Source organism: Diuraphis noxia, unplaced genomic scaffold (assembly GCF_037042655.1).
Source record: "Diuraphis noxia isolate RWA-SAM2 unplaced genomic scaffold, SU_Dnox_SAM2 contig0004, whole genome shotgun sequence".
NCBI lineage: Eukaryota > Metazoa > Arthropoda > Insecta > Hemiptera > Aphididae > Diuraphis > Diuraphis noxia.
The window spans coordinates 37,955,140-38,243,497 of record NW_028301714.1 but is presented as its reverse complement, the minus strand read 5'-3'; the positions used below and the strand labels follow the sequence as shown (position 1 = coordinate 38,243,497).

Here is a 288,358-nt window from a genome sequence, read left to right as displayed (position 1 = left end):
TATGATACACAGGAAAGTTCTGTGATATATATATATATATACAAGTACAGCTATCGAGAGATAATAATATTATTACCTAATAACGATAATAATACCCGACATCATTATATACGTATTATTCGATAAGTAGGTAATATTTATCTAAAGTGTGCCGTGACTTATAATAACTAATAATAATGTGCCGCGATGGGAAAAAGTTTGGGAACCGCTGCTCTATATAGTGGACATCCGTGGGTGGTTAAAAATGTCTATTATGGGGAGTTTTTCACTATTGAGAAAACCTGTGAGAAATTACTAAATTCCGCTATAGGGAGACGCTATAAAGAATTGGTTTTACATTTACATAATATTGTCGTATATTGTAGACAGTCGTCAAAATAATATTGTTATATATGTGATTTGAATTGTAAATTATTAATATAGGTTAGTGAAGCTAGATTTGGTGTAATGTGTGAAGCTAAGCTGCCATAAATATTTCCAATATAACGCCGCCAGACACACAGGCGCGGGCAGTCCCGTTTTCGTTGAGTGATTCGGCAAGAACGTAGGTACGACGGATGTACGTGTGAAACTACGACCATAGTACGGTCTAGGAAATCTAGATTTACTAAGTGTTTTATTTATATTTGTTTTAATTTAATAAAAGTGTTTCCAAACTGAAACCCCGAGTTGAATGTTATTATTTCAATTCGTCTTCGTTCGTATCTTTATATCGGAACAGTGTTCAGACACATAGACCTATAGTCAATGAAGTTTATTTTAAATTAAATAGCGCTACGGTCGTGAGCTCTAATAGTCATTTTCAATTTTAGGAACCGGATGTGAAATCAAAAAACGCACACCATCATACCTCAATAAGTTACAAGTGCTAATCTAAATTTATTTTAGAGAGAGTCACTAGCTTAGAACGTACGAAAGTGAGGCGAGTTGGTTCACCGCGTATTAGCTAATACAGGTGATACCACAATACTCGTATACATAGGTACTAGTGAATAGTGATATTACATACATTGAATTTGGTGAGTATTAATTTATCGTTTATTATATACACACTCTTTATGTATTTAAAAGTATGTATAATGTTTATTGTTTATGTACATTTAAAAATATCCGTAATCTCTTTTTGTGTAAATTTTTTTTGCTCTTTGCAATGATATACTGTACTTGTATTGTGTCCATTTATGAGAGATAGTTCTTAATATTGGTACCAGTTTTAGTGTCCACGTCCTCTATTAGGAGAGTCCACTATACAGAGGTTGTAACTCATATTATATGCATACATTTTCGCCGTTGAATTTAAAAGTGTCCACTATTGGGGAAGGTTCACTATTAAAAGGGTATGGTGCATATTATTATAATACCCTATAGTCTATACTATGCAAGAATAAAATTACCCATTAGGATATGTCGACGGGTTGACGTAAACAAAACAATGAATTTTTTCGTTTTTATAATTTTTAATATATAATTTAAATGTAATAAGCAAAAAGTACGTAGGTACTTTTAATTATCGCTCAAAGACTATATAACAAAATATCAGTAAATCTTATTGTTTTTGACGATGCACATGAGTTGTGTCCTAGTCTATAAAATTTATTTCTGTTCACAATAATAGAAGTTTCTAGTTAAATTTTTAGTCTTTATGGCAACCAATAATGTAAAGCAATTTTAACTTATGGTTAAATATGCATGTATTATATCAACATATACATTTTATATAAACTAATATTATATCGAAAAGTAAAATAACATATTACTCATTAATTATTACCTAGACAGCGTGTAACAGAAATATGAATCTCTCATATAGGTTTTTAATCGTATTTGCATTTGATAAACATTCAAAACCAATAATATTTGTTGTTTTGTTTGTTTACTAATATGTTATTGATGGAGATATCCGCTGAACAAGAACCTTAAAACTGATTACAATATTAATAATCAATAATCTAGAAAAGGTGTGTACATCAAAGCAAACAAAAAAAAAAATGTTATTTATAGAGAGTAAAAAAAAATCAACACTTTATGAATGACTATAAAATACAATGTAAAAATATCAAATTAAAAATAAATTTCAATACAGTACACTTTAATTGGCTTAATGAATTAACATCATTATTAAAGATTATTTTTGTTCACATTTTTAAAATTATTGAGAATTTTTTATTCATTGAATAATTCATAGTAATAGAGGTAAATTAAGCATTACTACTAATTTTTAACCAATCACTATATGGTTATGTCAATATGTTATTATTAATAATATTTTTATCGAATTGAATAGTTAAGAAAAACTTTTTTTCTCTTGAATCATTAAATAAACTTACTTTTATAAGTGAATATACTATATGTTCAAAACTTTCAAGTCACGTGATATAAATTTATTGTTAAAAATTTGCCATCGAATCGTTTGTCTCCTTGCTGCATTAACACAATTATCTGTGAGATCACACGTGTGTATTATGTATATAATACGTATATATATATTTTAATAATTTAATATATATGTATATGTACATTATGTGTCACAGTTCCTCTTTATCCGGACGGAATAATTTGGGCTCGATTTCAACGCGATTCCGGTATATAGTGGTAATAATAATTAGTGCTTGGCGATCATTAAATTCTGAACAGTAAATTAAGACCGTCTTGTCGTGCTGTAAATTAGTCCAAGTGGTAGTTTTATATATATATAATATACGTGGTTTTGTGTTCCTTCCTCGCGTCCGTTCAGACCCTAAAACAGTGGCGCGTGTGCGGTGGACGGGCGTGTTTTAGTGGGGTGAGAAGACGAGAGGTTGGGTTTGGCAAAATCGAAGTGACTAATGCTTAAGTTTCTGCCTCTCTTGCAGCAACGACATCGTGGCACAGTGGCAGAGGAGAAAAAACTAATGTACCGAGATAAGGGTCTTATAAATATATGATGGTGGCCGGACGGTTGGAGAGGGGAATTGGTTTTTAGGGTGGGAAACGCAAAATGGGACTTTCATTATTTCACTCACAACCGGTGGCGAAGAAGTAATGGTTGAGATGGTAACAGAGGGAAAGAGAATGGGCACAGCTAGCCTTGAGTGAGAAATAATATCGTCAAATCCTGCGAGGAAGTTAACAACAATTGGGGTGGTCTAACTTTTTTCCTTTTTAAAAAAAAAAAACTTTTTCTTTTTTCCCTATCCCTGCTGTACACAGACGCAGCTTATTCTTAAAATAATAAAATAGGATGGGAAAAACAGCCCAAGAGGCGCGAGAATCGAACGCACCCAGGGACTTTTGTCGATAATTTATCGGGTAACGGCCGTTGGAAATGGAGAAAGAAACAATATCCTCGGCGAGTTGGCGGAGGTGAATTATTGTTGACAAGTGTCGAGCCGTTATCTTCTCTCTCTCTCCATCTTTCTCTCTCTTTTTACACTCTCTCCGTCGCTCTCTAAGGCTATTTTTCCTCCCCTATAAGCCCTCCATTTCCCTTATCACCTGAGCAAATAGGTCGTTTTTAAACAAAATTAAGAATCTCCAGTATGGTGCAGTATGGTGCACGTGTTTTTATGCAGTTTTATATGTATGATATAAATAAATAAATGATTTTTTACAAACAAAAGGTCAAACCAAACAACACAAATAAAATCTAATCTTTTTAAAAATATCCGGTTTTTTATTATTAAACTGTATTGACTGAATTGTTATTTAAATTTTAATAGGTAGCAAATAATTAATATTTTCAAGAAAACCAAATTTTTTAGTGTCAGTTCATAAAATGTTTACAAATAGACAATTTTATAATAATAATAATATTTATTATAATTTATTAAATTGCATGAATAATATTAGGCATCATTATAATTTATAAGGTAGATATTACAATTTACAATGTACTGTAATAACTAATATACTTTATTTATTTATTTTTTTTAAGAAACTTGGTGAGAACCATTAGTTTTGGCAATTACAACAAGCTCAACAATTATACAACAATAGCAATTATCTAACAACTATAAAATAAAATTATAGCCAAAAATAAAACAAAGATAGAGTATTAAATAGCATAACATACAATAAATTGATAGTTTGAACATATAATGACATTAAGGTCTATGTATAAGATATGAATGTACAGCGTATAAGATAATTAATATTTAAAAGACAGGTAATAATGGACAGATAGTAAGCAAAGAAGTATAACGTGATTAACACGATTTGTTATATTTCAATTGTTGATAATTGAGACTTATTTAGCAGTTAAGTAAGGAAAGAGAGGAGGGGTTTTATGATATTTGAAATATCGGAGTTGAAGAAGAATAATAAAGTTTCAATACTTGAAGGAAGCTTAGAATAATTTTGACCAGAAAAGGTGGCTTGAGCATAAGATTGCTGATTGTTGGCAAAAGAGGTTTTGGTAGTATTGTTTTTTGGTATAGGAGTAGGTATGGGAGATCTCGCTTAATTGGAGGAGAAACACGTTTAAGTTTTTTGTAATCGGGGGAATCTTTGTAGTTAGCAGTGTGGCTGCCATTGCATAGGGGATATCTGGCTGGAGAGTCGCGTGGATTGGTACAAGAACTTGAGACGTAGTTTTCTTCACATTTTACACAACGTGGATTATGATAACAATATTTTCGAGTATTACCGTAAGACTGGCATGTACAGCACTATGGAAGGCTTTTTGGTGGACGTGAGTTTTAAACAATAATTTTTGAGTTGAGAAGAAACTCAATCTTGAATACATCCGAATTTTTGGTAACTTTTTGGATATCAACAAAGAAAAGTGGCAAGGACGTTTTGTCCGAAAATCCCTTAATGTTGTGTATGTTGGTGACCTGGTGGCAAAATTCTGAAAAACCAGCGATGATGTCTTCGAGTGAAATCAATTACTCTGACAATTCTACTGATAATCAAATCTATTACTGATTACTTATATGCAATAAGCATACAATTCAAATATAAATAGATAATTATTTTGATCAATATTATGTTAAGTAATATAATATGTAACACATACAACTTTAAACAATTTAGTGAATTTATATTTACTAAACATCAATTCTTGCCAAGTTAAGTTAATTTATCATGTTAATAGCATGAAGTTTGATGGCATTATTATAAATTATAATATATAATAAGTCGAATTTTGTTCAAGATTTCAAAACATTCGTCCACGGATGATGTTCTATATTTCCTGTATTCGTATGAGTGTAAGTATAGTTTGCAGTATCATGTAAAAATATCAAATTCAATAATAAGAAGTTGGGTATTTTTGTTTGTTATTTTCAGAATAATAGGTAATTTGATACTCATAAGCTCCGATAGTAACAAATTTATAAATATCATAATAAATTGGAAATTTTTCACCTACATTTGGACTAAAGACTACTCTACTTAGTCTACTTGTTTACAGGTTATATTTTTTTATTTGATACCGGTGAATCAAAATTTGAGTTTTTATTAGATTTTAAATTATGAATTAATAAAAAAGGCATCAAATGTATAAGTAGGGCTATTAGACATAAGATTATAGTAATACAACTTTAGTATAATCATTATATATTGAAATATTATCGTAACGTGTTTTCTAATTGGCTTGAGGTTTCTTTATTTTTGTTCAAGTTCGGTAAACTTAAATAGATAGAACAAATAATTTTTAAAATTCGTCAGATTCTATGGATTTTAAAGTTTTAGCGTAGCCCTTACATCAGCTTTATGGGTTGATAATCATTTTATCATAAACTAATAATTTTTTCAAAAAGTATTTACGTTTTTGAAAATTTACATTTTACATGGTTTCAAATTTTTACGTATTTATAGTTAAGACTAGTGGAGTGGATTAGTACGTGGTTATACCACAAAATATTGTCCACTACTCAGCTGATCTAAGCTTTAAATATTAATATATCTCAATCTGATTATTATGAATAAAAATATTCTGCTTTAAAATATTACGTTAAAACTAAATATTCTTATTCAAAAAATTTAAAAAGTAAAATAAAATTATAAGAATAATAAATATTTAAAAAATAAGTTTTTGAAAAAACATCGTCTTATAATAACTTGAAACTACGTAAAACAAATTTTTTTTTTTTTTTAAATATCTAATATAATAATATTCATATTAATTAAAATTTCATATTATAAATAAAATAATTGTTAATGATATAATTACTGATATAATTACGTGTTGTTATACATAGTTTCCAACTCTTTTAGATTATCTAAAATGGGTATCATTCTTTAATTTTTTATTCCTAAAACGGCTTAAAGTTTAAACACAATACAAATTATAGCATTACATAAATATGTCGACGTATCTATTATTAAAAAATATAAAAATATATTTTGAATAAACGGTGATACGAATATGCGCGTAAATTATACTTTACTTTAAACTGTAGAATCTGACTTAGATACTAAGTTTTATTAGATCCTACAATATAAGCTTTGGAAAAAATTTAGCTGAATACCTGTAACGGTATGCACATATATATTATTCTCACTACACTTCGTGCTTTAAATATATCAATCAACCAAGATGAAATCAAAAAGTTTGTTTACAAACAGGTGAATCGACTATGGGGTTTCACACGAATGCAACAGTATAACCAACTCCTAATTTAACTTTCTACTTTTAGACAGCTCACAAGAAATCAGCTGGTGTCTCGAACGTTTGAAACCTAGTATGTCTTAGTTTAAGTGACTTTGGATAGAAGTGATAGATTATATCATTGGAAATAGAACACAGAACATGACACATGTGACATGTCCATGAATATAAAAGTATATTATTAAAGTATTTTTTATAATTAATCATAGTTAATACACGCCTTATGTATTATATTTATATATAAAGATTACAGGTATTAAAAATAAAGATATAGTATAGTAAAAAATAAAAAGTACCTACTTTAATATATATATTTAATGTAAATTATATTATAGAATAAAGAATAAAACGTTAGTATGACTAGGTTAAGGTTAAGATATGTACACGTTTTTTTTTAAAGAGAAAATTTTTAAAAGACTATGCTTGAAAACTGCACAAATGCCACATCACACAAAACCTTTGTAGCTGGTTAACTTAGTTGGTCAAAAAAGATTCTTTGATTCAAATATTTATTTTGAATTGAAAGAAAAAATATTTATTCGGTTGTTAAAAACAATATTTAAAAAAGCGGGTAAGTGGATGTCGCTCTGCTGTACATTAGGTGGTGGGGTGGTCTTCTAACTAGGGTAGGTTAGATTTGAATGCAATGATAGGTATCATTGTATACGAAAAACGATTCTGAACGGAGATGATTTGTCAGTCTAGGATATATTATATTTAAATATTGTCATATATTCTATTTTGAAACAAATATTTTATTTTTCAATTAGGAGGCATTTTGCATAAGGCATGGTTAATCAATTTTTCCAAAAACATTGCATGTAGTCATCATAATTCATAATACCTTATATTATCATAGATATACAATATACATATACCTGATTTCATAAAAATTTAAAACTCAAACACTCAAAACATTTTTCCGATAATGACGCTTCGAGTTTTCTCTATAGCTACTTGAAGAAAAACTTATGGAAAACTTAGTGTTGTATTTTTAATCCTTAGTTATGAACACAAAATTTTTTATGATTTTTCAACTTCAAAATAATTTGCAAATATTCATGGTTTTGACAAATTTTTGTCAATATTTGAACTTCAAATGCTAATAAAAAAGAATTGTGCCATTGTAATCTTATATTTTTTTAATCATTATAAGAATAACTTATGATAAACTTTGTATTAAATTTGCAAGTATTTTGATAGGGCCAAACAAATTTTATCGACACTTCAAAAAAAAATGTCAGAAAGATTGAAAATTTCAGTTGTCTATAAATATCTCAAAATATTTTGAAAATTAAATCATGTAAATAAAATGCCAATCTAAATAATTAGTAAAATTTTCAAGTATCTACGACTTACACTTTTTGAATAATAACAAATGTTTAAAATCGTTTGAGGATAAATCGTTATCGTTACACTATTTCGTAAAAATTTAAAATTCAAACGCACCTAACATTTTTCGTATAATGATGCTTCGAGTTTTCTCTATAGCTACTTGAAGGAATACTTATGGAAAACTAAGTGTTGTATTTTTAATCCTTAGTTATAAACACAAAAAATGTTATGAATTTATGATTTTTCAACTATAAAATGACTTGCAAATTTTCGTGTTTACGACAGATTTCGTAAAAATTTGAACTATAAACGCTTATAAAAAAAAAATTGTGACTAATGATTTTTAAGTTTTTTTAGCTACAATAAGAACAACTCATAAGAAACCTTGTATTAAATTTTCAAGTTGTTTTGGTCATCTAAAATTTTTTTACCGGCACTTCAAAAAAAAAAATAAAAAAAAAAATTCTCATAAAAATCGAAAATTTCAGTGGTCTATAAATATCTCAAAAATGTCAAAACATTTTGAAAATTAAAATGTATAGATAACACTAACATAAACATTTAGTAAAAATTTCAAGTATTTACATTGATAGTTTTTAAATTACAACCATATAAAAAAATTGATTTGGTCGAAAACTGGTTATGTGTACTTCAAATTTTGACTAATTACGTAAAAATTACGGCAATGTTCAAATTATCTTAGATAGAAATTCATAAAAGTTTTTCTTTTTAATTCTAAGATTTGAAAATTTAATACAAGGCTCCTAACATATTTTTACAATAGAAGTTGAAAAATAAAAGAAATACATAGTCACAATTTTTTTTTATAAGCATTAAAAGTTTGAGTTTTGACAACATATTATGTAAAAATCACGAAAATTCACAAATTGTTTTAAACTAGAAATTCATAAAAAATTTTCCTTTTATATCTAAGATTTGAAAATTTAATACATGGCTCCTATCATATTTTTACAAAAGCAGTTGAAAAATAAAAGAAATGCTTAGTCACAATTTTTTTTACAAGCATTCAAAGTTTGAATTTTAGACAACATACGTAAAAATCACGAAAATTCATAAATTATTTTATGCTAGAAATTCATTAAAAATTTTCTTTTTATACCTTAGAATTTAAAATTTTATATAAGGCTCCTAACATATTTTTACAATAGCAGGTGAAAAATAAAAGAAATATATTAGCACAATTTTTTTTACAAGCATTCAAAGTTTGAATTTTGACAACATATGTAAAAATCACGAAAATTCGCAAATTATTTTAAACTAGAAATTTATAAAAAAATTTCTTCTTAAATCTAAGATTTGAAAATTTTTAATAATCTATAATATATTCTAGACAGATAAACCATCTTCAATCAGAATCGTTTATCGTATACAATGATATAATATCATTGGATTCAAATTTAATTCCATCCATTACAGTAACCCACTTGTAACCTACTGTACAACAGAGCGACATCCACGACTTACCCGCCTTTTTTTTTTCTCGATTTTTTTTTAAAACTGTTGGAAAATGTTATAACTTTTGACCTCTATAATGCACCAAGGATATTTACTTTTACATCGGAAACCACCCCCAAAGTTTGAAATTGAAGCATTATTTTGACTAGTTATGTTGTACACAGACACACACAAAAAAAAAACACATCTTTGTAAAATCAATACATTCATCACTTCATTCAGAATCTAAAATTAAGGAAAGATATTTTTATTTATCAAATTATAAATAATGGACATTTCTTAAAAAACAATGTAATACCTTCCTAGACCTTAGGGTTAGGTACTTTAGTTAGAGTCTACGGACTATAAAATACAGAGAAAATCCTTATGTCTCCATAGGCTATTCAACCACTGACTACAACATGTAATAAAATGTATACGTTAGTCGTTAGACTTGACAAAAAAGGGCTGAGCCATGAATTTTATCAATAAATTATAAATGAACCAACTAAATTTTCTATTAATTTTACGAATTACGGAAGTAAAATGTCAGATATAATACATAGAGAATAAAACGGAAGATAAAATCAAATGTATTTTACGATTTTTCTAGAATTTCGTAACCCCTAACAGTCAATAAAATAGTTGCCGCTATAATATTATAGTCGTATAATACTGAAATATTTTATTACGATTCGCATACATACAGGGTGTCCTTATACCCACCTACCCGTCAACTAGACACTAGCCACTTATCAATGTAATAAGTACTCCCCAGCTCACCTCTCCTGTGTGTACTTTAAACCACACAAAACCAAATATTTTTGAATACTATTAACAATTGAAATTAGTATTATGACTTTTAAAATAACCATTTGCATAAACTAATTCTGTTTGAATTGGCCACCTTAAGAAACGTGAAAATAACAGTTTTAATTTTTTTTCATTACTATTATTTCTTAAAAAAAAAAAAATTATGAATTCGAATGATTGCGGATCTCAATCATAAATTTTCCAATAATGTTATAAAAGATTAAATAGATAAAATATGTAAAACCAGAATAATTTGCTCATCCTGTAAATATATAATAATATTTTTTATTGTATTATGTTTTTATCTTTCATTGTAAAAATCTGAACGTCATTCAATTAAAAACGTTTGTAACAAGAAGAAAAAGTATAAGATGAAGAACTTGCCTCACGTATGATGTATATACGTAAAGGTATTTATTATTTTTATTATTATTTATGTTCCTATTACGTGTATATAGTACGAATTCCAATAAATACGGTTTTCAATTAAAAATAATATAATTTATAATAAAATTATTATTTTCGCGCAAACAGTCAGGACTCGTGTTTATAAAGTTTATGGTCGCATAATAATAGTAATAATAGTACAAATGACCTCTGACAATGGGGCCGAAGTCGTTCTGAGTCACTTATATACTATACATGGTACAATTAAAAGTTTTAAGGGCCGGTGGTTTTCGCGTACAGAATAAAATAAAATAAAAACTACAGAATAAATTTAATACAAGTAAACGGGGTCAGACACGACTCAAAAACTACCCTTACCGTATAGTTAGTAGTTACGTTGTTATTATATGTATATGGAATACTATAATGTATGTGAACTGGCCGCCGGCCGTCGCTTATGTAAACGCCTCTTTCGCGTGCCTGTGGTAAATGCGAAATTTCGAGGATCACCCCACCACCCATCGCGAAAGCTAAACGTTACTGTGAACGGTACGGGACTGATATTTCATTTTATTTTTGTTTGATCATGCTATTTTTATTCGAAACAAATACCTAAGCATTTTTAGCTTTTATTCCGTTTTTGAAATGGCCGAAACGATGTGGAAAATAATAATTTAAAAACAATTTAAATTATTAACAAACTAGTTTGTTTGTATCATTATAATATACCGAAAACGATTTTCATCGATTTAAAACTTTCTTGCAGATCATCTACCACATTTTATAATATAAATCAATCTTCAAGTAATTTTACGTAGTGAGTGAAATTATTTACAGTTATGAGTTCATAATTATAATGTAGGTATAATATAGTATAATACTCTGTCTATATATAGATATTATAATCACTGATTTTTTAGTGGACGATTATTTAATATGGTTTATTATTCAGTAAATTAAATGTCAAACTGTAAGATTTAAAAAGAAAAACGGATTACATTTATGTTTTGACGTTTTTAATTTATCAAATCACAAAGTACAGTTATAGGTACCTGTATTATTATACCGAAAATACTCCAAAGATTATAATATTATAAACATAAATAAAAACTAATCAGTATAAGTATCAAGACGTCTTCTGAAGGTTGGTTTAACGGCGATGGTAAATTCAGAATTAACAAAGATTAATTGCAGATTATAATATAACTATATAGGTACCAAAATTATCAAAACTCAACTGAACATAATATAATGGCGACACGTCAAAACTAGTTAAAAACAAATTACCGGGAATTAAATTTCGCGTAATAGTAGGTATCAATAAATAATACGACATTCATAAAGAACAATAATTTTGAACTGATTAAAAATAAGTGAATTTGTTTTGCGGGATGTGTGTCAGTGTTTCCCTCTATTTCCGAATAATATTACCAAGGTTGCAAATGTTGCAATTAACATATCAATATACTATTATTATAAAAAACCTGCATTTTTCTGTACCAATTAATTACATTTTTTTTTTAATGTTTTAATACAACTATACATTGTTTTTTCTTTCTATGTTATAAGCCTATATAGTATAAATTGTATTATTGTGTTTTTATAATAATTGTCGAGCTTTCATAGTTACCGACTAAAAGCTAATAATAATTAAATAAAAATTATTAAATATATGAATAAATAAAATATTTATCACAACCCTTGCATAACTTGAAATTCTTCAAAACTTAAATAATATTCTGAAAAACATATATTTAGATACTCCCGAGCCCAACAAATTAATTAAATTAACACAACAAACAATATTATTTATTTGTGGAATTTCGTTTTGAAACAAATTACATCAAAGCAAAATCGAAATACGCAAAATACTTTTTATTAAGCTAATAAAATAAAATAAGTTAAATCAAAAGAGATGTATTAGTACTATAAAACGAAAATTAAAGGTATGTATCCAAAAGTGTTTACACAAAAACCGCTTACTGCTTTGGATAACGATTAAAAGAATGCCCCGAGGTTTTTATACGCAATCTGTAATATTATTTAATATTATATTTCAATAAAAATTTCATTTTATTATAATCGTCAATAAATTAGACATGTTTATTATTTTAATATATAAATATGTATATATATTTATAGTTATTTTACTTGATTTCTAGCTACAATGCCTATAATATTTGATTATCCTATATCTTATATATACTGATAGGGAAGCTCACATCATTTTACTCCCCTCCCCATCATTGCCAATAATGATCAACGTTTTAACAGAATCAATATCTTCTATATTATGACTTTCTTTAAATGTTTAAAACTACATTGCCTTATAGGCGGATAATTATGATTTGATACTTGTGTTTCTTGATTTATTCGATGACATTATCGGCAATACAAAAATATAGGGTGTCTCACAGAGATTTGACATTCTGACAAATGAAATAACTTTTTTTCTAATCAATATTTTTAAAAATGTCTTTTAAATATAATTCATAGACACTTGCGCTACATTTTTAGAATACATTTTTTATTTTTATTTTTGTAATACTGAAAATAAAAAACTTAAAAATTGATAAAAAATGTTTTCGAAATATTCAATATAGCCAATTTGTAAATCTGATTTTTAGAAAAATGTATATGGTAAAAACACTTATTTAAGTCAAATGGCTGATTTTTACAATTTTTTTAAATATCAATATTTGCGTTAAGTAAATTACGATCTAGTTTGTGTTAGAAACCTTGTAATTTCAAATAATAATAAAGTTTTTTTTAGAATATTTTATAAGAACATTTTTAAATAAGTGCATGTTAAAATCTAATTATTTTTTTATTATATTTATTTTAATAATATGTGATGTATAAACTATAAATTACTATAATTTACATAACGAAAATATTGATATTTAAAAAAATTGTAAAACATCAGCCTTTTGACTTAAATAAGTATTTTTACCATATAAATTTTTCTGAAAATTAAATTTACAAATTAGGTATATTGAATATTTTGAAAAAAAAATTTATCAATTTTTAAGTTTTTTATTTTTAGTATTAAAAAATAAAAAATGTACTCTAAAAATGTAGCGCAAGTGTCTATGGATTATATTTAAAAGAAATTTTTAAAAAATATTGATTAGAACAAAAGTTATTTCATTTGTCAGAATGTCAGATCTCTTTGGGACACCCTGTATTATGTTCTTAGTTTGATAAGGATTATTTATCAGAACATATCAGTTAATGTGCTCTATAAAACAGATAGCATTTTTACTAGCAATATTTGCATTAGCAAAAGTATTTGGTATAAGTTTGCCACAAGAGACAAGACAAACATCTCAAAAAGAAAAATATAGATCTGATTGATGAGAACGCGCATAGTGTTAGACATATTATTGAAAATATAAGAAAAAATTCAGTTAGTGAATTTAAAACTAATTTGATGAAGTTAAAACTGAATATGATGCATTAAATATTGAAATTTCTTTGCAAATTTTATTGTATATTCACAACTGAACCCTCTTCTTGAATAGCTCAATCGAACAATTAACCTAACGTAAACTCTGAAAAACTTAGTTTAATTTATACTTAACCCCCTCCATTTACATAATCCTGGTTACATTTTTCTACACAATTATTCCTATTTTTGCATTAAGCCTGGTATATATGTTTCGTTGTCGTTTCAATTCAAGGAAGCAAACCTTCTACAGACTTATTCAATATTTTTTCGGCTGATATATCTACTCGGAACAACTAACAATATCTTAAAAAAATTTTTTATTGAACTTTAATTACATCAACAACAAAGGTTATTAGTTATTTGGTTATTTAGGAACCAACAATATTGTACAAGTGACACTTATATATTTTGTGCCAATAAATTATCCACAAGAAACATGTAGCTCACAAATCACGACGAATTCTTTTAAATTTAATTGACAACAGAGTCATTCAAGTGGCGTATTAAACTAAATTTAGACAAATGTAAGTATGCCGTTCATGCTATACAAAGGTCCGACGCCCTGTCTCTTAATTTTCAAAGAATTCCAATTCCAATGTCTTCGGAAGTCAAATATCTTGTCATCATACACTTGAATATACGATTAAAGACTGACCAAATTCTCAGTAGTCGATTTATTTCAGCCAATTTTAAATTAAAACTCCCAATCCACACCAAACCCATTATGTAGAAATATCTTTTGAGATTTGGGTAATGTGATCCATTTACTGATCAAATGTTATCACTTTTTAAGGGTTCCAGCAGTCAATCTCTATAGTCTATATATGATTATTGATAACCATTGCATATAGGTATGTACTAAACTCAATACTGACTTTAAAATCAAATCAGTCAATACTTAATATTAGTCACCAAATATAATATCACAAATTTCATCAGATACCACGGATTAAGATATTACATCTTAGTCCATGTCAAGTACACAACAAGCAAATCCTACCCATTGACTAAAAATAAAATATTACAGATTCCTACTAAATTAGAATAATAAATATTTTACCAATATATGATATCACGTAACCATGAAAAAACCCAATATGTTTCTACCACCTGATGGATGTGAAAGATATCTTTCATATCTTCGTTATTAATAGGTTAGTTGTATTATAAAAACATTCATTTTTATTATATATCGTATTTCCGCGAAAAAAGAGTGCACTGTATAATTAAATTAGCCGTATTACTCAGTACTCTAAAAATATTTTTGAATTCTATTTCTGGTACATGAAACTAGACTATTGGATCATAAATCTACTTAAAACAGAATTTGTAAATTGTTATAGGGTACTGATTACTGATTAATGTCGGTAACTGGGTATACCTTACTAAACTGGGATTATTAAAAATAATCTTATTTCCTTATTTTGCTAAAGCATAGATTGTAAATATTATTTTATCATATAAAACAAAATCATTGTCCCGATCAAAAGTTCTGATTAGAATAACTTATTTATCACACACCTCTTAGTCATAAAACGTGTCATACACTTGTATTATATTCTAAGGTGCAACAGAAAAACTTGACAAATGAAACAACTTTTGTTCTAATCAATATTTTAAAATTGTTTTTATTATTTTTATATAATGTGTGACCTTTAGGTTACATGTACATTGTACAGTGTATATCATTTTTAATTTTTAATTCTTATACTGGGAATAACAAATAAATAAATAGTATTAAAATAAAAATAGCCAATCTGTAAATCTAATTTTTAAACAAATTTAATGTTGATGATAAAAATGTTTTTAAGTCAAATTGTCTATTTTTTACAATTTTTTTAAATACCTATATTTTATTGGAGTAAATTAATTTGATACGTAATATATATATTTACATATTTTTAAATGGAGTACTTCTCTAATTATTTCTTATTCATAAGATTTTCATGATTGTATTTTCCTCATATTTTTAACTAGTATCAATTTTTCATTTTTATATGCCAGGCTTTTGTTATACTCTGTATAGCTAGGTTAATAAGTTAACTAAAATAAAAATAAAGAATTCATGTGATATTCAATTTATTTCAAATGCATGTAGAGAGTGGTTCTGTAATCGACATTGTTTTCATTGAACTGATATGGTCGTAATTTCCGTAAGATTAAGGTTATACGGCTTAATTTTCTATTCTTCGAAACTAATATGGATGGTTTAACTGAAAAATATATTCTCTCTCAAATCATATTTTATAACAATAAATGTAATAAAAATTAAAAACAAAGCTTTCATAAAATAAAAATTGTAAATATATTTCCTAAGCATCAATTAAATACTTAAAAAATCCATTCTTTCATATAATTTTAAAGTTAAATTAAGTTGTGGGGAAAACATAATTATAAATATAATAAGCTAATGCTTATAATATTATGAGCATTAAAGTGTAATGTTGAAATAACAACATTGTCTGTAGGTAGACAAAATATTTTTGGAATGTCCCATAGATATTATTTTAATATTAAACTAATTATAATTTGATGTCAAATTAATGTTTAAAATTATGTTAATGAAAATTCAACATTAAAATAACATAATTTTGTTAAATGGGCTGTAAACCAATCAATCCACAAAAACTTCAACATTTTTTTGGTGACTAATAAGTTATTAATATTATAAGTTATTAGTAATAAGTAATAACAGTTCTACTGTACGTATGTATAATAGACCTGCTTATAAAAAACTCTGATATATAAGACAATACATTTTTGTAGAAAATATTGTAAAAAAGTGTATATCCAAACTATATTATGATATTGTGTTTCTATAATAACTCTATTGAATTATGTTTTTGCTACTTCAGATGTTATATAATGCCGTTATTGCAGAAAAAAATATATTTATCATTTATATCATATTGGAGCCTTTTTTCGAATCATTTCGTATATAAATAATGGTCTGAGATGTTACTTTTTAGTGGAATGACAAACCATCGATTGTGTGACTTTTAGATTGAAAATAAAGGTAATTTATCCAAGTTTATTATAAGTGTAGATTTCAAATTTACAATCAATAACGTCTGTTGTAGTGTTTAATTGGAATAAATATCAGAAGTACAACACAAAACTGTCTGAAGTTTATTGTCTACGTTTCAGCAGGAGTACCTACCTTTGTTGTGATGTTAAATTACCATTTATTACCATGTTACCACGTTACTTTATTAAAATATTATCGTATTGTGCGTATAATTACAATTAAAATATATATTTATTTATTTATTTAGTATGGGTACGTACGCTATTTGATTTTTAAAAATCAGTTTAAAAGTACACGTATCCTTTTTCTCGAGCCTTTAATGCTTCTTAATTGAATTCGGACCGAGTTTCAACTTAAGAAACGTTGGATTTCTGGTTTAATCTATGACAGCCAGATACCTATTTATATATATAAATATAATATATACTGTTTGTGGTTAAAAACTTTTATTTACTATAACGCACGTTCAAAGTTTTAAAAGAGAATATTGTTTTTTAAATCACATTATAAGTAATATAATACCATACAGCCGATAAAGATAATGATTTATAGTTGTTATATTATGGTCATATTATCAACTCATAATGGAGGTAATTTACGTTACGAGGTTAAGCGATCTACAAGTGAGGTATTATGTATATTTGATTTATTTCGATTACACACAAATATAGTTCAGATTCATTAAATGACTAATCCAAAGTAAAATACGTTTTATAAAATCGTAAGCAATATAATATGGAATTTTTTAGATCATAACTTACTGATACCAAAACATTTAATGAAAGATAGGCATTTTTATTAAAGTATACTTAACGTAAGATATTTAATATATTTTTAAATTTTTATTATATCAATTCTATTGTAATATACAGACATAGTATTATTGCTACAGTTATACTGCAGATTAAAATGAATATATATTTTATAAATAGTACAATATTATGCAACTAAATAAAATCTGGTATTTTCTTTTTCTCTTATTTATATGATTTTATTTGAATTCACTGTTTTAATGAATACACACGTGAACATTAATCAGTTTATTACAGAATACCAAATTAATTTGCGAAACAATAATAAGAGTATTTAAAAAAATATATTCTATAATGAATATTATTTGATAATTGATTTAATAAATACGTGCCACATATAAATGCACAAAAAAAACACGATTAACGTTTATCGTTCATTGATGTAGAAACTTAAACGCTGTTAATAACATGATGAATGCGTTATGACGGGTATGAACATCGAACAGTATTAATAATACAATTTCGAAGTTTCATTAATAACAATATAGATGGACAATGTATATAATTTAAAATAAATTGATTTGGATTCCGAGCGATAGAAGGTAGGTACATGTATATAATTTATATGTATGTATGTGACGGTGGTGTCAAGTTGACGAAGTTGTCAACTCTTATTCATTGGGTTTGAAATGTGTTGTGGCTTTTTATGGGGGATCGTGGGTACGTCCATAAATACTTTTTCGCATGAAATATGTGCTCAAGATTACGTCATGATGTGGCATCTATTTATATTATTTATACATTTATCTAAACTACTACTTAATCTGTAGTATTCGCGTAAAGAGGTTATTTAATTTAAGTATCACACATTCCGACCAAGTATAAAAAACGAGAACATAAAAAACTGCTACCATCTAATTTGATTGTAATCATCTTTAGACTTAGGTTCGAGGAAAAACATTTCATTACGATCGATTTTAAATTCCATAAAAATTAATTAATTTTATGAATTATTTGTAATTATAACGTATATTATTATAGTGATCGATAACTATTTATTTGACACCAAGGTGTGTAAGGTTTTGGTTCTAAGATTTCGAGAGAAGTTTTACACAATAATATTATATTATAATATTATTTTCGGTATGCTCTTTCACTCTCCCTCTGTGTCTCTCATAATGCATATCCGTACACTCACATGTGCAGCATGTGCTATACGTGATGTGATATTATTGCGGTATACTGTATAATTATATTATATTATACTGTTCCGCTGCAGCTCTATTGCCAATTGTTACCATTATTTATAGATTATAGGCCAAACACGCGCTGCATGGTAGTGCTAATAATATTATTATTAAACGAATATTCAAAACAAGATTATGTAATGGACTGATGCAGCAGTATTTGCGCAATATACGAAATAAAATAATTTCAAACAATAATGCATGTGAGAATTAATATTCATATGTGTGCACGCATACACACACACACACACACGAAAACACCAATAAACAAATACATGGTGGTTCTGGGAATGTGTGCCTTAAACCATTGACAGTATAGTAGGGTACAGTGGGGGCGGCAGATCGGCTAGTAGAGGAGGGTAGTCCTGTTGCTCGGTAATTACTATTGCTCTCACACATACTACACAGTACACACGTAATATATTATATACATACACATTATATATTATAATATATAAATTGGCTGTATGGCCGTGTTACAGAGAGTGAGCGTTGAAATGAGATAAATAGAGACACTTTGCAGTTTTGTGCGTGTGTGTATGTGAAGCACCGCTTTTTGATGGATTAATGGAATCCACGAGAGCCGGCGTATATCATATTCAGTTAAAGCTACCACCGTTAGACCAGTGCGCTCGCTATACTCATATATGTGCGCGAGCGTGCAAGTGTGTGAGTGTATACGCATCATGTATATTATACATACAATATATAGGTACGGATAATGTCAGTATGTGTGCCATATCATAATTCATATTCGGACATTGAGAGGAGCCCACTTAGCGCGGTGTGGAGTAGAAATTTTTATTTTCGAAAATTTAATAAATCGGACGAGAGTGGATCGCTCGCTCTGCTGTAGGGTTGGTCCCGCAGTGGCGACAGCGGTGTGCAAAAAGGATAATAACCATGACGTTTGTCGGTAATTAATAAATCTTTTTTTCCACGACCCCGTTCCCTCTTAACAGCCACTCACACACGCACACACGCACACACGCACACACGCGCGCGCGCACACACACACACACACAAGCGCGTGCGCTATCCCACAGTATATGCTTTTCGCATACATGATAGCGTGCACTAGAATGGTAATTGGTATACGCGTATCAGTTGATCAGAGACAACCAAGAGAGGACACGCTTTTGTGTGCAAACGACGACCGAATGTATAGTTATATTTTATTAGCAAAATCTTTTTGACCATTATAATTATGTAAAATTTTAACATACAAAATACACGTTTGTACCCTTCGATGAATATGTTCGACTATTATAGAATGTCATCCCCTATATTATCTTGGTTATCAATTTATCATCACCATCGTAATCGTATTAATGAATAATATTATATTCGATCCTGGGTATGTAAACATACGTATATAGATTAAGGACACGCGTTTGCAGTTTAACAATAAAATTATCATAATAAAATATATTATTAGTATTCATTATTAGACATTACAATTATAAAGGTACCAATAATGTCGTGGCCAAGGTTTATTAGTGAGTTGTTCGTGAAAACAATATTATTGTGCTTATAAATTTCATTTAATTCTACGTAATTTCGATTAACTGAATGTCATTTAAATAGAACTTAAAAGTCTTAAGTTTTTTCGAAAGTCTACATTTTTTTTATTTATTTCACTTACATCCATCTATAATTTTTTATCAGAAAATTGTATTACGTTAATATTTTTCTTTGTAATATTTTAAATGTTCTGATATAAAGTCATAATAATAATTATTAAACAACTATAATTATAGGTTAAAGTGTTTTTTTCGTAATTAAACATTTCTGCTTTACTTTATTCAATCAATTAAAAAAACAAAATTTCAAAGAAAACATAAAATATATACTCTATTTAAGTGAATAAAACGATTTTAAAATTCATCATGCCGTTATAAATAGTAGGTATAGTAACAAAAAATTGAATTATAATTTCACAATTTTTTAAATTTTAATTAGAAGTATATTGTTTTTATTCCATTTATTGCAATTCTAAGTTTTGAATTTTCAGAGCGTATATACTTTTTAAACTACGAATCAATATTTATTATCATATTTTATTATTTTTCTTATGGAACAAATTATGTAATATTATAATACTATTTCTACTCGAGAATTTAAAATATGATGTTGAATTATTTAACCATTTATAGCTTGTAGATATCATTGAACATTTGAATAACATGACATTTAAATAAGTTTTGTTAGAAATTTCAAAACTTTAGAAAAAGTTCGTAATTTTTCTGCTTCAATATTATTTTATGCTATGGTTTGTCGTATACTATAACTATATGAGTTGAAATAAAAGTACACCAATGTAATAAACATGCAGTATATCATTTAAATGTTTAAAATTTTTTTGTAAGTTTGAAAATTATTACGAAAAAGTGTGTGATTATAATATTATTGATTGATTTATGAATTGATGTAAAATTAATTGATCTATTTACTATGTACGTAATACATTATTCGAATATCTTTAAGTCACATAAACACGTTATTGGATTATTTACAAAAGTATAGAGTAATAACAATAATGTAATAACTAATAATAGGCGTATGGTTTATAGTGACATGGAAAACTTTAGCTAGGGCTGAGTTGAAACTTAAAGGACTGTGAAAATATATATGTGGTTGCGGTGATGGCATATTATTTTATCGTGTTTGTACAAATAAAATTAATGATGAAATATTGGAATGTAAAACATTGCTGCTTAGAAACTATCAGACCTACCAACATAGTGAGCAAGAATAAATATGCATAATATGACATGGCGAATGCCAAATATAATATTTCATTAAAATTGAATATTGGCACAATCATGTGATCCATAATATTCGCGACAGTAGGTTTATATACACACTATATACTCAGTTAAATCGGTAGTAAATATAATAATTGTACTGTTATTTTTTCATAAAATATAAACCATAGTATTTTATATGCGTTATGGTCTACATCTAATGCATGGAATCGATTTTTATGAATGGCACAACACTCGTCAATTAGTAAGGAATTAAATTAACTACAAAAAATGACAAAAATAAATTATATTATACAAATGATGTACGCGTGTATCGTGTTTCGTGGAATACATCGGAACGCTTACAATAAACACCGTCAGTAATAAACAAAAATTGCTGTCACAGTTTCTATTAATAATAATAACACTGCTAATGGATACAGACATTTGTCATAAAAAGGTCATTGAAACCTGAGTTATTTCAACAAATGTTATTTTTTCTGTGCGTGAGTCTACAAGGTGAACCATTTTGAAGGTAAATGCTTGTGAAATTCTTATTCCGAGGCGATGTACATGAATAGAACGTAGAAAATGTTTTTTGTCATATAAAGGAATATAGACGGTATAAAGGAAAATTAAAAATATTTATAAGAAAAATAATTTTACTGATAAACTGTTATTGTTGTTATTTTTATACCAAAAAATTATTTGTATACTATTTTTTTTTTTAAGAATAGCCTCAAAATTAAAGTTACGTATTGCGTTCCGAAAATCTGGATACGATATTCTTAATAAGTAATACGAAATTGGTTTCTAATAAAAATTACTTATCATTTATATAACTGATCGAATTGCAGATTCTTACAAATACAAATACAAATTGGTAAAATTATAATAATATGATATTTTATTAGGTTTCACAATATCTGGGAAAGTTTATACGAGTAAACACATGTAATATATTATTATATATACATATTTTTGAAAAGGAAAAGTTCAAAAGTTAACTAGTGAAAATTTTAAAAATTTGAATGACTGTCGAATCTCGAACTTCCAATTAGTCAAAAATAATAATATGTATTGTAAATTCGAACCACATTAATTATTTTTAAATTATTTTTTTAAATCAACCGACTTCCTAAAATATCATATTGTTCATATTATTAGTTATTAATCTTTTATTTTTATTAGTACTGACAACAATATAGTATATACATATATAGCATACAAGTATAATGTATTATGCATATTGACTGACTAAAAACACCTCTAATCATATATACGTAACATTTATTCTAGATAATCCCAAGTCAGTGTAAAATGAAAAGGGAATTGTTGTTGGTTGAATATATCATGATGAATATCGATAAGTTAATTATACGTAGTTGTATGATCATTATGAAAGCTTATCGAAATCAATTCTTATGTTATCAATAGAAAACTTAGGAACCAACTAGTTATCGTTCATTAATATATAGGTATTATAGGTTGATTGTATATAGGTAAGTGCCTACGTACTATATATTCACCTTTTTTCAAAAACACAAACAAGGCGCTTCGAAAAGAACAGTCATGTATTATAATATGCATTACAATAATGCAAAATAATATGAAGGGTTTTGTTAAGTACGTAAACAAAATTTATTAATCTTGTAACTGTTATTATATGATTAATATGTTACCAACATCTGCAGCATGTTGTGATCGGAGATTAATAACGATTAATATTAATTGAAATCAATGATGTGTTTTGGGCACGAGGAATAATCTATTTAACCAGTATTAATGGATCAATAATTGTAGGGGGGGGGGGTCAGTGAATTTCTAAAACCGTTTCTCCACTTTAATTTAGATAATTTATACATTTATATGTAGACTATCTTGTAGTGCTTACACAGCTGAGAAACGCGTTAATAAGCATGGAAACTAACACAAAAATAACGCAATTTAATATTTATAATGAATTCATAACAAAGATTTCACATAGGTATATTGAAAATCCGTGAACATCAGTATAAGTTGATATCTGATAACTAAAAAATTGTTGAATCTTCGAGTATACTGAACATATATTTTTGAAACATATGTTTAAGTCAAATTTTAACGGTCGTCTATCAGTTGCGCTTATAAACAATTTTATTTTCCGATCAATATGTAAATTGCACTTACCTATTAGTCCTACCTTAAATGTATTAAAAATGATGTTTTTATCCTATTTAATTGATGAATTAGATATTTTACACTTATGAATTGAAAACGTAGTGATGATTATCTGGTTTCTGTATCTGTTATTGTTATCTTGAAACTAAATAATTATAACCTACTTGGTTGATTATCGATAGACATAATAAACATTAATTGTTTACATAATTTAAATTTAAATTACCAACGGCTTTTAATTACTCAGCGTAATTGGTATATTTGGGTCTATTGAATCTGAAAATAACCAAATTCCACTGGTTAATTCTTAATATTTCAAGCGTAATATTTGGTTCATGCAAATTGATTTTAAGTGCGATATTGGTGAACTGCCTTTTAAATGTTTCATGAACCCAATTTTACCACATGGAAAATTTAAAAAAATACTGGGATGTAGCTTTGCTGAATTGAGGACAAAATATCCTGTACTGAAATATACTATTATATATACTAGGTAAAATATCCAAGTGAAAAAAAATCTGACTGCCCGATTAAAAAATGAATATTTAATTTAATAGAAATGAAATTGTTTTATTTATTCGATACATAAATGTTCATTCTTTAAATCAAATTAAAAAAAATATTTAATGATATGTTGTTAACTAAGTTTCATAAGTTGATGATTGTGACGTGATGTGCGCCACACCTGCTGAAACGCTCTAAGTGTACGTAATAACCGGTGCTGCTAGCTCCCGGATGGATAACCACCCTGGTTTTCAGCAACAAAGCCTTGTCACATATACAACACGTGCTCCAAACCAACCGTACACCTTTTAACGAACAGTAAATGACATAATAGTTGCCGAGATTGTGATTAATAAAAAAAAAAAAGCGGGTAAGTCGTGAATGTCTCTCTGCTGTACAGTATAGGTTATAAGTGAGTTATTGTAATGGATGGAATTAAATTTGAATCCAATGATATTATTATTATATCAAATCTTAGATTTAAAAAGAAATTTCTTATAGATTTCTAGTATAAAATAATTTGCGAATTTTTGTAATTTTTACGTATGTTGTCAAAATTAAAACTTTGAATGCTTATAAAAAAAAATTGTGACTATATTTTTCAACTACTATTGTAAAAATATTTTAGGAGTCTTGTATTAAATTTTCAAGTTATTCTACCCAATAAATACATTTTTATCGATGTTTATAGAAAAAAAACTAAGAAAGTTGAAAAATTAAAATGTCAGTAAACAGCTCAAAATATAATGAAAATTTTATCAAATATAGAAAATAATTATATAAACATTGAGTGAAAATTTCAAGTATCTGCGGTCAATTGTTTTAGAGTTACACCAAAATAAGAAAATTACTAAATGAAAAATCTATTGAAAATCCAATGTTGTAAAATTTAAATTTCAACCGATCATAAAAATCTAATTTGAATTTGCGATGGACGTTTTTTTTTTGTGATAAAGATTGACAAACTTGTAAGGAATCTCGTAGTAAATTTTCAAATCTTAGATTTAAAAAGAAAATTTTTTATGTATTTCTAGCTTAAAATGATTCCCCAATTTTTGTGATTTTACGTATTTTGTCAAAATTCCAACTTTGAATGTTTATAAAAAAAAAAAATTGTGTCTATGAATTCCATTATTTTTCAACTGCTATTGTAACAATTTGTTAGGAGCTTTTTTCAATTTTTCAATTTTTCAATTATTTTACCCAACAAATACATTTTTATCGATGTTAATTAAAAAAAAATTAATAATGATCGAATATTTCATATACCTATGAATAGTTCAACTTAAGTCAAACATTTTTGAAAATTGCATGGTGTATATAATATACTTATATAAACATTCGGTTAAAATTTCATGTATCTATAGTCATCTGTTTTAAAGTTATATCAAAAACCAAAATCGATTTTGTCGTAAATTGATTGGGCGTAAAATTCCCTGTTTTTCCCATAATTTTTAGTTTGTTTATCCCGATTATTTAGAAAAACATTGAGAATTTTTTACTTTTGACCAATTTTGTTAAAGTTGGTACTTAAAAAACCTATTAAGACTAAACAACAATATCGTGCAAATTTAGTTGTATGTACTATAGGGGAGAAATTGTTTTTAAAAAAAAGAAGCATCGTTGAATACCCATGCTCATTCAATAAACATTTTTAATATGTGTATTGCTACAAAGCGAGTAAGACTAGTTTTATGTATAGGTATTATTATACCTACTGTAGTAGAAGTACGCGAATACAATACAAAAATTGAACATTCTTGTCTCTATATGCATAAAATTAATGGTCTTAAATTATAATTTATAATATAATGGGTACATAGTCGTTATAGACGGTGTTCCATATTATAAAACATATTTTATAGGTAGGAAAGCGAGTGCACGCGATCGTGTGTATGTAAAGTTTGACGCGAAGAAAAAAAAAGACGAGAAAGAAAAACTTTTTGATAAACAAGTCGAGAAGAAAGTCTTTCCTTTTTTTTTATATTTTGTGCTCGACTACAAATCTTTAAACGTTTAAATGCAAATTTGCGGCTTCGGCGATGATGGGCTACCACCGAACGCAAGCAGTGTGGAAGGAATACTATTCAAAATACGTGTAATAATAATAATAATGACGATAAACCTTGCAGTGAAAATTATCCCCTTCTGTGTGGGGTGTGCAACGGTGTCGGTAGGTCCAATTGTGAATCAGTTCACGAAATTTCGGGGGTTTAGTCGTATATCCAGTCATCCGGTGTGAATGTGTGTGTGTGTGTGTAGGGGGTGGAAGAGTTTGACAATATTTGAATGTTGCTATCAGGCAGTCCGGGGATAAAAGAATAAAAAGAAGGAGAGGAAAAAAACGTGCTCGGATCTTGATAAAAAGTTGGCACCGGTTTTCTTCGCGGACGTCACGTTTACACAACACATTTCCACCTATATATATATATATATATATGTATATTGTATATACATATATAAGAGTAGGTATTTTCTCACTCTCTACCCATGCCACACGTCCTACCATTGGAGGATAAAATATAAACATAAAATAAAACGCCAGGATTATTTTATTTATTTTTTTTGCGTCCCTTTTCGTATACCTTTTGGCAGAGGGAGAGGATCATATTAAACCATTTTCGCACACCCCGGGAAATCGCGCCTCCGTTTAAATTGATCACTTAGTTTTTTTTCGTACCTTCTGGTTCGTATTTTTTCCACTCGTACATACATATGTCATTGCCATGGTAACAATCTATTAGGATGAAATTACTGTACTACACAACAGTCTTAGTGGCCCTGACAAGTGTAAAACACGAAGATTTTGTTTTGTTTGAGCGCAATGTCAACTGAAAACATATTTGAAACCCTATGGTCTGTATTACAATATTCAACATAAGCTCCTCCAGGATTCAGGATTTTACAAATTAATTTTACATTATAATATTATATGGAATTGGAAATTTATATTATTGCAATTATTAATTCATGAATAACTACTCGTATATTATTAGGTATTGAATATATTTATAATATTAAAACAAAATAAAAATATAACAACTCCCAATGTCCACGCGCTGCTGATGATTATTTCTTTCAATAAGCCGTGATACTCTTTTATATGCACTTCAGCACTTCAGCTTACTATAATTATTATATTATTGTATATTGTATTTTGAGATTTAAAATAAATTATTTAAAATTTTTTATCACCTATACATGAGCTAAAATATTAATACCGTAATGATGATGTGATTACGCCATTATTAAATACATTAACATAAAATGAGATGCGAGTGTGGTTGTGGCTTAATCAATCAATTTTACGAAAAAAAAGAAATTGTTTTTAGAAACACCACAACACTTTGGAGAATTGATATTCAAATTTTATATTTTTTTTATAATGTATTATAACAATGTACATGTTTTTTTAAAAAAAATTGTTAGTTTTCACTGGTGGAAGTAATACACGTGAAAACGCGTCAACAAACAGTCAGGGTAGCGATCGGATTCGTCCACAACAAATATGCTTTGTTTAGAATTGTTTTTGGTACCTATATTATGTAATAATTGTAAATCAAAAACATTGAAATATTTACTACACATTTATTATTAAATGAAAAATAAAAAGAATTATTAATTGAAATAAGTTTATTAAAACAGATTACATTGATTCGTCAAAATATATGTGTTGAAAACTTGAAAACATAAGTTACATAATATGAATAAAATATAATTCAAAAATTGATTTTTGATTATTGCCATTTTAAAATACAATATAATATAATATATTGTATATCATGGAATGTTTCTGTGCGTAATATTATTAACTAAGGCAAAAATGTATCATAACAACTGAAGTTTCGTTGTTATTCTGTTGCATCGTATAGATGTCGACAGTGATTTTCAAACTTTTTAAATCGTTGACCTTTCAAATAAGACGTTCAGTTGTTTCGTGGCATCTAAAAATATTTATGTAAATGTACAACTTGACACGGTTTTTATAATATCGTGTGTAGGCGACTCAAAAACAATAATTAGTTGGATATCTCAAAGGCATCGGTATTGATGACGTTTACGTCATTGGGTACCTACATAGAATATTCGCGATTTAAAGGATGTCCCAACAGTTTGCCGCATATAACAGCAACAGCCAACAGGTGGTTAGACCCCACATTATAATGCAATCAGTGCACGCCGCGCTCACATTTCTCACACTATAATAATATTCTAGTTGAATTATAATGTATTATGTGTATTATGTAGATTCAAAAAACATTAATTTTCCAAGGAATGTTTATGTACTTCGCCTACGTGCAATATCGGGTTTTATCGGATTTTCCACGTGCGTATTACGTACACGACGAATAAAGCGAAATCAATCAAAATGTACCTACAATAAATGTAGCCAAAAGTTGTTTACATCCGTTTAACACGCGATTCATCACTGGTAATTTATTACATTTAAACGTTTCTATACAATTTGCATAAATATATTAATATTTATTACCTACTTATTTATAATATACGTTTTGTACTTGCAATATTATCTACAAATAATTAAAATATTATACGGACAACAATTATATGTTATTGAATATACGCATGTTGCTCTTTACTAGGATAAAAACTAATTTTGCATTTATAGGAGTATGTTCAACTACCTATTACAAATAAAATTATAGTATATTTTATTATATACCATTTCATTTTAACATTTTAACATCGTATTATTATAGTGTATTATCATTATATTGATAAAGTGGTCTATATTTGTCTATAATTATGGCTAGAAATTAAGTCGAATATCTGAAGAAGGATAAAATTAACAAAAAATTGTTTGTAACCTTATAGGCTAAAGATTATGAAGTTAATAGTTATATCCAAATGTACTTTAAGTTTTAATTCCTAAAATGGCATTTAACTATAGTGAACTAGTTTTAAACAGATTCTAAAAATATTAAAATAATGAAAATTTTAATATTAAATTGGACTGTTAATAATATTAATTATACAGCTTTAAAGGAAGGGAGCTAATTTTTTTTCGAAATCATAATAATTATTGTTTATAAAAAAATTGTGAAATCATACCAGACAAAAATATTAAACAATTTATTGTACTTGCAAAATATCTGCTTAGATTCTAATAAATAACAACGATAAGTTTTCTTAAGTCGTTGAATAAGCAGAATAGCATTATACAATTATATAGGTGCATAATGATTAATGGCTCAAAAACAAAACACTTTTTTCATTTTCCTTCTTTACTCTAGACTTATAGACATAGTGGGATGACAGCATAAATACAAATCTTTCGTAAGAAGGGTGCACGATATTATAATATAAATAATATAATATTGTACATAAAAAAAATATTTAAACAGAAATGAATTATTTTTATGATATAACGTAAAAATGTTTATCTCATATACTCATTCGACTAACCCAACTCTCCGTTTTTTATTATTTCACATTTGTTATTAAAAAAAATATATATAAATAAACGTATATTTATATAAATCAGTAATATATAGCACGGTATACCTATATAAATATTTTAGTTAGAAAAAAAAAACAAAAGTTAAGTGATGATTAACTATATTAATGTTCAGTATACCAAGTGTTTGCGCCTTAATGGCAATTCTATATTATATTGTATTAATAATTGTTTGCTACTTACATTATTATCTGTAGCTGTCAATTTTTGTTCTTATCACATACCGCTGGCAGTACCGCAGCCTGCGGTCGACGATGGTGACAGGTGTCATGTGCTGACCACCCATTGTATGTGTGATAAATTCTATTATTCAGTGGTCTTGTCACCCAATCTTATACTTTTCTTATATTTATAGTATTGGCGACACTGACATTCTTCGTGTTAAAATTCTCTTTCGTAAAAATCGCCGTTTTTTCTCTGGTCTCTGTTCTTTTTCTGACTTAGCACAGTCATGGTCTCTTCAAAAGGCCTTCTTCTTGTCTTGTTCCTGTTAAAAACCACGTTTTCCTTTAACTTTTTAGCTTCTGTTTATATTGCTCAGTCGTTCTTGTTATTGTCATCTACTCGATTCTTCCGTTCTCACATTTTATGCAATTTCAGGCGTCTTGTTTTATATTTGGTTCTACGTTGTCTACGTTGTGATATGCTCGAGTAGTCGCACGTGTGCGGGTTGTAATACCTTATGTTTATTATTTACGTCATCCGCTACTCGACATATTACCAGTGAGTTTTGTGTATTTATTTATGGCCGACGGGCCTTATTATTATTATTACTATAAGATTAGATTTTATATGAAAATGTTATACTGTTGTTGAATAATTATTTTGTTATACTGCTTGTTAATAATTTATATTATATCGAAATAAAGATTAAATTGTTATCAAGGCACAAGACGTGTTGTCAATAATATAATACAGTTCCTACACGGATAGCGGCATTTTGTGTTGCCTATCCATTAGGCCGTGAAGGCATTTTTCTATTAATATTTTAGAAGGCTGAAAGTGGGCCAACACCTAGAGCTGCGTAAATAATTTTCCTTCACAGAATATTTGAATATTTAAATGTCATAATAATAAATAATAATATATCATGGCTTAAATGCTTTTATTGATAATCATAATGGGCTGACCGATAAATATTTCCGAACAATTCATTTTAAATGCCCTATGTAATGCAATGTAAGTACATTATTTAAATCAAAATAGTTTTATGGGTATTAGACTGTCAACATACAGCTAGAAAAACGTTTCTTAATAAAGCTATATCTAGTATCATTAATTCACTTACTTCCTGTTGAGATTAAACTTTAAGGCGCCTACCCGTCAACACATTTATCATTCCTTTTCCCTATACTGACTAGAAAAATACCTAAATGATTATCTTGTACATTGTTTGATGCATATCGACAATGAGGACCCAATACCTTTGGTTTTGAACAATTCTTAAATAATTACGTTAACTATACTCGTATACATATGGTATTTTTACTTGAAAGTTGAATTACATACCTAATTGTTTTGAGTAAATATCTGTTTTCTATGTATAAATACATAAGGTCTATTGTTTTAAATGTTTTAAAAAATTTCTTCTCGGGTAAAATTATGCACCATTTTCTCCCATATTTTTAGGGGTTATTATTTTGACGTAAAATCGTTATTAGATGTTATATGATTGAACAGCGGAGTTTATAGATCAGTCAACAATATTAAAGCAAATTAAGTTAAGCCACAGATCCCCTTAGCGTCTACACGTGCAGATACACTATTATTGAATTCGACAAAGAGTTAGGACACAAACGAATAACGATAATATTATTTTGTCAGGTTTATACTTTGACGGTTGCAAGAATGAGTAAGGAACACAAGGCACGAAAACACTGTGGGCGTCGTGATAGTATGCGGGTATAATATTGCTATTTTATGTTGTCTGTATACAGAGTGATTCACCGAAATGATACTCACTCTTGTCACGCTAGACATGTTATATCGTTATGATACTTTAAATTTTCAGGCTGTACAAACATTTTTTTTCAAAAACACAAATATCCGCTTGAAAAATGAGTGTAGCCAAACGAATGTATCATTCCGTATCACGGTGTCGTAACGTGTGTTTGAATATAATAATGTTTTTGGTGGTCATTGTGTACCTAACATATGTTCGAGCACGATGACCTTGAAGCTAACCTAAGAGCAGCTGCAACTCACCGTTGTCCGCTGTGTGTTTGCCAATGTAAATATTATTGTTGTTATTACGACGCAGTATTATAGTAAATATTATATTCGTATGTTGTGCGGACCGCGTCGGGACGAAACGCAATAATAATAATTAAAAAACGTGACCTAATAACCATTTTTGTTTCTTCAGTCTTCGAACTTTTTCATTCAGAATACAAACAATATTTTTAATAACATAATATTATTGTACTAATAAAATAATATCGTCGATTTTCCAAAATGAACTCTGGACCGTTAGTTCGCTGTAAGTAAAACAAAAAATACATTTATTTCACACACTTTATTTTAATTTATATATTGTTCAGGTATAATATGCAAGTTGAGTATATAACGATTTCCTGCAACCAAAGCAGAGAGAGACGTGTGTAGTGTAATATTAATGTCGTATTAAGAAAACGTTTTGGCGGTATTAGCCTACAATTAAATACAAACGACACAATAATATTATGTTAATGCGTAATAACATTATAATGATATTAATCGCTCTAAAATAAAAAAAATAAAAACTATAAACTATGAATTTTTCCTACCTCGAAACCCGATTAATATATTGCATTGCGAACGTAGGATAAAATAGAGGGAACGTGAAATATTATGATTATTTATTCATTCGAATTATAAGCTTACTAGTAAAGTATATAATATTATGGGTATATAGATATCTACTATTATTCGATGCAACTGCAGCACTCATTCATATGAAGTGATAATATTCCGACGTTTTGTTTATTTTTCTCTCATGGACGAATCGACAATCGATTACCTCTTGATTAAATCGCAGTATTTGTTTTCTTTTTTTTTTTATTGTTTTGTGCTAATGGCAGGAAAACTGTTTTTTTTTTTTAAAATTATTTATTCTTTATGTATATAGGTGCACTCAATTTAAATGGTGATTTGAAAAGTTACTTATTCATTATTCATATACGTTGTAAAAAATGAATTTCAAACAACGTTTTATACATTTGATAAAAATCTATTAGGTCTATTAAAAAAAAAAAAAAACAACACAGATAAATTGAAATATATTACACAATATAATTTAAGTTGCAATAATATATCTATAGATTTATTATAATTATATTATTATATTATTATACGTGACGCCATGGAAGCAGTATTCCATTATTTAGATAATACGCATAAATTATTTATTGTATATTTGGATATTACTTAACGTATATATGTTACCGTAAATGCCCGATCACTAGGTAAACCTAGGTTTTACTAGTTAATACTAGGTTTTACTATTTGTACTCAGTAAATGCTGACATTCTTAATTTTATTTGGACTTTTACTAAACACGTTGTGAACATCCTAGGATATACAAATTGACTTAGTAAAAGCTGATCAATACACGACACATAATATTTAAGCGATAAGCTGTATAAAAATTATAGTTATATATTATTAAAACAAACTACTGACAGTTATTTAAATTGTTAAACAAAATAAAAATGCATTTAAAAACAGAATAATTATTTATTTATTCATACAAATTAGTAAAATTGGTGGGTTGTTAAAAATAATTATTTAAATTTTTATTTATTTGCACATGTTTTACTATTATGGAATTTTAAATGCACTTTTTTTTTGTATAAAAATTTAAATAACTGTCAGTAGTTTGTTGTAATAATATTATATAATTATAATTTGTATGCAGCTTATCGCTTAAATGTTATGTGTCGTGTATTGATCAGCTTTTACTAAGTCAATTTGTATATCCTAGGATGTAGGTACACAACGTGTTTAGTAAAAATCCGAATAAAATTAAGAATGTCAGCATTTACTGAGTACAAACAGTAAAACCTAGCATTAATTAGTAAAACCTAGTGATCGGGCATTTACGGTAACTTATATACCTACGTAAATTATGTATATAACATTCTTATTTACAATTTAAATTAAAATATTTTATAACTGTTCACACTAAAGCTAAAATAGTAGTAATTATAATAAGCGAGTGACTGGTTATTTGGGAAAAACATATAATATAACAGATAATAATTTGTTTTTTTTCTTCAAAGTGTGATTGACATTATTTTTACATAGGTAGGTGGTATTATAATTTCGATGTTTAGCAACTGCATATTTCAGTTTGATTGTTGGGCAAGACGCGCGTTATGTATTGGTTAATATTACGATTGCCTCCTTTCAAATAACGCGTAATATTATATTATGTCGATAAATTAAAAAAACCACATGTATAGAATCGAAAAGATACGATTAGGACTTAGAACATAAATGGCTATACTTGCCATAAAATGCAGTTTGAATTTTTTAGTAGAAACTATGGAAGCGACTGGCATCTTCTCTATAAATGCATAAGTTGAGGGTACCTTACAGTTATTGAATGTACGCGTACGTAAAGCAAGTAGAATGTTATAGGTCAACATTTCGATAATTTAAAAAAACCGATTTTTTTTTTTTGCTCCTTCCTGTAGTAAAATATATTTTTCTTCTCTAACAGACGCCATGATAACCGGCGACGTGCTGGAGACGACTATCGGAATGACCGGTTTGACGATTGCAGCTGTTGCTACAGGCTGGGGCTTGCCATCGGTCGCCATCACTTCGGCCGCCGTCACCGTATACAAAGTAGTCAAGTTAATAAGGCGGATACAGAGAAGATTGCGGTGACAACTGTCATGACAATATTACGTACACTTTATTATCATAATATACAGTCAGGTACATAGATGCAGGACGATTCGTTTGAAGCTTCTACTCAGTCATCTCGTTATGTAGTTGATTTTTGGAGAAAAACGAATTACAAGTTTTTGTATGATTCAAATCTCTGAAAACCTCAAAATCTGGATAGATAACGCATAAAACATTTGAAACCGTCTTAGATGAATTAATAAGAGTATACCATACCTTAAAATATCTCCTCCCATCGCCAACCTGTTGTTACCTGCATACTTTAAATGTTTTTGAATAATTTAATTGTCATGACGAGTAACACATAAAATAAAATACAAATTATATTTTATAGTAATTATAATTATAATACAAATATAAAACTGGACTAAAATTAGTTATTTTGAAATTAGTAATTAAAACTATTTAGTAGTATACAATGTTAGAGGAGTCATAAACATATATCAATGATTTAAACGTGTCTGTGCGTTTGTAAATATAATTTATACATAATATGTGTGTGATAACATAGTATATTATTGTATTTATATAATTTAGTGCTACTAAAAATGAAATGTAAATTTGTGTGTATATATTAAGCTAAAATAAAAAATGTTATACATTATTTTTCTTATATATATTTTATGCATATATTAAATATACATATATGATATTATGTAAATCGTTAAGTGCTATTATACAGCAACGATTTCATGTCTATTTAGTTACATATAATATAATGACGATCTTCTGTATATGTATAATATAGATACTGCATAAGTTGTTGTAGTTATTTTGTTATAGGCTTAAAATGTATGATATGAAATATATTCGTCGTGATTTGTGATTTCTATGAAATCAAAAAACGATATATATATGCGTGTTTAGATCATTAAAATATATACCTAGATATAGGTATATAATATATAGTATGTTATTATGATATCGTATATATGCAGTAGAATTATAGCGGGGTGCATGTTCGTGTCACGTGATATTACATACAGAGTAATATTCAACGAGCATGTTTACCCGTCTTATCCTTAATGTATGCATTTATTTAAATTCTGAGTTTTGGAATTCAAGTTTATACGGAGACCAAACTATCGGATATTTATTAAACTTTTTTATGCTGTATGTCAATAATATGGAAAGTCGTGTGACAAAACAAACTTTTTTTCAAATGAAAACTTTTTACTGTAAATTTTTTATTGTAAACCAATGATTCATTTTTTAAAAGTTCAATGTATTACTAAATAGAGATTGAACGAGTTGTTTCCTAGTTATTGAACTTTATTTACAAGGATTAATTATCCTTAAGATGAAAATCGAAATTATCTGTTTAAACATATTATAGACTAAATATTACAAAATTTTTATTATACTTTATGCAAAATAATTTCTCCCTTGTACTGTCAAATGTATCACGACGGTCTAATATTCTTAGTAATTTATTCAAATTTATAAAAAAATGAAGTGTGTATCGTTATTCATCCCACAAATGCCATGACAAAAAAAATCAGTATTTAAATAGATGCACGATCAAAGCACAAAATGGGGGTGAGCATGTTTTGGTAAATGAATCACCTTACAGTATACATATACCGACGTCGCCACACGCGTACAACACGTCATGCGTGCATAAAAAAAAAAAACAATTTATCATTGACTAAAAAGTCACGAACTCAGGCGATTACTTACCTATGTATAATGCGGAGCATTCCAACAACGACATACTCGTATTGTTTTGTTTGATATTGCATATTATAATATTATGATGAACACAAACAGCGATCGTCGGAGAAACGTACTTGTCTATTTTTGCTAATATATAGCTGCCGTATAAAATATTATATTATAATATACATACACTGTGCGGTTGATGACAAAATCGATACTCACGCGACAAAAATTAATGTGTGAAGATGTGAAAATTATGTTATATTATTATTATATCAATACAATACATATTATGCAAATCGTTTACGCAATCTTACAAATGTGTAGAGGCTAAATAATTCATTAACAAACATTAGCTTTATTTATCGACTTCATCTCTATTAAAATTAATTTATCTTTTTTTTTCTGCAGTTGAAATATTTTACCGAAACACAATTATTAAAATTATAAATTTATTTTATTTTAAACTTCATAATATTCTTGACATGTTCTTGATGTCAAGTGAAAAAAAAACTTACTGTAGACAGATTCAAAAAATGCGGCCGATCTAAATCCAATATTGTTAAGAATTAAATCGGATATTAATACCTATTGATTTTTTTGTTTTTATATTAAAAATATCTCATAAGTTTATAAAGCAAATGTTAATTGCTAGATTTGTTTAAAAAAAAAATTTCTTAAAATTTGTTTGGTATAATATATCAGTTGGTAATAAAACATTATTGTAGGAATATAATCTGTAATCAATGGCCACCGATGGGGAATATTCAATTTTTGTGACTCGTCTGCTAAACGAATTCACTAAGTCTAATGAGAGAGATTCTATAATATTGGTTCTATACTATAAAGGGTGGAAAGAATATTTTTTGAAAATAAATCAGTAGGTTTTGAATTTATAGAAAACAAACATAGAAAAATGTATTTTTATATATAGATAGGTATATTACCAACGCAACCACCGTGTTAATTCACTGAATTACAAACGCCAAAATTAAATGTCTGTTTAGTTTGGGCGCGCATAAAAAGTTTTTAAAAAATTGACTACAGGAAACTGTATTGCAGCTAAAAAATATTCCGGTTTAAACACATATTGTTGGATTCATATTTGTATTGAATCATATTATATTTGGAATCGAAATCCGATTGACATATATTATGTCGGAAACGAATTTGCTTGGAAAAGTAATTGTATGGAAAATATTCTGTTAGAATAATAACACGTTGTTGGAACTGTACCATCCTGGACAATATGTTGTTGGAATCCGTATTCGTTCAGAAATTTATTTTCATTTCAATATTTCATTGGAAATGAATATTTTTTCAGCTGTAGGTTACCTACTATATACGGTTCTGTAAAACACTTTTCCGATCAAATACGTTTGTGAGCCCACACTGCTAATAAACCCAAATCCAATTTAATTTTTACAAACGGCATTACCTCCAAACGCATAAGTTTTCGAGTAAATATTTTTACGTCAAAATATCGACCAAATCAATATAGTTCTAGACAGGGTCACTGGGATCAAAATTTTCTGAAAAATCGGTTAGAACCGCGGTTTTTTCATTATTGAACACTGTAACTGGAATAGACACCAAAAGTCTCAAAACATTGGTTAAAAAATAATCGTAACTGAAACCCAAGATTTTTAAAAATCAGTTTACAAAACCAAAACCGAAACTATAGAATTGAAAAACCGTTCTTGAAAATCAATTAAAGTTTAAAACTAATATCGGTTTCTTCGAATTTTATTAAGTAAATCATATTATTTATGATTCTAGTTAAAACGAGTATTTTCATACGAAGAAAATGATACAATGTTTGAATTTATTAATAAAAATCCCGATGGTATTAGGATACTAGGTATTACAAAATAAAAATTGGTAATACGAATATTGTTCTATTTATATTTTATATTACTATACTATACTTACTGATTCAAAATTAAAATACAAAAATCACAATTATTGTTATCTTGTTCACCCCTATGCACTGTATTGCATCTATTACTAAGTAATAGTTTATGAGTTATGATAGAAAAAGTATTTAAAATTAAATTTTGTGTTTGTATAATATGTCCAAAAGGGGTGAAGACGGATGAATTTAAACTCCTAAATTCCTACATTTCATGAGATCATTACAAGGAATAGCTATAATGAACATTTTAAGTTTCAATTTCGCATTTATTTAGTTACAAATTTTAGATTCTGAGTGGAGCGAGGAATGTATTGATTTTACAATGATGTGGGTTTTTTTTTTTGTGTCTATCATCATGTTTTGGTACAGTAAAAGTACTTCGATTTTCGACATCAGTAGGTACCATATTAGATCAGAAAGTGAATCTAGTTGGTACTTTGGGGGGTCAAAAGTAAAATATTCTCAATATTTTTCTAAATAATCAGGATAAGCGTTCGACCGTGTCTGGCACACCGGATTACTCTTTAAGCTAAAAATGTCCCTCCCGGCTCCACTCTACTTGTTGACCAAATCATATCTACAAAACCACTCATTTATCGTCCGTCAAGGAGACTACCTCTCATATCAATTCCAAATCGAAGCAGGAGTACCCCAAGGAAGTGATTTATCACCAGACCACTACAATATTTACACAGCTGACATTGCCAACTCCGAAAATACCCTGATAGCTACTTACGCTGACGACACGGCAATCCTCTCATCCCATTCCAATTCCACAATAGCATACCAAAACCTCCAAATTCATCTTGAAAATATTTCAAAATGGTCTACCAAATGGAGAATAAAAATCAATACAGACAAGTCCTTTCACATTCCTTTTACTTTAAGAAAAGCTGTTCTTCCTACAATCTATTTTTAAAACAATCCAATCGAAACCACAACTCAAACCAAATATTTAGGTATAATCTTAGACCAGAGTCTATAACTTGGGGCTCACATCTCAAAACTAAAAGAAAGACTCTTAAACACCAGACTTTATCATTTACGACCTATCCTCAAGTCCAAACTCTCTATTGAAAACCAATTACTAATATACAAATCAATGCTAAAACCTATCTGGGCCTACGGCATCCAAATATGGGGATGTGCCAAGCCTTCCCAAATACGGACTATACAAGCATTCCAGTCTATTTCCCTTCGCCTAATAACCTCTGCGCCACGGTACGTCTCAAACCTCTCACTACATAAAGATCTTAAAATCGAACAGTCTCCAAAACAGTTAAAAACTATTACCAATATTTACATATCAAAACAGCTAACCACACAAATCCATTGATTTCTAACTTGGCCAATGCATTTTTGCCTAATAACCTCTCACGTTGACTAAAAAGACACTGGTATCGTGATATCCCAAGTACCGACCTACACTAATTAAAAAAAAATAAAAACTCCCTCCCCCAAGTTAAAGGGTATCCACACTGGCGAGCTTTCTTCCTCACGTCACTCACGTTATGTTATTTATTATTTATCAAATTTACTTATTGTATGTACAAATATTACAGATTGTAAATATTATATTTTATCTAATAAAAAGAATAAATAAATAAATAATCGCGATACAAAAACTAAAAATTAAGGGAAAACGGAAAATTTTACACACAATCAATTTTTGACAAAATCGATTTTGGTTTTTGACGTAACTTTAAAACAATTAATGAAATATTCACCTAATGTTTACATAAGTATATTCTATCCACCATACAATTTTCAAATTTATCTATCATTAATTTTGACTTAAGTTGAACTAATTATAGGAATATGCTAATTTTGATGATTATTAGTTTTTTTTTAAAAATTAATATCGATAAAAATTTATTTGTTTGGTAGAAAATATTGAAAATTTAATACAAGGCTCCTAACATATTGTTATAATAGCAGTTGAAAAATAAAAGAAATACATAGTCACAATTTTTTACTAGCATTAAGAGTTTCAATTTTGACAAAATACGTAAACAATTTTTTTTCAAATCTACGATTTTGAAATTTAATACTAGATTCATTACAAGTTTGTCAATGTTTATCTTAAAAAAAATATCCACCAAACAGTCAAATTAAGTTTTTATGAGCGTTTGAAATCTCTAAAACAAATAACCGAAGATACTTGAAATTTTCACTAGCCTATATAAACAAGGCATTTTCTATATTTTATAACATTTTCAAAATATTTTGATTTGTTTTGAGCTGTTTACTGACATTTTAATTTTTCAACTTTTTTAGTTTTTTTTTTCCCTATAAATATCGATAAAAATTTATTTGTTGGGTAGATCTTGATAATTTTTTTCAAAACACCTAACAAATTGTTACTATAGTAGTTGAAAAATATTAAAAATACATATAATCATTTAAAGTTTAAATTTTGACTAAATACGTAAAAATTACGGAAATGTTCAAATTATCTAAGATAGAAATTCATAAAATTTGTTTTTTAAATCTAAGATTTTAAAATATAATTCGAGATTTCTTATAAGTTTGTCTACCTTTATCAAAAAAAAAAAAAAATGTCCACCGGAAAGTCAAATATTTTAATAAGTATTAATAATTATAAGTAAAAGTAATAATAATTTATAATATATCCTAGACACATAAATCGATAAACCGTCTACGCTCAGAATCGTTTTTCGTATACAATGATATAGTATCATTGAATTCAAATTTAATTCCATCCATTACAGTAACCCACGTCTTGTGACCTACTGTACAGCAGAGCGATATCCACTTTCCCGCTTTTTTTTACGAAAATCAGACAAAAGACATAATGTCACAAATAAAGAAGATACTTCATAATATAATGGCACTTATATTACCTATGTAAATATATTTCCATTTCCTACTGCAGTGTTCTAACCATTACAACACGTCATATACTAAAATAATGATATTATATTGTATTTATAATGTTATTATTTATTGCCTATTGAGTATTGCTAATAAATACGACAAATGTTATAAAAAATAAAAAAATAAAAATTGAAAATTTCTAACAATTTCTTGGCCTAATATAATAGTATACTCTTAATAGTTAATAGATAATAAAAATTAGATTATAAGTTATTTGATGCAGGAAAATAATATCAAAATTTGAAAAACTAATCTTAAAACCTAAACTAAAACTAGGATATGTAGAAAACCGTTTTCTAAAACCGAAACCGTAACTGTTAAAATTTAAAATTGTTTTGATCCCTGGTTCTAGATAATACAGCTCAGAAAAATATTTTCCGGAATTTCACGTTTCAATAACCAACTTTTTCTAACAAAATAAAGCCATCTTTAAATATTATAATTTATAACAATAAAAAATGTTAATAATTAAAATATTAATTCAGTTAAAAATTAATAAGAGTTATTATAATAATGTTCGTGTTAATCTTTTTTCCTCGTTAAATTAACTAGGTATGTTTACGAGTTGCGTTACAGATTACGTTAAATTGTACTAATCTGTTCAACAAATTAATCGAGTATGACTCAAGAGGTCAGAAGCAACTATAGAAATGTTTTAATTCAAAAACTGGATAAATTTGAAGAAAAAAACGTAGTTATGATTACCGTGTCAAATATATGTGTTATTTTTTAGTTAAAATGCGTTTTTGTTTTACAGCTGTAAATTTTATTGTAAAACGAAACATCGTTATTTTTAGATTTCTCGCTAAAGTTATACACTTTAAAACTTACGTAAGAGGCGATAAGATGTATTTTTATGCACATATTATTATAAACTTTTTAGTTTTAAATCTATTAGAGACTTGATCAATATCCATACATGTAGGTATATTATATAATACCGTTATACGTGTATGTCTAGATCGTTACTAGGATGCTTAAATTATCATAATATAAATGTGTCACGTATTCATGAAATTTAAATTTCGAAAATATTTATCGATTGGAAATATATTATAATGTATAATGATTTTTACTATGTAACGCATATAACTCAGAGAAAAAAAATAATACCATCTTAATATCATGAGGTATTTTTTTAACGGGGTGGATTATAAAAATAAAACATTAATGGGTATACCGATTAAACTTTCCATAAATAAAAAGTAATTTGAAATCTTAAATTAATTTGTTTTAATTAAAAAGCTATCCCTACTGTATTGTATACTTACCGTAGTAAAAAAGCCTTTTTGAATTTCAATAGGTATGCAATGAATTTCCTAAAATAAAAAACCGTTGGCAAAATGATCGAACTCAAGTTCTTTATTCACTGTTTACCGGTAGAGGTGTCAGCTTTCGAATCGATAACGAGCCGCACAGTAAACAACTTGATACTTTCGTTTATAATTGGTACCGCATTCAGACTGTAAAAATAAAAACATTAAAATATTATCATTTGACTAATGCACCGATAATCCTTCTGCTGATTTTTATCCCCCAGTCGTTTGACGTATAATGGTTTATAAAAAACTATTGGAATCATTAGCACTTAATGTCATATAAGAAGCAACTGTTAATCTTGGTGATAGTTATTGTTATTGGGTACATACGGAAATGATGTACATAATAATATTACTCATTAGTTATTACTTTATTAGGTATACATATATAATAGTATGTGCGGGTGTTGGAGCGAGATCCGGTTTTCACAATCGTCTAAATTATATACGACCCCGGAAATAGCACACATGCATATACATATAAAATATATTGTTTATATATATATATATATATATATGAATACCACTATATAATATGCAGTCGTCTCATATATTCGTACCTATACATAATACATAAGTATATACAAATAGTTTGCTGGCCTGGCAGTAATTGTTTGTTCCGTGACATTTTACCGGCGGAGGTTAAACTTTACTAGTGAATATTTATTTCGGTACTTAAATATTTGTCTCTATGTGAGTTCAAAGTTAAATGCTCTAAAAATGTACCAAATATGTATGTAGATGTAATATGCACTTAAAAATTCCAGAAAATGCACATTTATTCATTATTCTTGAATTTAGATGTTCTTAAATTGAAAACTTTAGTAAGAAGTACGTTTCTAAATAATTAATAATAGAATTGCGATTTATGCAGGGAATTTTATAAATAATTTGTTCAATAACCTTTTAATTAAAATGTATTAACGTATTAACATTCACTATAGCATTACAATAAGGATCCAGAGGATAGCAAAATTACTAAGCTGGAGATGTTCGATCATGTTATGTAATCAAATCTTGCGTCCGTTATTATTATACATAGTCCCTATATATGAGGATATACATAGATGACTTAAAGCGATATTCTAGTTTTAAACAGATTATACTCTAATTGTGCTTTCGGTATCGCACAAGGGACGTATATACTGAGGTGTGTGTACAGTAATTGGAATCGTCGGTAGTTGGAAGGGGGGGGGAGGTCGTAGTTATGACAAATCACTAATTGTTATACATATATTATATAATGAGCAAGTTTTTCAGCGGAATTAGATTCAAAGCGGCTTTATAATTACACTGAAGCAGTGAAACTACCGCATGGTAACGTATGGCATATGCCGTGTTTATATAACTTTTCGATGGACTGGCATACAAAATGACAAAAAGACAGACAGGAATACGGACGGGCAGGTGACAATACGCATGCGCGTGCAAAAAGTTTTCAGTGGCGCGCGACTGAAACTTGAGAGACTTAACCACAAGCTTGTTTCATCCGTATAATAATATAACATTACGTATTTATGTAGGTAGTGTATTTAATTGCACGCACACACACACATAGTATTTTCGTATATATACAAATTACGGTACAGGCGATACGTTAATTAAACTATCGGATTTAAATTATTTTATTTATATAGTACAGTGAAAACTCTTTATAACGAAACTCGTTACAACGAAAAACTCTATATTACGTAAAAAACATTAAGTTAACTTATAATGGTAGGTTTGATTTAAACCTATTAATTACTATCTATTACGAAAACTCTCAATAACGAAAGAAATTACTTAATTACATGGTCCCTTCAAATTCGTTATAGAGAGTTTTCACTGTACATTATATTATATATATATTGTCACGCGTACGTTACAGATTCGTACCTATTCGTATAAAATTGTACAAACACACACACATATTATATATATAATTTACACAAAAGTATCTATAGGTTGTAGAAATATCCATTAATTAGAGGGATTAATTGCACGTGATTTATGCTGACTAATCTGATACGTAAAATATGTTTTAAGTTTAACAGTGGTTTAGAGCGGGATTTTGGATTGGATTGACGGGGGCGGGGTCAATACAAAATACTCGACTGTAAACAAGTAATTATTCGTATGTTTATGTTTAGTTTTAATCTTTAGTATACATCGTATATAATAATTTATTGGTCTGCAAGAGACAAATAAAGTTTAGAATTAATAATGCGTGTAATAGATAGGTAGGCTTAAAAATTCAAATAAAATAAAATATAAATTGAAAAAGATAGGTTCAAAACTACATTTAAATTTACTTTGTATTGTTTAATAGACGTATAATTTTATGAATGGGATTATTCTATAATGGTGTGGCCATGAGCAGTTAGTTGGGTAGATATGCGAATAGCTGATAATTTTAGCGTTGTAGAAATAAGGGAAACCGTAAGAGATCAGACGCATCTTGAAATTATTAAAATGGGAGGAAATGAAGTAGTTGGAAGAAGTCGGAATATACTTCAAGGCGTTGCAGCGCGCTATGAGGAAAGAGTAGTCATTTCGAGAGCACTATAGATAAGAGAAAATATTATGATAATTGTAATGAATGATGAGGAGCTTTGTCTTAAAAATAAATGTGGTGTAGGATTATAATTTATTTTTTAAGCTCTAATCATAATTGATCATTTGCAAGATATGGTGTGAAAGGCAACTATAGAAATAGTGAACTAGCAGAGTCAAAAGTGTTGGTATTTCGCGTAATCAAACCTAATACCTTTCTACCTACCTATTTTACCAGAGCTTTACACATTATATACAGTAAAAATGATGTTTAGGTCAAATTTGGGGATGGAGGGGAGTGAAGTGGATTCCAACATCGTTCCGTTCAAGTAAACTATCGTTTATGAAGTAATACTATATTTCAAAGAGCTTCAACTCCTGGCAAAATACATAGCTGTATTTTTCTGTGTTAAGAGTTAATCAGATAGCATTATGTTATCTGTTCTCAAAATAATAAAGAATTTAAGAGTTTTTTTTATTAACTTTTAAGTTGCAATTTAAAATTGAAACGATGTCTCCCGCTCGTTTACCCCTTCTACAACCTGACTATATTACTGATGTATAGGTACTTTTTTTTTATGTTATGTTACGAAAGCGTGATTTTTTTAATGATTTAACGATTAAACTGAGTGTTTAACATAGGAAGGAAACAAATTTAAATAAATTATATCATTTATTATGTGCCTATTTAAGAAATTGAATGCAAAAAAATAAATAGTTTTTCTATTCAAAAGTTATATAAAAAAAAAAAAAAAAAAAATGTACTTTTATAACGCACATCGCGTACATACTCAATAAGGATATGGTACGTTATATTTACGGCCAAAACGACCAAGACGTCATACCACCCATATGGAAATATATTATATTATGCGTGGTCGCGTGGATGAAGGAGGGTTACATTGTAATATTGATATACACGACACCCGATCGACAGGTCTCTGCCACTCTGTGGGTGGAATGACTTTTGGGATACTAAATAAATGTTGTGATATAGAAACAGCCGAGCAACGAGCAGCTTTTACGTGCTCAAACCGTCGTTGGTACGGAAAGGCCGTTTTCAAATCGGACTAAACGCAAATAAAATATATCTGGTCTAGATTTCGACTGCCGCGCAATTTCTTTTCTCCTCCACCACCACCGCAGCGCCGCCACAAAACGTTTGACTGTTAAAACCTGCAGCGGGGACACTATAACAATAATATATCGCACAGTGAATCGCGTGTGTGCGAGAAATATACACACACGCGCGGAAAAGACGGTTAAAAGAAAAGTGGCAATCTAAAGCGTATAGGTACCACGGATATATACATAACTATACGGGTGTATAACCTATACAACGAGTGCGGGACGTATAATAATATGTTCTCGAGGGTGCGGGATAGGGGTGGCGCGCACGTGTAAATTCGGTGCGAATAAATAAAGATTTCGACAAGGTTTTAAGTCAGCTAGTGTATACATGGAAGGGAGGGGGGTGGGTGACACGGCGGTGCGACGGGTCGGTCGATCGGCGGGAGACCATCGTCGCATGTAAGTTGTCTGGAAGGAGAAGACGACCCCGCACACCCTGAAGCACCCACCACAACCACCACCAGTGCTGTATCGTTTTCAGGGGCCGCCTCGATCCAACGGTAAATCCCGCTGACGTATATACAAAAGTGAGGACGATAACTCAAGATAAACTGGTTGACATTTTATTGAGCGCTCTCTACTCACCCCCTCCATAACACACACACACACAATGCAGTTCCCCACATTGAAGCTACACGACACCGTCTGAACCACCCCCACGAAACAGTATGTAGCCTATAGTAATATATATATATATATTATTGCCTAGTTCACGAAGGCAAGGAGAAAAAACGAAATAAAAATCTGAAACAGTTGAAAGGTTTTTTCGTGTACGCATATATTTATATGTGTTTATTATATTATGTATATATAATACGTAAGGTCTGCGTATATAAATCCATATCAGCCATTCTATTTTGACTTTTTTACGTATATAATATTTGGTTCACAGATATCGAAAGACTTCGGCGTTTTGTATGTTATATGTGCAGCTAGTGAGTAAATATGACAATATATTAACATGATTATAGTTCGTCTATCTTGTATTTTCACAAACGAATTGCGACAATTTAAGATAGGTTTCATTAGGGACGTCAATGCGTCATATGGAGTAAAGTCATGCAACAGCGGAAACCCAAAGGGGGAGAGCTAATGAGCTTTACCCCTCCCCCCCCATTGGCCGTGTGAAATCCAAAACTTTTCAACATTAAATTAATTAAGACAAAATTAAACTAATTAATCAATAAATTAGTCATTATCATTTTTTTCTATTGTAGAACTAGATTTCTTAAAATATTAGTAATAAAAAATATTATACTTGTCTAGAGTCTAGTAGTGATTTTCTGAAGAAAATTATATTTTTTTCGTAAATTTATCGTTCTTCGTACCAGTTCGTTGGGTAGCATAACTATTAATTTGATACTCTAGTAAAAATGGTAGAGTAGCAGTTGTTACATCTCGCTACCCCGTAATGACGCATATGGGTATCACCATACAATTATAAATATTATTTTATGTGTGGCGTATTTTATTGTACTTAGCACGGCGATTGCTTGTTATATGAAGTCGAATTATTGTCCTGCTTTTTTATTATGTAAAATGATTAGATTACGTGGGTTTGGGTATCATAACAATATAAGCCTCCACCACCAAGCCGGGCTGATCGTACCTCGATTTCAGGTAGGAAATCTAAATTTGAAACAGACCAGTAATTGAAAATCAAATCCAAAAATTATTTGAATAATTTTTGTTATGTGTTTAAAAAAAAACGGCTATACAGTTATTACAGTATGAGTTGTTTATTCATATTATATGTATATAAGACATATGGATGTGCGTCTTTTCAGAATTTCTTTAAAAAATGTCAGTCGTATTATGCAATAACGAGTGTGATATATTGTTTTATAAAAATGTAAACGTTTTAATAACAATTAACCGGTAGTGTTAAAAACAAAAAATTAAAAAAATATCATTCGGAAAAATTGATATATTAAGCACTATTTAATTGTGTCCTACTCCTACATTACTTGACTTACAGTGCAGAAAACATTTATATTTTAGTTTATATATAGTAATTTATTACGTGTTTTGAAACAACAATATAATATTATGTTGTCATCATCAACGATAAGGCCTAAACACGAACTAAAACGTCTTGGCATTTAAGTAGTAAGTGTAGGTAATTGATTTATTACTATTAGAATAAGAAGTTACATAGTTAATTACACGGGCACAAATAGAGAAAGGCTTAGAGGGTATTAGCACACACTATTATAAAATTAGCACCTTCAAATAATGTTCGTTGTTATGTATCAAAAACATTTTCTCACAAAAAAAAAACTAAAATGAGAAAATGCATAGCTTAAGCACCCTTAGGGTTTTAATTAAAATTGCGCCTATGGTTAATAATTACGTTGTAAAATATCTTATTTAAATATAAATTTATTAAACTAATCATATTTTTAATATTTTTGTGGTTTCATTGAAAATCTGTACTGTAATTAAATATAATATTTGTATCCTATACTTTAGGTATTAGGTGAACATGAAATAAATGTAAAAGTTTATATTTTGTTTATTCAGATTTTAGATAATTATAAGTCTGTACTAGTATCCATTGATATAGTAATAAGTACACAACATTTAAGTTGGTAATTGGTATTAAAATTAAAACAAACTTTCGAGGTAATATTCATATTTTAATATGTAAACATCGTTTGATGTATACATTAGCGTACGGGTGGGTGTCAACTGTCCGAAAATCATATGTTCGAAAGTCATGTGTTCGAAAATGTGAGTTCGAAAGTTCATGTCATCAAAAAATTGTGTCTTCGAAAAGCCATGTGTTCGATAAGTCATGTGTTTGAAAGGTAATTTGTTCGAATAGTTATGTTTCAATTGTAATACAATATTATATATTATTATTAAAGTAAAATAAATGTTAGTATGAAAATAAAAATAAATATTTATGAAGTTAAACTATGTGCAATGCCTTTTAAAAATGCCAGCTTTTACTATCGTCATCATAAATTCTAGGTAATAATATAATTAAAATTTATTATTACAAATGTATAAAATAAATGTTAGTATGAAAATAAAAATAAATATTTATAAAGTTAAATTATATGCAATGCCTTTTAAAAATTCTAACTTGTCTAACTTGTCGTCATCGTAAATTCTTTGTTGAATACATTTAAGACAAGCATTTCGTACATCGACGTTCTTTTTTGCTCTTTTTGAAGTCCGTCCTTGTATAAGCTGTTCAACTGTTGATTCTGTTTCGTTTTGCACTTTTTGTATTAACTTAATGAAAATAGACCTGAAGCATAATTTAAAGAATCATCATAATTTTATTAATATATTTCTAAGCTATTAATTGTTACAACTTACCTGGATTAGGAGAAACTAGTCTATTTATTTTCCCATGCCATGATTCTGCAACGTTTGTGGTTCTTGGCAAACCAAGATTTAGACGGTCAGCTACTGACCACATTTCTGGAGGAAACATTCCCAAAACATACGTTTCCTCAAAATATTGTGATAATTGTTGTTCTGCTTCGGTTTTAAACAAAGGTTTCAATAATGTCCACCCATCTACAATCTTTAAACAATACTCATTTGTAATGTAAATTACAATTCAAAATTACAAAATAATAATTGCATACTAACCATATTAGCTGGTAAAAATGCCAAGGCAGGTATTTGCTTTGCTAATAAATTAAATTCTGGATCGTTAGAATACATTGAAGAGAGACCAAGACTTTGAAGTTTTTTATATTGTTAAACTTATCGATTGCTTATCGATTGCTCATATAATATGAAAAACCTATTTTTTGTTATCGGACCACGTTCTAGATCCAATTAGTTATACAATTTAATAATATATAATATTTTATTACAATTGAAAAATAACTATTCGAACAAATTACCTTTCAATCACATGACTTATCGAACACATGACTTTTCGAAGATACAATTTTTCGATGACATGAACTTTCGAACACATGACCGTCGAACAGGCAACCGGCACCCATTGGCGTACCTAGCGTAATACATTTATATAAGGGGTCCATATAGTCTATTATACGCTTGCTATAGGTACCTACATAAAATATATTCTAAAAAACAATAGAAAAAAAATGACGGTATGAGAGAGGGAATTAGCCCCGTTACACTCCATCTTAAATTATACGCCTATGGATGTTTGATGTATATATAAGATGCAAGCATTAAAATAGGTACATTTAAAATAGGCTATAAAATGTAAATAACTCACACCTAAAAAATGTTTGAATGAAATGAAATAAGTTTAATAGGAAATCAATTAAGTGATTTTGTTTGACTAGAATATACTTATAGGTAATTTTGAAAATTGAAAATTAATTTACGAAATTTAAAATAAATATTTAAAATGCTGGGTTTAAAACCATGCAATTTTCATTGAAACATTCTTGCACACACTAACATTGAGTAAAACAAATTAAATTTTAAAATATTTAATTATACGTTTAAAGCAAATAAACAATACGAAACGAAACATTTTCTATAATTGTAACTGGCACTATAAGCACTCACCTCTTCACCGCGGAGATATTAAGTCGCTATATCAATTTATTTTTAAACTGTGTCAAAGTTAAGGCATGCCAAGCACACTGTTGATAACATTAAAAAAAAAATATATATATATTATACATCACGTCATCTTACAAATACATTCTAACGAATGCCTTTAAACGTTTGCTTTCATGAATAGGTAGATACCTACCTAGGTATGATGGATAAATATTATATACGATATTATAACATTGTGTTTTGAACATTATAACCAACTCAAGATTTAATAATGTAATATTGTGAATAAATTATAAAATATTTTTTTGCGTTACGCAACGATAATGTACAATATACCAACATTGTAAAAATATTGTTACAAAAATGAGTTAATTCTATGCTTATATTGTAAAAATGTAAATGATAACTTTTGCTCTATTGTAAAAACAAAATATATAGTATAGCGAGGTATCCTAACCTAATTTCATATATGTGGCCTATATTCTGCGAATTTCTAAATCAATCTCTTGAAAATTGAATTACAAAATATTCGCTTTATGAATTTATTCATAACAAAAATTGTGAATCTATACACATAATCAAGTGTACTTCTGATTTTGTTTTTATTTTTTTTCACGGAATGTTTTTGTATTTTATAGTTCAACAACAATATTTTTACGTAATATCTAACTATTGTAACTAAATACATGATTTTTATAATTATCTGGATAAATATATATTATAATCTATAGGATGGTACTTGTATATTAACAACAGTTGTCAGTTACACGTGTTAATACTAAGCAGTAATAGTTATGCAATAATCAATAACTTTTTCATTAAATGTTAAACTATTTATATGTTACATGTAAATAAGAAGTTGACGACAAAACATGTAATTATAAAATTATAAATTTAGAAAAAAAACTAAGAGATTGACTTTTATCGGACTTGGTTAATCGAGATCTAAAAAAAAAAAAAGTGGGTCAGCATTTCGGAGGTTGATGTTTGTCTATCATCCCTTCGGTTATCGGACAGAATAGTGTAATTTTACTGTGTTCGATATGAATGCAAATTATTGTATTCGATAAAAAACGATTCTGAGCGGACGAGGGAATCTTTTTTATTTAATTTTATTCGTTTCTATGGTGATAACCAAATTGTTATAAGAACAGCTTGAGAACGATTTATATAAATAGGTAATTTATATTATTATAATTATAATTTATAACAGGAAATATCATAAAAATTAAAAAAAATATAAAATAAAAGAAAAAGCTCAAAAGTCGCTTAAATGTTTTAAAAATTTTACCATGTCTAGTTAAGACTAATATAAGTAAAAAATCCAAATTTAAGTTGTTACGAATGTTTTTAATCGAATTAAAACAAAAAACTCCCAAAATTAAAATGTCTATAAATAGCTTAAAAATGGCTAAAATTTTCCGAACTTTAAACCGTAAGGAACAAAATCTAAAATAAAACAAAAAAGATCTCTTGTCATTTTTCGTGAGTACCTACCGTTTCGAAAATTGAAAAATGAACTCTTTAAGTACCAGCTCAAGAATATTACCTTTCAGAAAAGATGCTACACTTTATACTTTTAAGCAAGTTTAGAAGGAGAAGAAGTGTTTACAAAATAAAAAAGAAAAATGAAAATAAAAAGAAAAGAAATAAACATCATTGTAAACCCTATACATTCCTCGCTCCACTCAAAATCTAAAAATACTTACTAATTATTTCGTTATAAAATATAATATGATAAAAAGACGTAAACTCGTAAAATGTGACAAATACTGCGATAAATATTAACTATAAATAATGCAAAAAATCTCAACAATTTGGAAAATTAAACAAAAATATAATTTAAAATATCGCTCCCTGGTACATTAGTGGGACTAGGCAACAAAAATAATTTCTAGCTTACTTTGCCATATATACCTAATTTCTTGGCGTTTTATATGCAAATCCTAATGATTCAGACTCAACTCCGAGATAGTCAATACCCTGATATCGTAAGCATACATTTTCCTACTTAAACCTCTAAAATTGCAATGCACACGTGTACATATGTGATATGTACACAGCGTATAATATGGGATGTACATTTGATAATACAATAATTTCAATGGGTATACCTATGTAAAAACGAGTAGGTACCTATTGCATTATAGGTAAAACGATTCTCGGGTTTGTTGTTGGCAATTTGTAAGGTCTTTTTTTGAAAAGTTATATTTAAGTTATATTTAAGTCGGTATATTTTACCCTTCACAAAATTGTCACGACACACTAAGTCTCGATGATGTGAAACAATCAGTTGCACTACAGGTATAATAATATAGAGTACAGTCTTTATCTTAATTTGTTGCTGACTGCCAATAAACATACGTTTACAACAACTATAAATAGAATATTTAGTTGAGCCATTTGAGCGTATCGTTTTCAATTCGCAAAAGTTTTTAGAAATCATAACGCCCTACGATACTCGTTCAAAGTTAAACATGAATCGTTCGATGTTTTCGGTCACTTTAAGATTTAATTAAAAAATTAATAGTGCATTCATCGCTTGTGTCACACCGAAATAACTTACGGTATGTATACAAGCAACCATATCGTATTTAATGTTATTATTTTTGAATGTCTAACACAATACACAAAACATTTTTTTATTTACCTAAAAAAAATTGTCATCTGTGACCCACTATCGTGTGCCTCGGCAATATGCGTCATAAACGCAATCCCGGAACACGTCTATGCGGCTTTTCCGCTTTAACGATCAACAGATATCATGATAAAATATCATAGTGTACCGAAATTTAAATTTACTCGTTGAGTTTAGTCAAACAATCATAATATTATTGTTCCAATGCGGTTTATACATAGAGCGCACAGCTGCTACCATAACTAGTCTATCCCGTATCACCGTCACAACAATATTATGAACAGCGTACTATATCTATATTATAATGACAAAATATGTGTATTTAACGTTGCACGTTAATCGAATTAGTTTATATTCATGCGCATCAGTAAAAATGAATTTGCGTTTAATAATCAACCGTATTTATCAGTTAAATAAGGAATAGTTCAAAATTCTAAACGGTGTTCTTCCGAATATTTAATAGAACATTATTCATTTTCAAACAACATATTTCAATGTGCAAAGATATACTATATTATATCTCTAACCGGTGAATAAATCTATTACATTATTATAACCAAGTAATTATTATTCTTTATTTGTCACACAATATTACCTATACAGTAAAACCTCTCTATAACGGACCATCTATTGAACGGAATTCTCCTTATAACGGAAAATGTCAATAGACCCGGTGCAAATGATATGTGAAATTTCTATCTCTCTATGACGGAAAACTCTTTATCACGGAAAAATGTTTTGTCCCATGCGATTCCGTTATAGAGAGGTTTTACTACTGTATCAGTATAATCTAAAGACGTCGATGCCAGGAGTCATTATTTTTTTCGTGAATTTTGACTCCGTTAATTTCTATCTCAAATAATTTTTAATCCATTATAATATACTATCGTATAAAACATATTATGCAACTTATAAATTTCAATTTATTGGTGTTAAAAGTCTTATAGGTATTTTTGATATTGCATTGTTATTATATTCCTTGTGTAGTGTAAATTATACTGTTATACCTAATCTATACATGTTTTTTATGATTGATTTAAATTTTACCAATTAATATTCTTGATGAATTATAATATTCACTGCACCTTATTTACGTGATTTTGCATTATTTCGAGTATTATTATTTATCATACATTTTTTGTGTCTGAACAATAACTTTATAAAAACGTGATTTTACTGCTTGTTTACTGATTTAATTTGTCCGATTAATAAAAAGGTATAAATAAATATAGATTAATTTAAACATCAAATATTAAAATATTAAAATGCAAATATTAGAAATCATTGATAGCTTTGGAGTGAATTATAGGCATTACAATTTAATGTCATTGCTTTTTAATGATTAAATATTATAAAATTTACTTTTAAACAATTAAAACTTAATAAAGTAACAGATATGAATTATTAATTAAAAAATAATCACAATCTTCCCATTTGCCCGAACTTTATAAATACTTAAAGTTATAGTTGAAATAAGTCTTAAATTATTATACTGGTTAATGGTTATTGATATGTAATGGTTTTTAAATTATCAACATTCATGAAAAATGTTTTTTTTTTTAATATCGCTAAAAATGAATAAAAAAGAGTATGCTACAATAAGACTTTCTCGAAATATTAATGCTCTGTCAATATTCAAAGATATGAAGTTAATTTATTAAAGAATAATGATACATTGGATGTTTATTCATATACCTATATATAAATTTAATTGTTGATTAAAATATAATTATAGTATATCAATACATACTAACGTAAATTTATATTTTTTATAAGTCTCTTATAAACATAAAAACTTAATTATTCAAGTGATGTAAATGGGATATTTACATAGGTTAATGAAGAAAAAAATGTAAGAGATTGAGAACCCCCAACCTAAAAAAAAAATTCTAATTGTGTCCATGCCTTCTAAACCTCTAACAACATAGGCATCACATGGAATACAAAGATCACGAATTATAAAAGTATGATCGTAGTTTACAATAAAATATAATGATAATTGATAAAAATATTATTACTACATTGCTGTCGCAGAATCGATAAAATATAAGAATGCTGCAGCAGGACGCAACATTTAATTCTTATCACAGCGAAACAGTCGAGATAATATAATTTTACCGCTAGTAACATAACTTTTCGTGTCTTTAATACTAACCGTGGGCTTTAGCATGATAATATTATATGATACAAACATTTTTTTATTTTTTATTTTTTTATCCTATAGACCACTAATATAACAATTTAAAATATTCGAATTGACTGGATTCGGATCTCGTGTACCCCTATTTTTTCGACCCCATAAATATGATATTGATTGGATACCAAACCGGGATACGAGTTTCTCAACCCATACTATACCGGTCGTGTTTTCATCTTTAGTTGGACGTTCACGTATGGATGATTTTAAATTTTTCTGATAGTACCATTTTAATACTTATGTAAATTCCACAGGTCAACTTTTTTACCTGTGAAAAACATATCAACTCTATTGTTACTACTTTTGACCTAACAGGTATAAACATTCACTTCACCGATATTATTTTTTGATTAATCTTATTTTTAAATTTTAAATTGAAACAAGACATTGTTATAATGACATACATTTTCTTTACAATTTAAGACTAACATGAATAAATTATGCACAACGCTTTCAATGAAATATTGAAAAATATTACTCTTATTCCTAAAATATTTGATTCTTTTGATTATTCCAATATAGATTATGATACACATCTGTATATATTCTGATAAATATTAAAAATTAGCATTTTACTAAGTTTTTGAATTATACTTAATCATGATGGCTGTAAAATAAAGTTTCATCAATTCATTTTTTATGTATATACAGAGTGATTCAATAAGTATAAATATCTCCATTTTCTTCTTTAATAATGCGTTTTTTCAAATATTAAAAGACCATATTTTCAAATTCTTGAGATTCTACTTAAAGAATGTCCTGAAGAGATACAATATGTTGCTTTAAAATTATAGAATCCATAATGACGGAAAATCCTAAATTAATATTTATACTCGTATACACGACTACACAAGATAGTCACATTTCACAAAATAACTTCGTCCTTATATTAAATGTATACAGTGATTTTCTAAAACAAAATTTAAATACGTACTTCTTAAATCATATCATATTACAATACTCTAGACACATTATTTTTGTACTGCAGTCGAATCAATAATAATTACTTAATAGTTTCCTAAATTTTCGAAATAGGTATAACGTTTGGGTAAATGGGTTTGGTTTCTAAGTCATTAATCATATTATGAATACAAGATTAGCACAAAACTGGATAATCATTAACTTAACATAATTGTTACATTTTAGTATAATTTATCATAAAATTATTATTAGGTAATATAATTAATAGTCATCAATAGTTATCGCAGTTAGCTATTGCATGTTTTCACGACTTTGTGCCTATTACGGCACAACCTGAAAATTGCGATTATTTCTAGTCTGTTTGTTGAGTTTGGCATTTTGATGGTCTAAAAATTATTACGAATGTATAAGTTATACCTACCTAACTCTTAGGTATTCTTTAAATTGTATATTTAAGTAAGACTGCTACTTTATTTATTCAGCAATTGTAAAATAATATTATTTCTAGACATACTAAGAGTATCTATTAAATTTCCAGTTCTTATGAACAATATAATTTAATTTAAAAGTTTAAAGTAACTTGGTGTCTACACAACTGTATTGTTAAATTTAAAATATATAAATTTTTACTAAAAATATAGACAAAGCTTATCATGTATTATACCTACGTAAGTTGACATCAGAAATATATTTTTTTAAATACCTAATAATTAATGAATATAACATAATCTTGCACCATTTTCACCAATAATGAATTACGTACTAAAGAAAACAAATAATTCAGCTTGGTTATTATTTCATTATATGAAGGTGACAACAAAATAATTGGTTCAATAATAATTGTATTATTAGTTTTGAGTTTAAAATGTTTTGTTTATATTGTTTTCTATATCGTATACGTTTAGTATTAATGTTCACATTATGTTGTATTTAAAGCAATGACATAATATTTATGAATTTTATAACATTTTTTCAGTACGTGAAATAATGGTTCTAAGAATTTATTAAAATAGTTAGAAATTCGGTATGATATTGAATAAAAATAAAATCTTAAAAGCGATTTTCATTTTCGGTTATTCAACATAACTTTTGTACATAGTAATCTATAAATAAAAATAATGAATTGAGAAGTCGATGGTGGTAACAAAAAAAAAAAATGCATTAACCAATAAATTACTAGAATTTGAAGTTATTTCAAACGCTTATTTATTTGTCCATAGATAATAGTTAGGTTAATTGATATATTTTACTTTTATCTACACATGATATAATAATGCAATATATTAACTATCATAAATACTACGCAACGCAGTGCAATAATAGAATATCAATACAAATTACAAATATTTAACAGTAAAGTCGGGTCCACACGATGATAGTTACTCTCGCAAGAGTCACTATCGTGATAGTAGCTCTCAACTATCATGCATATATGATAGTGTGAGAGCATCACGATAGCGACTCTTGCGAGAGTAACTATCATCGTGTGGACCCGGCTTTATAATAATTAGAATAATAATAGTAATAATAAAAAGCATGCAGAATCGTTTTTCGCAAGTAACGTCACGGTATGTACGACACTAACACTCACTTACTGCATATCGTACTCGTATTATTAGTTTTATTGTACGTTGATGCGTGTATAGCCACACACGATGAGCGACATGAATCTAAATTAAACTTTTTTTTTTATTAAAAATGCAATAACCATGATTATAAGTTATAACGTTTTTGAAAATTGTTTTTGTTTTAGTTTTTAGCTTTACGGTACAAATGCGTGTATCTACCTATACCATATTTTATTATGCTACAAAAGTTGAAATGAGTCAATACGTACAACTGTTTCAAGAAAATTTGTACAAAATATGTTATGTTCCATTATAGTCCGAAATTATAAATATAGTCTGTCGATACTATATATGAGATACACTATAAACTTGTACAAATAATAATTATAAATAAATATAGCGTACTGTACTCTGCGCTACATATAAATCATGTTAGATAACATAAATTTAAAAAAAAACCATACAATTTAATAAATAAATAATTTTAATTATTCAGCTTAATGGTGAATGATTTACTCGACTGAGTGAGTTGTTCATGCCTGCATGTGTGGTGGATGTTACTCAATTCACAACTACACAACTATCATAGTTATCCAAACATCCTTTGATGATCGCCTCGTCGTGCTTACCGCAGTCGGACCACAGTGCTTTAGAATCTTACCAAATTTCGCTGATTAATAATGTCTTTGCGACAACTTCCCATTGGTATGCCTCGGTTTACGATTTTCACAGTGATGACTGACGATAATGAGGTTCTTTAAGCCTTGGAAACCTAAAAACATTATTTTGATTTGCCAAGCACTTCTATTTACTAGTTTTCTTATCGTGAGTTTGGTATAGGTAAAACGTAATTTCAATTATATAAAGAAAACATGAATATATTTTTTTAAATTTGAATTTAAAACTGTGGCCATTGATTACGTTTTTGTCTCTTACAAAATAATTTTGTAGTCCATTGGAAAAAATTGCGGCTTCAACTCCACGAACAAGTTATTTTTACTGGGTTTCAATAGTTTTACAGTATTTGACATTTGCATATTATTTTCTTAAAAGCTACAAACCATGTGTCACTCTGTTATCACTTTCGGCAGTATATGTGTTATGTTTTCTACAATGCTACAACCCTTACACCCACTGCTCAAAACATTCATGCAACTCAAAATTACCGTATGATAATTGCTCGTATCTATATCAAGTTACGTAACTTGGAGTGTTTAAGTGTGTGATTGGGGGTTGGTTAGGGGAACTCATGATTACATCCCTCGTCAATCCACTGTTATGTGATTATATGACATTATTTTTAAATTACTATTATCCATTACATTCTAACACCCTCAAGTTCTTTTGTGGTGTATTTGAAGACGACCGTTTGTGAGGGCAATATCGTTCTGCTCTAATTTCACTACGTGCCGTAACTTATAAATTATATAATGCGTTTTGGCCTTGTGAAATGTCAGCGTCGTCATTTATGGATATTGTGGAATAAATTATACATTTTTTTTTTTACCTTTAATATTATGGTTTTCTTATGTTATACAGCTCTGCAGAATCGAATCTTACACTGTATTTGTTCCAAAACGCTTGTAAAATGATTTGGCTGTGAGTGTTTCTAATATTATATATCTATTTTTCATAGAACGTCCATGAACCCACGAAAGACAGATGTAGCGTAAGACCGTTTTCGCCGTCCTATTGTTTAGTGTTTACACAATTCCCACCTGAGATGGTTGGACTCGAGAAACCTGCTACAATATTCCTTTCTAATCTCGTAAGCACCAAGCTTTTAACGACACTCCAGGGTGCACCATTTCTCCCTTTTAGTAATCAAATTTCTCTACTCTACGCAATTTATGCACAATAATAATAATATGTCCTTCTCGTTATTCAGACCGTCGACTCTCTATATTATTTCGAAATATAGTCTTAAAGAAAAGCCGTGCACTTTACAGGCTTCGATTACAAGAAAAACACAATAATAGTTTTATTTTTACGTTGTGTTATCAGAATTTTCAATTGTTTTACACGTATGGGGGAGGGGTTGTAAAATAATTTGTTTTTGTCTAGTACTTAAATTCAGTGGCTCAAAAAAATAGTGTTTCGAAGATGACGTCAGAAATAGGTATTTTTGTGACAATAGAATGATACTATGATTAAAAAATTGATTTTTGAAGGTAGTTGCGACTTGCAAGGCTACTCAGAAGTAACGTTTTGGAAGTCGGAATATTGAAAGTGGACTCAAAGATAGAACAGAGAGCGAATAGTAGATCTATATATAAACAATCATACACATGATTCGGCATTAGTAAATTGTATCTTATTTTAGTTTAATTATGAATAATAAGCCCACTGAAAAGTTTAGGCTCCTAGCCGTGCGTGCAAGTGTGTACGTGTGTGTATATTATATACCTTGTCATTGATATCAGTTGGGTAGAAAATGTACATAGGACAGGAGCTTATATACAGCTAGGTATTAAATCTGCCAACTGAATATATATTAAACAGGATAGAGACACGCTGCATATTATAATATATACAATAAAGACGTTTTGGATACTTGATCTTTATAATCCTCCTGACCTTCATATATTTCTACTTTGATTTATGCAGGTATTATAAGTACATGCACTCGCGCAATATCATATACAATAAAAATAGGATACTATAAGTGCGTAACGGGTATGTTTTGACTCAAATGCAATAATAAATGGTGAGTTGTAATATTGTGAGCATTGCTGCTTAATTTTATCATAGGTTTCGCAGTTTTATGCGATTTTCACTAAAATGACCGATTCAAGAAATCCTGAAAAATTAACCTCTGTAAATACTACGCATATATCAAACTTCCAATCTACATATCACATAGGTTACCCGTGTAAAACTTTTTGACCTTTTTCACTGTCCCAAAAATCGTTTTAGGTAAACATATACAAAATAAAGCAAACATCACTGGAAAACGTATAAGCTATAGTTCAGATTTCAGAATACCTGAAACAAAGCATATACCTCTGGACATGGTTAATTTAATAGATAATATCCAAAAAAAAAACATAGTATAAATCGTCGTATTATAATCAGTGGAATTAAGAAGTACTAATATAAAATGGTGATATTGAACCATCAAAAATTATATTTTGGAGGAGAGTTAAGTAAAACTACGTAGTTTATATGGAGTAAAATTATTAATAATTTTAAATTACACTTATATTACACGTCGTTAACACATTGTTTGTTATAATATTATAATATTGTTTTTTAACGGGTTACGAACAGAATGATGTACAATAATATAGCTATAGATTGTCATATAATAATACGATAATACATTATACGAATATACGATTACCAAAATTAATTAAGAGTGCCGCTATACGCACCGATATCATTGTTTGTTCATGTGCTGTGAATAGTGACGTATATGTAGGTATGTATAAGTGTATACTATGAGCAACTGTATTGTACAACTTAAATTCATTCGCTCAATCTATTCTGTGATGTATTTTAGTCAAGAGATGATTTAAATTTTAAACCAAGACCTTTTCTCTCTTGGGTCGCTGTAAATTGCAGCCCATTTTTCAATTTTTATGTAAATTGCGGCCCGGGCATATTTTGCACATACGTAGATTGTGGCCTGGCTATATTTTATACATACGCAATTGCGGCCTGGGTATAGTTTTTATTACCTACCCAAATATTTTGTATCAATAATATTAAAATCAATATTTTCCTTCTCATTTTTCAGACTTAGGGCTATCAATATATCAATATTGGTATGATTAAAAATATTGGTTTTGCTGTTTTTTTTTTTTGTTTTTAATTAAAAAATATATTATTAGCAATTAGCAATAATATGTCAGTAAAAATGTGTTATTAAATAAGGTCTTCGATCAAATGCACACTGACTGCTAGTAATATATTTTATTAGTGAACATATTATTATTATCTAAATCGGTCGTTCAAAGATTAATACTTATCTTTAAATTGTATAACCGACCGAAAATCGGAATATTCCAAGCCGCAATTTACGTACATTTCAAATATACCCGGGACGCAATTTATGTATATCTTAAAAGTACGTGGCCTGCAATTTACGTAGTATATAACTATGACCTTTTTTGGGGGACGCAATTTACCGACTCCGTCTCTCTTGAACCCCTCTTGGATCCACTACTGATTTGATCTCTATTCTTTTTGACGTGCAAAAGCGCATCGTGGGAATACAGGTATTATTAACGAAAATCTCTCACACGAACACGAACGCAAGACAAAATAAATAATAATTATTCACAAATTCGTTAGTATGAATCGACCACCCTAAATAATTGGTAGAAAATATTAACTAAAGACAGTAAAATATCGCTATTGAACGATAATTTATTACCAAATGGATGGTGATTTACGACACTGCAATATTAACGAACATGGATCGCAGTAAATTTGCTGCGATAATATTATTATATATGAAACAAGTGAAAACAAAACGAATACGACTATTTGAATCTATATAGTTGTGTATATGATTATTTGAGTGGATACAAAATAAATTATAATAAGTAATTAACATATCGTGAAGACAACACCTCTTATCATTGGAGTGTAAAGTGTGTAACTTTGCCTAAAATTAAAATTTGATCAATTGTAATATATGAGTTGTGAATATATCGAAAAACACTTTATTAATAGCTTACTAGCTTCTTTAACACACTGTTTGAACAAGGTATAAATGTATGAAATTGTATTACTTTTTTCAATATTTTAAATAGTTTTAATCAATTGTAACTTTTTCATACAAATTGTATGAATTATTTTAGATTCTGAGCGTGGAAAGATAACTGTAGTGATATTACACTAATGTGTGACTTTTATTTTTTCGTCAAAACTCTTAAGATTTTTTTTTTCCCGGTAGAAAAAAATATTCCAATCACAATGTTAATCACAAAAGCTGATCTATTAGGTGTTTTTGAGAGAATACAATTACAAATTGTCAGTACTATTTTAAATAATTGAGCATAATTCATGGTTTTGTTTAAATCAAAAGGTAAACCAAAAAAACATTTCACTTAGAATCATTTTACATCGTCGTTGAATTATAATTTAACTAATTTATAGCATTTCCTACTCAATTATGATGTAAATTTGACTTCTAACAGAGTGTGATTACTTACCTACTTACTTAGGTACTCTTTTTTTTATTTCAAAATATTTCGTTTTCCAAATATTGCATATGTTCTGCGAACTTCACGCCTTCGGTATAGTGAAACTTAAAAATCTCATCATTGATAATAATAACGAATATAGTTACCTGTAAACAGCAAAATTACCGACGCAAGGTACCTGAATTAGTGGTGGGCTTATCTGGATTTCAAAAATCTGAATTATTCGGATTTTTCAAAGCCTAAAGTCAAATAAAAAGCAAATCTATAAATCAGAATTTGATTCAAATCCAGATTTCGATATCCTGATATTAGGATAATTCAGATATTTGGATTTCATGTCCATTCCTAATCTAAATTGCATATAGCAAGAGAGGTTGTGCATAAACATAATGTAATATTCATTCATAGTTGATAATAACGATAAATGATAATAAGCGCATTGTTGTGCGAACAAGTGTAAGTGTTATAGGGCATCCAGTCGTTTCAGCTAATGACATTTCGGCAAAATGATGTTTGGTGAACGTCAATTTCACGAAAACGCATTCATTTTATTATTTAAACATTTATATTTGATTATTAGTTCCATATTAGAAAAGTAAAACTCTATAATCATATTAAAACAAAAATTATCCCAAACTTCACAGATAACCGAAAATAAATATCAAAAAACTTCTCACATTATCATTGGTACAATTTTTCATTAAATCGATATTGTAACTTCAACATTAACACTCATTCGAGTAGTTTTCACGACCGTTGAATTTATACATGATATTAAAATAATGTAGGCTGTTTTTAATGATCGGAGTGAGTACAATTCGAATATCACCTATTTTGAACCCGAATGCAATACAAAATTATTCATGATATTTAATGTGTAATCAACGTTTTCCAATAAAATCGTTGGAAAATATATAAATGTTGGTAGTTAATATTTTAGCACGTCTCGGATGTCGAATGATCATTATTTATTAAGGCGTGTTGACGGCCAGGTCTTGGCATCACGGTTATATTTTCTGTTTAAATAAACTCAACGTCATCATTTCACCACGTGTTGCGTGGTCTTGCACATTATATTATACAGTTTGTCAAATATAAAATCATAGATTCACTTGCCGAGAAACAGTGAATAACGTGTTCGACGTGATTTAATATTATACGAGTTTTTCTGGGGAGTCCGACCACGATCGTTTTTTTTTTTTTTTTGTTTTGGCGTTTTCCGTTCGGAATAAAATATTATATAGACGTGATACGTGAACCACACACACTCGATGTTGATTTTTCCACAAAAGGATACCTCGATACTGTTATTATCATGATAGACCATGTGAGGAGGTGGCTGTCATTATAATATTATGTAATGTATATTATCCGAGCATGAGCCGCAAAATCGGTGGCGACACACACGTTCAGCTGCTGTTATAGTATCGTAATAATATCATTATGTACACTTGTGATTTCCTGGTCAACCGTTATCGTCATTTGGCACGCGAAAAACTATATGACGTATAACAGGGTTTATTCGGACCAGAACTGTCGAGGTATTATAGTATAATATAACGGTTGAAATTGAAATTAAACTTTTCGATTTTAGTTTAAATTTTGATTATCGATATTAGTTGTTTGATGATTTAAATTTTAAACGACAAGTTGATTTTAAAGTTTTATAATTTTTAATTGGTTTCAAATGCATAATTTTTACTAAAAATATTACTTTTACATTTCTACGATTTTGATTTCTGTCTACTAGAAACCGTTATTCGTTTGTCGTTTGCGCATATTTCATATAATTTAATAATATACACGTCATTAAAGCAAGACTGTGAAACATGAATAAGAAAACGAAATATAACTTACAGCTACAACTTATGACCAACCAATGAAAAATATTACAGACTGTTGACTATAATATTGTTAAATTAAAAATTTAACTTATTTTTGAAATTAAAAAATGATTTGTACGTAAAAAATATGTACCTATTATTATTTTTATATAAAATATCAGTTTGTATAATCGTTGAATACTTATCATTAAAAAAGTTGCAATTTTAATGACTTTTATTTTTCATTTTTTAGATGATTTTTCACTGTTTTTTTAATATTAAAAATCTATTTCGAAATTTCTAACTTTCAAAGATTAAACAATATCCAATAAGCCTTGAGGGGCGAGGTGAATAAAAATCCAAATTGGGTAACCGTGGAGGGAGCGAAAAGGTGTTCTATCCCTACATTATTAATGGAGGAGACTTTTATATGGTTATGAATTTAAAATTGTATACGTATAAGTTATATGAACTATGTAGAATCCCCATGTAGAAGAATGACAATCTAACAATTGCCAAACTTTAACAGATATCTATTATTTACGTGAAACAATCATACATATTATTATCGTGTCATCTAGGGTACGTACATCAATATAATAGCGTGTAGTCTAAAACAATTATTAAGTAACACAATATCGTTTTGAATATATAATTCAGTTTTCATACGACATTCACACAAATACCATCGGTTGTCCTCCCATGTGGTCAACCTACAATATGTATAGCAGTCTACAGACATTTTCGTCAACTGTAAAATATTGGTTACCGATGTATTAAGAAACTGTAGATCAATAATATAAATTTCCCGATATTTTAATATTTGAAATAAATGATAAAACTGTATACTATAGTGGGTGTGTGATTAACAACGATATAGTTATATTCCAGAGATATAGTGAATACTTCTAATATATTTTTGGTAATCCGCATTCCAAATGAGTGCATCGTCGCCATGAAGAAAACAGGATGATTGAAGTATATGGTGCACCCCTGGGTATAATTTATTTTGAGGTACGCTATTGCAGAACTTTGACATGTCTGTGCTTCAGTTCACTTAGTTGTCCACCGGCAGTGATGGTAGATATGAGATTGCTCTTCAAGAAGTAATATTTATTTAACAATTATTATGTGTTTGAAAATAATATTCATGAGTTACATTAGTTATATAGAAAGACATACGATATAAACATACCGTTATCACACACTTATAAATCGAAATGACACACACACACACACACATACATAGTACATATATACATAAATGGCATTAAATACACTTATTACATACATACATTTATATATAGCCAAGGAAAGATTTCGCTCGAACTATAATAATATCATATTATATATTATGATACATACCATATACGTGTTTCGTGTATATTCGGTTCAGCGCTCCGACTTAACCTCGTGTATACACACACACACACACACACATACCTATATATGTATAACGTAGACTCGTCGCCGGGTGCGCCAAACGACCCGTGGCCGTTTTTTATATATTTTTTTGTTTTTTAGGTACTATTATTATTTTTATTTTATTTTTATTCACCGTATATATACCATACGATTATATTACGATATATAATATGATATATTATAGTGTCGTTGCACTATTATATAATTTAAGTCTCTCTCATTCTCCTAACTCATTCAGTCATTCTCGTTCTCTGTCTCACATGGTGTAAGGTTTATATATATTATATAAATATAGTTGCAGACGACGACGTCTCTTCGAAAAACGCCGTTTAGATAAGACACGTGCGCGCGCGTACGAAATCGTTTATTTCACGTCTCTATGTAATATACGGTTTATTATAGAGATGGGATTTTCAACTCAATAACATGAGTCAGTTCACTTGACTCAGTTCACTCAAATGAGTTGACTCGGGGAGTCAACTCAGTGAGTCAACTCCCAATTTCCATTGACTCCTATTAACTCCAAGTTATCAGTTCATTAAATTAAACAACTCTCGTATGACAATTCGTTTAAGAGTTACTTCAGAGTATATTAGATTATCTATCACTAAATATATGAACTATTGATTTATAAAAATGTATGAAGACCTTATTCAATATTAGTTTTAATTTACTAAATTGTTTCTGCCATTTAATGCAATACAATAATATGTCATATACTTGTGTATTTACTAATATTAAAATATTATACAATGAGGAATTAATTTGAACTTTTATTTTATATACAAATTTAATTTAAAATGTTATATGTGCCTCATGAGTTCTTAAGAGGACGCTACACACGCATGTGTTGTCTCCGTCTTACACGCGTACTACATCGCAAATTTTCGTTCTCTAGATTCAATAGTGTGCTGTTAGTTTTGATATTAGAGTGAATTGACCCATTATCAAACATTTTGGTAAGAACATTATCTGTGTTCTCATGTTGGGTTTTACAATATTTTAATTTTTAAATGAGTTATGAGCATGTTAAGTGTGAATATTTGAAAATTAAAATAACTCATTTAAAAATTAAAATATCGTAAAAAACCAACATGAGAACACAGATAATGTTATTACCTAAAAGTTTTATAATGGGCCAATTCATCATACGCGTTACTAACATACCTTACGTAACGTATATGGTTACATATTAGAATAATATTATTGTGTAGTGTGTACTATCATCTTAATATATTAATTTATTATGTAGACATGTAGTATGTGTAGATTGTGGTGAAGGCGAATTGTCAGAGTTAGATGAATCAGTACTGAGTCAGTAAATCTAAATCCGTAGTATCACCCCATAATTCATGAATTGATAAGTGATAACACAAATTCACGAGTTGTAGTGAATCAGTGGTAACACTAAGTTATTGAGTCACTGAACTAAAGCAAACTGATTCAATTCGTTCAGTTCACTTAAAAGAGTCAACTCTTTGAATCAACTCACTCACGAACTACCCATCCCTAGTTTATTATATGTGGGCATGTGGCACGCACATATTCATATCGTTTTGTATTATATAAAGGCCATTGATATTGAGATAATATATACGCAGGTATACATATTATTATATTGCACACCGGCCCTTAGTCGCACATAATTCATACCATGGATCTCGGTCAGCAAATATATAAATATATAGATCGCGATAATATTATGGTTTTATTTTCATCCAACTCCATACCTATGTATAGAATATATGACATATGTGGTAGACAAAGAAAAAGTATGAAGAAGAGTGCAGACGTCCCATATTGAACGGGAACACAGGATCACACTGGATTATTAGAAAAGTGCCTTACGAGAATAATTAAAAAGCCGTTATCACGGTTTATAATATTATTATACTTATCATAATAACTAATGTCCTAAAATTATTTTTACAATCTTTACAGTGTACCTACTTAACTATAAAATAGCACAAAGTGGATTAACATCATAGCTCTGATGTTATAAAGTCGTTTGTATAGATCCATTGATAAACCATTGTATACAATGAAAAAACGATTCTAAACAAAGACGCTAATAAACTTTTCGGTAATCAAGGTTATCAAATAATTATTGTTTTAAAAGTATTTAGAATTTTTAATTTTTCCTCTTAAAATTACCAATAGTATCCAATTTGCTACACACCTCCATCGAAGGTATAATCAGAGCATTTTTTCTACTAAGAAAAAGTCTCTTCAGACACAAATCACTATAAAACAATACGTTTATTATTCCTCTCACAATCTAATAACAATGAATTTTATGACCCTAACTAGCTATATTACCTTGCGGTATCTCTAAAAATAAATCTTTGGCATTGTCGTAAAAATTATTTTATTATTATTAGAGTCTATTAACTACAATCTCACACATATAACCTTTTACGTTGATTTTGGTTGTTTTATTTTGTATTTATTAAATTCAGTTAATGTGGACACATTCACTTTGAAATAACTTAACTAATAAAATATTTAATAGAAGGAAACACTCTTGGATCTTTAGGTATAATCAATAATGTAATGTTAAGCTGAATCTATATATATATATATAGGTAGGTAACTAATTAACTAATTTTGTACAAATTAATTTTTTTGTTGAAGGTTTAATCTGTGTTGTTTGCATAAAATATTGCTAGATCTCATGATACGCCTAACCGTAAATCGTCAATCGTCATTGTTGATAAAATCTATTATATATTACAATTATATAATATTATTAGTGGACTCGACAGATGTTGTCCTGCATGATATTTCAAGTGATTAAGAATTAAGATATTAAACAAAGTATGAAATGAAAGACAAATAATATAATAATTGCATTATTCTTTATTTTTAAATAACATCAATTTTTCTAAAAAAAATTCGTTATAATCAATATAGACAATTCAGGTCTTTCGCCGCAACCACCACTTCTTTCCATCTTTAGTCACATACACACATACAGTATAATTATATATGTTACGGTAAATAATGTTAGATGGAAATAATTAACGTTATTCGCTTGTTATTAACGTTATTTAACAAATACACAGGTAGTTATCGTTATAGATCAGTTATGCAAGTGGATCTCAAATACTAAAATTTGAAAAATGATGTACCTAGGTATTTTTTAAAATAGGAAAAATGCATCATTATTTTTTATTTGTTTTTACAAATTGTATTCTCATGACATTTACTATTACATAATTTTTCAGCCCCACGGCAGGCACAATGGTTATTATTACAACCAGTCTTGCAACGCTGGTACCCTTGAGGGCAGTCTGTATATCGATAATCATTTTAAAATGATAGGTAAATGGTAAATACGATGACAGTTGTACACATACTAAGATAATAATCTATATAAATTTTCGATAGGTATGATATTTTCAAATGTAACCTCCACGGCTCCACCGATGTTTTAATATGTATAGTAATTGTATACTATATAAATCCAATGTCCACCTTATCTGTTGCCGATTAAGTTTTATTGATTTACCCAATTAGTGCCACAATTAGTTTAGCGATTGCTTTATCATTGCTCGTTGGCCATTATTTTATAATCAAATCAGAATTTCCCAGATTATTAACGTTATTCACTAAAAAATAACGATAATTCTTAAATCGTAGGGAATTAATGTAAATAATCTTCGAATAACATCATTTACCGTAACACATATAATATATACATAAAGATTATGTTTTTTAGCTAAATATTGTGAAAAATCGTTGTAACTTATATATTTTTTTTAGAATCATATGTTTTACTATCGCGGTACTTATAGTATTTTAAAGATCCATTCTGTCAGAAAAGATGATCGACAACGACAGTCTCTTGTCTTTTTGATAATACAATGCGTTTGTGTGCATTGCATAGGTATAATAAAATGTAGTACCACAGCAGTTATGGTTGCTGCAGTGTACGACCAAATCCGAGATAGTGGTGTAAGTGTGAGGGAGGGGTATAAAACCGACTTTATTATTAATTTTACGTTCAAGCCACCGGAACAATCGCTGACACAGCCTCCCCGGACCCAGCCGACCGCATAACGCTGTCGATATAATATGTGTGTCGGTGGTGAAATAAACGGAAGTGTATATGCGCTCGCGTGTGTGTGTTTGCGTAATATATAGTGTGGTTAGGATGGTAACAATTTAGTGGTAATCGCGGTCCACCGGGGTGCGCGGTGGTGGACTAGCACGCGACGACGAGTATTATATGGGTTAGGTATTATTACGACAACAACAATCTGGACGAGAGAATATAATAATATTATTATATAAATGTATAATACGCGCAATCGAGCGTGTGTGTACCTATAATACATACGAGTATCATAGTGAGTATATTATACATTATATTATTTGAAGAGTTATAGAGAGGAGGAAAACGGTGGCAGTTTAAACGGTTCGCGTGTTTTAATAGATCCCGTCCAGCAAAACCGATTTACTCACCGGAAAATTGTTTTTTATTTTAAAATTTTTTTTATTTTTGCCATCTCTTCATTTTTCCGCTATCCACCCGTAACTCGATAGAAATTCGGTTTTTGTATTTCCCATAGCACGTGTATCGAAGGTACTTTGTTGTATAATATTATTATAGGTAGGTTGGTAGGTAGTATCAATAATAATAATAATAATAATAATCGTACTCCGTATACGTCAGTCATAAAATATAATTTGTGTCATTGACAATAATTTTTATAGAAGTACAACACTAAAAATCATAACTAATGTTCATACTATTGAAAAAATCTAATTTTTTTTTTCGTATTAAGTTTTTGGTCTCTTACATTTTTATCGATTGGTCCACTTATCATTAATTAAAACTAATCAACATATATACGTAGAATAAAATGGCGATAAGTATTCAAATTCATCTCATTTTTAAAAATATTATTGTTATACTTTAACTTTGCATAAAAATGTTTTTCATTTTTTATTCAAAATGTGTATTCTTCTTAATAGGTCACTACAGTTAAAGTGCACGGAATATGTATAATATAATTATATACCTGTACGGTGTGTATTATATTATATATATATATATAAGCATATACCCCATTGTCCACAATAAACAATAAGTGGAAACATTGGAGAAATATCGAAAGAAAGAATAAAACTACACCAAGCCGATGACCGTTGAGTATAGTGTACTCGATGACAATAATATTATAATGTTTATTGTGTATACATAGCAGTATACTATATTATTATGACTTATTGTGTGGAATAAAGTCGTAATTTGTTATTGACGTAACCTCTGCCAATTTTCGCAGAAAAAGTCACTTTTTCCCCATCGATTGTATTAATATAATATAGGAACTCTCTATATAAGCAGCTTTTGAGTATGTAGGTACATACTAAACGTATATTATCATGCACCGATATCAATACTTATTTTTATTAGTAGCTTGTCGTTCGTTATAAAACACAGTGATTTACGTACCAATTAAAATTATTATCAATATTCATAATATTAATATGCTTCATACAAATATTTTTTACGTGGCTTGGCGTGATTTTATCCTAACAGGTTAGGTATTGTAATAACTAATAAATGAATATTTTAAAACTATTTTATAAGAAATATAACCAAACAAACATTAAATTTTTATCTGATCTAAGATCTAACTAATTTGAATATTGATAGCAAAACAAAACATGTGCCTGTTACCTGAATGATGATATTAAGAATATTATTAGTAACCTTTTTTTTCTAAAAATTACAATTAAAAATAACATAAACATGTAGTTATGATGTTAATATAATTATTTAAAATAATGATGATGTACATCATTCAAAAAATTACTGTGACGATAAATTTAATTAAAATACATCTCCTCATATAAAATTATATAGAAAAATAGTTTGGTATTCAAGCATATTTCAAAATATACACATCTACTGTTAAATATTTTATACTTGCGCTCGCTCGTTTACACATTAACCGTGAAACCTGCCACAAGTCAAAAAATAAATGACATTGATTTTTAGAATATTAAAGTTTGTATTCTACGTGTTTATTATTTAATTATTTGGAAATTGTAATTATTATAATAATCTACTGTAATACCTGTATATTAAACTATTTTTATAAATTTAATCCACGAAAGTATGTATAGAAATCGTATGTAGCTTAAAATGTAAACACATTTTAATGTTTTTAAGCTCAAGAAAAACTTGTATCTGTAATAAATGATAAACTTAATTAAACGTTTGAGTAATTACAAGTTTATTAACATAAATAATTAGTTCTGTTTCACATATTATTTGTATAGGATTGTTTTTTAAAAGCTAAACGCTTTTTTTTTTTTGTCAAAAAGCATTAATGGTTTTGCCGTTTTGGAAATATTTTTCACACAAAAAAAATATTTCTGTAATATTACACATAACAGATACTTTAAAATTTCCAGCAGTAGATATAAATTACCACGGAATAATAATCATACTAATATTATATAACTTCTTTAGTAGAGATGTAACTTTAATTCCCCTTTAGTGTCCACAATGCATAATATGTATAACTGGTATAAGTATATCTTAATATTTATGTAAATATTTTAAAATTAATTGTTTAGAATCATGATTATTCATCGTTAAACATTGTATTGAGTATTATACGTACGAACAAACACTATTTATTTTATTTAAAAAAGAAAGTATGGAGAATGATTGTTGATTTTTTTAAATTTATTATATATGGTACATTTTTTCAAATAGTTATATACAGCACTTAACACGTATTATTAAAAATAAATAAATGTATAGCTTTAATAAGTTTAATTTATTCCAATTATTTCAATTAAAACTATTAGTAAACCTAACCTTGATTAACTTTGGAGGATCGAAGCTACTAAAGTAGTTAATACAATTCGATGATTTGACTATCAAACATTTCAAGGGAAAAGTTCAAAAAACACTACTTGAATCGATTGAAAAATATATAAATGTTTCCATTTAAAAATAAATATAGTTGATTTCGCTGTTGGCACAACTTCTAGCTTAAAAATTAAAATATTTTTATAAAAAAGACTCATGTATATATTTTTTTTATTATTATTGCATATCATCAGTGCTTATATGAATTTAACAAATAAAAACATGCATACAACAATAATACATTAAGATCTTATAAACTGTATAAAAAGATACACATGTATGTACACGATCCACTCTGTATACATATTGCATGACATTCGGGAAAAAAGTATTTTTCGCATGTGTCACGCAGCTGCTGACTTTGTAAATTATTATAATAAATTATATTAATATAATATTATGTTAGCTTATGCCAGAAATCACATGAGTCTCACTCATGAAACGTATTCACTTGGTATAGTCAGGTACCTCGTACCTAATACCTATACACCGCCAAAGGATCTTTTTTTGTTTGACAGTGCAGATTTTCTAAAAACACTATAAATTATAATATATTTTACATTTACACCTATAATAGTTATGAAATATGCCATACATACAATGCAGGTGAATTCTAATTAAATTGAGTAATAAACCTATGACAAACTTTTAATAACGAGGGAAACATAATAATATGTTTGACTGTATAATACACATATTACTATACAGTGTGTGATCGCGATTGAAAGCAACACTATTATTTCAGCCGGTTAACCTTTCATATATTTTGGGTTTTATTACTGATACCTATAAAAAAGTATACTTTTTAAAATTCAAACGTTTAACCTCTTTTTTTGAACAACATGACCAATAAAACAAACATTTTTTAATTGCATCCTCCCATCGCATGACTTCAAATTTTAAATACAAAATTAAGTTTATTTATTTTAATTTCCATGAATAAGGAAGTGGATTATTTTCAAGTAATATATTTCGAAAATATCAAACAGAAAAAAATATAAGAAAAACTCATTGTAATTTATATTATAGTAATTTATTTGGCTTTAAGCTATGCTTATTTGACTTAAAATTTAGGCATGGTTGTTTATATCATTATACATTATAATTTTCATGATAACATTTAAATGTTTATAACGTATTCAATGTGTCAGGTAATCAATTACATACCTATAGATTGTTTCGTACCTTGCCAAATGTCCTAGAATAGATGTGTCGGAGCAGTAAAGACGCCTAAAAAAACTCCAATATCTTTTCGTGGTAGAAAATGAATCTAACTAGTACTTATGATACTTATGGTAATTTAATGTAATAGATTTTCAGTACTTTTCTTAATAAAGGGTCAGACAAAATATAAATATGGAAAACGGGAATTTTTACTCAAAAATAGTTTTTGATAAAATCGAATTTCTTATTTTATTTTAATTAAAAATGAACAACCCAGAATACTTAAAATATTCACTGAATGTTTTAATAATAATTATCTGTATACGGTATACTTTGATAAATATTGAATTATAAGAATTGGTAAAGGCAATAATATATCAATAAATTTTAATTTTTGAACATCTCATTGTTTTTAAAATATATAATAATATACATGAGATTGTTAAGGTGACTTGGTGAGGCGCGGTCGTACGCTCAATCTGCGGAAACGCACTGAGCGTACGTACCGGCCGCAGTTGCTAGCTCCCGGTAGGTGACCACCCGGGATTTTTAGCAACATAATATCCTTGCCACACATACACAAACGCGTTTTACAACCCTACCCACTTAAAAACCTACAAAAAAATATACAAAAATACCGTACCACCCCACACCCAATGTCCTATGTTGCCGCGGATACCCCTTAAAAAGAAAGATTTTTAAGTTTTCTAAGACTTAAGAATAATATTTTTGAATTAAAACAAATATTTAAAATCGTTAATTTATGATTTATAATTATCTAGTTTCGTTTAAATTTAAACTTCCAATGTTTATATATAAAAAAAAAACCATATACATAATATAATGTATATAAATATTATTATATTATATTAATTTTTTTTTAATTTTTACCAAACAAACATATTTTTATCGACATTAAAAAAAAATAAAAACTAAAAAATATCAAAAAAATCAATTGTTTATAAGCATATTTACTAAAATCATTTCAACACTAATGGTACAATAGATTGACAGATGTTTTTTGGTCACATTCATTTTTTGTATGAAATGATTTATCGTTAAATTAAAATCCACTCATACATTACACTATTACAGTGGCTTACTCAATGATGATTTACACTCGATACTTATTATACAGTAAAGATTAAAAAGAAAGATACAAAAGTTCCTATTTTTACCCTTACATTTGTTTTCTGACGTAGTTAAATGGGTGGGGATTGGATGCTGATATGAATTGTATATAATTATCGTTACAATGGGGTATAGAATTATAAAAGTGATATAAAATAGTTAGCTGCAGAAATACAGACCAATAATGGTCTGAGCATCGTATTTTTCTGAAAAAGAAACATAATATAGTTTATCAATGTTGACTTATAAGTTTTTTCAATTTTTTTCTACCGAAAACCCATTATTTATAACTGACGCAAGTCTGAACAGTTATATCGTGTTCAAACTTTGTTTCAGTATGAAGAAAACAACACAAATGTTAAAATATGTTGTTTTGTTTAACAAAAGTTTTTTTATCATCTTGACATTGCCGCCGGAGAAACAACCAAAACTGAAGAAAATATAATGTTATTTTTTTGCACATAAAACATTTATCTGGTATTTCAATCGCGAGCTATGTATCTAGTTTTTCGTAAATTGACGATTAATTGTATTTGTAGGTAAACGATATTTATGAATGAAAAGTTTGTAGATTTAAAATTTTTTTTTTATTCTAGTAACATACCTTTTTATGAAGGAATTCTAAGAATTCACGAAGATTTATTTTATACCATCGACCATCCAATAATAGCATTCGATATTATTTTTAATACAGAAATATTATCGGTTGAATACACTTTTGGAAAAACTAGATATACAACAAAAACGTTTCAAATAAGTTATTATAAAATTCAACCAATGAACATCCTGAGGTTTCAGACAAGTGAAAGTAGTATATGCTGAATCGTAAAAAAAAAAAAAAAACAAACAATATCAAATAAATAAATAAAAAATATTCTATTCATGTGAATTTGTTCACTCTAATGGAAAAGTTGCGTTACTGATTCATTGCATTTTTGCAAAGACATCGAAATAATTGATCTGGTAGATTTTATGAAGGACAAAATTACTATTGGTTTGAGACTGAAAGGCTCATACAATTTTTTCAATTTATAAATTGTGACGTAACGATTTCGGTGTGGATTACTGCGTAATTTATTATTATTATTTTTATTGGTTGAAATATTCAATGTTTCTGGGTACATGCAATGACAACAGTGTAAAAATAGATTAAAGAAAATCTTATCAAAAAAATCAAAAAAATCTGAAAAACTCACTCTGCTGTCTATGTTTTAAATGTATCTTGTTAGTGAGTAAAATCTATTTTATGTAAATAATGTTCAGTTCATCCTAATTTTTTATTTTTTTTATTGATTGTTTTGAAAAGTACTGTAATTTTTAACATCCCCCTTCCTTCTCCCCCCAAAAAAGGTATTCAACTAAATCCAATTATTTAACAGAAACTAACTTCAAAGTGGAAGATTTTTTTATTATTTCAAAAGGTAAAGACAGCTAAAAAAAAACAGTAATTTTAAAATCAATGCGTTCATCACTTCATCCATAATCTTAATTACCTACTATATTTGTACCGCATTTATTATCCATTATGTACACATATCCGTATGCTAAAAAAGATTCGTATCGTTTTATTATCTTCTTCAAATATCGCGACAAGCAATCTCTAGAAAAATTGCTTTAAATCGTATCCAAAAACTATTTCAAACAAAAGTATATTTTATTACTTAAATGGTTATCGAAAAACGATTTTAGTTTTTTTCAAAATAGACGTGTCTACAAAATATGTAATTTCTCCTAGTTTTTATAAAAAAAAAAAAAAAAAACATAAAAACACTGATAGATACAAAACATGTTCAGTGTGATAAAGAAACGGATGTGAACTTTCAGTAGTTTCAAGTAAACCTTATCGATACTTGTTCGGATAATCACTTAGGAAGTACAAAAAAAAAGTTTTCCCAAACAATAAAAATACGTATTAAAGCTTTCACGCTCCATAAAAAAAATAAAAATAAAATCCTTATAAATAAAACACGTGCCACATGAATTTAATTACGTACCTATATAATACGCCAAGTACTCAGATTTTGGAAAATTTTCTGACTATAACACTGCACGCGTATTATAATAATGACAAATTAGGTATAAATTATTATTGTCGTGATGCCTCCACTCGTAAATTAATATTTGCGTGAGTGAGCTTTAAGCAAGTATGCAATTTGATGCTTTTGTTGTGCCGACATTATTGTTATATTGTCGGCTATAAATAAATATGCATTTTAATGCAAATAAGACGTATTCGTTAGACGGTATTTCATCTCGTGATACAAGTCAGAAAAACGTAAGAAATTATGTGTTCGCTTTTTTTTTTTTACAGTAGTTCTTAACATCTAAACCAATCGTATATTTATTATGTTAAGAGGGGCGCATGCGCATCACATTTTTTTCCGAGCCATTAGACACGTTTGTATTCGAACCACGGGTTTTTTGTATAATATTCTCAAAAGTGTTGGTATGAGAAAAATTATGTAAACCCGGATCATTAATTGTTCAATTTATAAAAGAAAAATAAATTATCAGCTTTATGATAATATAATGCAAATCGGAAAAAAGAGTAAACAGTATATACGAACAAAGTACTTCTGTGGTAAATTATTTAATACTTTGTGAATAATTAAAATCTATATTATTATGCTTGTAGTTTTTCCACTAACTTGTGTTATTTTTCTATATACTATAATTAGATTTAATTACAAACTACGGAATCTTATCATATGATTTATCAATTTATTACAGTTATGGTTATTATTATTATTAATGATTATAAAGGTTTGTATTTTCGTGATGATTTAAGCTAGTGCATCAAAGACCCTTTCAAATTAGAACTTTAAAGTAATTAAGTTTATTGTTGTTGGTTAGCGGCATTATATTTATTGGTAATTGTTTAAGTTGATGTTTGTGTACCAATAAGATTCACCGAGTTGATGGTTTTAAAAATAAAAATAATTAAGCAATTGTACCGTTATTGATTTTTCCCTTATTGGAAATGCACACATAGCGCTGGCCGTTGGCTCAAAATTATGAAATTTAATTTAATTCGTTTACAATTTAACGTTCAGTGGTTGAGATCAAGAAGCAGTGTAATGATATATATTATATAGGTATATGGTAAAGTTATGTAATATTGTTTAATAGGTTTATACCGATGTTAGAAATGTTCAGCTTGTCACGCACACTATCACAGAATCTCAGCCGATTGGAATCCAAATGAGTAGAAACGAATTCCTTGTATACACTTAATCGAAATTCTGGTCAGCGTAGGTATTATCGATTTGTTTTTAGAGGTATGCTTTATGTGTAATTGTTCTGACAGATTTTTGTTCAATTTCATTTTAAAATCGAATGAAATATCTCTTGTATTTCGGATACCCAGCCAGATCCCAAGCATGAGAAATATAATCTACGTGACGATACCAACTATGGTATATACGTACTCGGTACATATTTTCAACGAGTTTTCCCTATTGCATACCGACTTTTGGACTCCCATGATACATATAACACCAAACAATTTACTAGTCAACATTTTATATTTTTATTATTATAGAGTTCTGACATTTCAACATTTTGGTAACATTGTTAACTAAACTCCATGTATTTAATATTTTAAATATATATTTTGTTTTCTTTTAAACAATATAAACGCATTTTGTGTAAAATTGGGGGCGGAGTAGCGCAGTGGCCACGCAGTTGATTGTGACTTACACAGTCATCGGTTCGATTCATAGCAAAGTGTCTCTTCTTGGAGAAAGGTAGTAGTATCAAGTATATAGTGATATACACATAAATAAATATATCACATTATCTCCCTACTGCCCACTTGTGATACACATTGACAAATACTTTAAGGTCGTTTTAATGAACAAATACAAAAAAAAATGTTTATGTAAAATGATGGTCACACGGCGTCTTACATAGGCAAAATAGGTACACCACTGTCGTGCGTTAATTTTCCATTGTTTCATAATAATAATAATGATAATTATTTATAATTATTTTTATCATTATTACTTACTATAATTATAATAAATAATTATGATTTTTTTTTAATATATATTTTGATATATGTATTTTCAAATTCTAATAAATTGCCCAATAAAATGAGACTGATCAAATTAAACCCTTAGCATTTTATAGATTTTATCTGCACAAAACATAACATTAATATATACAGAGCACTGTATCCAATTTACCTTTATCAGGTTACACTTGGGTGACTTAATTTCACGTGAAGCGTATGTCTACGAACAACTGACAAAAGTTGAGTATCAAATCGAACTATACCTGAACCAAAGTATATTATCGAAGATCTATTTAAGTTATAATCATAAAACTATGGACTTCTTAAATTTAATATGTTAGTAAAATTGTGATAGTGATAACTGATAATATTAAATTAATAAAAAGTAAATGTTATTGGTAATTTAATATCATTGAATCGTTATAAATTAAAAAATGTTTAAAAATAAAATAAATTTAAAATACTTACCTATCGAAATATGTTTTTTTTTTAAGAGTTTATTGTTTACATTATTTGTGTTTGCGATTTTTTAAAAATATTTATTAAGAGCAAAACGACAAAGTATTAAATTATATATAATAAACACTATTGAGAATAATAATTTTAATGGCAATTTACTTGGTATGACATTATATTAGTTTATCTAATCCAGTTTACCGGAAGGTTAATACCTATGTAAGGTATACATTTTTATTTTATAAGCTTTTGAAAATTTCCTCTTATAACCGATTTATATAACTTACTTCACGGTATGAGTCGAAATATTATTGGGCTGTTTTTGTTTTTATTATTATTATTATTGTTATAATCACTATATTATTATTTTACTATTACATATATTTGGTTCCGATTATAATATGAACTATAGGTATTCACAATTTGGTGGCAGTATTGTGCTAAACATTTCCCACCCGTTCCCGTTTTTTTTGAACGGAAAAAAAAGGTACGAACCATTTATTTATATGCACAGTAAAAATTGCAACAAATCTAGTAAATTTTATTTTTATGTTTATATAATTGCTACATTATTATTATAATGGATAATATATCTACCATGTAATAATACAAATTTCACTGCACATTAATTGTTAATCGTTTTAGATGGATTAAACGAAAAAAACTAAATTAAATGGTAGTAACATGAAGTAAACTACGCAATATGCATCAAATAGTAAACGATATTTATAAGAATATAATAAATCATAAATACAATGAACTATATATATATATACACATCATAGCAATCTATAAAATGTCTAAATTCATAACACAACGAAATTACATCACGTCATCTGAGTAATAGGCGATTTTAATTATTTTATATTATTATGTTGGTAAAATGGAAAAATCAATTTAAATTAGACCGTTTGAACTATAAAAGATTGAAAAATACGAATTTCTGAACATGTCGATAAATAAAAGATTATGCGCGCATAACACGATTTGGACATTATGGCGGATAAGCATTGTGCCTAAAATGAATTATTGTTACAGAATCAATCGGCATATCGAAACCTTAACAGACAGATAAACTCAGCCAACTATGAATCACGCATTGTCGATTATTATATTATATGCTTTCAGAAGTTATATAAAGACACATATTAATATACTTATACATTGTAGTATCATTTATGATATAGTTGTAGAGCCAGAGACACGATTCGATGATTTGTTACGGTAAAAAAAAAAAATACATAAATATTATAGTACCTATACTATAATACCTGCAATCTACTAAAAACAATTATATAATGATTCCAGTTTCAAAAAACAATGTATTTAGGTTGAAAATTATGTTAAATTACATATGGACGCATACCATATATAAATCATAAATAGGTTAGGTTACGTTTATTTACAGTGTACCGTATTACATAATAAGAAATTACTAACTTCTCTAACATCTCTGTAATATAAGTCATTGATAAATATATTTATATAAATTCATAATATGTGAGTTTTATTCCAACAATTCCCATTCAGTTCTTTTTCATATTTGATATTATTGGTTGTTGGTATTTATAATATAGTAAATTTAATTTTTATATACTAATATATTTGTTTTGAGATTGACAATAAGCCTTCAAATGTTATGGTATCTGTTCTAATTTGTTTATTTTTAATAAAGGTTTTGGTTTGGGTTCCTATAATATTAAGTTTCAATTCTAGAATCATACAAGGATCGAGCTCAACAGCTGTTCAGATTCGGCAAATAGAATGCCTTAAACGTTAAACGGGTTTTTTTTAGATATTGGTATGTGTTTTATTGTCAAAAGAATTCAATACGTCATTAAACATGTTCTTTATTATAATTTATATATACCTTACGTATTATAAATAACCTTAAGCGTATGAATGAACTCATAACACACGGTCATCATCGTTATTTTGATTTAATATATCATGTAATATTTTTCAAGAAAATCACCTTAGAAAACATTGAGTGGATAAAATATAATATAGAAAAAATATATTATAATACATATACATCATAATATTTAGCACCTACGATTACTTAGGCATCGAAAAAAGAAAACAATTTATCACCCGTTTACGTCGGTCTCTGTATAAAGCGCGGTATGTATAATTTTCGCCTCTTCTACATATTATACTCATAACTGTGTAACGTGAATATTGTATATTATATAGACGTAGAAAATTTACCAAAACCACATAAGAGTTTTCTCGTGATAAAAAAAAATCGTTTCAGTAATAAAATATTACCCGATATGATGGTGGATATGGTGTGATCAATTTAATGTAAAACACTATTTCAGAAAACATTAACGTTTAGAAAATATTCCTTTAAAATATTTTTAAGACATTAAAAATAAAAAATTGGAAAACAATTATATTTTTCTTTCTTTTTATCGTTATTATTTTTAAAGACTTAACTGTTTTGAACAACAACTTGTATTAATAATTTTGTCTATCTGAAGCAGATTGAAAACACAATAAAGAAATCACACAACGAGTTATAGTTTTGTTGCAAATATGGATCGAATTTAGAGAATCCGTTTTTCTCACATACAATAAATTATTGTATGATCTATGGTTTACTGTAACAAACCTTGTTTGTATAATATACACAAAACAGTATCGTCAAAAACATCGTAAATCCAAAATTCCTGACCACTGAATTTAATTAATGTCAAATATTAGATTCCATTAATAAATAAAATAAACAACCTTAAAGAGGAAACACTATTTTCTAGAGCGTAATTCAGATATTATTTAATTATTATACAAACAGTTCTTAATGAATAAAAACATTAATAATTTATGATCATCTGCGTGCACCGTGCACAATGCACATACATACACACATAAGACAAATAAAAAGTATGCACAGCAAATGTGTGTGTATTTATATATATAAAAATATTAAATATATTACACACACACGTATATATATATACATATATCTTAAATATAGAAGTATAAAACATAATTTACTATGTAGTAGGTACGAGTAAAATTACAGACAGCTATAAAATACTGGTATTTGACTATCCGTTATCGCGTATTTCGAGTTCGATGACTTCGAATCACTATAATACATACGAGTATACTATTATTGCAGTTTCTATTATAATATTAAAACCGTAACGTGCAAATCGGGTGGAATCGATGGTAAACCATGTACACCAAAACCATGCTGATCTGTTTCTTCGATATTAGGGGTGTTGTGCACAAAGAATTTGTTCCACAAGGTCAAACAGTGACAGGAGTATTTTATATTGAAGTTCTTAAGCGATTGTGTCATAGAATGTCTCGTGTGAGGCCAAAAATCGGCCAAAAATGGTTGGGTCCTTCACCATGACAATGCGCCTGCACACTCATCATTAAAAGTTCAACAGTTTTTGACCAGTAAGAACATAACAACGCTCCCCCGACCCCCGTACAGCCCTGATCTGGCTCCACTAGACTTCTAGCTATTTCCAAAGTTAAAGGAACCAATGAAAGGACATCGCTATGAGGATAATCGCTAGCCGTAACAACGGTGTTGAAGAGTTTAACTTCTGGAGACTTCCAGGAGTGCTTCCAGAAATAGGAAGAACGCTGGACCAAGTGTGTTAGACTCGGAGGAGAGTACTGTGAAGGCATGTGTGTATAAATCATTGTAAATATTAAAGAAATGTTATAAAATTAAAAATTCTCGTTATTTAATTGCCACACCTCGTATGCACGTGCAGAGTGGATTAACCAAAATAATATAAAGATGAAATCGTATATTCGTAATATTCGAATATTATGGGGGGTAATGACGTCAACGTCCGTGTGGTTGAATGCAAACCAAAAAAGTAACAACGATAAAAAGCTTTCCATAATTTTAGATGAGCGGGACCCGTTTCGCCCAAAAATGACCATCTCCGTTTCGCCCGGGTACCCGTTTTGCCCAAATTTTATTTTTATGTGATTTCAGTTTCGCCCAAAGTAGTTTAGATCAATTTAAAATTAAGTTGGCAATGCTTATAATATTTGAGTATCATTTAGCGTTATTTGAACCAAAATTGTACTTATAATTATTATAAATATTATCTTTGTTTCTTTTACTTATTAAAAACACAGCCATTTTAATAAAATTTGTGATATGTTTACACGGCATGTAACAATACGCACTACGATCAAATCTGATAATCTTTTTTGTTCATTACTTTTATAAGTTTTAAGTATGTAATGTTTTGTATGGTTATGTACTTACCTTTTATATTAGATAAGATAAGCGAGCAAGCTACGGTGATGATGCAGCGCATTCATAAATTCGTAGGCATCATATTTTCGGTACGCTTTATAGATTTTGATCGATTTTAGTTCGATAACGACTGGATTTCTTATCTGTTATCAATTTGATATATTATCATTTATAAACGATATTTCTTTTGGCTTTATTTTCTTAACTCAATTACCGTAATTTTATTACTAAAGGTTTTATAACGTTCCCTAAAATATAATATTTGACTGAACTATTGCCAAATTAATTTTAAATTGGTCTATACTACTCTGGGCGAAACGGCAATCGTATAAAAACAAAATTTGGACGAAACGGGTACCCGGGCCAAACGGGGACGGTCGTTTTTGGGCGAAACGGGCTATGCCCTTTTAGATTATACCAATAAAAGTTAAAAATTGGTTCATATTTTTTTTTTCAGAGTATAGGTAGGGGAGCACCGACTATTGAGAAAACCATTAATTTGATTGATTTACGTGATGTTTTTTCTATACGAAAGAAAATTTGTGTAATAACACTAATAACTATTAAATTTGTTATCGCGTAACATAATAATTGCACGGCCTTTGATTTTCATTCAGTAGTTAAAAAGCTTCAACACTTCGTAATACGTAATATCCATATACAACTGCACCAACAAACAATTATTAAAATCTCGGTCCCTGTGTCGCCTGCAATTTAACATATTATATTACATTTTAACGCATCATTTGTACGAGAGACGAGACTCAGTTATAGCAGTGACGCCGCCTCGCGCATTATTCAGATGACGCACATGCCCAATATCGGTTGTCTGATAATATACATATTTACGTGTACCTACCTATATGTATTATGTACGTTTTGCTAATGTAATCTGTAATGAACGAATTTATATTCGATCGCATAAATTTCAACATTTGAACGAGTACATATTTTATAGGCTAAATTGGAGCAATTAATGTAAATTAAAAATTTAAAAACAAATATAGTTGGACGTGTGTATGAATATAAAATTATTGATTTGTTGTTCTTTGATTAAAATATTAACATTCCATTCAGTATGGCTTTTTAACAACAAATTAAAATTACTAAAATATTTTATTTTAAATAAAAATTTACAGGCACTATATAAATAAAATTGTGCCCTCTTTTACAACGATTGGAGGTGTGTTTGATTCTTGTATTACTCAAATGGTGTTAGTAATCAACAACCATACATATTTGAATGACATTAACTGCCTGATACAGCAGAAACGAATCGTTGATGAGCTCTATAAGTATGGTTGATATATAAACTGTATACGCGTAGCCCATAGGTATCCAAGTAATTCTTAAATCAACAAAAACTCATTATTTAGAAAAAAATATTAACGTTTTTAAAAATAATTTTAAGTTGTAATAAAACGACATTTTTGTAGAAATATTATATTTATGTATCATAGGTATCTATATATTATGCATTGCATAGTAGGTACGTTGGAAAATATTTAAAACGCAGAGTTATTTAATTACTGTAAAAGTGCAAACAATCGGAGAGAAAAAACTTTTTACACCCCATTTCGTCTGCTTTTCGCGTGTTTAAAAAAAGAAATCACAACCGTAACTAGAAACCACGTTTGTACAAAGCTAGGCTCTATATATACAGCTGACTTTGTGACGTGTCAACAGAAAAGGACGATGTCTATTACAGGGATGAGCAAAAAAGTATTATTTCGAAATTAATTCTAATGCCACGTCGGCTGCATTAGGCCGGGAAACATGATATTTTATATTTTGTTCAACTTATTTTAAAATGACCTATAACGAAAAGTATATAAGTCATGGGACGGAAGTTTTTTTTGCAGTACAAAAATTTAGAAATAGCACAAACGAATTGAATTAACTTAAAAATTCCATCAGTGAATATTATTAATTAATAAATATCAAAGAGATTTCGATTCACAGCACGCACTCGTATGAATACCTACTGTTATAATGTATAATTAAGTAGGATGTGTTAATATTCAATCCGTCTGATGACACGAACACAATTTATTATACATTATAGTTATTACAAAGGCACATTTTTTAAATTAATTTCCTGAAGCCCCTGTGAAGGTATCAAAAATAGATATTGAGTTTAATGTAGGACATTCCATCATATAAAAATACTCGCTTTGAAAATATTTTACTATTATCTCGATAACCTCGTCGGATACATTAGAATCGATAAACTTACCGATAATTCAGTTAAATATGAGTAATATATTAGATGATATTTATTTTCGTAATATTGAATAACAATAATATCTATACATTATCTACTCGAATATTAGCTGTATAAAATTGTTTTGATCTTTACTCGAGATAAGAAAAATATGATAAATTATATAAATTAAGTATACATATCAGGTAAAACGAGGGGTATGAAGAGTTTTAACTTTTAAGGGCATATATGTATATTATATCGAATGCCAAAATAATTTTTTTTTTATATGATCGTTGACTTAAATATTTATGTTTGGCGTAATTGGAGTAACATAACAGATGGTATAGATGGATGAAAGTGGTAGCAGTTGTAGTCTTGTAGATAATAAACATTGGTATCAATATGCAATTTTTTTCATCTTAGACCATTAACTATGAGCTGTTTGGCAATTTTAAATTGTGTTACATATTTATGTTTGAATTTAGATTGAATATTCAATTAATAAGTACTCACTGCCCTGTATAGTGCCTAAAATAATTTATGTCCTGAAATTGCTCGCTCTCCGTGTAAAAAAAAAGTTGTTTGACTGCCACTCATTTATTATAATATACTTTATAATATTAGGTACCATATTATCTATGCAATCGATTTAGCACTGCAGCACTGATTTAATAGGCCTTCAGTTTTATTTTTACTATTCAGTTGAAGTTCGATTTCGTACCTGAAGCATGTTCTGCAACCACTGTACAATATTACTGTAGTAGGTGTAATCGCTACAATGTAATTTATTTGAGTGTTCATTAATTCTTAAACATGGTAAACAAATACGATTGAATTATAAATTATACCTACTCTATATATTATTATACTGTCAATACAATATGAACTTTCATTAAAAGCGCTTTACGGAGACAAAGAGCTGCGTAGAAGATGGCGCCTATAGCTAAATGTCATGATTCGATCTGAAATTCTAACTTACCATAACTACGTATGTTTTATTTATGTTTCCATCAGCAGTTAGCAATCCTTCATCTCCAACGCTTCTCATATCATTGATACGACAGCAACTGTATGTATTTCTATTTCGAAACTCGATCAAAACGATGTTTAAAAAATAGTTGTTTTCTTCAGACGATTTCGATATGCATCTACAAACACAGCAGCTCAATATTAATTGTATTAAATTTACCAGTAAATATATACAAGGATATTAACCTATGGGCTAAAATTCTTACTCAAAATTTTTATTTAATAACTTATTAATTGAAATTCTGATTTTTGGAAATTTTAAATACACGTAAAGGCCATATTTTCAAATTCTCGATAATCTTATTCTATTTAAGGAATTTCGTGTTCTCTTATGACTTTACAGAATCCTATTTTTCAAATAAAACTAATTATTTACAATAAATTATTTAGTGAACAATTTAGAAAAAATAATTTATGTGAACCTACCTAACTTAAAATTCAATCGAGTTATTTTTCAGTTGTTAAAATGTTTAAACTAAGGATAAAACTACTAAAAATTGATTTTATAAAAAAATAAAATATAAGTAACATTGGATTTAGTAATTATTTAATATTTATTTATCTCCTATATAAATGCATTATCATGGATCCATTTCTAACCTTAAAACATAAAGCTAAATATCTCAAAAACTACGTATTTTAATTAAATTGAAAAATAAAACTCATCTGCTAAATAATTTATAGTTGAAAAGAGAGGTTTTAATTTGAAAAATAGATCTTGTATCTCTACTGAATTCTTTAACTGTACAAAAACTTCAAGAATTTTAAACTATTGCCTTTAAGTAAAATTAAAAATTTCAAAAGTCAGATTTTGAATAACTACATTATTGAAGAAGAAAAAAGCGGGTGAGAATGCCTGATGAACCTCTCTATATATTAGTGGAATTTCAGCCCATTTGCATATTGTAATATTATGTTTGGCATTTTAACTAGGTATTTTAACACATTTACATGCATTTATACTATAGAATATTATATTATCAAATACGATAAACTGCAGTGTAGGAAATGTGTTTATAGGTTTACGTAATATCGTAGGCTGCTGATGATTAATTGACCACTGAAAATTTGCATTTGCCATTTATCATATAGATCCTTAAGATGCAGTGATTGAACAAATGGAACCCAGAACCACTATAATATATACATATATATATATAAATATATATAACATAATTAATAAACTAATTATTTTAGGTGTTTTCTTCCGTGTGATAGACGCTTAATATATAAACTTCCGACAACATAATATATACTTCTGGTAAATATATTATAGTATATTGATTGTATATCATACTATATTTTATATCATATTATATAAGCTTATTAGGTATACTATTGACCGATAGTTTCTTTTATATATATATATATATATATATATATACAATTTAAAAATATTTATAAAAATGTACTATAAAATGGTTGTTTGCGGGGGTGTACGATTCCTGAAACTACTACCTATCTACCTAATGGTAATTACTACCTAATTAGTACAAATTTCATATGATCCATATTATTCGAACGCGGCTATGCTGGCCCCAACAGCCATAACTAATGTTTATGTAGGACTGTAGGTACGTTGCAATAATAATATAATCTGCCAAAAAAATCAATACATTTATTGCTCTGCTCAAAATCTAAAACAAAGAGAAAAAAAATTAAAAGAGTCGTTAGATTATATGGGGTAAAAATTTATATTAGTGAATATGAACACTGGTCTGGACATTTTCACGCCATCGCCTTATTATAAAGTTACGATATATAGGTAATTACAATAACTTTTCCATGCAATTAAAAATTATAAAATTACAAAGTAATAATCAATCTGCGGGTTGAAACGCCGACTCAAACGTGTTCGCCATCGTATTATTTTATAATGAAAATTAAAATGTAAATATAATACGTTACACGTTGTACTAATAAATTCAGTCAATTATAGTGGTGACGTACTTCTAAGTTCGTATTGGTATTATATTAATTGTATTTTACAAAAATAATAATTGTTATTATTATGTTTTTGGTTTGTGTTAATTTATATATTTTTTATATCAATATAATTTATGTACACGTTCTTTTGGCTGTTATTAAATACAAAAAATTAAAGTATAACTCACTTTATAAATTATATAAAATAGATTTTATTTCGGTTTTTTAGTAACGTGTGAGCTGGAAGAAATTGGTTTTACAGTGATGTATGTACCTATGTATTATTTTTGTCTAAGAATTTTCTAGTACAGTATGTAATATAGGAGTACCGCTTCAAAAGTTTCACATATTATAGCCTCTATATTTAGATTGAAAATATGACACGGTATGTGTGTTAAAAAAAAAGTCACTTTCGGAATTTCCCAGTAGTATTCGGAAACATGTCGAAAATCTCCAAAATAACCTTTCAATTTATTACCCACCTGTTTCGGCTATTTTATTTTGTCGTTGTTCGGAAAATAATTACTTTAGAAACCAGAAATGTTCAGTACATCACTGGTCAATTAACGTTTCGATTTTTATTTTAAGGGATCTTACGAACAAATGATCATTCCTTCCGTCATATATTTTTCCGAGTATTAAGCAGAATACATGTACAAATTCATATGATAAAAAAAAATACTTCGCATATACCTGGGTCGAGATAGATTTTCATCTGCGATAAAATATATAATAATTGGTACTAATCTATAAAAATTTATACTTACATCGACGGTTATCATTCATCTTCATTACTTTACTACTATTTTTCGTCTTATATGATGCGCATTGTGTATTATAAAATAAAATATTACTGATTTTTACTGAAAATAAAAGTTAATATTTTTTATTTTTGTTCCAAAAAGGAATTGTTGAATTGCTATTGCAATATTATATTAGTAATATTATGGTATATACTTATAGATATAATTTAAAGGGACTTTTGAATTCACTATAATATATTATGCCTTTGATTAATTTCAACAAAAATTCTTATTTCTTTATAATCTTATATCGATAGTTGAAATTAGTGTTATTATAATTTTAATATACCAACAATTGATGTATTAATCGTTATAATATATGACCTTATGGGTCACCTTTATAAAATATACAAAAACTAGAAAAATCGATTTTGTACACGAGTTCACAACTATTATAATATTATTTCATAATAGTATCTTTGTATAGTTATATAATACGGTAAAACGACATAAGTGGATGTTGGCCGTTAAAGGGTATTTTTTTCTATAATAGCCATAATAGGTACAAACTATGCGATCTGCAGACCAATCTTGTGTTGATAGCTTAAAAATTAGAACGAATTGACATATATTATCAAACTTTAAGTTTAAAGCGTTATCATAAATTGCAATATATGACTTACATACGTACGAACAGAATAAAATTCTGACGCACAGACACAAAGATAATGTTTTTAATTTTTAATCTAATAAATGGTCAATTAACTCTTATACTATAGCTAACAACTCAGAATTGATTTTGATGCATATTATAATATCTGGGATTACTTTGTTTTAAATATATAACGAATGATTAAGGCTTACTGCGATACAAGCCATCTCAATTTCTTACTGATTTGTATTTCTTGCCTTAACTTTCAAGCGTTCCGCTTATAACATAATAATATAATATATACCAATACCAACATTATTATATTTCAGTTGTACCAATATAGTATTAAATATTATTTTGCTTACTGTTTGTGTTAGCATGTTCGTCTCTCGATTGTATATACACATAACTGCACAAATAAAGTCATCACTTGTACCTCTAGGGAGGTAAATATAAGTTCTATTAGCCTAACGACCTGGATCGAAGGGTTTGGTCAAGTATAGAGTAACTGTGAAACGACTTATACATGGTCAATCCTCCAGCGCATCCTTCGATATTTTCTATTTAGTTCAAATATAATTTATCGACCAATTCCTTACTGGTAAAGTATTACAGCAGTATCCTGAATTCTTGGAAAGTATAATTGGAATACTAGATATTTCATCGAACAACCGTATTTTTGATAACGATATTGGCAAATATCAAATGAAAAAAACACTAATGTGGAATTTTATTTGACATAATAAACAAACCGCAAATTTAATCTTCATTTAAGTAAAGGTTATGATTTATCAAGTAATAAATCAGATTAAAAACAAATAACTTTTTTAATCAAAAAACAAATAGAACCTTTTGAATATTTTTATTTGATTGTCGTTGTGATAGGCTTTTGGAGTGTTGCTTCTTTTGCATAGTGTCTAGAAATGTCTAAATTACCAAGGAATTGACCTTTAGAAACAGAGAGACATTAGATGAACCATAGCAGATGTTTATAATATTTGTATGCAACAAAGTAACAATGACTACAGTAGTACTTTTGAAAATACAAGCAGCCTAGATGAATTGTGTATTCCAGCAACTGACAAAGTGATTCACTGGATCTAGATGAATTCAAGATTGTTGTTTGATAATGTAGTTAGTGATTGTAGTGACCCGCAATTGACAAGATATAATATCTTAAATACCATTGAAGTGGTTTATATTATATTTATAATATTTATAGTATTTATATGGCTATATGTTCAATTTTTTTGTATACTCAATTACTTTTGAGACCAGATAAAATAACTATCAAAGTGTAAAATTATTTCATACAAATGTATATTACAATTGGATATTAGTTCTGTTTCAATAAGTCAACAGTTAAAAAAATATTTAAAATACCAATTGAATTAAAATTTCAAATCATTGATCTAATTTATTTTTGAAAACAATTTCACTAAAATTTACTAGGATAATTTTTTTTAAATTGTCAGTATCTGTGGTAACAGTAGAAATATTTGTTCTAAACTGTAATTTAATCAAAAACTAGGTATTTAAAGAACTTAATAAGCTAAGATCGACTGTCCAATATTTTTATACAATATAGAAACTGATGTAAAATAAGAAAATATTGAATATTATCAAATGTTAAAGTTAGAATAATGAAATTTGATTAAGTTATGAAGTGTATTGTTTTTTTTTATTATTGTTGTTATAAATATTTACAATTTAATTTAGCTTAAAAAGTAAAAAAGTGTATAATTTTAAATGGGTAGTATTTAGTATACATAAATTTATACATTAATAATATAACGAAAATTCCTAATGAAGTATAAACTATTATATCCTTATCTTCTCTTGTTTAAAGGTATCGGAGCCTAAAATATAAGATTTTGATTTTATTTAATTTTTATCTGAAAGATGAGATCTTTTTGAAGGACGGATCAAAGCACGAATTTTTTTTTACTAAATTGTACTAGAAAATGCATTGAAAAATTAAAAAAATATTGTAGATCATTCATATGCATGATTTGGCTTTTCAATTACAATTTTTAAAATCGATCTGTCCTGTTAAATATTCTTTTCTTTCGAAAAAAACAAAATTAATGCAATCTGACTATTCTACAGGGCGTGAAAGTTTTTCCTGTAAGACATGTTTTTGTACTAAAAATGCTCCGGCTCTGACAACCTTAAGTAACCAAACTATATAATATGAATATATTATATTACGAAATGTAATATTTATTTGTTTGTAATATAATGCTTTTACTTTATACTAATATGGTCTCTCCAGATTTGAATCCCAGTGAAATAATTGGTCCCAGTTCACCTTACTACTATAAATGTAAATGTATGTATAATTAGACAAGTTTATTTATGACTTTAAGAGCCTTTAATTTTTAATATTGCTATAATTATTAACCTAATACGTTTTTATTCTCTTTAAGATATTTAAAATTCTATATAGCCAACGATTGGATCAGAAATAGTGCTGCGCGAACTCTTATTTGAATAAATATACCAATACACTATGAAGTTGTATTAATGGATAGATTCTTCACACAAAACTAAAATATTATAATCTCTTTTAAAATAATACTTTCGCTTATTGTAAACATTTATGTTACATATTGTGAATTATATTAATTATAATGATCAAACAGAAAAACAAAAAAATTAGTATTTCATTTCCGATACCATAAAAACGTAAAATACATTTATGCATTTGACTTTAAAAAAAAAATGTTTTAAATTGTGTACACACGATTTAATTTCACCCCAGAGACCTAATGAACCAAGGTTTTATATTATATGTGTGTGTACAGGTGGTTTATTTTTAAGTAAGGTACCTATATATGTTTATTTAGTTGATTTGTACTTGTACGCTTTTTTTTATTTAGTAGAATATATGTATGATGAACTAAAAATAATATCATGGACAAAATGACCAGGTACCGGCAAAAACATAGACATTCTAATGTATTTCAATCTATCTATAATGGACTTTTTCTATTGCTCTAGGACTCTAATATTTACCCCGGCGAATTCATAACGAACAAAAATATTATGAAACAGCGTCCATAAAGAACGAAATTAGTCAACTTACTACTACTAACTTGATGGTAAAAACATTATCTGTGTTTTTATATGGGTTTTTAACGATAGTTCAATTTCTTTAGCAAGCTATACGCATGTATAAAAAAACATTAATTAAAAATGTTTATAACTCACTTAAAAACTAATTTATCGTAAAAAACTCGCATGCAAACACAGATAATGTTCTTGCCATCAAGTTTCATAATAGATCAATTTACTCCAGTTTTTATATTAACGGAGCTAAGCGTGATCTGCTAATCGTAAATTCGCTATGTCCAGCACTTGTAAAACGGAGACAACAACTATGTGTGTAGCATCATCTTAATATAAAAATGTATAACGTATCATTGTTTATGTATACTGTATAGTATAAAAATAATAATTAAAATGAAAATTATTATAATGCATAATATGTATAATATATAGATTTGTAGATTAATTTTATTTTTAAAACACTGAAACCTGTTTACAACGGACACCTTTCTATAACGGACAATTATTTTGGTCCTATGACTGTCCGTTATACACAGGTTCTACTGTAATTAATAACATATTTTCAATACGTTTTAGATAATGAAAATGAAAATTGTCATTATTATATTTTGTTAATGTGGCACACTGAACCGGGAAAAAATGAATTTAAAATTAGCGATTGTTATTGTGATTGTAAGCTATGATGACCTATATGAAATGTAGAAAAGCTTCAAGGTGAACTGGAAATACTCTCACACGTAGTCCCTTTGTCAATTTAAGTTCTGCGATCTACACCTAAACGGCATGCACGCGCGGAGTAATTGTATTATTATTATTACGTTTTGTTGTTGTACAATATATAAAGGCATTACTCATCAAGCGTGAGCATCGGGAAAACCACACAGTTGTATTTTCTAGTTTCGAAATCTGCGGAAGAGGAGAGCTGTGTAAGCGGCCGTCATATTTCCTAATTCCTATAATATATATCCGTGTATCGTTACAGTACATACCTACCTATTTCAAACCTGTGCCAACATATTGTTCTCGATACGTATACTACATCATGTACGATATATTTTAACAAAAACACATTTTGGAAATTGCTGAGATTATCCCTTTCTTTTTATTTTATTTTACGTATATATACCTACGTAGAGCTGCGCCAAATTAATGAATTAAATCAAACAATCGTGATTTAATAAATAGTATAGTATTAGCACTGCTCAATAGCATGGTTGAAGAATCTCAATTTGTGCTTTGTACCTACTCCTTACCTCAAATCATACATTCGATATTTTATGTTAAAGTATGTTAAACGATAAGGTGGGAGCCCACGTCTTATATATAAACCATATAAAGTATTTTCTTATTGTTAGGTGTTGGTGAGTATATTTCCTATTCTGGCTCATAGCGTAAACGTCTCTGAAGTCGATGAATGTTCAAGCTTATTTCGCATCAATATGAAAATCACGATCATTATAAATTAAAACTCTATACTCGTGATACTCGTACCTATAGGGCAATGCGATGACAATATAAAATATATTAAGTGTTTAGGTGATGCAACGGTCAATCGTAGAACACATATTATTGTTATTATTATTATTGTCATCTCTGAATTTCATTAGATAAAATGACGATTGGCGAGTCTTAAAATCAAAACTTTAAATGGATATTTTATACATTACATTAGGTACACAGATATATTTTTAAAAAATTGCATATATATTGATTGTTGTAAAAGTGTGCATTTTTAATATTTCCTACAAAAAACAATGTTTTTATTATATGACTCACATATGTACTAAAATATAAAACTCTAAAACAAATTATATAAAAAAAGAATAAAATAAAAAAAAGTTCCTCGATTTAAAAAAAAAAATTCATAACGATCGGTTCAGTAGTTTCCGAGAACATAGGTCTCAAAGGTTTTCATTTTCACATTTATATAATAGATTAATACTTTTTATAGGTATGCTGACTATACCGATGGTATATTTTTAAGTGTAATAATTAACATCGCAAACCATGACAACCGTAATAATTTTCCACAATTCATATTTTTCTGCTTTCGTCATTTATTTTTAATTTACTTATTCGAACTATATTCAATAATACTATGTAATACATTAACAATACAACGATTATATAGAAAATAATTAATTATAACATTTAGAAATTCGAAAAAGTTAGTTGCATATTTATGAGGTTTTTTGTGCATCATATTTTACTTCTGTAACTCCAAGCCCCACGTTAATGAGACATGGGTACTTACTAAAATGCACCCAACAAACAAAGAGTACCTACCTACTCTTATTTTTAATCCAATTAAGAAATTATTATAATTAAAGACTGGTTTCTTGGGAAATTTCAACTTTTTATTGCGTGATCCGAAACCAATGCAAACATTTCTTAATACAAATACAATTAATTACATTAATTCAAACAAAGTTTTATATTGCATGTTTCAGAAGTTTTGCAATAAAAATTTAAAATGCACACTTTCAATTTTATTTAGTCAAAATTGATGCGTTTTCTTGTACTACGGTTTTACTCCATTTGGAATTTCTTTCCAATATTTTCATGTATTTAACACACAAATCTCCATTCTATAGAGTTATGATAAAATTTTCTGAAATATATTTTCAAATGTTCGTCTCACTATAGATTGTGTTTAATTGTATAATTTAATATCGGTAAAAATATCTTCGGTCGCACAATATACTAGATTTCTAACTTTACGTTTAAGTTATTCTTTTGAAAATTGACCGGCAAGACTTGTTATTCGAATATTTAATTATAAATGACTGAAAACAGATCGAAGATATTTTTGTTGATTTCTTTCTCGATTCACGTGTACACGATATTCGTCTTCTTAGTTGAAATACGAAAGAAATTGTTTTGAATTTTGTTACAAAAGTCTTACGATGAATACGATAATACGGTCTAGCTTCAAAGTCAAATAATAATTTTCCAATAAATTTAAATACGTATAGATATGATATAAACCATGTTAACGTTTGAAGTATATTTAAGATGATTGCTTACTTATAATACATACTCGTAGATATATCAGCTTAATTCTACAAGTTATTTTGATTAATCCACAAGAAAATTTACTCGACCGATGATATTTATTTTACATATATTTATTTTTCAATTGTTTTTTCGACATAACTGCAGTAAATATGCGTTGTTTTATAGAATTATAAAATTAAAAAGTAGGTCCATAAAATTACTGTTAGTTAAAAAATTTGATTCTTGATGATTGAAAATCCTCGTAATCAACAATATGTATTCAAAAGTATTTGCATTATACAGAATGATTCGCTGTGCATCTGAATTTAAATGAATACTCTATTAAAGCAAAAATAGAGGTAAGCGTACGCTTGGTGAATAACCATGGTTTATCATTTTTTCAACATATATTCTAATAAGTAATAACTATATAATTCGCTAAAGTAAATTCTAATTAACTATAATAAATATATTATCATATCAATGGTTCTACAATCAACACTTTGGCTTACTGATACATGTATACGATTTGACATTAATATTTTGTCCCGTTTAATGTTATACCAGTGTAAGTTTAAGATGCTATAAATTATATTTTATTCTTCTGTTATAAGCTATATAACTGTGTAATAATTTACTAGTATATAACTAATTGTTTGGAATGTTATATATTAAACGTATGTAATAAATGTGCATCATTGAACATTAATCCAATTAAATTTATTGATTTTAATTTTTAAAATTGTCTACGCCAAATATTTAATATACCTATTATATTATACTTATATTTTGTATATGTAAAAATAGATTTCTATCTGTCTGATGTTTGTCCTTTATGCATTCCTTAACAGCTGTACATCGATTGCTACAACATTTGGTACAGTTATATATTAGATCTATGGGCAGAAGATAGGCAAAGTTAAAAAGTGATAGGACCGGCCCGAGAGGTGCTCAAACAGACATTTTGAGATTAACGCTGACATTTTTTGTTTATTTATAAATGGTTGCTATTAGTGTGAAATAAATTATTATCCCTAAATTTGTTATTATTATTTGTTTCCTTGGCAGGTGCGTCTATATTATTGTAATCTTGTGTTTTTTATTTTCGACTTCAGAACATTTTTAAATCATAAAGTGAATCTAGTTGGTACTTTGGGGGGTCAAAAGTAAAAAATTCTCAATATTTTTTTAAATTATCAGGATATACATTGATTTAACTTTAAAACAAATGACCATAGATACATGAAATTTTCACTGAATATTTATATAAGTATATTATATACACCATGGAATTTTCAAAAAATGTCGACTTAAATTGAACTATTTATAGACATATACAATTTTCGATCATTATTAGTTTTTTTTAAATTAATATCGACAAAAATATATTTGTTGGGTTGAAAAGCTTCAACATTTAATACAAGGCTCCTACCATATTGTTACAATATCAGTTGAAAAATAAAAGAAATACATAGTCACAATTTTTTATACAAGCATTAAAAGTTTTAATTTTGACAAAATACGTAAAAATAACAAAAATTCGCAAATTATTTTAAGCTAGAAATTCATAAAAAATTTTATTTTTAAATCTAAGGTTTGAAAATTTAATGCAAGATTCCTTACAAGCTTGTCAATCTTTATCACAAAAAAAAAATGTCCACCATAAATTCAAATTAAATTTTTATGAGCGTTTGAAATTTAAATTTTTAAAACATTGGATTTTCACTAGATTTCTCATTTAGCGATTTTCTTGTTTTGGTGTAAAACTAATTACCACAGATACTTGAGATTTTCACTGAATGTTGATATAGGCATTTTCTATAATTGATAAAATTTTCAAAATATTTTGATTTGTATTGAGCCGTTTTAATTTAAATTTTTCAACTTGTTCATGTCATTGTTTTTTATACGTGCGTACCCCAGAACCCTCTCATGTGATTTTTGTAATTTTTTTTACCGGCATTCAGTATGCAATTTGTATGAACATCATTCAAATTTGTACGCATCTAGTAGACGCCCCACCAACGAAAAACTTGGGCGGTGTTGATGTAATGTAATGAGTGTAATGTCAATAAAAATTTAGTGTTTGGGTCAAAAAGCTATCAAAATGTAATATAAGGCTTCCAACATATTGTTTCAATAGCAGTTGAAAAATATTAAAAATACATAGGCACAATTTTTTTTTATAAGCATTTAAAGTTCAAATTATCTTAGATAGAAATTCATAAAAAATTTAATTCAAAATTCCTTATAAGTTTGTATACCTTTATCAAAAATGTCAACCGGAAAGATAAATATTTTAATAAGTATTAATAACAAATAATAATATTCTATAATATATCCTAGACAGATAAACCGTCTCCGCTCAGAATCGTTTTTCGTATACTTTGATATAATATCATTGGATTCAAATTTAATTCCATCCATTACAATAACCCACTTGTAACCCACTGTACAGCAGAGCGATATCCACTTTTCCGCTTTTTTTTTTTATTTGTTATAACAACGCCACTTCTATTGCAGTTATGCTTCCCAAAAAAAATATATATATAGATAGATTGGAAGTTCTACGCCTCAAGCATGAAAGAAAATGGCAATACGAGTTTCAGAAACAATAGATCAAATAGATGCAAAATTTGGAATCGCGCCAGAGAACGTCAAGCCTGATTCCGTTCATATGAAACAACTGAGCAACGTGAAATGCAAGATTGGAAACCCTATGAAATATTATTTGAGTGTACATTTACAAAATTATGCATCAGCCGATGGTTTTGCCAAATAATTGGGAATATAAAACTAGCTATCGATGAATCAACACAATGCATCATATTCCTCACAAATTTCTTTAAAATAATAGTAATAACCATAGAGTTAATTGACAAAGTTTTCCCAAATTTACTACAAAATTACGGAAGTCGTCAGTGGCTCATTTTTCCCACTCTAAACGAAATTTCAGGTGACACAATAACGTACCAGTCTATTGATACCGTAATGAACGAAGACAAAGTTCTTAAATATCCAAATGAAATCTTAAATTCACTTGATTTGCAGACATGCCACCGCACATTCTAACATTGAAATTTTATGTACCCTGCATCATTCTTCTACGAAACGTCAGTCTACCACGGCTAACATTATCGAAGCTACAATTTTAAATGGAAAGATTAAAGGTCAAGATGTACATTATTATTACATACAAATAAACTAAACTAATTATCAGTGTAAGATTATTACTCAGTATATTTTAACCGTTATCTATCTATAAGTATAAAAAAAATACTGCTAGCATGATCACAGTTGACAAATTTAACATACAGTTTGAGACATTGAAGAGGTAGGATTTTTAACAGGCTACGAAATGCACAGGTTCAGCTAGTATACTATATAATATTCAGGAACAATAGAAATTATAGAAATTGAGTTCATGGCAAACGGAAAGACAAATGACTTAGGTATAAACGAAGAAATCTTATAACTTGAAAATAAAAAAAAAAATAATATATAAATAACAGTTTTTTGCAATAAATCTTAAAATCGTTTAAAACTTACAAAACAGAGATATAACAATAATAAAAAAAAATACAAGAAAAAACATGATGCGCTGCAATTAAACTAAAATTATATTTGCGCTTATTTTATTAAAATAACAATAAACTCATCTGTATAAATGGCTATTATCGTGTTTTGTATTTTCTTAAGTTAAAAAAAAACTTAAATGCTCAAATATTGGAACTTGAAATATTTAAATTGGACGTTTTGCATCATTCAAGCTAAATCTCGTCAGAGTTTTTTAACAGTTCATCATTCATTATAATATTAAGTTCTTCTCACACCAAATATCCGCTTTACTCTAAAAGTTTCGAAACTTTTCCCAAAACCTCACAATTAGCAACAGATGTGTGCACACATGGTCTAGTTATTGCCGCACCTATGCAAATATCAATGAAATGTGTCATTGGTGAGTTGCTTATTTTACTAAACGGGTCAAATTCAAATTTGATTGAGAAATAAAGCTCTTTCGGGGTGGACATTCAAATAGCTATATTATTATAGAAGTGTAAGTAATAAATTCATTATAAAAACGTTGCATTGCTCAATACTTGCAGAATAAAAACATATTATTATGATATACATTTTTTTTTTTTTTTTTTGATTTACGGTCATTGAGACCATACCGCCAAACAAATTTCTCTCCATCTATCTCTATTTTCTGCAGCTACTCTCCATGGTATCTCTGGTTCAATCCTTTCCGAGTCTTTTTTTATACAATCTTCCCAACGTAAGCGTGATTATGATATACATATCGATGTATAACTGCAATCACTATTCACTGACATATATGTACCAAATTATAACATATATGTATATTAATATACATGTAAGTAAGTAATTATTTACTTCTATTCTTTCAAATGTTTAAAAACAAAATATATATGAAATTTAAATAAATAATAAATCCTGAAGAATAGAACTAGAATACGACACCACTCTCTCTCACATACCATGTAGGAACGGTTTTTGCTGCCACCGCCCCAGGAAAATTTGAAATTCAAATCCCAACGATTAATAGCAACATCGAAAGTGCGTGTAGGTCATAGCAAGTACATTATAATATATACAACTATATACATTTCAATTGTACCACCGTTAGTAAATAATTATATAATTATTTAATAATAAATAATTATTTAATTACATCACTGCCACCTGTTGCTAGTTGGTACTCACGGGTATATTCCCCAGCTATAGTACTTTACTTATATAGTTATATATAATATTATATTAGTATTCGGAAAAGTCCTTTTGAGCCATTACGTTTTCAAGAGTTATCTATACCGTCTTGATTAAACGAACGGATATCGCTACGTAACTGCGGTCGCACTATCCGCTTCATTTACATAGCTAGGTAGGACGGTGTACCGGCTGATAAATTTAACGTGAGTAATTATTTCAAAAACGTTAATAGTTTTTAAAAATATTTTTTTTTTCATAATTTGAACTTAGAAGTAAAAAGCTTATAAATGTTATTGAATTTGTTGATTTTTATTTTTTATCGTTATACTTGTTTAAAATGTTTTGCTTTTTAAAATATAAAATGTATTTTTAGTTCCTTATTTCACAGAATAATAAGGTCGGGTATTTACGCAACTTGTAAAACATAAAAAAAAATAGTATTGACTCTCTTAAGCTGTCTCGAGGATCCCACATAAGACTACTATACCCTAGTATTTTGGTGGACAATATAAAACTTTAACATACAGACTTATACAGTGGCGTCCGCAGGGTGGGGGCTGAAGCCCCCTCCTCATTGCCCGTATTATCGTTTTATGTTTTTATATTTACCTTGATTTAATATAGTTTCCTAAATCGTGTATTTACTGTTTACCTATTTATTGCAAACAATGCAAACCATATTATCCTAAACTGGCAAAACTCCAAAGGTTCATAGATAATATTTTTATACATTCCATAGACAGTAGCCGTGATTAAAGATACTATCTTTAGCCCATGTTAGCAACACTATCCGTCTATCCAAACACCATTATTCCGATGCCCGAGTAAACCTGTTAAACCTATGACAACTGAGTAATTATTTATTTTCAAGTCCTCCCCCATTGAAAAAGCCTGCGCATGCCATTTGACTTATAGTTCAAATTTATTTGCCTATTTCTTAACAAAACTTAGTGTTATACCAATTTAATAATGATAATAAAATATATAATAACATCTATGACATAAAGTTTTGTTCCGTGGACCTTGTTTTAGTGTAAAAAGCACCAAATAAGACTACAGATCACATAGGTTAGGCCATAAACTGTATAGCCTGATCAAGCGTGATACCAAATATAGTCGTCGTGTCTCACAAAATATAAATGGAATTTATTCATAGGGTTTGGGTTGGAAAACGTGAACCTTATTGCGATATATAGTGCGCTCTAGGCTGCTGACACATTCATATATATATATATATATATTTTTTTTTTGGAATGGATGATTGCGTAGATTTTCACATACAGAGAGAGAGAGAGAGAGAGACAGAGAGACAGAGAGACAGAGATAGACTGACAGACAGAGAGGATACGGCGGACCTCTGGTAAACAGATGATTTTTCGACCGAACTGCGACGCGCCACGTAGTATAAAAATCACCGGACGTCCGGTCGAACCGACTGCGTGATTTTTATTTTTACTTTTTTCAACCGGAATTCCCTAATTACGCGCACGATCCCCCACTGCAATCTATTGTGTTAGCGAAATGGTCAGCCAATCTGTTTCGATATATTATATCATTAGGGATACTATCTATATACGCATTACATGCATATAGGTACTGCACATTACCCACGCATACACACACACACACACACGCTCACACACATGACCAAGTAATAATAATAATACATAAACATTGGTACTATATTTGAACAGATAAAACATATCTCTCCTGGGAAGAACGCCGTCTATGTACCTATATAATATATATTTATAGATTCTTGGCGAGGGGTGTAGTGGACCGGCGATGAGTGGGTTACAGTGGTTGAAAGGGTTGGGGGTACGCTTTTCGTCCGTCGTCGGTGGCACACGGAACTCGCGCGTACATATGTGTGCAAGAGTGTATATATATATATATATAATATATATATAGTACAGTCAGTTGGCCGCGAGTCCGTAAGATTTACGGTCCGGCAATCGGCTGTATAGCAGCACCAATAAATTTCGAAGAAACCCTCCCACCACACTGGCTGAGTACACACGGTCTGTGGAAAGATGTATGTTTACATATAATATATATATACAAACGATATGCACGAGTTATCCGTATCGCACAGGTTACCTGTACCTAACATGTTACCGACGAGAGAGGAAGTGTGCATATTACATGGGTAGGTGTATATATATATGTATATGCAACAATATAGCGAACGCGGAAACTTCTTCTCACTTTTCTAGCATCGGAATCACAGATTTCTGATTAGTTGTGCACAGAGTTCCACGAAGAAAAAACTCCCTGATTTGTAAAACTAATACAAGCCAAATTGTCAAATATCAAAATTAAAATATTTACTTATAAATTGTACATAATATTGTTCCTAATGTCATCTTATATCAATTATTTTCAAAAATTTGATCCTCGTTCATGATACACTAATCTAGATAGCGTGGACATGCTGGCCATCTAAAGCGGTTATTGGTGCACTGGCATTATTAACATACTACTTGACGACAAATACACAATACTCACCAAAAAAATACTAATTATGCCACTATGCCATTAACCTTCCTGTTGATGTAAATCCTATGTACTAATTTTCCTCCCTAAAACCCAAAGTATATAACCTTATTAAATCAAGGAGTTAACTTTTTCCCATACCCTGTATTATCGTATGATGATTATAAGAAGGATACAATTGAAATACAACTTGCGTTTTTTTTTCTGAATCACTAAAACATTGTTTTTCATGCACAAGACTCGTTTCATTTTTACATCAAACAACTTTTATTTGGATTTATTTGGAATGTTTTAAACGTTTGAACACATTTTCGTATAATTCATATAAGCATGCATAAAATTTGAAAAAGATTAACTATAAAGTACAAACTAAAATGAAAAAAAAATCTTTATTTTGCTTTGTCATATTACTTTTATTATGTAATATGTTCTTATTTACGTATGTATCAAACAAAAGCTACGGCCGTATACTCAACCGTCTAACAAAATAAACGCCGTCATGTACAAACGACTTGATGTTTAGTTTTATTTAAGACTTGCATCAGTAATAATAATACCTAAATACGTATATTAAAATAATATAATTAAATTTTTATTTTATATAATGTTAAGAACAATTTTAAATGGAATTTGTATGTCTTGTATTTTATGAATATTTAAAACCCAATCCCTATATATTTGAATCACCTTCACATTATGTATAATTGCTTACTTACCGAATTATCTGAGATTTACGTTTTTTTTTCTGGCTACAGGTGTTGTCATATGGCAACCTGTGGTCTTCCTTTTTCTTTTTGCTTAATAGAAACACATGACACATAGTCATGATCGTACATATTTCATTGTTGTTGATAATATAAATTTTCAACAATTTGTTAATACATAGGTATGGTAACCAAAAATCACTTAAATTAATGTGTTTCAAATATGACTCTATATTACTCAGAATAATAGATTATAGAGTTTACTGGTGTATTTTTTTAAAATCTTATATAACTGTACTACCCGTTTTCGACTGGCAAAATAATATAACAATTCCCTAACATATACATCTCTAAGTGTATTTAATTTTAATTTTCCTCACTTAACAGAAATGCTTTAGTTAATGTTATAAGTACCTCGGCTTGTGGTCAAGGTTCTGCCTAGGTGAGCAATCCGCCTTTGTGCATTTCCGATTAAATATAAAAACTTCATGAGATAGGTAATTGAATTAGGTGTACTTCCACACGTAAAATAAAAATAGGGCACTTATTATTATTGTTATATTATAGTAATTTACTTGGCATTTTATCAACAAAAACACGACTAAATTAAAATATTGTATTCATTGCCAACATTAAGATTTTATTCAAATTACTTTCTAAATCTTTCTGATACGTATACAAATAACGTCAGTAATTTTGAGTAATTTAATTATCTAAATATGTATAATGAGGATAATTATTCTTAAAAATGGTTTTACAAGGATACGATGTAATATTAGTGATATTAGATCTAGTGTTTGTAATTTTTGAACCTTTTTTACAAATTATAAATTTTGATAGATTTATTAATTATTAACACTCCCAAGTCACCATACCGTAATCCTCATATTATCTTCCATATTATCATAGGACTATAATCCTTTTCCTTAGTACACAAATTTAAATAAGTCAAAAACTACTCATTCTATTTTTATTTTGATCCGGCAATGTTTTTAGAATCATTATACGCTAGATAATATTTATTAGAAAAGAGGAGTTCTTATTTGAAACATAGAAGTTTGTATCTCTGCAGGATGGCACAAAGTAGCGCAAAAGTTTTAATAATTTAAAAATCTTCAAGTAGTAGGTATACAATATGTTAAAAAAAATTCCAATAATCCAGTTTTGAATAACTAAATTATTGAAAAAAAGGTAGTGAGGAAGTTTGGTTAATCACTCTGCGTATAAATATATATATACAGGATTGCACCATTTTAACTGAATTTGGTTTCGATGGTTATTAATAAACGGTTTGAATAATAAAAAAAAAATTATTTGTTTTCTAAGTTTTTTGGGCTTTTACGATGATACAGATATATACCATACCGATCAGTTACTTCGAAATGTTGTACCACAATAATTATTCACGAAGGACTCTATTTTATTCTCCCCCCCCCCCACCACCAACCCACTCACAATACACAATTGTTATACTAGGATGATTGTGTATGATAAAGGACGCGAATTACCATCGGAATCACATTGCGCTTCTTACGCAATAATAATATATACACAGAGTATACAAATGAAATTTAATTGTATTGAATATAAACACGGACACACGCACAAACACGTACCTCCACGTATAGTATTGTTATTATTTAGAGATATTATTGTATTATCATAAATATGTATGCATGAGTGCGTGTTTATATTTATTTATTATAAACGATCAAAATAAGTATTATAACTATAGTAATATATACAACTGTATTGGCGAAGACTACACACGCATATACATCACAACATTGTAAGTATTTTTATATTGTTATTATTATTATTATACAGTGCTGAGTAGGACAAAATATTATATTATTATGCTATAAAAACTTTATAATTATTCAAATAATATAACATAATTTATAATAACATTTGATTCGCATTACATCATAATAAGTTTAATATAATATTAACTGTACTCATTGTAGTTATTATAACAGATACAATACAAATCAAAGCGACAAATTTAATCTTGTAACACCACATGATCGCCGGAACAAATCACACGATTTTTATTTTTGTTTTTTATCATACAAAATGCACGAGGAGAATAACGCACTTAGACTAGAAAAAAAAATCAAGACACGAAAATTTAAGGGCGTAAAAAATTACTACAGTCCTTTCCGGTTCCGGAGGGTGGGACAACGCCACGCCAGAGCACTATATTTCGATCGTGAGACAATATCGTGCACGACGAAGCTTCCGCATCGGATGTTACGAGCAATTCACGACCGACGACGATCACCTGCCGAAAATCAAGGTGGATACAATCCAACAGCATCCGGCTGACGCGAGCCAACCGAAGATGCCGTCATGCGACCATCGGACCGCGTCAGAGTTGAGCGAACTGTTGTCTGTAGGCAACGAGTTGAAAATGATGTCTGATGGGCCACCGTTATATCCATCATTGTCGTCATCATCATAATCTGCGAAGACGAAATCGCAATAGATCGTAATATTTTATCATAACAGTTTACCTATAACCTCTTTGATACATAAAAACAAGTTTAGTATATTTTATCTTACATAATATATTTGCATTGGAAACTAAAAGATAAATAAATAGCTATTATTAATAGCTCGATACTTAAAACTCTCTAATATTGTTAACTAAACTTCTTTATTCTATATAGTTTTGTACATTTTACTATCGGATATTTCATTTCTTCTCTCCGATCGCTTGGCTCGCCAACTCAACTTCATTTTTATTTTTTGTAAACATTAAGCATGATAACTATAATATACAGAATTTAAAGTATTACAATTTTAAACAAAATTTGATACATTTAGGTGCTGAAATTCTTCATAAATACAATATTTTCAATTAAAAAAAACTCTAATACTTATGGCGAAATAATTTTTCATAACTTTTTGTATGATAAAATTTTTTTAAATGACTCAACTACTCAAGAGTCGTCGTAGGCTAGTGGGAAACCTTAACCTCCTAGCTCCTTGGAGTTTTTAAGTAAATTAATCTGTGGTTAAAGCCCTCTATAATATTATCATATAATTATGATAGTTATATGAGTCAAGGTAATTGGAATTATTGGAAGCACTTAAGCACTATGAATCTACAATATAACAAGTTTATCGTATGGGAATTTAGAAACATATTTCTAACTTATAGACCATTGATTGATCTCTATCTAATGATAAGGAGTTTGAAAACAAATTTTGAACTTGACGTAAATCATAAAGGCTAATTGATATTAACTTTCCTACATTTTAGATTTTTTTTTCCTTGAGTTTATCAAAAAAAAAGAAAAAAAAAGAATGTGACAAATTTGGAAGTTCCAATTTTCCAATGCACTTTGGCGGAACTTATGTGTAGAGATTAAATTAGACGTGTGAGTTAGTCTATTTAAAGTATAGACTTAACGAAAAATGTTTATATTTCACAATATGTGATGGACAAGGTTAGCAAATCACCATTTGTAATCCCTTTAAGGCGCGTTTGAGAGTCGTAGGTAACGTGTGTTTTGTAATGGGGTCATAGGAGCGCGTTAAAAAAAATCAATATAAGGGGCACTGATAAATAAAAATGCACTGAAAAATATAAGACAGTAATGATTAAAATAACATACTAACGATAGGCCATATAGATTCGATACATATTTTTATCTCATAAATTCTCATTTATTATTTTAACGACTATTTTTATTTTTTAAGAAAATTATCACTATGAAATTTTGAGTGATTATTTGCGCTAATTAAAATCGAATTTTTTACACAGTATGAAAGTCGTTTTTCAATTCTAAGTCACTCAAAAGAAACGTATAGGTATAACAATAAAAGAATAATTCAATTTTATATTGAATATAAAATATTAAAATATTCTTCAAAAAATATATATGTTTAGTTTCTAAGCAAACTGTGAACAAATCTCACAATAATCATTTATTATACCTACTTATAGAAAATGTTAATGATACCGAACTGTTTTAAGTTCATTAATAAAAATTATTTAGCAAATCATTAGATGAAATAAATATAGGTAGGTATTTTAATAATAACTCATGAGTGTGTGACTCACCTTTGCGATCATCATCTGGTTCTTCAGTAATCGCCATGGGTCTTGACGGCACTGCGATTTCTGCAAATAAAATCCAACAGTCAGTCGATTATACATCCCGTTCGGTGGTTTACACTACGGACCATAGAACCTTAACTATATATTTAGAAACGCAATAAAAGCGACGTTTATTCGTAACGATCGCTCTATTTCTCTTTCCACCCCGCCTCACTTATAATTCTCCCACGTATTAGCTCTACCTTGCAAACTCGCTATATCACTCTCTCCTTTCATCTAATACGTAAACTGACGTGGACATATATGCACATGTTATATTCGACCAATGCATTTGTTTCCGTCAATGCAATCGATTACGTTTTGTAGATAACGAAATCTTGATGTACTTGTATAACAATAATAAAGTGACCAGTACAACTACAGCAACAGTGATAACGTTATAGTAACGTTGTTAGTAACGATTACAGTCACAGACGTTGAAGATTAACTAGAGTAAAAAAAAATTGTTGATATCGTTTTCATTAAATTTCCAATATTGATTATGGAAAAGATATTATTATAGAATACCTATAATATAGATAAGTGGTTTTAGTCAGCTGCAGTAGTTACGATGATTCAACGAATTTTGATAAAAACCAGTGACGAACATGAACCTAATTAGATTAAGGAGTGATAGGAGTGTTAAAGTCATCAACATAGTGTTTAATAATAACTAAAAAAAACTATTATGGTTGTGACTGATAAAATCTAATATAGTTGGAAAAATATTTATTTTTTTCGATTGGTTATTATGACAAACGCTTTAAAAGTTAATCATCCGCTTCTTAATTTTTACGGAGTGAATTACGAAAAACATTTTTCAGTTCAGACATTAATATTGACATTTCTTAGGGTTACGGAAAATCTAATAAATTCGTGTTTTGAATAATTAATTTAAAGAAACTGAATATTATACCTATCATTATTACACACTAAGTCAAAAAACATCAATATCATATATATATATATATATATATATAATATAATATAATTTTATTATACATTATCTTATATTTCAGAAGACGGTGGTAGAGGTGTGAAGCTATTGGTTTAATATCAATGTATATTTAATACAATATAGTAGGTATACGCGTATAATATAAACTGCTTTTGTTATTACAGTATTAACGAAAAATTTAGATTCTTCTCGACAAATAATTGTTCTATAAGAATATATTTATAAGGCGTGCGATACTTAATGTAAATGAAGAAAAGTTTATACCAAAATATATGCATACGCAAAACCAACGGAACACCTGCACGTGGAGATGCTAAACAAAAGTTATTGTGACATGCATATTTTAATATCTAACAGTTTATTTGCGATTAATAGTGAAATAAGACGATTTAATAATATTGTGACGTTATGTTGAATACAATATGATGTTCGTTCAAATAAAACATTTGTTGCTCCCACACCAATATTATAATATACCTATATATCCATGTATAGGTAACATACATATATATTATATGTACACATTATTTATGACGTTTTATTCCATAGTTTCTTTTTTTTTTCATACAATATTTGAATTTAATTAATTATTGGTCAATATAATATTATAGTGCCATTTCAATGGATAATATCAAAACATAAATTTCAAGAAGACGCTACACCGCATGTATTGTTTCTGTCTTACAAATGTAAAACATTGCGAAAACTGTTTTGTACGGTAAAGAACCACTCAAACTGTAATCCAAGCTAAGTAACCAAATTTTTACTTGATAGAGAAGAGAATATTTACTGTGCAACATAGTGTTTAATTTTTCGATATCACAAATACGAAAAAAGTTCTTATTGTTTAAGAATTCATTATTTCTGAGTTTTTCAAATTTGAATAAATTTTTTTTTAGTTCTGATATCAAAAAAAATAAAAAACTTTTCACTGTAAATATTCTCCGCTTCATAGTATGGAAATTTGGTTGCATATCTTGGATTACAGCTAGAGTGGTTCTTTCCCACGCAAAACAGTTTTCGCAACGTTTTACATTTCTAAGACGGAGACAACACATGTGGGTGTAGCGTCCTCTTAATCAAAATAAAATCGAATAATATAATAGTGATTTCATCGATATGTGTTTAAAAGAAGGACGAAAACAATAAAGTGCAGTATTAAATGCTATAAAGATTTCACTAAACCGTCATTAGGTAATCATATTATACTATAGTAATATACCAATATGTAACATAAATTTTACAATATTTTATCAAGCTATACAAAAATTATAGTACAAGAATTTGCAAATTAAAAATTGCTTTTTTCCAATCTATCCTTACGTATTTCATGAATATTATCGGTATTCTGCCATCCGCCATAGTACAATAAATACTTATGTATGTGTTATAATATTTTAGATATTTTCACGTGGAATTAAAAGCACCGATTCATATCAGGCATTTATTAATATACAATATTTCACATAAACGATTTTTATTACCGGGTGTTGAAACAAAATATGGATTTCGTTTTATATAAAATAAGCACGATAAATAGCTAAGTTAATAATTATTAACCAAGTTTATTCATCACAGCCCCCTCCCCATCTTAAATTCCATAATAATGCATCTATTCAAATTATGATTTTATTTTTTAAATTAATATTATCATACATAAATAACATATTTTCAAATACTTATATTTTTTGTACTATAACTGAGAAATATTTTAAAGCGGTAAAAACTTTTTATTTCCAATGATAACCAACCTTTTTTTATTAAGGTCGTTCATTTTTTAAATATTGGTACCCATTAATATATTTAAATTAAAATTGATATTTTTAAATTTGAGCTATTAAAATGTATATATTATGTATTAACGATTAAAGTCTTTATAAATTAGTTCACAAAAATAAGCAACATATAAACATATAACATAACACCACATACTGCCATACCTAATACATATTATGAACTACCTATTATCCTCAGTAGATAGATATTTTAAGTTTAATAACTCAGAAACTACTAGTTTGAATTTTTATTTATAAAAGTACTTTAAAAAAAAACATCTCCTTAATCATTTTACAGTGAAAAAGGTGGTTCTCATTTGAAAAAAAAAGTTTGTATCTCGACATAAGTACATAATATATAACTTTTTAAATTGCATAAACAGTCTAACGTCTAAGTGTTTAAGATTTCACTCCTTGACTATAGAACCAACCGGTAAAATACAAAAATTCAGATGAACATAATGTTAAAAGTTAAAATGGAGGTGACTATGCTTAGTGAATCAGCCTGTACAATTTAATTTTGCCTATATTGACCTGTAACACTCGCCTTGCGGGTTTATGCGGTTTATTTTCGCAACAGTCTTCACCGACAAATCCGGAAATTGTCTCACCCGCGTGCTACGACAAACTCATCTCGCGATGAATCAACCCCGACAACGCCATCCTAACAAATCTGAATTACGCCAAGTACATGGTAAATATATGGGAATGGTTATCTGACTCATGGCGGAAATCTACAAATTATACTGTAATGCCGCGTTAGGATTAATTAGTGTGCGACGTGTGACGGAAAATTATAAATGTTTTAACTGAATAATAACTACCTACGTCCCAATTTCTACCATTTACTAATAGTGTTAATTCGGATTCACTGCTATGTCATCTGCAGTGTCACATATCAAGCGTTGATTCGAACGGACTTTAGAAATTTTCTAGTAGATCATGGTTGGTGAATGACACCATAATTACCAGTTACCTAGGCCAATCAGAATACGACATGAGACATGACATACAACGTGGCGGTAAGCCCGAATTAAGACTGTTAATTACAGCTTAAATGTAACCTTATGATAAAATAATGTTATGTTACCACGAAAATTAACCAACCTAACAGCTATTTTATTAATTTATTAAACAACATAGAATAATATTAATTTTATTTTTAATTTTCTTAAATATGTGTGACACTAGATATGTTTTCATCGCACTTCACCCATAAATCTATGAATCCTCAATTCTCTTCGCAACGATAAAATATATAGTAGGTAGCATATTACAATTAATATTCTGTAAATTTCGATAAAAAAATATTTACTTGGATAACATTTTTAAAAATGTTATACGACAAACGGGTTTGTTATAAGTTGTTAATACTAGAATTAATAAATATGTTGATCATAATTCTAAAAATATTTTAAATGAAATAATAAAAAGCGGTTAATCACTCTGCTGTACAGTATGGTAGGTACAAGTGGGTTACTGTAATGGATGGTATTAAATTTGAATTCATTAATATAATATCATTGTATATGAAAAATATTTCTGAGCGGAGACGATTTGTCAGTCAAGAATATTTAGTCAAAACATTTATCGCTTCGCTCAATTTAAAATAGTAAAAATATTAATAATAATTAATTAAATCAACCTGCAGTAGTACAAATATTAAAATTAATAATTTATTAAGAGCAATATCAAAAAAAAAAAAAAAAAAAATTATTAATTAAGATATTAAGTTAGTATAGTATAACAGACCTCCTTCCCACAGAATTATTTTTTATATGCACTGCAGGCGCATATATGTACATTCCAGTGACCTACTTCATGATGAGGTACACTAAAAAAATATTGTTTATAATTCATAAAATGTTTATATACTAATAATGATAGAAAATTATTGGAACTCATTTACAGACATAATATTTGGTATTCATTTTAAATTAAAAAAAGGTCACTCCATACTTTTGACAACATAATGTACAGTTGTAAAAAATTATTTGTATGTAGTCAGATCAAAATGATACGAATTTTATTTATTCATTTGTGTTTTACTAAAACTTACAAACTACACACATAAAAATTATCCAATGATAAACAATAACAAAGAAAAATATTAAATGAGTATAGAATTTTAGTTGATAATATAATTATAACAGAAATGAGCAATACAAAAATGTTCAAAAATACTTTATTATGTTTTTAATTTTTTTTTTTTAAATCTTATCCCCCCAAAAGACATGTAGATACTTATTATATTGCCACGTGTGTTTTTTTTTTACAATTTTGATTGCAAAATGTTTACGCCTGCACCAAAAAAAGTTTCTCCACCTTCGGCCTATGATGATGATATTCTATCACCTGATTAGACGTGAGATGAATTTCACTATAATATAACGTATTCCTTGCAGTATATGATATTACGTAGTGAAAATATTATGAAACAACTAACGGCAAAAGTGTACAACAATAATATAGCGGCTGCTTCAGGTTATTTCTCGACGATATATATATATATATATGCATCGATAACGGGGGTGATTGATGTTTCTTTTGTGAAAATCTCTCGGGCAAAAGAAAAACGAAGTCAAAGTCGTGTTATTTTAGATATGTATCGTACGCACCACGACAATTTTCGTATCGTTCTCTTTTGCAACCGAAAATGTTTATTTGAAAAACAATACGCTCCACTACGTACTGCTCCATCCACACAATAGTGAGCTATACTTAAGAGCCAGTATTACAGCTATACTGATGTATAGACGATCATAGTATCAAGACATTTGAGGCAAGTTTTCGTTTTTGAAAAAAAAATGTGTCTATACAATTTGAAGCATACTGTTACATACTTACGAAAAGAAATCCAATTATTTATTGTAAGCGATTTTTTGGATTTCATTATAATTTCATAATCAGAAGTGGAATAATTTCTAAAAATGTTGAAGCATAAAATGTATCCAGAATATAGCTGTATTGTTTTAAAATAAATAAAATTGTTTTTATTAATAATACAAAAAAGTAAAATAAAACGCTAAGAGCTACAATATAGGAAAAATTGTCTTTTGCAAACAAATGGTTTGTTAACAAATAGCATTTTATTTGATTATGAGTATAACTTGAGAGATACTTTATGGTATGTAACCATTTTTTTTTTTGTTTATTATAACTAGTCATAATTACGAAAATAACTAACAATGGCAGATAGCATAGAACTAGTGTGAGTACCTAATCTTAAATAAGCATTTAAATATATTAGAGATTTAAATTTTAAATTTTTTTTATTTCTATGTTTCATTTATACAGCAAAAATACCATCGATAAACTGGCATGTTATTGTGTGACACTCACTGTAAAATACGCAAACGAATCCAAGTTAATATGCAAGTTTTTTTATAAAGAATAATTAATTTATTCGAATTCAGATTTTTGGAATTCTAAAATTAATATTGAAGATCACATATTCAAATAATTTGATATTTTATATCCTTTTAATATTATGTTGTGAATAATCATCCTTTTTTCTTGTAATTTTTTAAGCAGAAGACTTTTTTGAACATTACTATATTTGTATATGAATTTAAATTTAAATTTGAATGAGAATAATTTCTTATTCATAATATACATATATATATATGTGTGTGTGTGTGTTACAATTATTATATACTTATAATATTATGTCGATGATAATCATTTTTCCAAGAGAACTACGTCGATACAAAAATTATGGTAATTAATATTTATTTATTAACATTTTATAAATTAAAAAAATTGCAAAAATTAGGTTATATAAAATATAATACAATTTTCAAAAAAATCTTCTGATTAACAATTTACATTAAAAAGGCAAGTTTTCATTTTAAAAAGAATGTTCGTTTTACAACAAGAAACTTCTAAAGTGTTGTAGAAAAACTAAATAATTGAAACACGGTTCTCAACTATACTTGAAATCAGAATTTTAATAAATTAATAATTAAAAGAAAAAAACTTGAATAGACATGCCCGGCGAATCACCCTATATATATATATACTGTTTAATTGAGTGGAAGCGTGAACCATAGTTCACAAGTTAAGCTGTGAACCATTGAAAATTTACTCCAAATTATCCACTATAATATGAGTTATGACAACTATGGTATAATTGACTTTTAGATTATCAGTGGAATGGTTCACTCTGCATATGTATAATCAAACACCCATAACTGCGATTACAGCCGATGATGATAAATCAATAGTTTCATCGGTATTTTTTTTTATTTTTAAAATCTATTTGCTTATAATAATATACTTAAAACATATCATAAACTTAAATTATATATCGCACTACTGAAGTTCGTGAATAAAGTATAAAATACGAAAAAATCAACGAACTTCGGACTTTATAGCTATACAAACGCATCGGAGAAGATTATATCAACGAGATAGTTTACTGGTATGATGTTTGTTCGTCTGTGTGTGAGATTATTCAATGCCACAGTGCCTGTGTATACGTCGTTCACATATCACACACACATATACATATACAGGGTGTCCCACAGAGATCTGACATTCTGACAAATTAAATAACTTTTGTTCTAATCAATATTTTTAAAAAATTTCTTTTAAATATAATTCATAGACACTTGCGCTACATTTTAAGAATACATTTTTTATTTTTTAATACTGAAAATAAAAAACTTAAAAATTGATAAAAAATGTTTTCGAAATATTCAATATAGCCAATTCGTAAATCTGATTTTTATAAAAATGTATATGGTAAAAACACTTATTTAAGTCCATTTGACTAAAAATTTTTAAATATCAATATTTTCGTTAAGTAAATTACGATCTAGTTTATGTTAGAAACCTTGTAATTTCAAATAATAATAAAGTTTTTTTAAAAATATTTTATAAGAACATTTTTAAATAAGTGCATGTTAAAATCTAATTATTTTTTTATTGTATTTATTTTAATAATATGCGATGTATAAACTATAATTTACTATAATTTACCTAACGAAAATATTGATATTTAAAAAAATTGTAAAAAATCAGCCTTTTGACTTAAATAAGTGTTTTTACCATATAAATTTTTCTGAAAATTAAATTCACAAATTAGGTATATTGAATATTTTGAAAAAAAAATTTATCAATTTTTAAGTTTTTTATTTTCAGTATTAAAAAATAAAAAATGTATTCTAAAAATGTAGTTCAAGTGTCTATGGATTATATTTAAAAGACATTTTTAAAAATTATTGATTAGAACAAAAGTTATTTCATTTGTCAGAATATCAGATCTCTTTGGGACACCCTGTATATATATTATAATATTATACAGTGTGATAAACGGCTGGGTCGTTTATCCGATTCTGCTCCATTTTAAAGCATTCCGTTAGCGAAAAAAATGGCGTTGCGCGTTTTTCTTAAAACGACTTAACCGATGACCAAATACCTATATAGTGTATTGTGCCGTGTAGCTAGACAAGGGTGGACTAGGTGGATGTTAAGTTTTAGTGAGTTTCACAACGTTTGTAAGCTGTTATTGTATCTTGATTTATATATACCTATATATATATATATATTATAATATGTCGATGGTATAAGTTTTGGTCAAACACGTTTTAAACGCGAATTTCATCAGTGAAATTATGCCATATTGCCTTTTGATTATTGCAACGATGTCATGAATACAATATTTTTCACGTGATAAATTATTTTTATGTTCACTCTGATTTTTTTAATGAATTAAATGTTGCACTTTATGTTGGCGCGTTTATGGTGGGGGGCAGATAAAATATAAGGGTTTGCGTGCTGTGCTGAAAATGTACATTGAAGTACTTAATCTTATAATTTTATCTTGTTTGTATGGAGACAACTAAAATATACATATAAGATATAACAGATCCTATTCGTGAGATTTTATGGTAATGTTTATTGTAAAAATAATGCTACACTTATGCAGCTAATAACGCTATGATATACTACACGATACGTTAATCTAATTAAAAAATCATGACATTTCCGTAATGAGAAAACGAAAACTTTTTTTCTACGTCGACAGCACTCGAATGACATAAATATCCAAACAGATTATAATATAAATTATAGGTACATGAAATAATAAAACATGCTCACGGTCTAGTTTGATGAATCCGTCGGTTTCGCCCAGTGAATTCTTCGCCACGCATTTGTATGATCCGAAATCTTGTGGTGACAGTTTCCTTATCTTCAGTATCATGTACTTGTTGTACCCGCTGTCCGTAGATATGGCCTCATATTTTTCACCTGAAACCGTCATATCTACTTTTGTTCATTTTTACTTAATTCAGTCATCTCGTTGCTTACCCGAGACAATCATATCGCCCTTTTCGGTTGTCCAAAAATTTATAGACGTTGGAAACGCTTCGGTGTGACACTCCAACTTGATGTCCTGACCAATATAGCCACCTACCAGTTGATTTGAAATAGTCAACATTGGAGGAACTGTAACGAAATCGTAAAATACTAGTTAGTTAATACCAATTGTCTGAACCAAAATACATTATATAATATCGTTTAAATGATCGCAAACACGAGATGAAATAAGAACGTGTAACTATAAGTTTCTAAGCAGTAGATTCCACATATCTTAGTATAATATGGGATATTTATAATTTTTTATGATATTTGTTATTGATATGAGCTAACCATATTTTATAGTACCTAAAGAAAGATTCATAATATTTATTACTCCATTCGTTAAAATTAGAGTTTCATAGCTAAACCTTGAATGATAAAATATGTTAAATAAAAATTTTACATCTCAGGAATTTGATTCAATTTCAATTAATGTATTTACAACAATTGTTTGATAATAAAAAATAATCTATAGTTGAATATAATTATTAAAATAGACAGTAGTGTTCAAACATTTTAAAAGTACTTAATACTTATGACACTATAAAAAAAAGCTTAGCTTTCTAAATATATACATCGATAACACAATAAATAAGCAGTGCCATTCATTAAAGTTATATATTACGGATTTAAATGCAATTGTAAATGTATTTTTAGGTTTTTGTCATAAATTTTACGAATTGTATTATAGTTTCAACCAAATTACAACATTACAATAATATTTAATTTTCCTATTTGATGATTATTATATGGTTATTACTTTATTAATGTTATTACAATATATTTGTTACATATTCAAACAAAATTTGATATTTATAGCATAAGCATGTATAATTATTTTTCATTATTATAATTGAGTTTAGACTTCTGATGGCATTATTTAGTAGATTTATTACTGCGTGTATATGTGTTGAGGGGATTAGTTAGAATATGTGTATATGTAACAAGAATTGGTCTCTAAAAACCCGAGTGACAACCTATCCGGGAAGTAGTACAGTTAGAACGCGTTAGTGACTGAGGCCAATCACCTAGCCATATTTTAATAGCCACTTTATAGTATAGATACAATCATGATACTTTTTATATGTCAAGACAAATTTGTAGGTATCTATTACGATTACATTAATTTTAACAATCAATAAAATATTAAAATAAAACTGTGATTTTACTGAAATGTTTAAATAAAAAAAATGTGTTTCAAGTAGTATTATACAATGACGGTGTTTTATATTTGAATAGTCAAACATTAAATATGGTACTGCAGATCTCAATAATACATTCATATTTTGTTTACATAATATATACTTATTCAGAATTCACTATTAAATTTTCCAAGTTACAAACGACATTACTTGGTGGATTTTTATTAAATCTCAGAAATACAAAACACAAACGTCGTACTTGTAATCTATATATATATGTATATAGTATATACGTATATATACATGTCAGGGTTCATTTAATATATAGGTAGGTATATTACGTAGGTTGCAGCTAAATTGTCTATTTAATTAAATACAAACACTATCAAACAAATATGAATATTTAAAATATATATTAAATTACTATACGTAATTTGTCCAGTCATGATAATAACAGCTAGAATAAGCGTGATCTTAACTTGTAACAATTATCGATACGATAATCATTTTAGCTATATGCATCCTATACTATACCTATACCCAATAACAAATCTGGTCCACTTGATTCAATTAAAAACATTATGCATACATATAATAGGTATATTTAGGTATTATCTAAACATATTTAAGCCAAATGAATAAAAGAAATTGCATTCTCTAGTTTTACCAAGCAGTAGTATGTTAAACATGAAATTGTTTAGTAATAAATGTTCAAATGACATCGTTTGAATGTTTGAAATAAATACAAATGACAGCTATGGTACCTAATACCATGAATATTTCACTAAAATGGTTTATTAAGTGGCGTACACAGTACGTTACCAATGGTATATTTTACTTTTCCCGAACTATAAAATTCCGTTTAAGTTAAATTTAATATTCGTGGTTTATAACATATATCAATAAATGGTATATACTTACATTGGACTTTGAGCGTGACTCTTTTGCTAATGGAAGGAGGCACACCATTAGAAGCTATGCACAAATAAGCACCCATGTGGAGTCTACTCACTCTCGTAATGTGCAAAACTTCGCCATCGATAAAATTAACTGAAACAATAAAACAATAAAAAACCGTACAGTCAAAAAGAATAATAGAATAAAAACTATTACAACAGTACCAATTATAGTTTTAATTTTGTTATAACAAATATTTTTTTTAAACTCGTCATTTAAATATTATGTAATAGGTCTAAAAAAATTTGTAAAAACTACCAACTCAATATACGATAAAATAAATATAGGTCAATATAATAATATATTGAAATATGTACATAAAATAGTATACAACTAATGAACCTAAATTGATAAATATGATTATAAAATAAAACAAATAAGAATTGTATAGGTTCTAACAGTATTTGTACAAGTATTGTATATTAAACAAAGTATGATCGTATCCATTTTATTTTGATAAAGTATTTATTCAAATTCAGATTTTTAAGTATAATAAAATACTATAATATATTCAATTAATTGGATTAATATTTTATTTAAGGTGAACTTTTGTTTTTCAAATCAGAACCACCTTTTTATTATAAATTTATTATTCTGCACACATTTCCTTTAAAAAATTTTAAATGCCAATCAAAATTTTTAATTAAATAATAATAAAAAAAATAGTTACTAAGTAATTAAAAATAATGTACCAAGGTAAATCATTATACTATATGTTAATGGGTTTAAAAATAAATAGATTTTAATTATATGAAAATTGTAGTAATTAATATTAATATTTATTATGTATATTAACTTTATACAGGTAATTTATGAATATTATTAGAGTATAATAGTTGGTACTAGACTAAACATAACATATTATAATTTGTATTTTTGTAAAACAATTTTAAGGACTATTATTATAAGTATACCTTTAAACAATATAATATCTCAGAAACTACTCGTTAAAGTTTTATTTTTTAGGTGCATTAAAGTTTGCAAAAAACAAAATTACTTAACAATTAACTGTTATGAAAGATGGTTTTAAAATGAAAAACAAAAGATTGATCGTCAGGACACTTCTGATGTAGTAAAAAAAATTTAAGTTTTTTTTAATAAAGCTATTAAGTATATATATACTTGAAAAGTTCATATTACAGAAATTTAATAAATGCAATATTATAAATGAAAAAGGAAGTGACCATTCATGGTGAATCATCTTGAACATCAAACTGTAACCATTAAATTATATAATGTTCGAAAACATCAAAAATCGTTATGGTAAAGTAAAAACTAAAAATAAGAATCTAAGATAAACAAAATGTATCATAATAATGTATAGGAACATGAAAACCGAAGTTATCAATTGTCAAATTACATATTAAAATTATATTGTACCTACACATTTGATATGTATTTTGTCATACAATTATCCACTGCATCTATACAGGAAAATGTGCCAAACGGTGAGATAGGTTTTAAAACTTTTCTGATTACCACTGTTCTTATTCACAGTTTATTTTAAACTTTTTAAAAACAATTTTTTACGTTTTCATTTGTACAAATACGACGCGTAACGTACCGAATAGAGTATAATATCGTGTCGGTATGGGCAAATTACATTTCGCAAAGTTTATACAAACGCGATATACGCGCGCATACGATTTTCATTACAAGATAAAAATAATAATATCATAAAATATACTTTATCCGGTGGTGATTTTCAAAAGACCACGCACATTAAAATTACCGCGGATAAAATGACAGCGTTTCGCGTAACGTTTCCCTCGCCCTTAAATATCACACCATAATTGCGTGCGAAATAGAGAAAGTTTAAAAGTTAACAACATGGTATACTTATATACGTATTTATGTGTGTGTGTGTGTGTATAAAGTTTAAAAGTTGGAAACGTGATGAGCCATACTACATTCATAATAATGATAGGTGTATACATACTGTTTATGTATAAATATTATGGAAAAGATTAAAAGTTGTTTGTTTATTTCTTTATTGATCGCTGGCATTAAAAATTCAATCGACCGAAATAATAACGTTTTTAAAACATATTTGTATTATGAAACATATACAGTTTTCAATTATGTTTATCGCAATGTTATTATTATTATTATGCACTTTTTATGTTTTTGAGTAGTTCAAACTCTGGAGCAATCCGCATGTGTTATATATATTATATAACAAGATTTGATACAAGACGTCTTACACAATTTTATATTAATATAGGTACTTATAGGTATTGATGGATTTATAATTTATAAAGCATACAATTACCTATAAATTTATTTGAGGAAAAAAATTTGCACGTATTCTAAGTACATAATATATAATATAATCGTTTGGTTTTCTCGATAAGGCAGACGCTATCTGATAATATGCAAATAGCTGTCTAAATGACTAGATAAGTAAGTCGAGAGTGTTATGGATATTTTTAATACAAATACATATTTAAAATTAAGACACTTTTTCCAAAAAAATAAATACAACGAGATTGTGGGAAAATATTAGAACACTTAAACTACTATTTAGTAATTTGTATAAAACTTAATTTTTAATATTTACATTATAACATACAAGTGTGGTGTAGCAAAATGTAATCGTCATGGATGAATGTAAATTTCAACTATCGAATCTACAAATGCTCAACAATAGACAACTCAATACTTTCCTGTTGACGACTTTAGAGAATAATTTTTAAATAACCGTCTGCTAAATTTTTAATAAGAAATATAAATTAGCTCTTGATTTATACCTACCTATATTTATGTAAGCTCCCGTGGTGAGTGTCGAGTATAGATATTTTATTTTTTGGGTTATTTCGATAGAGCATAGAAACAAATCGAATAATAGTCGTTAGAGGAAAAGAATATTACTACTTTTATCGTTCGAAGATTACACTGGCGAGGGCAGCGATCGTTATTTGTTTTGCGGTCGGAGGATGTATTATATATCCGATAAGGCGGAATGTGGTAAACGCAATAATAATAATAATAATAATACGCATAACACTACAACAATAAGTATAATAAATCCATCGAGACATTTACATTTATTAAACATCGGCGGCAATCGTCGTTATCGATATGAATATAACTAAAATACTGCTAAAACCATACGATTCGGAAAAGTTTCGCTCGGCTTTCAACTCGGCCACCATTGCCTACGGTGGACCTCTGCCGCCGCCCCCGCACAACGGGTACCCTTTGTCGCCACCCCATCAGGAGCAGGGAAGGGTGTATATTACTATTATTATTATATAAGTATTACAAACGAGCGTTTAAAATGTAATAAAATATGTAAATATTATTCTTGGTCGAAAAGTTTCCACACGGCTCACTTTAGGCGATAGTAAATGCGACTAGGGTGGGCCGGGGGACGAGATGTCGTGGTGAGAGCCCGAGAGGAGCAACTTATGAATATTCATTGTAAAACGGTGTGGAGGAACTGTGCAATCTAATGTAATAAATATATATGTAGATTGCGTTTTTATACTTATTGCGCCGCCTTTTAATCATGACCGATGAAAATATAACGAATGCAAAAAATCATTGTCGTTTATATAGTATTGCTTTGATTCAGTAATACCTACGTTTCGCTCGCCTTTTGTTGAGAATAATAAAGCGAGTAGATCTTTTCAAATCTTAAATATTCGAGGAGCGCATAATAAGAAAAATGACGAAAATGTTTGAATTAAACGCGTTTTTATTTATCACGAATTATTCGTCAAGTCATTCTAAATACGCAAGTAAATTTTATAATTTTATTTAAAACAAAATGTTGATATATTATCAGTATTAGAACAAATTTCATCTACTTCAAGTTTTTCTGAACTATGAAGACACCGATATATAATTACAACAACAGAACAGAGAATACATAGTATAGACATTATTTAAAGCAAGGCTGTCTAACCTTTATAGGGAACACTAGGTCACATTGATACAAAGAGTAGAAGTTATGGCGGACCTCATACATTTTTATAATTATAATTAAAAATTGATTATTGCTATTCTTGTGAAAATAATAAAGCAATATCCGGATCGATTGAAGTTTTGAAGTTTCGTCAATCTTCAATCAACTTTCAATGTGCTTCTCTGAAAAGTGGACCTATTCAAATTTTTAGAGTTTTAAATATTTATTCATTGAAAAACAAAATCATGAATGATGTGTGATAGCGGATAACAATATATTATGTTTCTTTGGGTATATATTATAATTTTAAAAAATCGATTAAAGAGGACTGGTTCATTTTTTCTTTGGTTAAAAATCAAAATATCTCATTTTCACTCAGTATATTTTATTTGAAATTTAGTTTTAACAACAGTAATATCAACCGAAAACGGTATTCTATAGCTTACTATAATATGCTTACGAAAATCATGAAAACGGTACTTAAATTTGTTGACTACAATATTGAAATTTCAAAACACCCAAAATTAGTGTTTTGATGGAATTTTTCAGTTGATGCTTCTAATATTACAATACCAGTATTCGATTTTAATACCGCATCAACCTAATCTAGGTATTTCGGTATTTCAGTATTATGGTTTTTTTTTATGTATCAGTAATAATGTAATTTTAGAAACAATCAAAAACAAAGTATGTATTTTGTATAATAACAAATAGAGTAAAAAGAATTAAAATTTATAAAACTTTTAAATTTTATAACTTATAAGGATTGAAAATTTAAAACAAGGTTCCACGTAAGTAGTTAACTGTGCTGCAAAAAAAGTCTAAAGCTTTTTGTAACAATTATTTTAAGTTCAAATTTGGGATGAAATTAGTAATTAGTAATTACATATTAAATAACCAAGAATAACAATTTTCGTTATAGCATTGTAATTTAAAAATATTATTCGTGTGTACTTAAAATTTCTAGAGTATACCTTATATTCTAATAGTAATAATTAATGTCATTAATGTCTTATATTAATACTTTATAATAAATTGTATATACCTACTATGAATGACTGTGTGATGAGTCGTGTGCATAATGAATCTAATTTGATTAATTTGAAATTTATTTTATATGTACCTACTTAAATTTGATTTGAAATAATAGCAATATAATTAATATAGTATACAACTATAAAATATTCTTGACTGGCAAACCTTCTCTGCTCAGAATCGTTTTTTGTTTACAATGACCCACTTATTACCGTTTTTTTTTTTAGTTTTGATCATGCATCTCTCTGCTATAAAGTATTTTACCAATATTATATTATACCTACTTACTCGTTTACCGTTTTTATATTGCTAAATAATTTAATAACTTAAAAAAAATTAAATTCACCACTTCTTTAGGGAATATAGTATTTTTTCGATTAGTAGATGCCGTGCGGTTGACCCTAATTTTACCAGGATATAATATAATACACCGGCAGTATCCGAGTAATCTATAGGTAATTATACATTTATTTTATACGTCATAAAACGATTGAAATATAGATTTCAAAATTCAATAATGAGTTTGTTGGTCATTTTCTAAGGATTTTAACTCATCCAAGAGGGTAACATCTAACGAAAATTCGTTGATTGTATTAAGGGCACTCAGGGAATAATTTATATATTATATTTATATAGAAATATATATTCTCCAAAAAAATATTGTAGTTAATAATTGGATAAATAACTAATCCAGTTAAGTTAAATTATATTGGTTATACAAACCAATACATTCAACATAGTGGTATCATTATTTTATACAATTCGTTCTTTATAGCTTAAAAATATAGTCTAATGTTAATTTAATGAAATTCGGTGTATAATTGAATTATATTATTGTACTATCAATGATATTAATATAATAGTTTTACAAAATTGTTTCAAGTTTTTTTATTTTCATTTTTATATTGATATAGCCGTATAATAATAAATATCATAACTTGTAGTTACTGTTTACTCAATATAATCGCTTTTCAAAATTAAAAACTTAAAAACAACTTCGAAATATTTATAAAAAAAATACTTGAAATAAAAACGATGAAAAAATGTATTTATAAAAAATCTTACAATACTGTTAAAACTCCACTTCGCGATCCTTTATGGAACGCTATAATACTACTATGTATTATATAATCATATTTTTACTGCAGGATTACTTAATTACGAACACTGCAGATATAATAAACTTTTTATCGTAATTTTATTCGTGAGTTTATTTTCACATAATGCACTAAGTGTGTCTTCTATACGGATAAATATCTAAGATTACTATTAAAATCATTTTAATACTCTGTAATAAATGTCAATTATTCATTAATGTTTTAGTTATTTATATTACACACGATATAACGTTACTAAATTGTATATAACGCAACTTATGTTGAAGGTGTACGAATCTCACGAAGGAAGAATCAATTTATTTTTAACCCGTTGAGCTTTGTATGCGCCTATATCAGTAATATTTACATATATTTTGAGTATTGATATTTTTGAAACACAACTGTGTATCGTATAAACATTTCTATATGCTCCAAAACATTATGTTTTTATAGAAATAATAATAAATAAAAAAAAAACCAATTCTGAATAATTTATCGTACAAAAGTCTGAAATGTAAACTATATATAGTTGTTATACGTGATACTGTTGTTACAATATATTATTATTATATCTGTTAGAATTCCATTGAAAAATAAATACATACTATTTGATATTTATAATACGTTTTCGGTTTGATAAAAATATACGTTATCGATATGAATATTTTCCTACAATTTAATATCAGACAATATTATTATTTAAATGTTTTTGTTATTTATATATCAATCGTCGTTGTTCACTATGATATTCAAATCATCTTTTTAGTTTTTACGAACTATTATAAAACATTGAGAAAATAACGTTGTCTTGTAATGAATATCTTATTTTATTTCTATAGGAAATGTATAGTTAATTGAATTTTCATTAATAACAACGTATTAACGTCATCATAACTCAAGCCGAGAAATCCTCTTATATATAACACATATATTCTAGTCTCGGGAGCAATAAAGTTCATAATAATTAACAAGCGAACGCGTTTAATTAAAAACAAATCCTGCGTCTTGATCAAGAGACTCTTAAGATATTAATAATTGTTTTTTTTTTTTTTTATTCTTCAGTCTCTTTACTCCCCATAATGTATGCACTGACGCACTGTAGAATATAATGTCCTCCATTGTATTTGAGACGACGTTGTTAGTGATTGTCACAATTGCAATCCTAAGAAACCGTAAAGAAGTTGGCAAGCTATTATAATTTCTAGTACACTATGTGTATATATATATAAATATTATATCATACTTTATACTGTTTTACATGTTATACATCAACATCATATTTGGAGACGAAATGAAAACAAGATACGAGACGGAACACAAAAAGAACAATATCACGGACAAACAATAATATTTACGAGACTGTATATAGTTCTGAGATATGCGAAATTTACTACAAAGTTAAAAACTTACGTGGTACGTGTAAACGAAAAAACAAGTCTAAATAAATTAAATGAATGAACAGAACCAACGGATTACCAACACCCAAAGTTCACGTCCAGTAGGGATTTTTATAGTAATCATAAAATTAAAGGCGCACATATATTTTTGTCAATTGTATTGATACGAATTATATTAATTTTCCAGGCGGTTGTTTATGGTATCCTGTTCATAAATAGGTTTTTAATATTATGCAATTATCAAAAAATAATTAGATAATATGTATAGATTTTTCTATTTGTACTAATACGAATGGGAAATTTAATTCTTGTAATGAAAAAATATATATCTATTATTATAACTATAATATATTAAAAATCAATGATAATTAATAACCGTGACTTTGAATTCAGTCGGTTATCACTTAAAAAGTTGGCAGTTTTTTCTATCAAGGTTTAATTTGAATCCTTTATAATCAATGTCTGTAATAAGTATAATAAAATTATCTCCAATCACAATTGTCATTATGTACCTTGCCATAAACCAGGTGTTAATGCAGATATACACGTATTTTGGATTCTTATTCAAATACCATTTATAAATATAACTGAAATTGAATGAACTATTTGAATAAATTTTATATCGTTTTGATATTTACTAATTAACAATATAACTACATTAGACATATTTTACAGTTATATGGAAAGCGTATGAAATTAAACTGATAAGTATATAAACGAAGTTTTAAAAAAATGTTTTTTTTTTTTTTCATAGTGGCGATGAGGAGGTGATTTTATGTGTCCTGCACACTAAATATAATACCACATTCAAACCACCTCTGCTCGAGAGTTTCAAGTAAGTAGCCGCAGATCGTACGCATCTAAAGACAATTGATTTAAAAAAAAAAACCTATCGTCAAAGTCTAAGTCGTATGACAAACGCTTCATACACACGCGTCCATATATATATATATTATTTATATCTAAATCGTAATATGACGTGTGTGCAAACAAATATCATATAATCTTGTGTTATGCTTATATAATATATATATATATATATATATATATATATATATATATATATATATATATATATGTATACACCCCCGAACCTGTACATAATATAATACCTACGCTCGTTTCTGAGTTTTTCCATTCTCGACTTTACGAAAGGAGACAATATCGAACACTCGTCGCGTACGACAACGTGGCGAATTTTTATCACTGACTCATTCGCTTGAACGTATGGCAACAGCACGTTTGGACTGGCGTTCGAGCGAACAGACATTTCGGACGTAAATATAATATCTTATTTTCTTTTTCGTTTGTTTTATTTTCTCTACCGGAAACGCGCAATAACGTTCACGGCCGTTTATCTTTGGCGTGAACGTATAATATACATTATGATATTATTTATGTTACCTACCCTATATATAAATACAATATGTTAAACCCTTAAGGTACACTTCATACATATTATAGTATGATAATATGAGAGAGCCTAGATTTTAAAGGCAGAGGAGACACTAAAATTACGTTATTTACGTAAAAATGGCAAAACAAAATTCAAAAGAAAAGCTCTTAAAAATATTTCTATTATATCATAAATATAGTTTTATTAAATGCGAACAAATTAATTTATTGACTATGCAAGGAGAGAACTTTCCTAATAGTTATAATAATATATTTAGATGATTTAATATTACATATTTTAAATATAAATATTTAAATGAAAAAATAAATATTTATTTGTCTCCATTGCATCTCATATGATATACCTACGCATTTTTATTAATGTACGATATCAATGGAATAAGTTGTCCATTGGTCAGAACCCTCCCTCCCCAATATTTGTAAAAGTAGAAATATTTTAGGGGTTAGGTAATAACAAGTGTTCAGTATCTATATTTTAAAAAACGTGGGACCCAACCCGCTCCCCCCGAATTGTTTTTTCAGTTACGGCCTTGCCTAGAAGACGATACAATCTTTAATAAATGATATTAATATAATTCTAATATTATATTCAATATTTAAGTGTCTTTATTGCCGTCAATAAACTAAATTTATTGTCACCTTTATTACTTGCACTACTTAATACGATTTTTTTTATTAGAATTAAGCCTCGGCAACTATGGCCATTGGCAACAATGGGTTAATACGATTATATACGGATATAATGTGCTATTATAATAAAATTACTATTTAAATAATATAACTTTACAGAATTAGGTTTTTGACATTCCTTTAATTCCTCTCTCTCTCACACACACACTCCAAGAATATTCTCCTCGATTCCCAAAAATATATAATAGTGTAGGGATTTTATCCAACAACAACAACAACAACAAAAAGTTTGTCAATAGCTTCCAAAGTGAAGTTTCTTCTCGTGTGAATTTTTCACTGTTAACTAAATAAATACATGTGACAACAAATTTTAAATTTTAATTACTTACAGATATTGTCGAAGCTAATTGTTTACAAAGTTTCTTAATAAAAAAAAAAAAAAAAAAAAATTACTTACAGATTGTAATTTTTTTCAAATAAAAAAATATGCTTTGAACTCTGAATTTAGCTGATGATTTCATCATTTTACCCTCTCATATTGGTAGAAACTCATTTCTTAATCGCTCTTAATAAGGCACTGATTCACAAGTTGCAATTATATTATTTTATTTACACCTTAATTAATAAAACTTTTAAGTTTGTAGAATATTATAATATTTAATAACTTTGAACTTTTAATATTTCAAATACTAATTGTTGCATATTAAGACACGTGTCTTTAGAAAAGTACACATAATCTTAAATAATTTTGTAGTTTTTGTTACGAACCTTAACATTTATTTGAGTTGTGGAGTCGTGTAATGTAACGGAAAACCAAATAACATAATAGAACTAACACAACAATTTATAATAGTAAAAAAACTTTTTAAGAATAAATATTTTAATAATAGTTCTTATCTTAAGATTTTGAGTGATCATAAATTCTAAATTACGGTAGAATATATACGAGTATATTATATAGTAATGATATAAAAACAATATAGCTTAATTAATTAAATATCAAGCAGGATTTTACCAACAACCGACAGCGTATTAGGTTTAATAAATTATTATAAACAAATATTTGTTATAAGTTATCTTACAAAGTTGTTTGGAAGTTTTGTTTCATTGTTTTAAATCTACTATTCAGTTTTTGAAGTGATGTTGTTGGAAGAAGATAAAGTATTATGATTAAAGCATATAATTTTAGCAATGATTGTTAAGCTAAATGTAATATAACATGTATTCAGATTAATTCATAATTTTTATTAAAATTGTTTACAAAAGTTTAAACTATGATGTGATGAAGTAACATTGTAGAATGTTTAACAAAATATAAAATAATACAGTAAAGGTGTTATATAATAATATAATATTCTTCTATGTAGGCATGTAGCTAAGTCTAAACAAATTATATTTAAAAAAATGTATTGCATATTAATAGTGAAGTATTAGATATGATTATTTAGATTAAGCATTTAAGAATGATTATAATCGCTAACATTTTTTACACCTTTTTTCAGGACATAAATTTTTCTTAACCATGCAACATCATGACGTATTCCGTTTTGTTGTATTTTGTCTGCAGTCTGATGATAGTTTTTAGGAACAATTAAATATATAAGAATTCAAATGTTGTTTACTATAATACCAAAAACATGGGCTTAATGTTAAGCATTGATACTAATGAATATAAATATAAAAATGATATACAACAAGAAAACATATCGAAAATATCAAAATTTAAATCAATCAAAATTATGAAAACAATTTGTATCAAAAATATGCATGAAAGTAACAATACCTACCTAAGTATTAAAAATATAAGCATTAGAGGCAGTTTTAAATATATTATACCTACATATTGAGATAACATTTTCAATGAGGTGTTATTAAAACAAAAACCATTAAGGAAACTATCAAAGTTTCCTCTTATTGCTTATGCGAGATTTATATTTTATACCTTGTAAATGTGAAGCGGGGTTCTTGGTTTACTTTGACAACGACCAAGTTCATGAAAACTTAATGTAGTGTATAAACTATAAAGTATTCGGTCGCCTAACGTATTGAATAATATCAAACTCGCACAAACGTTATTCGATCAAATCTATTTCTCATGAGTTGTCGATGGAGTCTGGTGGCCTGATAAAAAATATATTTTGCACTCGCAACTTTCTGGGCTAATCACATAACCCCACGATTGGGCGTAGAGTGTACAAACACGTCAATATGGCAGTAAAGGCGCCTATCTAATTCTGTCTGTAATATTACATTTAAGTGATTATGAAACGTGTCTTGTACACTGCAAACACTGAATATTTGATCCACATAACATAATACTTCACCTAAGTGTAGCGTTACAAGCCTTGTTCTTATATGTAATATGCAAGTTAAAGGTATACATTGCCTGAACGTATAATATTATCGTGTTTTAAACGTTCGAAACCTCAGAAGCTCGTCCGTACCTACTTCTAAAATCATAAAGCACGCTAAGTGTATTAAAATATTATGTTCTACAATTCGAATGAAATATTATATTACATGAACATTCTAAGACGATGATTTAAACGTAAATGCTGTTTGATGGTGTGAAATTTACTGTATTGTACGAGTGCAGGTGCCACGGGGACCCATGGCCTTTATACACATTATCTATAAGTATGTATTCTTAAATAAATTAATATTACAACAGTGTTATGAGTGCAATAAACGATGTAAGACTACGAATTACACTTAGCACGCAAAGGCGTTAATACACAATTATTATACAACATAACATAATTACGTAAGGAAAAAATATAAAATAAATCGTATATAGTCGCAAATATATCGCATTTCGTCTTCTCGAAAAGGTATTTTGTAAAACAATCACGGTTCTGAAGGTCTCCCCTCATCGGCATCTGTGTAGCGGAATAAGTAGAACATTATCAGTGAAAGTATGAATGCGAAATAATACTTTCATCTTTGGTGAACCTTTAAAGCCGCGTGTGAATTTATCGCTTGTCAGTGCTAATTTTCGATCCTAAGAACGAATTATTAATAACACACGCTTGCTATTATACCGTAATCGTTTAAAGTTTGGTGTCATGTATAGCAGTATAATAAACACGTTAGTAAAGTATATAATATTATACAGAGTAATACATTAAATATGCTCACCCCTAATTTTCCATTCAAAAATTGATTTATTCAAATTTTGATTTTTAGATTTTTCAAATATATTTATGAGATTTCAAATTATACTGTTTTTTAGTATTGCTTGAAAAGTTTCCTGCCATGATGTAAATTTTAGTTTTACAAATTAGAACTTCCTTCACCTTTGGTCTGTAAGTTATTTTGTAGATATTTCAAAAAAAAAATTAAGTTTTAACGAATAGTTTTAGAAAGAATATTGGATATTCTAATATTTATTATATTCGGGCCATCTTAAAAATTATAAACACTAAAATATTACTAAAGTTTTCAAATTAATTGATTGGTATAAGACGCATATAAAATTTTCATTAAGAAAATAACAATTTTCATCAAATATAATATTTGTTATATTGTATAACACCTAACATTTGCTATAAAAAATAATAATAATAAATAAATAAATAATATTATTTTATTTTACTAATTCTAAATAAGATAATCATACTTTTTTAACATAATAATAAATAAAAATTACAATATTTTTTACGTTACATTTGTTACAACTTACATTCTAACTAGTTTCAACGAGCACAAAAAACATATATTATAATATGATTAGATTATATTATATGATTTAATGTTTTTCTCTAATAGTGGAGAAAAATTAAACACATTTAAAATGAATTTCGTGTTGCCTAGCTTTTTTAAAATGATTTAAATAGTACAATTAGCACAATAATGATCAACCATAAAAATGATATCTATTCATGAATAGATATTAGTTAACGCATTTATATGAACACTAAATGCGTATTGAATTACAAAACTTTTGATTAATATGTTCAACCACGATTTGTTTCAAACGCTGCAGCGATGACAAAAAACAATATAAGTAAATATTCCACGACACCCACATCTGATAATAATATATATAAACGAAACAAACGAATAACAACAAAAATGTATTACCCTTTGAGGCTTTGAACTTTCAAAAACATCAATTCGGTACCATATAATATTACGTCATGAATTTACAACGCCACCATGGGTAATAATAATAATAACACTTAGTGAACACACGCTGGAATGACGATCACAATATTTTTATACTTCGTTCAATCCACTTTGTTCCATTTATCGATTTCGTGTTCGAACAAATCGCATGTTATTTCCTCGTATATGCGCGTAATATATAAATTAAATTACTGCTGATACCAAAACCGGATGTATACCGCTTATTATTATATTGGGATTCGGTACACTGCTCATTTCCGTTGGGGCGAAATCTCTGACCAACAATGACGGCGGTGACCATATTTGTAACGTTATATTTATGAGAAAAAATGTCGAAGTGATGGAAAAAATAACATTGTACACGGCGGAAATAATTCGGGGTAAGTTCACACACACGTACATATATATGCGATGTGGGAAAAAGATACACGGCACATGGACCGATTTCCCGGAGGGCATAACAGCAGTGCAGCAGCGGTGGTGGTGCAGTATATATAGGTGGAATCGTAGGAGAACGGTGACGCCGCCGCCGCCGGTGACCGGGGTTTTAGCAAATCTGTCTAGCCGAATATCTACCTCGGGGGGTTGTACATATGTGTATATATATATATATATATATATATATGTATATGCATGACACATACATACGTACGACGCCCTGTATGTGTATATTTATACATCGCGCGTTCCCGCGACCATCAAAAAGATATACTGACCGGTGGAAAAGAACAGTCGTGGAAGGCGGGACACAAACGGACGAGTGTGTGTGTGTGTGTGTGTGTTGGTGGGTGAGTTGGTGGGTGGGTGTGTATGGGTGGAGGTTCGTTATGTTTTCCCGAGCGACCACCGCCGTCGTTCGGACGTAATATATAAATTGCTCGGGGCACACAGGCTTTTCGGTACGGTTTTCCCCAAAGGCAACTATGGGAAGCGTGGAGGTTTGAAGTCGTGGAGCAAGTGCAGTGCTAGGAGATATTCGGATATGTATCGTCTGTGTATTACATACACCAACGCAAGCAATCGCATACACACACACGATGATATGTAATACGTGCGTATTATACGTTTACACAAAAAGATTTTCAGTATATGAGTATATGACCAACACGAGTTTTCCAAGTTCGTCTTACGGGTGTATTACTGCAGGTGCAGCAGTTGTAAACAAGGCCATATTTAGCAATTATCTACCCGGGGGCAATAAATATAAAAATCCGATCCAATTATAAAGAAAAAAAGATGAAGGTATAAGTTTTAAATTATTATATAATTATTATTATTATAATTGATTGTCATTTTTATGTCACTTTTGAAGGTGTATACAACATCTAAGGACGTGTTTTTGTTTTTAATGATGTGATAATATCTTAATCATAAACTGTGATAATTAATTACAAAATAAAAATTTATTATTAACGGTTGGGAATAATAAGGTTATAGAGGATTGTAAGAAGATTAAAACATTTAAAAAAATACAAATTTTAAAAAAATCAGCCGCATGCAATCACCTAAACACGATCCTGGTTGTATCTCATCGCCATTCATCAGTCAGTACATATTATTTACAAGCGAAATTCAAGGGAGGATCATTACGGAAAAAAATAACTTTGTGAAATAAAATAAAGTAACTATGACGTCACTACTTCCAATTATAACGTTACATATAATACGTATAAAAATATATGTGTGTATACGAGCGGGTCATTATACCTACCTACCCGCAAATCGATCCCGTCGGGTATGGACATTCGTTATATTCTACCTGTGGTTTCGGTGTCGTACATAAGTACCGAGAGTTGTGCCGCAAATCGCAATTAATGAGGATTGAGGGTGGATAGAAAGAGTCATATATCATGCAGTCGTTGGGACCGTTTCCTACGCATAGGTATAAGGTTTTTTTTTTTGGACTAAAGAAGTGGCAATGAAGTTCTAAAAGTGAACACAAGTCAAATGAGAATTCAACGGTCTCAAGCCTATCATGCAGTCACAAATCTATATTTTGATTTTGAACACTGTATAGAAACACATTTTTTAAGTTTGTTTAAATACCAAATTTATACAAATGTATGAGTTTATATCATTACAGCGTATATTGACAGTATTATAATATCTATGTGGAAATATGTAGCCGACTGCAGTATACATAATTAAGGTGGCCAATATAAAGTAATGTAATTTTAAAAATTAATATTTGATTCATTACAATTAAATTTAATCTTTGTGTTAAATAAAATAAAATTTATTTTATTACGTCTATAACGTCTATAACTACGTCCTATTTGGCCAATACTCTTAAATTAAAATTCAAACATAGGGTTCGGTAACACTGGTTTTGGATGTCTGCAAATATGCAGCCGGTGATTTTATATTACCTTTAAGGTATAAAGATATTTCGGTATGATGATCACCATTTGGCACAACAAATACTATTTATGTATCAAATAATAATATTATATTCACTAATAATATGTATAAAAATGAAAGCATTTTTACGAACGAAACTAAAATATGTTTAGGTTTTATGCCAACAACTACAATACCTACCGTCAATAAAACAAGATAAAATTGTAAAAATGGAAATATTTTTTTATCGTTATTGCGCTATTATCAACTACGTTATATTTTAATAGCCACAGAATGACGGAATCGTGTACCTATAGTTAATCATTATTCATTAAAAATGTGTGTTGACGGCTTTAGATTTTCCGCGTTGTGAAAAAACCCCATTCACCCATTTAAATTTCGTTTAACTAACAAAAACATTAGCTACACTTTTGACAACGTGCAACGTATTGTACAACTATGTTTTGCTTAAAAACCCTCAGCCGTATAATATCTGTTAAGCATCAACCTATGATGATGTGTTAGCTGAAGTGGACAAGTTAATACAATTTAATAACGCAAAATTAAGTGAAGACAGGGTAGTTATTATGTTTTAAATGTATTGTTAACAAATAACAAATTTAATTTACTAATTTCTAAGTTAATATGAAAAAAATCACCTAACATAGTTTAATAAAAGCCGATTTACTTTTTTAATTAGTACGTGGATTACATTAAGATTATTTTGTGCCTATCATATTATGTATAATAGTATTTTATCAACAAACATTGAGAATACATAATACTTTTTCTATTATTAAGTATCGTAATATGTAATATTAGAATGTTTTATTATATATTATTAAGTGTTATTAAATTATATTATATTATATTAGTGTGTACTGTGTAGTAAAGTGTTACTGCTGGGTAACTACTCCCTTCCAGCAATTCACAGCCAATACATATTTTTCTCCCACATGCTTATTGTAATTATTTATGTTTACAGATTGTATATTTTTCTAATAAACGTTAAAAATAAAAAGTGTTTAATGATTAATATAAAAATCATTAATATACTAAATTTCAAAAAAAAATATACAACTTGATAGATTATTTTTAAATTGAATGAAAAATGTTGAGATATTTCGACAGTCAATTAAAATATTTAAGTTATTAAATTAAAGGAAAATTAAGTAGTTAGTCAAGTTATAAAGCTGCAAAAAAACATTAGCTTTTCAACTGGTTAACTATCCTCACCTTTGTCGTTGGGTAGGTAAGTGTATGGTTTTCGGCCCGAGGAGGTCTTATGACTTACGAGACAGCAAAAACACTCGCAGGTCGCCCGCGTGCTTTGAGTCCTTGTAATATTTTCGTCATCGTGTTTTCAATGAGCCCAATTTTAATTCGATAAGCAATAACAGTTAAATTGTACGTTCAGCACAGTAGGTACGTTATTTACAAATACACACGACAGTGTAAAGTGTGCGAGGCTAATAAAATGCACCGTGGCCAATATTAACAGCACACGAATATGTATTAAACGACGACGGTAGCAGTTTTCAGTTTAAAAAAAAACTGTGAATTATATATTATTGCAGTTCAAAACGTTTTCGCACCGTATTTACGATCACAGTATTTTTCGATTTGTATAACGATATTCTTAGCTGTTTAGAAACGGTGCAAGTCTGGGGTGACGAGTCTTGAACATTTTCAATTTTATAGATAAAATTTAGAAGTTTGAACACACTACACACACACAAACTAAAACAAATTTATTCATACGTATTTAATGTCACTTAAAAGTAATAAAATAAATCTTCAAACTTTTATACTTTTATGACCATTATTATTTAAGTTTTAAACGAGAACACTGAAAAATACGATTGCGTGATATTTATGCTCGAGTCGTAATATAATATTTCTTTTTTTTATTCTGATAATAAAACGAAATGTTACACATTTTAAAAAACCAATGTTTAGCAGAAAATAATTTCCGATTAATAATTGATGATAATAAATACTGTAACGAAATGAAGAGCGGCCAAACTTTTTGAGAGTTATTTATTATAAAACTGCACAAAACGTAGCATTCGTATAATTTATTATCGTTTTGTAAGCCTATCCTAAAACGGGAAATACGGAATCGGTTCTTGAGCCGAAATAAAGTGGAAAGAATTGGTTCCCAATAAAAATTGCTATCATAAATAGAGGCGTAATAAGAAATTTGTCCAGGGGGTTGAGGGGGAATAGATATTTATTTAAACATAAAGTACTAAATTTTCAAGTAGGTACAGTGGTGCGTAGTTGCCGGGAGTACTATTTTATAAGAAATTCTAAAGTCAATAGATACGCAAAACGTTTTAATATATATATTTTGTCATGATATCAGCATATATCCTACAAGCCACAAATTAATAAATACATATTAGCTTATATAATATGTTCTCTTATCGATCTTTCCTCCTCATCAGGGGAATGATGAATCATGAGCATAATAATTAAGGATAATCATACATCTGTTCAAATTGGTTAATATCACATATACAGAAGTTAGCGATATTTTTAAAATATATTTACTGTGATTGTTCGCTTAAAAATATAGGTAAGTAGAATTTATATCTATTTTAAGATAAAATGTAAACTGTTGAGAATCGTTTGAAAGAAAAAGTGTTAATTTTATTCAGCCTGCCAAAGTTTATTTTTATTATTGAAAAATATACCCAACTAGTAAATATATGGTAGGTATATACTATATATATATAATAATTAATTTTTTATTTCTTATATTAATTATTTTAAACTTATTTGATATTTGGTTTATTCTATTATTATATGTATCTTTAATTATTTAATAGCTTATTGCTTATAATTGTATATTACATAGATTAATTAGTAACAAAAACGTAGTCGATTTAATGTGCAATATTTTTTCAGTATAAGTTGAAAAAACTTAATATTTATATAGTTTTATTAATAAAATGAAAGTTCATTGGACCCAGTTCATAGGTTTGCCCGGGATCAACTAGTAGGGAGCCCATGTAATATCGCCTGTCCATTAGGCCAATTTGAATGAAAAACAAAATACAAAATCTGATTTCAATATAAACTGATGCGGTAAAAATCGTCTTTGAATAGACAACATTAGCAGAGAACATTTCAAAAATGTACATACGTAGCATTCATGAAGGAGTCACGACAATATATTATACTCGTTTAACAGTTAACAGAGACATGCAAATACAGTTGACGGGAAAATAATGGGTCACGTGGGTACACATTCTAACATGGTACAATGAATAATTTGTTACTTCTTTATACGGAGTAGTTTGTGTTTAACTCGCTCTAGCAGTTTAAGTATGAAGTCAATTAAAAAAGCAACTAAATGGACAAAAAAGTTTTATCTTCAAACATTTTTAACATGCCTGAGATAAATTGCTGCTTGACAAATGAGCATTAAATAGATAATAATATAAGTGCAAACGTACGATATAAATTTACAACTATTTTATACTAATCATATAATAAATAATTACTAAACTTTAAAACGTCTAAGTATTTAGACTTCGTCTGTGACTTAATATTAATTAATTGCCAACCATAACACTGAATTTATAAATTTTACTACAGTTATTTTTAGTTGAACAATATATTTATATGGAAAAAATGTGATAACAATTTTTTTCTATTATAACATGATAATTATTCAAAATATTGTATACGTAGTACACGGTTGACTCTCCAAGCATGCACACCCCTTTTTCTTCTTCAATAATATAGTAATTAAAAATCTATTTTTTGAATTTTAAAATATTCTTAAAGACCATAATATTTTCAAACACTTAAGATTAGTTTGTAGTACTTAAAGAATATCCCGTGGAGATACAAATTTATTATTTTTCAAACGAGAACCCCCTTTCCAAGTGTAAATTATTTCTTTTTTTTATTATTATTAAGGAAAAAGCCTATCGGTAACGTGACCATTGGCTTGTTTTTGTAAATTATTTCGTGGATTATTGTTCTGAAAAATTTTTCGTATCAGAATCAATAAAATTTTAAAACTTTAGGAACTAGAATATGTATTTGTAATGAATGTCCCAAATATAATAAATACTAGTTCAAATATTACACTTATTTTAGATTTTTTTAAAACCATTTTTAAGAACTATAAATTATAATCCTTAGTACAGAGTACAGACATTTTAATAAGTCAGAAGCTACTCATTTAAATTTTGAATTAAGTACATACAATTTAAAAAAAAAAATCATTTAATAGATAACTTACACTTAAAAAAGGGAAATTCTATGTATCACCGAAGAAATTCCTTAATCAATACGAACAAATTGTCTTGCTTATATTTAAAAATCCAAAAAACAAAATTTGAATAAATTAATTATTAAAGGAAAAAATTGGGGTCAGCATGATTGGTGAATCCCCCAGTACACAAAACCTCTCTAAAAGAGTTCATAAATATTTAAGATGTCCAAAAAAACTATAAAATAATTTATTTATCTATTTATAATTAATCGAATGTATTATTGGTTTAAAACATAGACTAACTATAGTAAATATTAATAAATATTAAATCAATCGATACTTTTAAATTATTTTATTATTTTTATAAAGTAAATTATTATTAAGCTTAGATAGATATAATTTAATTCAATTTTTAAATTCATTACAATCTCCAGAAATAAATCAAAACAACTTTTGTTGGCAACAATTGTATTCTAAATACTTTTTTCATTTTGTATAAAGATTATTTTCTGAAAGTTTTCTTACACAATTCATTGCCAACATAATTAAATTTTCCAAACATACTTTTTCCTTCAAAGAAAAAAAAATAGGAAATCGATAAATATATATAATGAAATAGTTTTAATGTTCGCATTTCAAAGTATGAAATTAAAACAACAAGATTTGATTGCTCTGATGAAAAATTACCACTCCACTCACATGGTTTATTTTCAACTATCACCTATCAATATAAATTCATAATTTAAAAACAGAAAAATCATACAAGGGATCGCAATATAATTGCATAAAAACAATGTTGAAATTATCATCACATCCAGGATGAGCCATTAAAATTTATCAAAAATGTGCAGCAAAATTATGTATGTATTTTAAAAATGTTCCCTAGAGAAATATATTATTTTATTATAATAGTATATATCACTTCAAAAGTCTTTATCAGTTAATGTGTTGTTATTTTTTTCTCCATGGTCAAAATAATCAACGACAACAATATTATATTAAATCTTAATTCGAAAAAATTATAGCACAGTGGTAAATTAAATTTTCGACATCGCTAGCTACTACCACCGCCACCGCACTACCCCTAACAGTCTAACAACACCACTGCTGACATCATCACCACTACCACCACCAACAACAGCGTATAATAACAAAAGTTTTAACCCTTGAAAGTGTAATCCACTAAATTCCGTACATAAATTTAAATATTTTTAACGTGAGCACATATTATAGGTTACACCGAAACTTACAAACCACTTCTCTAACCTTTGTATATTATACTAATGCATATAACAGGATTATAACTTTTTATAAGAGGTATCTCATGCACGCGATTACATGTATACATTTTACTTTTATTGTAATTTGGTAGCGAAACAATACCGGAGTGCGTACACATGCAAAACAAAAAAAGTTTATTTTTTTTTATTATTATTATTGTTGCTAAGCTCACGACGACTATTGCGTATTACACGCTGTTTATTATATCAGGTTCGGGACTGCAGAAAATCGGTCGAAAGAAATTGAAAGTATATGATAAAACGGCCAATCGTGTTAAGCTTATAATATTCTGTGATAGTGTGTATACATTATGCGGTACACACTATACAAAAATCATAATAATTTAAATATTGTTTTCTCTAATCACGCAACAAAATTATCGCAATTAAATATAATAAAAGAAAGTAGTGCGCGTGCGATTATTACCCCCACCGTGGTCGCTGGCTCGTATAAGTTAAAAGTTAGCATATATTCATGTTATAATATAGTTCATCTGGTACAATGTACTTATATTTTTTGTAACCTCGAATTTCATCATAATTACACACACAAACACACCTACAATATCAAGAATAAACGAGTTCAATTAGGAGATTGACGAACGTGACGCGCGTATTGGTAACTTTAAGACAATCGGTCGCTACAAACATCGCGTTTAACACATTTCTGATGGTAAAATAACAGTAATAATAATTCATAATATTGTAATTATTTTTTTCAGTATATCACAGTACCTAGTTAAAATCGTTATTTATTACACAAACGAGTTCGTTCATCAATCGAAATGAAAAATCAATACAAGCCGGTTAATTTTACCATATCTGCACGTCAATCACATGCAAAGAGGTAGGTGAATATACTGATAACAAAATAATAATATTATGTAACGCTTATATTGATATAGTTTCAGATTGTTAACATATTTTAAGCACATATTATTAATGTACTGAGTGATTATTTTATCGAATACCTAACACACAATATTTCAAAAACATAACTTTTAAAATATATTATTTTTACAAAAATATATATTTAAGACTTGGTAATTACCCTTTTAATATTTACAACTTATTGACTACCTACCTACTGGTCTGAAATTTGATTTTTATACATTACCTATCGAAAAACTACTTATAATATTATTCTTCAAAATATAAAATGAAAAAAGTATATGTTGTCATTCAAAAAAGTAAAAACTTGAAGAATGATATCAATGAATAATAATAAATAATTTTTTTTTTCAAAAATAATGTAAAAAAAAAATAAGAAACTTTAATAGTTCTTAAAACAACGAATGTTCTTAAATTAAATAATCACCTATAATGTATTAAAATATACATCTTATATAATATATACTAAAATGTTTCCACATAGATTACTATTCCCCACCGCAATATTTATTAAATATACATATAGGAATTATAGGATACACCCTTGTTATCATAGCGGCATCTGTATCGTCATATTATTAATATTATTATTATTATTATTATTATTATTATACGGTATCGTGTTCATACCTGTGTCTCCGTTGTAATTAATATCATCGCCGTCTTCCCTCCGCCACATCACATACGGTTCTGGGTATCCGGCAGCTTTGCATATTAAAGTAGCATTATTTGCTTCACGCACTACCATGTCAGTGCTCGTCTCCTTGTCTATGATGCTCGGGGGTACTTGAAATCAAAAAATCAAAACAATTAAACATTTTTTTCTACTTATTTATGAACATGCATAGAATTTCAATTCAATTTCAATTGTTAGTTTTATTTGTGTTTTTTCTCTACAATACTTTTACGCTTTTCGTCAATGCACCATAATATAAGATATACCTATAACTCATGACGTCTTCACTTTAAACTATAATAATTTTATGTTATAGTTTATTAATAGCATAACAAATTAACATCGACAATAATCGATTTTGTGTATTTTACCAAGGTTCTAATAACAAATCAGGTGTTTCATTCGTACCTATTAGTAATCAATTTTAAATACCTACCTAAATGATTTTTTCAGCGTAAATTAGTAATAATATATCAATTAGTTTTCTTAATTGCAGTAATAATACTATAAGTAACTATTTTCTAGAATGTCAAATTCAATTTTGTATCATACACGATATGATTAATCATTATACCTACTTTTGATATTGATATAATGGCATAAGTACATAAATATTATGTAAAATACCATGTCCTATATTTTTTGTTTAAACTTTGAAGAGGAAAAAATTATGGATTAATGCTACTATGGTCAACCATTACAGTAGTAATCGGTGACGTTCAACTTAATTTGAATTACACTCAAAATAACAAAATGAATTAAGTGACACAATTCAATTCCACTCTGCACACAGCGTACATAATAAGATGTACATTCGTTTAAACTATATTATAATTACTATATAACAAACATTACATTTAGTTATAATCACATATCTTCGATTATTGCCCTTTTAATTCATATAAAAATTAAAGATTTCATAATTCATCTGAATTAATGGAAGAAAAGCGTTAATTTTTTGAAAGCATTTATCATTTTTGATTGGCTACTATAAACCATTTGAAATTCACCCTCAAATGTTATAATTGCAAAAAAAAATATATAACCTGAACGAATTATAATTACCAAGTCTGAAATTAAACCCCACTCCGCCAGTTCCAGCCATAGTATTATAGTTTTATGTTGGGGTGACATTGATTTATCTCTTAAATATATTTTATAATTTTATTGTTTAAAATATCATTACTACTGAACTATCATTATTACTATACATTGTATGGTTTACTTTCCAATCTATTTGTCATTTCTGTGGTGAATCTCTTAACAATTATAATCCATATCCCCTAATTACATAATATACGGGATGATACAAATAACGTAGACACTAATTATTTCATAAGACACAACCATTTATGAGAATATTTCTTTTACACAATAATTATAAGGCATTACATAATAACTGTGTGAACTATTATTTTTATTATTTTAAAATTTTTACTTTTACAAAAGATAACATTCATTTTTAATGCCATATTACTAAACAGAATATTATTCGAAATATTTTAATCTATAAATATAAAATGTCAGACAAGTAGTTTATTCGTTATTAGTATTTATAGTTGTAATGAGTTGAGAGGTGGATCAACATGCGTGGTACTCCTGTATTACAATCGACTCATCGAAACATTTAAATATATATAACCCATAAAATCCTCGTTCAAAATTTGATTCTTAAGTATCGATTTATGTACCCCAAAAATTATCTGCTTAGTAATAAGAAATTGAAATTCATGTTATTAAAAAAAATAGTGAACAATAGGATTTAATTAAGTAAACGCTTCTTTTTAAAGACCTAAAATAATGTAAAAACTTTAGTAGGAACTTGCCTATAATGAACGTCTTGCGTTTAAATAGTATACAATACCTGTTACTTATATGTGTAACACAATTTCCAGAAAAATAATGCAGATTAAAAATGTGCAAGTAGTTTTTTCTTGGTAAGTCTAGTATCATAATATTAATGAAAGATTAACAAAGGTATTATTAAAGTTATATAATACAGAAATTATGAACATATTTTCTTGACGTTGAATATTCATAATTTTATCCTTTGGTTCATTTTTATACATGTGTATTTAAAACTCGCTACTATTAGGCAAGTATTGAACACACAAAGTAATTCACCATCACCAAGCATGATCGCCCCTACCCCTCCCAAATCATTTTTCTTTAAATAATGCATATTTCATTCAATATATGATCTTCAGAAATTTTAAGTAGGTTTACTTAAAAGCTATAATTTAAAATATTTATATTAGCCATTCAAAGAGTTTTTTGATTTTACAAGCTATATATTTTTATTCGAACAACATACTGATATGGTATAACAAATCTAAAAATTGAATAGGAAGGATGCGTATGATTAAAAATTCCAAAAATCAAAATATGAATAAATAAAAAATTGAAATAAAAAATAGGAGTAAGCATGTTTGTCATATCACCCTATGTCATATAACCCAGTCAGTGCTAGAATATTAAAATGGTATCACGCTATTGGTTTTTTATTATATTTTGGACTAATTTTCTAATAATTTGATATTATTTAGAACTTGGAAAATTGCCAAAACTTTACAAGCTCAACTAATTCTATTGAACTTGATACTTTCGAATTAAAACATGAAATAAAACAAATAACATTAATTAATAGATCAAAAGTTAAGAGTTGTTTTATTTTGTCATTTTTGTGCAATATAACGAAACCCAGCTATCGAGTCAAAATACAATACATGAACGAATGAAGTAAAAAATAATTCGTATACTTACCGACCACTTGCAAGTACCCTTGTCGACTTCTCATCGGGTCCGTGTTCACTTGACACATGTACCATCCCCGATCTTCTTCGTGCACATCTCTAATATGCAAATACCAAGATCGGTGATCGTTGTAGGAAAGCGTTACCCTAGGATTTTGGGTAATAACGTTGTGGTGAATGGACAAAATCGTCTGCGTATCTACCCTGACCCATGCGACCTACAAGAAAAAAAAAAGGCTGGATTGAAAATAAAATGCTAAGAATCTTCAATAGAGAACAAAACGAGAGTATTGAAGTACTGCACGTGCATATTATAAATTCAAGTATATTCCAATTCTAGAGACTGCAGTGATTATTGAAGCATATCGTAACTCTCAATCGTAAATAATACATATACAAAAGATGCACTAATAAAGTCTCATATACGATAAAAAAATTATGTAGGTATTATACAGGATATTCCACGAGGATTTAGTCATTGCGATATCTCACGAAATGATAGATATATCAAAATTCTGGTTTTGTAATAAGTCTCACAGGAACAAGAATTACAATTATTTTATTTAATATTTGGGTAAAAATTAAAAAAAAATTTTTATTTACTTATTTCCAAAAAAATTAATTTTTTTCAACAAACTTTTAAAAAACTATTAAAATTCAATAAAATATATAATTGATGGAAACATCTAAGGTCATTGAGAAGTTTTACAAATGTCGTCTATAATACTTTGCCATCCGATATTTCATATAATATTGCTGCATGTTCTCAGTATTTTGATATTTTTTTACTTTTTAAAAAACTGCTGTAGGAATTCCAAAAATGACTTCTATGAAATACCATCAATATATAATGTATATAAGTAATAATATGTTCTATCCATATTCACGGTTCTTAATGTTTACACGTTAAATGTTTGCATCACTTCTTTTACCCTGACAAATAGCCGTAATAGAACCGAAAAAATTTCGCTGTACGAATAGTAAGAAAAAAATTATCTACTTTTAGATCTATAGTATCTTTTATACATAATATTATATAAATACAATTTATTTTATCGAGTTTTGTATGACATAAACTAAACGCCGTCAAAGGACGTCAAAAATATATTCGATTTGATAAGGATATTTGAATCTGTGGATTAGGATTTGAACCATTGAACCGACATCGTAGGCTCGTTATTTATATGTCATTTAGGTAATGCGAGCACTGCAGTCTACAATAATATATTATTACATTCATCAAATGAGCGATTATAACGAATTAATATTATATTGTTTATATTATTATATTGTTGTGCTATGAGCTTAGATTGTCGAGACCAAACTGCAACGTAACCACACTAAACACCACGCAAATAGACGACCAAATGAGTTTTGGATTATCGTTATAATATGGCTGATTATGACCGTGGTGTAATATTATATAGGTACAACGGATTTATGGCAACTTGATTGGCCAGTTATCCACAGCCAGCAGTTCCTATATAATAATAAATATGTATTATAACCCTCTGTTTTTGATTAGACGCGTTCGTGATTGACCACCGTGTCTCTATTGTAAAATCATAAACCTTTGAACGTTGAAACGTAGGTACATATTATTAAATTAGACTAAACACCAGAAATCCAACGAGAAATCACAGGGCATCAATCACTATATAGTGTAAAATATATTACATAATTATGGGGATCGTATTCACAAACGACTACAGAATGTAATAATATTATAAATTATATGGTTATAGTTGGTTTAGAATTAAGGAAATAGATTTTTGTGTATATGCGTAGATAGTTTTCGGTAAATCGACTTGTTTGTATATATTAGCGTTAATGTATGAAACTTCGTAGTTCGATAAAATAACTATATAGTACCCTAACTATAGTTATTTTATAGATTAACTGGTACTTTCAGTTAATGTAATTGAATGAATTCAAAAATACATATTTCAACTAATTTATTATTCTACATGACTACATATTAACTAAATAGTTCATAAATTAAAAATAATGGTTTAGTTAATATATTTAAAATTATTATTAAAGATGTATTTAAAATTCGATCTATATAGGTATAAAATATTAATATTCATTTAAAATGTATTCTGATTTCAACAATTTCAATTTTTTAGAAATATTAAATTATAAAAATGTTTGACAATTTACAAATAACCAAATGTCAATATTAATTATAACACGCCCTACATTATTATGTAATTGTATTTGTTACTACACGAACTATTTGGGTGGCATTTAGAGTTACAAGGTACCTTTTTATTTTAAACATTCATTGTTTTGTGGTGCACTTTTGTTGGCATGCACATTTGAAAAACCATTAACTATTACCTTGTGTTGTAATTCGGATGCCTATCGAAAACAAATATATTAATTTGGACATCACTATATCAAACTTTTCTGCATATAATTTGGTAATATAATGATTTCGAGTAAAATTGTTAGTTCTATATATTTAGTTCTCAAATCAAAAATTATTTGAATTACAAAAAAAAAAAATCCTAAGTGATAAAATAAAATAATTAATTTTTATTTTTATTATTTATTATTTTTCTTAATAAAAGGACAGCGGCAACAAATATCTTATATTATCTACACCAATACAAGTTATCAACTTAACGATGATTATAACGTAGGTATATACATTATTGGCGAAAATCCAACTGGTATTCTATAATCTATATCATTAAATAGTAAAACCATGTAATTCATAAATTAACGAACATATTTAAAAACTTTATAGAATAACAAATTATACAATATTATTTAATGGGTATTTGTTTGTTTTTAATTAATAGTTTCCTACTATCAATATACAGCATATAGAATTCATATGTATCATAGACAGTAGACACCTACATGTTTATTGTTATATAATATTCTACATGATAATTTATTGAAGTGCCTATAATATTACATATTATGATGATTTATATTTCAAGGGATACGTTGTTATGTATTTAGTGACCATATTTTCTTTTACTATAGAAATCTCGAGAAAACAAAATATGTAGTGTACTTGTCTTTGGTTTTTGAATAGTAATAGACACAAAATAATAAAATATTATATATTGAAGTATAATTTACATCCCGAGAACAATTGAATATATTGTATTACTAAAAATAAGAATAGTAGTTCATGAAATGTAACCGTTAATCATATTTTATCATACTTGATAGTTGTAACATGCATGTGGTATGTACCATAGATAAATAATAAAAAGTTCAATTTATTTTTATTTTATTATTTCCAAAAATATTTACAGAGAGTTTGGCAATAATCTTTTTTTTTTTAACTTAATTAGTTTACGAAATAAAATTAAACGATCATCACAATTCACAGCTAATATAACTTTTTGGATTAAAATGAGGACCATTTAAATTTAAAAATGATAAATCTAATCTTTAAACAAAGTGCAACGCATAGTTTTTTTTTTTATCTATATTAAAATCATATTTTCAAATTTTACTTTTATGAAATTACCTACGTATACTGTGTTCAGCAAGAGAACACGCTGATTCTGCGCATCCCTTCGCTTCACACTGCCATCGAATCCGGTTTCCCTATTATTATGAGATGGTACGTGGGGGTTACCAATTTTGGTCGGCGCATGGCGTGTTCTTTCATTGAACAAAGTATAGAAGTATTATGATTGAAAAAAATAAGATAATTAATAGAATGCTCAATCTTTCAAAAACAATTGTAATATTAACAAATTATTACAGTTTATTCATACTTTTAGATAACAATACTTCCATTCCTATTATAAAAATGTATTTGTGAAATAAATAAAATAATGTATAATATTTTTTAAAAAATGTCTGTTTATATTAATTCGTCATCAGTAAAATACTAAATTTTCATTATTTAACTTTTTTTCCCGTTTAAAAGCCATTTCCCTGAAAATTATAGCGAATAGATGAAATTATTTCAGTCTTTTATTTTAAAACTCAATTAAAAGTTTTCCTTTGTTGACCGAGGTTATTTAATGGGCTGAAGCCACCTGTTTTGGGGTTATTTAAGTGGCCGTAATGTACCGTTAGTAAGAATTATATTATTTGTTATTTAGAAGAGAGAAACGTGTTGGTGGATTCTACTATCATAGTCGACGACAAAAGACCACCCCGGAGAATATTATTATCTCTTAAATTAACTGTGAATTAATGTAACTGTAACCATGATACGCCTTTGTGTTTATGTTTTCTCACCTTGAATCCACGTAGGTTGTCCACAACACATGCTAGTAGCGCATCTCTGCCAATACTGACAGTGACGTTTGGTATGGGTTCGGCAAATCTTGGCATTGACGTTTCTGTACAAAATAAATAAAAACAACATTAATGTTCATCCGATTGTCTGGCGAAACGCGTTTGTGGTGTACAGTGTATACATTTAATATTTTTTTTTTTATATATTCTCTATTGCATGATAAACTTTATAGTTCGGTAGTTGATTTTTCCAAACAGCATTTAAAATGTAATTTTTATTGGAGAAAACAACGGGTGCAAATGTGCAATTATTATAACACTAATATTTGCTATTTGAATAATATAGTGTATCAAATAAAACGGTTGATTGAAGTCGAACTATAATTGAAAAAGTTGTATTTTTTGTTTTGTTTTTTTTATTGATCTTGAAATTTACACAATTAAATTTCCGATTCGACAACACGGGCCACTAGCGTTACATTTTTAGTAAGATACAATTATATTTTTTGTTTATCGGGACAAGTAATCGAGAAAAATAAAATTGTGTGAGTAAGAGAATGACGGCTTGTCGACTAATATAAAAACTTATACTATAAATTAAGTTACCTATTTAAAAAAAAAACCTAACATTCAAAAAACATCAAATGATGTGCTTTATTGTCATATTATAAAATAAAATAAAACTTTACGCTATTTAAAGAAATATTTTTAATTATGTATACATTTTTCAGCATTAGATTTTTAGACATTTTTTATCTATTAGATTTTGAGTAGAATAATTAATTTTTTGGTCTTATTATATATTGTGTGTGTGTTTTTTTTTGTTTTTTGTCCTAGGATCAGTAAAAATCTTCAACTTTAAAGTGGTATTATATAAAAAATTGGATCTAGTAAATAGTTTGTGAAGTCAAAAATAAAAATTTCCAATATTTTATAAAATAATTAGTAAAAATTAAAAAAAAACAAGGAAAATAAGAATATGTAATGTGTACTATTATAGTATTATGGTAAGAATATTTACCATATTTTTCAACAGAAACGATATTGTTTTTTGTTGTAATTCAAAAATGAATGATCATAGAGATATGAACTTTACACTAAATGAATGCATATTAGCATTATTATATAATACTACCTACAGTTTTTTTTTTTTTACATATATTATCTTTGCTATTTATAGATATTTCAATTTTTCTTTAGAATTTGGAAATATAAATGTATTTATATGAGATTTGTTTTTATCAAAAAATAATTCAACCAACTGTATTAACAATATAAAAATAAATGACATAATAATAATATTAATAAATCATATAATCTCTTTGATATATAGAAATGAAGGCTGGCATACCGACAATACTGTGTCTGTTCAGAATTGCTAATGGTATGCAATGCATTATCATTAAATTTAACATACCCGTATATGTAATGAATTACCTTTTCAATGAAAAATATACTCGAAACCTACCAATTAAAAGAGCCAATTTCACGAGTTTAATTTATTTCAAAGATCACATTTTTAATGGCAAGTGCAGGTATAATCCTATTTTAAAAGTATCATTCCATGTGTAATTTTGGTTTCAAATTTTCTGAGGCATCATTACTTCAATGAAATGGGGTTTTTTTTTAATTTAGAACATTCTTTTATGATTATGTTTTCGTAATTTTTAGGACATACATCTCATAACATATTATTTTTTGTAATTGTCGACGTTTATTCGACAGGGTTTCTGTTTTAAGCTGCGGCGGTGAGTAAAAGTTTGTCGCGATATTTTGACGATTTACGAGCATGTATATATGCATACGTATGAGTATACACGTGTGTTTGTGTCTGTATACAGTATACATATTATAATATATGGACTTATGATGCGGTTTATTGGAAACGCAAGAAATCGTGGTAGTATACGCTCGACGGAAGTTGTATAACGACAACGTTAAAACTTTAGACTGAGTAGTGAGTACACCACCACGCCAAGAAAAGTTGGTGATAATATACAGAAGAGTGGGGTGATTGAGGTTTAGTGTGGGTCCGTTTGTGGAGGTAGTGGTGTATGGGGGGGAGGTGCGAATTCATTTTGTGGGGCGAAACAATATTCACCATGACGTTTATGTGTGTGTGTAGATATTGTATAATATGTATAATTTATATATACACACATACTGTCGAGTGAGTCATTAAACCATTGTCATTATATGTATATATGCATAGTTTAGATAATATTGCCAAGTGTTCCAGACACATCACGTACGTTGGAACGTTGGTCGGTAGAGGGTCTGGAGTTTTGCGAATTGAGTGACCTGTTTTATTGTTTTGAATTAAACACATTTTTTCCCTCTCTTGTACCCATCCCATTTTACCCTACCACTATTATAGCCACCGTTACATTATCACAATATATTATTGTACAGAATTTTTTATGTGCCATATAAATTTGTCGTCATCAACGTTATAATAAAAATATACCATATCAAATCGTACATATATATATAAACAACATAATATACTGTGTGGGTGGCTGGAAGAACGTTTAAAAAATAAATAAATATACGACGCATTGACTCAACTCTTTTATTTTCCTTTATGTTACTTGTAATAATTTTTATAAAGCGACGAAGTGTGCTGTTTTAAGTGTATACATAATAATATTTATTAATCCAACGCTTGGCATATCATGTTAGCTCTTATATAATATATTATTAATAATTATTATTTATTATTATATACCGCAATTGTCAGATTATTAGCATGTATGATATAATATATTTTTAGAATAACAAAATATATTGAAGAAAATATAAATTTTCTTAGACTTAAGAGAACATCTTAGGTCTTTATAGCATAATGCAATATTATCTCTGACACTATCATGCTCGCCGAGTAAAAATAACTAAGGCCTGCATTATTATATATTATATAATAATATAATATAATATATATATATATATATATATACATGTATTGAATACTGTAAATAAATTATGTAAACATCTTAATACAATTTATCACTAACAAAAACTCAACGCTACATTTTCGTCTTTCAATTTTATACAATAGGTCAAAATATTAACTTCAATACATTATATTGACATATACATCCTACACAGTATATACCATGTATTAGCTCTCCGAAAAGTAAATGTTCTATTTGTGCAATTGATAATAGGCAGAGATAAGAAAACTCTTCACAAAAATAAAAAATACATTTTGCCCATAATGCCGTTACATAAAATTTAAAATTTAATCATAAATTAATGATTATAAAATACTATCCAAACGTGTCTTACAGATTTACTTAACACAAAATAAATACTATACAATATACTATATACAAACATATATTATATAGTAAATTAAATTTTTACAATTTACCAAAATATAATAATATATATGATATACAACTAGAGTCTGGATTTATATTGTGTTAAAAAGTTTTAAATACGATTATATGCACAAAAATTGATGAAATCATGAAATATTCTCAAAATAATTGATTAATATAAATTCATTTAATCATCATTCATAATTCCATAATCATAAGCAAAACAAACTTAATACAATGTGATCACGACGATTTAAGGTAACACTAAATATGTCTGGTGGATGACCTTGTATTGCAATTTGGTTTTTGGGAGGTGATAGGGAGTACTTAAATACATATTTTAATAGAAATTTTTAATTTTTAACACTATTGGTGTGCGCATGCACAATACAACTTACATTTTTTAAATGGAAACACTATTTTTTTTTTCATATTCGGATAGATGATTTATTTTTTAAACATTTTTTGTATCAAAAGTTTTTTTCTATTTACAAAACTGTAGTAAACGCATAATACGTGTTTAATGCAATTTTCATTTATAACCACTGGAAATAATAACATAAGTGCCAAATCATTGTTTAATTTACTTTATCTGTTTACAAATAATAATTTAATAATACTGCTGATCACTACAATAAGTATCTCGAGTATGTGATGATTTTTGTTTAGTAATCTGCTGTAATAGGATTACAATTTTAACTATTTTTATAGTGTCTCAGCATTTATAGACTTTATTAGACAGTTTTCTAGGTGTGTGGCTATACTGGTTGGTATCATCGTAATTCGTAATAATAATCATAAAAATATTAAATTTGATGCGACGTTTAGGTTAAGTTATTTTATTATTTTTACTTTTAATGTTGGTGGAAATATTAATATAAAATTTATATATATATATATATATAAATGAATATTTTATTGAAACAATTAAGTTAAAAAACGTTTCAAGCCGTCAAAATGTGTAATCTTACAATACAAACAATATTGAAATAAAATTTCGTTTTATATTTTATTAACACAAAACAATTATGAAAATAATTATTTAATTATTTTAATATTGTTTTTATTTTTATTATCGTTATTTTTATTTTTATTCAACTATAGATGTATAATATGTGTTAATATTTAGGTAATATATACCATACAACAAAAAAAAAAAGCTTATAACTTATATGCCGCTTTCTTAATAAAATATTTTAAATCGTACGAGGAAAATTAAACCATTTTCAAAATAAATAACCATTAAATGCAAAAATACACGAAAATAAGGCAAAACAAAAAGAGCAAGAAAATAAGTACTGACAATAAGAGGGTGTCGAAAATAAAAGCATTACTAGTGCCTTTTTTATGATAAATTTCTGGTATAATTTATAGGCTTTATTTTCATACGATTTTTTCCTCCTTTTCGCCCCTCTATTTTGTCTTTGCTTATCATTTCGTCCCTTCGTCCTCATATCTTAACTTTTTTCATTAAATTTCTACAAGTAAATTCCATAAAATAAATCGCCACTGAAGCCATGAGTTAAAATAAAATACGAACAGTTTAATCCATCATGGCGGGATTGGGACAGTAAAAAATGTAAATATAATTAAACTATTAAGTTGGATTTAAGTCTGCCATTACTCGTTACTTATAACAATAATCATAATTGTACATATTACAGATTTTTGACGCCAAATCTAGCATACTTAACTATGAAACGATATTAACGTAGATTAATCTAATTTGTGCAAAGAAATATTGCAATTCCCCCCAAATATATTATAATGAAAAAATTACTTTTTTTAAGTCCCCACTGATGATGACACTTTTATCTTGTATGATTTAATTTTGTGTGTGTTTATTTAGGGATAGTCTTTTTTCACGTTGTGTTGAGCACATATTAAGCGTCGATCAAGTGTTAGACCAAAATATTTTAAGAGGTGACTAAGGAATAAGGATGCCATAAAGTAATACATTTGGACAAGAGACTTGCCAAAGTGTGAAAGTAGTGTGTACTGTTTTGCTTTGATTAACTTTAAATTTTCGTTGGGCCGATATGATTTTGCAAATATAAAGATGCCAAGAATGGGTCTTCATTAATTGAGATAATTGACAAGCACTTTATCATCAGCATAATTTGCAATAAAGGTGTTTGTTGATGTAGATTGATCGTAGACAAATATATATAATAGAGTACCTAATGGAGATAAAATGCCACCTTGAGAAACTCCGTCATTTATAATTTCTATTCCAGACGTAGCAGTTCCGTATTGTTACCTAAATAATATTTTGGTTTGCAACTAATTTTTAAACGTTAGTACCAACATTTACTCTCATCCACTTTGTTAATTGTTTTTTTTTATATTCAGATGTTTTTAAAATATTAACTTTCATAACAAAATTAAATAGGTATGTGTTTCAGTATTTGCACCACTTCACTCAATATTAAATATGCAAATAAAGAAAACTGCAAAATTCAGAAAAGTTTTTTATGCACTTTATAATATTCTTTCGTTCAATCCCTCTTTAAATATTTATGAATAGTTTTAAACAATACATTAGCAATGAAAAAATGAAAACAATATTTCTCTAATATGCAATTCACTATTGTGGTGATTATGATTATTATTATTTGTCTACGTTGTCCGCGTTGTCGCCGTGGTCGGCATGCATCGACACACCGATTCCAGCCGACCATTAAGATAACGAATTATGTATTATTACTCTTTTTTTTTTTGCTCTAAAAGTTGTCGTACTTGTTTTGCACACAACGCACTCTCGCTCGTCGCGTTTCGGTGTACTTTGTTACTTGTTACTGTAGTTAGTTATGACTTATTATAATAAAATGTGATTATTCTCTCGGCATTACCGTCCTATTATTTCTTTTTATTATTTTTTTTATATTTTAATGTATGCGCCCTACACTATAATATATCTATTCATTTATATTAGCTCACATAATACAAATTAATAAATACGAAAATATAAAATGTATGTTAACATTATGATATAAATGATACGAAACGCTATTGACAAAAGATAAGTATTTGAATATCATATCCAGTATCCACAAGGGTTTCCACCCACATAAAAACTATATTGATAATATTTCAGATAAAAATTGTCATTCTTTAACAAAATATTTTCATGTAATCTAGTTATCTATCTATAATTAACAATCCGCTTAAAAAATAAAACGAAAATTTGACTATAGAATTTACAAACATTTTACGTAAATAATACTTCCTTCGACAAATGTACGTCTTTATACGCTTAAATTCTATGCATCAATAACACGATTCGTTTTTAAAATTACCATTGTTGAACCAATTAATTTAATTATTAATTATAATAATAACCATGCAATAATATATTCGCAAAACATTTAAATTTTACGATTAATTTAGTGGTTTTGTTTAATAATTTCTAATCCTTTAACACTTTATAGTGATTTCGATCCATTACATATTCGAATTACAAATACTAAAACTGTATGATCATCTTTAAACTATAATAATTATTAATTTAGTATGTTGTTTAAAATCGTTAAATAATATTTTCTTTATTGTATATATAAAATATACTTTTGATTTATGGATATTAGGCGTATGTAATATGACATATATGATATGTAATTTGGCATATTAGCTTTTAATAACAAACGTTGAGCTTATACTTATACTCATGGAAATATTAAAAGCGATATCCACGCATAGATATGTGCCTAACCTAATAGCTTAATCAGAAACAGTTGCCAAAATCTTATCGCATAGTATATACCTTCATTTTCATTATATCTAATCACTGTTTATCGGAAATCTTAATCGATACTCTGACAAACATTTGTTAATCGTAATAATAGTTATAATATCGTTTAATACAAAATAGTATGTTCAAATGCATAGTATATTTTAGCATATCTGCATATCACAAATTTCAATTTCGTAATATTTATTATATGTGTCAGATAAAATATTAAATTACATAAAATATACAAAACTATGGTTTACATATTATAAAATTTAGAACTTTTTGTGATTTGTTTTATAAAAATATAGACTAATATATTGTAATTGCATAATTACCATGGTAAAATTCATTATTTTGATAATTGATCTTTCATGATTCCAAAGTATATCATAAAGCAAATTTAAATTAGGTCAAAATTAAGATAGAGCTAATGATCTGTAGTTTTAATTCAATTCTATTTTTGCAAACCAAAAGGTACAAGGAAGAACACTAGTTTTGATGAAAAAAAAAAACGGAAAAAACAAATGCGGTTAGGTAAGTTTGGTGTATTTTTATGTTAACGTGTAACAGGTGTCTATAGTGTTTAGCACTCAATTGTCTAGATGCAAAAGCTTCAAATGAAAACATTTATAAAAAATGCAATACATCTAACCCGGTACGACTCGATTTGTATGTATATTGTTCATGTTGGCCAAGTCAGACTAATGGGAGTAATTTTTGACAATATCGTATTATTATATTCGTTCGATGTTTTATGAAAACTCAAAAGTTCTATAATTATTATGAAATATCGGGAATATGTATAGATACATAAGTGGTGTGACTAATAATAGCTTTATGATCATAATATCATTATTTAAATTAATTAATAGAATATTATTATTACGTTTATTAAAGAAGCTCAATAGGGCTCTCGAATTCGATGTAGCGAAATAGCCTATCAAAGACGCCGTGTGACCACGATTTTATTGTTTTAATTGATCTAAAAAATATATCGGTCACGACACAAATGACTCTTGAGAGATCACTAGATATTTTTATACATTAACTGTATGTTTTATTTCGTTCTATTTGACGATAATCATTCCAAATTAAATTAGCTTATATGAATTAACTGTACAAGCTTTTTCTAACTATATCGTGATATAATACTATTGTGAGGCACGTAAAATTGGTAATTTTTAAAACATTGAATTCATATTATACATTAATACTAGCTACAATAATGAAAGAATCGCGGGGGGGGGGGAGGGCTATAGATGTAGAAGCCTTCCATAGATAATATTTCAAAGATTTTTTTTGTTAACAATAATTAATATTTGAATTACAAAAAGATGTAATGCTTTACCGTCTCTAACAGTATCAACATTATTTTATATAATATTAGTAACATGATTTATCATTTTTAAGCTACGAATATTTGATTTATATACATAAGCAAATTAAGATAAGTAGAGAGTCCCTTAACCGGTGTTCTTTAATGAGACCAATTAACATTTTTTTTTTTTTTTTTTTTTTTTTTTTAATCAAAACAGTTGGTTAGCCACTAAAGATAACGGCTTTTCAACAGTTATTATACATTTAAAATTGAAGTATTATGTAAACAGACATCTTAGATAATTCGTCTGTAGGAAGTAGTGAGCAAAAAGAACAGGGGATAAACTCTCTTTTAACTTTTAAATGTTAAATTGTAATTATTTTTTAAGAAACAATGGAAATATATATTTAGTTTGTACTGTATTTTTCAATTTAATATTGTGTTTTATTATAAACATTAGAATAATTTTATCCAAAATAATTATAATGTTATTTTTTAAGCCGTATATTACTACAAAACTCCCTTTTTCTAAACCTGACTTTCTTTATGTGACACAATATATAGGTGCATCATATGTGTGTCTAGCACGGGTCATTCCTTTTTAAATTCCTATAACCGTTCTATTTCTATCTACAATGAAAATATTACAAAAACAATTATAACATAACAACAAGGATATTTAAATATTAAAGAATAGAATAATAGAAATGTATTCATAAAATTTAACGTATAATTTTTTTCAAAAACAAATATATAAAACAATATAGGCATGTTAATGTAATAAAATAAAACTATTGCTTATATTATGTAAGGTTTACAACAGCCACATTATTTCTTGACATTATTCATTGATTATTATTATGCACGATAAAACGAATGGTAAATACGAAAACTAGACCGATTATCTTTTAGAACATTCTGGCGAATTACTGTGTAGTCGAGTTTATCGTCTAGGGGTTATACGGAAAAGGGTTGTCTGTCTAGAGAAGTATTCATGCCAAATGGACTCAGATACGCCAAGAATATCTAACGGCGAAGCGACAATATAAATAAAAAATGTCTAACCAAATGACAATGGTTGTTTTATTCAAAACACCAGTGTTGGTAATGGATTTTAACGATGAGAAATAACGTAGTAATTCAATTAGCGTGCACCTAGATAATATATTATGATAAGGTTCAGAAAATTAATACCTACGTAATGTTACGTTTTACAGCAAGTGCATGTGTTGTTTATTGAATAATTAGTCATAAGGATGTAAAATAAAAAAATATTTTTATAATAAACGTTAATAATTAAAGAATATAATAGGAAGATTTGAAAAAATATTTTGATTTTCAATAACCTAGCAGCAAACATTGAAAAATCACAATTTTCAATGGAAATTCGGTGTATTATACAAACAAAGTATTTGAAATTTCATATTTCGGAGAATATTATTATTGTTATGGTAACAAAAAAATAGTAATAAATCAAAAGTGGGGCCTCTGAGAAAAGCAAGTGAAGTAAGAAACCCCAAAGTTATTTTATAAATTACTTTACAAATTATATATTATTACGTTGTATTATTAGTAATAATTCATTGAACGATTTAAAATTAAGAAATCAATTTTAATAATTAACAGTATAATTATAATTATTTTAATTTATAAATTTGATTCAATTTAAAAAATAAGTACTAGTTTAAAATTATTATTATAACCTATATTATGTAAAATACACATTGATAAAACCATTTAAGTAAAAAACGACTTTACGATAATATTGTATGCAATTTAAAATACAAAAAAATATTGACGGTTTTCAATGTAATGATTATAATTATATCGTTAATTATAATAAATCATATACAAATATACAATCGTTAAATGGTTTATTTTTTGTGACCTAAACATTTAATTTTAGAATATAAAAAACAGTATAATATGAAGTCAAATCAAGCTAGTCATCATTGACAGCAGTAAATCTCGTACCTACACGAGATAACGTAAATAAAAAATAATGACGCTAACCATAATAATGATGGAGAGATGCAAATCATATACATTCGAGAAAATTTTTTAACGAAAATAGTCGGAGGCGTTACTTACGCACGCATGAAAAAAATATTTATAATAAAGCTGCTACACAGTGCTTATAGTAACCTAATAATATTTAGCTACCCGTGGTACATTTTTATTTCGCGTTCGGTAAAGTATGTTTGATGTGCATTAATCCACACTAACATAATAAAATATACGCCACACACACATAATATATAAATATATATTAAGTGTATCAAGTGCATTCATCTGGTCGACGTGTAAACAAATCACGTTACCCGCTGAGCACCAGATAAATTGATACCGAAATAAATCCACCCGAGTGCGTAAGGTTCGCGTCGATATAGTATAACTAGTACTATATGACGTATAAATTTATATAAACAGAGTTGTAGCCGACTTTCCTGTTCAAATATTAATATAAAATATACAATATAACTCTAAACTGTTTTACATAAGGTTTTTTTTTTATCTAATCGACGCGCACAATCAATTTATCGCGAACGAAAATATAATTCAACATTGAAATTAGATTGATTAGTCATCAATGATTATTATAATGTGTTATAATAAAAATAAATATCGTTTGGTAGATTATTAAGTCGTAATATATTGTATGGAACTGTATACGGTTGCGTACCTACTACCTACGTTTTTCGTACATTTTCGTCGTTTTCTTGAATTGTATGTAATTTAATTTATTGCGGGCACACGTGTGCATTTGTCCGCCACGTTTTATATAACATTTCATTACCTGTATGTATGGCCAATTATTTATTTGGAACGCACACAAACTATACACACGTATTACATATGTAAAACACATTTAATGGATAGAAAAAACCCAAAATTCCCAAAGAAAAACAAATAATTTAAAACTCAATTTACGCAACCATCGAAATAAATGTTTTTGTTAATCATTTATATTTTACAGTAGCACAATAATTTATCTCTTTCATAGCTTAACCAAAAATTACATTGCATAATTAACTATAGATGAAATAATTAAAATTATTATTGAGATATATAAATTTTGATCAAGTACTTAGAATGTATAATATTTTACATAAATATAATATGAACTGTAAATACATATGTATGAAATGTTTATAGTTGGGTAATTATCTCAATCCCATTGAATTGTCTTCGCCTACATTATTGAAATAAATTTTAGAATCTTTGACATGTTTGAGACGATAGCATAGAATTTTAGTGCATTCATATACATTTTAAATAATTATTAGAATACAATATACCTTATATGTATACCTCATACAAGAATGTCTGTAATAATTAAAACCAACAAAATATACTTATATTTATATTTATATGTAAAATAAAGTAAAGCTATATTTACTATAAATTTGAATGAACGTGGATAAATAAATGTGTATACTATCATAGTATTATAGTTACAAAATGGAAATAATGGCCGAAATACAGAAACGTCCCAACAATAAACTAAAAATTAATAAATTGTTATTTAAATTTGAATTAATTATAATAAAATAAATACTAAAAACATAATTTTTAATAATTCCCATTCATTAATCATATTGTTTAGGGGAAGCTAAATAATCATACATTATTTAAGCCGTAAAGAATCTGCCAACGAAACATAATTAAAACATTGAGTAAAAAGATAATAAAAAGCATACTTTTTTCAACAATAAAACCTTTTACGTTGGTATATAAAATTGCAAAGTAATTAAAATGATACCAAAATAGACGAGTGCACAAAGCACATTTGTCTAGTGTGACCAACTAATTAAATTAAATTCGCAGAAAATTCAATAAAGGTAGTCTAATTTGGTGATTAAAAATATGGAGGTTAGGTAACATAAAATGGGAATTTTCGAAAAATTATTGACTTCTAAACTTTAACAATTTTGAAACAAATTAAAAATAAATAAATAAAACGAAATCATCAAAATTCAATGTTAAACAATTACTTCAATTAACTTTATTGTTTACGATACAAATAGATAAAAATAATGTATGTATACAGTGCATACTGTATACTATACACTATATTACTTATTAAAACATAAATAGAATTATGCGAATTATTATTTTTTCTCTGTAAGTCCGAGTGTATAAATATAAATATGTAAAAAAAAAAAAAAACATAAATAAATAATAGTTACTAGCAAATATTATTATCAAATTAATCGCTTAATATTTTAATATTAATAAAATCTATTCAAGATTATAAATTGAGTTTTATTTGATTACGCAAGGATACTGTTTAACACACAGTTATACTAATAATGAAATACTATTTTCTAAAATAATAATTTATTTAACCATTCGAACAAATAATTTATGAAGATCGTTATTATGGAGTGAACATTTAATTGCTGTTATTAAAATTAATAGATGTATACCAGATACAGCGCAAGCGATTTATTTAAGAGTTAGTAGAGGCCTAGACGTTAGAGGGTGCCATAGACCGTAGTGAACGATTTCACGTATGTAATGAAATTGAACAAGACTCGTAAGTGGCAGGATAACACACCAATTATAGAAACAGTATAAAAACGTAACAGCAAACGAAAACAACCGTTTGCCAATTATTATTTAGCCGAAACGAAAAAAGTGTTGTTTTTCATTTACCGATCAGAAACAAAAAAATTTAAATCTCTGTCCGAATAATATATATACGCGTATATATATATATATATATATATAAGGTATTAAATAATTTATCAATCACAGGCGACGCAATACGTCAACGGCATATAATCCTGATAACCAAATGCATGGATGGAATGATGGTAACTGAAAAGAGGAGGAGTGGGTGTCGAGGGCTTGCCGTAGTTACTACATACGACAGGCTTCGGTGGCCATTAATCATCCATCGCGGTCTCATAGTTTTATCTTCTGCCACCACCGTGTCAAAATTCGAAAAAAGTAATATATCGACGCGCCAGGTGGATGGGAAACGGATACGAAAATATTTATAGAACATGATCCCAAAAAGTGACATTTTTTCCATCCATATATATAATTTTGAACGAGGAAAACTTTGTGTAGGTTGATCCCTTTCCTCTCTCACACTCTATCACTCTTTCTATCCACCTACTATCTATCTAACTATCCCTTTATTCCGTCTAAATTATTAAATAACGTACAACGGACGAAGGGGGGTTTGACAAAATTATTAGGAGTAGAAAAAAAACCACTGCAGAAGTTTACTGCCGTGACGACGGGTGTGGGGGGCAGGGGGAGCGATGGGAACAAAAAGGATTGCAAAAACAACTTCATTACAAACTCAATTTCGAGGGCTCATTCGATATCGTTATGAAAGCCCAATGATTTTGTAAGTCTTAAATCGACTAATTTCCGTTTTAAATTTTCACAATAATTTGATCAAGCTTAATATAGAAGAAGCTCTAAGTCCACAGCCGATCAGCATAGAAAAATTAATTAATTATTTAAAATTAACTAAACTATACCAACTAATATAATCTAGATATATTTCAATCTCATTTTTTTATACTATTATTATTGTTATGTATATAATATTATTATTAAGCTTCATACTTGTGTTAAAAAATATTAATGTTAATAGCCAATAACATTTGTTGTTGAGGCTTAATTAAATTTAAAATAATAAAATAATAATTTGATTATCTTATTTTTTTTACAAGTATTATTGTTTTTTTTTTTTAACTCTAGTTAAAAATTTAAATTAATATAACATTCTTTATCACTCGCACCTTATTTTGATTATTATTACTCTGCTATTCCGGATGCTGAAAGTCTCTATATAATATGTTTAACATATCATATATATATATATATTACCTGCATTAAGAACACTCTATTTTTGTCTACCAATTATCAATCACTACATAATTTTACTGTTTATATTGTATTTAGTATATATTCTTCGTAAATTAATCTGATGCACTGATACTTTAAAAATAAAGGAGAACCGCCCAAATCTAATTAATACAACTAATAATGGTATTTAAAAATAATATATGTTAATAAATGTTAAAATTATATATACCTAATACCTATATTGTATTACATTGTGGAACATTTTCCCATACTTTTTTTTGTTTATTTATACTTTTAATTTCAAAATGTTATCCATTTAACATAAATCTATAAGATATTAATATACGCATACAATTATGTTTCAAATGTCGGTAGAAAAGTTGAAGAGGCAGTAAGATAAACTACGATAATTCTTAAATCAAAGGTGAAATTCTTGTGAACTTGTAATAACAAAATGATTAAGCTACATAACTTGATTTTAACTATAGTTAATATATTCATCCATTTTAAAAAGTGACTAAATTTTTAAGAAGTTGTACTTAAAGTTTTTTATAATGCCGTTTTATTTATTTAATACATGGTAAGTTTCAATTTTACCATATTTATGACTATTTTACAAGTTACTAATGTATACTTAAAAAAACTATATATACCTACTACAAATGCGTACGAAGATAATGATTTGAATTGTTATGTTGTTTTAAGTTATTCAGGTTTAAACTGAGCTGAATATGGAAAAAAACTAAAAAACTTAAATAAAACCGTTTTGTTTTTAAAACTTATGCATATTTTTGTAATAATGATAAATAAAAGTATGCATCTAACAATAAATTGTTAAGGATTAGTTAAACTAATAGAATAAAAGTAAAATATTCAACTAATATTCACTAAATAGTAATTTTTAATATGCATCAATTTTTATGAGTTATTTCTGTCATTGATGAAAAAATTATATTAAATTAAAATAAAAAAAACATTTTTATTCGATATTAATAATAATGTTCTAATTTTTTTTTAAATAAAAAATATAATGAACAAAAGATTTCAACGATTTATATATAATCTGAGCGATAACGAAGTTAATTAACAATTAACTTTAGTCTATACTAAAACCAATCAAGCATAAGCGTTTTTAATTTCGTATTTTATAAAATTATTATAAATTATAAAAGAAATATTTTTAAGTACTTACTTAGAAATAAAATAAAATATTTATTTGGAGAAATACATTAATTTAAAGTTTCACAGATTTCATAGTAAATCATTAAATAAAATAAAATCACGAAACAATGGTATAGAAGTATGACAATTAATTTTAAAAACTATTATACTCAATTATAGTTTATAAATTTAAATCATACAATGTTTAATGGCTGTGTACATAATATAAAACACGAGTATAAAAATTAATAATATTCGAAAAAATATTGCTAATTTAATGTTTGCGATTATACTATTACGCATTGTAATTTGTAATTTATAATAATATACTTTTGTAGAAATTATATTCGGTTAATCATTCATACTACCATATTATATTATCGTGATGAAATTGAGAATGATTAATCACTCGTGGGAATATAATGGTTACAGTGTATTATCCGACACATTAATTTAACATAGTATCATAATATTTCTTTTTATACGTATATTGATATGTATACCTACTACTTATAAAATGGAGAACAAGTGTAAAATTGATAGAATGAAAAAACGGATCGGACCGATCAGATAAGTACTATAAAAAAATATACTGTATAAGGTTTATCAGCAAGCATGCTCATTGCTCACCTTTATTTTATTTTTTTTCAATTAATTTATTCAAATATACTATGTTTAGGAATTGCATGTATACTTAAAGTAGTTAAAGATCATGTTTTAATTTTTTTATAATTTTTATTCTATTTAACGTATGACCTGTTAACTTAATTTATACTAATTATTAACAAGTTTTTACTATTAATTATTGCATATTCTTATGGTTTTATGCTGTGATATTACAAACATTTTGAACGTCACGGCCGATGGAGAGAGCTAAGACATGCAATTCCATCAGATGGATCGGGAGAATTGCGTATATTTCTCTCTTTATGTATAAACATATTATATATTAGGATAAGTGTAAACTTGCCATAATCCGTGAACACAGTTAGCGGTATTAAAAACCCCGACGGACAGTTTTAGGCGTCAACCGAGAATACAGGGTTTCTCCCTCTCGCGTTTCTCTCCCACTCTGACTTCCGCCAGACACTGATTTATCACTAGCCACTCTTTAACTACCTCTAACAAAACTTGCGTATAAATTACACACTGTTAAACGTATTTACGATTCGTATTCACATGAATACGTAGGTATGATAGGTATACAGAGTACAACGGATTGATAAACCTGAGCGAACGACGGCGACGGCTTGTTGGACAAACCTGCACTTCGTTATCCTTTCGGTGATTGGATAAAAATATTATTGACAACTTCTTAACTTCCTAATCGTGACACAAAAATCATACCCCTCTTCTTTTACGTTATAGTAACATTGTGATACAACTATATTTTTTTGAATTTGAATGCCTATATACATTGAACATTTTAAAAATTCGCCGTTAATTCAAAATACACAACTATAGATACCAATGAGTCTATATTATTATAGTTCATGACGACAATACGGGTTGAGATACATGTAGAGTGCAATATTATAAATTTAATATGTATACATAAACATTAAAAATATATATTGATACTCGTTTTGAAGGATAATTTAAAATATTAGAAATTATTGATAATGCGCGTTTACACATTATTGTTTTAAATAACATTGTGTTAAATCATTAAGTAGGTATAATATTATTAATTATACATTTTATCAATCACTGCCTTTAACGATTGGTTTCTTTAATCAAATAAATTCAAGGAAATAATACGCTTTTGTTACCTATTAATCATATTTTGGACAATATTTATCTTTTATCTTTATATTATATTATAGAATAAAAAGAGACAGAGATTGCGTTCCTATTCAATAAATAATTAAGACCTACATAATATGAATAAATATATTACTGTAAATTCATTACATTGCTTATCGATTTAACAATATTATAACCAAATGTACTAACAAAATTAAAAATTTAATAGGTCGTGTTTAAATGGAATTAACAGAAAAAAAGTTTAAACATAATTTGTATAATATGATATATTTGAAATAGTCTACCATTGTGAATCATTAAGTTAATAAATTTTTAAGAGATTTGTGGTTCGTATATGACGGAATTCATTTGACATTCTTATTGCGAAGATAAAATAATCTCATGAGCAAATTAATCAAACCAAAAATAACAACAAAAAATAATTTATCTTTGAACAATTTGTTGTTTATAAAAGTCGTTTTCAATGTATTGTACAAATATACATTCACCTAAAACGAATTTTGTTCATAAATAATGTAATGTTTTGTAGTGTTAACGCCATATAATAATATTCATAGTTGTATTAAAATCTTATCAAAATTACTTAAAAACGATAATATTATAAACAATAATTTATTGACTCATTTACATATTACATACCTAATAAATATCTCCCTCGCGTTATATTTTTAGGAGTTATGGATAAAATAGAGTTATTACAGGTACCTTCACTGCAATTTCGTGAATGGGTTGTAAAACAAATATAATGGATCTACAGCATTCCATGTATTTGGAGTCACAGATCCATATTTATGTTTTATTTCTGTATATTATATTTAAAACTGTATGAAATTCACTGTTTCATATATTTTAAAGATACACACGTCATAAATATGTTATGCACGTATGCGACTTTTTATTGTTCCCCAATCATTCTTTAAATACAAAATAAGGACCCTGTAACACGAGTAATATAATAATTTAATAGAGCATTGTAAACATCGTCGCCATTTTAAGGGCGTGAAGTAAATTTAAATTTAAATTTATAAGTCGTTTAAAGCTTATAAATATACTTAAGTAGTTAAGTAGTACATTTATTTGTAATGTGAACAACTATTTGAAATAAAACATCAAAACTCTAGAAACTAATTAAAAAATAATAAAACAACTTAATTATTATAAATTTTATATGGTATTATACCTAATCTTCAAAAATAATAAAAATAATTAAGTGCGTTGTACTAAAGTTACAAAATATTTTTTTCTTAATAGTTTAATTCAGTAAAATTAATGACATATAAGTCAACTTTATTTTTAAAATTTGAATAATTTATAATCATACCTAATAAATTATCATTATTCGATATTCATTAATTTATTTTATCAAAACTTAGATTTTCTTATTTTGAACCTGCATCATGGAATTAAGGCAAGTTTGTGATTGATATTTATAGAATAAAAGTTAATTAGGTACATTGTAATTGCTAGATTAATTACGTTAATTATAAAAATATCAATATATCATAATCAAACATGAATGGATAAATTCTGGATCTAAAAAATTATTAGAATCGAATAAACATTAATATTGACTTTATCTCACTAATTTACTAATATACTATTTTAAGCACTCAGATTTCAAAATGGATTCAAAATAGTTCAACATAAAGTTACCTTTATATTTAATATATTGACAGTTACTAAGCTTATTTTCAAACTACCTAACTCTAACTATTTTTATATATTTATTAAAATATGTTTTGGGCATTCCAATCAATGGCACTACATTAACAAAATATATACATCTACCAACGTCTTCAATCAGGGTCGTATTTATGGGGGTGGCTGAGGGCGCTTCACCCCCCCCCCCCCCGAAATCCAGGAATTGTTTATGAAGTCTGCGTATTATGTCCTATCAGATGTAAATTTTCTAACTCATATAGGCTGAATTGGGAATTTCAGTTGGAGAAAATACCACAGCCCCCCCTCCCAAAAAAAAAAAATATCTAAATACGCCCCTGTCTCCAATCATACTTGGCAAGCAGATCATGGCATATAAATACCATTTCTAAAACTAAATTCACCCTATATACCTACATATAAATATAATCGTTTTTGATACCATTTAATCTGTTGTCTAATCACCACCCTCATTGGAAAACTCGGCACAAATAATATTTCTGAAAATTTCCCAGATAATTAACATGCCAATTATTAAGTGAGCTTTTAAACTTTTAAATTTTTGATAAGTGTCATTAGTGTCAATTATTTCTGGTCATTTTTTTCAAAAATGACACCACCAGATGATATCTTATACTCTATATTCTATATCAAGTCAAACCTGTACCATGTGTAAACTTAATTTGTGTTCATAATTATTATATGTTTATTGTTTGCTTATTATAATCATGATTAATTTTAAATTTTAAATATTCCTGATCAATTATATTAATTTTATTTACTAATTGTACAAATATCTATCAAAATAATTTTTAATATTAATCTATAGACTTACAATATAGCTTTATAGTATATAATATCTTAATAGAATAGAATACATTTTATAGTCTTTAATAAATCATATAAATATGCGTTACATCGTTATTATATTGAAAAAATTGTAATCGATAAATTTTAAAATATTTCTTATCTTAATTATAATATAATTTGAATAAATAAAATATATACCAACTATAATTTATAATGATTTAATTTTAATTTGAGTCCTTGACTAAATTTTAGAAGTATCAAATTATTCAATAACTAATTAAATAACATTCACGAAACAAACTTTTTCATACTTGAATGGAAGTATTACATAATTAACCTAATTTTGTGGTTTAAATTACCAGTTGTTACAAATAATATATCTACTTATTGCATTTACAAGAATCTAATATCTAATTCTATTAATATTAAATAATAATTTTGTCACCTTAATAAATATAAAAACGTATTTTTAAAAAATAATAAAATTTTAATTTAATCTACATAGTAGATATATAATTAATTTTAATTAAGTCATCAGTTGTATACATACTGGTTCTATTGTACACAAAATCAGTATTGCATATTATATTTAAATAGAAATCTTTAAAGACAAACTTTTAAGTTCTCATGAATAGTCATGACTATCGAAAAAATAAGTTATAGTTCGTATTAGTCAAATCGTATTTTAACATTTAATCTATCCGCCTTTGTTTAAATATAGCTTACACACATATACGTATGAACAATATAGAATGTACGGTAATTCAACTGGTAGAACAATATTATGTACAACCAAATGTATGATCATAATGAACAATGATTATGTGCTGTGTCAATTAAACTTTAGTGCCTACTTGACATTTATATCAACCAGACGTATTTGAGTATTTCCGAATGAATTTAACTAATACATAACGATACAAATAGTTGATCAACATCAATATTATATATTATGGATTAGATAACTATAAATATCAAAATATTTATTTTTTTTTTAATAGTACTACTTATGATATAATTATGCCTATCTAACCAGGAATACAATTTATTTACAATTTACAACCACTCGGAATCGACTATGGTAGGTGTATTAGATTTGAAAAAAAATTCACTTGAAAATAATAATTGACAATTAATTTTTCAACTGCAAAAGCTCGAAATCGTGTAGGTTTTTATCGTCTAGCGAGTGTTTGCAAAATAATATATCAGTACGGTCTATTCAGGATGGTATATTTTTGAACACCAACGAAATTTTTTAATGAACTATTCTTGTTGAATGGAAACAAAAACCGCTCTGAAACTTATATTATCTGTATTCCACTTAGCTTGTATGCATACTTTGGATACAGCTATGTTTTGCTCAATTTATCAAGAATGGCTGACTAAATCACAACAACATAGGTTTTTTCGACCACAAAAAATACTAATTTTGACGATTTTTTAATTTTTTAACTTCTGGCTTCATCATCGTTTATTTAGTGAATTGGTAAAAATATTGAAATATTTTTCCGTTAATCTTACACGAAAAATCATATTTTCAACAAAAATAGTGACCTACTCGTTCTCGTTCAACCAAACATAATAATAATATTGATAAGTGATGGCATTTTTTCAACATTTTATTTCAGACCGTGCAGCAACATCACGACCGAGTGGAACAGTCGTACCTACTTCAGCTATATGTAATGCTAATAATATGCTTACCACCAACACAACCACCTCAACCCCTAGATGGGGGTGCAACCACCCCTGAAAGTACCGCGACCGCCACTCAATCTGCTCGCGTGGCGAAATCGCTAGTCGTAATCTACACCATTGGGTACGTGACGCAGCCACCACCGCCGGTACATTGTTGGGAACCTCCAAACAGCATCAGCGGCATCAGAAACCATTGTGCACAAACCGTATAAATGTTGCGCTTTCTCGGGCAGTATGTGTATTTATGTATGTGTGTGTGTGTGTGTGTGTGTGTGTGTGTGTGTGTGTGTGTGTGTGTGTGTGTTTGTATACTGTATATATAATATACGTGTACACAACACTCGGTCGGTTGGCGGGCCGCGCTACGTGTTAAATTATTACTTAATTAAACCGTTATCTCTGAGAGGTAGTTATGGTGGCCAAACGCGAAGATATTCATTGGGCTCGAGGGTCGGAAACGGAAGGATCGACTTAAGTCTTGAGGGATGCGCGTGCCCCTTCCCCGCAGCGCACAGGTATAAAATACGAGTCCCCACCACCCCTTTTCACACCGGCAGCGGCGGCGGCGCCACCCGTGTCCAACGTACCACTAGATTTATCGTGTTTTAAGTTCGGTTCTTCTACTCACCCTTGCACAACTCTACCTAGTCCATCTCTCTTAATCTCCCTCACACTCTCTCTCTTGCTCACTGTCAGTCTTATTCTATAAACTAGTATTGTAGTCAACATGTACATACACGCTCAGTAAAACGCACACATATGTACTATACAGAATGATCTAACAAGCTTGTTCATCCCAACTTTTTCATTTCATAATTCATTTATTCAAATCCCGCTTGTTATAAGTAAACTGAAGAGAAACATATTTTCAAATAGGTACTTAAATTTTTTACATCATTTAAGGATTTTCATACAGTACTAATATAAACTTATGTCTTTTAACTGAGAACAATGGAAACCTTTGATGTGATCAAAATTTTAACGTGTAGTTTTTGAGTTAGGTAATTAATTTTGTTCACTGAGGATTTTTTTTTCAGAAATATTTCGTTTTGTAGCATAGCATCTATATGATATAAAAGTTTAAACAATATATATCTACCATCTTTAAACGATGCTATTGTGAATGGTAAACGGAAAATTGGTACGGTTATTGTGTGGAAGACAAATTTCCCAGTGTTAAGGCTGTATCTTCTACAACCATACAATATTAAAAAAAAATTAAAAATAATAATGTTTATTTAATAATTAAAATAATCAACTAACCAGAAATATTGTGCATGATGGATGAAACCATCTGACTTGGAGTTTCTCGTGTGTCTAAGGCTCTTTTTTTTAGGTATATTATGTTTAATAACAATTATTTCGTCAATTCTATTATTTGAAGTGTGATTATGAGGCACTATATTTGAATAGTTTATATACTGAAATAAAATTAATTTTTTCACCTCTTATAATACATTACAATACAATATATACAATAATATAAATTATTACTAATTTAAAACTTACGGGTTTAATTAAATTCGTTGTAATTTTTCCAGGACATTTTAATGTTGTATTTTGTGAACATTTCCACCTAATAGTATTATTATTTTTTCTTAAAATTACATACGAATAATTCTTGTACGGCATTAATTCATTTCCCTTTTCAGTTTTAAAACTTTCCATTATAGGTAACAAAAATTAAAATTGAAAATTGTAGACACGTGGCAATAAGTTGAACGTTGCAGTTGTACTAGGTCGCATGAAACCTATACAATATACAATACTTTATTCATCGTTATCGATATTGCCATTTGCCAATATCGTTATCTAATTTCTATGAATGCTGATTCCGTTGTATGGTTAAACATTGCCTAATATACATAATAGTCTTATTCATTTTTTGGAAATTTAATATATTTCGAGTCCTATTGGGTGCCACTTTGTTATGATTTAAAATAACAATAATTACCAGAGGTCTAAATAGGTAATAAGTAATGATAAATAAATAAATAAAGATAATGTTTACGTATATACGGCAGTGACAGGAACAACACTTCACACAAGACCGCCTTCTCCTCGAAATCGTTCACATTCTTCACTACGGTCCCAGTGAGTCGGAGACTTGTGTGTTACTCGCATGGCTATAAGTAGTGCATCGCTTTGAGAATTATGTGGGTCTATGTCTTTATAATATTGACGAGTCACTACTTATTTTGTGCTAGTTGTGATGTCCCCATTCACGGTTGTTTATTAAATATCGTACATTTATAGATGTAATAATAGGCATTACAACATTGTAGATTACTAGATTAGATTAATACTTCCCTTCAATTTCATGCAGTACTTATCTAATGTGTAGATGCTTTATGATTGTATTTCATAAGAAACCCTGTTTTTTAACGGCCGTACCAATATTCCACGTTCAAAACAACCGTACCAATTTTCCGACAATCATTGTGAATATTGGTGGAGATTTACAGGAAATATTTTACGAATACGAAAAAAATATGTATGTATCAAAATGTTCAAAACTATTAGATTAATTGACATAATAATATAATAACGATAATATAAATATATTAAAATATTATAATATGTTTGGAAGATATATGTGTTATAAGAATTTGTAAATTACAGCAATTACTAATTAATATCAACCCATCAACAATTTATGATATAAATTCACTAAATTGTTATAATATAATAGATAACAGATCCAAATTTTTTAAATTTATTTTATATTTTTGTAAAACCATTTAACTATTATAGCCAATAACATTAAACTGTTAGCCCTTGTCCTATTATATATTTTATTATTTTATATTTTAATAGCTCTCCAACTAATAATTCGAGTTATGACTTAGATACGTCAACTTTTTCGGAAAAAATATGAGCTTAATAATTCAATAATTGACAGTAAAAAAGGTGGGATCTCAAAAAAGTTTTAATCACGGCAGAAAACTTCTTAAATGATATAAAAATCTCATTAATTGAAAATATGGTCCTTGAGTATACAATATACATACATAAATATTCTAAAAAGATTGGGAAGGGCATGTTTGTAGCAGTTGTAGTTAAATCACTCTGTAAATTCCAGGGATATACATTTTATCAAAGAACACTCATTAATATAAAAACTAATATCGTTTTTAAAAATATTCTTTAACATCATCTTAATTCTTCAGTCATTACAAAGTAGTAAACAGTACCGATAAAAATGTTTATATATTTTTTTTTTCGTTATTGGTTTTTAAGTTTTTCTTTTTTTAATGAAGATATAAATTATTATTCCTTATTAGTTATTAAAAAGTATAATATTCTTGAGAGTATTTGAAAGAAGTAAATCAAATTTGGATAGGGTTTTTTATGAATAATTATAAGTATTTAACGCTTGAATGAGCGACGTGGACTGGTACAGGGAAACTCCACAAAATACTCCACTTTTTAGACTTTTAATACTTATAACTAAATTACTTTATTAGTCCAAAATTTGATTTTTACAAATACATTATAATATTTAGAGTAATTTTCTACTTTGGTATATAAAATTAAAAATGTATATCGTAAAAAAAATACCAATAAAAATGTGTGATAGGTAATGAGAAAATTTTTTCAAAAATGTTAATCTACCACGACCTAGAATCATGAAAAAAATATACTTCCAATAGCGTTTATTATTGTTTTGAGTATTTTACGTTAAATATTTATTCACCTGGTTCCATGTCTAATATTATTATAATATGTGTATCGTCACGCGCATGTGTGTGTGTGATTCATTTTATTTTAAGCGTAGGGCATTATATGCTTATATAATTATCTATATCCTAAATATATTTATATATTATATTTGTGTTTATGTACTCGTCATTCGAATAAAAAAATTTTCTCTATAGATACGTGCACACGAATACCAGAAAACAATGAGCATCACATTACTAAAGTTCGTACACCGTCAAATATAATACACAACAATGCGCGTTATACGTTTGCGTGTTGGAGTGGAGTAAAAAAAAACCGTACTTAAGCGCGGTTGACCGTGAAATTGCTGCACAAACGCGTTTACCTATAGACGCACGTCGGTCCACATACCGGGTATGTGTTGGCCGGGCACAATTAAACTACAGAACCCATGCACCCACACCTACCCACAACGCGTCGCGTTATTTATTATTAGGGTCGCCTTTAGAACTTAATTAACGTTTCTATACAATTCGCATGGTGTGTGCCGTAATGCCGTATACCATGGATTGTTATGATGCAGATATTTAATGTTGGATTATTATTTGCTTATTTGCACTCACCATGATTGAATTGGTTCACAGAATTGGCGTTCGGATCGACTTCTTTGCTCGTCTGCTGTGGGCTACCGCTGACTACGATCACGCCTGCAACACCATAACGCGTTTACACTATATTACTATGTTTCACGTTATTATCATTATATTATATTATACAAACAGACAACAGTACCAATTATTATTATTGTGGCTGACATAATATTTTACTGGTTAACATTTTTCTACCAAATGCAAAATTAAAACATCAAAAACGATTGGATAATTCACACTCTTATACAGTGATATAATATTACTACAATAAAATTATTCATTTTATAAATACCAAATAACAATCATCTGAAATAAATGCATACGAATATACACATTATTCATTTATTTGTGAATACACAATAATTGTTTTTTTTTTTTTGTTTTTTTTATTATAAAGTGTTTCTGACATTTAATAATTATTAAATTCTATATTCAAAAAAAAATGTGTGTTTTAATGTATATTATTCTATTTTTAGTTCGAGTTTGGAATATTTGAATAGTATCTATATGAGTTATATTCAAATATTCACCAATAAATCTTTTATTTTATAGAGATGGCAACTATTATAACTTTAAAAACATTAAAACATAAAATAATTATATTAAAAATATATATAATATGAACACTATAATATAATCTTTTATTCGTATTTCCAGGAACCGTACCAATTTCCTAACATTCTGAAAAACACGATTAGAATTATTATATGCTGTCTACATTCCAGTGTATTTACTCATTTTACTCTTTAAAATTAAATTAAAATAAGTAACGGTAAAAATTTAAATATGTTAAAAACGTCATCATTAAATCTATAGTGTATTACCTATCAACATATAGATAATCACAATGTATCGCTAATATAAAGATCAAATAGATAAATTATATAATGCAACAACGATTGTCGATTGCGTTTAACTAAATTTTATTGCTGATCTTATTATACATATAAGTATACATCTATACACATGAAAATATTTCCTTATTGTATGCAGTGATAAGAGTGGGTCAATGTTAGAAAACAAACTAAAGAAATCACAACCTCCCTTTGGCAAAACATATGAAACACCCAAACAAACAAACTAAACCAAATTAAACAAACAGTGAAAATATGGAAAAGAAACCCAAACATAAGTATCACAAATGAAAAAAAAACTAAATCGAGCCAGAATTGGTCACACAAAAATGACACACGGATACTTGATGGCAAAAGACGACCCACCTATATGCCAAGTATGTGGCACCTCACTATCCATTAAACACATATTCGAAGAATGTAGAAAATACCAAAAAACCAGAGAAGAATTAAACATAATCCATGACATTGGAGAAAGTCTAGGTCCAAATCCTGAAAACGAAACAAAAACAATACATTTCTTCAAACAATCTCAAATATTAAAGTTATTATAAGTTAACAACAACAATTTTGACATGTACATAATTATAAGACACAAAATGTCCAAAAATTTACATACGAGATTTATTTTTATATTAAAATTAACAATTTTTTTTCTCTCTTTCTTTCTAATTATATAAATTAATCCAACGCTAATGGCCCATAGTTGTCGAAGCGGAAATTCTTTGTAAATTTCAAGACTAATAAAAAAAAAAAGAGTGGGTCAAAATCAGCGAAGGAACGCCTTAATTTTAATTTTTTTTTTTTTTTGAACATGGTTTACACACAGTTTAGGTTGGATTGAAGGTGGATTTATTAATAAATTGAACCCTTATTTATCATACAATTTTATATTCATATTAATATACATTTTTTTTAAACTTTGTATTTTAATCGTTGATATATTAAAATGTTTATACACATATGATTGTATTTTTATTTAAAATGTAAAACATATTTATATGTTAATTGTATATATAATTTATCTACATATCTACAGTTCACCAATATGTTCTAATAATATGCATTATACAGTAGGTATAAAAACAAAAAAATAACTTAACTTTTTTATACATAGTCTATAGCCTATAATGATTTATTAATAAATTTCAAATTAATGATTAACGGATAATGACATTATTATGTTGAAAACAATAGTATTACTAAAAAAATTATGAAAGATTGTATAACTAAGAAAAATATTATTAAACATGCTGCATTTTTATATTGATATTTTTTTAACAAGATAAATATTATTAATTAAATAACATAATAATATATCACTTTCTTTTCAAAATGTGATACAAAAATCAATTTCATTTTATTTTTTTGCACTAAGCACAATTAAACAATTTCATAAATTTTAAATATAAAATTATAAAAATAATGTTTAGATTTATTAGATCCATACGTCAAATGGTCCAATTTAAATGAGCTGTACGTAATAAGAATATTATTTATAAACCAAAATGTCGTTTTTTAAAATTCATATGGAAGTTAATAAAAAAAAACTCAATGAAAGGTGGACGAGTTTGAACGACCGTAAACCCTTAACTATTCAATAAGGGTCATACGGTCCTGTTTCAATAAGCTGCTGCTGTTTGAAAAATGGTATTTTTTCATCTACCGAAGGTATTTTTCTTTTTCCTTAACTCATTTATATATATATATATATATATATATATATATATATATATATATATATATATATATATTTGTGTATGATATCTGAACGAAACTCACATAATACGATTGTTATTTGAGAACAAAATATTATTATACTTCATATAAGGAAACATTTTACAAGTACCTACGAGTTCTAGTTAAGATTTTTATTTTTTCTAACGAATAACTTCATGTACCTACAATAAATAATAATTCAATACAATAATACTAATATACAATAAATAAAAATACTACACATAACATATTATACTGTTAGATGAGCTTCTTTGTTAGATATTTTATATAACACATCAGAGTGATTTATAACTGTGGGCTTTATTTAACCTTTGTTTATAGGTGAGAATTAATCAAATAAGGATCGCTATTTTTAAATTATAACATTTGTAAGGTATGACGAGTATGCTTTTAAGGTGTACCACTAAAATAAAATATAATGTTATGGCAGTGAACCCAGCGATAGCCCAAGAACAATGAATAAAGATACAATATGACAAACATAGGTACCTCCTAAATATAAATAAATCAAATATGAAATTCAAAACATTAATAAAATAAAGACATTAGTGTTTGATAATCGATAAGTAACAATAATCGATTGGTAATAAATATCAATACTATAAAAGTAATAGAATGACATCGATATTAATTAAATAGGTGACTTGCATCCATAAAACAGGACGCAATTTATCGAAAAAATATATTACCTACCTTTAAATTTTTTTTTTTTTTGATCGCAAGTGGTTTGCATACAATATTTTTAGCTGGTAAATGTGTTCACCTAACCCTATATGAGGCTAAATTTCTTTGAAAATAAGTTTCTATCGTTCGTAAATTTTTCGCAAACGAGTTGTGTTTTTGTATGCAAATGATTTGTAACATACACAATGTATATTATACTACAAGGACTCCGTAACCGTATTCTATTCCAGATGGGTTGATAATCGATATACCCTATACTACAATATGGCAAAAAAACATGTGTATTAACACGTAATACCGTCACCGTGGTCGGGCGTGTAAGTATCTAAGCGATGATTTTGGTCGATCTTCCTATATAGCATAAAATATTAATATTAAAATGTATGATTTATCGATACATAAATAGTACCTATGCAGAATTATAATTTGTCATACATTTAAAACAGTTTCGACGTCATAAATTAATCGGTAACAATAAGCGTAAAAAACATGAAAAAATAATACATCAAAAATATTATTAGCTTGTACAAGGCTTTTAATTAAAATATGTTCGAACGTGTGAGCGTGTTTTATTTATGGTTCGACAAAATCGATAAACAAAGATCGCACACGCATCGACGAAACTTAATACACGGCGAATGCAATTACTGTAGTATGGTTATTGGCAGGCTATACATAATATTATGAATATGTTTAATATAGTACATACCCGGATAGAATGAATTTTTGTAATTGTAATTTATTTTACTCGTGGTTATAATAGTTATTTCGCTTTTGTCGTCATCGTCGTAGTAGCAAATACATACGAAAAAAGAATAGGTACCTATACTATTGTTAGCTGTCACAACGTCACTCGTATAAAAATATGCGTCGTTAAAATATTTTGAAAATAATATATTATAAAATGTTCATAATTTACGACCGACTATATCGTGGCAGTATACTAATATATTAATATATATATACCTAATGTATCTCTGATAGGAATCAGAGTGTGTTCAATAATTTATATATATATATATATATATACATATATGATATAAGAAAGCCGATAACGTTTTCGTGAAAATAAAAATAAAATCGACTTTTCAATAATAAAAAAAAAAAACAATAAAATACAATACAAAATAATACCAAAAGTCGAATTTCTTTTCGAGACGCGTTCTTGGCTAACAGGAGACAAGTCAATAAATTCGAATACGAACTCTCAAATAATGCATGGATGTGTGTGTACGGCAACTATTATATTATTATATGACCCGCAGATAATATAATAGAAATATATAAAGAACAACGTCCAACGTCACATCTGTTGGCCGATGATGATGCACGACGACGACGATGGGGCCGACCCCGCGGGGTTTATATTGCCGAACGTTATTATATTATTATGGAGTATAAATCCGAATAGCCAAACGCGGTAACAATGTTTGGGGGGGGGGGGGGGTTAAAGTTGCAGCTCATGTATGTTCTGGAAGAACGATGGAAAATTATTGAAAAAAAAAAATGGAGTGGATAAAAAACATACGAAAGTCTTATGATATATACAATAGTAATATTATTATGGTTGTAACCTCTCTCTCTCTGTCTCTCTCGTCAGTCGTCTACCACGATCGTGGTAAACGGTTTCGGCCCATCGTACGTATATATATGTGTGAGCGTACACACACCGGCAGCAGTCCAGCGAGGATTCTGCGAAAACGGTCGTTTTATGGAAATTCATATGGAATAATATAACGCCGTAAATCTTCAGATGATAACACTGTGTGTGTATGAGTGTTTATCGATACGATTCCTGTATGGCCCTTCTTTATATAAATTTTATGCACCTCATGCCCCACTTGGATGAGGATAAAACTTCTTATCGATGACTGCTCGCGCTCACACAACAATACTACTCGCGCTGCAGTAGCCGCAAACGATGACCCTGGAGGGAGGGGGAGGGCGTATCCACAAAGGCCGAAATTATTATCGTTGGGGGACAATTCGTTTATGTATCCTACCTATAATCTATACGCATAACGTCATCGTGTAAAATCGTATAGCTGTACTCTATTACATATATATATGTATATATTATACTAGCATGATTCAAAATAATAATAATAACAATAACAATAATAATAGAACAAGTCGGCGGCATGATTTTGATCTTAATCGCTTCAGTTTATATACTATATATATGCAGAATAAACGAATTACAAAATGCAATAGCTTTGATGATACTGATTTGAATAACATTTGAAAGCGTGCAAATATTATAAACTCGAACCATTTATCTCCAACAGCGGCTCTAGCTAAAGATTTTATTGTAATAAACTACATAACGATAATATAGGTATACGAAAATATCATATTACATTATCACATCGCCGAAATTTCTTCTACTCTTTTGTTATGATTAATTGTCGACTATTATGCTTCGTGTAACTCCAATTGGCTACAGCTTACTAGAATTAAATGTGCAACATTTAACATAAGAGACGAAAAAAATTCGAAATGAAATTTACTGTAAAATTATCTATTTTATTTTAAGTGAGCGTATTTGAAAACTTTTACAACATGACTTTTATTGTATAGCCACAACAATTAAAAATGTTAAAAGGTGTAATGCTACAGAAGAACTATTATTTATTATGCGTTTAAATTAAAAACATATAAAAAAAACTTCATATACGCAGATTATAAGTCATAAATATCCATGTACGTCATATGAATATAAACTATAAAATATAAAAAAGAAATTACTTAAAAAGCAAAAACCCAATTTCATATAATGTGTCTCAACGCATTTATAATAATATTATATGAAGTGTACCGGTTACCTACTACAGTAGGGTCTCGATAATCCGAACGAGATTGGGGCAAGGGGTCGTTCGGATTAGCAATTTGTTCGGATTACCTATGGCTAAAAAAAAAACATCAATTTTATTGTAATTTAAAATATGAAATTTTATTTTTATTTGTATTATATAATATATATATTATATAATCGTGTAAAAACTCGTAATTTCAAAAGACAATGAATACATAAAAATATTAATATAATTACGAGTATAATTATGAACTTTATCATTTAAAGTATTGATTTATTTATTTTTTTGTACATTGGTTCCCATTATGGATTGGTATGCCTTGTCCCACATAATTGAAAAACTTTATTACCGGAAAATATATACATACATATTCTTATAACAACATATTTTCTGGATGATTTTTTTCCAAACAGTTAACACTCATTATCTCAACAATTATTAACGATTTATATCTCACGAAATAATGGAGATATCAAAATTCTGGTTTTATAATAAGACTCATAGGGACAAGAACTACAATTATTTTATTTCCTGATTTTTGTTACTTTTTCTGAGTCTTATTACAAAACCAGAATTTCGATATTACGGGAGATATCGCAAAGGGTACATCCTCACAAGACACCCTGTATATTATTTATATATATTTTCTATTTTATGATATTTTTTAAAGTTTTTGAAAGACATGATACAATTTTAATTTAAAGCTAGGTAGTATTCAGATGTAAATTATTTTCTATCACTGATAGAGATATTGATAAAATACTTGTCATAAAAACAGCTAGGTAGGTAGTCAAAGTATATGATTGTAATTATTTTTCACCACCAAAATTTATAAATATAAACATTATAGATTGACAAACATTTTTTAGACATCATGTATTCAGATATTTAAATTGAAAAGAAAATATATTTCAATCGCTTTTCTAGGTACCTATAAAATTCATTTTTTTTGCCTTTTTTGAATAATTATGTAACCTCAATAATTCTAAACACTACTATAACTTATTAACTACTGGTTTAAAATTTAATTTTATATATATTAGAATTATCAGAAACATATTAGGTTTAAGAATATGAATTAAAATATATGAAACTTATAAAAATGAAACAATAAAATCATAAAACAGTAGTGAATATATTTTTTTCAAAAATTTTGTTTTATAATAATTTTAAATTATAAAAATAATAAATTTTCAAAAACTTTCTTAATAACTATTATTTATTTTAAAAAGCAGAACAATTACCCTTTTTATTATTTTCACTTATATTTTACTAAAACTCCCTACACCATTTTTAATTAAACATAACTGAATAATATAGTCTGTGGTTAAATGATTTTATGTTCCGTTATGTACGTTCTTTGAATAACGAGCGCAGTGTTATTATAATTTCACGGAAATACAACTCAATACACAAAAGTTGTACTCTATTTTCAAAATTATATTTACTTGTTCCTTGAAACCTAGTATTATTACTTAATATACTTATTGATTAAAATCGTTCCAAAACATCTTTAAATGAATTAACTTAATTATGTTGCCACAAGCTTTTGATGAGAGTTATTTATTCTATTTAATATAAAATACACAGTAAAACTAAATTTTAATTAAACTTTAAATACATAAGGAGGTATATTTTTTGTATTTTATGATTTAAAACCAATTTCTGATGATTTTTCACCTAATAAGATACCTAATTCTACAAATTATAAGCTAACTGAAGATTGGTATAAATAATAATGTTACACAAATAAAAGTAGGTATTAAATATTAATAGATAAATGTAGTATTAAACGATTTTATAAGACATTTTATTACTTAGAAATAAAATAGTATCTGGTCAATAATAATAAAATCTACCTAGATTAAGCACTAATCAAAATATTATCAAATAATACTTGTCAAGTTCCCTACGTGTAGAAAAAACAATTAACTTAATTTAAATTCTAAAGAAATGATTTTGTTAGTATCTCATACCAATCAACTTCAAAAAGTTTTTAATAATTAATCGTTCAATAACACATTTGTGATATAAATTCGATTTTAAGTTCAATTATTAATCACTGAACTCCAACTTATTAATTTAAACTTTTGTCAAATCTTATTTATGACAATTATTTTTACAAGATAGACTTGTGTGATAGCTAATGTTGTGTTACATATTTCCAAATAAAAATAATTTTAATTTAAAAAAAAGTTATGTTTCATTTAGGTACAATTTCTTCAAAATTAAAAATTTTTAACTCTCTATTAAAAAAAAAAAATTTTTCCAATGAAATTTAAAAAATGTTTAATTTCTATTAACACAATTGTTTAATAATCGTTTTGTACATTAACATGCTTTTTAACCAAATTATTAAAAAATTTAATATAACTTTCTAAATAGCTTAAAATTTGTCTTAATTTCTTGAAAATTTAATTTATCATATTTATTTAAATTATAATTTAAACAATAACAGAATGATACCAATTTCTATGATTAATATTTTTTGAATTAAAACCAACTAATATTAATTTTTCGAGGATAAATCATAAATTAAAGTTCATACTCCCACAAAAATTTAATATGACTTGACGCTAGACTTTTTTTATTCCAGTAAGAACAACTCATGAAGAACTTTTTTCTAAATAAGAAGTTGTTACTTTTATGTTTTGTTTTCTTAATTCTAGACATATTTTTATGTAAATACATAAAGACGGTTATCAATCTTAACGATATTCAATTTACATGAACTTGTCAGCATTATCTACTTTAATCTGTATTTCTGTCTCCAATGGTTTTTTGTATAGTCCTTAAAATTATGGTTTAAAAATGGAAAATCATAAAATATACTATTATAATTTATTGAGTGTGTTTTAAATTTTGTTTACTAACTTTAGGAAAAAGAAAACGATAGAAATATCTATATTAACCCACGCGAAGTAGCTATAATATATATTATATGAGGTCGTTTGACGTTGTCAATTTGGTAGTAAATAATTACTGTACATCATTAACGGGTTTATATTACGCCAATCTGGCATAAAGTGCACTTCGTTAATGACGACAGCTAAACAGTGGACAAATATAAGCACACGCCGCACTCGTTATACAGATACCCGGAGAGTCACCGTTTGTCGGGCTGATAGACGATGTAATGTCAATATTCAAATTGAAAACTATCGATGTAGCCAACACATTACGTTCGGTTTAAAACGTCTAGAGTATACACCCTATATGGCCTACAGTTTATCCAAAATTTCTGTTTTACAATTATTGTATAAAATGCTCGTGGCCTTATGACGATTTTGTGACGAGCAATTTAGATTTTAGACGACCTTAACGCTAACTTGCACGTATTATATTACGAATAAAATGATTTAATTTTTAGTGGCATTATATTTATATAAAATATACGCATCCCATAGTGAATACCATGAATTCAGCTTCAGACTCTCTCACCCAATCGTAATTGTTTTCCAGCTATGACCTTGAAGTGAAACAACGATCTTTTAAACCAATTCTCGCATGAAACCATGGACGTAGTTATGTTAAAAAATATTACGTATTAGATTAGTTAGATTAAATTTATAATATACATATTATGTGGATTTTATCGAACACGTGCGACCGTCTTCAATAAATATAGTTTCACTGACGACAAATTATTTTAATATAAACTATCAAGTCTATCACATCGTACTATACACACGTCATCGAAATACGCTACCGAACGATATGTTAAGCATAATATAATATATAGATAATCGTGCGAAAAGGGGTTTTCGTATCGCGTCCATAGAGCCCAAAATGTTTTTGTTGCCAAGTTTTTCAGATAAAAATATTTCCGTTCACACGTCTTGTTCGGGAAAACCACTATGCCATAGTAATCCGGCACACCTCCGGTTTATGGCATAATATGATATGTTTATATAAAGTGATCACTATATAGGTACCTACTCTGCATATAACATTATACCTATATAGGTATATATATATATATGATCATTTGTTATTTATTATACAATACCTAACCATATAGTTAGATTGTACATCATCCGTGTATTTGAACGTACCACGAAAACATCTATGGAGGTGAATTGAAAGAATATAATATGCAGGTAGGGATGGGGGGGTGGGTAAAATCGCTCGTCGTTCGCCGCCTCCGATTGATGCGTTAAAGTGGTGCACAACCAACAGAGTGTATACATTCGCACCCAGACTGGCTGTGCGTATACTGCATAATACATGCATTATGTATACGCCGTAGTCGCCTAATGGAACACATCACCCAAAGTGGCTCTAGTGGAGGCGGGGAATGGGATGATGAAGGAATAACGAAAAAACCACGAATCCGCCAAGAAACATCATTCGTCAAACGACTTGAACGTGTTGTGGGGTTTTGGAATGAGGTGTTGATGGGTGTTGGTGGAAGAGTAATAAAAGCGAACGGACGTCAACGTGACCGGAAAATTCTGTGGTGTTCTAAAAAATAAATAATATATTTATACAATATATGTTTATGCAGCAACGATAGGAAAGGAAAAAATCTGTTCTCTTCTTTTCAGAAACGTACTTAACTAGAGTGCACTTCGTCGAAGTGAATAAATACTATGGCACCCCGTAGTATATAGTGTATTTTATTTACGTATATATAACAATATGTGGTATGATAAAATATGATAATAAGCTTATACAGAAACGTTGGCGTCTTTAATTTTTAACACCTCCGCGAATCCGATACGCATATCCGGAATGACACAAAAACACGTACAAAATACAACTCGAAAGACTGCTGTGGACGATAACATAAAATGTCGAGATTATAATATTATTATTATCGTTTAGAAGGCTATTATCTCGACGCGATCTAAAATGGGTCTGCATCGCGCATCGAAAATTTCTGATCCCTTATAATAATGTTATAATAATGATGTATAGGGACTGGTCTATAATATGTTAACTATATTGCACGACTCGTGCATACAATTTAATATGGTAATATCAATAATATGTATCACGTTATTGCTAGAAACATTTTAGATATAATATAGATATTATTATTACGTAACGTGTATTTTATACGTTACCTACGTCGTTATTATATTGTTTTGCTAAAATCAATTAACGCCTACTTTTTAATCAAATTTTATTTTATTATTTTATTTTTCTACTTCATAATATATATTATAAAACGGTTATACTACACAATACTAAAATTCGTCCGTAGGTAACTAATAATAATATGATTAGGTACGTACCTAGGTAGATACGAACGAATAATATAAATACTATCAAAACACTCGGACTGTCGAGAACCGTAGCAAATGATTTATAGCGAGTCTCACGGGCAACGCGTATTATACAACACAATATGTTTATCGTACGAGTACAAACAAAAACTACCTATAATTTCATAAATATGTGCATAATTTAGAGAAAATACAAGAAAAATCCAATTGAGTTAAACTGTTTTGTCCGATGCTTTTGCCGATGCGAAAATACAAACGGAAACAATGCAAATTGGTTACTTTCTTCTTATATGTGACTATATATTGAAAATTTGTAAAACAAGATAATAATCCGAAAAGAATAAGTAGTTATCCCAAGTAGACTATTTAACAATATTCTTTAAACGCATACCTGACATAAAGCGTAACACATTCAAATACTGTTTGGTTCATTTCGACTACATCGTTAAAGTGTAACGATTGTTGTGGTGACTATTTTATTCCCATTTATGAATTATGTTATATCATCAAAATTCAATCTTCTTATCTAACTTTTTTATTAAAATGAAAATATACAGTTATCTCTGTTTAAATAATTGTTAAATGTAATGACTGTGATAAAAACAAATTTAATTATTAAAAAATATAATTATTTACAAAATTATTTTTAATTATTTTGGATAACAAAAACGATTTATATGACAATGAAAAATTCTTAGAGACTTTTGAAAAAAATAATCTACGTTTATAATTTGTTTATAGGAATAAATGGGTTTTCATCATAGGGTTCTTTCAAATTTATATTACTCGGGAGTAACTTGTCCTCTTCTACTTGCTAACCACTACTGAAATGCCTTACGTTGAAAATTTTAAATGAAACATTGATCTACACTAATCCTAAGTAGATCTATTTTTTTAAACAAGATCTTAATGCATAAAAAGAATTTCAATACATTTTTAAACTAAAAGCATAAATCACATCTGGATTTACGTAAAAATGGGAATCAGCACCAACACCGACATTTTAGTTGAGTAAGTTGAGTTGTAATTTTTATTTACACAGCAAATGAATGCAAATAACTATTCATTCAAATTATGTGGATGCTGCAAGTTGAATTGAAGTACTTTTATAATGGACAAGATTCTTTTTAATTAAGAGTCAAAAAACAACTTGAAAGACGCATATACTTTTTCAAAATATATTTATAGACACTTTATACCTACATCCTACTCAGTAATATTTATTTAGGTTTTATAATTTAAAAGAAAAAATCAATACTTTTTTAAGAATACCTGCCTATATACGTGTCTTTCTTGTATATTATATAGTGCTTAAATATTCTATTTGGTTTTTTGGTAAATACATTTGCTAATGAAATAGGTGAAAACTGAAAATATCACTAATTCTTATACACAATATGCCTATGTATATAATAATGTATGTATATAGTATGTATATATCTATGTCTCATACGATGGATTCTATTTATAATCGTGCCAATTACAACGTATTTTACATAATTTCGTAATTTTAAAATGGTGTAAAATTATTTTATTTTTAGTCTAGTCTATACTCTATAGAAGTAACATAGTATTGGAGAAGTATATAATCACCATGTGATATTTAAGCCTAAATAAATACTCCATTACTTAATATTTAAAATAATTTTATCGAACAATAATTTTGGATTTAATTGATCATCAAGAACTGATTTTCTTAAATTACTTTAATAAAACACATTATAATTTAAGACATGCGCACTGGTATTAGAAATATACTCAAATATCTAATCAAATTAGATCTAATAGGCAATAATTTAAAAAATATTGATAGTAATACTTAGGGAGTATGTACGTAGTACACCTTATATTATGTTAATATCTTCAAAGTATCGATACATCATATACAATTATTATTATTATGCTATACAAATGACCAAGGTCGCACCCAAGGGGGTGGCTAACTGGCTTTAGCCCCCCCCCCCACAAATGGCTTGCCCCAAACATTTTGATAATTTCATTAGATAAATTAACAATTGACTTTAAATTATTATACAAAAAAATTATCAACTATATTGAAATTGAAAAATTAGGTATAACATAATATTATATTATATTTATACCTGTCTCTTTCAGGCCCCGGGAGCCTGGAGAGACCTCTGTTGTCTATTATTATCGTCGCGACGTCGTTAGTTGAAACTGTGTACCAAAGAATATAACAATGTGTGTACTGTGTAGGATACCGGAAACGTCTAGATTATACATTTTCATCGATACAATTTAGTTTATCGCAAACCGCAGGTATCTTTGCGTTAATAAATTCCACTTTCATTTTATTACTTATTTAGTAGATTAACTAGTATTGTCGTATAACTGTTCAAGTCAACATTGCGTTTCGCTTAGTTTAAACTTAGCTTTATCAAATACAGCTGAAGTAGTTCAAATTAGAAATGTTTTGGCATTCTCCAAAAAATATATACTCGTACATTTTTTAATACCCCGAAACGGCAAAATGTCCTTCAAAATAATATCGAAACATCATCTCATAATTCAAATAAGACGAAATTAAAGCAACTTTGTCCAACTAGATCGGTTGAACGTCATGATTCGGTTATTATAATGAAACAATTAGTGTTCCCTGTAGTTGCAGCTTTAGAAGAAATACAGTCATGGAGTTGTAAAGACTCATCGTCTAATGCGTTCTTACTGTTAAGTGGGATTCGACAATCAAGTTTTATTATTTCACTATTGTACGCAGAGAAACTGTTTTAGTTATACTTTACCAATCAATAAAATTCTTCAATCGAGTGATTTAGATATTTCAGAGGCTTTGAATAACGTAGAAGGTATAGTATTCATTCTTCGCGAGATACAAACCAATGTTGAAAATGAATTTAAAATTATTTTCAACGAAGCAAACGAAATTGCTTATGATTTAAAACTAAAAATTTCTATGCCCAGATTAACAAAAAATCAAACCAAACGATGCAATGTGTCAGCAGAAAATTAAGAAGAATATTATAGAAGCGCCATTTTTATTCCATGGCTGGATTCTTTTATAAACAATATATCCGACCGATTTTTAAAGCATAAATGTATTATTAAAAGTTTTAAGTGTCTTTTACCAACTGGAAATTCTCCTAATCAAACAGAAAAATCACAGTATTTAAAACTTTTAGAATTTTATAAAAATTATAAACCAGAAAATGGTGTTAACGCTACAGTAACCGAATTTGATTTATGGTGCCAAAATTCCAATGCCCAAATCATTCATTACCACATAATGCAATCGATGCATTAAATTTATGTAATGATATTCTATTTGAAACTATATTTATACTTTTAAAAATATTCTCAACATTGCCTGTTTCGACTAGTACAACAAAAAGATCATTTTCCTCTTTGAGAGAATAAAAATATACTTGAGAAATACGAGTACAATGAGTGAGAATCGACTGAATGGATTAGGTATGCCTCATATTCACAGAGAAATCGATGTTCAAACTTCAGAAGTACTCTCAGTATTGGGGAAAAAAGGACCAATGCGTCTTAACTTTATAATTTAAAAGGTTAGATTTATAAAAAATAATCACTATATTATTCTATATAATTTAATAAATAATATTTATGTTTTACAAGTTTAACATCACCGACGACGGCGTGACTTAAAACCAGAACAAAAAAACAAAATTAGTTAGTAAAAAATTGTAAACAAGCTTTAAGAATTCTGTACATATTTCAAAATAAACACTACCTATTAATATAAAAATGATTTTAATTTAGCCCCCCCCCCCCCAAAAAAAAATAAATAAATAAATAAATAAATAAATAAAAATAAAAATAAAAGATCCTGAGTTCGCCCTTGCAAATAACTGCATTAGTATTCCATTGTATTTGAATCATATTACGAGACGTACAATCTAACCAATATAATTTATATTTTGCATCAAATCAAATGCAAAATGCATATTGCATAATAGATTGATATGTACATACGATTGTTGCGATTGTTTTATTGCGACGATCGAACCGCAAAATACATCATTTCTTAATACATTTTTATAAATGTGTGTGTGTATGTAACATAGTATGTATATGGAAGCCAAACGTCTTGCAAACATATTAGTTTTTGCTCGGCGCACGTTAGCGAAAAATGATGCAATATTGCGTACTGCAAAAAAAAAATATTATATAGACAATGTCTGACAAAAATATCGTACATGTATAATACTGCAGTATAGTAATACGCATACACATGCTCACGCGTATATGTGATAAAAAGGCGAAAAAACGGGAACGATGACACACGACTTACTACTCGACGACGATGAAAACGAGGTACCTACGCGTTTGTGTGAGGAATGTTTGGAAAGAAAAAATTACGATAGTTTATCCTGTATAATGCATAATCTGAATGACTGGGTTCTTTCGCTTGGCCTGGCTATAGCCCGACCACCGCCGCCGCCGCCACCACTTCCCTCATTGGATATTGTAGCGATGTTTTATCGTCATAATAAAAACAATGGCTTTGTCGAGGGACGTCATGGAAAAAAAATAGTTCGCATGTGATGAGGTGGGGTGGGAATGAAGCAGGAGGGAATGGAGAGATATGTAATAAGGAAACCTCTTGGAAAAGATTACACGACTCTCCGCCACCACGTCGTCGCCAACTACCCTGTTTTTATATACGTGGTGGCGGCGGCGGCTAACGATAGACCCGTGCGGCAAACGTAAACAAATTGTTGCAGCCACACACACTCACTATCTGAGCAATACGCGTATATTCGTTTTTCGCTGGCGGACATATTACATTGTAAAGAAAACACTATGGTATTTTTTTATTTTTTAAATGCAATCATTTCCATTTCTTTAAATGCGCCGCCTAAATTGGATCCTGTAAGAGTATTCAAGTGTGCGTGTATGACGAGTAATTCGAATGAAAAAAAATATACATATACATATATAATATATACATTACAAAGGTTTCGTATTTTTTTTCTTTTTAGTTCAACTTTACAAAAGATTTGAATGAAAATATGGGTGACCGATTTGATGGATGTGCACACAATTTGACGGCGTTTATTTTTTTTATTTTCTAGATGTTTTATTTGGGGAACTGTAGAGTGTTTGGCTTCGAGAGCTTTATGTCGTCAAACTCAATAAAAAAAACTCAATATTTAAAATTCAATTTCGTTTTTCTTGGTATTTAACTCTACCAAACAACAGAAGTAATAATTGTATTTTCTTTTTCATTCAAAACCACAAATCATGAACATGTGTTGTGGGGTAAGGTGGCATTTTTATCTGAATATATTATGAAAAAAATCGCACTATGCAATTAAAATATACATATAAATTCAAACAACTAAATTACGTAGGTACCTACCAAAAATGTTTTTCATTCAATTTTATTTTATTTCCAATGAAAATAATGAATTATTCTTATAACTATTAAATCATTTTTCTTACTTAAAAATCCAATAAGTACTACTGTTAATTTTATTATTATATCTGAAATATAACTTTTACGTAATAACAATGAACTCCGAGTTTAACTATTTACAAATTAACTATGAATATTGCAGGTTATTGATTACTGATTAGTAAATATATTGTTGTGTAATGAAACTTATTTCATTACTATTAACGTATATTTGATGTATAATAATGTTTTCTAAAATTATTTTTTAAAAAGCTATTGAATAAAATAAATAATTATTCATCAAGTTTAAAAAGTTTTTATTCATCAAAACTTTGTTATAGTTACCTATCCACAAATATATACTTCATTTAGTGGTTTCTAACTTATACCCACGATATTGAAGTCCCCATTAATCTATCGCGCAATAGTTATACTTTTATTTCATATATATTTAAATATCTTAGTTAATCAATATTGTGATTTAATAATTAACTATCCAAGCAAATAAAAAGTTTTGATCAAAATGTTTTGAAATCATTGTTACAAAATACTTTTTTATTAAAAGAAACAAAAAAAAAAACAAAATTTAAAAGAAAATTCAAACTGTAATAAAACATTTACTGTTATTAGAATACTACTTACATAATATAACTTGCTGACTGTATCAACTTTTAATGACTTCATAAACAACACGAAAATCCGTTTAATTAATACATACTCTTTTCTTAATAAACATATTTAAATACTTCTTCCCACCAGTATTATTAATTGTTTCTTAAATATTAAAAATATATATATAATTTTAATAAATTATAATCTCTAAATGTGAAATTCTAATAGTTCCTAAGACTTTCAAATAATGTATTTTTATCAGAGTTCAATAAAATATATTGTAATACAATTATTTAAAATTTTATATTTTATATACGTAATGTAATTACATTTACATGATATGGTTTTCATCTATTTTAAGCTAAGCTTAAAACCCTGATTTTTTAGAGTTTTCACTTGTATTTTTAATTACAACATATAGGTTGATTCATCAAGCATGATCATTGCTCGACCTTTTTATCCTGTATTATAACATATTTATTCAAAATTTGACTTTAAAATTTTAATACCTAATTAATTATTTTATAATTTTATATTAAACTTAAAAACTCTATTTCTTAATATTCGAATTATATGCATCAACATTTAACCTATATTCGTACTTAATAAATTACAGTAAAGGATGATTGTGGTTCTTAATTGAAAAAATAAGTTTATATTTGTATTCATCAAAGTATTTACAAATAAAATACTAAAATACTTGGAAAAAACATTGTTAAAAACCAAAATCATACTTTTGAGCTAATGAACAATAATTAAACATAAAATATTTAATTTTAAAAATATTATGTTAATTTTTTCACACATGCTCAACTATCATAAAAAAGCAATTTTACTGAGTTAATTTCTATTATTTTTTAAATAATTTAAATTTATTAAAACTCTACTGTTTATTAGATCTAGAGTCAACCTGATCATTGAGTAAGCCACAATACTGAATTACTTAGATTTTAATTCTATGATCAATTAGTGGATATGAATAACAATTCTAAACCGAGACTGTCAACTTCTATTTCTAAGGATGTTTTATAATTTATTTATATTACTTTTCAAGTAGGATGAACTTATGTTTTAAATAATATTATAATATTATGTCATATATTATTGCTATTAATAAAACCTGGTTCTTATTATCCAAGCCTGAACATTATTTTCATCAATATTTAAAGAAAATAAATTTTAATTATAAAATGTTAAATGTCTATATAAATAACTCAATAACATCTAAAATTGTAGTACTTATGTCTAAAAACTGATAATATAAGTATTTTTGGTGAGAACTTCAAGTATCTTCGGTTAGTCAGGTTAAAAAATCGATATGAGTATAAAAAAACAAATAATAATACCACTAATAGATAGGTACATTCAACTTTATGCTCAGAATTTAAAACGAATCTGAGTAAAAATTTATTTTATTATACATTTAATATAAGTTGAAACTTGTTAAACTAAGTATAAGTTAGCTAGGTAACATATTATCAACAATATTACTATTTATTTTTAATAATATTTAAATACAATGTTTATGTCTCAATTAAAAAATGTTGGTAAGTAATTACAAATATTTTCAAATGGAAAACAAATAGATAAGTGGGGAATTCCGTAAATAATATTATTTTTCAGGCAACGTAGCATTATTTATAGTTGAAACACAAAACTGTTTTTATAGCGAAATACCATACAACTTCTATCAAAATTGATACACTATTTCATATACACATTAACTAAAAGTTAAAATAAATAATAATTTAATGTTTTAATTGTTACGAGTTATGCTCATGACCTTATGAGTACATAATTATTTGACGTTAGTTTTTAAATTAATCACAAGGTTGTTTGTTAATTAATATTAAATGAACTAATTATTTCAATGTTATTAATTATTTGTAAATTTGACGCATAAAATATGTTATTGTCGCTTCAATGAATCCTTAGAACTTCTCAAGAACGTTTATTCAAACAATAATGCGTGTATAAATGCGACTCGAGTAATCTCGATTAACTCATATTCTACTTTTTCTGAAAAACATGAATTAATAACAATATACATTATATATTATACTGTGTCGTGATATTTGGCTGAAGACGCCATAACAGATCACTGCGCGTAATCGTATTATGATGATAATAATAATATAACCCCCGCACTTTAATAAAGCGAGTGACACGTGTTTTTCTTGTCCCACATCACCGTTAAGCACGCAATATATCGACAGTGATTTATATGTGTCCATCTCAGGAACAACAGCGACCCCTCGGAAGGCAAATTTCTAGTGGTACACAATTAACTTTTATCCGGCGAGACGAGGGGGATAAAGAAATCGTTCGAAAACAAATGAACGACGACACAATCGACGATCGCTCGTCGTCGTCTGTTATAACTGCTGCAGTGCTCGGACCGGGTCCTCGCAGTCTTCGTGCCCGTCGCTGCCTTTGTCGCCGTCATACCCAAAATCAATACGATATTATATATATATATATAAGTCATACAACGCCCCCTACCCTTGTACATTCGAACAAAACTAATGAGTTAAACTAAACAAGCACGACTTTATTGTCCATAGTCGCCGCCGCCGCCGGTCGTTTCACTGTAGTCATTTAATCTGACTTGCACGAAAATGTATACGCATGTATAATATATATATATATATCATATATCATGTGTGGTGTGGTGTGTGTGTGTGTACGAGAGAGATGAAAAGAGGAGGGTTGGTTAAGTGCAGGAGGAATGATCGGTTCCTTGTGTAAAACTAATGCGCATCGACGGACTACGGCCGTAGCTGTCATCGTGGTGCACGCGCTATAACCGTTTTCGCTCCCCCTAGCTATTTCGGACGTCGCTCCAAAGTATATACAAACAGTGTCTTATATGTTATTTTCCCAGCGTGTTTACAGTATTCTTAAGACCCGTCATACCGCCGTATTAAGTATACAAGGGGGTTGAAGGTTTTATTTTTAATTTTGATTAAACCGTATATATATATATATATATCCATCCCCCGTTTATGAATACTTCGTGTGTATTCCACGTGTACCTACATAATATTTATCCATACACGCGGTGTGCAGTGTGTTTGAGATACGTTTTCGTATAGTTAACCGTACGCTCGGCACTGATATCGATGTAAAGCGCGACCTATGCAAAGACTGCTATTGCAGCAGGTACACAATTAGTTCCATCACTTGTCTATACAAAAAAAAAAAAACGTCTTGTCTACGAAATTAATATTCATAGCGGTGGTAATATCGTCTTTTCGAGTACTTAACCTTGTCCGACGTTGTGTATATTATTACAAACACAAATGAAGGCAATTATTTTATGCACACAGAAGCATATAATATACCTATGTACATATTATTGTAAACCGAACCTGAATGTTAACGCTAATATTGAATAACATATAGTAACAAATACCTAATAAATTTTTTGATTGAACGTTTTAATTATATAAGACATTATAATATTAAACGATTGATAGTGTGTGGAAAAAATATTACTACATTGCCTATATAAGAAAATAAAATAGATAATAGTTTTTTAAAAACCATTTTAATAGTAAGAAAAACTGTTCAACAACTCTTATTTCTTTCTTTCTATATACTTACTTTTCTGTTGTTATTTATTATCTATTAGATTAACCCGAGGACCCAACAATAATGATTCTATACGGCCGTAAACAAGTACAATTACTCGTAAATACTCATTTTATGTAATACGTTATATATACACCACATACTGGTGTGGCACGATGGTTGGGCACTGCAGTTATACTAATGTAGTAATGTGTGCTGTGGCCAAAAATCATCGTGTTCTCTGTGATGAATCTTCACCCCCTCTCCCCTCAATAATTACGTGTTCCTAAACCAACCGTAATCCCGACAAAATATGCTAATAGTCATATAATTGTCTATATATACCAGGGGTGGCCAACACGAATACGTCCACGAGCTAGATGGATAAATACAATAATATCAAGAGCCAAAATGATAAAAAACAAATTCTAAAATTTTAAAAATTTTATTGTTAACAAGTAAATATTGTTTTTTTTTTTTTTAATATGATGCAAGCCGCAATCTGGCCATCCCTAATATATACTATCAAAGCCCAAAAAAAACTTTAAAAAAAAATATGGTAATATTTGATCTTGTAATTTTTTTGAAATTCTATCTCTTTGTATGGGTAAAAATTTTACACAGATGGACAAATTTACAAACCAAACTAATAATTTTCTTCTATAATAATTATTGAAAATAATATCAATTTATTTTCAAAAATGTAATCTTGCCTAATTCACTACTTACTTTAGAATAAAATATAATATGTTTTAATAAAAACTATTTATGCATAAAATGTTATAAACGGCAACTAACAATTCAAATTTATCTATGAAAGGAAATGATTTTTATATATTTACATTTTACCTGAAATTCATTGCAAAAATAACTAAAAAATAAGTTTTTAATCCGACTATTTAGTAATTAAGTATTGCAAAATAAAAATAAACACTGTGTATCCATTAAAGTAGAAGTATTTATGTGGTGTCGAAAATAAAAAGTTGTTAATTTTCCCAAAGAATAAAAAGTATCTTTCGATGAATCACCCTATTTGTGAAAAGCAATGATTTCGTGGATCATTAGATAATTATCCAATGAACCGTGTCACGGATAATTTTGGTACCCTACAGGTAATACGCACCATAACCGTTACATTCCTCGTGCTAGTAAAAGTTCAATGTACAGGATTTTCAAGACTTTAAAGCTTCATTTTATTGCATAATGTTTTACATTCAAGCCATAACAATATGATAATAGTTGTTTAAATACATAAATTCTTGAAAACCCTAATACTTTTATTGTAAGTTATAAGTATTAGGTAGGTATATAAACTAAAATGTTAATAAAACTAATAGATAATTAAAATATTTAGAATATTAAATAATGCCTCTGAGGCCTCTCATCATATAGCATTACTATCGAAAGTGAAAACACAGTATTAAATTTCAATAAAATACAATCTAAAATTGAAAATTAAATTAGTCATTAACTAGGTAAGGTTAATAGCTTAACACTGAACATTTGTAACAAGAATGTGTTTGTAAAAATATACAATAATAACCAGTATACATTGAAAAGTATATACAAATAAGTTATTTAAGGACGAGCCGTAATAAATAAACATTACATACAACTTATCCCATATGTGTGCCAAATTTCAACAGGTTAAGGCCAACAAGTATTTAAGCCCGAGTAAATATCATTTTAGCTCAAAAAATCAAGATAGTTTTCGAAAATGTTTAACTTTTGTGTGCTTAGTTCTGGCAAAGCACTGGGAATTTTAAACTTTTGACCTCTCCTAAGCACAAAATAGCTCAAATTTGCTACCTATCAACCACCTTCAAAATGAAAATTCGAAGCATTATTTTCTAATTCAACAAGTTTTATCTGGCAGAAAAATAAAAAAAAAACACATCATTGTAAAATCAATTCATTTATCGCCCAACTCAGAATCAAAAATATTAATTAGAAGCTAAAACTAAAGTTATATAACAGTTAATTCACATATAGGTACACCAGTTATTTTTGACAAACCGTCTATATTTGGTATTATTCAGTAAAAATTATTTTTTAAAGTAGTACCAAATATCTATGCTATTTTTTATAATTTAACGTTTTCATAAATACATAAACAGGATATATAAGAAATGCTAAAAAAAATCAGTTCAGGAAACAGTTATCTTTTCCTAATGTAACCTGCAAACTAAATGCACAACAAATATTATATATAGAATTGGCGCACAGGGCACACGCGTCACCCTCTAGCAATTGTTTCAAATAAATAAACACAAACGAACAAACGAACTTACACAAAACGAGTAACAACAATAATGCATCGCTGCAGTATACAACACATAATCGAACATTACCCAAAACATGGCACGTACCAAAACAAATACTCACTACATACATATAATATATATATATATATAGAGAGAGAGAATCCTGCGATCAAAGAATAGTCACTGGTAAGCACGTCATTGTCGAAAATTTCAAACCCGTAAACTATAATACACATCGAGTCAGTGGATAACGAGTGAATAAATCATAAAAGTTTTTCCCGTGAACATTACGAAATATTATGATCAATATCACTCCAATGATACTAGGCATACCATATTACATTAAACAGTTATGTTAGGTATGTGAACTGTGTTCAAATCACATCACAAAATAATTACCACCACCTGTAGCATATTCATAAGATAATTTCGACAAAATTTCTTTATAGAAACTGTCAAATATAATATAGTAACTTTTAGATGTTAAGCCACTAACTAGTTAGCCCAATACAAAAATTATTTCTATACAAGCCACAAATTCGAATGTTTAGTTAATTAGTGTATCACTAATCGTTAATAATTTGATTATAATCTATTTTATTTTTTATTTTAAAGACATAATATCAAATATACCTAATAACATGTAGATATGTGATATAAACGGCAATAATAAGTATGAATGAGGAAAATTAATACATTAATTAAAAATCATATTCAGATTCAATATAAAATCGAAATAGTTAAATTCAGTTCATTCTAAAAAAATCAGGGTCCGTAATATCACTCATTAGTAATACTATAATATTATTTCCTTCTGTTTGTTTTTATTTCTATATCCATTATACTGTATGTTTGTATACCTCTTTATGTATTTTTAGAAAACGTCTCAAGAGAAAAAACAATTCTGAGAAATTTGAACGTATTTCTTAAAAGTAATACTACTCGATATACACATGGTACTGTATCACATAAATAATACGATGGAATAGGACAAGATAGGACCATCAAAAATCGGTAGTGGCGCTCTAATATGAAATTTCGATAATATATATATAAGTCATCAAATTCGGAAATACAAATATTAATATTATAATATATTATGCTATACGATAATAGTGAAAATTATGAAATTACTGTTATGCGATCAAGCAACGTTTGGCTCTCGGTTACTATAAATTATAACAATAAAATAATGCATTCTGTGCTTTAAAATTAATAATTACGATATACAGGCTTGTCTCTTAAGAAATATCGACGAATATTTTTAGCCGTGATTCATCCCCTGCACAGCGCTAGGATGTGGTGGTGGCGGCGTTGCATGTACGCGCGTTGGCGAATCGTTCTTGTCGACCGAGGGAACGAGGGGACGTCGTTTTTAATGTCCGTCTTGGCGTCTGTCTGTGTAGTTTTCCACCCTATATAACTTTATACGACCCCTACTGAACCGCTTTGGCACCACCGTCGCCGCCACCGCGTCCCTCTCTCGACGCCGGAACAAAAATATTATTTGCCAAAAACCACCGCCACCGCCGCCACTGAAAACACTGTCGGAGTGTTGTCGGGCGAGAAATTTCACGCAACTCCAAAGTGGAAGAGAACCGAACACTCTCGCCGTATATGACGCCGCCGCCAGTGACTATAATGTACGATACTCGCCGTAAAAAGGCAACGAGCGTAATTCGATTAAAAAATGTCAACCAACCGTGAAAACGAATTTCCGAGCACCTACCGGTAACGTACCTCCAGGTCGTTCTGCTTTTATTCGTCGAAAAACCCCGTCCTGGACGCTAATTTATGCTGCGTTCATATATGACTGGTCTTCGCGTCGGCCGAAGCATAATAATTAATAATTACCTACCATTTAATTGCGCCTTTCTAATCTATACGTTACACAAAAACGTTATGTCCAATTTAACGAATTATATGTGTATTTTAGGGATTTATAATATTACCGAAAGATAAAATACCTTACAAATCATACAATAGTTTGTCGATTGACAGTCAGCGACTGGAAGATTTTTTATCTCAAATATTCGACAACTTTAGTTGATATACAAACTATATTCACATAATAAACAACCTACTTATTAATCGCAAGCGGGAATCACCGATTCCGACCAATAATTTTAAATACCATGGTATAAATGACTTTTTTGTAAAATTTTTGAATTTATTAAGTTAGTACTGAGACAATATGAAATAATATGTGATAGATTTTCTATCAACTGTTCATAATGCATCCAATTTTTTTCAATATCACTGACAAACCGTATTGAATACAGGGTGATTCTTTTATCAAACAACACTCATTATTTCAAAAACTATTCAATTTTTTCAATTTTTTTTTTTTTCAAAATTTTAGAACCACCTTGTTCTAGAACTATATATTTTTTAAATATTTTCACCCTTATATTTATCAGGTTAACCATTATCAACTTTTGATTTTCAAATGACAATCTATTCTTAAAATTTGATAAACTAAAAAGGCTATTTTTTCAATGAATTTTCACGTTTAAATTTTCATTTTTCGTCAATTCGTTTACAAGATATAGCCTCCCAAAGTTGGGTGGTTTTGGGTGGTGTTTGTGTGTTATAGGTGTATGTTAGGTGGTATTTACACACAAACACCATATAAGTGTTGTTTGATAAAATAATCACCCTGTATACCATCGGGTATCAGTTTAATAATATACGATTTATGATAGAAAGATAGTAAAAGTTACTCATATACTGAACTATTAAATGATTTTTACAACATTCAATTTAAAAAAAAAAAAACAATATGAGAGCTACACACTACATGATAATTTATAAATCAACATTACTTTTCACTTATGTTATGGGTTAACTTAATGAGTTAAATATTAGTAGAAAATAGTATACCAACCTAATAATATTATACTTAACTACTTCTTCTTACAATATTAAATCAAATAAAGTTACTAAATAATTAACAGTATACTTTTTTATAAATTGGTAAAAAATGTCCACTTAACATCTAATAATTTATAAAATTTAATTATTTTTCAAAAAATGTAAATGAGTTTGAGTGAACGGATAACTAAGTTAATAAATTTAATAGTGTATTGAACAAAAATGTAGTTTTACCAAAATTATCCACTACACAATTAAATACTACTTTTTGAATGTTCGCAAATTAACAATTTCATAAAGAAAATCAATAACATCACTTATTTTAGTGTTAAAATCAAATGATTATTAATTAAAAATTAAAAAGATAAAATATTTTGATCGACGTCAGTAATTAATAATTTTCATAAATTTTTACTGTAAGAGTAGAAATAAATTTCGAATTTTGAATATCAAATTCTTGGCATTCCATCACCTACGCCTAATCAATATAAACAAAGGTGTAATGAGAATCGTGCCAAAATATGAACTCATTATCTTACCTTATTCAGTTCATACAATTGATTGTATCGAATAATCTATATTGCACATTGCCAAATTTCAAGAATCACATAATATACATACATATTATTACAATTCAAAACAATGAAAAGATTTATGTAAGCTTAAAACTGAAAAAGAGGCAAATTCATCTGAATATTAATATTAACAACAGTATAATGAAAAATTTGAATATGTATAAACGTATTTATCAAAAAATTATTTTTTCAGCAAGTTGCGATAATATCACGGCCGATTAGTTTAATTAAATTTAATCGGTTTTTTGCTAAACAATTTTAAAGTTAACAGTTGTTTAATTACGTTTGTGCTCGCAAATGCTCTGCGATTAAAAAATTAACATATTTATGCGATAAATCCTTTACACACGTTACATAATTGTTCTACGAGTTTAAGGTAGGTAGGTAAAAAATCATTATTTATATTCGGTATTTATATTTTACACACACCATCATTTGTAATTAAAAGCTTTCTCCAATTCATGCACGAATAGCGCGAAAATTCAAGATAAAATCTTTAAAACAATACTTACATCGTATGGTTAACTTTAACATATATAGGTACATCCGTTTTCAGTGATTTGACGACCAATGAAACGTAGAAAAATTAATTTGAGTACGTCGAGTTTAAGGAAGGAATAGGTACAGTGAACAAGACGATTTGTTACAGCAACACTCGAGCTGACATGTAAATACAATATAGATATATACAATTTCGACGTGGTGACGAGGGTGGTTTGGTGGGTGGGTAGATGTATAATACGATTTAGGGTTAATTGCCACGAAAGGCTAAGCCGCCCCTACCGCCAAATTATTATACCGATGTCGCGTCACAACGGCATGCCCTCTCCTCTTGACGACGACCGCTGACTAGTGACTACACTGCTCACGCACCGCCGTTTGACGTTTTGTTGTATACCCGAAATCCGTGGAACTCGCGTCTCGCATATATAATCGTCTATCATTATATATTTATACCACTCAATGTTTATGCCCGTCAAAGTTATCACAACACTATTGCATTTAACTCCTATTGAAAGCGCGAGAATTTCGTATATTCATTTTTTTTTTAGATATCATACTATAGAAACCGTGCATTTTGAATTAGTTTAAAATGCACATTATAATATTTACTAATGTTAATCCATTAGTCATTACGTAGTTATAATACACATAAATTAAAAGTAGGGTATATTAAGAGAGTGTTTAAGAATTCAACCCTCCCGCTCCGAAATTAAATCTTATATGCTCCACTGCAACCTAATACCTACCAATCTATCTTATATTAGACAATGATAAAAAATACACACTAACAAAATATACACACATGTCAAACACGTTACTATAATACTAAATTAACACCATCCACTACAGTGTTTACAATATGTGCGTGAAAACATAAAATATAACTCAACTTCTAATTAGGTACATCGTACATACGTCATTCCTATAGATGCTATTAGTTTAACACGTTTAATTTTAAATGCATTTTGTAATGTAAGTACCTACTATTATAACTGAGTGCTAAAATAATTAAACTTGTTGGAAAGTTTTTAAAATTTTTATACAAACACAACATATTTGATAATACTCTATAATCATATTGATCGTCATACTACGATAATTATTAAATTCTATATTATGCAGGTAGTTATGATAAGAACTGTTTGATTTGTTAGGTTTAAATTTAATTAAATTTAATTATTTTTATAATTTAATAACTTAATATCATATCATTTATGTGAAACAAAATAAAAATATTAGAAGAATTAATTTTATTAAGTAGGTATATTTTATTTTTTGAAACTAAATAAAATATATTACTTGAATTTCGAACGTTACAATAAAGTTCATAATTATTAAATATACTTGTTATTAAAATTGTAAAACTATATGTTATCATAATACTAATTGATTTGTGAATCATTTTGTAAAATAATGTGTTTAAAATGGGTTATTATTGGGCTACGTGCATTTATATTAAATGAGTATATTTATTAAGAAATTGTTCATAATCCATATCATAAAAGTTTTCTGAAATAAAAAATATAGTTATAAAAGGTATGGTTTGATTACTTATTAGTTTATTACCATAGTTCATGTTTTAACTGGATAACTGGCCGGTAATTTTATTGGTAATATTTTCTCACAATAACTTTTAAGTATTTATACAACAAGTGAATTAGTAAATAAAACAATAAATTAATGCTAACGAAATAAAATATATAGAATTTATGGTTTCAGTAAATGTTTGAATTGTATGCAAATTCATCCAAATGAGAAGCAAACATGAGTGTTAGAATCAAATATTCAATAAATGTGTTAACCCGTTAATCGAAGATGTTACAACTAACATTAAAATTATTTTATTTTAATTCTTAGGCAATCTCCGATAGGGTGGAATTAAAAATTATAATTTAAACAATAATATAATCATACGAGGATAGTATAAGTACCTATGATGTTAAAATTAAGGTTTTCAGAGAAGCTCAGATACATGTATAGCTATATTTAAACGTTTAAGAAAAATCTTACCATCTGAAAAGTCAAGTAGTTAATTATCAATACGTCACTATTCGATTATTAGGTTATAATGATATCATGAATCATTACATATGTTATTTCTAAGTTTTTAAAATATTTTTACTTATACTTTTTACTATTGTACGTTTTTAGTATACAATTACTTAATTGCATTATGTTTTATAATATGCTATATTAAACTCTATGGTCAATAAGTATATTATAACGAATCATCTATACTGTCCTTGTGAAATTATATATACCTTAGAGGTCCCAAGCGACCGTTATTGTTGTAAGCCTATTGCTAGCTTAGTGAATGGAAATAAAAGGTCAACATGATATCTGAAAGGGGAAACTATATGTTAAGTCGAAAAGGAGAATCAGTAAAAACTTTAAACAAAAAAAAAATGATAATATTTTTCGTATTATAGCAATGGGAGATATTCTACTAGCGTGTCAACGGTAATGATTCGAAAAATCGAGAACATTGTTACATTATGTGTACAAAACATTATAATAGCCAAAAAAATTTCACACTTAAGTTCATTCTTTTTGATTGGAGCAGTTGACAAAAGGCAAAAGCTACTACTTCAACACGTCTACTTGTGGCCTTTGGTCGTCAAAGCTCGCCAGAAAGCCCTCATTTCCGCCACGTCAGGCTGTATCCGGACTATGTGTGCACGATACGCTGACTGAAAAAACAGTTTATCATTCTTTTGATAAATTTTTCTTTAGAGGAAAAATGAAAAATGAATTCGAAAATTGTTCAATTGTATACACTATACATCAAAAAAAAATAATATAATATAATTAAAAAGTGCTATTTATTGATGGCGTATTGTTTATAAATTTGTTTATTATTTTTCATTTTGTAATAATTCACTTTTGGCAAACATACAAGTATAAATATTCCAGGACAATATTATTTAGTTCGAAACAAACCAAATGTTCTCTGATATAATACTACGTAGATTTGTTTAATTACTATAATTTATTTAAACTCCTGACTATTATTATACAAATATTTTTTTGTATTTTGTGTTACCTATATCATATATATATATATAATAATATATATATAATATATAATATATATATATATATCATATATATTTAACGTTTATTATGCCTAAAATGTTTATCTTATTATTTATTTTTCTAAAAATATGTCTAATAAAAATTAGTCAAAAATCTAGTATAAATAATATTTATTTATAGAAAAAAAAAATATTTTTAGATATACGTTCATTTAAATACAACTAATTTTAAATATGTTCGTATTAGTTTATTAGTTTTTTACAAACTCTGAATTTCTTAGAAAACGTTAGTAAACGATTAGAAAATTAGGTATATTATAAGGAGATTAAATCTCCTTAGTGAAAATTTTAGTTTAAGTCTTATAATCTAAAAACTGAATATACATATAATGTGTATACCTGTATAATAGTAGCCGCTTGATCTCGTGATATACCCCAAGTTCGTGACAAGTCATTATCAACCAAAGCAAATGGCATACTACAAACCGGTGTCCTAACGCGTTCTGGATACAACGGATTATTATACCATAGATCTTCGGCTAGTCTACCAATGAAAATTTTTTGAAACTTATGATTATAACTTATAGCATTCGCCTTGTGGGCCTCACTAAGCACGCGGACCAAAGATGGGTATAGTGAAAACTCTAAACTCTTGCCTAAATGCATAAAATTCAATTTATTGTTCTTGGAATTCATTTTTATAGTTAAATTAAAATGTTATTTATTTAATTTACGTTACCAAGGCTTAAATAATATATACCTAAAATGACAAAAAATATATGTATAAAAACGTAATGACGATGTAATATAATATACTTAATAAATAATAATATGTATTTATATTATACTTCATTATTCATAATATTCAAACAGATAAAATAATAACTTAAAATAACACACCCTCATTGTTGTACATCAGATGTACAATATAATAGACTATATAATAGACTCAAATAGAGGAATTCAAAAAATATATAGTTATTTCTTCAATAACTTAAAATAAATAATAACTATATAAATATACATACCAAACACGAAGTATACTTCCTTTATGTCACAACAGTCAAAAACATTTTAATACAATATTATATTTTATATTAATTACTAATATTTTTAATTATCAATGAACATGTTACCTATATTAATTTTTATGAAAAAACGAGTGTTAAAATATCCCCATTGTTATTATTTGTATTATAGGTGCAGTTAATCGTATTATGTTTTCTAGGATGCAATAAATACAAATATTATAAAATAAAAAAGCATCTAACTGTGAAATTTTTAAATCATTCATTTTATTGCCTTATTTATTGTACATTTATTGCCCCTTCTTTAAAAATGTCTTTTGGCGTTTTTCTTTGTTTATGTATTATTCAAATATAAAAACCCTGCCAAAAAAAATGTATATATGTGTTATGTCACGGTAACAATTTAAAAAATAGACGAGGTATTTTGGCGATATCGCAGAAAGGTCACATATTATGTATGTGTGTGTATATGTTTTATTGTAATAGACGTGTATGGTTTTTTTTAACCTTATTCATTTTATTATTTCTCCCCTTCCCATCAAAAGTAGGCACATCATATCTGAACATAAGTGAATTAATAGTGACAAGGTATAACATGATTGGTTGCCATCACGAGAATCCAAGTGAGGTCATGCAAACATAGGATTTCAAAACGATTTCTCCTTTACCTCGTTTGTTTGCCAACTTACTGCATTTAATACGATACGGTATTTACTATATTATGCGCACAAACTACCTTTCAAAAATATAATTATTCAAACGATCTTAAATCTGTTTTTAAATTGCATTTAAAATGCTGTCTGTTAATTATAAAAACATTTTTAAATTTGAAGATTTACAAAAATAATAAACAATAACAATTATTTTTAAAAAGCAAAACCATCAAAAAAGAACAATTTTAAATTGTGCTAAAAAATTTATTACAATTAGTAAATAGAAGAGCAAGGCTATTGTATGAATCAGATTTAGTGACATAAATTTAATGACTTTTGTATAAAACATCTTTACAAATATAAATGAATACATTTAAAAAAGATGTGTTTATAATAAGGTCCAGTGTTCACCAAGTATATTATCATCAAACAAAGTTCTATCAATTTAAGAATGAATTTTTCTTGTATAAACTTTATTGTTATCACAAATAATTCATTATTATATACATCATTCCAGAATTTCATATTGGCAATATATTTATAAGTTGTAAATTCATCTAAAATAAAAACAACGATATTAACGTTTTGCTCTTATTAATTGAACAAGTACTTGTTTTTTACTTCATAAATTTTCTTTGCGTGTTATAATATCATTTCAAGTTTAAAGATGCAACTAGTGGTTTTCACCTGTCAGTATATAATGATAATACAACTGCTTCAACCCTTTATATGGAACCAACGTGGTGCCACAACCACTTAAATATTCTATTGTATTGTTAGAAATACTATAAATACTTTAAAACACTATATGGTACTGGTACACACTAAAAAATTATACAAAAAAAAAAAAAAATAGTGACCAATTGATAGTTTTTGATGAGTGACATACATTCTTAATATTAAAGATAATTCATTTTCTGGTATAATCTAAATAAATTTTACTCCTAACTTCCTGATAATATATAATTGAAATTTTGATAAGCGTTAATAATAAGATAAATTAATCACAAAAGTTGACAATTTATAAATTCTAAAATCAAAAACTTTTTTTAATAAAGTAGTTTCAGATATATTTTAATATATTTTCAAAAATTTAAAAATTTTTAAACTTCTATTTATTGGTAAGTACTATTTACAATCTTGATTTTAAAAAAACTCTTTTAATTCAATCAAAATATTGAAATAATGTTTATACTTTATTCTAATCTAGGTTACATTTTTTTAAACTTACTTATTTACATATAACTGTAATATTATTTTATTAAAATTTAATAGCAAACAATTTTCTGTAAATTTAACTAAGATAAACTTTTATGTAGTAACATTAGATACAATTATTTTGTACTAAAAAAGTAGCGTACAACAATGAATTTATATTATATTATTTTATAAATAAAACAGTTTCAAAATATATATACAAACATGAAACCATATATAGTTTCCTGCGTATATTAAATGGTAAGATAATTAAAAAACTCTTTTGTATAATACATTAGGTATACAGGAAAACCTAAGAGAATAAACCAACTGATATCGGCCGCCAAAATATAAAATATTTACTCATCAAACTTATTTATTTACAATTTATTAAATAATAACAACTATAATATATATAATATATTATATATACATATATTGATATATAATACAAATAGTATATCGTCTATTACTATTAGGTTATAATAGTTATATACGTTTTGCCTACATTATATTTTTGTCTACACGGTGAATTTTCAAGTTAATGAATCTAGACACTTAAATTAAACACTTTATTTATAGAGTTTCATCAATATCAACACGGTCAGGTGTGTTATCAAAATTGCATTCTTACTATAAACGTAGGTATTTACATTCATTATAAAATTGTCAACCACGTGGCCAAAAGTCTATTACTTTGAAGTTTGGTTACTGTGGTAAAAACTACCAAAAACATGATATAATCCACAAGGCACAGTTTTAACCGAATATATTATATATGTATATTTTAATAATTTAGAGGAATCTACTTCAAAAAAATACTCGTATTTTGGGTAAGAACTACTATCTATTATTACTATTTAATTACTATTAATATTAATATTGTTCTTTAATATTGTATATTATACAATGACAGTGAAATGTCTAGAACATTTATATACTCGTCGGTTACACTTGGTGTAAAAGACTATAACCAACTCTTAGATCTAAAAAACATAATTTAACAACATTTAATTTTTGCTCAGTAGAGAACAAATGTAATTTTAACGAGTCGTTGTAAAGTATTTTACTTAAATTTGTGATAGTTCAATTTCCGTTTATAAATAAAATTAAAACAGATTTTTGTATCACGCAACATTTTCTGTCAATCTCATCTTTTGTATACAAAGTATCATGAGTAGGATCTAGTTAGAATTGCATATTATATATTGGTAACAAAATATTACATATTGGTAACAAAATATAATATTTTTGTAAAATGTATAACTTACATAATATAATTTATATTATAATGTATTTAAATTAGATACACGTACTTGTGATAAGAAGACCAAAACAAACCATCAGGTTCCAAACTGTGTAATTGACCTGCAACGTTTCCATTTCCAGTAAATGGTCAGTGATTGCATTGAGAAAAAACTAATACTGCTGAAAAATATAAATATACCTATTGAATACATATTTTAAGATGTAGAACAAACAGAAACACAATTGAAAAAAATTAATTTATCGTAATATGCCCGTAATAAGTGGTACTTAACTACTACCTAACTACTATTAAGTTAACAAAATTATTTTAAACTTCAATATTACATAAACATAAAAATAATTATCATCTTTTATGTGTAATAACTTAAGATTTAAGAACTATATAATAATAGAAACATTTTAAAAATAGTTCGATTTTCATTTTGTCGAAGAAAGGTATGTATAGGTTTACCATTCAAAGCCATTATTTTTACACCTTCTAAGTTCTAATCCTAATAAAAGCTTACAATTATTAAAAAATAACATTTAATTGTTATTTCATTAATTATTGCATTCGTAATAACGGTTTTTCCACTATAATCGTAGATATACCTACACATAATTTTCTTTCAAGATGTCTTAAACAATAATAATTAATTAATAAATAGCGTCTAAACTGATATTACTAATTACAAATTTATAAGGAACATGATTAATGGTGGCTGGTAGCTACTATACAAGGTGATTCTTTTATCAAACAACACTCATTATTTAAAAAAGTATTGACTTTTATTTCAAAATTGTAGATTTACACTCTTCTTGAATTGTTTATTTTTTTAATATTTTTCACCCTTATATTTATTAGATAAACCACTATCAACTTTTGATTTTCAAATGGTAACCTATACTTAAAATTTCATAAATTAATAAAGCTATTTTTATTATTAATTATTACGTTAAAATTTCGAATTTAGCGCTATTAGTTTATGAGTTATAGGTATTTAAAGTTTAGATTGGCAGAGTGGAGTGGTACGGTGTTACCCCACTCCGCTTGTCTAAACTTAAAATACCTACTTATAACTCATAAACTACTCGTCCTAAATTCGATTTTTATGCATCAAAATTTTTAGAAAAATATTCTGCTTTGGAATATGAAGTTAAAAAACTATGTTGCCCTTCAAAAAAGTAAAAAACTTAAAAAATGATAAGGATAAAAAATATTTAAAAATATAATTTTTTAATAAAAGCGTTGGGTTTCTAACAACTTGAAACTATGTAAAAAAATATTTTGAAAAGTCAATACTTTTTTAAATAATGAGTGTTGTTTGATAAAAGAATCACCCTGTATATATACCTCGTAGAATATTTTAATGAATCGTATGTCAATTAAAATGTACCTATGGTATATACCATTAAAATAATGATACTTCTAGGATTCTGGATGGACATAATATAAAATCATCCATATATTACTAAGTAGGTACTAATAAATATATATGTAATATATTAAGATTCTTAAGCCACCGAAATTAATTTAAATGTTCAATAGTCTTAATTGGCTAGTAATTTGTGAAAAATATATTAAAACCATGTGGTTTTAACGTTAGAACGCGTGAGGTCGGGCGGGCTTGAACCTCGACAAAATAATGACAAATATAATTTTATATTCATCAAGTAGATAGTAGATACCTATCATCAATAATTTATAGGTTGTAAATTATCTTTACATAAAGAAGAAGAAAAACTTTGTAAAAAAAAAAAAGATTTGTTCAATTAAAATATTCTATGAGACAAACAATTTTTATTTTTTTTTTAATTCTAAGCGTCTGGTAACGGTAAATAACGGATTATGCGGAATATTGTATCATTATAATATATACAGGTACCTTTTAAAAATAAAGTCGTATTTTAATGGCGATTAATCAGGCGAAAACGTTTGTAGAAAAAACGCGAAAATAATGTGTCGTCACAGCTGCAGCACCGAGGAGTATAATAATATAGACATTAAATGGGTGACATTTCGTCGTCAATCGCGTAAATACACACGTCGTCGGTAGTGTCACACGCGCACGGGATTGGCGGCGGCGGCAGCGGCGACGACGATGTTTCCCGCAGGGTGTCTGATAGCACACTAGCAGCCGGCGCGGAGATTTCGGTACTGGGCGATGATGTTCGGCACGCGCCTCTTGGCCGACGCGGCGCCGCACACGGTGATGGTACGAAAAACCGTATTTTCCGGTCTCGCGCGAAAAATGGGAATAACGTATATACAGTTATTCTCACCCCGTGTGGGTCCCGTCCGAGGGTAGTGGCGAGGGGTGGGGCCAAATACGACGTGCGTCCCTCACGTTTTCCCGACCAATTACCGGTTTATTTAATCACACCCGGACACCCCCGCCGACCGGCCTTTCCACACCTTTGCCACCGGAGTCGTTAAAATTGAGACTCGGTACCAGCCAACGCACGTTGTGAGGGGGGAGGGGGTGCCCGATAAAGACCCGGTGGATATCTATCCTTTGTGGCGGTCGCGGTGTTTAATCAAACGACAATGAATTATCCCGGTGAAAATCCCCTCGCCACCCGCGTTCCATTAAAACCGTGTGTACGATATTAATTAGCGGGCGTATAATAGTATAACAATGATAATGAAAAAAACGCGAAGTTATCTGGAAGTCAAGAAAAATTTTACCAGTTTTCTCTGAAACACGCAAAAAATATTATGCGTATTGGCTACAATATTATGATGTATAATGAAATATTTATAATATCATTCTCGTATATTCGTATTTACGTATTATATGTCCGCGCTTATAATATATTATTATACCTATATATAATATAATGCGGTTAGTTATGAAAATAACGATGTTCATAGGACAATTTTTTTTTTTTTTTGAAGTGGGGATACTTGGAGCCAAAATTAAATTTAGCTCTTCCAAAAGTTTGCATTTTGATTGAAGTCTTAATTCTTAAATCTTTCAATAATTATCTAATCTACATTTTATAATACAGTACCATGACGGCTGAACGTTATTTAAAGAAATTATTTTCTTAAGTTTAAACAACGATTAATTATTCATATGTTATTTATAGTAAATATAGGATCACCCAATGAACATATAATATCGATTGCTACACAGTAAAACCTTGTAGGGGAAAGGTGGGTAAAATGGGGTAGTCGGGTAAAACAGGGTTTAGGTGTTATTCGTCACACTGGAATCGATTGATGATAACTAAATCGTAAATTATCAATACAAGGCTTATTAAAACATGTGATGTTTAAATATTTGTTCTAAATCAAATATTCTTATCACAAAAAAAAAATTAAACTTTTAGCGTGTAGTGTAGAAACTATTTCACTGTCAGTGATTCACGATTTTATGGTCTCCTTTCGGATATTAGTAATAGTTAATTATTATTATTAATTTAGTACTTTATAAGCTTTGTTTTTAAAAAATTCCAAGTTAAAACGTCAAATCTAAATTTTCATAGAAAATATTTTGTGTGACTTGTTAGTTTTGTTTAAAATGGGGCACCCCATTTTTAACTACTTTATTTTAAGCTTGGTTTTCATAACTCTTAAGACAGTCTTTTTTTTTTATGTATGATAAGTCGATTTTACCAAATTGTACTGGAGAAGCAAAAAACTATTCTAAATTGAAATTGATATTATAGTTATATATTTTGGGGGGGAGGAGATATTGTCGTATGAAAATATTGGGAAAGTTATGGTGTTAATGTGTTATGATATAAAAATGCATAATACATTCAAGAAAGAAATTGTTTTTAAAAATTTTGATTTACTAAGTTTTGCCGTGTAAGCAAAAGATCGTTCTCAAAAATGAGGAAGATTAAAAATTGGCTTCAAACTTCTAGTTCTTACTTTCTACGAGTAAGTCAACATAGATTTACTAATTTACCAATCATTTATATTATTGAACGGGCTTTGTCGAATGAATTTTCCAACGAACTAATTTTGGATAAATTTCCAATTTCAATGAGACGGTTTTAACTATAACATAATATAACATATTAATATACATATTATATATAAGTACCTAGATAAATGTTGTTTTTTGTTATGATGAAATTATTTTTCATTTTAGTAATATTTTAGATAAATTATAATACATTAAATGTAGGAAAATGGGTAAGAAAATATATGATACTAGTATTTAAAATGGTATTTGAACATAGGATGTGGGGAGCAGAGTCCTCCACGGGTCTGTTTTATTTAAATATGTAAAGCTCCTCCAAGTTAAAAACTGAAATTGCGTCTATGATGATATTAATCAGTGGAATGCAGCATTTGTGTGTAGATAATTTTAATTAAGTGGGTTTGCAAACTTGTTGTTGGGCAGTGGCAACGGTGATTGAATTTACGATATAACATTTGCGATATTAAACACGCACGAGTATGGCATACTACAAAGCTGGTACGATGAGAACTTTAACGAGAATAGAGGAGAAAAACCCGACACTTAATAGTTCTATATTATCTTATCAAAACATCGCATTTTCTTTACTTTTATCTCGTCAATATTTTTGAATTGATTCTTAAAATTATGAGTTATAAACATTTGAGTCTAGGTACGAGTACATTGCATTTGTTTATAAAATTACTTGATATAATATTATAATATAAATCGTTTATCAGGCACGTGAGTATTATAATAAGTAACAATAATATTATTGTAACAAACTACAAAAATGTAATTCATAAAGATAATTTATGTGAAAAGTTATTATGTAGATAGGTAAAAACCAACAAATAAAAGCTGAAAATATTTATAAAATATTTAACTAAATGCTTCTCTAAATGAATAATATAATATATTATAGTATATAGTATGTATAAGATATTGCATTTAAAAAAAAGTTTATATTATTGTGATTGATAATTTATAATATTAGAATAAACTTAAATTATACAATATGTTATAAATATAATGTTCTATTTAGGTATCACTGCATATACAACTAAAGATACTTCTTAACTTCTTATTAGGAATATATTAATATAATGAACCAAATATCATAATAACCCATTAGTGATTTTAATTTTTAAATATTTGCATATGACATCTATCTTTTAGCATTTAATGATAAAACTTTATACTTGTCAAAATAAATTATACATTTTTTTAATCCAAGAATTATCCTCATTGTTCTGAAGTACTCCCTAGTGCATATTCTAAGTACTGTTTTCCTGCAGAATTTCTTAGCATATTCCTGGGATTTAAACACTTTTTTGTTACTTTCTACTTTGCCTGTATTTTTATTTTGTTTCGCACTATCGCGGGAATCATTATGCTAATGTCACCCAGAAACCATAAAATAAACGGCTGTTCATTTACCTTTAATAAACAGCCTTAAAGTTTCCAAAGTATATATTCTCCTTTGGACGAGCCTCTTAAATCCCAAGAGGTCTATAACCGTTTTTTTAACATTTTAGTTTTCTTCTCCTTTTTTTAATCTTTTTCAAAATCATGGACCTTTTTCTTTCAAAACTAACCCCAAATGTCAAAAATAGTTTAATATGATGTGTTCTTCACCATCAATTAACTCATGGGGAAAGGTTTACCTACACTCTGATAATATTATACAGACACATAGTATTGCGTGGCTTAGTCTACTGACACTATTATCTTTTCATTTAATAATAGGTACATTTCACATTGATACAACTAATTTCTGATCACGTTTTTACCATAAGTAAAGGCCCTCTAATTGTATGACATACTACACGTTTCGAATCATAAACATAGCGGTATATAAGGGCACAGTATAATTCAGTTAATACGAGGTGTACGTATCTATACGATTCTCAAGAAAATAGTGTTAGGATGGGGAAAGAGCAAGGAAAAACATTAATCAGATATGTCTGGGTATTGTTCGGTTTTTAAAGGTTAGCTTGTTCGTCCTTCAGGGCTTCCATACTAGTTTACTGCCGAATTGTTCCCAAAACATCCCAAATTAAATTTGTTATCCGAAATTGAATTATGGGCGCCTCAAGCCCCAACGTGCAATGGCGGAAAGGGTGAGTGAGGTGCACGATTGGCTTTGAACCCACCCGCAGCACGTCCGTAAAACTGCAGCCTATTTCGGATGTTTATACCACTCTAAGAACCCCTCACGGAGCTAAAACCAGCAATACTTATTAATGGATAAAAGAAATATAACAACCTTCAGACTTTCTTACATGAGCAAACACTATAACTTTTACGAACATATTATATTGCGTTTTCAAAGAAATTATATTTTAATTATTTAAGCTAAACACATATACATTTCAATCACCTCATTTAACTATGAACCTAATGAATCAAATAAATATAATATAATCATATAAATTAGGTACTACAATTCTTAATATAATTTAAATGTTCAAATCGTGTATTAATCTTGAGTTATGATTATAATGATTTAATAAAGTATTTAAAAATAAAACATATTCCATTTTTAATTTACAGATAATTACTAATTATACCATAATAATTGACTAAAAACATGTTTAGAATTCTGTTTCATTTAATACGTAGATAAATAAATGTGATGTTTTCAAATTCTAAATTTCTTTCAAAAATGTACTCTAAATGTTTATTATTCTTGACAAATAAATTAATATTGTATTTTATAATTTAAAATATTTCAACTAAAAATCAATTTCTATTCATTTATTTTTACACATTTAAATTTAACAATCCGTTTCAGTAGTAGCCGAATATTTATATACTAATAAATTTATTATTCTTTACTTTGTAATCTTAATTTTTAAGTTTTTGTTTTTAAATATTTTATGCTAGACATAAATTATATTATATACAATTCATACAACTCAAACATTAAGTTTAAGTTTACAATTTTGTAATTTAAAATTTTGTATATTAAAAACAACGCAAGCACCAAACACGTATATAAAAAGAACTTTAAACGATAGTTTTGTACATAATATTTCGTACAAAAATATTATCACATTTAAAAATAATCACGTTCTACCTACAACTGGAAAAATTGAATATTTCTATTATAAATGTGCAAGTGTTTGCTAAGTTTTGGCGAGCATTATAGGGACGTTACCTGTTTCTACATTACTCATAAACGGCTTAGAGAACGACGCAATAAAGGCGATATTTTGCCAATCTAATCTAAGGAAAACGTGATGTAATTTCTCTAACCTATACCTATACAAAGTGTATACAATATAGGTAGTCTTTATTGTACATAAAACATAAATAAAATTATCAAAACTATCGTTGAAGAAATAATTAGTTCAAATTTCCAATATGATATAATATGTGAATATACAAATAGTACATAAATTAAAATGTTCTCTAAGTGTTTCTTGAGTATATAATAGTAGGTATATACTATATTTTAGTTTAAAATATAGTATTATTCTTGTTAAATTACTAATTTATTAATTAAAGCTAAAGATCTAAAAACTTATAAATTAATAAAATCAACATTATCATTATGAAATATGAATTTATTTATTTTAGATTCTCAATATATCCACTATATAATTTACAGCTTGAAGGGGGTGTTCTCATTTAAGAACAGAAATCTGTTCAAATGGTACAAAAATCTCAATAAGTGAAAATAATGAAAGTAAGAAAAGAATATGATTTAATATTTAGATATTTTAATAATAATATACCTATTGTTATATTTTTTTAAACTGAACATTTTAGACAAGTACCTATTGTATATACCAACGCTACTCACTTCTCACCAGGGAGTTACGACCTATTAATTTTTTTCACCTGAGCTTATAAATATAGGTATGTATTGGTAACAAATTCAGCAAATTTCCACAAAATTGTATATCTAAACTAAATCACTTAATTAAGTTTTAATATTTCTGAAATTCATAACTATTATAGATTTTAAAGAAAACCAAAATTATGAAAATATTGTTATTGTTAATGTTAAGATTTTAACAGTGTAAAATTATATGTTTTGATATTTCCAAATGCTAATCATCACTTCAACAAGACGCGTCGTGATAACTCGCGAGACATGATGATGTGCAAGAGCAAATCCGTATAGGTATTACCTACAAACTTATATGAGTTATAAACCAATCATTTAAATTTTAAATAAAATTAAAATATTTTTAAAAATATGAATAACCTGCAACTTCTAATATTTTTTATTTTAGTTGAAATTTTGTATTTTACCGATAGGTAACATAAATACCTGACAAAAAAAAATTGATACTACCTAGTTAAACGTATAACACAAATTATAATGATAATGATATTAATAACAAATAAAACAGTAACGTATTTATGGGGGGTACAAGGGTAAATTTGCCCCCCTCCAACATGGACCATACCTATGTATATATTTATAACTACTGTAATAAATTAGTAACTAATAACTGCATATGATTGAATTGGTTATAATAAAGCTATTTTTAAAGAAAGTTTATACTTTTAAACTGTGATACCTAATTTATTTGTTTTTGAAGTGTATTTGTATGGTTACATATTTTATGTATTTTTGTGCCCCTTCGGCCCCTCCCTATTACGTATTTATAACTACCTACGCCTCTGGATAGTGAATTCTTAAAAATAAAATTTTGATAAGTTACGTTTAAATTTAATTTACCTACACCAATAAATATTTTAAAAAAAAGAAAATGTATTATTATTTTTATCCTGTGATGATATTATTTCATCGACTATCTGGAATATTAGCCGCTATCTAGCGGTAAATTAATAATAAAAATAATAACTACGCGCCTACCCACCCCCACCCATAAACCAATTTTGTTGAATTTTTTACTAAACAATTTTTTTTTAAGCTTGACTACTTTTGTTTTTTAAATATTTATTATTTTCAATCACAACATTTGCTTTGATAGTTTAATACATGTTTCTCATACATCAAAATAAACAATTTTAGATGAATTATATATCTGTGAACCTAGTTGAAGCCTCGAGATCTATAACGGATTTTTTATGTAATACATAATAAATAATAATATGTATCATGAATTTAATCGGTAATAATTAAAGTAGATAAGTAGAATCAACAATTTAGTGAATTCAGCTTGGCTATTAAGATAAAATTATGTGTTGTCAGGTTCGGTACCATAAGCAAATTATAAGACACTATATAGTGCCCTATAACAACTAGTTGTCAAATATTGAATCTTTTTCTTCCATGAACAAAAAATTTTCAATATTATTCTGAATTTCCGTCCAATTTCAATCGAATTTTACTCAAATACAAATTATGAAGAACTAATAAATGTTGACCATATTGTTATTTAATAGTTATTTTTAAAAATATTTCCAACACTTTTGGTTCAAGAAATATTTAGACCGTTTTGGACAAACGTTTTTTTCATCTTTTTTTTCGCCAATCTTATCACGTGACACGGTGACGCCTGCACTGCAGTGGCTCCGGGCTGGTATCATCGAAACTTCATCTCCATTCTCCGGACTCGGCGAAATCCTATTCTTTTCATTTTACCTCTGCTTGTGCACACCACCTCAGACCTCAAATCTAAACTCGCAGTTTTTGGTGTTCTATCCATTTTTGGACTTTCTTGTGTATTCAAAGGTAAGTCATAACTCAGATCTTCGTCAAAATGGAATTTTTCAGCTCAACTGTCGCCTGACCCTTAAGGGTTATTGCCCGATTGCCGGTAGCGTGATTTAGTGTCTTCGAAATGACATTCCCCCGCACACTTCCGCCATCGTGTATTTGACAACCGCGTTAACGCTGCTTGGAGAAATTGTATTCATTTTTTTATTGTGAAAATATAATTTTATTTTCATCTCATTTCTTTCAGAGCTCCACTAAAAATATCTATAAAAATGGCTCCTCCTTCATACAGTGATCTTGGCAAAGCCGCACGTGACGTATTCAACACTGGTTATGTATTTGATGTACTCAAGTTAGACTTGAAGACCAATCAAAACGTGGAAATCAAGGCTGGTGGTACACAACATTTAGTGTCGGGTGCCGTAAACGCCAATTTGGAAACCAAATATGTGATTAACAAGTCTAAATACTGTGAGTCATTCCCAATTAAAGGTCATTTAGTTTTTTCATATTTCCCCTTATCTTGTTAGTCAAACAATGTAAATTGATTTAGATGAATATGCAAATTGAAGTAATCAGTATACTTAAATACTTAATGTTAAGTACTTATTATTAAGTACTCTGTACTTAATTACTACCAACCTAATTAATTGATCACATTAAAATCTCTACAATTTGTGTTCAATTTTTAATACATTTTTATTTGTTAAGTATTTACATTGGTTGAGAAATGGAACACGAATGATGTTATGACTACTGAAGCTTCTATAAGTGGCTTGTTACCTGGTGTCAAACTTACTACTGATGGTACATTCGACCGCAAGAAACAGTAAGTTAAAATAAAGTTAAATTCAATCAAATTTAATTTGTCTATAATTTTAATTTTCCTAAGATCTAAGGCTGTGAGAGTGAAGTCTGAATACAAAAATGACTATGTTTCACTCAACTTGGACACTGAATTTAAGGCACTGAAACCTGTTATTAATGCCTCTGCTGTAGTTGCTTACAATGGTATATAAATTCTACTTAATATATTTAAATACTAATTATATATAACTAATTAATTTATTGTTTTGTTTTTTTAGGATGGTTGGGAGGTTTCAATGTTAAATATAATACCAACGACAAATCATTACAGTCTAACAATCTTGCTCTCAGCTATGTAGCTAAACAATTTGTGTTTACCACTACTGTGTAAGTTGAATAACTATAAATTGAACTATTTTTATTATTAATTATTTAATGTTCTACAGAAATGATAACAAGTTGTTTGGTGGCTCAGTTTTCCAAAAATTATCTGATAAATTAGATTTGGGTTTGCAAGTTTCTTGGTCATCTGAAAACAACGATTCTTCACTTGCTGTTGGTTCCCAATACCAACTGAACAATGATGTCAAGTTACGAGCCAAGATCAATAACAAGAGTCAGTTGTGCCTAGGTTCTGGCATTAAAGTCAAAGATGGTGTGTTCCCAAAATTTGTCATAACACAAATAATAAAATAATAATTAACATTATTTTATTTTAGGTGTTACATTGACATTGGCCACCTTATTGGAATGCCGTCAGTTCAACCAGGGAGGTCACAAATTTGGTATTGGCTTGGAACTTGCTTTGTAAGCAATATTTACATGCCAAACTTATTATACGTTATGTAGACAAAATGTATTGTCAGTAAACGTAGGATTATTAAACATAATCATAAGAGTATTTTTACTACATTAAAATTCAGTGTATTTGTTTAAAATTAATTAGGAAAAATATAATTTATATCAGTTTCTCTCGTTATAATGTCATTTGATCATCTAAATGTTTATTCATCCATTCACGCACTTTTGGATCTGCAGACATAAGTTCAATTATATGATTGACATGATAGCACAAAGCTTCAATTTTTTTATCCCAAGTTGGCAGTAATTTTTGAGCTATAAAAAAATCCATGTACATATACGAACTATAGAACGTGGGTCTAAACAAATATATTACTTACATTTAAAGTGGACGTAAGATTCTACTTGATCAATCGAACCTTCCATACGTCCTTCAGATATCATTTGTCCTGCGATTTTCTCTGCTTTAATTGGTTCAATGCCCAATAAACGGCCAAGTTCCACAATCTTCATATTTTTATAAAGTTTACTTGCTGATAACAAGTTGTGTTCTATAATAGCTCGATTCAATATAGTTGAACCTATAATATTAAAAATAGTAATATGATTTTATAGTGTCATTGCAATTAATGATTACCATCGACTGTTTTTGCCTTCTGATGTGGTTGTAACATTGCATCTAATTGAGCGATTTCATTGGGTCGAATAATGCGATCTAAATACATTTTTTCGAGGATTGAGAATTCTGGCAGACTTTGACATCTCTCATCTTTAAATAATGTTGCCAGCATTCTACTGCGTTGTTGGCCTACAAAAATCAGTAAAAAAAAAATAAAATTATTTTATCATCTTACATAATATGTGGGGCACAGTAAAAATTAGTTGAAATTAAGACCAAATATAAATGTTTTTACTTAAATTCTTAATTTTCCCTTAAAAATATTGATCAAAAAAAATATATATAAGCTTTATTAACACTCATCCTATTGTGATGAATCAATTTATGCTTTGTTCCACACATAAGAGACTGAGGATATAATTTGGAACAATAAGTGATTCATAATGACTTACCAGCAGATGCTAATACTGTACAAATAAGAGCGTTTTTTAAAGCAGCCATACGCTCTTCTTCTGATATAATCGACCTATATGACAATTCATTATACCTTTGAGCTGCTTCAATAAACTTGCGACGGTAGTCCAAAACTCTTGCGTAACATACTTTATAACATATCTGTAGTTTCTCATTTTTAGATTCAGTCTAAACGATAAGCAATTAAAAATAATTCTTTTCTTTTAAGTAACTAACTAAAGGTCGTTTAATATTACTTGTAGTAGTGAAGCCCTGTTGATGTAAGACTCTGCTAACATTGGATCATCATCCTCTAAATATAGCCGTGCAATTTTCATATAAGTTTCCAATTTATAATCAACAGTATATTTCCTATAAGTTATAAGTTCTTAGTTGCATTGTTATTACAAAAAAAATCACATTAATGAATACTTTTGTCCTGTTTCAAGCGGTATACCAACAAGTACTGATGCAGCTTCTTTCCAATTGTTTTCTCTTTCATAAATTGATGCTAAATGTTGACGAACATTAGCAACTTGCTCTTCAAAAGAAATTACTCTTGGTTGAATCTATAAAAAAAAAATAATTTATTGATTATACAACAGACTGTATCTAAATATTCTTACTTTTTCTAGAGTGAAATGAGCCAATAATTTAGACTGTCCATCGGGCAAATCAGGTAAGAGTTGTGTACTAACATCAGATAATATTTGACGAGATATTACCAAACTGACATTTTCGTTGACAACTAATCATATGAAAAATATATTGATTTAATTGAATATAATTTATAACTAAAATACTAGTGCAATATATAAAAGCATGTCAAACAACTACTTACTAGCTTCAACAAATACTTTTAATGCCTCAATGATATTGTCGCCAGTGTTCGATAAAACGTTGTTTAATAAACTTCTATATCTATAACAATTTAATGTTATTGATTAACATTATTAGTTTCTGAAATATCTAATTAAACTTACTTATCGACTTGATCTTTATGAGATGTTTGAGCGTTAGCCAAGTGACTGAGATGTTGGCGGATTTGAGCTATTGTAAGAGACATTTTTTAGACTGAGTTATGACTTTTAAATTTAAAAAATTAAAGTAGTTTGTACTGTCGTGGGTTACGAGTTAATAGAATAATAATAAAAAAACATATTAATAATAAACAAGTAATTTTAAATTATGACACAACTCAATTCGTAGATTAGAATTTATTTCTGAGCACGGCTTCACTATCAGCAATATTCGTGATTCTGAGATTCTACTCAAATCTTGGAATAATCAATGTTGTTATAACCACTTTTTGGATCATGGTTTTAGATTAAACATAAACACTGTATACTTCGTCTGCCGAGACTCCGAGAGCGGTAACCAAAATACGAATAGCTCTTAACAGGAAAAATTGTTTGTAGAATCCATGACGTCATAACCCTTGAAACTATGATAACAGTGATAACGAAAATATTATCAATACCCATTTAGTTTTTCAACTGAAAATTTAAATTTTCTTATAAGTTTATTAAGTTTATTTCATTATTTTTTCAAATAGTATTAATTATGATAATTTTTATTATTCTCTTTTCCCTATTTCTCTATATTTTTCACACAAATAACACATCTTCGTAAAATTATTAATAACTTTGTTGTGCTCTGAATCTAAAACATAAATTAATCAATTAAGTTATCTTAATGTAGTTTAGTATTAAATAGTTATGAGTTTAACAAGTTTACACCACAAAAACATTAATTACAAAATACATAAGCATTGTCAATTTTCATTATTACTGAGGGAAATAAGACAATATAAGAATAATAAAAGCAATTTAATAATATTACAACAAATGAAATACAAATTTAAATTATTGTTTATTTTAAAGGTATGAATGATCAAATGTTGGTGTATTGCTGATATCTAATGTTTCTTCACTAAATGCTTTAACAATTCTCTCATGTTTTTTTTTTTTAATAAAACGTGCTTGAGGTTCAATTTTTCTCTTTTTATTATCATGTGTTTTCTTAAAATCTGTATCTTAAGATATTTTATTAATTACTTTGTCAAACTGCTTAATAATGTATTCTTGATCGACTTTGTTTAACCTTGTTTGATTCCATAAACCTTATTATGATTTCAAGTTTATCTTTGATTTCTTGATCTTTTGAATTTGAATATCCAAAGTATAGTCAAAGAGCTCCAGAAAATGGTGGTTTTAATGTTGAAATAAATGGTAAGAAAATTTATAATCACTTGGGTAGTGACGTATAACCCAGTGCTTTCATGTATATTCGGTGCTCATATTAATTTGGATTACTGTGACTGTAAAATCTATAAAATACATTTGTAAAAATATTACAAAAGGAAGTGATCAAGCAGCATTTGGTTTTGAAAACGATAATGATGAAGTCAAACTTTATGAAAATAATCAATATACCAACAGCTCTGAGGCTGTATAGAGAATTCTGGCTTTTCCTATCCATGAAATTTCCAACAGTCTTCCATCTTTCTGTGCATTTAGAAAACGGCCAGTGTGTATATTTCAACCCTAATGACTCCAATCGTTTAACAAACATGATTAACAATCCACTAAAAACTACTCTTTTACCATTTTATGACTTATGTAGAGCAGATGATTTTGCAAAAACCCTTTTTTATGTTGATGTTCCCTCTTACTATGTATGGAAAAATTACCATTAAACCTAACAAGAGTAGAGACCTGTGCGATATTTCCAAACAGAGTAATATAGCAAAAGTTCTAAAAGACTAAGTTAATAATTTGAGATGAATGCACAATGGCCCACAAGAGTGGCTTTGAAGCTCTTAATAGAACATTAAAAGATATAAGAGGATATGATTTTATGGGTGGAGTCACTGTGCTGCTAACAGGAGATTTTTAGCAAACATTACCCGTTATATCTAGGGTATAAGCACAGATTAGGTATATATTATATTATATAATCTGTGGTATAAGCTTCGTATTTGTGGCCACACATCCAGAAAGTTGCACTTCATAAAATATGAGGGTCCATTTGAAAGGTGACACATCTGCTGGGATTTTCGGTGAGATGTTACTTAAAATAGGAGACAAATTTCCCTTCATTGGAAGGTGATATCACTATTCCCTCAAATTTGAGTACAGTAGTTAGCTCTTATCAGAACTAACTTACAGAATTTACCCAGATACAATAAATATCAAGATGAAACCCATCAAATGGTTATGCCTTGTGCAAGCGAACCATCTTAACTCCAAACTCCAAAGTATGATAAGGCAGCTGAAATCAATGAAATTCTAGTAAAGGCTGTTGAATATAAATCTTTTGATTCAGTGATCCATTTGGTCCATGCTGTCCATTACCATTTTGAATTTCTTAATACTCGGAATTCTTCTGGTTTTCCATCACATAAACTTATCTTTAAAATTGGAGCACCTATAATGTTTCTAAGAAATCTTAACCCAACTGATAAAATAAAAGTAATAGTAGATAACACAAAAAACTTTACATGGGTGAACGGAGTTATTCATCTAGAATTATATATTTATAATGATGGTGGTGAATCATGATAGGCATTTCCCACTAATCTAATTAATTATTAATCAATAAACATACACAATATACTTATTACTGAAAAAAATACCAAGCATGATCAATGCCCACCCCTATTTTCTGTTTGAATAATGAATTTATTCATATTTTAATTATTGGAATTTTTAAATATTTAAATATACATATCTACCCTTAACTACATTGGAAATATGAACATTATTTACAAATACTGCAGAGTTTTTTTGTATAAGAGTACTCTTGGGCATTTTTTTTTAACAAAGACACGAATAATAGTTAATCAAATTAGTTTTTTGAAAAATATTGACGTTTTTAAATCCATTGGATGATCTGAACAATAGTTAAATACTAACATCTTTTGAATTATTTTTATTTTTGTTTATTATGAACAACAAACAATTTAGGGCTGGATCTGTTTAAGTATAAATTCTATCCATACAGCAATGTCCATAGAAAATATAAGGTTATCAAACACATTGTAGCAGCATAACAGTTATCCTTTGAGAAGTCCCTACTTTTACTTATAGTATGTTTATGTATGCTTGATACCTCACAAAGTGCACAAATTAATTACAATAATAGTACATTGTAAGAGAATAAAATGATGGTTGCATCAACCACAGATGAGAGGTACATGGTACATGCCATGACTTACCAATCTTTAAATCATATAAATCAATAGTCTTTACTGTAAAATATTATACTAAAAAAATTGTATAATATACCATCGTAAATTAAATCAATGACAAAATGAGAACACATCCTTTTCAAAATATATTAACATAATTTTATATGAAAATAAAATAGTTAAGATACAACTTTAATATTTATGAAAAAATACTTTTACTAATTAACTGAAGAGCCAGTAATTATTAAAGCTTAAGCTGTATCTATAATGCTGAGCCAAAAAAAAAATAGTTTAGCTCTTATAAGTAACCATTGTTTTCTGAGTTGAATACTTAAGTTGTTCCAAAATGAACTTTTGTATAATGGTTTATCATATATAGTATTTATGCAGCTTACAGCCATTGGCCGTAAAGATGTCAACCTGTATAAACAACAATATAAAATTATATTTTACATTATTTATAGTTTTATAAATAAATAAAATAATTTACTTTGAGAGAGTTCCCAAAGTTGTATCAATACCACGTATAAGATCATTAGTTTTAAGTAATAACAAAATTTGAGGATTTACAGTTTGCAGAATATATAAAGTTTCAGTCAACACTAATGGAATTCCACTTTGAAATTTTTCTTTCTGCAAGATAAAAATGAACCAATGTTATTTTTTTTCAAACTTCTATAATTGTTAAATTACTTCGGCTTCAGTCAATTTCTTAGTAGCAATACCATCTTGAACAGAATCCCAAGTTCGTCCAGCTACCATACATACAAGTAGACCATACATTTCAGCTACTCCTAGTTTGGTACAGTATTTTTTCATTCCATTATGATTATTGTCCAATATACTCATCCATAATTTAGCATATGTACGTCGAAAGCTATCAGATAATGTCTACAATAAATAGTTAATTAAAAAAAAAATAACAGGTACACATTTAATTACTTAAATTCAACACTTACGGCATAAAGTCCATGGTCTAAAAGTATTAAATTCAACTGGCCATTTTCATCTTTGTTTACCAACAAATTACCAGGATGAGGATCACTATGTACAAATCCATTTTTGAATATCATTTCACTATATAAGCTTCCTAATTTGTCAGATATTTCATCCACTTTCAATCTAAATTTATGTGATTATGTATTTCAATTATTTTATAAATAACTAATTAAATTTTAATGCAGTTATGTACACGGTTAAATACTTACTTATTCCGATTAATGTAATCAAGATCATTAATTTGTCCACCTTCAAAAAATTCCAAGGTTAAAACTCTGGAAGAACTATACTCGTCATATATTTTGGGTATCTAGAAATTAACAAAAAAAAAATTATATTTTAATATTATTTTTAAAATAATTTTGGATGGGTTATTTAATATATTTAGATTAGGTTACAGTTTGTAGTATAGGTTACATAAATGTGGAATTGAATACACTCGCTTATAAAAAAATACCTTTAGCCACTTCAAGTGTTTGAACATTGATCTAATAGTTTCAGTGTTCTGTGCTTCAATAGTAAAATCTAATTCTTTTGGTATATTCTGTTTTGTTTGATTCACAAGCCATTGAAATTTGAAATCAGGAAAAATGTAAGAACCGATGTTCACTAAAGTCTACAATAATGTAATTTACATTGTTACTTATTTAAAACATGATCTTATGATGGATATATTAACATAATATTTTAGGAATAATATTTGTATCAATAGATTTGTCTCCAAATCATCTGCGTTTGGCAATGAGCAACTGAATAAGCATACCTAGGGGGGTTAGTGGTTAGTCTTGAAGAAGTTAATAAATCAGTTCTCGGCACAGTATAATATTTCCCTGCAATAACAACTAATAAGTACCATATAGCTAGTGCAAGTACATATGCACTGCCAGAAAAATCATAATAAATACATAATATTATCAACACTTCTCCCCCACCGGTGACCAACAATGCCATGATATATTTTTTATATATAGTTACAGAACTTTCAAATAAAAATATTTAATATTAACATATTGTTGTTTACAATAATATTGATAGAAGTACAAAGACAATAATTAATAACTAATATTTCTTAGTTAGACCTGAATAAAAAATACTAAAAAAATGTTCCTAAAAATCCTTAAAATATGTCAACATTTTAACAATATGCTTTTTGTAATAATTATTAAACATAAGTAATAACTGAAGTCTGAAATAAAAAGTTAAGCTTTAACCTTGAACAATACATAGAACCTTAACTTTATACATTGAATATGTATGCTGTAATGCATTTAAGACTAAGTGGTTTTATAATAAATATAGCAAAATAGTACCAGCTGAATATTCAAATAAAATTATTATATTGTGCTCTTCTATATCCAACACTGAAAGATGATTGTGTTGTGTAGAATCCCTAAACAGCCAGCAAATCAAACAAGGAGAGTCCAAAGTTAAATTTTTAAATTTTGCTGGTTTTGTGGTAAATATTTCCTGTCCACAGTAACGGATTTAGCGGTTTAGTGCTAATAGACTTAACCACTATGGTGTCCCCAAGTAGGGTTTGTTAAAAGGTAAAACTGATTCTTTTGAGCTTATTTTGTAAATCTATTTTAAATACCTAAGTATTTAACCCATTTTAATGCTGCTTGTTACAATTTTATGTTCAATAAGTTAACACTAATTATTTAGCGAATGAGTCGCTGAAAAGACTGATGACAAATGCCAATGTTGATCCAGATTTTAAAATTAAGTTTTTCGTTTATGATTAATCTAATAACTAAGTTTCAAAATTCATATTTTATCAATGTTCATTTAGTTACTAATAAATAAGGCACTATATTGTTAATTTAATTAAAGACAAATTGTTCATACTTATGTTCAAAAAGGCCTAGTTTGTTAAAATAAAATACAAATTTAAAAATTATAAGTATTTGTGGCAGTGCAAAATAGTAAGTATCCATAACTTTTGTAATAATGTTTTTATTCTTAAGTATGCAAAATAAATTTGCCACTTATTTATATTGCCAACACATAAGTAGGTTACCTCAATTGTAGCAATATCTATTTTGGCATCTCCTCGAACATATGAGTGCTGCACTTTAATAGCAACATTTTTACCTGTTGATCGTAATTTTGCTTTATGTACTTGAGCCAATGATGCTGCACCCAGTGGTTTTGGATCTATTTCACTGAATAATTGATCAACCTTTAATTATAAATAACATCAACTAGTTAACACTATATATTTTATCTATACATTAAATATATACTATATAGTACATACTATATTACAATGTTTCAAACTTAGGGATCTATTTGAGGTTGTAAATAATTTTGAATAGGTCATCAAATAATTTCAATTCCAATTTTTCATTTAAGAACAATTTTGTTCTGAAGATTTGTGAGAACAGAATATAATTATTATTCCTAAGAAAATAATTTTAAACAATAACAAAATGTAATAAATTATAATACTCAATGGTTTTAACTCATAACTCTAACCTACAAAAATTTAAGATATATATATTGTTATTTTTTTTCATACACCAAACCTACAATTGATACATAAAATCAAATTTTAATATATATTTTAACAGCAAGTTTAAAAAAAGCGAAAAATGTTTATACAATGATTAAATAATAAGGATTTATTCCTAATAACTTTAATAAAAATTATAATTTTCATAAAAATGCATAATAAAAACAAAATTTTTTAATACGAAACAACCCTCCTAAATTCAAATCTCTTATTTTGTGTAACGGACTGCTGATAGAATTTATTACAATTATCATATTATTATTACAATGAATGTAAAGGTAAAAAAACAATGCTGTATCATAATACATGTACATAGTATTATAAAATGTGCAAACACAAACATATTAAACAATACTTATCCTTACATCTTGTTTAAGTTCCTCTTTGATTATTTTGTAAATTTCTTTTAAGGGTGTAATGGGAGCTTGACTGTGCAAAACCTTTAATGTGTCTGTGTATTCTTTAGGGAAAAGATTTTCTAATGCCCCAATGTGTTGTCCAATCTTAATATAAACACCTTTGTTTGTGCGACATAGATCTAGCAACAATTCAGCAGCTTTCTTATGAGACTAGACAAAATGTATAAATTATTACAAATACTATAATAAAACAAAAATTAAATAAGAATTAAATATACTTTTGATCTTATATCTTGATAATTTGGTAAGGATTTGTCAACTGATGGTGCATACAAAGTAGTCTTGTAATGATACATCATATGTAACCCCTATAAAAAATGAATTTGGTTATGCAATTTAATGATTTATACATTTGTGTTCATAAATTACTGATAAAAATTAAGACTTACAGTAGTGGCGGCTCGACTAAATCGAACGATACCGACTGAATCAATATTAAAATCATTGTCATAAAAAGAGTAAGCTGTTGCTGCAGTACCACTCAGAATACCTAATCCAATTGCTCTACCTAACATCTTAACAAAGAATCACGCAAAACTGACATTAATTTAACTTTTCTGAAAACATCTTAATCAACTTATATTACATAACTATAAACTTATTAACTGAGATCGGTCATAAATAATAATTTAATTGGTAAGGATTAAAAAATACAACTTATCAGAGAAACGTTCCTAATGATTAATGACTTATTTGGATAACATATTTAAATATTATCACAGAATAGATTAAATTTAATATATTCTGTGATATAATATCTGTGACCACGGTCTTAGAAGATTCTAAAGATCTTCTAGATCTACTAGATCCTCAAAACAGTCAAAACCGTGTCTGTGACCGTACTAATTCTTATTTCTTAATATTTATATGGTTATATATTATCATGGTTTATTCGATAACGCGCAACACACACTTATTGACACTTCAATACTAAAATATAATAATATAGAGTGTGTGACGTAAAACGAGCTATTGACACTATTGTGACTACAATATCACTATAATACAGTTATTCAACATCAACAGAAAAAAGCATAATAATCACCATGACGTTATATTTTAATCGCAGGTAAACGACGCGGGAAATAGGATTTGTGCAAACTTTTAGACATAGGGCCAGTAAGTTGTTAAGTTGTACCTAACCTAACCGTGCAAATTCGGCCGATTAAACTCCGGTTAACTTTAATCAGAGAATATGGTACAATTACTAGCCTATAGACATATTAATATGTCTATGCTTTTATCGATGGGAATCTAGAATTAAGTCATTAAGATGTATCATAATTCGTGGTTGGCACATAGGCCTTATACTAGGTATATATTTATATATATAAGTACAAGGTCAACGGGTTGGCACGAGTCTTCTTTTTGTTCTTATCAGGTTCACTGTTATCAGTTATTATCAAGGTCGGGAAAACTGTTCTTTTCAATATTATACCACAGAATAGATACAATTATACTTCGTGAATTATATTATACTTCCTCTTTCCTGTAAATAACAGTTCTGGGTTCGAGTCTTATGCTTTATTTTTCGTTTTATACGGATCCACGTGTAACAAACTCAAAAATATTGTCCCGATTTATACAGTCCTGAGTGATATTTTCCTAATTTATATCGTTTCTGAAAAATACGATTCCACGTTATTATTTTCCTCAGTTAATTCTGTTTAGCAAAATATCATTCCTTTATTTTACTATTATTTTGAAATATCTTTTCCCAACAAGAAATCTAGTCTGAATAATTATTTTCCTGAAAAGTACGGTTCCATTTTATGAATATTTTCCTCATTTATATGTACTCCCAATCGAGTCTTATGTTTTTAAGTTATATATTAATATTTGGACTTTGGTGTTATAGGTAAAATAACCGACCTCATAGGTAAATCATAATAATTCAATTGTTCAATTGTTCAACTCGTACTCCGCTTCTTCTGCGATCTTCAATATACCACCCTCAAGAACAGGATAAACTATATATATATATGTTACGGTAAATGATGTCAAATGGAAATTAACGTTATTCGCCGGTTATTAACGTTATTTACCAAATACACAGGTAATTATCGTTATAAATCGGATAATCACGTTAATGACCAAATACACAGGTAATTGTTGTTATAGACCAAATATGCGGGTAAAACACGATTGCGTACGTTCGTTATCGGCGATACCTTTTTAAGCAACACGATTCCGTACGATTTTACCTGTGCACGATTGCGTACGAAGTTTTAAGCGTTGTTGCCAATTTTCATACCGGTATACAGAGCCCCCACAAGTACAGGGGCCCGAATACTTTAAGGGCCGGTGGGCCCGTTGAATTTTATTTGTAATTTTTGAAATTTTAGTAGAAATACTTATTTTATATTAATTAATATTGTAAAATAACATTTTATGAAATATATATATTATATAGTCATTTAATATTTAACCATTGATTAAGCTGAGCTCAAAGCCCGCAAAATAAAATTTTAACTTAAAAAAAGTATATTAAATATAAATTAAAATATAGGTACTTGTTTTTTCTTTTTTAATTTAGATATAAAAAAATAGAATAGACATTATTAACGTTGGATTGTTTATGAACGAAATAAAAATCATTTTTTTAATTTTTAGTGCTTTTTTTAGATTTTTGACTTGTTTGGACTTTTAACTGTTTCTGAATTAAAATCGGTCTTATTTTATGAAATAATATTTTTTTATCAATCGAATTATTAAGTAAGTTGTAAATGTATAGATTAAGTAAATAGAACGATTACGTTGATACAACGTACTTTTTTCACATATTTTTTTATTTATTTACGATAATTTTACTAAAATAATAATTGACGATTTATTTATTTATTAATTACTTTATATTATTAAGTTAATCTCATTTTATTTATTATTTTTTTATGTATTATTATAGAACTGTAAATGCATTCGATATTTATTATATTATTATTACATATTATATTATATTATTATTTATTTTATATACGACGGAATTGGTAAATTTGACAACGTTGCATACAATTTCATACGCAATCGTGTTTATTTTATTTTTTCTGAAAGGTACTTTTAACCCATCTACAAACATACGAAATCGTGTTGCCAAAAAGGCCAAACGTAAGCAATCGTGTTCTACCCAAATATGCACATGAATCTCAAATACCTACTACAATTTGAAAAATGATGTACCTAGGTATTTTTAGAAAAAGAAAAAATGCATTACTATTTTTTATTTGTTTTTACAATTTGTACTCCCATGACATTTATTATTACATAATTTTTCAGTCCCACGGCAGGCACAACGCTTATTATTGCAACCAGTCTTGCAATGGCAACGCTGGTACCCTTGAGGGCCCGCAACCGAACTATTACTAGCTGCTTCCCTCAGTGTCAATTGTCTATCACCTCACACCTGCTAATTTTATCACAAGGTCCATGTCTAATAGATTTTCTTCGCAAGCAGCTATTTCTTGACGAGTGTAATTGTATTTAAGAAAACCATGTTCCGTACCTATAAAATTTTTAATTTTAATAATATATTTTTTCATTAAGAATTAACTTACAGAGTTTGTATAAGTCATGTTCAACTTGGGTGACAACTGCCAGTATATTTCGCGGAGAACCACGAGCTCTATCAACGTCCGGTATAGTTACACGTACAGTTGTGCCTATTTCAAGCTGAGGAAACTTTTCTTTAGAATGTTTCATCATTTTCTCTCCTTGTTTTTCTAAATTTTTTTTTGAATTTTTACGTGCAATACAAATATTTTCTTGACGATCATCTAAAAAATATTTAAAATAATTTAATAAATTATAAAAATAATTTTTAAATATTTATATTTTAGTTTTATTTGTGTTATATTTAGAATTCGGAAATTTATTGTTAAATAATTAAAAAATATTTAAGTACCAAACTACCAAGTTTCGAATTCTTTTCTGCGATTTCTATGATTTCATTTCCGATTTCGTCTTCTTCGGTGATTGGTTCATTGGTTATTTTTTCTAAATCTTCTTCCGTAATTACTTTTTTTATTTCATCGTTTGGAAGATTAAGCGACATTAAACCAATACTAGCCGTGCAGCCAAACATCGCTTCATATGGCGTTCTACCTATGCCTAATATGTAAATAATAAACATTAAAAAAAAAACAATTTTTATTAACTATTAATAAAAATAAGTAAAATGTTAATACTTTAATAGTACCTGAATGAAAAGCTCTATTTTTTTTAAACTGAATAAATCTTAATCCCGATGGCCAATCGGAACTATTATTATCACGCATCCAAGCAGCTAGAATTTCTTGGACGTCTCTATTGGCTCGTTCAACTGACCCTTGACTTTGACTATGTCTTGGCTTTCCGTGAACGACTTTGACTTCATTCCACATCATATGAAGTTCATTAATTACCGAATTAACGAATTCTCTCCCGTTATCGGATTGGAATATTGCAGGTGCCCCAAATAACGTATAAATATCGATAAGATTGTAAGCGATTTCTTCAGCGCGTTTTGATTTTAAGGGTTTCAATATTACGTACTTAGTCAGATGATCCTGGTAATTCATTATGAAACGATAGTCATTATAATGTTGAGATTGCATGTCTATAAGGTCAATCTGTGCCCGTGAGTTGAAAGTTGACTCTAAAATTGGTTTGGATACTGATCCTCTTCTTGGGTGCACTGCTTTTTTCTGACATTGAACACATAATTTTAAATAAACCATAACTGTTTCGTTTGTTATATTGCAATATTTATTTTTCAGTTCTGCCATCATACGATTTCGTCCTCCATGGCCGATGGCAGAATATGTTTCGTGAAGAATATCAAACAGTTCTTCAATTTTAACGTAATAACGTTATTTATAATAAATCTAATATAATGCATTAAATATAAAGAACGTGATACAACTGATACAAGTGTACATATATCTTAACGTTATAGGTAAACACTTGATAATATAATGGAATGCATATATATGATAAAATTAATACTATAATAACATTTTATTTGGCATTTATAGCCGACTGCCCAACTCACATAACTACAGATGAACAAAGTGATGCAGCGTAATGAATGAAATGGATTCATAATTCATATGAATATATTAATTTGATCTCAGTTGACTAGTTAAAGGTTGATCCGATAATGCACTGACAGTATATGTGTGACCCTAATCTAAATAATGCACGATGACACATGTATCCGATGTATGCATAGGTAATATGGAAGTGCGGGTATTTCATATATAATACTTTGAAATACGAAAACAAAATTACCAGATTGATATTCATGATGTGAACAGCGTGAACGAAGTCAGGTATATACTCTATACATATCTAATATGCTCGGGCTGATATGCCATTGCGGTGGATTGCTCAAACGCTCATAGGTAATAATAATAATTTGACAAACGATAATGTGTTGGACTATGTGATATTCTGCTGTCGTGGTTATCGATTTTATTAAAATTATACGGAACAGGAGCAACACTCTAACTGCGCAAAACAGCATACGGTCGGACGAGAAGGACGCCCACATGTTAATATATACACGATACAATTATTTATCCATTTTTTTATTTATCTATATAGGGGATATACGAATAATAAATAATAAAATACAAAATTGTTTATAAAAAAAAAAGAAGCAAAATAGTGTAAAATCATAGAAACTACCTTCTATGATTTTAAACTATTTTACTTTTTTAAGGGAATTGGTATAATAAAAGGTATTTTAGGGGGCAACTGATACATGGCGTATAAGTCTGTATGGGCTATAGGCCTACGGCCTACGGGTAATAATAACGAACAGCAAAATATAGTCCAATTATGGCGCGACGACCTTAACAGATTTCTGTGAGTGACTAATACGTCAGAACACATAAAATATTATGCAGGAAGTACCTATATAGCTGCGATTTTAATTCCTACTTCATTTATTAAGACGTGCAGCTGATTTATTTTGTTTAAGTTGTATATAAGAATATAAGATTTTAGATTATTATTTACTGTGGCCTGGTGAGGCGTGGCCATACGCTCAATCTGCGGAAACGCACTGAGCGTACGTACCGGCCGCAATTGCTAGCTCCCGGATGGGTGACCACCCGGGATTTTTAGCAACATACTCGTATCCTTGCCACACATACACAGACACGTTTTACAACCCTAACCACTTAATAACCTACAAACAAATACACAAAAATAACCCCTACTGTACCATCCCACACCCAATGGCCCATGTTCCCACGGGAACCCCTTACAAAAAAAAAAAAAATTATAATTTATTAAAAACATATTATACAGTACAGGTATATAATAACCATTGATTATAAATACCATTATACAATTGGTTTTAATGGTGTATTAAATGTTCGTAAAAAAATGTCTTTAAAAAAATATAGATAAAAAATTAATAATTAAACATAGAAACCAAATAAATATTTAATAACCGATTTATCATTATTTAGATAAGAATGTCAAAGAATTAACCGCGAGACAATACAATGATAAAAAATACCTCAGGTAAGCATTTTTTTCAGCTCGCAAAAAAAGGAGATTCGGGTAAGAGCAACACTTGGCGGAAGTAGCTATACTCTATCCAGCGAGAAAACGCGCCCTTCGTCACCCTGCTATCCAAATTGGTTCCTCTATGAATGGGTGGTGACGCATGGGGATATGTAAAACAAGCAAAATTTAGTCGGCACACGGTGCGTTTTCTCGCTGGACAGAGTATAGTATATAATATATAAATACGAATAATACGATATAATAATATATGAACGGTGAGTCGTGTAACATTACAGTCATTAAACATACAGATATCTGTGTTCTACTTCTTCTACTATTAATCAACATATTATTATAATTCAGTCGTAGCCAAGCATTATCTAAGCATCTTGAAGCATTGGCCATTGTTTGTGTTTACCCGCCGTATGCCGTAAGACATTACTTGATGTTTTTTGTTTTTGGTTATTGATTAATGTTTATTAACATTATTGTTGCACTGTCTGGAAGCTGTCCGCCTTCATCAGTGACATAACATTTTTTAATGCATTGTTTTTGTGCAATCTCCAAATACCATTTAAATGTCGGACCTGGTGCTATATCGTACGCCGTATATCGTTGATTACTTTGTGTGGAACTTGAAGATACCTGTCACGTGCACCGGAAGACATTTTGATTTTGACGTCTTTTTGTTATGCGTTTGTGTGTTGTGTGTGCCACCGCATATTCTCACGGCTTACTCACCATTCCGGGAAATTCAACGCGAGCTAGTACGTTCATCGTTTTCCGCTTATCTTCGCAGGTTGTTCGTCGTGATGCGTTACCGACTTATCGTTCAGTTCCCGGCCCATTGTTCCGTTGCCGATCGCATACCGGCAATCGTCTGACGTTACCTTAATACGGGCACTGCTATATTATTATACCTGTATTTATAGTACGTCTGCGGTCACATACTCATTAGAGTATTATACCCCCAATCCAGGGTTGTGTGCCGTTGTGACGTTACGTAATTATTAGCGCAATCGCTCCGTCGTCGGTTGTATTGTTAAGTAACGATTTATTGTCGTGCGCTCACGTAGGTAGTAAAAAAAGACACCGATTGCACATCAACAATGTTAGATTGAGATTGCTGTTGACCGCGCGCCGGCCCGTTAGTACAACGATAATAATTATTGGCTTATTTGTCTAGTAAATTTGACATTTGTGTCCAATGTGAATAATGTGACACGGTACGCAGCGACCTGTGTACGACTTTGTCAATCGTACTGGACATCACGAGGTGACAACAACGCGACAACGTCGACTCTCTTGATCCATGCCGAAAACTGAAAAGACTAGGTGGGACGGGAAGACAAGTCGCATCGGCCACTCGACCATATACGTTATACACTCGGGATAATTAGTAGCCACATTGTTTTTTGTTTTTTGTTTCTGTTTGTAAAACGAATCATATCGAGTGTACTTAAAAATTATGAGAAAGTAAGAACTGTTCTGCTTTATGGTACCGATGTCAAGTGTATAATTCTTGTATGGAAATTATGATGTCATTGCAACATTTGCAACAACGTTTACAATCTAATTGCAATTGGCCATCATCATCGCTGTCGAGAATAAAAAATGAAAAAGAACTCTATCCCGACCTAGTAAATCGACTGTCACAGTTGGACTGGGACAACGATTGTGTACTGACAGACATAGGCGTGCGCAGGACATTTTTGCTGAGTGTGCATAGTACAAACAGATTGAACATTTTAGTATGTTACCTAGCCACATAACAAGTCAGGCCAGGATTAATTTAAAAAAAAAAATTAATAATAATTTTAATAATTGTATTTCTTTTAAAAGTCAATGGTAATGTTAATGTTAGTTACCCATGTTAATAATAATTTAAAAATATAATTCAAGATGACGTGTCTATATAGCTACTATATCTATCGACTATCACACTTCGATAACAGAAAACGATTGTCGATTTTAATCGTGTTTCATATAATGTAGATTCGTACATATAAGCACTAGTAGCACTCATCGTGTGACCGCGGGTTTAAAAATAAATTATAACTTAAAAAGTATTATTTATCTATCTATCTATTTCTAAGCTGAACTCGCTGGGGGTGCTGCAGTTGCATACCCTGCACTCCCCGTGTGCACGCCTATGCTGACAGATATTATTGTAGGATGGCGGTACTACGAACAAGAAACGAATAAAATAAAATAATGCGTCTACTATTGTCGCCGAATTTCTAGAGACAAAACAAAGCTAGGTCAGTTGAAACAGTCTGACTTAAGGACTGAGGTCGATGGTGAACGTAAAATAGCTGACGTGACAGAAGTGGTGATTAAACAATCGGCATATGGTTGATTCCGATAGATAGGTAAATCTACGTCACCACGTCTAGCAAAGGTAAGTGTCGATTCAGTGCAGTGTTTTGTAGGATTAGATTATGAATCCAGTTAGATTTTAGGTCAGTCAAAGTACGTCAGCAATGATGGTATACTTCGGCCCCAGGACGCTTACACAGAATAAAAATTTGGTGGGATTCCATATTTCCATGGGATAAGGACTTAGAGTTGTTATCATCCGATAGCATAATTCCCGTAATATATTTATTTGCTAAACAAACAAGTCCAAAATTGTATAATCGTTCATTTTGAATGTCACGAGAGATACAACTAGGAAGAACGTTTATTATTATTAATAGAATAATTAGAATATAAGGAAAAACCAACCCGTTATTATATCAAGAAACTAATACTTTATTAAGTGTGTGGTAGGGATTTGAAGTGCATATAATTATTATACTGATATCAGGTTTAGATTTATTCTCATTGTACTCTAAATAAACGATTCTTCTGTTGAAATTATATATTTAAACGATTTTATATGTCGTTAATTATTCTGATTTCTGAAACACATAATTTATAAATTATATGTTTATTGTTTATTTTGTAGGGTTTTTAAGATACTTGCCACGGGCGACACCGGAACGTCAATCTCGTTTTGATTTTGACTGAGTACGAATTGCGTCTCACGGCATCAATTCCTTTCGAATTGCGTCCCCAATTTTTACGTTCCGAGTTGATACCAATTATTGTGTCTTATCTCTCGTATATTGTAGCGTCCCAGCATATAGGAGGACAAACTTCTATTTTGTGTGTATTTGCAGTTTTAAATAAAAATAACTGAAACCGAAGACCAAAATCAAACAACACGTTTCATTGAAGATTGCAGGTAATATTAATATTAACTAATTAAACTAATTAATTTATTAAGAACTAATTATAATTAAGAAATTGTTTTAATTAATTAAATAATATTATTATTATTTCATATTATGTAGATCGTTTCCGATACTAAGACTATATACACAAACAAAATTAAAAGAAACGATGTTATTGTCTCGATAGACACAAAATTTAACATGGACGCGGCGGCAGTAAAATTTAAAATAAAGAGCTTGCAAAGTATGTAAGTACCTACGCTTTGCGCAACCTTAAGATCAGCCTCCACCAGCTGCCGGCGGTCCCCATCACCCGTTGGCCATCGTTCTCGTCGATATCATACTAGTCCGAATCACAGCATAAAGGTTAGGTCACTGTCATATATTTGTATGCTACCAAATTATTATTATTTACCGTGTTTTTCTATAGTATTATTAATATTGTATGTTTGCATAATAATTAATATCATTATCACCACTAACCGTATGATAAGCATTTTTTCTGGTACCTATTTGTATTCTTGTGGAATTATTAGCGCATTTTTACCATACTTTTTGTTAAGGTTATTATTTGCTTTAAATTCATAGGTACTCTTTTTGTTTTATCCTTAAAATTAATACTTACAATCCACTCTCCACTACCATAATCGCGCGACAATAACTATACTACAATAATAACTACTATGACGTCGAGCTGCACGGTTTAGCTGCATAATATATGCTAGTTTACCGGCCATGTTGTAAACGTTTGTGTGAGTAATAAACTTATATTATGTACCAATGTTGTGACGGTCTCGGTGTCTCATAATGGTTCAGAATGTTCAGATGAACTCTTACGAATGCGACGAAAAGCGTCGTAATAATACGCCGTCAGATATCCTTGGAGGCTAAATTCGGCTTATTTACGCAAAAGAAACAATATGTAGGTATCTCGAATTATCGGCAGGTGCGTGCCGCCCGAAAAATTGCGACCACAAGATTTGTTCTTTTTGTCGTTGATGTGATCAGCGATCAGCCTGCATTGACGAATAATTAATTATCCAGTTTTTGCAGTTTTCCGTCTTGGCGGTTGAGCAGAACGCAGCGTCACTTTCATTCATCACCCGAAGTGCCGCGGCCGCCGCAATAACTGCGCAATGTTAGCTCGGATTTTAACGCGCTCCGCTATATGATCACCCAATCTGTGGTACTATACTATTGTACGGTTACTGACACGATTTGAGCTAGCACGTACCTCACCGATAGCACAAACGGCTCATCTTTATCCGTCTCCGTTTCGAACACGGAACAGTTTTGCGCTTACACGTTACGCTACGGCTCTTTCAAAGTGCGCACGCGGCTAACGCAGAAGCTTCAATGAGCAGCTCTGTTATCGCACTGGCAAACTGCACCAACATAGTTCACCGACGGTCTTACGTCGCCGGTCCATCAGTTGTCTAACATAACGCCATGTCTGAGCTGATTTGCCCGCAAGCGGAGAAAAACAAAATAGTTTGTATCAGTATTATGTTCTAGTTCTAGCAGACGCTGGCGATTTGTATTCTAACCATGCTGTTCCGAACACAGTATACGTTGACCACGTGCGGCAAAGTAAAAGTTGCATATTAGGCTATTTCCGATGGTTAATCGAACATTGTATAGCGTAGCATTTGCTCAACGTGCTTGCGCACCGTGTGTTATTAAAACCTCGTAGTGTAGAAATAAAAAGACTGCGAGTTATTTTTTCCGTGATCAGCGGCATACAGTATTTTTTTTTTTGCAAAAATGTGAATGTCAATTTTTTTGTATCAGTACATATTACATCGAACACATGACAGGTAAAATCATGTTTGTACGATCAAAATGTGCTCCTTCTATATTATATTATAATTTAAGAAACATATTTTAAACTTTAAAAACTATTTCCCTAAATAAAATAGTTAAATCAATCTTTTTATAGCAGTATCCAATGTGTATCTTATAAATCAAATCTGGGTTATTACCAGTGGCGTGTAACCTAGACTGTTGCTCAAGCAACACCTTTAATATGGGTGGGTGGATGCTTACTAGGTGGGTATTGGTAGAAGAATAATATTATTACAAATTACAATAATAAACAAATTAAGTGTTTACAGAAAAATACAATATAAATATAATTATAGTATTTGAGCAGTGAGTAGTGTCATAGTGCGAGCACCTACTTATATATGGCTATATAGGTACCTATAGTATACCAATAGTTTTATTATTAAGAGGACGTCTAACTCGCATGTGTTGTCTCCGTCTTACACACGTACGACATTGGAAACGTTCAAAACAATAGTAGATAGGTACCTAACTCGTATAATTTTTAAGTTATAACTATTAATAAGCATAATATACAAATTCGACATCTAAAATAACTGAAAGAAACAAAAAAAAAAAAAGCTAAAATAAATTAGTTTATTTGGAATAAGAATAACGTGAGTCTAATTTATATACATATAAAAATCAAACCTATATGAAAAAATAAGTATTTGCTTTAAAACCCTAGCCCTACTTATTATAATAATCATGACCTTATAATTAACAATATTATTATGCTACGAAGATGTGTTTAGTGAGATTGTGGTGGCACATGATTGGCATATTGGTGGCTTTTGCCGTAGATAATTAATTAATTATAATAAATAACAAATTTGTAATTAATTATTAGTTATTCGTATTCGGAGAAAACTTTTGACTTGGAATTTTACAAACTAGCTGTCGCCCGACATGGCCGATACTGAAAATTAATGTGTACACTGTATAACTTAATTTTAACTTTAAAAAGCAGTAATCACATTTATTTAATAGTTCATAAAGAAATATATTTTAGTAAAAATATGCATGAGCTTCTAACATCATTTAAACACCATTTAAAATATTCTTAATCGATAATCAAATAAATAAATTTTAAAAAAATAATTAAAATAATACCAAGGTACCTACTTTATTTTGTTATACATAATTTTAATTTAAAGTTATGCATTATTTCGGTATAGTTATCTCATTTCATTATTGCCCGATGCCCTGCAATGAACAGATTGTATACAAGGGCATCGTTGATACAAAAGTAGTATTATAATATATACCTAGGTATCTATGGATTTATCTTATTGATTTAGTACAATATAATCCATGGCGATTGTCAAAGTCGTTGCGGAGGACGCAGTCTATTAAAGATTCTGATGCGTTGCCATTTCAGCGTCGGAGTGCATACACGTCGCGGACTCAAAATAATTGATATTTAAGGTATGTTTGTTTTAATACCAATTCTTTTGCGGCTTAATATTATAAAAGAATTGAGGTACACGTTTGTACACTTTTACAATGGTGATGTTTGCAAAGAGTTCTTCACCTATGCATTTGAAACTAAAAACTACAATAGGCACTTTAAACATACTTTATATTGTGACTTTTTCAAATATAATAAAATATTCCCCTGAACCCAAAAAGTCAGACTTATTATGGCCTTTTACAATTTTTTAAGTAAATGCAAGACTGTCATATTTTGATATGTGGCTGTATTGCATACAGAAATTGATTTTCAGACATACCAAAATATGGCAGTATTGAACTTTAAATTATTAATGAATAATACAATATTATTGTTAGTTTTTTCAAAATCTTCATTATTTAAATCTGTAAACAGAACACAAACTGTGTTGTAACATAAAGTTCATATAAACACGAGATCATTGAGATCAACATAAAATTATTATTTATTATTAGAGTCATACTGTGTAGCTGCTAAGTACCTACTTACTGTTCTCATATCCATGTATTTATAGTAGGTATTTACTATTTAACCATCCAATATTACTTTATTTATAATATTAAATTCTGCATTTTTAATAGCTGTTAATATCTTAATAGAACAATAACACAATTAAATTAAAATTTATGGTTGATAAGATTTTGTACATTATAAATTATCAGAAAATTATTAATATAATGAATTGCATTCGGTATTTATTAGGGTATATAATATTATACAAAATATATACAATAAGCCAACAACTGACATAGATTAATATATTATTACCTATTTATACATTATATTTTTAATTCATATTGCTTAAAAGTTAAACCATTTAAAATTAAATTAAAATTTTACAGATTTATAGGTAAACAATATTTTAATTATTTTATAAATATTTTTTTTTTTATTGAGCATATATTCACATCGACAACAAAGGCCATTAGTTACACTTATTTACAATAATGATATAATATAATATGTAGGTACTGATACAATGGTAAGTTATTTAATTAGGATAAAACATTTTTTTTTGATTGAACAATTTTGTTTTTCTTAAAAAACTAATTATGTCTAGGCTTTTTTCATGAATAGGTTATTTTATATTTTACGTAGGTACCTAATTCAATAATTTATTAAAATTGAATTTATTATTTATTTTCTAAAAAAAACACAATAGGTATATCAAAAATTAATAAATAATAAATTGGAATAATATTTAAAAAAATTATCGAAGTAAAATAAATAAACATTAATACAAGTAATTATAATTAATCTTTATGCTATTGAAATAAAAACGAACCGGTAGTTATCCGAGTTTTAGTAGAAAACTTGTTGTGGTTAGTGAACTAGTGAAGAAATAATAAGATCTTGAATAAAATATTCAAAAAAAATAAATTAACACATTATAACTAGGTAGGCAAGATAAAAATTAAACATTAATCGGATTATTTTAGTTATATAAAATATAATACCTGTAATGCATAAAAGAAGCATTATCGTAATCAATAATCAAACAAAAATAGGCTAAGAAAAATAATATATTATATTATTATAATTTAAATTTAAAATTACAAATATTTTTTGGTTATTGTTGTATCACATTTAATTATTTAAATGAACATTATTCATAAACGTGAACCTCCTTGGTAATATAAGTTTTATTGAAATATTACATATCTTTGGATTTATCCTATTAGCGTAACATAATATAATCTGTGGCAATTGTCTTTTCAGAATCAGAAGTGGCAGTCGATTAAAGATTCTAAAATTATAATTTCAATGAGCACTAGAGCAAACATGAACTAAAATATTCTGTATTCCATATAATTTTAATTTCATAATTAATAATATTTTCAGACTTCAATTAAGTATCTGACGCGTTCTTACGACGGTATCGGAGTGTACATACACGTCTCGGATTTCACAAAACCCCGAAAAAGAGTCGATGTTTGAGGTAAGTTTATTTTCATATTATTTTGAGGCTTGAATCTTATTATGTTAGGCTTTAAATAAATACTTAATGTCACGAAAAATATATTCCCAAGTTCCAAGTATCGTTGACGCATATTTTATTTCTAAGCGCGAAATTAAGAAATACGCGAGATCGAATAATATAAACGCGTTGCGTCGTTTTTCAGGTTGCCAAACGTATAATAATTATAATTTCATAATTATAACCTAGGTATGTGTTTGTAATCGACATTCTTCAATTTTTGTTTAGTTAGTTAATTGTAATATCTGTTAAAACTGATAACTTCAGTATCCAAAACTCATAGGGATCAATTTTAATTCGTAAATGGTAATTTGTTCCAACTCCAACGTTAGAAGTCAGGAATTTAGAATAAAATATATTTTATTTCGATAAATTATGTATATTATAGATATTTATAGTTATTTATAACCTTTATTCTTTATCTTATATCTAATATCATAGGTACTTATTAAGTTATTATACATTGTAGGTACACCTATAAAGCCCTATGACCTAAAGACTAAAAGAATTGATCACTGAGTGGTGAACTAAGCGGTTATGAAAAATATATTATAACTTAGTTATCATACATATAATAAATATCTGTTAAAATAGTGTTTCTACTTAATACATACACACAGGAGTTATTATTTTCTTCAAAATTGTACAGTCATTATTTATTATGAAGTTACGTAAGGTTAGGTAAATAAACAAACTCTAATTTATTGCAATCGAATTTTTGTTCATTTTATAAAACTCAATCTTTCAAAAATAAGTATAGAATTATAATTATAATATTCATGAATTCTTGAAATAAAATATATAAACAAACTAAAATACGCAATAATAATATAAAGTTTGTATAAAAAATTATTAAAATAAAAATGAATCGGTACTAGAGTTTTAGTAGCGTAGTAGCCATACTGTAGGTATAATGTTTTTATAGCTATATAAAATTAATAAGTTCTTGAATAAAATAATCAAAACACATAATAACATTAAACGGATTGTTTAGCTATATTTTATCTGTAATGATAAAAAAAAGTGGGTAAGTGGATGTCGCTCTGCTGTACAGGTTAGGGGATGGGGTGGACTCTGACAAGGGTAGGTTAAATTTGAATGCAATGATAGGTATTATTGTAGACGAAAAACGATTCTGAACGGAGATGATTTGTCAGTCTAGGATATATTATATTTAAATATTATCATATATTCTATTTTGAAACAAATATTTTATTTTTCAATTAAGACGCATTTTGCATAAGGCATGGTTAATCAATTTTTCCAAAAACATTGCATGTAGTTATCATAATTCATAATACCTTGTATTATCAATTTATCATAGATATACATATACCTGGTTTGAGGATAAATCGTTATTATTACGCGATTTCATAAAAATTTAAAACTCAAACGCTCAAAACATTTTTCCTATAATGGCGCTTCAAATTTTCTCTATAGCTATTTGAAGCAAAACTTATGGAAAACTTAGTGTTGAATTTTATAACTTTAGATAAAAATACAAACAATATTATGAATTTTGAACTACAAAATAATTCGCATATATTCATGTTTTTGACGAATTTTTGTCAATATTTGAAATTCAAATGCTAATAAAAATTTAATTTGCATCTCTGGTGGACATTTTTTTTGTGATAAAGATTGTAAAACTTGTAAGGAATCTTGTATTAAATTTTCAAATCTTAGATTTAAACAGAAATTTTTTATGAATTTCTAGCTTAAAACAACTTGCAAATTTTTGTGATTTTTACGTATTTTGTCATAATTCAAAATTTGAATGCTTATAAAAAAAATTGTGACCTTGAATTTATTTTTATTTTTCAACTGCTATTGTAACAATATGTTAAGAGCCTTTTATTAAATTTTCAAGATTTTCTAACCAAAAAATAAATTTTTATCGATATTAATTTAAAAAAAACTAATAATGATCGAAAATTGCATATACCTATGAATAGTTCAACTTAAGTCAAACATTTTTGAAAATTTTATGGTGGTTAGAATATAGTTATATAAACATTCGGTGAAAATTGCCTGTATCAATGATCATTTGTTTTAAAGTTACATCAAAAATCAAAATTGATTTTATCGAAAACTTATTGTGCGTAAAATTTCCCGTTTTTCCCTTAATGTTTAGTTTGTTTATCCCGATTATTTACAAAAATATTAAGAATACTTTTGACAACCAAAATACCAACTTCATTAAAACATGATTCACTTTCTAATCGAATAAAGTACTGAAGTCAAAAATCGAAGCACTTTTACTGCCCCAAAGCGTGATGACAGACACACAAAAAAAAATATATTCATGGTTTTGACGAATTTTTGTCAATATTTGAACTTCAAATGCTAATAAAAAAAAAAATTGTGCCTAGGTATTCTTATAATTTTTTAATCACTATAAGAATAACTTATGAGAAACTTTGTATTAAATTTTCAACTTCAATCTTCAAAAAAAAATTTCAGAAAAATTGAAAATTTCAGTTGTCTATAAATATCTCAAAATATTTTGAAAATTAAATCATGTAAAGAAAATGCCAATCTAAATAACTAGTAAAATTTTCAAGTATCTACGACTTATACTTCTTGAATGATAACAAATATTTAAAATCGTTTGAGGATAAATCGTTGTCGTTACTCTATTTCATAAAAATTTAAAATTCAAAAGCAATTAAAATTTTTCCTATAATGATGCTTCGAGTTTTCTCTATAGCTACTTGAGGGAAAAGGTATGGAAAACTTGTTGTATTTTGTGTATTTTGTATTAAGTGTTGTATTTTTAATCCTTAGTTATAAACACAAACATTTTTTGATTTTTCAACTTCAAAATTACTTGCAAATTTTCATGTTTTCGACAGATTTCGTAAAAATTTGAACTATATAGTATATAGTATAGTATATACACTTATAAAAAAATTGTGACTCACGATTTTTAATTTTTTTTAGCTACAATAAAAACAACTCATAAGGAACCTTGTATTAAATTTTCAAGTTTTTTTGGTCGTCCAACATTTTTTTACCGACACTTCAAAAAAAATTCTCAAAAAAATCGAAAATTTCAGTGGTCTATGAATAACTCAAAAAAGTCGAAAAATTTTTGAAAATTAAACTGTATATAGATATCACTAACATTAACATTTGGTGAAAATTTCAAGTATTTACAGTGATTAGTTTTTGAATTACAACCATATAAAAATATTGATTTGGTCAAAAACTGGTTTTGCGTAAAAATTCCCGTTTTTCTGTCATTTTTTTTTTGTTTTTCTCGATTTTTTTGAAAACTGTTGGAAAATGTTAACTTTTGACTTCTATAATGCACCAAGGATCTTTAATTTTACATCGGAAACCACCCCCAAGTTTGAAATCGAAGCATTATTTCGACTAGTTATGCTGTACAGACACACACAAAAAAAAAAACACACATCATTGTAAAATCAATACATTCATCACTTCGTTCAGAATCTAAAATGAATAGGTCAGAAAATATTGTTGAATATTTTATTGAAATTTCAGAGATGGTATTCGTCAGTGAAGATTTGCCAACTAAAGATCATATTCATTGTGAAGCCTGTGTGAAATGTATTAACAATGTTTCAAAGATGAAGTTTTATAGTAGATTCAGATATTAGGTAAGTGATTTTTTATTTGTCAGTAGGTTTATTTTTATTTTATTAATTTATTAATTGATCAGGGGATAGATTACTTGCAATTTTTAAATTATTCGTTTTGTAACCACTGGTATAACACTATTCAAGTTATCAATAAAATCATGATAAAAATTAGGAAATTGGTCAGGTATAATATTAAAATTTTTTTTTTTTAATAATTTCCTCAATGATATTTAAATATTTTCACCAATTATCAGGTACGATGACCTGTAGGTACTATAGGGACTGGGAGTGTGAGAGTGGGGGGCAGAGAAGGATAAAGAGATAGGGTGGAGAGAGAGAGAGAGAGAGAGAGAGAGAGAGAGAGAGAGAGAGAGAGAGAGTGAGGTAAGGTTAGATTAGGTTAGGTTAGGTAAGGTAGGTACTATAGTGACTTGTAAAGAGAGAAGGATAGTGTTAGAGGGAGTGAGAGAGGTAGATAGGTTGAAGGATAAGGAGATAAAGTGAATGAGAGGGTGCAAGTGTGAGAAAAACGGGTAGAGGGGGAATGTCAGACGAGTGAGTGTGAGAGATATAGGTTAGGGGGATGGTGTGAAAGTGATAGGGTGAGAGAGAGGTAGTGTCAAAGGGAGATGATAAGGTTAGGTAGGGGAACAGAACAAAAAGCGAGAGAGAATTGTGAGAGGATGTGAGAGACAGTGAGATAGGTGAAGGGGAGGGCGTGATAGTGATAGTAATAAAGAGGGGTAGTAGCAGTGAGAGAGGTTTAGGTAGGTGGGGGGAAGGGGGATAGTTAGGTAGAATAGTTATGTTAACAATTCTGAATATGTAGGAAAGGATCTTAAATTGCAAAGGTCACTCGACCCTTTGAGTGATACTACCAGGTTAGGTAAGGTTTACAACCTTCGACTTATGGGATAGAATAAAAAGAGAAGGTTGGTTAGGCAGATTAAGAGGATGTCAGTGGATTTTTTTTTCTCCGACTCATGCGCAATATATCAAATTTTTTGTTCACAATAATCTTTATAATTTCTAAAATTAGAGAAAAATGATTGGTTAGATTTTTATCTAGGGCATATCATAGGATTATTATACTTTAATTATTAACTGAGTTATGAGTATTTTAAAGTATTCATAACTCGCTTCAAATATAGCCTATAAGATGCTCTAGGTATTAATCATAAGTATCTTAAAATTTTAAAAGAGGCCATTTCACTCTAATTTTAGAAATTATTATGATAATAGTGAACGTAATATTTTCTATGTTGTGCGTGGGTCAGAGAGAAAAAAAAAGAAATGCACTGACATCCTCGTAAGTGTTATCAAGTCAAAAAAGCTATTGATTGTTGATTGTTTACATTATTATAAGTCTTGTAAAAAGTATGACTTTGTCATTACATATTTTGTTAAAATATCACATCAATCAAATGAATATTATCTTTAAAATAACAAATTTTATTTTTATACACAAATTTACAATTTCATTAAACATAGGTACCTATTATAGTTAATAGTCTTATTATGAAAAGTATTGTAATGCTTAATAAAAAAAAGTATTAGAGTTGAGGGTTTATAAGTAAAAAAATTTAAATATTATAAATTCTCATTCTTAAAATATTCATCTTAGGACTTCAATTTCAAAATAAAATATTTGAATACTTTTGTTTAATATTACTTTACTAGATTGTACTATGATTTTGATTAAAAAAATAAACTTGAAAGTAGGCATGATTGGAAGTAAAAGTTATAACTAATAAAGTAATAACTGTAGAGCTAGCTAGGACTTTTTGTACTTACTAAAAATTCATCAAATATATTATGCAGTTAAATATTCCTTAAAAAAACCTGCATTCTTTTATTACACTATAAAAATTACTTAATTAAATATTTTACGCATTTATCATATGTTTATATATATATATCGTGTGTCCCACAAAACAGGGTAGGTACACTTTATCACTTTTTACCCTTTAATTATACCCTTACTTTATAGCCATTTCTTGTATAAGGATTTCATGATTATGATCTGGAATTTGAATGGTTAATCCATTTAATTTATTGTAGCTTACATTTATTTATTTTTATAAATTAAAAATTTTAATTTTAATTTTATTATTTTTGAACATTGATTTGTAATTAGATTTTTAGTATTATTTTTAGGTACCTATAGTCTTGTAGAAATCTGTAAATTATGACATTTTAATTGGTTATTATGTTAAATTTGTATTTTTTTTTGTATGGTTAACTTGTAATAATATGATTTTATTCTTCTAACATGAATGATGTTTTCAGTTAGTTTTTTTATCGAAGATTAATTTTACTTTATAATTTAATTCTGATATTTATTTATTGATTTTAGATTACTTTAAATTGGCCTCTGTATTTTTATACTTATTTAGGCGTTTTGCCTATTTGTGAAAATGGAAATTTTATTAATTCTTGGTCACCTGGATTAAAGCTTACTATTCCGTGACTTTTGTCTAAATAATTTTTTCGTTTAATTTGTGCCATTTTTTTTTACTATTTGTGGAATTTCATTCCTTATTTCGTTTAGTTCCTTTGATAATTTTTATATGCTGTGAGGCATGCTTTTTCCGGTATTAGTATAATATCTGTTGGAAAATAAGTTTCAAAATCATGCATCAGGAAAAAAATGCTATAATTGGTATAATATGGTGTGCATCGTTGATAATATAATATGTTATTTATTATGACAAATTGTCGTGATTTCCTTAATATGTTTTTATTTATATTTTCTTTGGGTTCATTATTCGATTTTGTAGTAAATGCAAAATTGATCTTTGGAATTCGATGGATTTATGTCGTACATATTTAAGGGATTTGTCGATTCCAATGTTTTTATCGTTTGTATTTATGTTATTGTATTATAGCCCGTCTGATACTCTGTTTTCTTTACCATTTTTATGTGATATATCAAAGGTGAAATCTTATAGTTCGATATTATTTTTTAAAAAGAAACATTTGTTTGATATTATTGAAAAATTAATTTTGTCCATGATTATGAACACTTATGTTAGGTAAACTTTGTTGTTTGTTTCAGTTATTTGATCGTTGTTGTTATCTCTGAACATTTATTTTTTTTATTTTGTATTTAAATCAGAATTATTTGTTAAAAGTCGGCTATGAATTATATTCCCGATAATCTGCTATGGATTATGTTTTATTTATTATTAGTCATCGTTTAGACATAATCTTAATTTTATTTGAATCTTAACTACTATGTGTATAATTCTATTATAAAAATGTATTAATCTTCTTTGGATTATATTATTTTATTTATTATTATTCAACGATTTGACTATAATTTTAATTTTATTTGATATTATATTAATATATTTATTTGGTCTTTATTTATTATAAGTCATCATTTGGACTATAATATATTTTTATTTTATTTGAATCTAAACATCTCTGTGTTTAATTCTTTCATAAAAAATGTATTAATCTTCTTTGGATTATATTTTATTTATTATTAGTCGTCGTTTGGACTATAACTTTAATTTTATTTGAATCTAAACATCTCTGTGTATAATTCATTTAAAAAAAATTTGTTAATCTTCTTTGGATTATATTTTATTTATTATTATTCAACGCTTTGACTATAATTTTAATTTTATTTGATATTATATTAATATATTTATTTGATCTTTATTTATTATTAGTCATCATTTGGACTATAATATAGTTTTAATATATTTTTATTTTATTTGAATCTAAACAACTCTGTGTTTAATTCTTTTAAAAAAATGTGTTAATCTTTGGATTATATTTTATTTATTAATTATTATTATTCAACGCTTGAACTATAATTTTAATTTTATTTGAATCTTAACAACTATGACGTGTTTAATTAATTTATAAAAAATATGTTAAACATTTCTGGATTATATTTTATTTATTATTAGTCATCGTTTGGACTATAACTTTAATTTTATTTGAATCTAAACATCTCTGTGTTAAATTCTTTTTAAAAAAAATTTGTTAATCTTCTTTGGATTATATTTTATTTATTATTAGTCGTCGTTTGGACTATAACTTAAATTTTAATTTTATTTGATATTATATTAATATATTTATTTTATCTTTATTTATTATTAGTCATCATTTGGACTATTATATAGTAAGTTATAATATATTTTTATTTTATTTGAATCTAAGCATCTCTGTGTGATTATTTATATATTATATTTATTTATACTTCATAGTTTTTTGGTTTGGTCTCCAGTAAATTTGGTTTTTTTATAGCGTACAATAACATTATTTATTTTGTAAATTATTGAAAATTAGATATTTTTTTTTTTTTGTAGTCCGACATACATTGGTATGATCAGATGAGCCCTTCCTTGTATGAGAATTTCGTGATATCCAAAAATATATTTAAAATAGAGATTCCCATTTAAAAAGAATGAAGAAATACATGACTTATAAGAATTTTAAGTCATATTTTATGATTGATTTGTCTAGTTTAATGCCCAACACACAGAATAAAAGATATTTACAGGTTAATGAGCAATAAAGTGTACCCTGTTATTTGAGAAACATGATATATTGTATATATAAAAAAAAAATAAAATTAAAATGCTAGTAAAAATTTCATTTTTCTTTCATATTTAATATAATTATATTTTAATCCATAAAAATATTTACCTAAGTGCTTGATTTTCGATAAACTATCAAAAGATGCACTTAAAACATTTAGAATTTTATCACATAAGTTTTTAAATATGCTGTGTACTACTACTAACCTAGAAATAAGCATACAATATAGCTTACAAAAATGAAAAAATATATAAAATGCAAAAAAGTCTTTGCTCTAGAAAACATAAAATGTTTTAAAATAAAAATTTGAAATAGTAATTTGTCCAGATAAAAGAAAAACAACTTTTGAAGGTGATTAAGAGTTAAAAAAATGTCATTATGAAATTGAAAGCAACTTATATTACTAGTTTTTTTAAAATTAATCCAAATCTCTAAGAAGAAATAAGATCTGGTGATAGGTAATTTTTCTGAGAAATACAATCATTTTTAAAGTATTATTTTAGTTGAGTGTTGGAATCTATATTAGTGTTAATCGTATACTTTTTCGACTAGTCTAATGGAATTTAAATTTAAGATTTTAGAAATTAAAAAAAAAAATTTTGTTGTTCTCGTATGTACCTATTTATTACCTAGGTATTCAATATTTTAGGTGACATACGTGTTGTTGTTATTATAAGCTATAAAAATAAAAATAAATTCTCGAACTTGATAAAAATAGACTTACATGTACTAATTATCTCATATAATGGATATGGTTTCTATATGTTAAAAAAGTAAATTTTGGACCTAAAGGTTAGGTCAACACATCGACTGTCGTCTCTAGCTCCCGGATGGGTGACCACCTGGGTTCTTAGTGACGAATCCTCGTCCTATTTACATGTGTTTAAATCCAAACAGTAAAATCAGGTTATGCAGTTGATATCTTGAAAACAAAAAAATTGCCTCTGGCCTGGTATATGCACTGCACACTAGTCGTATACTGCATTTTGGGGTATGGTGTGGCGCGGTGGTTTGCCGTGGTCAAACATCGCCTGGCGTCACTAGCTCCTGGATGGGTGACCACCTGGGTTCTTAGTGACGAATCCTTACCCCACATACTCACGTGTTTCTAAACAAACACACGAAATATGGATTTATAATTGCCGAAGGATTTGTTTAAAAAAAAATGTATATTATGTAATAATAAAAATAATAAGAAACCAATTGTACATTGTTTAAGTCTATATGAGATATTATACTTCATACTATAACTTTTTAATAATAATAATTAACAATAAGTATGTAATTTGAGATATTTTAGATGATTAAATTTTCTTCTGGACACTTGATCTTTGTCGCAAAAAATGTACAGACACTGTGATGTAAAGATTACCAATCACACAGCAAAATGTTATGTAGAAATAATAAATAATAATATTTTATGTAGAAAAGATTGTGTAAACATTTTTTTAGATCATTTCATTTAAAAAATATTAAAAATCGTAATGATTCAATTTCTGGTGTCTAGGGTGGTTTTTATTAGGTACCATATAAGAATAAAAATAAAATTACCATTATGGTACAACCCGACGTTTTTGGGCCCAGAACAGCATGATAACTATAATTTTAGTGTGTTGGAAGGGGAAATAATTTAGATATTACACCATTTATGTAATAATATTACAAAAGTTGTTTTGCTTTAATGAGGATGTCGCACTCTCATTCTCTTCAAAAGGATTTTTGTAAGTCGGAGACAAGACAAACACATAAATCTTTAATAATTATTAGTTATTACTTGTACAATTTACATCCAATCATACTTGCGAGTCCAGATGACAATTTTTGATTAGGATTTGATAGAATGTACTATCACGTATAGTCATTTATGCACTCATCGCGGCCAGACACTCGTCGTTATATAAATATGTGCCTAAAGTTATATACATAAAAAAAATGGGTATGGCTCTATCCATAGGTAATATATTATCTAAGAAGCAGTTGCACCGAAGTCCTAAAAATCTAGTAGGGAGAAAAATATTTCAAGAGGCTCAACATCTTAATAATAAGGGCTATTTCTAAGAGGTTAACAATCAATACAACAACTTGATAAGTAAACACTTATATCGGAAATCAACTAAGGATCTTTTTATTCAAAGTGTCCTAGTTAACCATCCGTTTGTCACGCGTTACCCAAATAGCATTTATTTTCTACGATCATTTAGATTGATTCTTATTAAACCCAGTATCGTAGTCAGCCTTCCTGAGGGGTATTGGGTGTATAGTACTGTATACACTTATTCCCTCCTCAAATCCTAACCCTGGCTACGGCACTGCCTTCCCCGCGGACAAGTAGATGGTTAATTACATAAGTCATCAGAAGGTTAGTATAGGTTAGGTACCTATCGGCAATGGTAAGTTGAGCTCAAGTGATGATAGATGACTATCATCACTGGTCGTGACCTTTGCATAGAACCTTTCTTACTAACTAACAAGGTATTCGAAATTGTCAACATAACAATGAAAAATATTTAAAAATTAACGAGGAAAATATTAATACTACATTTCTACTAAAATATAATATTATAATTATATATTAGTGAATTATAGATACTTTTTTTTTAGCTTTTATAATGAATAATTAAAACTTAAAATAATATATACATATATCTGATTAATATTGACATAATTTGGATCATGGTTTTAAAGCCATACGTGTATTAGTGTTATACCAGTATTTCATATGAAAAAATGTCAATCACAATAAATAATGCGTCCTCAAATGTCAATCACAGTAAATAATGCGTCCTCTGATCATAATTTATTCAACAAACTATATAAAAAACTAGATTATTTTTGTGTTCACAATTTTCAAACTTTATAAGCCAATTGCCACTAAAAACATAAATTTATCATGATTTAATTATCATTCATTTATTTTTCTTGAGAATACATGGTTCAGACTTCATTGTGTAATCCAAGACTATACATTTTTCTAAATTCCTTTTTTTGATTCATAAAAATCATTTGCCTTCAGTCGTCAATACCTCATTTCTATTTTTATTTTCATAATATAACTCAAGTTAATTTTTGTGGTCACAATGTTCTATTATTTTTAACCATGTTCAACTAAAAAACATAATTTTATCATGATTCAATTATCCTTCATTTATTTTTATTGAGTATAAATAGTGCAGTCTTCATTATGTATTCCAAGACTAAAAATTTTTCCAGATTTCTTTTTTTGATTCATAAAAATCATTTGCCTTCAGTCGTCAATACCTCATTTCTATTTTTATTTTCATGATATAGCTCAAGTTAATTTTTGTGGTCACAATGTTCTATTATTTTTAACAATGTTCAACTAAAAAACATAATTTTATCATGATTCAATTATCCTTCTTTTATTTTTCTTGAGAATACATAGTGCAGTCATCATTTGCCTGCGGACACCAATACCCCCTTACCAATTTTAATTTCAAAATATTATATAGTTTATTTTTGTGGACACAATTTTTAAACTTTTTTAGCCACTTGCCACTAAAAAACGTAATTTTATCATGATTTAATTATCCTTCTTTTGTATTTCTTGAGAATACATAGTGCAGTCTTCATTGTGTATTCCAAGAACATAATTTTTTCCAAATTTCTTTTTTGATCCTTAAAAATCATTTGCCTGCGGGCACCAATACCCCCTTTCCATTTTTAATTTCAAAATATAGCTATAGTTTATTTCAGTGAACACATTTTTAAACTTAATAAGCTTTTTGCCACTAAAAACATAATTTTATCATGATTTAATTATATTTCAATTTTTATTTTATTTATTTTACTTGAAAATACAAAGTGCAGTCTTCATTGTGTATTCCAAGAACATAATTTTTTCCAAATTTCTTTTTTGATCCTTAAAAATCATTTGCCTGCGGGCACCAATACCCCCTTTCCATTTTTAATTTCAAAATATAGCTATAGTTTATTTTTGTGAACACATTTTTAAACTTAATAACCTACTTGCGACTAAAAAACATAATTTTATCATGATTTAATTATATTTCAATTTTTATTTTATTTATTTTACTTGAAAATACAAAGTGCAGTCTTCGTTGTGTATTCCAAGAACATAATTTTTTCCAAATTTCTTTTTTGATCATTAAAAATCATTTGCCTGCGGGTGCCAATACCCCCTTACCAATTTTAATTTCAAAATATTATATAGTTTATTTTTGTGGACACAATTTTTAAACTTTTTTAGCCACTTGCCACTAAAAAACGTAATTTTTTCATGATTTAATTAACCTTCTTTTGTTTTTCTTGAGAATTCATAGTGCAGTCATCATTGTGTATTCCAAGAACATAATTTTTTCCAAATTTCTTTTTTGATCCTTAAAAATCATTTGCCTGCGGAAGCCAATACCCCCTTTCAATTTTTAATTTCAAAATATAGCTATAGTTTATTTCTGTGAACACATTTTTTGAACTTAATAATCTACTTGCCACTAAAAAACGTAATTTTATCATGATTTAATTATCCTTCTTTTGTTTTTCTTGAGAATTCATAGTGCAGTCTTTATTGTAAATTCCAAGAACAAAATTTTTTCCAAATTTCTTTTTTGATCCTTAAAAATTATTTGCCTGCGGGCGCCAATACCCCCTTTCCATTTTTAATTTCAAAATATGGCAATAGTTTATTTTTGTGAACACATTTTTTAAACTTAATAACCTACTTGCGACTAAAAAACATAATTTTATCATGATTTAATTATATTTCAATTTTTATTTTATTTATTTTACTTGAAAATACAAAGTGCAGTCTTCGTTGTGTATTCCAAGAACATAATTTTTTCCAAATTTCTTTTTTGATCCTTAAAAATCATTTGCCTGCGGGTGCCAATACCCCCTTACCAATTTTAATTTCAAAATATTATATAGTTTATTTTTGTGGACACAATTTTTAAACTTTTTTAGCCACTTGCCACTAAAAAACGTAATTTTATCATGATTTAAATATTCTTCTTTTGTATTTCTTGAGAATACTTGTGCAGTCTTTATTGTGTATTCCAAGAACATAATCTTTTCCAAATTTCTTTTTTGATCCTTAAAAATCATTTGCCTGCGGGCGCCAATACCCCCTTTCCATTTTTAATTTCAAATATGGCAATAGTTTATTTTTGTGAACACATTTTTTAAACTTAATAACCTACTTGCGACTAAAAAACATAATTTTATCATGATTTAATTATATTTCAATTTTTATTTTATTTATTTTACTTGAAAATACAAAGTGCAGTCTTCGTTGTGTATTCCAAGAACATAATTTTTTCCAAATTTCTTTTTTGATCCTTAAAAATCATTTGCCTGCGGGTGCCAATACCCCCTTACCAATTTTAATTTCAAAATATTATATAGTTTATTTTTGTGGACACAATTTTTAAACTTTTTTAGCCACTTGCCACTAAAAAACGTAATTTTATCATGATTTAAATATCCTTCTTTTGTTTTTCTTGAGAATTCATAGTGCAGTCGTCATTGTAAATTCCAAGAACAAAATTTTTTCCAAATTTTTTTTTTGATCCTTAAAAATCATTTGCCTGCGGGCGCCAATACCCCCTTTCCATTTTTAATTTCAAAATATGGCAATAGTTTATTTTTGTGGACACAATTTTTAAACTTAATAAGCTACTTGCGACTAAAAACATAATTTTATCATGATTTAATTATATTTCAATTTTTATTTTATTTATTTTACTTGAAAATACAAAGTGCAGTCTTCATTGTGTATTCCAAGAACATAATTTTTTCCAAATTTCTTTTTTGATCCTTAAAAATCATTTGCCTGCGGGTGCCAATACCCCCTTTCCATTTTTAATTTCAAAATATGGCAATAGTTTATTTCTGTGAACACATTTTTTAAACTTAATAAGCTACTTGCCACTAAAAAACGTAATTTTATCATGATTTAATTAACCTTCTTTTGTTTTTCTTGAGAATTCATAGTGCAGTCTTTATTGTAAATTCCAAGAACAAAATTTTTTCCAAATTTCTTTTTTGATCCTTAAAAATCATTTGCCTGTGGGTGCCAATACCCCCTTACCAATTTTAATTTCAAAATATTATATAGTTTATTTTTGTGGACACAATTTTTAAACTTTTTTACCCACTTGCCACTAAAAAACGAAATTTTATCATGATTTAATTATCCTTCTTTTGTATTTCTTGAGAATACATAGTGCAGTCTTTATTGTGTATTCCAAGAACATAATGTTTTCCAAATTTCTTTTTTGATCCTTAAAAATCATTTGCCTGCGGGCGCCAATACCCCCTTTCAATTTTTAATTTCAAAATATAGCTATAGTTTATTTCTGTGAACACATTTTTTAAACTTAATAAGCTTTTTGCCACTAAAAAACGTAATTTTATCATGATTTAATTAACCTTCTTTTGTTTTTCTTGAGAATTCATAGTGCAGTCTTTATTGTAAATTCCAAGAACAAAATTTTTTCCAAATTTCTTTTTTGATCCTTAAAAATCATTTGCCTGTGGGCGCCAATACCCCCTTTCCATTTTTAATTTCAAAATATGGCAATAGTTTATTTTTGTGAACACATTTTTTAAACTTAATAACCTACTTGCGACTAAAAAACATAATTTTATCATGATTTAATTATCCTTCTTTTGTATTTCTTGAGAATACATAGTGCAGTCTTCATTGTGTATTCCAAGAACATAATTTTTTCCAAATTTCTTTTTTGATCCTTAAAAATCATTTGCCTGCGGGTGCCAATACCCCCTTACCAATTTTAATTTCAAAATATTATATAGTTTATTTTTGTGGACACAATTTTTAAACTTTTTTAGCCACTTGCCACTAAAAAACGTAATTTTATCATGATTTAAATATTCTTCTTTTGTATTTCTTGAGAATACTTGTGCAGTCTTTATTGTGTATTCCAAGAACATAATCTTTTCCAAATTTCTTTTTTGATCCTTAAAAATCATTTGCCTGCGGGCGCCAATACCCCCTTTCCATTTTTAATTTCAAATATGGCAATAGTTTATTTTTGTGAACACATTTTTTAAACTTAATAACCTACTTGCGACTAAAAAACATAATTTTATCATGATTTAATTATATTTCAATTTTTATTTTATTTATTTTACTTGAAAATACAAAGTGCAGTCTTCGTTGTGTATTCCAAGAACATAATTTTTTCCAAATTTCTTTTTTGATCCTTAAAAATCATTTGCCTGCGGGTGCCAATACCCCCTTACCAATTTTAATTTCAAAATATTATATAGTTTATTTTTGTGGACACAATTTTTAAACTTTTTTAGCCACTTGCCACTAAAAAACGTAATTTTATCATGATTTAAATATCCTTCTTTTGTTTTTCTTGAGAATTCATAGTGCAGTCGTCATTGTAAATTCCAAGAACAAAATTTTTTCCAAATTTTTTTTTTGATCCTTAAAAATCATTTGCCTGCGGGCGCCAATACCCCCTTTCCATTTTTAATTTCAAAATATGGCAATAGTTTATTTTTGTGGACACAATTTTTAAACTTAATAAGCTACTTGCGACTAAAAACATAATTTTATCATGATTTAATTATATTTCAATTTTTATTTTATTTATTTTACTTGAAAATACAAAGTGCAGTCTTCATTGTGTATTCCAAGAACATAATTTTTTCCAAATTTCTTTTTTGATCCTTAAAAATCATTTGCCTGCGGGTGCCAATACCCCCTTTCCATTTTTAATTTCAAAATATGGCAATAGTTTATTTCTGTGAACACATTTTTTAAACTTAATAAGCTACTTGCCAATAAAAAACGTAATTTTATCATGATTTAATTAACCTTCTTTTGTTTTTCTTGAGAATTCATAGTGCAGTCTTTATTGTAAATTCCAAGAACAAAATTTTTTCCAAATTTCTTTTTTGATCCTTAAAAATCATTTGCCTGTGGGTGCCAATACCCCCTTACCAATTTTAATTTCAAAATATTATATAGTTTATTTTTGTGGACACAATTTTTAAACTTTTTTACCCACTTGCCACTAAAAAACGAAATTTTATCATGATTTAATTATCCTTCTTTTGTATTTCTTGAGAATACATAGTGCAGTCTTTATTGTGTATTCCAAGAACATAATGTTTTCCAAATTTCTTTTTTGATCCTTAAAAATCATTTGCCTGCGGGCGCCAATACCCCCTTTCCATTTTTAATTTCAAAATATGGCAATAGTTTATTTTTGTGAACACATTTATTAAACTTAATAACCTACTTGCGACTAAAAAACATAATTTTATCATGATTTAATTATATTTCAATTTTTATTTTATTTATTTTACTTTAATATACAAAGTGCAGTCTTCATTGTGTATTCCAAGAACATAATTTTTTCCAAATTTCTTTTTTGATCCTTAAAAATCATTTGCCTGCGGGTGCCAATATCCCCTTACCAATTTTAATTTCAAAATATTATATAGTTTATTTTTGTGGACACAATTTTTAAACTTAATAAGCTACTTGCGACTAAAAACATAATTTTATCATGATTTAATTATATTTCAATTTTTATTTTATTTATTTTACTTTAATATACAAAGTGCAGTCTTCATTGTGTATTCCAAGAACATAATTTTTTCCAATTTTCTTTTTTGATCCTTAAAAATCATTTGCCTGCGGGTGCCAATACCCCCTTACCAATTTTAATTTCAAAATATTATATAGTTTATTTTTGTGGACACAATTTTTAAACTTTTTTAGACAATTGCCACTAAAAAACGTAATTTTATCATGATTTAATTATCCTTCTTTTGTATTTCTTGAGAATACATAGTGCAGTCTTCATTGTTTATTCCAAGAACATAATTTTTTCCAAATTTCTTTTTTGATCCTTAAAAATCATTTGCCTGCGGGCGCCAATACCCCCTTTCCATTTTTAATTTCAAAATATGGCAATAGTTTATTTTTGTGAACACATTTATTAAACTTAATAACCTACTTGCGACTAAAAAACATAATTTTATCATGATTTAATTATATTTCAATTTTTATTTTATTTATTTTACTTTAATATACAAAGTGCAGTCTTCATTGTGTATTCCAAGAACATAATTTTTTCCAAATTTCTTTTTTGATCCTTAAAAATCATTTGCCTGCGGGTGCCAATATCCCCTTACCAATTTTAATTTCAAAATATTATATAGTTTATTTCTGTGAACACATTTTTTAAACTTAATAGGCTACTTGCCACTAAAAAATGTAATTTTATCATGATTTAATTATCCTTCTTTTGTTTTTCTTGAGAATTCATAGTGCAGTCTTTATTGTAAATTCCAAGAACAAAATTTTTTCCAAATTTCTTTTTTGATCCTTAAAAATCATTTGCCTGCGGGCGCCAATACCCCCTTTCCATTTTTAATTTCAAAATATGGCAATAGTTTATTTTTGTGGACACAATTTTTAAACTTAATAAGCTACTTGCGACTAAAAACATAATTTTATCATGATTTAATTATATTTCAATTTTTATTTTATTTATTTTACTTGAAAATACAAAGTGCAGTCTTCGTTGTGTATTCCAAGAACATAATTTTTTCCAAATTTCTTTTTTGATCATTAAAAATCATTTGCCTGCGGGTGCCAATACCCCCTTACCAATTTTAATTTCAAAATATTATATAGTTTATTTTTGTGGACACAATTTTTAAACTTTTTTAGCCACTTGCCACTAAAAAACGTAATTTTTTCATGATTTAATTAACCTTCTTTTGTTTTTCTTGAGAATTCATAGTGCAGTCATCATTGTGTATTCCAAGAACATAATTTTTTCCAAATTTCTTTTTTGATCCTTAAAAATCATTTGCCTGCGGAAGCCAATACCCCCTTTCAATTTTTAATTTCAAAATATAGCTATAGTTTATTTCTGTGAACACATTTTTTGAACTTAATAATCTACTTGCCACTAAAAAACGTAATTTTATCATGATTTAATTATCCTTCTTTTGTTTTTCTTGAGAATTCATAGTGCAGTCTTTATTGTAAATTCCAAGAACAAAATTTTTTCCAAATTTCTTTTTTGATCCTTAAAAATTATTTGCCTGCGGGCGCCAATACCCCCTTTCCATTTTTAATTTCAAAATATGGCAATAGTTTATTTTTGAGAACACATTTTTTAAACTTAATAACCTACTTGCGACTAAAAAACATAATTTTATCATGATTTAATTATATTTCAATTTTTATTTTATTTATTTTACTTTAATATACAAAGTGCAGTCTTCATTGTGTATTCCAAGAACATAATTTTTTCCAATTTTCTTTTTTGATCCTTAAAAATCATTTGCCTGCGGGTGCCAATACCCCCTTACCAATTTTAATTTCAAAATATTATATAGTTTATTTTTGTGGACACAATTTTTAAACTTTTTTAGACAATTGCCACTAAAAAACGTAATTTTATCATGATTTTATTATCCTTCTTTTGTATTTCTTGAGAATACATAGTGCAGTCTTCATTGTTTATTCCAAGAACATAATTTTTTCCAAATTTCTTTTTTGATCCTTAAAAATCATTTGCCTGCGGGCGCCAATACCCCCTTTCCATTTTTAATTTCAAAATATGGCAATAGTTTATTTTTGTGAACACATTTATTAAACTTAATAACCTACTTGCGACTAAAAAACATAATTTTATCATGATTTAATTATATTTCAATTTTTATTTTATTTATTTTACTTTAATATACAAAGTGCAGTCTTCATTGTGTATTCCAAGAACATAATTTTTTCCAAATTTCTTTTTTGATCCTTAAAAATCATTTGCCTGCGGGTGCCAATATCCCCTTACCAATTTTAATTTCAAAATATTATATAGTTTATTTCTGTGAACACATTTTTTAAACTTAATAGGCTACTTGCCACTAAAAAATGTAATTTTATCATGATTTAATTAACCTTCTTTTGTTTTCTTGAGAATTCATAGTGCAGTCTTTATTGTAAATTCCAAGAACAAAATTTTTTCCAAATTTCTTTTTTGATCCTTAAAAATCATTTGCCTGCGGGCGCCAATACCCCCTTTCCATTTTTAATTTCAAAATATGGCAATAGTTTATTTTTGTGGACACAATTTTTAAACTTAATAAGCTACTTGCGACTAAAAACATAATTTTATCATGATTTAATTATATTTCAATTTTTATTTTATTTATTTTACTTGAAAATACAAAGTGCAGTCTTCGTTGTGTATTCCAAGAACATAATTTTTTCCAAATTTCTTTTTTGATCATTAAAAATCATTTGCCTGCGGGTGCCAATACCCCCTTACCAATTTTAATTTCAAAATATTATATAGTTTATTTTTGTGGACACAATTTTTAAACTTTTTTAGCCACTTGCCACTAAAAAACGTAATTTTTTCATGATTTAATTAACCTTCTTTTGTTTTTCTTGAGAATTCATAGTGCAGTCATCATTGTGTATTCCAAGAACATAATTTTTTCCAAATTTCTTTTTTGATCCTTAAAAATCATTTGCCTGCGGAAGCCAATACCCCCTTTCAATTTTTAATTTCAAAATATAGCTATAGTTTATTTCTGTGAACACATTTTTTGAACTTAATAATCTACTTGCCACTAAAAAACGTAATTTTATCATGATTTAATTATCCTTCTTTTGTTTTTCTTGAGAATTCATAGTGCAGTCTTTATTGTAAATTCCAAGAACAAAATTTTTTCCAAATTTCTTTTTTGATCCTTAAAAATTATTTGCCTGCGGGCGCCAATACCCCCTTTCCATTTTTAATTTCAAAATATGGCAATAGTTTATTTTTGTGAACACATTTTTTAAACTTAATAACCTACTTGCGACTAAAAAACATAATTTTATCATGATTTAATTATATTTCAATTTTTATTTTATTTATTTTACTTGAAAATACAAAGTGCAGTCTTCGTTGTGTATTCCAAGAACATAATTTTTTCCAAATTTCTTTTTTGATCCTTAAAAATCATTTGCCTGCGGGTGCCAATACCCCCTTACCAATTTTAATTTCAAAATATTATATAGTTTATTTTTGTGGACACAATTTTTAAACTTTTTTAGCCACTTGCCACTAAAAAACGTAATTTTATCATGATTTAAATATTCTTCTTTTGTATTTCTTGAGAATACTTGTGCAGTCTTTATTGTGTATTCCAAGAACATAATCTTTTCCAAATTTCTTTTTTGATCCTTAAAAATCATTTGCCTGCGGGCGCCAATACCCCCTTTCCATTTTTAATTTCAAATATGGCAATAGTTTATTTTTGTGAACACATTTTTTAAACTTAATAACCTACTTGCGACTAAAAAACATAATTTTATCATGATTTAATTATATTTCAATTTTTATTTTATTTATTTTACTTGAAAATACAAAGTGCAGTCTTCGTTGTGTATTCCAAGAACATAATTTTTTCCAAATTTCTTTTTTGATCCTTAAAAATCATTTGCCTGCGGGTGCCAATACCCCCTTACCAATTTTAATTTCAAAATATTATATAGTTTATTTTTGTGGACACAATTTTTAAACTTTTTTAGCCACTTGCCACTAAAAAACGTAATTTTATCATGATTTAAATATCCTTCTTTTGTTTTTCTTGAGAATTCATAGTGCAGTCTTCATTGTAAATTCCAAGAACAAAATTTTTTCCAAATTTTTTTTTTGATCCTTAAAAATCATTTGCCTGCGGGCGCCAATACCCCCTTTCCATTTTTAATTTCAAAATATGGCAATAGTTTATTTTTGTGGACACAATTTTTAAACTTAATAAGCTACTTGCGACTAAAAACATAATTTTATCATGATTTAATTATATTTCAATTTTTATTTTATTTATTTTACTTGAAAATACAAAGTGCAGTCTTCATTGTGTATTCCAAGAACATAATTTTTTCCAAATTTCTTTTTTGATCCTTAAAAATCATTTGCCTGCGGGTGCCAATACCCCCTTTCCATTTTTAATTTCAAAATATGGCAATAGTTTATTTCTGTGAACACATTTTTTAAACTTAATAAGCTACTTGCCACTAAAAAACGTAATTTTATCATGATTTAATTAACCTTCTTTTGTTTTTCTTGAGAATTCATAGTGCAGTCTTTATTGTAAATTCCAAGAACAAAATTTTTTCCAAATTTCTTTTTTGATCCTTAAAAATCATTTGCCTGCGGGTGCCAATACCCCCTTACCAATTTTAATTTCAAAATATTATATAGTTTATTTTTGTGGACACAATTTTTAAACTTTTTTACCCACTTGCCACTAAAAAACGAAATTTTATCATGATTTAATTATCCTTCTTTTGTATTTCTTGAGAATACATAGTGCAGTCTTTATTGTGTATTCCAAGAACATAATGTTTTCCAAATTTCTTTTTTGATCCTTAAAAATCATTTGCCTGCGGGCGCCAATACCCCCTTTCAATTTTTAATTTCAAAATATAGCTATAGTTTATTTCTGTGAACACATTTTTTAAACTTAATAAGCTTTTTGCCACTAAAAAACGTAATTTTATCATGATTTAATTAACCTTCTTTTGTTTTTCTTGAGAATTCATAGTGCAGTCTTTATTGTAAATTCCAAGAACAAAATTTTTTCCAAATTTCTTTTTTGATCCTTAAAAATCATTTGCCTGTGGGCGCCAATACCCCCTTTCCATTTTTAATTTCAAAATATGGCAATAGTTTATTTTTGTGAACACATTTTTTAAACTTAATAACCTACTTGCGACTAAAAAACATAATTTTATCATGATTTAATTATCCTTCTTTTGTATTTCTTGAGAATACATAGTGCAGTCTTCATTGTGTATTCCAAGAACATAATTTTTTCCAAATTTCTTTTTTGATCCTTAAAAATCATTTGCCTGCGGGCGCCAATACCCCCTTTCAATTTTTAATTTCAAAATATAGCTATAGTTTATTTCTGTGAACACATTTTTTAAACTTAATAAGCTTTTTGCCACTAAAAACATAATTTTATCATGATTTAATTATATTTCAATTTTTATTTTATTTATTTTACTTGAAAATACATAGTGCAGTCTTCATTGTGTATTCCAAGAACATAATTTTTTCCAAATTTCTTTTTTGTTCCTTAAAAATCATTTGCCTGCGGGCGCCAATACCCCCTTTCCATTTTTAATTTCAAAATATGGCAATAGTTTATTTTTGTGAACACATTTATTAAACTTAATAACCTACTTGCGACTAAAAAACATAATTTTATCATGATTTAATTATATTTCAATTTTTATTTTATTTATTTTACTTTAATATACAAAGTGCAGTCTTCATTGTGTATTCCAAGAACATAATTTTTTCCAAATTTCTTTTTTGATCCTTAAAAATCATTTGCCTGCGGGTGCCAATATCCCCTTACCAATTTTAATTTCAAAATATTATATAGTTTATTTCTGTGAACACATTTTTTAAACTTAATAGGCTACTTGCCACTAAAAAATGTAATTTTATCATGATTTAATTAACCTTCTTTTGTTTTCTTGAGAATTCATAGTGCAGTCTTTATTGTAAATTCCAAGAACAAAATTTTTTCCAAATTTCTTTTTTGATCCTTAAAAATCATTTGCCTGCGGGCGCCAATACCCCCTTTCCATTTTTAATTTCAAAATATGGCAATAGTTTATTTTTGTGGACACAATTTTTAAACTTAATAAGCTACTTGCGACTAAAAACATAATTTTATCATGATTTAATTATATTTCAATTTTTATTTTATTTATTTTACTTGAAAATACAAAGTGCAGTCTTCGTTGTGTATTCCAAGAACATAATTTTTTCCAAATTTCTTTTTTGATCATTAAAAATCATTTGCCTGCGGGTGCCAATACCCCCTTACCAATTTTAATTTCAAAATATTATATAGTTTATTTTTGTGGACACAATTTTTAAACTTTTTTAGCCACTTGCCACTAAAAAACGTAATTTTTTCATGATTTAATTAACCTTCTTTTGTTTTTCTTGAGAATTCATAGTGCAGTCATCATTGTGTATTCCAAGAACATAATTTTTTCCAAATTTCTTTTTTGATCCTTAAAAATCATTTGCCTGCGGAAGCCAATACCCCCTTTCAATTTTTAATTTCAAAATATAGCTATAGTTTATTTCTGTGAACACATTTTTTGAACTTAATAATCTACTTGCCACTAAAAAACGTAATTTTATCATGATTTAATTATCCTTCTTTTGTTTTTCTTGAGAATTCATAGTGCAGTCTTTATTGTAAATTCCAAGAACAAAATTTTTTCCAAATTTCTTTTTTGATCCTTAAAAATTATTTGCCTGCGGGCGCCAATACCCCCTTTCCATTTTTAATTTCAAAATATGGCAATAGTTTATTTTTGTGAACACATTTTTTAAACTTAATAACCTACTTGCGACTAAAAAACATAATTTTATCATGATTTAATTATATTTCAATTTTTATTTTATTTATTTTACTTGAAAATACAAAGTGCAGTCTTCGTTGTGTATTCCAAGAACATAATTTTTTCCAAATTTCTTTTTTGATCCTTAAAAATCATTTGCCTGCGGGTGCCAATACCCCCTTACCAATTTTAATTTCAAAATATTATATAGTTTATTTTTGTGGACACAATTTTTAAACTTTTTTAGCCACTTGCCACTAAAAAACGTAATTTTATCATGATTTAAATATTCTTCTTTTGTATTTCTTGAGAATACTTGTGCAGTCTTTATTGTGTATTCCAAGAACATAATCTTTTCCAAATTTCTTTTTTGATCCTTAAAAATCATTTGCCTGCGGGCGCCAATACCCCCTTTCCATTTTTAATTTCAAATATGGCAATAGTTTATTTTTGTGAACACATTTTTTAAACTTAATAACCTACTTGCGACTAAAAAACATAATTTTATCATGATTTAATTATATTTCAATTTTTATTTTATTTATTTTACTTGAAAATACAAAGTGCAGTCTTCGTTGTGTATTCCAAGAACATAATTTTTTCCAAATTTCTTTTTTGATCCTTAAAAATCATTTGCCTGCGGGTGCCAATACCCCCTTACCAATTTTAATTTCAAAATATTATATAGTTTATTTTTGTGGACACAATTTTTAAACTTTTTTAGCCACTTGCCACTAAAAAACGTAATTTTATCATGATTTAAATATCCTTCTTTTGTTTTTCTTGAGAATTCATAGTGCAGTCTTCATTGTAAATTCCAAGAACAAAATTTTTTCCAAATTTTTTTTTTGATCCTTAAAAATCATTTGCCTGCGGGCGCCAATACCCCCTTTCCATTTTTAATTTCAAAATATGGCAATAGTTTATTTTTGTGGACACAATTTTTAAACTTAATAAGCTACTTGCGACTAAAAACATAATTTTATCATGATTTAATTATATTTCAATTTTTATTTTATTTATTTTACTTGAAAATACAAAGTGCAGTCTTCATTGTGTATTCCAAGAACATAATTTTTTCCAAATTTCTTTTTTGATCCTTAAAAATCATTTGCCTGCGGGTGCCAATACCCCCTTTCCATTTTTAATTTCAAAATAGGGCAATAGTTTATTTTTGTGAACACATTTTTTAAACTTAATAAGCTACTTGCCACTAAAAAACGTAATTTTATCATGATTTAATTAACCTTCTTTTGTTTTTCTTGAGAATTCATAGTGCAGTCTTTATTGTAAATTCCAAGAACAAAATTTTTTCCAAATTTCTTTTTTGATCCTTAAAAATCATTTGCCTGCGGGTGCCAATACCCCCTTACCAATTTTAATTTCAAAATATTATATAGTTTATTTTTGTGGACACAATTTTTAAACTTTTTTACCCACTTGCCACTAAAAAACGAAATTTTATCATGATTTAATTATCCTTCTTTTGTATTTCTTGAGAATACATAGTGCAGTCTTTATTGTGTATTCCAAGAACATAATGTTTTCCAAATTTCTTTTTTGATCCTTAAAAATCATTTGCCTGCGGGCGCCAATACCCCCTTTCAATTTTTAATTTCAAAATATAGCTATAGTTTATTTCTGTGAACACATTTTTTAAACTTAATAAGCTTTTTGCCACTAAAAAACGTAATTTTATCATGATTTAATTAACCTTCTTTTGTTTTTCTTGAGAATTCATAGTGCAGTCTTTATTGTAAATTCCAAGAACAAAATTTTTTCCAAATTTCTTTTTTGATCCTTAAAAATCATTTGCCTGTGGGCGCCAATACCCCCTTTCCATTTTTAATTTCAAAATATGGCAATAGTTTATTTTTGTGAACACATTTTTTAAACTTAATAACCTACTTGCGACTAAAAAACATAATTTTATCATGATTTAATTATCCTTCTTTTGTATTTCTTGAGAATACATAGTGCAGTCTTCATTGTGTATTCCAAGAACATAATTTTTTCCAAATTTCTTTTTTGATCCTTAAAAATCATTTGCCTGCGGGCGCCAATACCCCCTTTCAATTTTTAATTTCAAAATATAGCTATAGTTTATTTCTGTGAACACATTTTTTAAACTTAATAAGCTTTTTGCCACTAAAAACATAATTTTATCATGATTTAATTATATTTCAATTTTTATTTTATTTATTTTACTTGAAAATACATAGTGCAGTCTTCATTGTGTATTCCAAGAACATAATTTTTTCCAAATTTCTTTTTTGTTCCTTAAAAATCATTTGGCTGCGGAAGCCAATACCCCCTTTCCATTTTTAATTTCAAAATATTATATAGTTTATTTTTGTGGACACAAATTTTAAACTTTTTTAGCCACTTGCCACTAAAAAACGTAATTTTATCATGATTTAAATATCCTTCTTTTGTTTTTCTTGAGAATTCATAGTGCAGTCTTCATTGTAAATTCCAAGAACAAAATTTTTTCCAAATTTTTTTTTTGATCCTTAAAAATCATTTGCCTGCGGGCGCCAATACCCCCTTTCCATTTTTAATTTCAAAATATGGCAATAGTTTATTTTTGTGAACACATTTTTTAAAATTAATAACCTACTTGCGACTAAAAAACATAATTTTATCATGATTTAATTATATTTCAATTTTTATTTTATTTATTTTACTTTAATATACAAAGTGCAGTCTTCATTGTGTATTCCAAGAACATAATTTTTTCCAATTTTCTTTTTTGATCCTTAAAAATCATTTGCCTGCGGGTGCCAATACCCCCTTACCAATTTTAATTTCAAAATATTATATAGTTTATTTTTGTGGACACAATTTTTAAACTTTTTTAGACAATTGCCACTAAAAAACGTAATTTTATCATGATTTAATTATCCTTCTTTTGTATTTCTTGAGAATACATAGTGCAGTCTTCATTGTTTATTCCAAGAACATAATTTTTTCCAAATTTCTTTTTTGATCCTTAAAAATCATTTGCCTGCGGGCGCCAATACCCCCTTTCCATTTTTAATTTCAAAATATGGCAATAGTTTATTTTTGTGAACACATTTATTAAACTTAATAACCTACTTGCGACTAAAAAACATAATTTTATCATGATTTAATTATATTTCAATTTTTATTTTATTTATTTTACTTTAATATACAAAGTGCAGTCTTCATTGTGTATTCCAAGAACATAATTTTTTCCAAATTTCTTTTTTGATCCTTAAAAATCATTTGCCTGCGGGTGCCAATAACCCCTTACCAATTTTAATTTCAAAATATTATATAGTTTATTTCTGTGAACACATTTTTTAAACTTAATAGGCTACTTGCCACTAAAAAATGTAATTTTATCATGATTTAATTAACCTTCTTTTGTTTTTCTTGAGAATTCATAGTGCAGTCTTTATTGTAAATTCCAAGAACAAAATTTTTTCCAAATTTCTTTTTTGATCCTTAAAAATCATTTGCCTGCGGGCGCCAATACCCCCTTTCCATTTTTAATTTCAAAATATGGCAATAGTTTATTTTTGTGGACACAATTTTTAAACTTAATAAGCTACTTGCGACTAAAAACATAATTTTATCATGATTTAATTATATTTCAATTTTTATTTTATTTATTTTACTTGAAAATACAAAGTGCAGTCTTCATTGTGTATTCCAAGAACATAATTTTTTCCAAATTTCTTTTTTGATCCTTAAAAATCATTTGCCTGCGGGTGCCAATACCCCCTTTCCATTTTTAATTTCAAAATATGGCAATAGTTTATTTCTGTGAACACATTTTTTAAACTTAATAAGCTACTTGCCACTAAAAAACGTAATTTTATCATGATTTAATTAACCTTCTTTTGTTTTTCTTGAGAATTCATAGTGCAGTCTTTATTGTAAATTCCAAGAACAAAATTTTTTCCAAATTTCTTTTTTGATCCTTAAAAATCATTTGCCTGTGGGCGCCAATACCCCCTTTCCATTTTTAATTTCAAAATATGGCAATAGTTTATTTTTGTGAACACATTTTTTAAACTTAATAACCTACTTGCGACTAAAAAACATAATTTTATCATGATTTAATTATCCTTCTTTTGTATTTCTTGAGAATACATAGTGCAGTCTTCATTGTGTATTCCAAGAACATAATTTTTTCCAAATTTCTTTTTTGATCCTTAAAAATCATTTGCCTGCGGGCGCCAATACCCCCTTTCAATTTTTAATTTCAAAATATAGCTATAGTTTATTTCTGTGAACACATTTTTTAAACTTAATAAGCTTTTTGCCACTAAAAACATAATTTTATCATGATTTAATTATATTTCAATTTTTATTTTATTTATTTTACTTGAAAATACATAGTGCAGTCTTCATTGTGTATTCCAAGAACATAATTTTTTCCAAATTTCTTTTTTGATCCTTAAAAATCATTTGGCTGCGGAAGCCAATACCCCCTTTCCATTTTTAATTTCAAAATATTATATAGTTTATTTTTGTGGACACAAATTTTAAACTTTTTTAGCCACTTGCCACTAAAAAACGTAATTTTATCATGATTTAAATATCCTTCTTTTGTTTTTCTTGAGAATTCATAGTGCAGTCTTCATTGTAAATTCCAAGAACAAAATTTTTTCCAAATTTTTTTTTTGATCCTTAAAAATCATTTGCCTGCGGGCGCCAATACCCCCTTTCCATTTTTAATTTCAAAATATGGCAATAGTTTATTTTTGTGAACACATTTTTTAAACTTAATAACCTACTTGCGACTAAAAAACATAATTTTATCATGATTTAATTATATTTCAATTTTTATTTTATTTATTTTACTTTAATATACAAAGTGCAGTCTTCATTGTGTATTCCAAGAACATAATTTTTTCCAATTTTCTTTTTTGATCCTTAAAAATCATTTGCCTGCGGGTGCCAATATCCCCTTACCAATTTTAATTTCAAAATATTATATAGTTTATTTCTGTGAACACATTTTTTAAACTTAATAGGCTACTTGCCACTAAAAAATGTAATTTTATCATGATTTAATTAACCTTCTTTTGTTTTTCTTGAGAATTCATAGTGCAGTCTTTATTGTAAATTCCAAGAACAAAATTTTTTCCAAATTTCTTTTTTGATCCTTAAAAATCATTTGCCTGCGGGCGCCAATACCCCCTTTCCATTTTTAATTTCAAAATATGGCAATAGTTTATTTTTGTGGACACAATTTTTAAACTTAATAAGCTACTTGCGACTTAAAACATAATTTTATCATGATTTAATTATATTTCAATTTTTATTTTATTTATTTTACTTGAAAATACAAAGTGCAGTCTTCATTGTGTATTCCAAGAACATAATTTTTTCCAAATTTCTTTTTTGATCCTTAAAAATCATTTGCCTGCGGGTGCCAATACCCCCTTTCCATTTTTAATTTCAAAATATGGCAATAGTTTATTTCTGTGAACACATTTTTTAAACTTAATAAGCTACTTGCCACTAAAAAACGTAATTTTATCATGATTTAATTAACCTTCTTTTGTTTTTCTTGAGAATTCATAGTGCAGTCTTTATTGTAAATTCCAAGAACAAAATTTTTTCCAAATTTCTTTTTTGATCCTTAAAAATCATTTGCCTGTGGGCGCCAATACCCCCTTTCCATTTTTAATTTCAAAATATGGCAATAGTTTATTTTTGTGAACACATTTTTTAAACTTAATAACCTACTTGCGACTAAAAAACATAATTTTATCATGATTTAATTATCCTTCTTTTGTATTTCTTGAGAATACATAGTGCAGTCTTCATTGTGTATTCCAAGAACATAATTTTTTCCAAATTTCTTTTTTGATCCTTAAAAATCATTTGCCTGCGGGCGCCAATACCCCCTTTCAATTTTTAATTTCAAAATATAGCTATAGTTTATTTCTGTGAACACATTTTTTAAACTTAATAAGCTTTTTGCCACTAAAAACATAATTTTATCATGATTTAATTATATTTCAATTTTTATTTTATTTATTTTACTTGAAAATACATAGTGCAGTCTTCATTGTGTATTCCAAGAACATAATTTTTTCCAAATTTCTTTTTTGATCCTTAAAAATCATTTGGCTGCGGAAGCCAATACCCCCTTTCCATTTTTAATTTCAAAATATTATATAGTTTATTTTTGTGGACACAAATTTTAAACTTTTTTAGCCACTTGCCACTAAAAAACGTAATTTTATCATGATTTAAATATCCTTCTTTTGTTTTTCTTGAGAATTCATAGTGCAGTCTTCATTGTAAATTCCAAGAACAAAATTTTTTCCAAATTTTTTTTTTGATCCTTAAAAATCATTTGCCTGCGGGCGCCAATTCCCCCTTTCCATTTTTAATTTCAAAATATGGCAATAGTTTATTTTTGTGAACACATTTTTTAAACTTAATAACCTACTTGCGACTAAAAAACATAATTTTATCATGATTTAATTATATTTCAATTTTTATTTTATTTATTTTACTTTAATATACAAAGTGCAGTCTTCATTGTGTATTCCAAGAACATAATTTTTTCCAATTTTCTTTTTTGATCCTTAAAAATCATTTGCCTGCGGGTGCCAATACCCCCTTACCAATTTTAATTTCAAAATATTATATAGTTTATTTTTGTGGACACAATTTTTAAACTTTTTTAGACAATTGCCACTAAAAAACGTAATTTTATCATGATTTAATTATCCTTCTTTTGTATTTCTTGAGAATACATAGTGCAGTCTTCATTGTTTATTCCAAGAACATAATTTTTTCCAAATTTCTTTTTTGATCCTTAAAAATCATTTGCCTGCGGGCGCCAATACCCCCTTTCCATTTTTAATTTCAAAATATGGCAATAGTTTATTTTTGTGAACACATTTTTTAAACTTAATAACCTACTTGCGACTAAAAAACATAATTTTATCATGATTTAATTATATTTCAATTTTTATTTTATTTATTTTACTTTAATATACAAAGTGCAGTCTTCATTGTGTATTCCAAGAACATAATTTTTTCCAAATTTCTTTTTTGATCCTTAAAAATCATTTGCCTGCGGGTGCCAATATCCCCTTACCAATTTTAATTTCAAAATATTATATAGTTTATTTCTGTGAACACATTTTTTAAACTTAATAGGCTACTTGCCACTAAAAAATGTAATTTTATCATGATTTAATTAACCTTCTTTTGTTTTTCTTGAGAATTCATAGTGCAGTCGTTATTGTAAATTCCAAGAACAAAATTTTTTCCAAATTTCTTTTTTGATCCTTAAAAATCATTTGCCTGCGGGCGCCAATACCCCCTTTCCATTTTTAATTTCAAAATATGGCAATAGTTTATTTTTGTGGACACAATTTTTAAACTTAATAAGCTACTTGCGACTAAAAACATAATTTTATCATGATTTAATTATATTTCAATTTTTATTTTATTTATTTTACTTTAATATACAAAGTGCAGTCTTCATTGTGTATTCCAAGAACATAAATTTTTCCAATTTTCTTTTTTGATCCTTAAAAATCATTTGCCTGCGGGTGTCAATACCCCCTTACCAATTTTAATTTCAAAATATTATATAGTTTATTTTTGTGGACACAATTTTTAAACTTTTTTAGACAATTGCCACTAAAAAACGTAATTTTATCATGATTTAATTATCCTTCTTTTGTATTTCTTGAGAATACATAGTGCAGTCTTCATTGTTTATTCCAAGAACATAATTTTTTCCAAATTTCTTTTTTGATCCTTAAAAATCATTTGCCTGCGGGCGCCAATACCCCCTTTCCATTTTTAATTTCAAAATATGGCAATAGTTTATTTTTGTGAACACATTTTTTAAACTTAATAACCTACTTGCGACTAAAAAACATAATTTTATCATGATTTAATTATATTTCAATTTTTAATTTATTTATTTTACTTTAATATACAAAGTGCAGTCTTCATTGTGTATTCCAAGAACATAATTTTTTCCAAATTTCTTTTTTGATCCTTAAAAATCATTTGCCTGCGGGTGCCAATATCCCCTTACCAATTTTAATTTCAAAATATTATATAGTTTATTTCTGTGAACACATTTTTTAAACTTAATAGGCTACTTGCCACTAAAAAATGTAATTTTATCATGATTTAATTAACCTTCTTTTGTTTTTCTTGAGAATTCATAGTGCAGTCTTTATTGTAAATTCCAAGAACAAAATTTTTTCCAAATTTCTTTTTTGATCCTTAAAAATCATTTGCCTGCGGGCGCCAATACCCCCTTTCCATTTTTAATTTCAAAATATGGCAATAGTTTATTTTTGTGAACACATTTTCTAAACTAAATAACCTACTTGCGACAAAAAAACATAATTTTATCATGATTTAATTATCCTTCTTTTGTATTTCTTGAGAATACATAGTGCAGTCTTCATTGTGTATTCCAAGAACATAATTTTTTCCAAATTTCTTTTTTGATCCTTAAAAATCATTTGGCTGTGGAAACCAATACCCCCTTTCCATTTTTAATTTCAAAATATTATATAGTTTATTTTTGTGGACACAAATTTTAAACTTTTTTAGCCACTTGCCACTAAAAAACGTAATTTTATCATGATTTAAATATCCTTCTTTTGTATTTCTTGAGAATTCATAGTGCAGTCTTCATTGTAAATTCCAAGAACAAAATTTTTTCCAAATTTTTTTTTTGATCCTTAAAAATCATTTGCCTGCGGGCGCCAATACCCCCTTTCAATTTTTAATTTCAAAATATAGCTATAGTTTATTTCTGTGAACACATTTTTTAAACTTAATAAGCTTTTTGCCACTAAAAACATAATTTTATCATGATTAAATTAAATTTCAATTTTTATTTTATTTATTTTAATTGAAAATACAAAGTGCAGTCTTCATTGTGTATTCCAAGAACATAATTTTTTCCAAATTTCTTTTTTGATCCTTAAAAATCATATGCTTGTGGTTGCCAATACCCCCTTACCAATTTTAATTTCAAAATATTATATAGTTTATTTTTGTGGACACAATTTTTAAACTTAATAAGCTACTTGCGACTAAAAACATAATTTTATCATGATTTAATTATATTTCAATTTTTATTTTATTTATTTTACTTGAAAATACAAAGTGCAGTCTTCATTGTGTATTCCAAGAACATAATTTTTTCCAAATTTCTTTTTTGATCCTTAAAAATCATTTGCCTGTGGGCGCCAATACCCCCTTTCCATTTTTAATTTCAAAATATGGCAATAGTTTATTTTTGTGAACACATTTTTTAAACTTAATAACCTACTTGCGACTAAAAAACATAATTTTATCATGATTTAATTATCCTTCTTTTGTATTTCTTGAGAATACATAGTGCAGTCTTCATTGTGTATTCCAAGAACATAATTTTTTCCAAATTTCTTTTTTGATCCTTAAAAATCATTTGCCTGCGGGCGCCAATACCCCCTTTCAATTTTTAATTTCAAAATATAGCTATAGTTTATTTCTGTGAACACATTTTTTAAACTTAATAAGCTTTTTGCCACTAAAAACATAATTTTATCATGATTTAATTATATTTCAATTTTTATTTTATTTATTTTACTTGAAAATACAAAGTGCAGTCTTCATTGTGTATTCCAAGAACATAATTTTTTCCAAATTTCTTTTTTGATCCTTAAAAATCATTTGCCTGCGGGTGCCAATACCCCCTTACCAATTTTAATTTCAAAATATTATATAGTTTATTTCTGTGAACACATTTTTTAAACTTAATAAGCTACTTGCCACTAAAAAACGTAATTTTATCATGATTTAAATATCCTTCTTTTGTTTTTCTTGAGAATTCATAGTGCAGTCTTCATTGTAAATTCCAAGAACAAAATTTTTTCCAAATTTTTTTTTTGATCCTTAAAAATCATTTGCCTGCGGGCGCCAATACCCCCTTTCCATTTTTAATTTCAAAATATGGCAATAGTTTATTTTTGTGAACACATTTTTTAAACTTAATAACCTACTTGCGACTAAAAAACATAATTTTATCATGATTTAATTATATTTCAATTTTTATTTTATTTATTTTACTTTAATATACAAAGTGCAGTCTTCATTGTGTATTCCAAGAACATAATTTTTTCCAATTTTCTTTTTTGATCCTTAAAAATCATTTGCCTGCGGGTGCCAATACCCCCTTACCAATTTTAATTTCAAAATATTATATAGTTTATTTTTGTGGACACAATTTTTAAACTTTTTTAGACAATTGCCACTAAAAAACGTAATTTTATCATGATTTAATTAACCTTCTTTTGTTTTTCTTGAGAATTCATAGTGCAGTCTTTATTGTAAATTCCAAGAACAAAATTTTTTCCAAATTTCTTTTTTGATCCTTAAAAATCATTTGCCTGCGGGCGCTAATACCCCCTTTCCATTTTTAATTTCAAAATATGGCAATAGTTTATTTTTGTGAACACATTTTCTAAACTTAATAACCTACTTGCGACTAAAAAACATAATTTTATCATGATTTAATTATCCTTCTTTTGTATTTCTTGAGAATACATAGTGCAGTCTTCATTGTGTATTCCAAGAACATAATTTTTTCCAAATTTCTTTTTTGATCCTTAAAAATCATTTGCCTGCGGGCGCCAATACCCCCTTTCAATTTTTAATTTCAAAATATAGCTATAGTTTATTTCTGTGAACACATTTTTTAAACTTAATAAGCTTTTTGCCACTAAAAACATAATTTTATCATGATTTAATTATATTTCAATTTTTATTTTATTTATTTTACTTGAAAATACATAGTGCAGTCTTCATTGTGTATTCCAAGAACATAATTTTTTCCAAATTTCTTTTTTGATCCTTAAAAATCATTTGGCTGCGGAAGCCAATACCCCCTTTCCATTTTTAATTTCAAAATATTATATAGTTTATTTTTGTGGACACAAATTTTAAACTTTTTTAGCCACTTGCCACTAAAAAACGTAATTTATTCATGATTTAAATATCCTTCTTTTGTTTTTCTTGAGAATTCATAGTGCAGTCTTTATTGTAAATTCCAAGAACAAAATTTTTTCCAAATTTCTTTTTTGATCCTTAAAAATCATTTGCCTGTGGGCGCCAATACCCCCTTTCCATTTTTAATTTCAAAATATGGCAATTGTTTATTTTTGTGAACACATTTTTTAAACTTAATAACCTACTTGCGACTAAAAAACATAATTTTATCATGATTTAATTATATTTCAATTTTTATTTTATTTATTTTACTTTTAAATACAAAGTGCAGTCTTCATTGTGTATTCCAAGAACATAATTTTTTCCAATTTTCTTTTTTGATCCTTAAAAATCATTTGCCTGCGGGTGCCAATACCCCCTTACCAATTTTAATTTCAAAATATTATATAGTTTATTTTTGTGGACACAATTTTTAAACTTTTTTAGCCACTTGCCACTAAAAAACGTAATTTTATCATGATTTAATTATCCTTCTTTTGTATTTCTTGAGAATACATAGTGCAGTCTTCATTGTGTATTCCAAGAACATAATTTTTTCCAAATTTCTTTTTTGATCCTTAAAAATCATTTGGCTGTGGAAACCAATACCCCCATTCCATTTTTAATTTCAAAATATTATATAGTTTATTTTTGTGAACACATTTTTTAAACTTAATAAGCTTTTTGCCACTAAAAACATAATTTTATCATGATTAAATTATATTTCAATTTTTATTTTATTTATTTTAATTGAAAATACAAACTGCAGTCTTCATTGTGTATTCCAAGAACATAATTTTTTCCAAATTTCTTTTTTGATCCTTAAAAATCATATGCCTGTGGTTGCCAATACCCCCTTACCAATTTTAATTTCAAAATATTATATAGTTTATTTTTGTGGACACAATTTGTAAACATAATAAGCTACTTGCGACTAAAAACATAATTTTATCATGATTTAATTATATTTCAATTTTTATTTTATTTATTTTACTTGAAAATACAAAGTGCAGTCTTCATTGTGTATTCCAAGAACATAATTTTTTCCAAATTTCTTTTTTGATCCTTAAAAATCATTTGCCTGCGGGTGCCAATACCCCCTTACCAATTTTAATTTCAAAATATTATATAGTTTATTTCTGTGAACACATTTTTTAAACTTAATAAGCTACTTGCCACTAAAAAACGTAATTTTATCATGATTTAATTATCCTTCTTTTGTATTTCTTGAGAATACATAGTGCAGTCTTCATTGTGTATTCCAAGAACATAATTTTTTCCAAATTTCTTTTTTGATCCTTAAAAATCATTTGCCTGCGGGCGCCAATACCCCTTACCAATTTTAATTTCAAAATATTATATAGTTTATTTTTGTGGACACAATTTTTAAACTTTTTTAGCCACTTGCCACTAAAAAACGTAATTTTATCATGATTTAATTAACCTTCTTTTGTTTTTCTTGAGAATTCATAGTGCAGTCTTCATTGTAAATTCCAAGAACAAAATTTTTTCCAAATTTCTTTTTTGATCCTTAAAAATCATTTGCCTGTGGGCGCCAATATCCCCTTTCCATTTTTAATTTCAAAATATGGCAATAGTTTATTTTTGTGAACACATTTTTTAAACTTAATAACCTACTTGCGACTAAAAAACATAATTTTATCATGATTTAATTATCCTTCTTTTGTATTTCTTGAGAATACATAGTGCAGTCTTCATTGTGTATTCCAAGAACATAATTTTTTCCAAATTTCTTTTTTGATCCTTAAAAATCATTTGCCTGCGGGCGCCAATACCCCCTTTCAATTTTTAATTTCAAAATATAGCTATAGTTTATTTCTGTGAACACATTTTTTAAACTTAATAAGCTTTTTGCCACTAAAAACATAATTTTATCATGATTTAATTATATTTCAATTTTTATTTTATTTATTTTACTTGAAAATACATAGTGCAGTCTTCATTGTGTATTCCAAGAACATAATTTTTTCCAAATTTCTTTTTTGATCCTTAAAAATCATTTGGCTGCGGAAGCCAATACCCCCTTTCCATTTTTAATTTCAAAATATTATATAGTTTATTTTTGTGGACACAAATTTTACACTTTTTTAGCCACTTGCCACTAAAAAACGTAATTTTATCATGATTTAAATATCCTTCTTTTGTTTTTCTTGAGAATTCATAGTGCAGTCTTCATTGTAAATTCCAAGAACAAAATTTTTTCCAAATTTTTTTTTTGATCCTTAAAAATCATTTGCCTGCGGGCGCCAATACCCCCTTTCCATTTTTAATTTCAAAATATGGCAATAGTTTATTTTTGTGAACACATTTTCTAAACTTAATAACCTACTTGCGACTAAAAAACATAATTTTATCATGATTTAATTATCCTTCTTTTGTATTTCTTGAGAATACATAGTGCAGTCTTCATTGTGTATTCCAAGAACATAATTTTTTCCAAATTTCTTTTTTGATCCTTAAAAATCATTTGCCTGCGGGCGCCAATACCCCCTTTCAATTTTTAATTTCAAAATATAGCTATAGTTTATTTCTGTGAACACATTTTTTAAACTTAATAAGCTTTTTGCCACTAAAAACATAATTTTATCATGATTTAATTATATTTCAATTTTTATTTTATTTATTTTACTTGAAAATACATAGTGCAGTCTTCATTGTGTATTCCAAGAACATAATTTTTTCCAAATTTCTTTTTTGATCCTTAAAAATCATTTGGCTGCGGAAGCCAATACCCCCTTTCCATTTTTAATTTCAAAATATTATATAGTTTATTTTTGTGGACACAAATTTTAAACTTTTTTAGCCACTTGCCACTAAAAAACGTAATTTATTCATGATTTAAATATCCTTCTTTTGTTTTTCTTGAGAATTCATAGTGCAGTCTTTATTGTAAATTCCAAGAACAAAATTTTTTCCAAATTTCTTTTTTGATCCTTAAAAATCATTTGCCTGCGGGCGCCAATACCCCCTTTCCATTTTTAATTTCAAAATATGGCAATAGTTTATTTTTGTGAACACATTTTTTAAACTTAATAACCTACTTGCGACTAAAAAACATAATTTTATCATGATTTAATTATATTTCAATTTTTATTTTATTTATTTTACTTTTAAATACAAAGTGCAGTCTTCATTGTGTATTCCAAGAACATAATTTTTTCCAATTTTCTTTTTTGATCCTTAAAAATCATTTGCCTGCGGGTGCCAATACCCCCTTACCAATTTTAATTTCAAAATATTATATAGTTTATTTTTGTGGACACAATTTTTAAACTTTTTTAGCCACTTGCCACTAAAAAACGTAATTTTATCATGATTTAATTATCCTTCTTTTGTATTTCTTGAAAATACATAGTGCAGTCTTCATTGTGTATTCCAAGAACATAATTTTTTCCAAATTTCTTTTTTGATCCTTAAAAATCATTTGGCTGTGGAAACCAATACCCCCTTTCCATTTTTAATTTCAAAATATTATATAGTTTATTTTTGTGAACACATTTTTTAAACTTAATAAGCTACTTGCGACTAAAAACATAATTTTATCATGATTAAATTATATTTCAATTTTTATTTTATTTATTTTAATTGAAAATACAAAGTGCAGTCTTCATTGTGTATTCCAAGAACATAATTTTTTCCAAATTTCTTTTTTGATCCTTAAAAATCATATGCCTGTGGTTGCCAATACCCCCTTACCAATTTTAATTTCAAAATATTATATAGTTTATTTTTGTGGACACAATTTTTAAACTTAATAAGCTACTTGCGACTAAAAACATAATTTTATCATGATTTAATTATATTTCAATTTTTATTTTATTTATTTTACTTGAAAATACAAAGTGCAGTCTTCATTGTGTATTCCAAGAACATAATTTTTTCCAAATTTCTTTTTTGATCCTTAAAAATCATTTGCCTGCGGGTGCCAATACCCCCTTACCAATTTTAATTTCAAAATATTATATAGTTTATTTCTGTGAACACATTTTTTAAACTTAATAAGCTACTTGCCACTAAAAAACGTAATTTTATCATGATTTAATTAACCTTCTTTTGTTTTTCTTGAGAATTCATAGTGCAGTCTTTATTGTAAATTCCAAGAACAAAATTTTTTCCAAATTTCTTTTTTGATCCTTAAAAATCATTTGGCTGCAGAAACCAATACCCCCTTTCCATTTTGAATTTCAAAATAGGGCAATAGTTTATTTTTGTGAACACATTTTCTAAACTTAATAACCTACTTGCGACTAAAAAACATAATTTTATCATGATTTAATTATCCTTCTTTTGTATTTCTTGAGAATACATAGTGCAGTCTTCATTGTAAATTCCAAGAACAAAATTTTTTCCAAATTTTTTTTTTGATCCTTAAAAATCATTTGCCTGCGGGCGCCAATACCCCCTTTCAATTTTTAATTTCAAAATATAGCTATAGTTTATTTATGTGAACACATTTTTTAAACTTAATAAGCTTTTTGCCACTAAAAACATAATTTTATCATGATTTAATTATATTTCAATTTTTATTTTATTTATTTTACTTGAAAATACAAAGTGCAGTCTTCATTGTGTATTCCAAGAACATAATTTTTTCCAAATTTCTTTTTTGATCCTTAAAAATCATATGCCTGTGGTTGCCAATACCCTCTTACCAATTTTAATTTCAAAATATTATATAGTTTATTTTTGTGGAAACAATTTTTAAACTTAATAAGCTACTTGCGACTAAAAACATAATTTTGTCATGATTTAATTATATTTCAATTTTTATTTTATTTATTTTACTTGAAAATACAAAGTGCAGTCTTCATTGTGTATTCCAAGAACATAATTTTTTCCAAATATCTTTTTTGAGCCTTAAAAATCATTTGCCTGCGGGCGCCAATACCCCCTTTCCATTTTTAATTTCAAAATATAGCTATAGTTTATTTCTGTGAACACATTTTTTAAACTTAATAAGCTACTTGCCACTAAAAAACGTAATTTTATCATGATCTAATTATCCTTCTTTTATTTTTCTTGAGAATACATTGTGCAGTCATCATTGGCCTGCGGACACCAATACCCCCTTTCCAATTTTAATTTCAAAATATTATATAGTTTATTTTTGTGGACACAATTTTTAAACTTTTTTAGCCACTTGCCACTACAAAACATAAATTTATCATGATTTAATTATATTTCAATTTTTATTTTATTTATTTTACTTGAAAATACAAAGTGCAGTCTTCATTGTGTATTCCAAGAACATAATTTTTTCCAAAATACTTTTTTGAACCTTAAAAATCATTTGCCTGCGGGCGCCAATACCCCCTTTCCATTTTTAATTTCAAAATATAGCTATAGTTTATTTCTGTGAACACATTTTTTAAACTTAATAAGCTACTGGCCACTAAAAAACGTAATTTTATCATGATCTAATTATCCTTCTTTTGTTTTTCTTGAGAATTCATAGTGCAGTCATTATTGTAAATTCCAAGAACATAATTTTTTCCAATTTTCTTTTTTGATCCTTAAAAATCATTTGCCTGCGGGTGCCAATACACCCTTACCAATTTTAATTTCAAAATATTATATAGTTTATTTTTGTGGACACAATTTTTAAACTTAATAAGCTACTTGCGACTAAAAACATAATTTTATCATGATTTAATTATATTTCAATTTTTATTTTATTTATTTTACTTGAAAATACAAAGTGCAGTCTTCATTGTGTATTCCAAGAACATAATTTTTTCCAAATTTCTTTTTTGATCCTTAAAAATCATTTGCCTGCGGGTGCCAATACCCCCTTACCAATTTTAATTTCAAAATATTATATAGTTTATTTCTGTGAACACATTTTTTAAACTTAATAAGCTACTTGCCACTAAAAAACGTAATTTTATCATGATTTAATTATCCTTCTTTTGTATTTCTTGAGAATACATAGTGCAGTCTTCATTGTGTATTCCAAGAACATAATTTTTTCCAAATTTCTTTTTTGATCCTTAAAAATCATTTGCCTGCGGGCGCCAATACCCCCTTTCCATTTTTAATTTCAAAATATTATATAGTTTACTTTTGTGGACACAATTTTTAAACTTAATAAGCTACTTGCGACTAAAAACATAATTTTATCATGATTTAATTATATTTCAATTTTTATTTTATTTATTTTACTTGAAAATACAAAGTGCAGTCTTCATTGTGTATTCCAAGAACATAATTTTTTCCAAATTTCTTTTTTGATCCTTAAAAATCATTTGCCTGCGGGCGCCAATACCCCCTTTCCATTTTTAATTTCAAAATATAGCTATAGTTTATTTCTGTGAACACATTTTTTAAACTTAATAAGCTTTTTGCCACTAAAAAACGTAATTTTATCATGATTTAATTAACCTTCTTTTGTTTTTCTTGAGAATTCATAGTGCAGTCTTTATTGTAAATTCCAAGAACATAATTTTTTCCAAATTTCTTTTTTGATCCTTAAAAATCATTTGCCTGTGGGCGCCAATATCCCCTTTCCATTTTTAATTTCAAAATATGGCAATAGTTTATTTTTGTGAACACATTTTTTAAACTTAATAACCTACTTGCGACTAAAAAACATAATTTTATCATGATTTAATTATCCTTCTTTTGTATTTCTTGAGAATACATAGTGCAGTCTTCATTGTGTATTCCAAGAACATAATTTTTTCCAAATTTCTTTTTTGATCCTTAAAAATCATTTGCCTGCGGGCGCCAATACCCCCTTTCAATTTTTAATTTCAAAATATAGCTATAGTTTATTTCTGTGAACACATTTTTTAAACTTAATAAGCTTTTTGCCACTAAAAACATAATTTTATCATGATTTAATTATATTTCAATTTTTATTTTATTTATTTTACTTGAAAATACATAGTGCAGTCTTCATTGTGTATTCCAAGAACATAATTTTTTCCAAATTTCTTTTTTGATCCTTAAAAATCATTTGGCTGCGGAAGCCAATACCCCCTTTCCATTTTTAATTTCAAAATATTATATAGTTTATTTTTGTGGACACAAATTTTAAACTTTTTTAGCCACTTGCCACTAAAAAACGTAATTTTATCATGATTTAAATATCCTTCTTTTGTTTTTCTTGAGAATTCATAGTGCAGTCTTCATTGTAAATTCCAAGAACAAAATTTTTTCCAAATTTTTTTTTTGATCCTTAAAAATCATTTGCCTGCGGGCGCCAATACCCCCTTTCCATTTTTAATTTCAAAATATGGCAATAGTTTATTTTTGTGAACACATTTTTTAAACTTAATAACCTACTTGCGACTAAAAAACATAATTTTATCATGATTTAATTATATTTCAATTTTTATTTTATTTATTTTACTTGAAAATACAAAGTGCAGTCTTCATTGTGTATTCCAAGAACATAATTTTTTCCAAATTTCTTTTTTGATCCTTAAAAATCATATGCCTGTGGTTGCCAATACCCTCTTACCAATTTTAATTTCAAAATATTATATAGTTTATTTTTGTGGAAACAATTTTTAAACTTAATAAGCTACTTGCGACTAAAAACATAATTTTGTCATGATTTAATTATATTTCAATTTTTATTTTATTTATTTTACTTGAAAATACAAAGTGCAGTCTTCATTGTGTATTCCAAGAAAATAATTTTTTCCAAATTTCTTTTTTGATCCTTAAAAATCATTTGCCTGCGGGCGCCAATACCCCCTTTCCATTTTTAATTTCAAAATATAGCTATAGTTTATTTCTGTGAACACATTTTTTAAACTTAATAAGCTACTTGCCACTAAAAAACGTAATTTTATCATGATCTAATTATCCTTCTTTTATTTTTCTTGAGAATACATTGTGCAGTCATCATTGGCCTGCGGACACCAATACCCCCTTTCCAATTTTAATTTCAAAATATTATATAGTTTATTTTTGTGGACACAATTTTTAAACTTTTTTAGCCACTTGCCACTACAAAACATAAATTTATCATGATTTAATTATCCTTCTTTTGTTTTTCTAGAGAATTCATAGTGCAGTCTTTATTGTAAATTCCAAGAACAAAATTTTTTCCAAATTTATTTTTTGATCCTTAAAAATCATTTGCCTGCGGGCGCCAATACCCCCTTTCCATTTTTAATTTCAAAATATAGCTATAGTTTATTTCTGTGAACACATTTTTTAAACTTAATAAGCTACTGGCCACTAAAAAACGTAATT

General features: G+C 27.8%; 7 protein-coding genes and 1 long non-coding RNA gene across 11 annotated transcripts; 2 read left to right on the top strand and 6 right to left on the bottom strand.

Moving 5' to 3' along the window:
• Positions 1-32,199: 32,199 nt before the first annotated feature.
• LOC149056029 (uncharacterized) lies at positions 32,200-35,447 on the top strand. The gene is made up of 2 exons (XR_016191708.1): positions 32,200-32,429; positions 34,653-35,447. It is a non-coding gene; the product is annotated as an uncharacterized LOC149056029 (long non-coding RNA).
• Positions 35,448-42,681: 7,234 nt separating this feature from the next.
• LOC149056028 (uncharacterized) lies at positions 42,682-50,070 on the bottom strand. Its single transcript, XM_089226990.1, has 4 exons — positions 49,910-50,070; positions 49,631-49,841; positions 49,392-49,515; positions 42,682-42,778 (listed from the first exon to the last, which is right to left on the bottom strand). The coding sequence occupies exons 1-4, from the start codon at positions 49,982-49,984 to the stop codon at positions 42,682-42,684; spliced, it is 507 nt and encodes a 168-aa protein (XP_089083116.1). The 5' UTR covers positions 49,985-50,070.
• Positions 50,071-106,559: 56,489 nt separating this feature from the next.
• LOC107164300 (lachesin-like) lies at positions 106,560-212,419 on the bottom strand. Of its 3 annotated transcripts, none has more exons than XM_089226853.1 (11): positions 212,104-212,419; positions 210,286-210,394; positions 175,902-175,985; positions 150,315-150,418; positions 146,104-146,311; positions 143,295-143,450; positions 120,271-120,399; positions 118,157-118,294; positions 117,947-118,111; positions 109,073-109,132; positions 106,560-107,465 (listed from the first exon to the last, which is right to left on the bottom strand). In XM_089226853.1, the coding sequence occupies exons 2-11, from the start codon at positions 210,350-210,352 to the stop codon at positions 107,281-107,283; spliced, it is 1,296 nt and encodes a 431-aa protein (XP_089082979.1). In that variant the 5' UTR covers positions 210,353-210,394; positions 212,104-212,419; the 3' UTR covers positions 106,560-107,280. The 3 variants fall into 3 exon arrangements, with proteins under 3 accessions (XP_089082979.1, XP_089082978.1, XP_089082980.1); XM_089226852.1 differs by having other exon boundaries at positions 210,286-210,397; positions 212,104-212,418; XM_089226854.1 differs by having other exon boundaries at positions 117,947-118,096; positions 210,286-210,397; positions 212,104-212,415.
• LOC107171907 (uncharacterized) lies at positions 205,376-206,787 on the bottom strand. Its single transcript, XM_015522167.2, has 2 exons — positions 206,491-206,787; positions 205,376-205,746 (listed from the first exon to the last, which is right to left on the bottom strand). The coding sequence occupies exons 1-2, from the start codon at positions 206,785-206,787 to the stop codon at positions 205,654-205,656; spliced, it is 390 nt and encodes a 129-aa protein (XP_015377653.1). The 3' UTR covers positions 205,376-205,653.
• Positions 212,420-219,631: 7,212 nt separating the features above from the next.
• On the top strand, positions 219,632-221,567 carry LOC107164306 (voltage-dependent anion-selective channel-like). The gene is made up of 7 exons (XM_015512070.2): positions 219,632-219,793; positions 220,026-220,249; positions 220,490-220,607; positions 220,671-220,789; positions 220,864-220,972; positions 221,032-221,240; positions 221,305-221,567. Exons 2-7 carry the CDS (start codon positions 220,051-220,053, stop codon positions 221,394-221,396), a joined length of 846 nt encoding a protein of 281 aa, XP_015367556.1. The 5' UTR covers positions 219,632-219,793; positions 220,026-220,050; the 3' UTR covers positions 221,397-221,567.
• Positions 221,487-223,697, bottom strand: CSN4 (COP9 signalosome subunit 4). Its single transcript, XM_015512069.2, has 9 exons — positions 223,442-223,697; positions 223,300-223,379; positions 223,085-223,206; positions 222,891-223,027; positions 222,716-222,830; positions 222,458-222,647; positions 222,024-222,194; positions 221,767-221,967; positions 221,487-221,701 (listed from the first exon to the last, which is right to left on the bottom strand). The coding sequence occupies exons 1-9, from the start codon at positions 223,522-223,524 to the stop codon at positions 221,562-221,564; spliced, it is 1,239 nt and encodes a 412-aa protein (XP_015367555.1). The 5' UTR covers positions 223,525-223,697; the 3' UTR covers positions 221,487-221,561.
• Positions 223,698-226,786: 3,089 nt separating this feature from the next.
• On the bottom strand, positions 226,787-231,782 carry Adck1 (aarF domain containing kinase 1). 2 transcript variants are annotated; one of them, XM_015512064.2, is made up of 11 exons: positions 231,629-231,779; positions 230,973-231,098; positions 230,802-230,891; positions 230,530-230,733; positions 229,670-229,831; positions 228,107-228,265; positions 227,859-227,959; positions 227,610-227,772; positions 227,344-227,541; positions 227,141-227,283; positions 226,787-227,070 (listed from the first exon to the last, which is right to left on the bottom strand). In XM_015512064.2, the coding sequence occupies exons 1-11, from the start codon at positions 231,629-231,631 to the stop codon at positions 226,902-226,904; spliced, it is 1,518 nt and encodes a 505-aa protein (XP_015367550.1). In that variant the 5' UTR covers positions 231,632-231,779; the 3' UTR covers positions 226,787-226,901. The 2 variants fall into 2 exon arrangements, with proteins under 2 accessions (XP_015367550.1, XP_089083628.1); XM_089227502.1 differs by lacking the exon at positions 228,107-228,265 and having other exon boundaries at positions 231,629-231,782.
• Positions 231,783-233,800: 2,018 nt separating this feature from the next.
• LOC149056027 (uncharacterized) lies at positions 233,801-235,172 on the bottom strand. The gene is given in 5 exon segments (XM_089227501.1): positions 233,801-233,983; positions 233,985-234,082; positions 234,135-234,353; positions 234,490-234,687; positions 234,776-235,172. Coding segments are annotated over 5 exon segments (1,095 nt in total).
• Positions 235,173-288,358: the final 53,186 nt, after the last annotated feature.

Coding starts and splice junctions, on each gene's coding strand:
- CSN4 (XM_015512069.2), bottom strand. CDS start 223,524: ATGTCTCTTACAATAGCTCAAATCCGCCAACATCTCAGTCACTTGGCT. Junction 223,028..223,084: donor CTCATTTCACTCTAGAAAAA/GTAAGAATATTT, acceptor TTTTTTTTATAG/ATTCAACCAAGAGTAATTTC. Junction 221,968..222,023: donor GAAGGCAAAAACAGTCGATG/GTAATCATTAAT, acceptor TTAATATTATAG/GTTCAACTATATTGAATCGA.
- LOC107164306 (XM_015512070.2), top strand. CDS start 220,051: ATGGCTCCTCCTTCATACAGTGATCTTGGCAAAGCCGCACGTGACGTA. Junction 220,790..220,863: donor TGCTGTAGTTGCTTACAATG/GTATATAAATTC, acceptor TTGTTTTTTTAG/GATGGTTGGGAGGTTTCAAT. Junction 220,973..221,031: donor TTTGTGTTTACCACTACTGT/GTAAGTTGAATA, acceptor AATGTTCTACAG/AAATGATAACAAGTTGTTTG.
- LOC149056028 (XM_089226990.1), bottom strand. CDS start 49,984: ATGTATTCTAACGATCCAGAATTTAATTTATTAGCAAAGCAAATACCT. Junction 49,842..49,909: donor CATTTTTACCAGCTAATATG/GTTAGTATGCAA, acceptor TATTGTTTAAAG/ATTGTAGATGGGTGGACATT. Junction 42,779..49,391: donor GATGACGACAAGTTAGACAA/GTTAGAATTTTT, acceptor TTATTTTTACAG/TCTGAATGCGGTACCAATTA.
- Adck1 (XM_015512064.2), bottom strand. Junction 227,960..228,106: donor AACACTTGAAGTGGCTAAAG/GTATTTTTTTAT, acceptor GTTAATTTCTAG/ATACCCAAAATATATGACGA. Junction 227,071..227,140: donor ACTTTGGGAACTCTCTCAAA/GTAAATTATTTT, acceptor TTGTTTATACAG/GTTGACATCTTTACGGCCAA.
- LOC107171907 (XM_015522167.2), bottom strand. CDS start 206,787: ATGAATTCCAAGAACAATAAATTGAATTTTATGCATTTAGGCAAGAGT. Junction 205,747..206,490: donor AAGCGGCTACTATTATACAG/GTATACACATTA, acceptor CTGTTTTTTCAG/TCAGCGTATCGTGCACACAT.
- LOC107164300 (XM_089226853.1), bottom strand. CDS start 210,352: ATGGAAACGTTGCAGGTCAATTACACAGTTTGGAACCTGATGGTTTGT. Junction 143,451..146,103: donor AGGGTACTTGCAAGTGGTCG/GTAAGTATACGA, acceptor TTTGATTTCAAG/TACCCCCGAGCATCATAGAC. Junction 109,133..117,946: donor CGGATTCATCAAACTAGACC/GTGAGCATGTTT, acceptor TTTTATTTGCAG/AAATCGCAGTGCCGTCAAGA.